The sequence below is a fragment of the Macaca nemestrina genome, chromosome 1 (genome assembly GCF_043159975.1).
Source record: "Macaca nemestrina isolate mMacNem1 chromosome 1, mMacNem.hap1, whole genome shotgun sequence".
NCBI lineage: Eukaryota > Metazoa > Chordata > Mammalia > Primates > Cercopithecidae > Macaca > Macaca nemestrina.
Genome location: NC_092125.1, coordinates 93,634,492 through 93,922,849, shown reverse-complemented (window position 1 = coordinate 93,922,849; position 288,358 = coordinate 93,634,492).

The window sequence follows — 288,358 nt, the reverse complement described above, 5'->3', positions numbered from 1 at the left end:
CTTTCGCTAAGACAGTTCTTGTGGAATTGGCAAAGTGACATTTGGAAGCCCATAGAGGGCTATGGTGAAAAAGGAAATATCCTCAGATGAAATCTGGAAAGAAGCTTTCTGAGAAACTGCTTAGTGTTCTGTTAATTCATCTCAAAGAGTTACATCTGTATTTCGTGGATCTCTTTGCTAGCCTTATTTCTGTGGAATCTGAGAACAGATATTTCGGATCCCTTTGAAGACTATAGGGCCAAAGGAAATATCCTCCGATAACAAAGAGAAAGAAGCTTTCTGAGAAACTTCTTTGTGTTCTGTGAAATCATCTCACAGAGTTACAGCTTTCCCCTCAAGAAGCCTTTCGCTAAGACAGTTCTTGTGGAATTGGCAAAGTGATATTTGGAAGCCCATAGAGGGCTATGTTGAAAAAGGAAATATCCTCAGATGAAATCTGGAAAGAAGCTTTCTGAGAAACTGCTTAGTGTTCTGTGAATTCATCTCACAGAGTTACATCTGTATATCGTGGATCTCTTTGCTAGCCTTATTTCTGTGGAATCTGAGAACAGATATTTCGGATCCCTTTGAAGACTATAGGGCCAAAGGAAATATCCTGCGATAACAAAGAGAAAGAAGCTTTCTGAGAAACTTCTTTGTGTTCTGTGAAATCATCTCACAGAGTTACAGCTTTCCCCTCAAGAAGCCTTTCGCTAAGACAGTTCTTGTGGAATTTGCAAAGTGATATTTGGAAGCCCATAGAGGGCTATGGTGAAAAAGGAAATATCCTCAGATGAAATCTGGAAAGAAGCTTTCTGAGAAACTGCTTAGTGTTCTGTGAATTCATCTCACCGAGTTACATCTGTATTTCGTGGATCTCTTTGCTAGCCTTATTTCTGTGGAATCTGAGAACAGATATTTCGGATCCCTTTGAAGACTATAGGGCCAAAGGAAATATCCTCTGATAACAAAGAGAAAGAAACTTTCTGAGAAACTTCTTTGTGTTCTGTGAAATCATCTCACAGAGTTACAGCTTTCCCCTAAAGAAGCCTTTCGCTAAGACAGTTCTTGTGGAATTGGCATAGTGATATTTGGAAATCCATAGAGGGCTATGGTGAAAAAGGAAATATCCTCAGATGAAATCTGGAAAGAAACTTTCTGAGAAACTGCTTAGTGTTCTGTGAATTCATCTCACAGAGTTACATCTGTATATCGTGGATCTCTTTGCTAGCCTCATTTCTGTGGAATCTGAGAACAGATATTTCGGATCCCTTTGAAGACTATAGGGCCAAAGGAAATATCCTCCGATAACAAAGAGAAAGAAGCTTTCTGAGAAACTTCTTTGTGTTCTGTGAAATCATCTCACAGAGTTACAGCTTTCCCCTCAAGAAGCCTTTCGCTAAGACAGTTCTTGTGGAATTGGCAAAGTGATATTTCGAAGCCCATAGAGGGCTATGGTGAAAAAGGAAATATCCTCAGATTAAATCTGGAAAGAAGCTTTCTGAGAAACTGCTTAGTGTTCTGTTAATTCATCTCACAGAGTTACATCTGTATTTCGTGGATCTCTTTGCTAGCCTTATTTCTGTGGAATCTGAGAACAGATATTTCGGATCCCTTTGAAGACTATAGGGCCAAAGGAAATATCCTGCGATAACAAAGAGAAAGAAGCTTTCTGAGAAACTTCTTTGTGTTCTGTGAAATCATCTCTCAGAGTTACAGCTTTCCCCTCAAGAAGCCTTTCGCTAAGACAGTTCTTGTGGAATTGGCAAAGTGATATTTGGAAGCCCGTAGAGGGCTATGGTGAAAAAGGAAATATCCTCAGATGAAATCTGGAAAGAAGCTTTCTGAGAAACTGCTTCGTGTTCTGTCTATTCATCTCACAGAGTTACATCTGTATTTCGTGGATCTCTTTGCTAGCCTTATTTCTGTGGAATCTGAGAACAGATATTTCGGATCCCTTTGAAGACTATAGGGCCAAAGGAAATATCCTCCGATAACAAAGAGAAAGAAGCTTTCTGAGAAACTTCTTTGTGTTCTGTGAAATCATCTCACAGAGTTACAGCTTTCCCCTCAAGAAGCCTTTCGCTAAGACAGTTCTTGTGGAATTGGCAAAGTGATATATGGATGCCCATAGAGGGTTATGGTGAAAAAGGAAATACCCTCAGATGAAATCTGGAAAGAAGCTTTCTGAGAAACTGCTTAGTGTTCTGTTAATTCATCTCACAGAGTTACATCTGTATTTCGTGGATCTCTTTGCTAGCCTTATTTCTGTGGAATCTGAGAACAGATATTTCGGATCCCTTTGAAGACTATAGGGCCAAAGGAAATATCCTGCGATAACAAAGAGAAAGAAGCTTTCTGAGAAACTTCTTTGTGTTCTGTGAAATCATCTCACAGAGTTACAGCTTTCCCCTCAAGAAGCCTTTCGCTAAGACAGTTCTTGTGTAATTGGCAAAGTGATATATGGAAGCCCATAGAGGGCTATGGTGAAAAAGGAAATATCCTCTGATGAAATCTGGAAAGAAGCTTTCTGAGAAACTGCTTAGTGTTCTGTGAATTCATCTCACAGAGTTACATCTGTATTTCGTGGATCTCTTTGCTAGCCTTATTTCAGTGGAATCTGAGAACAGATATTTCGGATCCCTTTGAAGACTATAGGGCCAAAGGAAATATCCTCCGATAACAAAGAGAAAGAAGCTTTCTGAGAAACTTCTTTGTGTTCTGTGAAATCATCTCACAGAGTTACAGCTTTCCCCTCAAGAAGCCTTTCGCTAAGACAGTTCTTGTGGAATTGGCAAAGTGATATTTCGAAGCCCATAGAGGGCTATGGTGAAAAAGGAAATATCCTCAGATGCAATCTGGCAAGAAGCTTTCTGAGAAACTGCTTAGTGTACTGTGAATTCATCTCACAGAGTTACATCTGTATTTCGTGGATCTGTTTGCTAGCCTTATTTCTGTGGAATCTGAGAACAGATATTTCGGATCCCTTTGAAGACTATAGGGCCAAAGGAAATATCCTCCGATAACAAAGAGAAAGAAGCTTTCTGAGAAACTTCTTTGTGTTCTGTGAAATCATCTCACAGAGTTACAGCTTTCCCCTCAAGAAGCCTTTCGCTAAGACAGTTCTTGTGGAATTGGCAAAGTGATATTTGGAAGCCCGTAGAGGGCTATGGTGAAAAAGGAAATATCCTCAGATGAAATCTGGAAAGAAGCTTTCTGAGAAACTGCTTAGTGTTCTGTCAATTCATCTCACAGAGTTACATCTGTATTTCGTGGATCTCTTTGCTAACCTTATTTCTGTGGAATCTGAGAACAGATATTTCGGATACCTTTGAGGACTATAGGGCCAAAGGAAATATCCTCCGATAACAAAGAGAAAGAAGCTTTCTGAGAAACTTCTTTGTGTTCTGTGAAATCATCTCACAGAGTTACAGCTTTCCCCTCAAGAAGCCTTTCGCTAAGACAGTTCTTGTGGAATTGGCAAAGTGATATTTGGAAATCCATAGAGGGCTATGGTGAAAAAGGAAATATCCTCAGATGAAATCTGGAAAGAAGCTTTCTGAGAAACTGCTTAGTGTTCTGTGAATTCATCTCACAGAGTTACATCTGTATATCGTGGATCTCTTTGCTAGCCTTATTTCTGTGGAATCTGAGAACAGATATTTCGGATCCCTTTGAAGACTATAGGGCCAAAGGAAATATCCTGCGATAACAAAGAGAAAGAAGCTTTCTGAGAAACTTCTTTGTGTTCTGTGAAATCATCTCACAGAGTTACAGCTTTCCCCTCAAGAAGCCTTTCGCTAAGACAGTTCTTGTGGAATTGGCAAAGTGATATTTGGAAGCCCATAGAGGGCTATGGTGAAAAAGGAAATATCCTCAGATGAAATCTGGAAAGAAGCTTTCTGAGAAACTGCTTAGTGTTCTGTTAATTCATCTCACAGAGTTACATCTGTATTTCGTGGATCTCTTTGCTAGCCTTATTTCTGTGGAATCTGTGAACAGATATTTCGGATCCCTTTGAAGACTATAGGGCCAAAGGAAATATCCTCCGATAACAAAGAGAAAGAAGCTTTCTGAGAGACTTCTTTGTGTTCTGTGAAATCATCTCACAGAGTTACAGCTTTCCCCTCAAGAAGCCTTTCGCTAAGACAGTTCTTGTGGAATTGGCAAAGTGATATTTGGAAGCCCATAGAGGGCTATGGTGAAAAAGGAAATATCCTCAGATGAAATCTGGAAAGAAGTTTTCTGAGAAACTGCTTAGTGTTCTGTTTATTCATCTCACAGAGTTACATCTGTATTTCGTGGATCTCTTTGCTAGCCTTATTTCTGTGGAATCTGAGAACAGATATTTCGGATCTCTTTGAAGACTATAGGGCCAAAGGAAATATCCTGCGATAACAAAGAGAAAGAAGCTTTCTGAGAAACTTCTTTGTGTTCCGTGAAATCATCTCACAGAGTTACAGCTTTCCCCTCAAGAAGCCTTTCGCTAAGACAGTTCTTGTGGAATTGGCAAAGTGATATTTGGAAGCCCATAGAGGGCTATGGTGAAAAAGGAAATATCCTCAGATGTAATCTGGAAAGAAGCTTTCTGAGAAACTGCTTAGTGTTCTGTGAATTCATCTCACAGAGTTACATCTGTATTTCGTGCATCTCTTTGCTAGCCTTATTTCTGTGGAATCAGAGAACAGATATTTCGGATCCCTTTGAAGACTACAGGGCCAAAGGAAATATCCTCCGATAACAAAGAGAAAGAAGCTTTCTGAGAAACTTCTTTGTTTTCTGTGAAATCATCTCACAGAGTTACAGCTTTCCCCTCAGGAAGCCTTTCGCTAAGACAGGTCTTGTGGAATTGGCAAAGTGATATTTGGAAGCCCATAGAGGGCTATGGTGAAAAAGGAAATATCCTCAGGTGAAATCTGGAAAGAAGCTTTCTGAGAAACTGCTTAGTGTTCTGTTAATTCATCTCACAGAGTTACATCTGTATTTCGTGGATGTCTTTGCTAGCCTTATTTCTGTGGAATCTGAGAACAGATATTTCGGATCCCTTTGAAGACTATAGGTCCAAAGGAAATATCCTGCGATAACAAAGAGAAAGAAGCTTTCTGAGAAACTTCTTTGTGTTCTGTGAAATCATCTCACAGAGTTACAGCTTTCCGAAGCCTTTCGCTAAGACAGTTCTTGTGGAATTGGCAAAGTGATATATGGAAGCCCATAGAGGGCTATGGTGAAAAAGGAAATATCCTCAGATGAAATCTGGAAAGAAGCTTTCTGAGAAACCGCTTAGTGTTCTGTTAATTCATCTCACAGAGTTACATCTGTATTTCGTGGATCTCTTTGCTAGCCTTATTTCTGTGGAATCTGTGAACAGATATTTCGGATCCCTTTAAAGACTATAGGGCCAAAGGAAATATCCTCCGATAACAAAGAGAAAGAAGCTTTCTGAGAAACTTCTTTGTGTTCTGTGAAATCATCTCACAGAGTTACAGCTTTCCCCTCAAGAAGCCTTTCGCTAAGACAGTTCTTGTGGAATTGGCAAAGTGATATTTGGAAGCCCTTAGAGGGCTATGGTGAAAAAGGAAATATCCTCTGATGAAATCTGGAAAGAAGCTTTCTGAGAAACTGCTTAGTGTTCTGTGAATTCAACTCACAGAGTTACATCTATATTTCGTGGATCTCTTTGCTAGCCTTATTTCTGTGGAATCTGAGAACAGATATTTCGGATCCCTTTGAAGACTATAGGGCCAAAGGAAATATCCTCCGATAACAAAGAGAAAGAAGCTTTCTGAGAAACTTCTTTGTGTTCTGTGAAATCATCTCACAGAGTTACAGCTTTCCCCTCAAGAAGCCTTTCGCTAAGACAGTTCTTGTGTAATTGGCAAAGTGATATATGGAAGCCCATAGAGGGCTATGGTGAAAAAGGAAATATCCTCTGATGAAATCTGGAAAGAAGCTTTCTGAGAAACTGCTTAGTGTTCTGTGAATTCATCTCACAGAGTTACATCTGTATTTCGTGGATCTCTTTGCTAGCCTTATTTCAGTGGAATCTGAGAACAGATATTTCGGATCCCTTTGAAGACTATAGGGCCAAAGGAAATATCCTCCGATAACAAAGAGAAAGAAGCTTTCTGAGAAACTTCTTTGTGTTCTGTGAAATCATCTCACAGAGTTACAGCTTTCCCCTCAAGAAGCCTTTCGCTAAGACAGTTCTTGTGGAATTGGCAAAGTGATATTTGGAAGCCCATAGAGGGCTATGGTGAAAAAGGAAATATCCTCAGATGCAATCTGGCAAGAAGCTTTCTGAGAAACTGCTTAGTGTACTGTGAATTCATCTCACAGAGTTACATCTGTATTTCGTGGATCTGTTTGCTAGCCTTATTTCTGTGGAATCTGAGAACAGATATTTCGGATCCCTTTGAAGACTATAGGGCCAAAGGAAATATCCTCCGATAACAAAGAGAAAGAAGCTTTCTGAGAAACTTCTTTGTGTTCTGTGAAATCATCTCACAGAGTTACAGCTTTCCCCTCAAGAAGCCTTTCGCTAAGACAGTTCTTGTGGAATTGGCAAAGTGATATTTGGAAGCCCATAGAGGGCTATGGTGAAAAAGGAAATATCCTCAGATGAAATCTGGAAAGAAGCTTTCTGAGAAACTGCTTAGTGTTCTGTCAATTCATCTCACAGAGTTACATCTGTATTTCGTGGATCTCTTTGCTAACCTTATTTCTGTGGAATCTGAGAACAGATATTTCGGATACCTTTGAGGACTATAGGGCCAAAGGAAATATCCTCCGATAACAAAGAGAAAGAAGCTTTCTGAGAAACTTCTTTGTGTTCTGTGAAATCATCTCACAGAGTTACAGCTTTCCCCTCAAGAAGCCTTTCGCTAAGACAGTTCTTGTGGAATTGGCAAAGTGATATTTGGAAATCCATAGAGGGCTATGGTGAAAAAGGAAATATCCTCAGATGAAATCTGGAAAGAAGCTTTCTGAGAAACTGCTTAGTGTTCTGTGAATTCATCTCACAGAGTTACATCTGTATATCGTGGATCTCTTTGCTAGCCTTATTTCTGTGGAATCTGAGAACAGATATTTCGGATCCCTTTGAAGACTATAGGGCCAAAGGAAATATCCTGCGATAACAAAGAGAAAGAAGCTTTCTGAGAAACTTCTTTGTGTTCTGTGAAATCATCTCACAGAGTTACAGCTTTCCCCTCAAGAAGCCTTTCGCTAAGACAGTTCTTGTGGAATTGGCAAAGTGATATTTGGAAGCCCATAGAGGGCTATGGTGAAAAAGGAAATATCCTCAGATGAAATCTGGAAAGAAGCTTTCTGAGAAACTGCTTAGTGTTCTGTTAATTCATCTCACAGAGTTACATCTGTATTTCGTGGATCTCTTTGCTAGCCTTATTTCTGTGGAATCTGTGAACAGATATTTCGGATCCCTTTGAAGACTATAGGGCCAAAGGAAATATCCTCCGATAACAAAGAGAAAGAAGCTTTCTGAGAGACTTCTTTGTGTTCTGTGAAATCATCTCACAGAGTTACAGCTTTCCCCTCAAGAAGCCTTTCGCTAAGACAGTTCTTGTGGAATTGGCAAAGTGATATTTGGAAGCCCATAGAGGGCTATGGTGAAAAAGGAAATATCCTCAGATGAAATCTGGAAAGAAGTTTTCTGAGAAACTGCTTAGTGTTCTGTTAATTCATCTCACAGAGTTACATCTGTATTTCGTGGATCTCTTTGCTAGCCTTATTTCTGTGGAATCTGAGAACAGATATTTCGGATCCCTTTGAAGACTATAGGGCCAAAGGAAATATCCTCCGATAACAAAGAGAAAGAAGCTTTCTGAGAAACTTCTTTGTGTTCTGTGAAATCATCTCACAGAGTTACAGCTTTCCCCTCAAGAAGCCTTTCGCTAAGACAGTTCTTGTGGAATTGGCAAAGTGATATTTGGAAGCCCGTAGAGGGCTATGGTGAAAAAGAAAATATCCTCAGATGCAATCTGGAAAGAAGCTTTCTGAGAACCTGCTTAGTGTTCTGTGAATTCATCTCACAGAGTTACATCTGTATTTCGTGGATCTCTTTGCTAGCCTTATTTCTGTGGAATCTGAGAACAGATATTTCGGATCCCTTTGAAGACTCTAGGGCCAAAGGAAATATCCTCCGATAACAAAGAGAAATAAGCTTTCTGAGAAACTTCTTTGTGTTCTGTGAAATCATCTCACAGAGTTACAGCTTTCCCCTCAAGAAGCCTTTCGCTAAGACAGTTCTTGTGGAATTGGCAAAGTGATATTTGGAAGCCCATAGAGGGCTATGGTGAAAAAGGAAATATCCTCAGATGAAAACTGGAAAGAAGCTTTCTGAGAAACTGCTTAGTGTTCTGTTAATTCATCTCAAAGAGTTACATCTGTATTTCGTGGATCTCTTTGCTAGCCTTATTTCTGTGGAATCTGAGAACAGATATTTCGGATCCCTTTGAAGACTATAGGGCCAAAGGAAATATCCTCCGATAACAAAGAGAAAGAAGCTTTCTGAGAAACTTCTGTATGTTCTGTGAAATAATCTCACAGAGTTACAGCTTTCCCCTCAAGAAGCCTTTCGCTAAGACAGTTCTTGTGGAATTGGCAAAGTGATATTTCGAAGCCCATAGAGGGCTATGGTGAAAAAGGAAATATCCTCAGATGAAATCTGGAAAGAAGCTTTCTGAGAAACTGCTTAGTGTTCTGTTAATTCATCTCACAGAGTTACATCTGTATTTCGTGGATCTCTTTGCTTGCCTTATTTCTGTGGAATCTGAGAACAGATATTTCGGATCCCTTTGAAGACTATAGGGCCAAAGGAAATATCCTGCGATAACAAAGAGAAAGAAGATTTCTGAGAAACTTCTTTGTGTTCTGTGAAATCATCTCACAGAGTTACAGCTTTCCCCTCAAGAAGCCTTTCGCTAAGACAGTTCTTGTGGAATTGGCAAAGTGATATTTGGAAGCCCGTAGAGGGCTATGGTGAAAAAGGAAATATCCTCAGATGAAATCTGGAAAGAAGCTTTCTGAGAAACTGCTTAGTGTTCTGTGAATTCATCTCACAGAGTTACATCTGTATTTCGTGGATCTCTTTGCTAGCCTTATTTCTGTGGAATCTGAGAACAGATATTTCGGATCCCTTTGAAGACTATAGGGCCAAAGGAAATATCCTCCGATAACAAAGAGAAAGAAGCTTTCTGAGAAACTTCTTTGTGTTCTGTGAAATCATCTCACAGAGTTACAGCTTTCCCCTCAAGAAGCCTTTCGCTAAGACAGTTCTTGTGGAATTGGCAAAGCGATATTTGGAAGCCCATAGAGGGCTATGGTGAAAAAGGAAATATCCTCAGATGAAATCTGGAAAGAAGCTTTCTGAGAAACTGCTTAGTGTTCTCTTAATTCATCTCACAGAGTTACATCTGTATTTCGTGGATCTCTTTGCTAGCCTTATTTCTGTGGAATCTGAGAACAGATATTTCGGATACCTTTGAAGACTATAGGGCCAAAGGAAATATCCTCCGATAACAAAGAGAAAGAAGCTTTCTGAGAAACTTCTTTGTGTTCTGTGAAATCACCTCACAGAGTTACAGCTTTCCCCTCAAGAAGCCTTTCGCTATGACAGTTCTTGTGGAATGGGCAAAGTGATATTTGGATATCCATAGAGGGCTATGGTGAAAAAGGAAATATCCTCAGATGAAATCTGGAAGAAGCTTTCTGAGAAACTGCTTAGTGTTCTGTGAATTCATCTCACAGAGTTACATCTGTATTTCCTGGATCTCTTTGCTAGCCTTATTTCTGTGGAATCTGAGAACAGATATTTCGGATCCCTTTGAAGACTATAGGGCCAAAGGAAATATCCTGCGATAACAAAGAGATAGAAGCTTTCTGAGAAACGTCTTTGTGTTCTGTGAAATCATCTCACAGAGTTACAGCTTTCCCCTCAAGAAGTCTTTCGCTAAGACAGTTCTTGTGGAATTGGCAAAGTGATATTTGGAAGCCCATAGAGGGCTATGGTGAAAAAGGAAATATCCTCAGATGAAATCTGGAAAGAAGCTTTCTGAGAAACTGCTTAGTGTTCTGTTAATTCATCTCACAGAGTTACATGTGTATTTCGTGGATCTCTTTGCTAGCCTTATTTCTGTGGAATCTGAGAACAGATATTTCGGATCTCTTTGAAGACTATAGGGCCAAAGGAAATATCCTGCGATAACAAAGAGAATGAAGCTTTCTGAGAAACTTCTTTGTGTTCTGTGAAATCATCTCACAGAGTTACAGCTTTCCCCTCAAGAAGCCTTTCGCGAAGACAGTTCTTGTGGAATTGGCAAAGTGATATTTGGAAGCCCATAGAGGGCTATGCTGAAAAAGGAAATATCCTCAGATGTAATCTGGAAAGAAGCTTTCTGAGAACCTGCTTAGTGTTCTGTTAATTCATCTCACAGAGTTACATCTGTATTTCGTGGATCTCTTTGCTAGCCTTATTTCTGTGGAATTTGAGAAAAGATATTTCGGATCCCTATGAAGACTATTGGGCCAAAGGAAATATCCTCCGAAAGCAAAGAGAAAGAAGCTTTCTGAGAAACTTCTTTGTGTTCTGTGAAATCATCTCACAGAGTTACAGCTTTCCCCTCAAGAAGCCTTTCGCTAAGACAGTTCTTTTGGAATTGGCAAAGTGATATTTGGAAGCCCATAGAGGGCTATGGTGAAAAAGGAAATATCCTCAGATGAAATCTGGAAAGAAGCTTTCTGAGAAACTGCTTAGTGTTCTGTGAATTCATCTCACAGAGTTACATCTGTATTTCGTGGATCTCTTCGCTAGCCTTATTTCTGTGGAATCTGAGAACAGATATTTCGGATACCTTTGAGGACTATAGGGCCAAAGGAAATATCCTCCGATAACAAAGAGAAAGAAGCTTTCTGAGAAACTTCTTTGTGTTCTGTGAAATCATCTCACAGAGTTACAGCTTTCCCCTCAAGAAGCCTTTCGCGAAGACAGTTCTTGTGGAATTGGCAAAGTGATATTTGGAAGCCCATAGAGGGCTATGGTGAAAAAGGAAATATCCTCAGATGAAATCTGGAAAGAAGCTTTCTGAGAAACTGCTTAGTGTTCTGTTAATTCATCTCACAGAGTTACATCTATATTTCGTGGATCTCTTTGCTAGCCTTATTTCTGTGGAATCTGTGAACAGATATTTCGGATCCCTTTGAAGACTATAGGGCCAAAGGAAATATCCTCCGATAACAAAGAGAAAGAAGCTTTCTGAGAGACTTCTTTGTGTTCTGTGAAATCATCTCACAGAGTTACAGCTTTCCCCTCAAGAAGCCTTTCGCTAAGACAGTTCTTGTGGAATTGGCAAAGTGATATTTGGAAGCCCATAGAGGGCTATGGTGAAAAAGGAAATATCCTCAGATGAAATCTGGAAAGAAGTTTTCTGAGAAACTGCTTAGTGTTCTGTTTATTCATCTCACAGAGTTACATCTGTATTTCGTGGATCTCTTTGCTAGCCTTATTTCTGTGGAATCTGAGAACAGATATTTCGGATCTCTTTGAAGACTATAGGGCCAAAGGAAATATCCTGCGATAACAAAGAGAAAGAAGCTTTCTGAGAAACTTCTTTGTGTTCTGTGAAATCATCTCACAGAGTTACAGCTTTCCCCTCAAGAAGCCTTTCGCTAAGACAGTTCTTGTGGAATTGGCAAAGTGATATTTGGAAGCCCCTAGAGGGCTATGGTGAAAAAGGAAATATCCTCAGATGAAATCTGGAAAGAAGCTTTCTGAGAAACTGCTTAGTGTTCTGTAAATTCATCTCACAGAGTTACATCTGTATTTCGTGGATCTCTTTGCTAGCCTTATTTCTGTGGAATCTGAGAACAGATATTTCGGATCCCTTTGAAGACTATACGGCCAAAGGAAATATCCTCCGATAACAAAGAGAAAGAAGCTTTCTGAGAAACTTCTTTGTTTTCTGTGAAATCATCTCACAGAGTTACAGCTTTCCCCTCAGGAAGCCTTTCGCTAAGACAGTTCTTGTGGAATTGGCAAAGTGATATTTGGAAGCCCATAGAGGGCTATGGTGAAAAAGGAAATATCCTCAGATGAAATCTGGAAAGAAGCTTTCTGAGAAACTGCTTAGTGTTCTGTCAATTCATCTCACAGAGTTACATCTGTATTTCGTGGATCTCTTTGCTAGCCTTATTTCTGTGGAATCTGGGAACAGATATTTCTGATCGCTTTGAAGACTATAGGGCCAAAGGAAATATCCTGCGATAACAAAGAGAAAGAAGCTTTCTGAGAAACTTCTTTGTGTTCTGTGAAATCATCTCACAGAATTACAGCTTTCCCCTCAAGAAGCCTTTCGCTAAGACAGTTCTTGTGGAATTGGCAAAGTGATATTTGGAAGCCCATAGAGGGCTATGGTGAAAAAGGAAATATCCACAGATGAAATCTGGAAAGAAGCTTTCTGAGAAACTGCTTAGTGTTCTGTGAAATCATCTCACAGAGTTACATGTGTATTTCGTGGATCTCTTTGCTAGCCTTATTTCTGTGTAATCTGAGAACAGATATTTCGGATCCCTTTGAAGACTATAGGGCCAAAGGAAATATCCTCCGATAACAAAGAGAAAGAAGCTTTCTGAGAAACTTCTTTGTGTTCTGTGAAATCATCTCACAGAGTTACAGCTTTCCCCTCAAGAAGCCTGTCGCTAAGACAGTTCTTGTGGAATTGGCAAAGTGATATTTGGAAGCCCATAGAGGGCTATGGTGAAAAAGGAAATATCCTCAGATGAAATCTGGAAAGAAGCTTTCTGAGAAACTGCTTAGTGTTCTGTTAATTCATCTCACAGAGTTACATCTGTATTTCGTGGATCTCTTTGCTAGCCTTATTTCTGTGGAATCTGAGAACAGATATTTCTGATCGCTTTGAAGACTATAGGGCCAAAGGAAATATCCTACGATAACAAAGAGAAAGAAGCTTTGTGAGAAACTTCTTTGTGTTCTGTGAAATCATCTCACAGAGTTACAGCTTTCCCCTCAAGAAGCCTTTCGCTAAGAAAGTTCTTGTGGAATAGGCAAAGTGATATTTGGAAGCCCTTAGAGGGCTATGGTGAAAAAGGAAATATCCTCAGATGAAATCTGGAAAGAAGCTTTCTGAGAAACTGCTTAGTGTTCTCTGAATTTCTCTCACAGAGTTACATCTGTATTTCGTGGATCTCTTTGCTAGCCTTATTTCTGTGGAATCTGAGAACAGATATTTCGTATCCCTTTGAAGACTATAGGGCCAAAGGATATATCCTCCGATAACAAAGAGAAAGAAGCTTTCTGAGAAACTTCTTTGTGTTCTGTGAAATCATCTCACAGAGTTACAGCTTTCCCCTCAAGAAGCCTTTAACTAAGACAGTTCTTGTGGAATTGGCAAAGTGATATTTGGAAGCCCATAGAGGGCTATGGTGAAAAAGGAAATATCCTCAGATGAAATCTGGAAAGAAGCTTTCTGAGAAACTGCTTAGTGTTCTGTTAATTCATCTCACAGAGTTACATGTGTATTTCGTGGATCTCTTTGCTAGCCTTATTTCTGTGGAATCTGAGAACATATATTTCGGATCTCTTTGAAGACTATAGAGCCAAAGGAAATATCCTGCGATAAAAAAGAGAATGAAGCTTTCTGAGAAACTTCTTTGTGTTCTGTGAAATCATCTCACAGAGTTACAGCTTTCCCCTCAAGAAGCCTTTCGCGAAGACAGTTCTTGTGGAATTGGCAAAGTGATATTTGGAAGCCCATAGAGGGCTATGGTGAAAAAGGAAATATCCTCAGATGAAATCTGGAAAGAAGCTTTCTGAGAAACTGCTTAGTGTTCTGTTTATTCATCTCACAGAGTTACATCTGTATTTCGTGGATCTCTTTGCTAGCCTTATTTCTGTGGAATCTGAGAACAGATATTTCGGATCTCTTTGAAGACTATAGGGCCAAAGGAAATATCCTGCGATAACAAAGAGAAAGAAGCTTTCTGAGAAACTTCTTTGTGTTCTGTGAAATCATCTCACAGAGTTACAGCTTTCCCCTCAAGAAGCCTTTCGCTAAGACAGTTCTTGTGGAATTGGCAAAGTGATATTTGGAAGCCCCTAGAGGGCTATGGTGAAAAAGGAAATATCCTCAGATGAAATCTGGAAAGAAGCTTTCTGAGAAACTGCTTAGTGTTCTGTAAATTCATCTCACAGAGTTACATCTGTATTTCGTGGATCTCTTTGCTAGCCTTATTTCTGTGGAATCTGAGAACAGATATTTCGGATCCCTTTGAAGACTATACGGCCAAAGGAAATATCCTCCGATAACAAAGAGAAAGAAGCTTTCTGAGAAACTTCTTTGTTTTCTGTGAAATCATCTCTCAGAGTTACAGCTTTCCCCTCAGGAAGCCTTTCGCTAAGACAGTTCTTGTGGAATTGGCAAAGTGATATTTGGAAGCCCATAGAGGGCTATGGTGAAAAAGGAAATATCCTCAGATGAAATCTGGAAAGAAGCTTTCTGAGAAACTGCTTAGTGTTCTGTGAATTCATCTCACAGAGTTACATCTGTATTTCGTGGATCTCTTTGCTAGCCTTATTTCTGTGGAATCTGGGAACAGATATTTCTGATCCCTTTGAAGACTATAGGGCCAAAGGAAATATCCTGCGATAACAAAGAGAAAGAAGCTTTCTGAGAAACTTCTTTGTGTTCTGTGAAATCATCTCACAGAATTACAGCTTTCCCCTCAAGAAGCCTTTCGCTAAGACAGTTCTTGTGGAATTGGCAAAGTGATATTTGGAAGCCCATAGAGGGCTATGGTGAAAAAGGAAATATCCACAGATGAAATCTGGAAAGAAGCTTTCTGAGAAACTGCTTAGTGTTCTGTGAAATCATCTCACAGAGTTACATGTGTATTTCGTGGATCTCTTTGCTAGCCTTATTTCTGTGTAATCTGAGAACAGATATTTCGGATCCCTTTGAAGACTATAGGGCCAAAGGAAATATCCTCCGATAACAAAGAGAAAGAAGCTTTCTGAGAAACTTCTTTGTGTTCTGTGAAATCATCTCACAGAGTTACAGCTTTCCCTCAAGAAGCCTGTCGCTAAGACAGTTCTTGTGGAATTGGCAACGTGATATTTGCAAGCCCATAGAGGGCTATGGTGAAAAAGGAAATATCCTCAGATGAAATCTGGAAAGAAGCTTTCTGAGAAACTGCTTAGTGTTCTGTTAATTCATCTCACAGAGTTACATCTGTATTTCGTGGATCTCTTTGCTAGCCTTATTTCTGTGGAATCTGAGAACAGATATTTCTGATCGCTTTGAAGACTATAGGGCCAAAGGAAATATCCTACGATAACTAAGAGAAAGAAGCTTTGTGAGAAACTTCTTTGTGTTCTGTGAAATCATCTCACAGAGTTACAGCTTTCCCCTCAAGAAGCCTTTCGCTAAGAAAGTTCTTGTGGAATAGGCAAAGTGATATTTGGAAGCCCTTAGAGGGCTATGGTGAAAAAGGAAATATCCTCAGATGAAATCTGGAAAGAAGCTTTCTGAGAAACTGCTTAGTGTTCTCTGAATTTCTCTCACAGAGTTACATCTGTATTTCGTGGATCTCTTTGCTAGCCTTATTTCTATGGAATCTGAGAACAGATATTTCGTATCCCTTTGAAGACTATAGGGCCAAAGGATATATCCTCCGATAACAAAGAGAAAGAAGCTTTCTGAGAAACTTCTTTGTGTTCTGTGAAATCATCTCACAGAGTTACAGCTTTCCCCTCAAGAAGCCTTTAACTAAGACAGTTCTTGTGGAATTGGCAAAGTGATATTTGGAAGCCCTTAGAGGGCTATGGTGAAAAAGGAAATATCCTCAGATGAAATCTGGAAAGAAGCTTTCTGAGAAACTGCTTAGTGTTCTCTGAATTCGTCTCACAGAGTTACATCTGTATTTCGTGGATCTCTTTGCTAGCCTTATTTCTGTGGAATCTGAGAACAGATATTTCGTATCCCTTTGAAGACTATAGGGCCAAAGGAAATATCCTCCGATAACAAAGAGAAAGAAGCTTTCTGAGAAATTTCTTTGTGTTCTGTGAAATCATCTCACAGAGTTACAGCTTTCCCCTCAAGAAGCCTTTAACTAAGACAGTTCTTGTGGAATTGGCAAAGTGATATTTGGAAGCCCATAGAGGGCTATGGTGAAAAAGGAAATATCCTCAGATGAAATCTGGAAAGAAGCTTTCTGAGAAACTGCTTAGTGTTCTGTGAATTCATCTCAAAGAGTTACATCTGTATTTCGTGGATCTCTTTGCTAGCCTTATTTCTGTGGAATGTGAGAACATATATTTCGGATCTCTTTGAAGACTATAGGGCCAAAGGAAATATCCTGCGATAACAAAGAGAAAGAAGCTTTCTGAGAAACTTCTTTGTGTTCTGTGAAATCATCTCACAGAGTTACAGCTTTCCCCTCAAGAAGCCTTTCGCGAAGACAGTTCTTGTGGAATTGGCAAAGTGATATTTGGAAGCCCATAGAGGGCTATGGTGAAAAAGGAAATATCCTCAGATGTAATCTGGAAAGAAGCTTTCTGAGAACCTGCTTAGTGTTCTGTTAATTCATCTCACAGAGTTACATCTGTATTTCGCGGATCTCTTTGCTAGCCTTATTTCTGTGGAATCTGAGAAAAGATATTTCGGATCCCTATGAAGACCATTGGGCCAAAGGAAATATCCTCCGATAACAAAGAGAAAGAAGCTTTCTGAGAAACTTCTTTGTGTTCTGTGAAATCATCTCAAAGAGTTACAGCTTTCCCCTCAAGAAGCCTTTCGCTAAGAAAGTTCTTGTGGAATAGGCAAAGTGATATTTGGAAGCCCATAGAGGGCTATGGTGAAAAAGGAAATATCCTCAGATAAAATCTGGAAAGAAACTTTCTGAGAAACTGCTTAGTGTTCTGTGAATTCATCTCACAGAGTTACATCTGTATTTCGTGGATCTCTTTGCTAGCCTTATTTCTGTGGAATCTGAGAACAGATATTTCGTATCCCTTTGAAGACTATAGGGCCAAAGGATATATCCTCCGATAACAAAGAGAAAGAAGCTTTCTGAGAAACTTCTTTGTGTTCTGTGAAATCATCTCACAGAGTTACAGCTTTCCCCTCAAGATGCCTTTAACTAAGACAGTTCTTGTGGAATTGGCAAAGTGATATTTGGAAGCCCATAGAGGGCTATGGTGAAAAAGGAAATATCCTCAGATGAAATCTGGAAAGAAGCTTTCTGAGAAACTGCTTAGTGTTCTGTTAATTCATCTCACAGAGTTACATGTGTATTTCGTGGATCTCTTTGCTAGCCTTATTTCTGTGGAATCTGAGAACATATATTTCGGATCTCTTTGAAGACTATAGGGCCAAAGGAAATATCCTGCGATAACAAAGAGAATGAAGCTTTCTGAGAAACTTCTTTGTGTTCTGTGAAATCATCTCACAGAGTTACAGCTTTCCCCTCAAGAAGCCTTTCGCTAAGAAAGTTCTTGTGGAATAGGCAAAGTGATATTTGGAAGCCCTTAGAGGGCTATGGTGAAAAAGGAAATATCCTCAGATGAAATCTGGAAAGAAGCTTTCTGAGAAACTGCTTAGTGTTCTCTGAATTTCTCTCACAGAGTTACATCTGTATTTCGTGGATCTCTTTGCTAGCCTTTTTTCTGTGGAATCTGAGAACAGATATTTCGTATCCCTTTGAAGACTATAGGGCCAAAGGATATATCCTCCGATAACAAAGAGAAAGAAGCTTTCTGAGAAACTTCTTTGTGTGCTGTGAAATCATCTCACAGAGTTACAGCTTTCCCCTCAAGAAGCCTTTAACTAAGACAGTTCTTGTGGAATTGGCAAAGTGATATTTGGAAGCCCATAGAGGGCTATGGTGAAAAAGGAAATATCCTCAGATGAAATCTGGAAAGAAGCTTTCTGAGAAACTGCTTAGTGTTCTGTTAATTCATCTCACAGAGTTACATGTGTATTTCGTGGATCTCTTTGCTAGCCTTATTTCTGTGGAATCTGAGAACATATATTTCGGATCTCTTTGAAGACTATAGGGCCAAAGGAAATATCCTGCGATAACAAAGAGAATGAAGCTTTCTGAGAAACTTCTTTGTGTTCTGTGAAATCATCTCACAGAGTTACAGCTTTCCCCTCAAGAAGCCTTTCGCGAAGACAGTTCTTGTGGAATTGGCAAAGTGATATTTGGAAGCCCATAGAGGGCTATGCTGAAAAAGGAAATATCCTCAGATGTAATCTGGAAAGAAGCTTTCTGAGAACCTGCTTAGTGTTCTGTTAATTCATCTCACAGAGTTACATCTGTATTTCGTGGATCTCTTTGCTAGCCTTATTTCTGTGGAATTTGAGAAAAGATATTTCGGATCCCTATGAAGACTATTGGGCCAAAGGAAATATCCTCCGAAAGCAAAGAGAAAGAAGCTTTCTGAGAAACTTCTTTGTGTTCTGTGAAATCATCTCACAGAGTTACAGCTTTCCCCTCAAGAAGTCTTTCGCTAAGAAAGTTCTTGTGGAATAGGCAAAGTGATATTTGGAAGCCCTTAGAGGGCTATGGTGAAAAAGGAAATATCCTCAGATGAAATCTGGAAAGAAGCTTTCTGAGAAACTGCTTAGTGTTCTCTGAATTCATCTCACAGAGTTACATCTGTATTTCGTGGATCTCTTTGCTAGCCTTATTTCTGTGGAATCTGAGAACATATATTTCGGATCTCTTTGAAGACTATAGGGCCAAAGGAAATATCCTGCGATAACAAAGAGAAAGAAGCTTTCTGAGAAACTTCTTTGTGTTCTGTGAAATCATCTCACAGGGTTACAGCTTTCCGCTCAAGAAGCCTTTCGCGAAGACAGTTCTTGTGGAATTGGCAAAGTGATATTTGGAAGCCCATAGAGGGCTATGGTGAAAAAGGAAATATCCTCAGATGTAATCTGGAAAGAAGCTTTCTGAGAACCTGCTTAGTGTTCTGTTAATTCATCTCACAGAGTTACATCTGTATTTCGTGGATCTCTTTGCTAGCCTTATTTCTGTGGAATCTGAGAAAAGATATTTCGGATCCCTATGAAGACTATAGGGCCAAAGGAAATATCCTCCGATAACAAAGAGAAAGAAGCTTTCTGAGAAACTTCTTTGTGTTCTGTGAAATCATCTCACAGAGTTACAGCTTTCCCCTCAAGAAGCCTTTCGCTAAGAAAGTTCTTGTGGAATAGGCAAAGTGATATTTGGAAGCCCTTAGAGGGCTATGGTGAAAAAGGAAATATCCTCAGATGAAATCTGGAAAGAAGCTTTCTGAGAAACTGCTTAGTGTTCTCTGAATTCATCTCACAGAGTTACATCTGTATTTCGTGGATCTCTTTGCTAGCCTTATTTCTGTGGAATCTGAGAACATATATTTCGGATCTCTTTGAAGACTATAGGGCCAAAGGAAATATCCTGCGATAATAAAGAGAAAGAAGCTTTCTGAGAAACTTCTTTGTGTTCTGTGATATCATCTACAGAATTACAGCTTTCCCCTCAAGAAGCCTTTAGCTAAGACAGTTCTTGTGGAATTGGCAAAGTGATATTTGGAAGCCCATAGAGGGCTATGGTGAAAAAGGAAATATCCTCAGATGAAATCTGGAAAGAAGCTTTCTGAGACACTGCTTAGTGTTCTGTTAATTCATCTCACAGAGTTACATCTGTATTTCGTGGATCTCTTTGCTAGCCTTATTTCTGTGGAATCTGAGAACAGATATTTCTGATCGCTTTGAAGACTATAGGGCCAAAGGAAATATCCTGCGATAACAAAGAGAAAGAAGCTTTCTGAGAAACTTCTTTGTGTTCTGTGAAATCATCTCACAGAGTTACAGCTTTCCCCTCAAGAAGCCTTTCGCTAAGAAAGTTCTTGTGGAATAGGCAAACTGATATTTGGAAGCCCTTAGAGGGCTATGGTGAAAAAGGAAATATCCTCAGATGAAATCTGGAAAGAAGCTTTCTGAGAAACTGCTTAGTGTTCTCTGAATTCGTCTCACAGAGTTACATCTGTATTTCGTGGATCTCTTTGCTAGCCTTATTTCTGTGGAATCTGAGAACAGATATTTCGTATCCCTTTGAAGACTATAGGGCCAAAGGAAATATCCTCCGATAACAAAGAGAAAGAAGCTTTCTGAGAAATTTCTTTGTGTTCTGTGAAATCATCTCACAGAGTTACAGCTTTCCCCTCAAGAAGCCTTTAACTAAGACAGTTATTGTGGAATTGGCAAAGTGATATTTGGAAGCCCATAGAGGGCTATGGTGAAAAAGGAAATATCCTCAGATGAAATCTGGAAAGAAGCTTTCTGAGAAACTGCTTAGTGTTCTGTGAATTCATCTCAAAGTGTTACATCTGTATTTCGTGGATCTCTTTGCTAGCCTTATTTCTGTGGAATGTGAGAACATATATTTCGGATCTCTTTGAAGACTATAGGGCCAAAGGAAATATCCTGCGATAACAAAGAGAAAGAAGCTTTCTGAGAAACTTCTTTGTGTTCTGTGAAATCATCTCACAGAGTTACAGCTTTCCCCTCAAGAAGCCTTTCGCGAAGACAGTTCTTGTGGAATTGGCAAAGTGATATTTGGAAGCCCATAGAGGGCTATGGTGAAAAAGGAAATATCCTCAGATGTAATCTGGAAAGAAGCTTTCTGAGAACCTGCTTAGTGTTCTGTTAATTCATCTCACAGAGTTACATCTGTATTTCGTGGATCTCTTTGCTAGCCTTATTTCTGTGGAATCTGAGAAAAGATATTTCGGATCCCTATGAAGACCATTGGGCCAAAGGAAATATCCTCCGATAACAAAGAGAAAGAAGCTTTCTGAGAAACTTCTTTGTGTTCTGTGAAATCATCTCACAGAGTTACAGCTTTCCCCTCAAGAAGCCTTTCGCTAGGAAAGTTCTTGTGGAATAGGCAAAGTGATATTTGGAAGCCCATAGAGGGCTATGGTGAAAAAGGAAATATCCTCAGATAAAATCTGGAAAGAAGCTTTCTGAGAAACTGCTTAGTGTTCTGTGAATTCATCTCACAGAGTTACATCTGTATTTCGTGGATCTCTTTGCTAGCCTTATTTCTGTGTAATCTGAGAACAGATATTTCGGATCCCTTTGAAGACTATAGGGCCAAAGGAAATATCCTCCGATAACAAAGAGAAAGAAGCTTTCTGAGAAACTTCTTTGTGTTCTGTGAAATCATCTCACAGAGTTACAGCTTTCCCCTCAAGAAGCCTTTCGCTAAGACAATTCTTGTGGAATTGGCAAAGTGATATATGGAAGCCCATAGAGGGCTATGGTGAAAAAGGAAATATCCTCAGATGTAATCTGGAAAGAAGCTTTCTGAGAAACTGCTTAGTGTTCTGTTAATTCATCTCACAGAGTTACATGTGTATTTCGTGGATCTCTTTGCTAGCCTTATTTCTGTGGAATCTGAGAAATGATATTTCGGATCCCTATGAAGACTATAGGGCCAAAGGAAATATCCTGCGATAACAAAGAGAAAGAAGCTTTCTGAGAAACTTCTTTGTGTTCTGTGAAATCATCTCACAGAGTTACAGCTTTCCCCTCAAGAAGCCTTTCGCTAAGATACTTCTTGTGGAATTGGCAAAGTGATATTTGGAAGCCCATAGAGGGCTATGTTGAAAAAGGAAATATCCGCAGATGAAATCTGGAAAGAAGCTTTCTGAGAAACTGCTTAGTGTTCTGTGAATTCATCTCACAGAGTTACATCTGTATTTCGTGGATCTCTTTGCTAGCCTTATTTCTGTGGAATCTGAGAACAGATATTTCGGATCCCTTTGAAGACTATAGGGCCAAAGGAAATATCCTGCGATAACAAAGAGAAAGAAGCTTTCTGAGAAACTTCTTTGTGTTCTGTGATATCATCTCACAGAGTTACAGCTTTCCCCTCAAGAAGCCTTTCGCTAAAACAATTCTTGTGGAATTGGCAAAGTGATATTTGGAAGCCCATAGAGGGCTATGGTGAAAAAGGAAATATCCTCAGATGAAATCTGGAAAGAAGCTTTCTGAGAAACTGCTTAGTGTTCTGTGAATTCATCTCACAGAGTTACATCTGTATTTCGTGGATCTCTTTGCTAGCCTTATTTCTGTGTAATCTGAGAACAGATATTTCGGATCCCTTTGAAGACTATAGGGCCAAAGGAAATATCCTCCGATAACAAAGAGAAAGAAGCTTTCTGAGAAACTTCTTTGTGTTCTGTGAAATCATCTCACAGAGTTACAGCTTTCCCCTCAAGAAGCCTTTAACTAAGACAGTTCTTGTGTAATTGGCAAAGAGATATTTGGAAGCCCATAGAGGGCTATGGTGAAAAAGGAAATATCCTCAGATGAAATCTGGAAAGAAGCTTTCTGAGAAACTGCTTAGTGTTCTGTGAATTCATCTCACAGAGTTACATCTGTATTTCGTGAATCTCTTTGCTAGCCTTATTTCTGTGTAATCTGAGAATAGATATTTCGGATCCCTTTGAAGACAATAGGGCCAAAGGAAATATTCTCCGATAACAACGCGAAAGAAGCTTTCTGAGAAACTTCTTTGTGTTCTGTGAAATCATCTCACAGCGTTAGAGCTTTCCCCTCAAGAAGACTTTCGCTAAGACAGTTCTTGTGGAATTGGCAAAGTGATATTTGGAAGCCCATAGAGGGCTATGGTGAAAAAGGAAATATCCTCAGATGAAATCTGGAAAGAAGCTTTCTGAGAAACTGCTTAGTGTTCTGTGAATTCATCTCACAGAGTTACATGTGTATTTCGTGGATCTCTTTGCTAGCCTTATTTCTGTGGAATCTGAGAACAGATATTTCGGATCCCTTTGAAGACTATAGGGCCAAAGGAAATATCCTCCGATAACAAAGAGAAAGAAGCTTTCTGAGAAACTTCTTTGTGTTCTGTGAAATCATCTCACAGAGTTACAGCTTTCCCCTCAAGAAGCCTTTAACTAAGACAGTTCTTGTGTAATTGGCAAAGAGATATTTGGAAGACCATAGAGGGCTATGGTGAAAAAGGAAATATCCTCAGATGAAATCTGGAAAGAAACTTTCTGAGAAACTGCTTAGTGTTCTGTGAATTCATCTCACAGAGTTACATGTGTATTTCGTGGATCTCTTTGCTAGCCTTATTTCTGTGGAATCTGAGAAAAGATATTTCGGATCATTATGAAGACTATAGGGCCAAAGGAAATATCCTCCGATAACAAAGAGAAGGAAGATTTCTGAGAAACTTCTTTGTGTTCTGTGAAATCATCTCACAGAGTTACAGCTTTCCCCTCAAGAAGCCTTTCGCTAAGACAGTTCTTGTGGAATTTGCAAAGTGATATTTGGAAGCCCCTTAGAGGGCTATGGTGAAAAAGGAAATATCCTCAGATGAAATCTGGAATGAAGCTTTCTGAGAAACTGCTTAGTGTTCTGTGAATTCATCTCACAGAGTTACATCTGTATTTCGTGGATCTCTTTGCTAGCCTTATTTCTGTGGAATCTGAGAACAGATATTCACTCACAGAGTTACATCTTTATTTCGTGGATCTGTTTGCTAGCTTTATTTCTGTGGAATCTGAGAACAGATATTTCGGATCCCATTGAAGACTATAGGGCCAAAGGAAATATCCTCCGTAACAAAGAGAAAGAAGCTTTCTGAGAAACTTCTTTGTGTTCTGTGAAATCATCTCACAGAGTTACAGCTTTCCCCTCAAGAAGCCTTTCGCTAAGACAGTTCTTGTGGAATTGGCAAAGTGATATTTGGAAGCCCATAGAGGGCTATGGTGAAAAAGGAAATATCCTCAAATGAAATCTGGAAAGAAGCTTTCTGAGAAACTACCTAGTGTTCTGTTAATTCATCTCACAGAGTTACATCTGTATTTCGTGGATCTCTTTGCTAGCCTTAATTCTGTGGAATCTGAGAACAGATATTTCGGATCCCTTTGAAGACTATAGGGCCAAAGGAAATATCCTGCGATAACAAAGAGAAAGAAGCTTTCTGAGAAACTTCTTTGTGTTCTGTGAAATCATCTCACAGAGTTACAGCTTTCCCCTCAAGAAGCCTTTCGCGAAGACAGTTCTTGTGGAATTGGCAAAGTGATATTTGGAAGCCCATAGAGGGCTATGGTGAAAAAGGAAATATCCTCAGATGTAATCTGGAAAGAAGCTTTCTGAGAACCTGCTTAGTGTTCTGTTAATTCATCTCACAGAGTTACATCTGTATTTCGTGGATCTCTTTGCTAGCCTTATTTCTGTGGAATCTGAGAAAAGATATTTCGGATCCCTATGAAGACCATTGGGCCAAAGGAAATATCCTCCGATAACAAAGAGAAAGAAGCTTTCTGAGAAACTTCTTTGTGTTCTGTGAAATCATCTCACAGAGTTACAGCTTTCCCCTCAAGAAGCCTTTCGCTAGGAAAGTTCTTGTGGAATAGGCAAAGTGATATTTGGAAGCCCATAGAGGGCTATGGTGAAAAAGGAAATATCCTCAGATAAAATCTGGAAAGAAGCTTTCTGAGAAACTGCTTAGTGTTCTGTGAATTCATCTCACAGAGTTACATCTGTATTTCGTGGATCTCTTTGCTAGCCTTATTTCTGTGTAATCTGAGAACAGATATTTCGGATCCCTTTGAAGACTATAGGGCCAAAGGAAATATCCTCCGATAACAAAGAGAAAGAAGCTTTCTGAGAAACTTCTTTGTGTTCTGTGAAATCATCTCACAGAGTTACAGCTTTCCCCTCAAGAAGCCTTTCGCTAAGACAATTCTTGTGGAATTGGCAAAGTGATATATGGAAGCCCATAGAGGGCTATGGTGAAAAAGGAAATATCCTCAGATGTAATCTGGAAAGAAGCTTTCTGAGAAACTGCTTAGTGTTCTGTTAATTCATCTCACAGAGTTACATGTGTATTTCGTGGATCTCTTTGCTAGCCTTATTTCTGTGGAATCTGAGAAATGATATTTCGGATCCCTATGAAGACTATAGGGCCAAAGGAAATATCCTGCGATAACAAAGAGAAAGAAGCTTTCTGAGAAACTTCTTTGTGTTCTGTGAAATCATCTCACAGAGTTACAGCTTTCCCCTCAAGAAGCCTTTCGCTAAGATACTTCTTGTGGAATTGGCAAAGTGATATTTGGAAGCCCATAGAGGGCTATGTTGAAAAAGGAAATATCCGCAGATGAAATCTGGAAAGAAGCTTTCTGAGAAACTGCTTAGTGTTCTGTGAATTCATCTCACAGAGTTACATCTGTATTTCGTGGATCTCTTTGCTAGCCTTATTTCTGTGGAATCTGAGAACAGATATTTCGGATCCCTTTGAAGACTATAGGGCCAAAGGAAATATCCTGCGATAACAAAGAGAAAGAAGCTTTCTGAGAAACTTCTTTGTGTTCTGTGATATCATCTCACAGAGTTACAGCTTTCCCCTCAAGAAGCCTTTCGCTAAAACAATTCTTGTGGAATTGGCAAAGTGATATTTGGAAGCCCATAGAGGGCTATGGTGAAAAAGGAAATATCCTCAGATGAAATCTGGAAAGAAGCTTTCTGAGAAACTGCTTAGTGTTCTGTGAATTCATCTCACAGAGTTACATCTGTATTTCGTGGATCTCTTTGCTAGCCTTATTTCTGTGTAATCTGAGAACAGATATTTCGGATCCCTTTGAAGACTATAGGGCCAAAGGAAATATCCTCCGATAACAAAGAGAAAGAAGCTTTCTGAGAAACTTCTTTGTGTTCTGTGAAATCATCTCACAGAGTTACAGCTTTCCCCTCAAGAAGCCTTTAACTAAGACAGTTCTTGTGTAATTGGCAAAGAGATATTTGGAAGCCCATAGAGGGCTATGGTGAAAAAGGAAATATCCTCAGATGAAATCTGGAAAGAAGCTTTCTGAGAAACTGCTTAGTGTTCTGTGAATTCATCTCACAGAGTTACATCTGTATTTCGTGAATCTCTTTGCTAGCCTTATTTCTGTGTAATCTGAGAATAGATATTTCGGATCCCTTTGAAGACAATAGGGCCAAAGGAAATATTCTCCGATAACAACGCGAAAGAAGCTTTCTGAGAAACTTCTTTGTGTTCTGTGAAATCATCTCACAGCGTTAGAGCTTTCCCCTCAAGAAGACTTTCGCTAAGACAGTTCTTGTGGAATTGGCAAAGTGATATTTGGAAGCCCATAGAGGGCTATGGTGAAAAAGGAAATATCCTCAGATGAAATCTGGAAAGAAGCTTTCTGAGAAACTGCTTAGTGTTCTGTGAATTCATCTCACAGAGTTACATGTGTATTTCGTGGATCTCTTTGCTAGCCTTATTTCTGTGGAATCTGAGAACAGATATTTCGGATCCCTTTGAAGACTATAGGGCCAAAGGAAATATCCTCCGATAACAAAGAGAAAGAAGCTTTCTGAGAAACTTCTTTGTGTTCTGTGAAATCATCTCACAGAGTTACAGCTTTCCCCTCAAGAAGCCTTTAACTAAGACAGTTCTTGTGTAATTGGCAAAGAGATATTTGGAAGACCATAGAGGGCTATGGTGAAAAAGGAAATATCCTCAGATGAAATCTGGAAAGAAACTTTCTGAGAAACTGCTTAGTGTTCTGTGAATTCATCTCACAGAGTTACATGTGTATTTCGTGGATCTCTTTGCTAGCCTTATTTCTGTGGAATCTGAGAAAAGATATTTCGGATCATTATGAAGACTATAGGGCCAAAGGAAATATCCTCCGATAACAAAGAGAAGGAAGATTTCTGAGAAACTTCTTTGTGTTCTGTGAAATCATCTCACAGAGTTACAGCTTTCCCCTCAAGAAGCCTTTCGCTAAGACAGTTCTTGTGGAATTTGCAAAGTGATATTTGGAAGCCCCTTAGAGGGCTATGGTGAAAAAGGAAATATCCTCAGATGAAATCTGGAATGAAGCTTTCTGAGAAACTGCTTAGTGTTCTGTGAATTCATCTCACAGAGTTACATCTGTATTTCGTGGATCTCTTTGCTAGCCTTATTTCTGTGGAATCTGAGAACAGATATTCACTCACAGAGTTACATCTTTATTTCGTGGATCTGTTTGCTAGCTTTATTTCTGTGGAATCTGAGAACAGATATTTCGGATCCCATTGAAGACTATAGGGCCAAAGGAAATATCCTCCGTAACAAAGAGAAAGAAGCTTTCTGAGAAACTTCTTTGTGTTCTGTGAAATCATCTCACAGAGTTACAGCTTTCCCCTCAAGAAGCCTTTCGCTAAGACAGTTCTTGTGGAATTGGCAAAGTGATATTTGGAAGCCCATAGAGGGCTATGGTGAAAAAGGAAATATCCTCAAATGAAATCTGGAAAGAAGCTTTCTGAGAAACTACCTAGTGTTCTGTTAATTCATCTCACAGAGTTACATCTGTATTTCGTGGATCTCTTTGCTAGCCTTAATTCTGTGGAATCTGAGAACAGATATTTCGGATCCCTTTGAAGACTATAGGGCCAAAGGAAATATCCTCCTATAACAAAGAGAAAGAAGCTTTCTGAGAAACTTCTTTGTGTTCTGTGAAATCATCTCACAGAGTTACAGCTTTCCCCTCAAGAAGCCTTTCGCTAAGATACTTCTTGTGTAATTGGCAAAGAGATATTTGGAAGCCCATAGAGGGCTATGGTGAAAAAGGAAATATCCTCAGATGAAATCTGGAAAGAAGCTTTCTGAGAAACTGCTTAGTGTTTTGTTAATTCATCTCACAGAGTTACATCTGTATTTCGTGGATCTCTTTGCTAGCCTTATTTCTGTGTAATCTGAGAACAGATATTTCGGATCCCTTTGAAGACTATAGGGCCAAAGGAAATATCCTCCGATAACAAAGAGAAAGAAGCTTTCTGAGAAACTTCTTTGTGTTCTGTGAAATCATCCCACAGAGTTACAGCTTTCCCCTCAAGAAGTCTTTCGCTAGGACAGTTGTTGTATAATTGGCAAAGAGATATTTGGAAGCCCATAGAGGGCTATGGTGAAAAAGGAAATATCCTCAGATGAAATCTGGAAAGAAGCTTTCTGAGAAACTGCTTAGTGTTCTGTGAATTCATCTCACAGAGTTACATCTGTATTTCGTGAATCTCTTTGCTAGCCTTATTTCTGTGTAATCTGAGAACAGATATTTCGGATCCCTTTGAAGACAATAGGGCCAAAGGAAATATTCTCCGATAACAACGCGAAAGAAGCTTTCTGAGAAACTTCTTTGTGTTCTGTGAAATCATCTCACAGCGTTAGAGCTTTCCCCTCAAGAAGACTTTCGCTAAGACAGTTCTTGTGGAATTGGCAAAGTGATATTTGGAAGCCCATAGAGGGCTATGGTGAAAAAGGAAATATCCTCAGATGAAATCTGGAAAGAAGCTTTCTGAGAAACTGCTTAGTGTTCTGTGAATTCATCTCACAGAGTTACAGCTGTATTTCGTGGATCTCTTTGCTAGCCTTATTTCTGTGGAATCTGAGAACAGATATTTCGGATCCCTTTGAAGACTATAGGGCCAAAGGAAATATCCTCCGATAACAAAGAGAAAGAAGCTTTCTGAGAAACTTCTTTGTGTTCTGTGAAATCATCTCACAGAGTTACAGCTTTCCCCTCAAGAAGCCTTTAACTAAGACAGTTCTTGTGTAATTGGCAAAGAGATATTTGGAAGACCATAGAGGGCTATGGTGAAAAAGGAAATATCCTCAGATGAAATCTGGAAAGAAACTTTCTGAGAAACTGCTTAGTGTTCTGTGAATTCATCTCACAGAGTTACATGTGTATTTCGTGGATCTCTTTGCTAGCCTTATTTCTGTGGAATCTGAGAAAAGATATTTCGGATCATTATGAAGACTATAGGGCCAAAGGAAATATCCTCCGATAACAAAGAGAAGGAAGATTTCTGAGAAACTTCTTTGTGTTCTGTGAAATCATCTCACAGAGTTACAGCTTTCCCCTCAAGAAGCCTTTCGCTAAGACAGTTCTTGTGGAATTTGCAAAGTGATATTTGGAAGCCCCCTAGAGGGCTATGGTGAAAAAGGAAATATCCTCAGATGAAATCTGGAATGAAGCTTTCTGAGAAACTGCTTAGTGTTCTGTGAATTCATCTCACAGAGTTACATCTGTATTTCGTGGATCTCCTTGCTAGCCTTATTTCTGTGGAATCTGAGAACAGATATTCACTCACAGAGTTACATCTTTATTTCGTGGATCTGTTTGCTAGCTTTATTTCTGTGGAATCTGAGAACAGATATTTCGGATCCCATTGAAGACTATAGGGCCAAAGGAAATATCCTCCGTAACAAAGAGAAAGAAGCTTTCTGAGAAACTTCTTTGTGTTCTGTGAAATCATCTCACAGAGTTACAGCTTTCCCCTCAAGAAGCCTGTCGCTAAGACAGGTCTTGTGGAATTGGCAACGTGATATTTGGAAGCCCATAGAGGGCTATGGTGAAAAAGGAAATATCCTCAGATGAAATCTGGAAAGAAGCTTTCTGAGAAACTGCTTAGTGTTCTGTTAATTCATCTCACAGAGTTACATCTGTATTTCGTGGATCTCTTTGCTAGCCTTATTTCTGTGGAATCTGAGAACAGATATTTCTGATCGCTTTGAAGACTATAGGGCCAAAGGAAATATCCTACGATAACTAAGAGAAAGAAGCTTTGTGAGAAACTTCTTTGTGTTCTGTGAAATCATCTCACAGAGTTACAGCTTTCCCCTCAAGAAGCCTTTCGCTAAGAAAGTTCTTGTGGAATAGGCAAAGTGATATTTGGAAGCCCTTAGAGGGCTATGGTGAAAAAGGAAATATCCTCAGATGGAATCTGGAAAGAAGCTTTCTGAGAAACTGCTTAGTGTTCTCTGAATTTCTCTCACAGAGTTACATCTGTATTTCGTGGATCTCTTTGCTAGCCTTATTTCTATGGAATCTGAGAACAGATATTTCGTATCCCTTTGAAGACTATAGGGCCAAAGGATATATCCTCCGATAACAAAGAGAAAGAAGCTTTCTGAGAAACTTCTTTGTGTTCTGTGAAATCATCTCACAGAGTTACAGCTTTCCCCTCAAGAAGCCTTTAACTAAGACAGTTCTTGTGGAATTGGCAAAGTGATATTTGGAAGCCATAGAGGGCTCTGGTGAAAAAGGAAATATCCTCAGATGAAATCTGGAAAGAAGCTTTCTGAGAAACTGCTTAGTGTTCTCTGAATTCGTCTCACAGAGTTACATCTGTATTTCGTGGATCTCTTTGCTAGCCTTATTTCTGTGGAATCTGAGAACAGATATTTCGTATCCCTTTGAAGACTATAGGGCCAAAGGAAATATCCTCCGATAACAAAGAGAAAGAAGCTTTCTGAGAAATTTCTTTGTGTTCTGTGAAATCATCTCACAGAGTTACAGCTTTCCCCTCAAGAAGCCTTTAACTAAGACAGTTCTTGTGGAATTGGCAAAGTGATATTTGGAAGCCCATAGAGGGCTATGGTGAAAAAGGAAATATCCTCAGATGAAATCTGGAAAGAAGCTTTCTGAGAAACTGCTTAGTGTTCTGTGAATTCATCTCAAAGAGTTACATCTGTATTTCGTGGATCTCTTTGCTAGCCTTATTTCTGTGGAATGTGAGAACATATATTTCGGATCTCTTTGAAGACTATAGGGCCAAAGGAAATATCCTGCGATAACAAAGAGAAAGAAGCTTTCTGAGAAACTTCTTTGTGTTCTGTGAAATCATCTCACAGAGTTACAGCTTTCCCCTCAAGAAGCCTTTCGCGAAGACAGTTCTTGTGGAATTGGCAAAGTGATATTTGGAAGCCCATAGAGGGCTATGGTGAAAAAGGAAATATCCTCAGATGTAATCTGGAAAGAAGCTTTCTGAGAACCTGCTTAGTGTTCTGTTAATTCATCTCACAGAGTTACATCTGTATTTCGCGGATCTCTTTCCTAGCCTTATTTCTGTGGAATCTGAGAAAAGATATTTCGGATCCCTATGAAGACCATTGGGCCAAAGGAAATATCCTCCGATAACAAAGAGAAAGAAGCTTTCTGAGAAACTTCTTTGTGTTCTGTGAAATCATCTCAAAGAGTTACAGCTTTCCCCTCAAGAAGCCTTTCGCTAAGAAAGTTCTTGTGGAATAGGCAAAGTGATATTTGGAAGCCCATAGAGGGCTATGGTGAAAAAGGAAATATCCTCAGATAAAATCTGGAAAGAAACTTTCTGAGAAACTGCTTAGTGTTCTGTGAATTCATCTCACAGAGTTACATCTGTATTTCGTGGATCTCTTTGCTAGCCTTATTTCTGTGGAATCTGAGAACAGATATTTCGTATCCCTTTGAAGACTATAGGGCCAAAGGATATATCCTCCGATAACAAAGAGAAAGAAGCTTTCTGAGAAACTTCTTTGTGTTCTGTGAAATCATCTCACAGAGTTACAGCTTTCCCCTCAAGATGCCTTTAACTAAGACAGTTCTTGTGGAATTGGCAAAGTGATATTTGGAAGCCCATAGAGGGCTATGGTGAAAAAGGAAATATCCTCAGATGAAATCTGGAAAGAAGCTTTCTGAGAAACTGCTTAGTGTTCTGTTAATTCATCTCACAGAGTTACATGTGTATTTCGTGGATCTCTTTGCTAGCCTTATTTCTGTGGAATCTGAGAACATATATTTCGGATCTCTTTGAAGACTATAGGGCCAAAGGAAATATCCTGCGATAACAAAGAGAATGAAGCTTTCTGAGAAACTTCTTTGTGTTCTGTGAAATCATCTCACAGAGTTACAGCTTTCCCCTCAAGAAGCCTTTCGCTAAGAAAGTTCTTGTGGAATAGGCAAAGTGATATTTGGAAGCCCTTAGAGGGCTATGGTGAAAAAGGAAATATCCTCAGATGAAATCTGGAAAGAAGCTTTCTGAGAAACTGCTTAGTGTTCTCTGAATTTCTCTCACAGAGTTACATCTGTATTTCGTGGATCTCTTTGCTAGCCTTATTTCTGTGGAATCTGAGAACAGATATTTCGTATCCCTTTGAAGACTATAGGGCCAAAGGATATATCCTCCGATAACAAAGAGAAAGAAGCTTTCTGAGAAACTTCTTTGTGTGCTGTGAAATCATCTCACAGAGTTACAGCTTTCCCCTCAAGAAGCCTTTAACTAAGACAGTTCTTGTGGAATTGGCAAAGTGATATTTGGAAGCCCATAGAGGGCTATGGTGAAAAAGGAAATATCCTCAGATGAAATCTGGAAAGAAGCTTTCTGAGAAACTGCTTAGTGTTCTGTTAATTCATCTCACAGAGTTACATGGGTATTTCGTGGATCTCTTTGCTAGCCTTATTTCTGTGGAATCTGAGAACATATATTTCGGATCTCTTTGAAGACTATAGGGCCAAAGGAAATATCCTGCGATAACAAAGAGAATGAAGCTTTCTGAGAAACTTCTTTGTGTTCTGTGAAATCATCTCACAGAGTTACAGCTTTCCCCTCAAGAAGCCTTTCGCGAAGACAGTTCTTGTGGAATTGGCAAAGTGATATTTGGAAGCCCATAGAGGGCTATGCTGAAAAAGGAAATATCCTCAGATGTAATCTGGAAAGAAGCTTTCTGAGAACCTGCTTAGTGTTCTGTTAATTCATCTCACAGAGTTACATCTGTATTTCGTGGATCTCTTTGCTAGCCTTATTTCTGTGGAATTTGAGAAAAGATATTTCGGATCCCTATGAAGACTATTGGGCCAAAGGAAATATCCTCCGAAAGCAAAGAGAAAGAAGCTTTCTGAGAAACTTCTTTGTGTTCTGTGAAATCATCTCACAGAGTTACAGCTTTCCCCTCAAGAAGCCTTTCGCTAAGAAAGTTCTTGTGGAATAGGCAAAGTGATATTTGGAAGCCCTTAGAGGGCTATGGTGAAAAAGGAAATATCCTCAGATGAAATCTGGAAAGAAGCTTTCTGAGAAACTGCTTAGTGTTCTCTGAATTCATCTCACAGAGTTACATCTGTATTTCGTGGATCTCTTTGCTAGCCTTATTTCTGTGGAATCTGAGAACATATATTTCGGATCTCTTTGAAGACTATAGGGCCAAAGGAAATATCCTGCGATAACAAAGAGAAAGAAGCTTTCTGAGAAACTTCTTTGTGTTCTGTGAAATCATCTCACAGAGTTACAGCTTTCCGCTCAAGAAGCCTTTCGCGAAGACAGTTCTTGTGGAATTGGCAAAGTGATATTTGGAAGCCCATAGAGGGCTATGGTGAAAAAGGAAATATCCTCAGATGTAATCTGGAAAGAAGCTTTCTGAGAACCTGCTTAGTGTTCTGTTAATTCATCTCACAGAGTTACATCTGTATTTCGTGGATCTCTTTGCTAGCCTTATTTCTGTGGAATCTGAGAAAAGATATTTCGGATCCCTATGAAGACTATTGGGCCAAAGGAAATATCCTCCGATAACAAAGAGAAAGAAGCTTTCTGAGAAACTTCTTTGTGTTCTGTGAAATCATCTCACAGAGTTACAGCTTTCCCCTCAAGAAGCCTTTCGCTAAGAAAGTTCTTGTGGAATAGGCAAAGTGATATTTGGAAGCCCTTAGAGGGCTATGGTGAAAAAGGAAATATCCTCAGATGAAATCTGGAAAGAAGCTTTCTGAGAAACTGCTTAGTGTTCTCTGAATTCATCTCACAGAGTTACATCTGTATTTCGTGGATCTCTTTGCTAGCCTTATTTCTGTGGAATCTGAGAACATATATTTCGGATCTCTTTGAAGACTATAGGGCCAAAGGAAATATCCTGCGATAATAAAGAGAAAGAAGCTTTCTGAGAAACTTCTTTGTGTTCTGTGATATCATCTACAGAATTACAGCTTTCCCCTCAAGAAGCCTTTAGCTAAGACAGTTCTTGTGGAATTGGCAAAGTGATATTTGGAAGCCCATAGAGGGCTATGGTGAAAAAGGAAATATGCTCAGATGAAATCTGGAAAGAAGCTTTCTGAGACACTGCTTAGTGTTCTGTTAATTCATCTCACAGAGTTACATCTGTATTTCGTGGATCTCTTTGCTAGCCTTATTTCTGTGGAATCTGAGAACAGATATTTCTGATCGCTTTGAAGACTATAGGGCCAAAGGAAATATCCTCCGATAACAAAGAGAAAGAAGCTTTCTGAGAAACTTCTTTGTGTTCTGTGAAATCATCTCACAGAGTTACAGCTTTCCCCTCAAGAAGCCTTTCGCTAAGAAAGTTCTTGTGGAATAGGCAAACTGATATTTGGAAGCCCTTAGAGGGCTATGGTGAAAAAGGAAATATCCTCAGATGAAATCTGGAAAGAAGCTTTCTGAGAAACTGCTTAGTGTTCTCTGAATTCGTCTCACAGAGTTACATCTGTATTTCGTGGATCTCTTTGCTAGCCTTATTTCTGTGGAATCTGAGAACAGATATTTCGTATCCCTTTGAAGACTATAGGGCCAAAGGAAATATCCTCCGATAACAAAGAGAAAGAAGCTTTCTGAGAAATTTCTTTGTGTTCTGTGAAATCATCTCACAGAGTTACAGCTTTCCCCTCAAGAAGCCTTTAACTAAGACAGTTATTGTGGAATTGGCAAAGTGATATTTGGAAGCCCATAGAGGGCTATGGTGAAAAAGGAAATATCCTCAGATGAAATCTGGAAAGAAGCTTTCTGAGAAACTGCTTAGTGTTCTGTGAATTCATCTCAAAGTGTTACATCTGTATTTCGTGGATCTCTTTGCTAGCCTTATTTCTGTGGAATGTGAGAACATATATTTCGGATCTCTTTGAAGACTATAGGGCCAAAGGAAATATCCTGCGATAACAAAGAGAAAGAAGCTTTCTGAGAAACTTCTTTGTGTTCTGTGAAATCATCTCACAGAGTTACAGCTTTCCCCTCAAGAAGCCTTTCGCGAAGACAGTTCTTGTGGAATTGGCAAAGTGATATTTGGAAGCCCATAGAGGGCTATGGTGAAAAAGGAAATATCCTCAGATGTAATCTGGAAAGAAGCTTTCTGAGAACCTGCTTAGTGTTCTGTTAATTCATCTCACAGAGTTACATCTGTATTTCGTGGATCTCTTTGCTAGCCTTATTTCTGTGGAATCTGAGAAAAGATATTTCGGATCCCTATGAAGACCATTGGGCCAAAGGAAATATCCTCCGATAACAAAGAGAAAGAAGCTTTCTGAGAAACTTCTTTCTGTTCTGTGAAATCATCTCACAGAGTTACAGCTTTCCCCTCAAGAAGCCTTTCGCTAAGAAAGTTCTTGTGGAATAGGCAAAGTGATATTTGGAAGCCCATAGAGGGCTATGGTGAAAAAGGAAATATCCTCAGATAAAATCTGGAAAGAAGCTTTCTGAGAAACTGCTTAGTGTTCTGTGAATTCATCTCACAGAGTTACATCTGTATTTCGTGGATCTCTTTGCTAGCCTTATTTCTGTGTAATCTGAGAACAGATATTTCGGATCCCTTTGAAGACTATAGGGCCAAAGGAAATATCCTCCGATAACAAAGAGAAAGAAGCTTTCTGAGAAACTTCTTTGTGTTCTGTGAAATCATCTCACAGAGTTACAGCTTTCCCCTCAAGAAGCCTTTCGCTAAGACAATTCTTGTGGAATTGGCAAAGTGATATATGGAAGCCCATAGAGGGCTATGGTGAAAAAGGAAATATCCTCAGATGTAATCTGGAAAGAAGCTTTCTGAGAAACTGCTTAGTGTTCTGTTAATTCATCTCACAGAGTTACATGTGTATTTCGTGGATCTCTTTGCTAGCCTTATTTCTGTGGAATCTGAGAAATGATATTTCGGATCCCTATGAAGACTATAGGGCCAAAGGAAATATCCTGCGATAACAAAGAGAAAGAAGCTTTCTGAGAAACTTCTTTGTGTTCTGTGAAATCATCTCACAGAGTTACAGCTTTCCCCTCAAGAAGCCTTTCGCTAAGATACTTCTTGTGGAATTGGCAAAGTGATATTTGGAAGCCCATAGAGGGCTATGTTGAAAAAGGAAATATCCGCAGATGAAATCTGGAAAGAAGCTTTCTGAGAAACTGCTTAGTGTTCTGTGAATTCATCTCACAGAGTTACATCTGTATTTCGTGGATCTCTTTGCTAGCCTTATTTCTGTGGAATCTGAGAACAGATATTTCGGATCCCTTTGAAGACTATAGGGCCAAAGGAAATATCCTGCGATAACAAAGAGAAAGAAGCTTTCTGAGAAACTTCTTTGTGTTCTGTGATATCATCTCACAGAGTTACAGCTTTCCCCTCAAGAAGCCTTTCGCTAAAACAATTCTTGTGGAATTGGCAAAGTGATATTTGGAAGCCCATAGAGGGCTATGGTGAAAAAGGAAATATCCTCAGATGAAATCTGGAAAGAAGCTTTCTGAGAAACTGCTTAGTGTTCTGTGAATTCATCTCACAGAGTTACATCTGTATTTCGTGGATCTCTTTGCTAGCCTTATTTCTGTGTAATCTGAGAACAGATATTTCGGATCCCTTTGAAGACTATAGGGCCAAAGGAAATATCCTCCGATAACAAAGAGAAAGAAGCTTTCTGAGAAACTTCTTTGTGTTCTGTGAAATCATCTCACAGAGTTACAGCTTTCCCCTCAAGAAGCCTTTAACTAAGACAGTTCTTGTGTAATTGGCAAAGAGATATTTGGAAGCCCATAGAGGGCTATGGTGAAAAAGGAAATATCCTCAGATGAAATCTGGAAAGAAGCTTTCTGAGAAACTGCTTAGTGTTCTGTGAATTCATCTCACAGAGTTACATCTGTATTTCGTGAATCTCTTTGCTAGCCTTATTTCTGTGTAATCTGAGAACAGATATTTCGGATCCCTTTGAAGACAATAGGGCCAAAGGAAATATTCTCCGATAACAACGGGAAAGAAGCTTTCTGAGAAACTTCTTTGTGTTCTGTGAAATCATCTCACAGCGTTAGAGCTTTCCCCTCAAGAAGACTTTCGCTAAGACAGTTCTTGTGGAATTGGCAAAGTGATATTTGGAAACCCATAGAGGGCTATGGTGAAAAAGGAAATATCCTCAGATGAAATCTGGAAAGAAGCTTTCTGAGAAACTGCTTAGTGTTCTGTGAATTCATCTCACAGAGTTACATGTGTATTTCGTGGATCTCTTTGCTAGCCTTATTTCTGTGGAATCTGAGAACAGATATTTCGGATCCCTTTGAAGACTATAGGGCCAAAGGAAATATCCTCCGATAACAAAGAGAAAGAAGCTTTCTGAGAAACTTCTTTGTGTTCTGTGAAATCATCTCACAGAGTTACAGCTTTCCCCTCAAGAAGCCTTTAACTAAGACAGTTCTTGTGTAATTGGCAAAGAGATATTTGGAAGACCATAGAGGGCTATGGTGAAAAAGGAAATATCCTCAGATGAAATCTGGAAAGAAACTTTCTGAGAAACTGCTTAGTGTTCTGTGAATTCATCTCACAGAGTTACATGTGTATTTCGTGGATCTCTTTGCTAGCCTTATTTCTGTGGAATCTGAGAAAAGATATTTCGGATCATTATGAAGACTATAGGGCCAAAGGAAATATCCTCCGATAACAAAGAGAAGGAAGATTTCTGAGAAACTTCTTTGTGTTCTGTGAAATCATCTCACAGAGTTACAGCTTTCCCCTCAAGAAGCCTTTCGCTAAGACAGTTCTTGTGGAATTTGCAAAGTGATATTTGGAAGCCCCTTAGAGGGCTATGGTGAAAAAGGAAATATCCTCAGATGAAATCTGGAATGAAGCTTTCTGAGAAACTGCTTAGTGTTCTGTGAATTCATCTCACAGAGTTACATCTGTATTTCGTGGATCTCTTTGCTAGCCTTATTTCTGTGGAATCTGAGAACAGATATTCACTCACAGAGTTACATCTTTATTTCGTGGATCTGTTTGCTAGCTTTATTTCTGTGGAATCTGAGAACAGATATTTCGGATCCCATTGAAGACTATAGGGCCAAAGGAAATATCCTCCGTAACAAAGAGAAAGAAGCTTTCTGAGAAACTTCTTTGTGTTCTGTGAAATCATCTCACAGAGTTACAGCTTTCCCCTCAAGAAGCCTTTCGCTAAGACAGTTCTTGTGGAATTGGCAAAGTGATATTTGGAAGCCCATAGAGGGCTATGGTGAAAAAGGAAATATCCTCAAATGAAATCTGGAAAGAAGCTTTCTGAGAAACTACCTAGTGTTCTGTTAATTCATCTCACAGAGTTACATCTGTATTTCGTGGATCTCTTTGCTAGCCTTAATTCTGTGGAATCTGAGAACAGATATTTCGGATCCCTTTGAAGACTATAGGGCCAAAGGAAATATCCTCCTATAACAAAGAGAAAGAAGCTTTCTGAGAAACTTCTTTGTGTTCTGTGAAATCATCTCACAGAGTTACAGCTTTCCCCTCAAGAAGCCTTTCGCTAAGATACTTCTTGTGGAATTGGCAAAGTGATATTTGGAAGCCCATAGAGGGCTATGGTGAAAAAGGAAATATCCTCAGATGAAATCTGGAAAGAAGCTTTCTGAGAAACTGCTTAGTGTTCTGTTAATTCATCTCACAGAGTTACATGGGTATTTCGTGGATCTCTTTGCTAGCCTTATTTCTGTGGAATCTGAGAACATATATTTCGGATCTCTTTGAAGACTATAGGGCCAAAGGAAATATCCTGCGATAACAAAGAGAATGAAGATTTCTGAGAAACTTCTTTGTGTTCTGTGAAATCATCTCACAGAGTTACAGCTTTCCCCTCAAGAAGCCTTTCGCGAAGACAGTTCTTGTGGAATTGGCAAAGTGATATTTGGAAGCCCATAGAGGGCTATGCTGAAAAAGGAAATATCCTCAGATGTAATCTGGAAAGAAGCTTTCTGAGAACCTGCTTAGTGTTCTGTTAATTCATCTCACAGAGTTACATCTGTATTTCGTGGATCTCTTTGCTAGCCTTATTTCTGTGGAATTTGAGAAAAGATATTTCGGATCCCTATGAAGACTATTGGGCCAAAGGAAATATCCTCCGAAAGCAAAGAGAAAGAAGCTTTCTGAGAAACTTCTTTGTGTTCTGTGAAATCATCTCACAGAGTTACAGCTTTCCCCTCAAGAAGCCTTTCGCTAAGAAAGTTCTTGTGGAATAGGCAAAGTGATATTTGGAAGCCCTTAGAGGGCTATGGTGAAAAAGGAAATATCCTCAGATGAAATCTGGAAAGAAGCTTTCTGAGAAACTGCTTAGTGTTCTCTGAATTCATCTCACAGAGTTACATCTGTATTTCGTGGATCTCTTTGCTAGCCTTATTTCTGTGGAATCTGAGAACATATATTTCGGATCTCTTTGAAGACTATAGGGCCAAAGGAAATATCCTGCGATAACAAAGAGAAAGAAGCTTTCTGAGAAACTTCTTTGTGTTCTGTGAAATCATCTCACAGAGTTACAGCTTTCCGCTCAAGAAGCCTTTCGCGAAGACAGTTCTTGTGGAATTGGCAAAGTGATATTTGGAAGCCCATAGAGGGCTATGGTGAAAAAGGAAATATCCTCAGATGTAATCTGGAAAGAAGCTTTCTGAGAACCTGCTTAGTGTTCTGTTAATTCATCTCACAGAGTTACATCTGTATTTCGTGGATCTCTTTGCTAGCCTTATTTCTGTGGAATCTGAGAAAAGATATTTCGGATCCCTATGAAGACTATTGGGCCAAAGGAAATATCCTCCGATAACAAAGAGAAAGAAGCTTTCTGAGAAACTTCTTTGTGTTCTGTGAAATCATCTCACAGAGTTACAGCTTTCCCCTCAAGAAGCCTTTCGCTAAGAAAGTTCTTGTGGAATAGGCAAAGTGATATTTGGAAGCCCTTAGAGGGCTATGGTGAAAAAGGAAATATCCTCAGATGAAATCTGGAAAGAAGCTTTCTGAGAAACTGCTTAGTGTTCTCTGAATTCATCTCACAGAGTTACATCTGTATTTCGTGGATCTCTTTGCTAGCCTTATTTCTGTGGAATCTGAGAACATATATTTCGGATCTCTTTGAAGACTATAGGGCCAAAGGAAATATCCTGCGATAATAAAGAGAAAGAAGCTTTCTGAGAAACTTCTTTGTGTTCTGTGATATCATCTACAGAATTACAGCTTTCCCCTCAAGAAGCCTTTAGCTAAGACAGTTCTTGTGGAATTGGCAAAGTGATATTTGGAAGCCCATAGAGGGCTATGGTGAAAAAGGAAATATGCTCAGATGAAATCTGGAAAGAAGCTTTCTGAGACACTGCTTAGTGTTCTGTTAATTCATCTCACAGAGTTACATCTGTATTTCGTGGATCTCTTTGCTAGCCTTATTTCTGTGGAATCTGAGAACAGATATTTCTGATCGCTTTGAAGACTATAGGGCCAAAGGAAATATCCTCCGATAACAAAGAGAAAGAAGCTTTCTGAGAAACTTCTTTGTGTTCTGTGAAATCATCTCACAGAGTTACAGCTTTCCCCTCAAGAAGCCTTTCGCTAAGAAAGTTCTTGTGGAATAGGCAAACTGATATTTGGAAGCCCTTAGAGGGCTATGGTGAAAAAGGAAATATCCTCAGATGAAATCTGGAAAGAAGCTTTCTGAGAAACTGCTTAGTGTTCTCTGAATTCGTCTCACAGAGTTACATCTGTATTTCGTGGATCTCTTTGCTAGCCTTATTTCTGTGGAATCTGAGAACAGATATTTCGTATCCCTTTGAAGACTATAGGGCCAAAGGAAATATCCTCCGATAACAAAGAGAAAGAAGCTTTCTGAGAAATTTCTTTGTGTTCTGTGAAATCATCTCACAGAGTTACAGCTTTCCCCTCAAGAAGCCTTTAACTAAGACAGTTATTGTGGAATTGGCAAAGTGATATTTGGAAGCCCATAGAGGGCTATGGTGAAAAAGGAAATATCCTCAGATGAAATCTGGAAAGAAGCTTTCTGAGAAACTGCTTAGTGTTCTGTGAATTCATCTCAAAGTGTTACATCTGTATTTCGTGGATCTCTTTGCTAGCCTTATTTCTGTGGAATGTGAGAACATATATTTCGGATCTCTTTGAAGACTATAGGGCCAAAGGAAATATCCTGCGATAACAAAGAGAAAGAAGCTTTCTGAGAAACTTCTTTGTGTTCTGTGAAATCATCTCACAGAGTTACAGCTTTCCCCTCAAGAAGCCTTTCGCGAAGACAGTTCTTGTGGAATTGGCAAAGTGATATTTGGAAGCCCATAGAGGGCTATGGTGAAAAAGGAAATATCCTCAGATGTAATCTGGAAAGAAGCTTTCTGAGAACCTGCTTAGTGTTCTGTTAATTCATCTCACAGAGTTACATCTGTATTTCGTGGATCTCTTTGCTAGCCTTATTTCTGTGGAATCTGAGAAAAGATATTTCGGATCCCTATGAAGACCATTGGGCCAAAGGAAATATCCTCCGATAACAAAGAGAAAGAAGCTTTCTGAGAAACTTCTTTCTGTTCTGTGAAATCATCTCACAGAGTTACAGCTTTCCCCTCAAGAAGCCTTTCGCTAAGAAAGTTCTTGTGGAATAGGCAAAGTGATATTTGGAAGCCCATAGAGGGCTATGGTGAAAAAGGAAATATCCTCAGATAAAATCTGGAAAGAAGCTTTCTGAGAAACTGCTTAGTGTTCTGTGAATTCATCTCACAGAGTTACATCTGTATTTCGTGGATCTCTTTGCTAGCCTTATTTCTGTGTAATCTGAGAACAGATATTTCGGATCCCTTTGAAGACTATAGGGCCAAAGGAAATATCCTCCGATAACAAAGAGAAAGAAGCTTTCTGAGAAACTTCTTTGTGTTCTGTGAAATCATCTCACAGAGTTACAGCTTTCCCCTCAAGAAGCCTTTCGCTAAGACAATTCTTGTGGAATTGGCAAAGTGATATATGGAAGCCCATAGAGGGCTATGGTGAAAAAGGAAATATCCTCAGATGTAATCTGGAAAGAAGCTTTCTGAGAAACTGCTTAGTGTTCTGTTAATTCATCTCACAGAGTTACATGTGTATTTCGTGGATCTCTTTGCTAGCCTTATTTCTGTGGAATCTGAGAAATGATATTTCGGATCCCTATGAAGACTATAGGGCCAAAGGAAATATCCTGCGATAACAAAGAGAAAGAAGCTTTCTGAGAAACTTCTTTGTGTTCTGTGAAATCATCTCACAGAGTTACAGCTTTCCCCTCAAGAAGCCTTTCGCTAAGATACTTCTTGTGGAATTGGCAAAGTGATATTTGGAAGCCCATAGAGGGCTATGTTGAAAAAGGAAATATCCGCAGATGAAATCTGGAAAGAAGCTTTCTGAGAAACTGCTTAGTGTTCTGTGAATTCATCTCACAGAGTTACATCTGTATTTCGTGGATCTCTTTGCTAGCCTTATTTCTGTGGAATCTGAGAACAGATATTTCGGATCCCTTTGAAGACTATAGGGCCAAAGGAAATATCCTGCGATAACAAAGAGAAAGAAGCTTTCTGAGAAACTTCTTTGTGTTCTGTGATATCATCTCACAGAGTTACAGCTTTCCCCTCAAGAAGCCTTTCGCTAAAACAATTCTTGTGGAATTGGCAAAGTGATATTTGGAAGCCCATAGAGGGCTATGGTGAAAAAGGAAATATCCTCAGATGAAATCTGGAAAGAAGCTTTCTGAGAAACTGCTTAGTGTTCTGTGAATTCATCTCACAGAGTTACATCTGTATTTCGTGGATCTCTTTGCTAGCCTTATTTCTGTGTAATCTGAGAACAGATATTTCGGATCCCTTTGAAGACTATAGGGCCAAAGGAAATATCCTCCGATAACAAAGAGAAAGAAGCTTTCTGAGAAACTTCTTTGTGTTCTGTGAAATCATCTCACAGAGTTACAGCTTTCCCCTCAAGAAGCCTTTAACTAAGACAGTTCTTGTGTAATTGGCAAAGAGATATTTGGAAGCCCATAGAGGGCTATGGTGAAAAAGGAAATATCCTCAGATGAAATCTGGAAAGAAGCTTTCTGAGAAACTGCTTAGTGTTCTGTGAATTCATCTCACAGAGTTACATCTGTATTTCGTGAATCTCTTTGCTAGCCTTATTTCTGTGTAATCTGAGAACAGATATTTCGGATCCCTTTGAAGACAATAGGGCCAAAGGAAATATTCTCCGATAACAACGGGAAAGAAGCTTTCTGAGAAACTTCTTTGTGTTCTGTGAAATCATCTCACAGCGTTAGAGCTTTCCCCTCAAGAAGACTTTCGCTAAGACAGTTCTTGTGGAATTGGCAAAGTGATATTTGGAAACCCATAGAGGGCTATGGTGAAAAAGGAAATATCCTCAGATGAAATCTGGAAAGAAGCTTTCTGAGAAACTGCTTAGTGTTCTGTGAATTCATCTCACAGAGTTACATGTGTATTTCGTGGATCTCTTTGCTAGCCTTATTTCTGTGGAATCTGAGAACAGATATTTCGGATCCCTTTGAAGACTATAGGGCCAAAGGAAATATCCTCCGATAACAAAGAGAAAGAAGCTTTCTGAGAAACTTCTTTGTGTTCTGTGAAATCATCTCACAGAGTTACAGCTTTCCCCTCAAGAAGCCTTTAACTAAGACAGTTCTTGTGTAATTGGCAAAGAGATATTTGGAAGACCATAGAGGGCTATGGTGAAAAAGGAAATATCCTCAGATGAAATCTGGAAAGAAACTTTCTGAGAAACTGCTTAGTGTTCTGTGAATTCATCTCACAGAGTTACATGTGTATTTCGTGGATCTCTTTGCTAGCCTTATTTCTGTGGAATCTGAGAAAAGATATTTCGGATCATTATGAAGACTATAGGGCCAAAGGAAATATCCTCCGATAACAAAGAGAAGGAAGATTTCTGAGAAACTTCTTTGTGTTCTGTGAAATCATCTCACAGAGTTACAGCTTTCCCCTCAAGAAGCCTTTCGCTAAGACAGTTCTTGTGGAATTTGCAAAGTGATATTTGGAAGCCCCTTAGAGGGCTATGGTGAAAAAGGAAATATCCTCAGATGAAATCTGGAATGAAGCTTTCTGAGAAACTGCTTAGTGTTCTGTGAATTCATCTCACAGAGTTACATCTGTATTTCGTGGATCTCTTTGCTAGCCTTATTTCTGTGGAATCTGAGAACAGATATTCACTCACAGAGTTACATCTTTATTTCGTGGATCTGTTTGCTAGCTTTATTTCTGTGGAATCTGAGAACAGATATTTCGGATCCCATTGAAGACTATAGGGCCAAAGGAAATATCCTCCGTAACAAAGAGAAAGAAGCTTTCTGAGAAACTTCTTTGTGTTCTGTGAAATCATCTCACAGAGTTACAGCTTTCCCCTCAAGAAGCCTTTCGCTAAGACAGTTCTTGTGGAATTGGCAAAGTGATATTTGGAAGCCCATAGAGGGCTATGGTGAAAAAGGAAATATCCTCAAATGAAATCTGGAAAGAAGCTTTCTGAGAAACTACCTAGTGTTCTGTTAATTCATCTCACAGAGTTACATCTGTATTTCGTGGATCTCTTTGCTAGCCTTAATTCTGTGGAATCTGAGAACAGATATTTCGGATCCCTTTGAAGACTATAGGGCCAAAGGAAATATCCTCCTATAACAAAGAGAAAGAAGCTTTCTGAGAAACTTCTTTGTGTTCTGTGAAATCATCTCACAGAGTTACAGCTTTCCCCTCAAGAAGCCTTTCGCTAAGATACTTCTTGTGGAATTGGCAAAGTGATATTTGGAAGCCCATAGAGGGCTATGTTGAAAAAGGAAATATCCGCAGATGAAATCTGGAAAGAAGCTTTCTGAGAAACTGCTTAGTGTACTGTGAATTCATCTCACAGAGTTACATCTGTATTTCGTGGATCTCTTTGCTAGCCTTATTTCTGTGGAATCTGAGAACAGATATTTCGGATCCCTTTGAAGACTATAGGGCCAAAGGAAATATACTGCGATAACAAAGAGAAAGAAGCTTTCTGAGAAACTTCTTTGTGTTCTGTGATATCATCTCACAGAGTTACAGCTTTCCCCTCAAGAAGCCTTTCGCTAAAACAATTCTTGTGGAATTGGCAAAGTGATATTTGGAAGCCCATAGAGGGCTATGGTGAAAAAGGAAATATCCTCAGATGAAATCTGGAAAGAAGCTTTCTGAGAAACTGCTTAGTGTTCTGTGAATTCATCTCACAGAGTTACATCTGTATTTCTTGGATCTCTTTGCTAGCCTTATTTCTGTGTAATCTGAGAACAGATATTTCGGATCCCTTTGAAGACTATAGGGCCAAAGGAAATATCCTCCGATAACAAAGAGAAAGAAGCTTTCTGAGAAACTTCTTTGTGTTCTGTGAAATCATCTCACAGAGTTACAGCTTTCCCCTCAAGAAGCCTTTAACTAAGACAGTTCTTGTGTAATTGGCAAAGAGATATTTGGAAGCCCATAGAGGGCTATGGTGAAAAAGGAAATATCCTCAGATGAAATCTGGAAAGAAGCTTTCTGAGAAACTGCTTAGTGTTTTGTTAATTCATCTCACAGAGTTACATCTGTATTTCGTGGATCTCTTTGCTAGCCTTATTTCTGTGTAATCTGAGAACAGATATTTCGGATCCCTTTGAAGACTATAGGGCCAAAGGAAATATCCTCCGATAACAAAGAGAAAGAAGCTTTCTGAGAAACTTCTTTGTGTTCTGTGAAATCATCCCACAGAGTTACAGCTTTCCCCTCAAGAAGTCTTTCGCTAGGACAGTTGTTGTATAATTGGCAAAGAGATATTTGGAAGCCCATAGAGGGCTATGGTGAAAAAGGAAATATCCTCAGATGAAATCTGGAAAGAAGCTTTCTGAGAAACTGCTTAGTGTTCTGTGAATTCATCTCACAGAGTTACATCTGTATTTCGTGAATCTCTTTGCTAGCCTTATTTCTGTGTAATCTGAGAACAGATATTTCGGATCCCTTTGAAGACAATAGGGCCAAAGGAAATATTCTCCGATAACAACGCGAAAGAAGCTTTCTGAGAAACTTCTTTGTGTTCTGTGAAATCATCTCACAGCGTTAGAGCTTTCCCCTCAAGAAGACTTTCGCTAAGACAGTTCTTGTGGAATTGGCAAAGTGATATTTGGAAGCCCATAGAGGGCTATGGTGAAAAAGGAAATATCCTCAGATGAAATCTGGAAAGAAGCTTTCTGAGAAACTGCTTAGTGTTCTGTGAATTCATCTCACAGAGTTACAGCTGTATTTCGTGGATCTCTTTGCTAGCCTTATTTCTGTGGAATCTGAGAACAGATATTTCGGATCCCTTTGAAGACTATAGGGCCAAAGGAAATATCCTCCGATAACAAAGAGAAAGAAGCTTTCTGAGAAACTTCTTTGTGTTCTGTGAAATCATCTCACAGAGTTACAGCTTTCCCCTCAAGAAGCCTTTAACTAAGACAGTTCTTGTGTAATTGGCAAAGAGATATTTGGAAGACCATAGAGGGCTATGGTGAAAAAGGAAATATCCTCAGATGAAATCTGGAAAGAAACTTTCTGAGAAACTGCTTAGTGTTCTGTGAATTCATCTCACAGAGTTACATGTGTATTTCGTGGATCTCTTTGCTAGCCTTATTTCTGTGGAATCTGAGAAAAGATATTTCGGATCATTATGAAGACTATAGGGCCAAAGGAAATATCCTCCGATAACAAAGAGAAGGAAGATTTCTGAGAAACTTCTTTGTGTTCTGTGAAATCATCTCACAGAGTTACAGCTTTCCCCTCAAGAAGCCTTTCGCTAAGACAGTTCTTGTGGAATTTGCAAAGTGATATTTGGAAGCCCCTTAGAGGGCTATGGTGAAAAAGGAAATATCCTCAGATGAAATCTGGAATGAAGCTTTCTGAGAAACTGCTTAGTGTTCTGTGAATTCATCTCACAGAGTTACATCTGTATTTCGTGGATCTCCTTGCTAGCCTTATTTCTGTGGAATCTGAGAACAGATATTCACTCACAGAGTTACATCTTTATTTCGTGGATCTGTTTGCTAGCTTTATTTCTGTGGAATCTGAGAACAGATATTTCGGATCCCTTTGAAGACTGTAGGGCCAAACGAAATATCCTCCGATAACAAAGAGAAAGAAGCTTTCTGAGAAACTTCTTTGTGTTCTGTGAAATCATCTCACAGAGTTACAGCTTTCCCCTCAAGAAGCCTTTCGCTAAGACAGTTCTTGTGGGATTGGCAAGGTGATATTTGGAAGCCCATAGAGGGCTATGGTGAAAAAGGAAATATCCTCAGATGAAATCTGATATGAAGCTTTCTGAGAAACTGCTTAGTGTTCTGTTAATTCATCTCACAGAGTTACATCTGTATTTCGTGGATCTCTTTGCTAGCCTTATTTCTGTGGAATCTGAGAACAGATATTTCGGATCCCTTTGAAGACTATAGGGCCAAAGGAAATATCCTCCGATAACAAAGAGAATGAAGCTTTCTGAGAAACTTCTTTGTGTTCTGTGAAATCATATCACAGAGTTACAGCTTTCCCCTCAAGAAGCCTTTCGCTAAGACAATTCTTGTGGGATTGGCAAAGTGATATTTGGAAGCCCATAGAGGGCTATGGTGAAAAAGGAAATATCCTCAGATGAAATCTGGAAAAAAGATTTCTGAGAAACTGCTTAGTGTTCTGTTGATACATCTCACAGAGTTACATCTGTATTTCGTGGATCTCTTTGCTAGCCTTATTTCTGTGGAATCTGAGAACAGATATTTCGGATACCTTTGAAGACTACAGGGCCAAAGGAAATATCCTGCGATAACAAAGAGAAAGAAGCTTTCTGAGAAACTTCTTTGTGTTCTGTGAAATCATCTCACAGAGTTACAGCTTTCCCCTCAAGAAGCCTTTCGCTAAGACAGTTCTTGTGGGACTGGCAAAGTGATATTTGGAAGCCCATAGAGGGCTACGGTGAAAAAGGAAATATCCTCAGATGAAATCTGATAAGAAGCTTTCTGAGAAACTGCTTAGTGTTCTGTTAATTCATCTCACAGAGTTACATCTGTATTTCGTGGATCTCTTTGCTAGCCTTATTTCTGTGGAATCTGAGAACAGATATTTCGGATCCCTTTGAAGACTATAGGGCCAAAGGAAATATCCTCCGATAACAAAGAGAAAGAAGCTTTCTGAGAAACTTCTTTGTGTTCTGTGAAATCATCTCACAGAGTTACAGCTTTCCCCTCATGAAGCCTTTCGCTAAGACAGTTCTTGTGGGATTGGCAAAGTGATATTTGGAAGCCCATAGAGGGCTATGGTGAAAAAGGAAATATCCTCAGATGAAATCTGATAAGAAGCTTTCTGAGAAACTGCTTAGTGTTCTGTTAATTCATCTCACAGAGTTACATCTGTATTTCGTGGATCTCTTTGCTAGCCTTATTTCTGTGGAATCTGAGAACAGATATTTCGGATCCCTTTGAAGACTATAGGGCCAAAGGAAATATCCTCCGATAACAAAGAGAAAGAAGCTTTCTGAGAAACTTCTTTGTGTTCTGTGAAATCATCTCACAGAGTTACAGCTTTCCCCTCAAGAAGCCATTCGCTAAGACAGTTGTTGTGGAATTGGCAAAGTGATATTTGGAAGCCCATAGAGGTCTATGGTGAAAAAGGAAATATCCTCAGATGAAATCTGGAAAAAAGATTTCTGAGAAACTGCTTAGTGTTCTGTTAATTCATCTCACAGAGTTACACCTGTACTTCGTGGATCTCTTTGTTAGCCTTATTTCTGTGGAATCTGAGGACAGACATTTCGGATCCCTTTGAAGACTATAGGGCCAAAGGAAATATCCTGCGATAACAAAGAGAAAGAAGCTTTCTGAGAAACTTCTTTCTGTTCTGTGAAATCATCTCACAGAGTTACAGCTTTCCCCTCAAGAAGCCTTTCGCTAAGACAGTTCTTGTGGAATTGGCAAAGTGATATTTGGAAGCCCATAGAGGGCTATGGTGAAAAAGGAAATATCCTCAGATGAAATCTGGAAAGAAGCTTTCTGAGAAACTGCGTAGTGTTCTGTGAATTCATCTCACAGAGTTACATCTGTATTTCGTGGATCTCTTTGCTAGCCTTATTTCTGTGTAATCTGAGAACAGATATTTCGGATCCCTTTGAAGACTATAGGGCCAAAGGAAATATCCTCCGATAACAAAGAGAAAGAAGCTTTCTGAGGAATTTCTTTTCCTTCCGTGAAATCATCTCACAGAGTTACAGCTTTCCCCTCAAGAAGCCTTTCGCTAAGACAGTTCTTGTGGAATTGGCAAAGTGATATTTGGAAGCCCATAGAGGGCTATGGTGAAAGAGGAAATATCCTCAGATGAAATCTGATAAGAAGCTTTCTGAGAAACTGCTTAGTGTTCTGTGAATTCATCTCACAGATTTACATATGTATTTCGTGGATCTCTTTGCTAGCCTTATTTCTGTGGAATCTGAGAACAGATATTTCGGATCCCTTTGAAGACTATAGGGCCAAAGGAAATATCCTCCGATAACAAAGAGAAAGAAGCTTTCTGAGAAACTTCTTTGTGTTCTGTGAAATCATCTCACGGAGTTACAGCTTTCCCCTCAAGAAGCCTTTAACTAAGACAGTTCTTGTGGAATTGGCAAAGAGATATTTGGAAGCCCATAGAGGGCTATGGTGAAAAAGGAAATATCCTCAGATGAAATCTAGACAGAAGCTTTCTGAGAAACTGCTTAGTGTTCTGTGAATTCATCTCACAGAGTTACATGAGTATTTCGTGGATCTCTTTGCTAGCCTTATTTCTGTGGAATCTGAGAAAAGATATTTCGGATCCCTATGAAGACTATAGGGCCAAAGGAAATATCCTCCGATAACAAAGAGAAAGAAGCTTTCTGAGAAACTTCTTTGTGTTATGTGAAATCATCTCACAGAGTTACAGCTTTCCCCTCAAGAAGCCTTTCGCTAAGACAGTTCTTGTGGAATTGGCAAAGTGATATTTGGAAGCCCGTAGAGGTCTATGGTGAAAAAGGAAATATCCTCAGATGAAATCTGGAAAGAAGCTTTCTGAGAAACTGCTTTGTGTTCTGTGAATTCATCTCACAGAGTTACATCTGTATTTCGTGGATCTCTTTGGTAGCCTTATTTCTGTGGAATCTGAGAACAGAGATTTCGGATCCCTTTGAAGACTATAGGGCCAAAGGAAATATCCTCCGAAAACAAAGAGAAAGAAGCTTTCTGAGAAACTTCTTTGTGTTCTGTGAAATCATCTCACAGAGTTACAGCTTTCCCCTCAAGAAGCCTTTAACTAAGACAGTTCTTGTGTAATTGGCAAAGAGATATTTGGAAGCCCATAGAGGGCTATGGTGAAAAAGGAAATATCCTCAGATGAAATCTGGAAAGAAGCTTTCTGAGAAACTGCTTAGTGTTCTGTGAATTCATCTCACAGAGTTACATGTGTATTTCGTGTATCTCTTTGCTAGCCTTATTTCTGTGGAATCTGAGAAAAGATATTTCGGATCCCTATGAAGACTATAGGGCCAAAGGAAATATCCTCCGATAACAAAGAGAAAGAAGCTTTCTGAGAAACTTCTTTGTGTTCTGTGAAATCATCTCACAGAGTTACAGCTTTCCCCTCAAGAAGCCTATCGCCAAGACAGTTCTTGTGGAATTGGCAAAGTGATATTTGGAAGCCCATAGAGGGCTATGGTGAAAAAGGAAATATCCTCAGATGAAATCTGGAAAGAAGCTTTCTGAGAAACTGCTTAGTGTTCTGTGAATTCATCTCACAGAGTTACATGTGTATTTCGTGTATCTCTTTGCTAGCCTTATTTCTGTGTAATCTGAGAACAGATATTTCGGATCCCTTTGAAGACTATAGGGCCAAAGGAAATATCCTCCGATAACAAAGAGAAAGAAGCTTTCTGAGAAACTTCTTTGTGTTCTGTGAAATCATCTCACAGAGTTACAGCTTTCCCCTCAAGAAGCCTTTAACTAAGACAGTTCTTGTGTAATTGGCAAAGAGATATTTGGAAGCCCATAGAGGGCTATGGTGAAAAAGGAAATATCCTCAGATGAAATCTGGAAAGAAGCTTTCTGAGAAACTGCTTAGTGTTTTGTTAATTCATCTCACAGAGTTACATCTGTATTTCGTGGATCTCTTTGCTAGCCTTATTTCTGTGTAATCTGAGAACAGATATTTCGGATCCCTTTGAAGACTATAGGGCCAAAGGAAATATCCTCCGATAACAAAGAGAAAGAAGCTTTCTGAGAAACTTCTTTGTGTTCTGTGAAATCATCCCACAGAGTTACAGCTTTCCCCTCAAGAAGTCTTTCGCTAGGACAGTTGTTGTATAATTGGCAAAGAGATATTTGGAAGCCCATAGAGGGCTATGGTGAAAAAGGAAATATCCTCAGATGAAATCTGGAAAGAAGCTTTCTGAGAAACTGCTTAGTGTTCTGTGAATTCATCTCACAGAGTTACATCTGTATTTCGTGAATCTCTTTGCTAGCCTTATTTCTGTGTAATCTGAGAACAGATATTTCGGATCCCTTTGAAGACAATAGGGCCAAAGGAAATATTCTCCGATAACAACGCGAAAGAAGCTTTCTGAGAAACTTCTTTGTGTTCTGTGAAATCATCTCACAGCGTTAGAGCTTTCCCCTCAAGAAGACTTTCGCTAAGACAGTTCTTGTGGAATTGGCAAAGTGATATTTGGAAGCCCATAGAGGGCTATGGTGAAAAAGGAAATATCCTCAGATGAAATCTGGAAAGAAGCTTTCTGAGAAACTGCTTAGTGTTCTGTGAATTCATCTCACAGAGTTACAGCTGTATTTCGTGGATCTCTTTGCTAGCCTTATTTCTGTGGAATCTGAGAACAGATATTTCGGATCCCTTTGAAGACTATAGGGCCAAAGGAAATATCCTCCGATAACAAAGAGAAAGAAGCTTTCTGAGAAACTTCTTTGTGTTCTGTGAAATCATCTCACAGAGTTACAGCTTTCCCCTCAAGAAGCCTTTAACTAAGACAGTTCTTGTGTAATTGGCAAAGAGATATTTGGAAGACCATAGAGGGCTATGGTGAAAAAGGAAATATCCTCAGATGAAATCTGGAAAGAAACTTTCTGAGAAACTGCTTAGTGTTCTGTGAATTCATCTCACAGAGTTACATGTGTATTTCGTGGATCTCCTTGCTAGCCTTATTTCTGTGGAATCTGAGAAAAGATATTTCGGATCATTATGAAGACTATAGGGCCAAAATAAATATCCTCCGATAACAAAGAGAAGGAAGATTTCTGAGAAACTTCTTTGTGTTCTGTGAAATCATCTCACAGAGTTACAGCTTTCCCCTCAAGAAGCCTTTCGCTAAGACAGTTCTTGTGGAATTTGCAAAGTGATATTTGGAAGCCCCTTAGAGGGCTATGGTGAAAAAGGAAATATCCTCAGATGAAATCTGGAATGAAGCTTTCTGAGAAACTGCTTAGTGTTCTGTGAATTCATCTCACAGAGTTACATCTGTATTTCGTGGATCTCTTTGCTAGCCTTATTTCTGTGGAATCTGAGAACAGATATTCACTCACAGAGTTACATCTTTATTTCGTGGATCTGTTTGCTAGCTTTATTTCTGTGGAATCTGAGAACAGATATTTCGGATCCCATTGAAGACTATAGGGCCAAAGGAAATATCCTCCGTAACAAAGAGAAAGAAGCTTTCTGAGAAACTTCTTTGTGTTCTGTGAAATCATCTCACAGAGTTACAGCTTTCCCCTCAAGAAGCCTTTCGCTAAGACAGTTCTTGTGGAATTGGCAAAGTGATATTTGGAAGCCCATAGAGGGCTATGGTGAAAAAGGAAATATCCTCAAATGAAATCTGGAAAGAAGCTTTCTGAGAAACTACCTAGTGTTCTGTTAATTCATCTCACAGAGTTACATCTGTATTTCGTGGATCTCTTTGCTAGCCTTAATTCTGTGGAATCTGAGAACAGATATTTCGGATCCCTTTGAAGACTATAGGGCCAAAGGAAATATCCTCCTATAACAAAGAGAAAGAAGCTTTCTGAGAAACTTCTTTGTGTTCTGTGAAATCATCTCACAGAGTTACAGCTTTCCCCTCAAGAAGCCTTTCGCTAAGATACTTCTTGTGGAATTGGCAAAGTGATATTTGGAAGCCCATAGAGGGCTATGTTGAAAAAGGAAATATCCGCAGATGAAATCTGGAAAGAAGCTTTCTGAGAAACTGCTTAGTGTTCTGTGAATTCATCTCACAGAGTTACATCTGTATTTCGTGGATCTCTTTGCTAGCCTTATTTCTGTGTAATCTGAGAACAGATATTTCGGATCCCTTTGAAGACTATAGGGCCAAAGGAAATATCCTGCGATAACAAAGAGAAAGAAGCTTTCTGAGAAACTTCTTTGTGTTCTGTGATATCATCTCACAGAGTTACAGCTTTCCCCTCAAGAAGCCTTTCGCTAAGACAGTTCTTGTGGAATTGGCAAAGTGATATTTGGAAGCCCATAGAGGGCTATGGTGAAAAAGGAAATATCCTCAGATGAAATCTGGAAAGAAGCTTTCTGAGAAACTGCTTAGTGTTCTGTGAATTCATCTCACAGAGTTACATCTGTATTTCGTGGATCTCTTTGCTAGCCTTATTTCTGTGTAATCTGAGAACAGATATTTCGGATCCCTTTGAAGACTATAGGGCCAAAGGAAATATCCTCCGATAACAAAGAGAAAGAAGCTTTCTGAGAAACTTCTTTGTGTTCTGTGAAATCATCTCACAGAGTTACAGCTTTCCCCTCAAGAAGCCTTTAACTAAGACAGTTCTTGTGTAATTGGCAAAGAGATATTTGGAAGCCCATAGAGGGCTATGGTGAAAAAGGAAATATCCTCAGATGAATTCTGGAAAGAAGCTTTCTGAGAAACTGCTTAGTGTTTTGTTAATTCATCTCACAGAGTTACGTCTGTATTTCGTGGATCTCTTTGCTAGCCTTATTTCTGTGTAATCTGAGAACAGATATTTCGGATCCCTTTGAAGACTATAGGGCCAAAGGAAATATCCTCCGATAACAAAGAGAAAGAAGCTTTCTGAGAAACTTCTTTGTGTTCTGTGAAATCATCCCACAGAGTTACAGCTTTCCCCTCAAGAAGTCTTTCGCTAGGACAGTTGTTGTATAATTGGCAAAGAGATATTTGGAAGCCCATAGAGGGCTATGGTGAAAAAGGAAATATCCTCAGATGAAATCTGGAAAGAAGCTTTCTGAGAAACTGCTTAGTGTTCTGTGAATTCATCTCACAGAGTTACATCTGTATTTCGTGAATCTCTTTGCTAGCCTTATTTCTGTGTAATCTGAGAACAGATATTTCGGATCCCTTTGAAGACAATAGGGCCAAAGGAAATATTCTCCGATAACAACGCGAAAGAAGCTTTCTGAGAAACTTCTTTGTGTTCTGTGAAATCATCTCACAGCGTTAGAGCTTTCCCCTCAAGAAGACTTTCGCTAAGACAGTTCTTGTGGAATTGGCAAAGTGATATTTGGAAGCCCATAGAGGGCTATGGTGAAAAAGGAAATATCCTCAGATGAAATCTGGAAAGAAGCTTTCTGAGAAACTGCTTAGTGTTCTGTGAATTCATCTCACAGAGTTACAGCTGTATTTCGTGGATCTCTTTGCTAGCCTTATTTCTGTGGAATCTGAGAACAGATATTTCGGATCCCTTTGAAGACTATAGGGCCAAAGGAAATATCCTCCGATAACAAAGAGAAAGAAGCTTTCTGAGAAACTTCTTTGTGTTCTGTGAAATCATCTCACAGAGTTACAGCTTTCCCCTCAAGAAGCCTTTAACTAAGACAGTTCTTGTGTAATTGGCAAAGAGATATTTGGAAGACCATAGAGGGCTATGGTGAAAAAGGAAATATCCTCAGATGAAATCTGGAAAGAAACGTTCTGAGAAACTGCTTAGTGTTCTGTAAATTCATCTCACAGAGTTACATGTGTATTTCGTGGATCTCTTTGGTAGCCTTATTTCTGTGGAATCTGAGAAAAGATATTTCGGATCATTATGAAGACTATAGGGCCAAAGGAAATATCCTCCGATAACAAAGAGAAGGAAGATTTCTGAGAAACTTCTTTGTGTTCTGTGAAATCATCTCACAGAGTTACAGCTTTCCCCTCAAGAAGCCTTTCGCTAAGACAGTTCTTGTGGAATTTGCAAAGTGATATTTGGAAGCCCCTTAGAGGGCTATGGTGAAAAAGGAAATATCCTCAGATGAAATCTGGAATGAAGCTTTCTGAGAAACTGCTTAGTGTTCTGTGAATTCATCTCACAGAGTTACATCTGTATTTCGTGGATCTCCTTGCTAGCCTTATTTCTGTGGAATCTGAGAACAGATATTCACTCACAGAGTTACATCTTTATTTCGTGGATCTGTTTGCTAGCTTTATTTCTGTGGAATCTGAGAACAGATATTTCGGATCCCATTGAAGACTATAGGGCCAAAGGAAATATCCTCCGTAACAAAGAGAAAGAAGCTTTCTGAGAAACTTCTTTGTGTTCTGTGAAATCATCTCACAGAGTTACAGCTTTCCCCTCAAGAAGCCTTTCGCTAAGACAGTTGTTGTGGAATTGGCAAAGTGATATTTGGAAGCCCATAGAGGGCTATGGTGAAAAAGGAAATATCCTCAGATGAAATCTGGAAAAAAGATTTCTGAGAAACTGCTTAGTGTTCTGTTGATTCATCTCACAGAGTTACATGTGTATTTCGTGGATCTCTTTGCTAGCCTTATTTCTGTGTAATCTGAGAACAGATATTTCGGATCCCTTTGAAGACTATAGGGCCAAAGGAAATATCCTCCGATAACAAAGAGAAAGAAGCTTTCTGAGAAACTTCTTCGTGTTCTGTGAAATCATCTCACAGAGTTACAGCTTTCCCCTCAAGAAGCCTTTCGCTAAGACAGTTCTTGTGGGACTGGCAAAGTGATATTTGGAAGCCCATAGTGGGCTATGGTGAAAAAGGAAATATCCTCAGATGAAATCTGATAAGAAGCTTTCTGAGAAACTGCTTAGTGTTCTGTTAATTCATGTCACAGAGTTACATCTGTATTTCGTGGATCTCTTTGCTAGCCTTATTTCTGTGGAATCTGAGAACAGATATTTCGGATCCCTTTGAAGACTATAGGGCCAAACGAAATATCCTCCGATAACAAAGAGAAAGATGCTTTCTGAGGAATTTCTTTGTGTTCCGTGGAATCATATCACAGAGTTACAACTTTCCCCTCAAGAAGCCTTTCGCTAAGACAGTTCTTGTGGAATTGGCAAAGTGATATTTGGAAGCCCATAGAGGGCTATGGTGAAAAAGGAAATATCCTCAGATGAAATCTGGAAAGAAGCTTTCTGAGAAACTGCTTAGTGTTCTGTGAATTCATCTCACAGAGTTACACCTGTACTTCGTGGATCTCTTTGTTAGCCTTATTTCTGTGGAATCTGAGGACAGACATTTCGGATCCCTTTGAAGACTATAGGGCCAAAGGAAATATCCTCCGATAACAAAGAGAAAGAAGCTTTCTGAGAAACTTCTTTCTGTTCTGTGAAATCATCTCACAGAGTTACAGCTTTCCCCTCAAGAAGCCTTTCGCTAAGACAGTTCTTGTGGAATTGGCAAAGTGATATTTGGAAGCCCATAGAGGGCTATGGTGAAAAAGGAAATATCCTCAGATGAAATCTGGAAAGAAGCTTTCTGAGAAACTGCTTAGTGTTCTGTGAATTCATCTCACAGAGTTACATCTGTATTTCGTGGATCTCTTTGCTAGCCTTATTTCTGTGTAATCTGAGAACAGATATTTCGGATCCCTTTGAAGACTATAGGGCCAAAGGAAATATCCTCCGATAACAAAGAGAAAGAAGCTTTCTGAGGAATTTCTTTTCCTTCCGTGAAATCATCTCACAGAGTTACAGCTTTCCCCTCAAGAAGCCTTTCGCTAAGACAGTTCTTGTGGAATTGGCAAAGTGATATTTGGAAGCCCATAGAGGGCTATGGTGAAAAAGGAAATATCCTCAGATGAAATCTGATAAGAAGCTTTCTGAGAAACTGCTTAGTGTTCTGTGAATTCATCTCACAGATTTACATATGTATTTCGTGGATCTCTTTGCTAGCCTTATTTCTGTGGAATCTGAGAACAGATATTTCGGATCCCTTTGAAGACTATAGGGCCAAAGGAAATATCCTCCGATAACAAAGAGAAAGAAGCTTTCTGAGAAACTTCTTTGTGTTCTGTGAAATCATCTCACGGAGTTACAGCTTTCCCCTCAAGGAGCCTTTAACTAAGACAGTTCTTGTGGAATTGGCAAAGAGATATTTGGAAGCCCATAGAGGGCTATGGTGAAAAAGGAAATATCCTCAGATGAAATCTAGAAAGAAGCTTTCTGAGAAACTGCTTAGTGTTCTGTGAATTCATCTCACAGAGTTACATGAGTATTTCGTGGATCTCTTTGCTAGCCTTATTTCTGTGGAATCTGAGAAAAGATATTTCGGATCCCTATGAAGACTATAGGGCCAAAGGAAATATCCTCCGATAACAAAGAGAAAGAAGCTTTCTGAGAAACTTCTTTGTGTTCTGTGAAATCATCTCACAGAGCTACAGCTTTCCCCTCAAGAAGCCTTTCGCTAAGACAGTTCTTGTGGAATTGGCAAAGTGATATTTGGAAGCCCGTAGAGGTCTATGGTGAAAAAGGAAATATCCTCAGATGAAATCTGGAAAGAAGCTTTCTGAGAAACTGCTTTGTGTTCTGTGAATTCATCTCACAGAGTTACATCTGTATTTCGTGGATCTCTTTGGTAGCCTTATTTCTGTGGAATCTGAGAACAGAGATTTCGGATCCCTTTGAAGACTATAGGGCCAAAGGAAATATCCTCCGAAAACAAAGAGAAAGAAGCTTTCTGAGAAACTTCTTTGTGTTCTGTGAAATCATCTCACAGAGTTACAGCTTTCCCCTCAAGAAGCCTTTAACTAAGACAGTTCTTGTGTAATTGGCAAAGAGATATTTGGAAGCCCATAGAGGGCTATGGTGAAAAAGGAAATATCCTCAGATGAAATCTGGAAAGAAGCTTTCTGAGAAACTGCTTAGTGTTCTGTGAATTCATCTCACAGTGTTACATGTGTATTTCGTGTATCTCTTTGCTAGCCTTATTTCTGTGGAATCTGAGAAAAGATATTTCGGATCCCTATGAAGACTATAGGGCCAAAGGAAATATCCTCCGATAACAAAGAGAAAGAAGCTTTCTGAGAAACTTCTTTGTGTTCTGTGAAATCATCTCACAGAGTTACAGCTTTCCCCTCAAGAAGCCTTTCGCCAAGACAGTTCTTGTGGAATTGGCAAAGTGATATTTGGAAGCCCATAGAGGGCTATGGTGAAAAAGGAAATATCCTCAGATGAAATCTGGAAAGAAGCTTTCTGAGAAACTGCTTAGTGTTCTGTGAATTCATCTCAAAGAGTTACATCTGTATTTCGTGGATCTCTTTGCTAGCCTTATTTCTGTGGAATCTGAGAACAGATATTTCGGATCCATTTGAAGACTATAGGGCCAAAGGAAATATCCTGCGATAACAAAGAGAAAGAAGCTTTCTGAGAAACTTCTTTGTGTTCTGTGAAATCATCTCAAAGAGTTACAGCTTTCCCCTCAAGAAGCCTTTCGCTAAGACAGTTCTTGTGGAATTGGCAAAGTGATATTTGGAAGCCCATAGAGGGCTATGGTGAAAAAGGAAATATCCTCAGATGAAATCTGGAAAGAAGCTTTCTGAGAAACTGCTAAGTGTTCTGTTAATTCATCTCACAGAGTTACATCTGTATTTCGTGGATCTCTTTGCTAGCCTTATTTCTGTGGAATCTGAGAACAGATATTTCGGATCCCTTTGAAGACTATAGGGCCAAAGGAAATATCCTGCGATAGCAAAGAGAAAGAAGCTTTCTGAGAAATTTCTTTGTGTTCTGTGAAATCATCTCACAGAGTTACAGCTTTCCCCCAAGAAGCCTTTCGCTTAGACAGTTCTTGTGGAATTGGCAAAGTGATATTTGGAAGCCCATAGAGGGCTATGGTGAAAAAGGAAATATCCTCAGATGAAATCTGGAAAGAAGCTTTCTGAGAAACTGCTTAGTGTTCTGTGAATTCATCTCACAGAGTTACATGTGTATTTCGTGGATCTCTTTGCTAGCCTTATTTCTGTGGAATCTGAGAAAAGATATTTCGGATCCCTATAAAGACTATAGGGCCAAAGGAAATATCCTCCGATAACAAAGAGAAAGAAGCTTTCTGAGAAACTTCTTTGTGTTCTGTGAAATCATCTCACAGAGTTACAGCTTTCCCCTCAAGAAGCCTTTCGCTAAGACAGTTCTTGTGGAATTGGCAAAGTGATATTTGGAAGCCCATAGAGGGCTATGGTGAAAAAGGAAATATCCTCAGATGAAATGTGGAAAGAAGCTTTCTGAGAAACTGCTTAGTGTTCTGTGAATTCATCTCACAGAGTTACATGTGTATTTCGTGGATCTCTTTGCTAGCCTTATTTCTGTGGAATCTGAGAACAGATATTTCGGATCCCTTTGAAGACTATAGGGCCAAAGGAAATATCCTCCGATAACAAAGAGAAAGAAGCTTTCTGAGAAACTTCTTTGTGTTCTGTGAAATCATCTCACAGAGTTACAGCTTTCCCCTCAAGAAGCCTTTCGCTAAGACAGTTCTTGTGGAATTGGCAAAGTGATATTTGGAAGCCCATAGAGCGCTATGGTGAAAAAGGAAATATCCTCAGATGAAATCTGGAAAGAAGCTTTCTAAGAAACTGCTTAGTGTTCTGTTAATTCATCTCACAGAGTTACATCTGTATTTCGTGGATCTCTTTGCTAGCCTTATTTCTGTGGAATCTGAGAAAAGATATTTCGGATCCCTTTGAAGACTATAGGGCCAAAGGAAATATCCTCCGATAACAAAGAGAAAGAAGCTTTCTGAGAAACTTCTTTGTGTTCTGTGAAATCATCTCACAGAGTTACAGCTTTCCCCTCAAGAAGCCTTTCGCTAAGGCAGTTCTTGTGGAATTGGCAAAGTGATATTTGGAAGCCCATAGAGGGCTATGGTGAAAAAGGAAATATCCTCAGATGAAATCTGGAAAGAAGCTTTCTGAGAAACTGCTTAGTGTTCTGTGAATTCATCTCACAGAGTTACATCTGTATTTCGTGGATCTCTTTGCTAGCCTTATTTCTGTGGAATCTGAGAACAGATATTTCGGATCCCTTTGAAGACTATAGGGCCAAAGGAAATATCCTCCGATAACAAAGAGAAAGAAGCTTTCTGAGAAACTTCTTTGTGTTCTGTGAAATCATCTCACAGAGTTACAGCTTTCCCCTCAAGAAGCCTTTCGCTAGGACAGTTCTTGTGTAATTGGCAAAGAGATATTTGGAAGCCCATAGAGGGCTATGGTGAAAAAGGAAATATCCTCAGATGAAATCTGGAAAGAAGCTTTCTGAGAAACTGCTTAGTGTTCTGTGAATTCATCTCACAGAGTTACATGTGTATTTCGTGTATCTCTTTGCTAGCCTTATTTCTGTGGAATCTGAGAAAAGATATTTCGGATCCCTATGAGGACTATAGGGCCAAAGGAAATATCCTCCGATAACAAAGAGAAAGAAGCTTTCTGAGAAACTTCTTTGTGTTCTGTGAAATCATCTCACAGAGTTACAGCTTTCCCCTCAAGAAGCCTTTCGCTAAGACAGTTCTTGTGGAATTGGCAAAGTGATATTTGGAAGCCCATAGAGGGCTATGGTGAAAAAGGAAATATCCTCAGATGAAATCTGGAAAGAAGCGTTCTGAGAAACTGCTTAGTGTTCTGTGAATTCATCTCAAAGAGTTACATCTGTATTTCGTGGATCTCTTTGCTAGCCTTATTTCTGTGGAATCTGAGAACAGATATTTCGGATCCATTTGAAGACTATAGGGCCAAAGGAAATATCCTGCGATAACAAAGAGAAAGAAGCTTTCTGAGAAACTTCTTTGTGTTCTGTGAAATCATCTCACAGAGTTACAGCTTTCCCCTCAAGAAGCCTTTCGCTAAGACAGTTCTTGTGGAATTGGCAAAGTGATATTTGGAAGCCCATAGAGGGCTATGGTGAAAAAGGAAATATCCTCAGATGAAATCTGGAAAGAAGCTTTCTGAGAAACTGCTAAGTGTTCTGTTAATTCATCTCACAGAGTTACATCTGTATTTCGTGGATCTCTTTGCTAGCCTTATTTCTGTGGAATCTGAGAACAGATATTTCGGATCCCTTTGAAGACTATAGGGCCAAAGGAAATATCCTGCGATGACAAAGAGAAAGAAGCTTTCTGAGAAATTTCTTTGTGTTCTGTGAAATCATCTCACAGAGTTACAGCTTTCCCCTCAAGAAGCCTTTCGCTTAGACAGTTCTTGTGGAATTGGCAAAGTGATATTTGGAAGCCCATAGAGGGCTATGGTGAAAAAGGAAATATCCTCAGATGAAATCTGGAAAAAAGCTTTCTGAGAAACTGCTTAGTGTTCTGTGAATTCATCTCACAGAGTTACATGTGTATTTCGTGGATCTCTTTGCTAGCCTTATTTCTGTGGAATCTGAGAAAAGATATTTCGGATCCCTATGAAGACTATAGGGCCAAAGGAAATATCCTACGATAACAAAGAGAAAGAAGCTTTCTGAGAAACTTCTTTGTGTTCTGTGAAATCATCTCACAGAGTTACAGCTTTCCCCTCAAGAAGCCTTTCGCTAAGACAGTTCTTGTGGAATTGGCAAAGTGATATTTGGAAGCCCATAGAGGGCTATGGTGAAAAAGGAAATATCCTCAGATGAAATCTGGAAAGAAGCTTTCTGAGAAACTGCTTAGTGTTCTGTGAATTCATCTCACAGAGTTACATGTGTATTTCGTGGATCTCTTTGCTAGCCTTATTTCTGTGGAATCTGAGAACAGATATTTCGGATCCCTTTGAAGACTATAGGGCCAAAGGAAATATCCTCCGATAACAAAGAGAAAGAAGCTTTCTGAGAAACTTCTTTGTGTTCTGTGAAATCATCTCACAGAGTTACAGCTTTCCCCTCAAGAAGCCTTTCGCTAAGAGAGTTCTTGTGGAATTGGCAAAGTGATATTTGGAAGCCCATAGAGCGCTATGGTGAAAAAGGAAATATCCTCAGATGAAATCTGGAAAGAAGCTTTCTGAGAAACTGCTTAGTGTTCTGTTAATTCATCTCACAGAGTTACATCTGTATTTCGTGGATCTCTTTGCTAGCCTTATTTCTGTGGAATCTGAGAAAAGATATTTCGGATCCCTTTGAAGACTATAGGGCCAAAGGAAATATCCTCCGATAACAAAGAGAAAGAAGCTTTCTGAGAAACTTCTTTGTGTTCTGTGAAATCATCTCACAGAGTTACAGCTTTCCCCTCAAGAAGCCTTTCGCTAAGGCAGTTCTTGTGGAATTGGCAAAGTGATATTTGGAAGCCCATAGAGGGCTATGGTGAAAAAGGAAATATCCTCAGATGAAATCTGGAAAGAAGCTTTCTGAGAAACTGCTTAGTGTTCTGTCAATTCATCTCACAGAGTTACATCTGTATTTCGTGGATCTCTTTGCTAGCCTTATTTCTGTGGAATCTGAGAACAGATATTTCGGATCCCTTTGAAGACTATAGGGCCAAAGGAAATATCCTCCGATAACGAAGAGAAAGAAGCTTTCTGAGAAACTTCTTTGTGTTCTGTGAAATCATCTCACAGAGTTACAGCTTTCCCCTCAAGAAGCCTTTCGCTAGGACAGTTCTTGTGTAATTGACAAAGAGATATTTGGAAGCCCATAGAGGGCTATGGTGAAAAAGGAAATATCCTCAGATGAAATCTGGAAAGAAGCTTTCTGAGAAACTGCTTAGTATTCTGTTAATTCATCTCACAGAGTTACAAGTGTATTTCGTGAATCTCTTTGCTAGCCTTATTTCTGTGGAATCTGAGAACAGATATTTCGGATCCCTTTGAAGACTATAGGGCCAAAGGAAATATCCTGCGATAACAAAGAGAAAAAAGCTTTCTGAGAAACTTCTTTCTGTTCTGTGAAATCATCTCACAGAGTTACAGCTTTCCCCTCAAGAAGCCTTTCGCTAAGACAGTTCTTGTGGAATTGGCAAAGTGATATTTGGAAGCCCGTAGAGGGCTATGGTGAAAAAGGAAATATCCTCAGATGAAATCTGGAAAGAAGCTTTCTGAGAAACTGCTTAGTGTTCTGTGAATTCATCTCACAGATTTACATATGTATTTCGTGGATCTCTTTGCTAGCCTTATTTCTGTGGAATCTGAGAACAGATATTTCGGATCCCTTTGAAGACTATAGGGCCAAAGGAAATATCCTCCGATAACAAAGAGAAAGAAGCTTTCTGAGAAACTTCTTTGTGTTCTGTGAAATCATCTCACAGAGTTACAGCTTTCCCCTCAAGAAGCCTTTAACTAAGACAGTTCTTGTGGAATTGGCAAAGAGATATTTGGAAGCCCATAGAGGGCTATGGTGAAAAAGGAAATATCCTCAGATGAAATCTAGAAAGAAGCTTTCTGAGAAACTGCTTAGTGTTCTGTGAATTCATCTCACAGAGTTACATGTGTATTTCGTGGATCTCTTTGCTAGCCTTATTTCTGTGGAATCTGAGAATAGATATTTCGGATCCCTATGAAGACTATAGGGCCAAAGGAAATATCCTCCGATAACAAAGAGAAAGAAGCTTTCTGAGAAACTTCTTTGTGTTCTGTGAAATCATCTCACAGAGTTACAGCTTTCCCCTCAAGAAGCCTTTCGCTAAGACAGTTCTTGTGGAATTGGCAAAGTGATATTTGGAAGCCCGTAGAGGGCTATGGTGAAAAAGGAAATATCCTCAGATGAAATCTGGAAAGAAGCTTTCTGAGAAACTGCTTAGTGTTCTGTGAATTCATCTCACAGAGTTACAGCTGTATTTCGTGGATCTCTTTGGTAGCCTTATTTCTGTGGAATCTGAGAACAGATATTTCGGATCCCTTTGAAGACTATAGGGCCAAAGGAAATATCCTCTGATAACAAAGAGAAAGAAGCTTTCTGAGAAACTTCTTTGTGTTCTGTGAAATCATCTCACAGAGTTACAGCTTTCCCCTCAAGATGCCTTTAACTAAGACAGTTCTTGTGTAATTGGCAAAGAGATATTTGGAAGCCCATAGAGGGCTATGGTGAAAAAGGAAATATCCTCAGATGAAATCTGGAAAGAAGCTTTCTGAGAAACTGCTTCGTGTTCTGTGAATTCATCTCGCAGAGTTACATGTGTATTTCGTGTATCTCTTTGCTAGCCTTATTTCTGTGGAATCTGAGAAAAGATATTTCGGATCCCTATGAAGACTATAGGGCCAAAGGAAATATCCTCCGATAACAAAGAGAAAGAAGCTTTCTGAGAAACTTCTTTGTGTTCTGTGAAATCATCTCACAGAGTTACAGCTTTCCCCTCAAGAAGCCTTTCGCTAAGACAGTTCTTGTGGAATTGGCAAAGTGATATTTGGAAGCCCATAGAGGGCTATGGTGAAAAAGGAAATATCCTCAGATGATATCTGGAAAGAAGCTTTCTGAGAAACTGCTTAGTGTTCTGTGAATTCATCTCAAAGAGTTACATCTGTATTTCGTGGATCTCTTTGCTAGCCTTATTTCTGTGGAATCTGAGAACAGATATTTCGGATCCATTTGAAGACTATAGGGCCAAAGGAAATATCCTGCGATAACAAAGAGAAAGAAGCTTTCTGAGAAACTTCTTTGTGTTCTGTGAAATCATCTCACAGAGTTACAGCTTTCCCCTCAAGAAGCCTTTCGCTAAGACAGTTCTTGTGGAATTGGCAAAGTGATATTTGGAAGCCCATAGAGGGCTATGGTGAAAAAGGAAATATCCTCAGATGAAATCTGGAAAGAAGCTTTCTGAGAAACTGCTTAGTGTTCTGTGAATTCATCTCACAGAGTTACATGTGTATTTTGTGGATCTCTTTGCTAGCCTTATTTCTGTGGAATCTGAGAACAGATATTTCGGATCCCTTTGAAGACTATAGGGCCAAAGGAAATATCCTGCGATAACAAAGAGAAAGAAGCTTTCTGAGCAACTTCTTTCTGTTCTGTGAAATCATCTCACAGAGTTACAGCTTTCCCCTCAAGAAGCCTTTCGCTAAGACAGATCTTGAGGAATTGGCAAAGTGATATTTGGAAGCCCATAGAGGGCTATGGTGAAAAAGGAAATATCCTCAGATGAAATCTGGAAAGAAGCTTTCTGAGAAACTGCTTAGTGTTCTGTGAATTCATCTCACAGAGTTACATCTGTATTTCGTGGATCTCTTTGCTAGCCTTATTTCTGTGGAATCTGAGAAAAGATATTTCGGATCCCTTTGAAGACTATAGGGCCAAAGGAAATATCCTCCGATAACAAAGAGAAAGAAGCTTTCTGAGAAACTCCTTTCTGTTCTGTGAAATCATCTCACAGAGTTACAGCTTTCCCCTCAAGAAGCCTTTAACTAAGACAGTTCTTGTGTAATTGGCAAAGTGATATTTGGAAGCCCATAGAGGGCTATGGTGAAAAAGGAAATATCCTCAGATGAAATCTGGAAAGAAGCTTTCTGAGAAACTGCTTAGTGTTCTGTGAATTCATCTCAAAGAGTTACATCTGTATTTCGTGGATCTCTTTGCTAGCCTTATTTCTGTGGAATCTGAGAACAGATATTTCGGATCCATTTGAAGACTATAGGGCCAAAGGAAATATCCGGCGATAACAAAGAGAAAGAAGCTTTCTGAGAAACTTCTTTGTGTTCTGTGAAATCATCTCACAGAGTTACAGCTTTCCCCTCAAGAAGCCTTTCGCTAAACAGTTCTTGTGGTATTGGCAAAGTGATATTTGGAAGCCCATAGAGGGCTATGGTGAAAAAGGAAATATCCTCAGATGAAATCTGGAAAGAAGCTTTCTGATAAACTGCTTAGTGTTCTGTGAATTCATCTCACAGAGTTACATGTGTATTTCGTTGATCTCTTTGCTAGCCTTATTTCTGTGGAATCTGAGAACAGATATTTCGGATCCATTTGAAGACTATAGGGACAAAGGAAATATCCTGCGATAACAAAGAGAAAGAAGCTTTCTGAGAAACTTCTTTGTGTTCTGTGAAATCATCTCACAGAGTTACAGCTTTCCCCTCAAGAAGCCTTTCGCTAAGACATTTCTTGTGGAATTGGCAAAGTGATATTTGGAAGCCCATAGAGGGCTATGGTGAAAAAGGAAATATCCTCAGAGGAAATCTGGAAAGAAGCTTTCTGAGAAACTGCTTAGTGTTCTGTGAATTCATCTCACAGAGTTACATCTGTATTTCGTGGATCTCTTTGCTAGCCTTATTTCTGTGGAATCTGAGAACAGATATTTCGGATCCCTTTGAAGACTATAGGGACAAAGGAAATATCCTCCGATAACAAAGAGAAAGAAGCTTTCTGAGAAACTTCTTTCTGTTCTGTGAAATCATCTCACAGAGTTACAGCTTTCCCCTCAAGAAGCCTTTGGCTAAGAGAGTTCTTGTGGAATTGCAAAGTGATATTTGGAAGCCCATAGAGGGCTATGGTGAAAAAGGAAATATCCTCAGATGAAATCTGGAAAGAAGCTTTCTGAGAAACTGCTTAGTGTTCTGTCAATTCATCTCACAGAGTTACATCTGTATTTCGTGGATCTCTTTGCTAGCCTTATTTCTGTGGAATCTGAGAACAGATATTTCGGATCCCTTTGAAGACTATAGGGCCAAAGGAAATATCCTGCGATAACAAAGAGAAAGAAGCTTTCTGAGCAACTTCTTTCTGTTCTGTGAAATCATCTCACAGAATTACAGCTTTCCCCTCAAGAAGCCTTTCGCTAAGACAGTTCTTGTGGAATTGGCAAAGTGATGTTTGGAAGCCCATAGAGGGCTATGGTGAAAAAGGAAATATCCTCAGATGAAATCTGGAAAGAAGCTTTCTGAGAAACTGCTTAGTGTTCTGTCAATTCATCTCACAGAGTTACATCTGTATTTCGTGGATCTCTTTGCTAGCCTTATTTCTGTGGAATCTGAGAACAGAGATTTCGGATCCCTTTGAAGACTATAGGGCCAAAGGAAATATCCTCCGATAACAAAGAGAAAGAAGCTTTCTGAGAAACTCCTTTCTGTTCTGTGAAATCATCTCACAGAGTTACAGCTTTCCCCTCAAGAAGCCTTTAACTAAGACAGTTCTTGTGTAATTGGCAAAGAGATATTTGGAAGCCCATAGAGGGCTATGGTGAAAAAGGAAATATCCTCAGATGAAATCTGGAAAGAAGCTTTCTGAGAAACTGCTTAGTGTTCTGTGAATTCATCTCACAGAGTTACATGTGTATTTCGTGGATCTCTTTGCTAGCCTTATTTCTGTGGAATCTGAGAAAAGATATTTCGGATCCCTATGAAGACTATAGGGCCAAAGGAAATATCCTCCGATAACAAAGAGAAAGAAGCTTTCTGAGAAACTTCTTTGTGTTCTGTGAAATCATCTCACAGAGTTACAGCTTTCCCCTCAAGAAGCCTTTCGCTAAGGCAGTTCTTGTGGAATTGGCAAAGTGATATTTGGAAGCCCATAGAGGGCTATGGTGAAAAAGGAAATATCCTCAGATGAAATCTGGAAAGAAGCTTTCTGAGAAACTGCTTAGTGTTCTGTGAATTCATCTCACAGAGTTACATCTGTATTTCGTGGATCTCTTTGCTAGCCTTATTTCTGTGGAATCTGAGAACAGATATTTCGGATCCCTTTGAAGATTATAGGGCCAAAGGAAATATCCTCCGATAACAAAGAGAAAGAAGCTTTCTGAGAAACTTCTTTGTGTTCTGTGAAATCATCTCACAGAATTACAGCTTTCCCCTCAAGAAGCCTTTCGCTAGGACAGTTCTTGTGTAATTGGCAAAGAGATACTTGGAAGCCCATAGAGGGCTATGGTGAAAAAGGAAATATCCTCAGTTGAAATCTGGAAAGAAGCTTTCTGAGAAACTGCTTAGTGTTCTGTTAATTCATCTCACAGAGTTACATCTGTATTTCGTGAATCTCTTTGCTAGCCTTATTTCTGTGTAATCTGAGAACAGATATTTCGGATCCCTTAGAAGACTATAGGGCCAAAGGAAATATCCTCCGATAACAAAGAGAAAGAAGCTTTGTGAGAAACTTCTTTGTGTTCTGTGAAATCATCTCACAGAGTTACAGCTTTCCCCTCAAGAAGCCTTTCGCGAAGACAGTTCTTGTGGAATTGGCAAAGTGATATTTGGAAGCCCATAGAGGGCTATGGTGAAAAAGGAAATATCCTCAGATGAAATCTGGAAAGAAGCTTTCTGAGAAACTGCTTAGTGTTCTGTGAATTCATCTCACAGAGTTACATCTGTATTTCGTGGATCTCTTTGCTAGCCTTATTTCTGTGGAATCTGAGAACAGATATTTCGGATCCATTTGAAGACTATAGGGCCAAAGGAAATATCCTGCGATAACACAGAGAAAGAAGCTTTCTGAGAAACTTCTTTGTGTTCTGTGAAATCATCTCACAGAGTTACAGCTTTCCCCTCAAGAAGCCTTTCGCTAAGACAGTTCTTGTGGAATTGGCAAAGTGATATTTGGAAGCCCATAGAGGGCTATGGTGAAAAAGGAAATATCCTCAGATGAAATCTGGAAAGAAGCTTTCTGAGAAACTGCTTAGTGTTCTGTAAATTCATCTCACAGAGTTACATCTGTATTTCGTGGATCTCTTTGCTAGCCTTTTTTCTGTGGAATCTGAGAAAAGATATTTCGGATCCCTATGAAGACTATAGGGCCAAAGGAAATATCCTCCGATAACAAAGAGAAAGAAGCTTTCTGAGAAACTTCTTTGTGTTCTGTGAAATCATCTCACAGAGTTACAGCTTTCCCCTCAAGAAGCCTTTCGCTAAGACAGTTCTTGTGGAATTGGCAAAGTGATATTTGGAAGCCCATAGAGGGCTATGGTGAAAAAGGAAATATCCTCAGATGAAGTCTGGAAAGAAGCTTTCTGAGAAACTGCTTAGTGTTCTGTGAATTCATCTCACAGAGATACATCTGTATTTCGTGGATCTCTTTGCTAGCCTTATTTCTGTGTAATCTGAGAACAGATATTTCGGATCCCTTTGAAGACTATAGGGCCAAAGGAAATATCCTCCGATAACAAAGAGAAGGAAGCTTTCTGAGAAACTTCTTTGTGTTCTGTGAAATCATCTCACAGAGTTACAGCTTTCCCCTCAAGAAGCCTTTCGCTAAGACAGTTCTTGTGGAATTGGCAAAGTGATATTTGGAAGCCCATAGAGGGCTATGGTGAAAAAGGAAATATCCTCAGATGAAATCTGGAAAGAAGCTTTCTGAGAAACTGCTTAGTGTTCTGTGAATTCATCTCACAGAGTTACATGTGTATTTCGTGGATCTCTTTGCTAGCCTTATTTCTGTGGAATCTGAGAACAGATATTTCGGATCCCTTTGAAGACTATAGGGCCAAAGGAAATATCCTGCGATAACAAAGAGAAAGAAGCTTTCTGAGCAACTTCATTCTGTTCTGTGAAATCATCTCACAGAGTTACAGCTTTCCCCTCAAGAAGCCTTTCGCTAAGACAGTTCTTGCGGAATTGGCAAAGTGATATTTGGAAGCCCATAGAGGGCTATGGTGAAAAAGGAAATATCCTCAGATGACATCTGGAAAGAAGCTTTCTGAGAAACTGCTTAGTGTTCTGTGAATTCATCTCACAGAGTTACATCTGTATATCGTGGATCTCTTTGCTAGCCTTATTTCTGTGGAATGTGAGAACAGATATTTCGGATCCCTTTGAAGACTATAGGGCCAAAGGAAATATCCTGCGATAACAAAGAGAAAGAAGCTTTCTGAGCAACTTCTTTCTGTTCTGTGAAATCATCTCACAGAGTTACAGCTTTCCCCTCAAGAAGCCTTTCGCTAAGACAGTTCTTGTGGAATTGGCAAAGTGATATTTGGAAGCCCATAGAGGGCTATGGTGAAAAAGGAAATATCCTCAGATGAAATCTGGAAAGAAGCTTTCTGAGAAACTGCTTAGTGTTCTGTTTATTCATCTCACAGAGTTACAAGTGTATTTCGTGAATCTCTTTGCTAGCCGTATTTCTGTGGAATCTGAGAACAGATATTTCGGATCCCTTTGAAGACTATAGGGCCAAAGGAAATATCCTGCGATAACAAAGAGAAAAAAGCTTTCTGAGAAACTTCTTTCTGTTCTGTGAAATCATCTCACAGAGTTACAGCTTTCCCCTCAAGAAGCCTTTCGCTAAGACTGTTCTTGTGGAATTGGCAAAGTGATATTTGGAAGCCCATAGAGGGCTATGGTGAAAAAGGAAATATCCTCAGATGAAATCTGGAAAGAAGCTTTCTGAGAAACTGCTTAGTGTTCTGTGAATTCATCTCACAGAGTTACATGTGTATTTCGTGGATTTCTTTGCTAGCCTTATTTCTGTGGAATCTGAGAAAAGATATTTCGGATCCCTATGAAGACTATAGGGCCAAAGGAAATATCCTCCGATAACAAAGAGAAAGAAGCTTTCTGAGAAACTTCTTTGTGTTCTGTGAAATCATCTCACAGAGTTACAGCTTTCCCCTCAAGAAGCCTTTCGCTAAGACAGTTCTTGTGGAATTGGCAAAGTGATATTTGGAAGCCCGTAGAGGGCTATGGTGAAAAAGGAAATATCCTCAGATGAAATCTGGAAAGAAGCTTTCTGAGAAACTGCATAGTGTTCTGTGAAATCATCTCACAGAGTTACATCTGTATTTCGTGGATCTCTTTGGTAGCCTTATTTCTGTGGAATCTGAGAACAGAGATTTCGGATCCCTTTGAAGACTATAGGGCCAAAGGAAATATCCTCCGATAACAAAGAGAAAGAAGCTTTCTGAGAAACTTCTTTGTGTTCTGTGAAATCATCTCATAGAGTTACAGCTTTCCCCTCAAGAAGCCTTTAACTAATACAGTTCTTGTGTAATTGGCAAAGAGATATTTGGAAGCCCATAGAGGGCTATGGTGAAAAAGGAAATATCCTCAGATGAAATCTGGAAAGAAGCTTTCTGAGAAACTGCTTAGTGTTCTGTGAATTCATCTCACTGAGTTACATGAGTATTTCGTGTATCTCCTTGGTAGCCTTATTTCTTTGGAATCTGAGAACAGAGATTTCGGATCCCTTTGAAGACTATAGGGCCAAAGGAAATATCCTCCGATAACAAAGAGAAAGAAGCTTTCTGAGAAACTTCTTTGTGTTCTGTGAAATCATCTCACAGAGTTACAGCTTTCCCCTCAAGAAGCCTTTCGCTAAGACAGTTCTTGTGGAATTGGCAAAGTGATATTTGGAAGCCCATAGAGGGCTATGGTGAAAAAGGAAATATCCTGAGATGAAATCTGGAAAGAAGCTTTCTGAGAAACTGCTTAGTGTTCTGTGAATTCATCTCAAAGAGTTACATCTGTATTTCGTGGATCTCTTTGCTAGCCTTATTTCTGTGGAATCTGAGAACAGATATTTCGGATCCATTTGAAGACTATAGGGCCAAAGGAAATATCCTGCGATAACAAAGAGAAAGAAGCATTCTGAGAAACTTCTTTGTGTTCTGTGAAATCATCTCACAGAGTTACAGCTTTCCCCTCAAGAAGCCTTTCGCTAAGACATTTCTTGTGGAATTGGCAAAGTGATATTTGGAAACCCATAGAGGGCTATGGTGAAAAAGGAAATATCCTCAGATGAAATCGGGAAAGAAGCTTTCTGAGAAACTGCTTAGTGTTCTGTGAATTCATCTCACAGAGTTACATGTGTATTTCGTGGATCTCTTTGCTAGCCTTATTTCTGTGGAATCTGAGAAAAGATATTTCGGATCCCTATGAAAACTATAGGGCCAAAGGAAATATCCTCCGATAACAAAGAGAAAGAAGCTTTCTGATAAACTTCTTTGTGTTCTGTGAAATCATCTCACAGAGTTACAGCTTTCCCCTCAAGAAGCCTTTCGCTAAGACAGTTCCTGTGGAATTGGCAAAGTGATATTTGGAAGCCCATAGAGGGCTATGGTGAAAAAGGAAATATCCTCAGATGAAATCTGGAAAGAAGCTTTCTGAGAAACTGCTTAGTGTTCTGTGAATTCATCTCACAGAGTTACATCTGTATTTCGTGAATCTCTTTGCTAGCCTTATTTCTGTGGAAACTGAGAACAGATATTTCGGATCCCTTTGAAGACTATAGGGCCAAAGGAAATATCCTGCGATAACCAAGAGAAAGAAGCTTACTGAGCAACTGCTTTCTGTTCTGTGAAATCATCTCACAGAGTTACAGCTTTCCCCTCAAGAAGCCTTTCGCTAAGACAGTTCTTGAGGTATTGGCAAAGTGATATTTGGAAGCCCATAGAGGGCTATGGTGAAAAAGGAAATATCCTCAGATGAAATCTGGAAAGAAGCTTTCTGAGAAACTGCATAGTGTTCTGTGAAATCATCTCACAGAGTTACATCTGTATTTCGTGGATCTCTTTGGTAGCCTTATTTCTGTGGAATCTGAGAACAGAGATTTCGCATCCCTTTGAAGACTATAGGGCCAAAGGAAATATCCTCCGATAACAAAGAGAAAGAAGCTTTCTGAGAAACTTCTTTGTGTTCTGTGAAATCATCTCACAGAGTTACAGCTTTCCCCTCAAGAAGCCTTTCGCTAAGGCAGTTCTTGTGGAATTGGCAAAGTGATATTTGGAAGCCCATAGAGGGCTATGGTGAAAAAGGAAATATCCTCAGATGAAATCTGGAAAGAAGCTTTCTGAGAAACTGCTTAGTGTTCTGTGAATTCATCTCACAGAGTTACATGTGTATTTCGTGGATCTCTTTGCTAGCCTTATTTCTGTGGAATCTGAGAACAGATATTTCGGATCCCTTTGAAGATTATAGGGCCAAAGGAAATATCCTCCGATAACAAAGAGAAAGAAGCTTTCTGAGAAACTTCTTTGTGTTCTGTGAAATCATCTCACAGAATTACAGCTTTCCCCTCAAGAAGCCTTTCGCTAGGACAGTTCTTGTGTAATTGGCAAAGAGATACTTGGAAGCCCATAGAGGGCTATGGTGAAAAAGGAAATATCCTCAGTTGAAATCTGGAAAGAAGCTTTCTGAGAAACTGCTTAGTGTTCTGTTAATTCATCTCACAGAGTTACATCTGTATTTCGTGAATCTCTTTGCTAGCCTTATTTCTGTGTAATCTGAGAACAGATATTTCGGATCCCTTAGAAGACTATAGGGCCAAAGGAAATATCCTCCGATAACAAAGAGAAAGAAGCTTTGTGAGAAACTTCTTTGTGTTCTGTGAAATCATCTCACAGAGTTACAGCTTTCCCCTCAAGAAGCCTTTCGCGAAGACAGTTCTTGTGGAATTGGCAAAGTGATATTTGGAAGCCCATAGAGGGCTATGGTGAAAAAGGAAATATCCTCAGATGAAATCTGGAAAGAAGCTTTCTGAGAAACTGCTTAGTGTTCTGTGAATTCATCTCACAGAGTTACATCTGTATTTCGTGGATCTCTTTGCTAGCCTTATTTCTGTGGAATCTGAGAACAGATATTTCGGATCCATTTGAAGACTATAGGGCCAAAGGAAATATCCTGCGATAACACAGAGAAAGAAGCTTTCTGAGAAACTTCTTTGTGTTCTGTGAAATCATCTCACAGAGTTACAGCTTTCCCCTCAAGAAGCCTTTCGCTAAGACAGTTCTTGTGGAATTGGCAAAGTGATATTTGGAAGCCCATAGAGGGCTATGGTGAAAAAGGAAATATCCTCAGATGAAATCTGGAAAGAAGCTTTCTGAGAAACTGCTTAGTGTTCTGTAAATTCATCTCACAGAGTTACATCTGTATTTCGTGGATCTCTTTGCTAGCCTTTTTTCTGTGGAATCTGAGAAAAGATATTTCGGATCCCTATGAAGACTATAGGGCCAAAGGAAATATCCTCCGATAACAAAGAGAAAGAAGCTTTCTGAGAAACTTCTTTGTGTTCTGTGAAATCATCTCACAGAGTTACAGCTTTCCCCTCAAGAAGCCTTTCGCTAAGACAGTTCTTGTGGAATTGGCAAAGTGATATTTGGAAGCCCATAGAGGGCTATGGTGAAAAAGGAAATATCCTCAGATGAAGTCTGGAAAGAAGCTTTCTGAGAAACTGCTTAGTGTTCTGTGAATTCATCTCACAGAGATACATATGTATTTCGTGGATCTCTTTGCTAGCCTTATTTCTGTGTAATCTGAGAACAGATATTTCGGATCCCTTTGAAGACTATAGGGCCAAAGGAAATATCCTCCGATAACAAAGAGAAGGAAGCTTTCTGAGAAACTTCTTTGTGTTCTGTGAAATCATCTCACAGAGTTACAGCTTTCCCCTCAAGAAGCCTTTCGCTAAGACAGTTCTTGTGGAATTGGCAAAGTGATATTTGGAAGCCCATAGAGGGCTATGGTGAAAAAGGAAATATCCTCAGATGAAATCTGGAAAGAAGCTTTCTGAGAAACTGCTTAGTGTTCTGTGAATTCATCTCACAGAGTTACATGTGTATTTCGTGGATCTCTTTGCTAGCCTTATTTCTGTGGAATCTGAGAACAGATATTTCGGATCCCTTTGAAGACTATAGGGCCAAAGGAAATATCCTGCGATAACAAAGAGAAAGAAGCTTTCTGAGCAACTTCATTCTGTTCTGTGAAATCATCTCACAGAGTTACAGCTTTCCCCTCAAGAAGCCTTTCGCTAAGACAGTTCTTGCGGAATTGGCAAAGTGATATTTGGAAGCCCATAGAGGGCTATGGTGAAAAAGGAAATATCCTCAGATGACATCTGGAAAGAAGCTTTCTGAGAAACTGCTTAGTGTTCTGTGAATTCATCTCACAGAGTTACATCTGTATATCGTGGATCTCTTTGCTAGCCTTATTTCTGTGGAATGTGAGAACAGATATTTCGGATCCCTTTGAAGACTATAGGGCCAAAGGAAATATCCTGCGATAACAAAGAGAAAGAAGCTTTCTGAGCAACTTCTTTCTGTTCTGTGAAATCATCTCACAGAGTTACAGCTTTCCCCTCAAGAAGCCTTTCGCTAAGACAGTTCTTGTGGAATTGGCAAAGTGATATTTGGAAGCCCATAGAGGGCTATGGTGAAAAAGGAAATATCCTCAGATGAAATCTGGAAAGAAGCTTTCTGAGAAACTGCTTAGTGTTCTGTTTATTCATCTCACAGAGTTACAAGTGTATTTCGTGAATCTCTTTGCTAGCCGTATTTCTGTGGAATCTGAGAACAGATATTTCGGATCCCTTTGAAGACTATAGGGCCAAAGGAAATATCCTGCGATAACAAAGAGAAAAAAGCTTTCTGAGAAACTTCTTTCTGTTCTGTGAAATCATCTCACAGAGTTACAGCTTTCCCCTCAAGAAGCCTTTCGCTAAGACTGTTCTTGTGGAATTGGCAAAGTGATATTTGGAAGCCCATAGAGGGCTATGGTGAAAAAGGAAATATCCTCAGATGAAATCTGGAAAGAAGCTTTCTGAGAAACTGCTTAGTGTTCTGTGAATTCATCTCACAGAGTTACATGTGTATTTCGTGGATTTCTTTGCTAGCCTTATTTCTGTGGAATCTGAGAAAAGATATTTCGGATCCCTATGAAGACTATAGGGCCAAAGGAAATATCCTCCGATAACAAAGAGAAAGAAGCTTTCTGAGAAACTTCTTTGTGTTCTGTGAAATCATCTCACAGAGTTACAGCTTTCCCCTCAAGAAGCCTTTCGCTAAGACAGTTCTTGTGGAATTGGCAAAGTGATATTTGGAAGCCCGTAGAGGGCTATGGTGAAAAAGGAAATATCCTCAGATGAAATCTGGAAAGAAGCTTTCTGAGAAACTGCATAGTGTTCTGTGAAATCATCTCACAGAGTTACATCTGTATTTCGTGGATCTCTTTGGTAGCCTTATTTCTGTGGAATCTGAGAACAGAGATTTCGGATCCCTTTGAAGACTATAGGGCCAAAGGAAATATCCTCCGATAACAAAGAGAAAGAAGCTTTCTGAGAAACTTCTTTGTGTTCTGTGAAATCATCTCATAGAGTTACAGCTTTCCCCTCAAGAAGCCTTTAACTAATACAGTTCTTGTGTAATTGGCAAAGAGATATTTGGAAGCCCATAGAGGGCTATGGTGAAAAAGGAAATATCCTCAGATGAAATCTGGAAAGAAGCTTTCTGAGAAACTGCTTAGTGTTCTGTGAATTCATCTCACTGAGTTACATGAGTATTTCGTGTATCTCCTTGGTAGCCTTATTTCTTTGGAATCTGAGAACAGAGATTTCGGATCCCTTTGAAGACTATAGGGCCAAAGGAAATATCCTCCGATAACAAAGAGAAAGAAGCTTTCTGAGAAACTTCTTTGTGTTCTGTGAAATCATCTCACAGAGTTACAGCTTTCCCCTCAAGAAGCCTTTCGCTAAGACAGTTCTTGTGGAATTGGCAAAGTGATATTTGGAAGCCCATAGAGGGCTATGGTGAAAAAGGAAATATCCTGAGATGAAATCTGGAAAGAAGCTTTCTGAGAAACTGCTTAGTGTTCTGTGAATTCATCTCAAAGAGTTACATCTGTATTTCGTGGATCTCTTTGCTAGCCTTATTTCTGTGGAATCTGAGAACAGATATTTCGGATCCATTTGAAGACTATAGGGCCAAAGGAAATATCCTGCGATAACAAAGAGAAAGAAGCATTCTGAGAAACTTCTTTGTGTTCTGTGAAATCATCTCACAGAGTTACAGCTTTCCCCTCAAGAAGCCTTTCGCTAAGACATTTCTTGTGGAATTGGCAAAGTGATATTTGGAAACCCATAGAGGGCTATGGTGAAAAAGGAAATATCCTCAGATGAAATCGGGAAAGAAGCTTTCTGAGAAACTGCTTAGTGTTCTGTGAATTCATCTCACAGAGTTACATGTGTATTTCGTGGATCTCTTTGCTAGCCTTATTTCTGTGGAATCTGAGAAAAGATATTTCGGATCCCTATGAAAACTATAGGGCCAAAGGAAATATCCTCCGATAACAAAGAGAAAGAAGCTTTCTGATAAACTTCTTTGTGTTCTGTGAAATCATCTCACAGAGTTACAGCTTTCCCCTCAAGAAGCCTTTCGCTAAGACAGTTCCTGTGGAATTGGCAAAGTGATATTTGGAAGCCCATAGAGGGCTATGGTGAAAAAGGAAATATCCTCAGATGAAATCTGGAAAGAAGCTTTCTGAGAAACTGCTTAGTGTTCTGTGAATTCATCTCACAGAGTTACATCTGTATTTCGTGAATCTCTTTGCTAGCCTTATTTCTGTGGAAACTGAGAACAGATATTTCGGATCCCTTTGAAGACTATAGGGCCAAAGGAAATATCCTGCGATAACCAAGAGAAAGAAGCTTACTGAGCAACTGCTTTCTGTTCTGTGAAATCATCTCACAGAGTTACAGCTTTCCCCTCAAGAAGCCTTTCGCTAAGACAGTTCTTGAGGTATTGGCAAAGTGATATTTGGAAGCCCATAGAGGGCTATGGTGAAAAAGGAAATATCCTCAGATGAAATCTGGAAAGAAGCTTTCTGAGAAACTGCATAGTGTTCTGTGAAATCATCTCACAGAGTTACATCTGTATTTCGTGGATCTCTTTGGTAGCCTTATTTCTGTGGAATCTGAGAACAGAGATTTCGCATCCCTTTGAAGACTATAGGGCCAAAGGAAATATCCTCCGATAACAAAGAGAAAGAAGCTTTCTGAGAAACTTCTTTGTGTTCTGTGAAATCATCTCATAGAGTTACAGCTTTCCCCTCAAGAAGCCTTTAACTAATACAGTTCTTGTGTAATTGGCAAAGAGATATTTGGAAGCCCATAGAGGGCTATGGTGAAAAAGGAAATATCCTCAGATGAAATCTGGAAAGAAGCTTTCTGAGAAACTGCTTAGTGTTCTGTGAATTCATCTCACTGAGTTACATGAGTATTTCGTGTATCTCCTTGGTAGCCTTATTTCTTTGGAATCTGAGAACAGAGATTTCGGAACCCTTTGAAGACAATAGTGCCAAAGGAAATATCCTCCGATAACAAAGAGAAAGAAGCTTTCTGAGAAACTTCTTTGTGTTCTGTGAAATCATCTCACAGAGTTACAGCTTTCCCCTCAAGAAGCCTTTCGCTAAGACAGTTCTTGTGGAATTGGCAAAGTGATATTTGGAAGCCCATAGAGGGCTATGGTGAAAAAGGAAATATCCTGAGATGAAATCTGGAAAGAAGCTTTCTGAGAAACTGCTTAGTGTTCTGTGAATTCATCTCAAAGAGTTACATCTGTATTTCGTGGATCTCTTTGCTAGCCTTATTTCTGTGGAATCTGAGAACAGATATTTCGGATCCATTTGAAGACTATAGGGCCAAAGGAAATATCCTGCGATAACAAAGAGAAAGAAGCTTTCTGAGAAACTTCTTTGTGTTCTGTGAAATCATCTCACAGAGTTACAGCTTTCCCCTCAAGAAGCCTTTCGCTAAGACATTTCTTGTGGAATTGGCAAAGTGATATTTGGAAGCCCATAGAGGGCTATGGTGAAAAAGGAAATATCCTCAGATGAAATCGGGAAAGAAGCTTTCTGAGAAACTGCGTAGTGTTCTGTGAATTCATCTCACAGAGTTACATTTGTATTTCGTGGATCTCTTTGCTAGCCTTATTTCTGTGGAATCTGAGAACAGATATTTCGGATCCCTTTGAAGACTATAGGGCCAAAGGAAATATCCTCCGATAACAAAGAGAAAGAAGCTTTCTGAGAAACTTCTTTGTGTTCTGTGAAATCATCTCACAGAGTTACTGCTTTCCCCTCAAGAAGCCTTTCGCTAGGACAGTTCTTGTGTAATTGGCAAAGAGATACTTGGAAGCCCATAGAGGGCTATGGTGAAAAAGGAAATATCCTCAGATGAAATCTGGAAAGAAGCTTTCTGAGAAACTGCTTAGTGTTCTGTGAATTCATCTCACAGAGTTACATCTGTATTTCGTGAATCTCTTTGCTAGCCTTATTTCTGTGTAATCTGAGACAGATATTTCGGATCCCTTTGAAGACTATAGGGCCAAAGGAAATATCCTGCGATAAAAAAGAGAAAGAAGCTTTGTGAGAAACTTCTTTGTGTTCTGTGAAATCATCTCACAGAGTTACAGCTTTCCCCTCAAGAAGCCTTTCGCGAAGACAGTTCTTGTGGAATTGGCAAAGTGATATTTGGAAGCCCATAGAGGGCTATGGTGAAAAAGGAAATATCCTCAGATGAAGTCTGGAAAGAAGCTTTCTGAGAAACTGCTTAGTGTTCTGTGAATTCATCTCACAGAGTTACATGTGTATTTCGTGGATCTCTTTGCTAGCCTTATTTCTGTGGAATCTGAGAACAGATATTTCGGATCCCTTTGAAGACTATAGGGCCAAAGGAAATATCCTGCGATAACAAAGAGAAAGAAGCTTTCTGAGCAACTTCATTCTGTTCTGTGAAATCATCTCACAGAGTTACAGCTTTCCCCTCAAGAAGCCTTTCGCTAAGACAGTTCTTGCGGAATTGGCAAAGTGATATTTGGAAGCCCATAGAGGGCTATGGTGAAAAAGGAAATATCCTCAGATGAAATCTGGAAAGAAGCTTTCTGAGAAACTGCTTAGTGTTCTGTGAATTCATCTCACAGAGTTACATCTGTATATCGTGGATCTCTTTGCTAGCCTTATTTCTGTGGAATGTGAGAACAGATATTTCGGATCCCTTTGAAGACTATAGGGCCAAAGGAAATATCCTCCGATAACAAAGAGAAAGAAGCTTTCTGAGCAACTTCTTTCTGTTCTGTGAAATCATCTCACAGAGTTACAGCTTTCCCCTCAAGAAGCCTTTCGCTAAGACAGTTCTTGTGGAATTGGCAAAGTGATATTTGGAAGCCCATAGAGGGCTATGGTGAAAAAGGAAATATCCTCAGATGAAATCTGGAAAGAAGCTTTCTGAGAAACTGCTTAGTGTTCTGTTTATTCATCTCACAGAGTTACAAGTGTATTTCGTGAATCTCTTTGCTAGCCGTATTTCTGTGGAATCTGAGAACAGATATTTCGGATCCCTTTGAAGACTATAGGGCCAAAGGAAATATCCTGCGATAACAAAGAGAAAGAAGCTTACTGAGCAACTTCTTTCTGTTCTGTGAAATCATCTCACAGAGTTACAGCTTTCCCCTCAAGAAGCCTTTCGCTAAGACAGTTCTTGAGGAATTGGCAAAGTGATATTTGGAAGCCCATAGAGGGCTATGGTGAAAAAGGAAATATCCTCAGATGAAATCTGGAAAGAAGCTTTCTGAGAAACTGCTTAGTGTTCTGTGAATTCATCTCACAGAGTTACATTTGTATTTCGTGGATCTCTTTGCTAGCCTTATTTCTGTGGAATCTGAGAACAGAGATTTCGGATCCCTTTGAAGACTATAGGGCCAAAGGAAATATCCTCCGATAACAAAGAGAAAGAAGCTTTCTGAGAAACTTCTTTGTGTTCTGTGAAATCATCTCACAGAGTTACAGCTTTCCCCTCAGGAAGCCTTTAACTAAGACAGTTCTTGTGTAATTGGCAAAGAGATATTTGGAAGCCCATAGAGGGCTATGGTGAAAAAGGAAATATCCTCAGATGAAATCTGGAAAGAAGCTTTCTGAGAAACTGCTTAGTGTTCTGTGAATTCATCTCACAGAGTTACATGTGTATCTCGTGTATCTCTTTGCTAGCCTTATTTCTGTGGAATCTGAGAAAAGATATTTCAGATCCCTATGAAGACTATAGGGCCAAAGGAAATATCCTCCGATAACAAAGAGAAAGAAGCTTTCTGAGAAACTTCTTTGTGTTCTGTGAAATCATCTCACAGAGTTACAGCTTTCACCTCAAGAAGCCTTTCGCTAAGGCAGTTCTTGTGGAATTGGCAAAGTGATATTTGGAAGCCCGTAGAGGGCTATGGTGAAAAAGGAAATATCCTCAGATGAAATCTGGAAAGAAGCTTTCTGAGAAACTGCTTAGTGTTCTGTGAATTCATCTCACCGAGTTACATCTGTATTTCGTGGATCTCTTTGCTAGCATTATTTCTGTGGAATCTGAGAACAGAGATTTCGGATCCCTTTGAAGACTATAGGGCCAAAGGAAATATCCTCCGATAACAAAGAGAAAGAAGCTTTCTGAGAAACTTCTTTGTGTTCTGTGAAATCATCTCATAGAGTTACAGCTTTTCCCTCAAGAAGCCTTTAACTAATACAGTTCTTGTGTAATTGGCAAATAGATATTTGGAAGCCCATAGAGGGCTATGGTGAAAAAGGAAATATCCTCAGATGAAATCTGGAAAGAAGCTTTCTGAGAAACTGCTTAGTCTTCTGTGAATTCATCTCACAGAATTACATGTGTATTTCGTGTATCTCTTTGCTAGCCTTATTTCTGTGGAATCTGAGAAAAGATATTTCGGATCCCTATGAAGACTATAGGGCCAAAGGAAATATCCTCCGATAACAAAGAGAAAGAAGCTTTCTGAGAAACTTCTTTGTGTTCTGTGAAATCATCTCACAGAGTTACAGCTTTCCCTTCAAGAAGTCTTTCGCTAAGACAGTTCTTGTGGAATTGGCAAAGTGATATTTGGAAGCCCATAGAGGGCTATGGTGAAAAAGGAAATATCCTCAGATGAAATCTGGAAAGAAGCTTTCTGAGAAACTGCTTAGTGTTCTGTGAATTCATCTCAAAGAGTTACATGTGTATTTCGTGGATCTCTTTGCTAGCCTTATTTCTGTGGAATCTGAGAACAGATATTTCGGATCCATTTGAAGACTATAGGGCCAAAGGAAATATCCTGCGATAACAAAGAGAAAGAAGCTTTCTGAGAAACTTCTTTGTGTTCTGTGAAATCATCTCACAGAGTTACAGCTTTCCCCTCAAGAAACCTTTCGCTAAGACAGTTCTTGTGGAATTGGCAAAGTGATATTTGGAAGCCCATAGAGGGCTATGGTGAAAAAGGAAATATCCTCAGATGAAATCTGGAAAGAAGCTTTCTGAGAAACTGCTTAGTGTTCTGTGAATTCATCTCACAGAGTTACATCTGTATTTCGTGGATCTCTTTGCTAGCCTTATTTCTGTGGAATCTGAGAAAAGATATTTCGGATCCCTATGAAGACTATAGGGCCAAAGGAAATATCCTCCGATAACAAAGAGAAAGAAGCTTTCTGAGAAACTTCTTTGTGTTCTGTGAAATCATCTCACAGAGTTACAGCTTTCCCCTCAAGAAGCCTTTCGCTAAGACAGTTCTTGTGGAATTGGCAAAGTGATATTTGGAAGCCCATAGAGGGCTATGGTGAAAAAGGAAATATCCTCAGATGAAATCTGGAAAGAAGCTTTCTGAGAAACTGCTTAGTGTTCTGTGAATTCATCTCACAGAGTTACATCTGTATTTTGTGGATCTCTTTGCTAGCCTTATTTCTGTGGAATCTGAGAACAGATATTTCGGATCCCTTTGAAGACTATAGGGACAAAGGAAATATCCTGCGATAACAAAGAGAAAGAAGCTTTCTGAGCAACTTCTTTGTGTTCTGTGAAATCATCTCACAGAGTTACAGCTTTCCCCTCAAGAAGCCTTTCGCTAAGACAGTTCTTGTGGAATTGGCAAAGTGATATTTGGAAGCCCATAGAGGGCTATGGTGAAAAAGGAAATATCCTCAGATGAAATCTGGAAAGAAGCTTTCTGAGAAACTGCTTAGTGTTCTGTGAATTCATCTCACAGATTTACATCTGTATTTCGTGGATCTCTTTGCTAGCCTTATTTCTGTGGAATCTGAGAACACATATTTCGGATCCCGTTGAAGACTATAGGGCCAAAGAAAATATCCTCCGATAACAAAGAGAAAGAAGCTTTCTGAGAAACTTCTTTGTGTTCTGTGAAATCATCTCACAGAGTTACAGCTTTCCCCTCAAGAAGCCTTTAACTAAGACAGTTCTTGTGTAATTGGCAAAGAGATATTTGGAAGCCCATAGAGGGCTATGGTGAAAAAGGAAATATCCTCAGATGAAATCTAGAAAGAAGCTTTCTGAGAAACTGCTTAGTGTTCTGTGAATTCATCTCACAGAGTTACATGTGTATTTCGTGGATCTCTTTGCTAGCCTTATTTCTGTGGAATCTGAGAAAAGATATTTCGGATCCCTATGAAGACTATAGGGCCAAAGGAAATATCCTCCGATAACAAAGAGAAAGAAGCTTTCTGAGAAACTTCTTTGTGTTCTGTGAAATCATCTCACAGAGTTACAGCTTTCCCCTCAAGAAGCCTTTCGCTAAGACAGTTCTTGTGGAATTGGCAAAGTGATATTTGGAAGCCCGTAGAGGGCTATGGTGAAAAAGGAAATATCCTCAGATGAAATCTGGAAAGAAGCTTTCTGAGAAACTGCTTAGTGTTCTGTGAATTCATCTCAAAGAGTTACATCTGTATTTCGTGGATCTCTTTGCTAGCCTTATTTCTGTGGAATCTGAGAACAGAGATTTCGGATCCCTTTGAGGACTATAGGGCCAAAGGAAATATCCTCGGATAACAAAGAGAAAGAAGCTTTCTGAGAAACTTCTTTGTGTTCTGTGAAATCATCTCATAGAGTTACAGCTTTCCCCTCAAGAAACCTTTAACTAATACAGTTCTTGTGTAATTGGCAAAGAGATATTTGGAAGCCCATAGAGGGCTATGGTGAAAAAGGAAATATCCTCAGATGAAATCTGGAAAGAAGCTTTCTGAGAAGCTGCTTAGTGTTCTGTGAATTCATCTCACTGAGTTACATGTGTATTTCGTGTATCTCTTTGCTAGCCTTATTTCTGTGGAATCTGAGAAAAGATATTTCGGATCCCTATGAAGACTATAGGGCCAAAGGAAATATCCTCCGATAACAAAGAGAAAGAAGCTTTCTGAGAAACTTCTTTGTGTTCTGTGAAATCATCTCACAGAGTTACAGCTTTCCCCTCAAGAAGCCTTTCGCTAAGACAGTTCTTGTGGAATTGGCAAAGTGATATTTGGAAGCCCATAGAGGTCTATGGTGAAAAAGGAAATATCCTCAGATGAAATCTGGAAAGAAGCTTTCTGAGAAACTGCTTAGTGTTCTGTGAATTCATCTCAAAGAGTTACATCTGTATTTCGTGGATCTCTTTGCTAGCCTTATTTCTGTGGAATCTGAGAACAGATATTTCGGATCCATTTGAAGACTATAGGGCCAAAGGAAATATCCTGCGATAACAAAGAGAAAGAAGCTTTCTGAGAAACTTCTTTGTGTTCTGTGAAATCATCTCACAGAGTTACAGCTTTCCCCTCAAGAAGCCTTTCGCTAAGACAGTTCTTGTGGAATTGGCAAAGTGATATTTGGAAGCCCGTAGAGGGCTATGGTGAAAAAGGAAATATCCTCAGATGAAATCTGGAAAGAAGCTTTCTGAGAAACTGCTTAGTGTTCTGTGAATTCATCTCACAGAGTTACATGTGTATTTCGTGGATCTCTTTGCTAGCCTTATTTCTGTGGAATCTGAGAACAGATATTTCGGATCCCTTTGAAGACTATAGGGCCAAAGGAAATATCCTGCGATAACAAAGAGCAAGAAGCTTTCTGAGCAACTTCATTCTGTTCTGTGAAATCATCTCACAGAGTTACAGCTTTCCCCTCAAGAAGCCTTTCGCTAAGACAGTTCTTGTGGAATTGGCAAAGTGATATTTGGAAGCCCATAGAGGGCTATGGTGAAAAAGGAAATATCCTCAGATGAAATCTGGAAAGAAGCTTTCTGAGAAACTGCTTAGTGTTCTGTGAATTCATCTCACAGAGTTACATCTGTATTTCGTGGATCTCTTTGCTAGCCTTATTTCTGTGGAATCTGAGAACAGAGATTTCGGATCCCTTTGAAGACTATAGGGCCAAAGGAAATATCCTCCGATAACAAAGAGAAAGAAGCTTTCTGAGAAACTTCTTTGTGTTCTGTGAAATCATCTCATAGAGTTACAGCTTTCCCCTCAAGAAGCCTTTAACTAATACAGTTCTTGTGTAATTGGCAAAGAGATATTTGGAAGCCCATAGAGGGCTATGGTGAAAAAGGAAATATCCTCAGATGAAATCTGGAAAGAAGCTTTCTGAGAAACTGCTTAGTGTTCTGTGAATTCATCTCACTGAGTTACATGTGTATTTCGTGTATCTCTTTGCTAGCCTTATTTCTGTGGAATCTGAGAAAAGATATTTCGAATCCCTATGAAGACTATAGGGCCAAAGGAAATATCCTCCGATAACAAAGAGAAAGAAGCTTTCTGAGAAACTTCTTTGTGTTCTGTGAAATCATCTCACAGAGTTACAGCTTTCCCCTCAAGAAGCCTTTCGCTAAGACAGTTCTTGTGGAATTGGCAAAGTGATATTTGGAAGCCCATAGAGGGCTATGGTGAAAAAGGAAATATCCTGAGATGAAATCTGGAAAGAAGCTTTCTGAGAAACTGCTTAGTGTTCTGTGAATTCATCTCAAAGAGTTACATCTGTATTTCGTGGATCTCTTTGCTAGCCTTATTTCTGTGGAATCTGAGAACAGATATTTCGGATCCATTTGAAGACTATAGGGCCAAAGGAAATATCCTGCGATAACAAAGAGAAAGAAGCTTTCTGAGAAACTTCTTTGTGTTCTGTGAAATCATCTCACAGAGTTACAGCTTTCCCCTCAAGAAGCCTTTCGCTAAGACAGTTCTTGTGGAATTGGCAAAGTGATATTTGGAAGCCCATAGAGGGCTATGGTGAAAAAGGAAATATCCTCAGATGAAATCTGGAAAGAAGCTTTCTGAGAAACTGCTTAGTGTTCTGTGAATTCATCTCACAGAGTTACATGTGTATTTCGTGGATCTCTTTGCTAGCCTTATTTCTGTGGAATCTGAGAACAGATATTTCGGATCCCTTTGAAGACTATAGGGCCAAAGGAAATATCCTGCGATAACAAAGAGAAAGAAGCTTTCTGAGCAACTTCATTCTGTTCTGTGAAATCATCTCACAGAGTTACAGCTTTCCCCTCAAGAAGCCTTTCGCTAAGACAGTTCTTGTGGAATTGGCAAAGTGATATTTGGAAGCCCATAGAGGGCTATGGTGAAAAAGGAAATATCCTCAGATGAACTCTGGAAAGAAGCTTTCTGAGAAACTGCTAAGTGTTCTGTTAATTCATCTCACAGAGTTACATCTGTATTTCGTGGATCTCTTTGCTAGCCTTATTTCTGTGGAATCTGAGAACAGATATTTCGGATCCCTTTGAAGACTATAGGGCCAAAGGAAATATCCTGCGATAACAAAGAGAAAGAAGCTTTCTGAGCAACTTCTTTCTGTTCTGTGAAATCATCTCACAGAGTTACAGCTTTCCCCTCAAGAAGCCTTTCGCTAAGACAGTTCTTGTGGAATTGGCAAAGTGATATTTGGAAGCCCATAGAGGGCTATGGTGAAAAAGTAAATATCCTCAGATGAAATCTGGAAAGAAGCTTTCTGAGAAACTGCTTAGTGTTCTGTTTATTCATCTCACAGAGTTACAACTGTATTTCGTGAATCTCTTTGCTAGCCGTATTTCTGTGGAATCTGAGAACAGATATTTCGGATCCCTTTGAAGACTATAGGGCCAAAGGAAATATCCTGCGATAACAAAGAGAAAAAAGCTTTCTGAGAAACTTCTTTCTGTTCTGTGAAATCATCTCACAGAGTTACAGCTTTCCCCTCAAGAAGCCTTTCGCTAAGACTGTTCTTGTGGAATTGGCAAAGTGATATTTCGAAGCCCATAGAGGGCTATGGTGAAAAAGGAAATATCCTCAGATGAAATCAGGAAAGAAGCTTTCTGAGAAAATGCTTAGTGTTCTGTGAATTCATCTCACAGATTTACATCTGTATTTCGTGGATCTCTTTGCTAGCCTTATTTCTGTGGAATCTGAGAACACATATTTCGGATCCCGTTGAAGACTATAGGGCCAAAGAAAATATCCTCCGATAACAAAGAGAAAGAAGCTTTCTGAGAAACTTCTTTGTGTTCTGTGAAATCATCTCACAGAGTTACAGCTTTCCCCTCAAGAAGCCTTTAACTAAGACAGTTCTTGTGTAATTGGCAAAGAGATATTTGGAAGCCCATAGAGGGCTATGGTGAAAAAGGAAATATCCTCAGATGAAATCTGGAAAGAAGCTTTCTGAGAAACTGCTTAGTGTTCTGTGAATTCATCTCACAGAGTTACATGTGTATTTTGTGGATCTCTTTGCTAGCCTTATTTCTGTGGAATCTGAGAAAAGATATTTCGGATCCCTATGAAGACTATAGGGCCAAAGGAAATATCCTCCGATAACAAAGAGAAAGAAGCTTTCTGAGAAACTTCTTTGTGTTCTGTGAAATCATCTCACAGAGTTACAGCTTTCCCCTCAAGAAGCCTTTCGCTAAGACAGTTCTTGTGGAATTGGCAAAGTGATATTTGGAAGCCCGTAGAGGGCTATGGTGAAAAAGGAAATATCCTCAGATGAAATCTGGAAAGAAGCTTTCTGAGAAACTTCTTAGTGTTCTGTGAATTCATCTCACAGAGTTACATCTGTATTTCGTGGATCTCTTTGGTAGCCTTATTTCTGTGGAATCTGAGAACAGAGATTTCGGATCCCTTTGAAGACTATAGGGCCAAAGGAAATATCCTCCGATAACAAAGAGAAAGAAGCTTTCTGAGAAACTTCTTTGTGTTCTGTGAAATCATCTCACAGAGTTACAGCTTTCCCCTCAAGAAGCCTTTAACTAATACAGTTCTTGTGTAATTGGCAAAGAGATATTTGGAAGCCCATAGAGGGCTATGGTGAAAAAGGAAATATCCTCAGATGAAATCTGGAAAGAAGCTTTCTGAGAAACTGCTTAGTGTTCTGTGAATTCATCTCACTGAGTTACATGTGTATTTCGTGTATCTCCTTGCTAGCCTTATTTCTGTGGAATCTGAGAAAAGATATTTCGGATCCCTATGAAGACTATAGGGCCAAAGGAAATATCCTCCGATAACAAAGAGAAAGAAGCTTTCTGAGAAACTTCTTTGTGTTCTGTGAAATCATCTCACAGAGTTACAGCTTTCCCCTCAAGAAGCCTTTCGCTAAGACAGTTCTTGTGGAATTGGCAAAGTGATATTTGGAAGCCCATAGAGGGCTATGGTGAAAAAGGAAATATCCTGAGATGAAATCTGGAAAGAAGCTTTCTGAGAAACTGCTTAGTGTTCTGTGAATTCATCTCAAAGAGTTACATCTGTATTTCGTGGATCTCTTTGCTAGCCTTATTTCTGTGGAATCTGAGAACAGATATTTCGGATCCATTTGAAGACTATAGGGCCAAAGGAAATATCCTGCGATAACAAAGAGAAAGAAGCTTTCTGAGAAACTTCTTTGTGTTCTGTGAAATCATCTCACAGAGTTACAGCTTTCCCCTCAAGAAGCCTTTCGCTAAGACAGTTCTTGTGGAATTGGCAAAGTGATATTTGGAAGCCCCTAGAGGGCTATGGTGAAAAAGGAAATATCCTCAGATGAACTCTGGAAAGAAGCTTTCTGAGAAACTGCTTAGTGTTCTGTGAATTCATCTCACAGAGTTACATGTGTATTTTGTGGATCTCTTTGCTAGCCTTATTTCTGTGGAATCTGAGAAAAGATATTTCGGATCCCTATGAAAACTATAGGGCCAAAGGAAATATCCTCCGATAACAAAGAGAAAGAAGCTTTCTGAGAAACTTCTTTGTGTTCTGTGAAATCATCCCACAGAGTTACATCTTTCCCCTCAAGAAGCCTTTCGCTAAGATAGTTCTTGGGGAATTGGCATAGTGATATTTGGAAGCCCATAGAGGGCTATGGTGAAAAAGGAAATATCCTCAGATGAAATCTGGAAAGAAGCTTTCTGAGAAACTGCTTAGTGTTCTGTCAATTCATCTCACAGAGTTACATCTGTATTTCGTGAATCTCTTTGCTAGCCTTATTTCTGTGTAATCTGAGAACAGATATTTCGGATCCCTTTGAAGACTATAGGGCCAAAGGAAATATCCTGCGATAACAAAGAGAAAGAAGCTTACTGAGCAACTTCTTTCTGTTCTGTGAAATCATCTCACAGAGTTACAGCTTTCCCCTCAAGAAGCCTTTCGCTAAGACAGTTCTTGAGGAATTGGCAAAGTGATATTTGGAAGCCCATAGAGGGCTATGGTGAAAAAGGAAATATCCTCAGATGAAATCTGGAAAGAAGCTTTCTGAGAAACTGCTTAGTGTTCTGTGAATTCATCTCACAGAGTTACATTTGTATTTCGTGGATCTCTTTGCTAGCCTTATTTCTGTGGAATCTGAGAACAGAGATTTCGGATCCCTTTGAAGACTATAGGGCCAAAGGAAATATCCTCCGATAACAAAGAGAAAGAAGCTTTCTGAGAAACTTCTTTGTGTTCTGTGAAATCATCTCACAGAGTTACAGCTTTCCCCTCAAGAAGCCTTTAACTAAGACAGTTCTTGTGTAATTGGCAAAGAGATATTTGGAAGCCCATAGAGGGCTATGGTGAAAAAGGAAATATCCTCAGATGAAATCTGGAAAGAAGCTTTCTGAGAAACTGCTTAGTGTTCTGTGAATTCATCTCACCGAGTTACATCTGTATTTCGTGGATCTCTTTGCTAGCATTATTTCTGTGGAATCTGAGAACAGAGATTTCGGATCCCTTTGAAGACTATAGGGCCAAAGGAAATATCCTCCGATAACAAAGAGAAAGAAGCTTTCTGAGAAACTTCTTTGTGTTCTGTGAAATCATCTCATAGAGTTACAGCTTTTCCCTCAAGAAGCCTTTAACTAATACAGTTCTTGTGTAATTGGCAAATAGATATTTGGAAGCCCATAGAGGGCTATGGTGAAAAAGGAAATATCCTCAGATGAAATCTGGAAAGAAGCTTTCTGAGAAACTGCTTAGTCTTCTGTGAATTCATCTCACAGAATTACATGTGTATTTCGTGTATCTCTTTGCTAGCCTTATTTCTGTGGAATCTGAGAAAAGATATTTCGGATCCCTATGAAGACTATAGGGCCAAAGGAAATATCCTCCGATAACAAAGAGAAAGAAGCTTTCTGAGAAACTTCTTTGTGTTCTGTGAAATCATCTCACAGAGTTACAGCTTTCCCTTCAAGAAGTCTTTCGCTAAGACAGTTCTTGTGGAATTGGCAAAGTGATATTTGGAAGCCCATAGAGGGCTATGGTGAAAAAGGAAATATCCTCAGATGAAATCTGGAAAGAAGCTTTCTGAGAAACTGCTTAGTGTTCTGTGAATTCATCTCAAAGAGTTACATGTGTATTTCGTGGATCTCTTTGCTAGCCTTATTTCTGTGGAATCTGAGAACAGATATTTCGGATCCATTTGAAGACTATAGGGCCAAAGGAAATATCCTGCGATAACAAAGAGAAAGAAGCTTTCTGAGAAACTTCTTTGTGTTCTGTGAAATCATCTCACAGAGTTACAGCTTTCCCCTCAAGAAACCTTTCGCTAAGACAGTTCTTGTGGAATTGGCAAAGTGATATTTGGAAGCCCATAGAGGGCTATGGTGAAAAAGGAAATATCCTCAGATGAAATCTGGAAAGAAGCTTTCTGAGAAACTGCTTAGTGTTCTGTGAATTCATCTCACAGAGTTACATCTGTATTTCGTGGATCTCTTTGCTAGCCTTATTTCTGTGGAATCTGAGAAAAGATATTTCGGATCCCTATGAAGACTATAGGGCCAAAGGAAATATCCTCCGATAACAAAGAGAAAGAAGCTTTCTGAGAAACTTCTTTGTGTTCTGTGAAATCATCTCACAGAGTTACAGCTTTCCCCTCAAGAAGCCTTTCGCTAAGACAGTTCTTGTGGAATTGGCAAAGTGATATTTGGAAGCCCATAGAGGGCTATGGTGAAAAAGGAAATATCCTCAGATGAAATCTGGAAAGAAGCTTTCTGAGAAACTGCTTAGTGTTCTGTGAATTCATCTCACAGAGTTACATCTGTATTTTGTGGATCTCTTTGCTAGCCTTATTTCTGTGGAATCTGAGAACAGATATTTCGGATCCCTTTGAAGACTATAGGGACAAAGGAAATATCCTGCGATAACAAAGAGAAAGAAGCTTTCTGAGCAACTTCTTTGTGTTCTGTGAAATCATCTCACAGAGTTACAGCTTTCCCCTCAAGAAGCCTTTCGCTAAGACAGTTCTTGTGGAATTGGCAAAGTGATATTTGGAAGCCCATAGAGGGCTATGGTGAAAAAGGAAATATCCTCAGATGAAATCTGGAAAGAAGCTTTCTGAGAAACTGCTTAGTGTTCTGTGAATTCATCTCACAGATTTACATCTGTATTTCGTGGATCTCTTTGCTAGCCTTATTTCTGTGGAATCTGAGAACACATATTTCGGATCCCGTTGAAGACTATAGGGCCAAAGAAAATATCCTCCGATAACAAAGAGAAAGAAGCTTTCTGAGAAACTTCTTTGTGTTCTGTGAAATCATCTCACAGAGTTACAGCTTTCCCCTCAAGAAGCCTTTAACTAAGACAGTTCTTGTGTAATTGGCAAAGAGATATTTGGAAGCCCATAGAGGGCTATGGTGAAAAAGGAAATATCCTCAGATGAAATCTAGAAAGAAGCTTTCTGAGAAACTGCTTAGTGTTCTGTGAATTCATCTCACAGAGTTACATGTGTATTTCGTGGATCTCTTTGCTAGCCTTATTTCTGTGGAATCTGAGAAAAGATATTTCGGATCCCTATGAAGACTATAGGGCCAAAGGAAATATCCTCCGATAACAAAGAGAAAGAAGCTTTCTGAGAAACTTCTTTGTGTTCTGTGAAATCATCTCACAGAGTTACAGCTTTCCCCTCAAGAAGCCTTTCGCTAAGACAGTTCTTGTGGAATTGGCAAAGTGATATTTGGAAGCCCGTAGAGGGCTATGGTGAAAAAGGAAATATCCTCAGATGAAATCTGGAAAGAAGCTTTCTGAGAAACTGCTTAGTGTTCTGTGAATTCATCTCAAAGAGTTACATCTGTATTTCGTGGATCTCTTTGCTAGCCTTATTTCTGTGGAATCTGAGAACAGAGATTTCGGATCCCTTTGAGGACTATAGGGCCAAAGGAAATATCCTCGGATAACAAAGAGAAAGAAGCTTTCTGAGAAACTTCTTTGTGTTCTGTGAAATCATCTCATAGAGTTACAGCTTTCCCCTCAAGAAACCTTTAACTAATACAGTTCTTGTGTAATTGGCAAAGAGATATTTGGAAGCCCATAGAGGGCTATGGTGAAAAAGGAAATATCCTCAGATGAAATCTGGAAAGAAGCTTTCTGAGAAGCTGCTTAGTGTTCTGTGAATTCATCTCACTGAGTTACATGTGTATTTCGTGTATCTCTTTGCTAGCCTTATTTCTGTGGAATCTGAGAAAAGATATTTCGGATCCCTATGAAGACTATAGGGCCAAAGGAAATATCCTCCGATAACAAAGAGAAAGAAGCTTTCTGAGAAACTTCTTTGTGTTCTGTGAAATCATCTCACAGAGTTACAGCTTTCCCCTCAAGAAGCCTTTCGCTAAGACAGTTCTTGTGGAATTGGCAAAGTGATATTTGGAAGCCCATAGAGGTCTATGGTGAAAAAGGAAATATCCTCAGATGAAATCTGGAAAGAAGCTTTCTGAGAAACTGCTTAGTGTTCTGTGAATTCATCTCAAAGAGTTACATCTGTATTTCGTGGATCTCTTTGCTAGCCTTATTTCTGTGGAATCTGAGAACAGATATTTCGGATCCATTTGAAGACTATAGGGCCAAAGGAAATATCCTGCGATAACAAAGAGAAAGAAGCTTTCTGAGAAACTTCTTTGTGTTCTGTGAAATCATCTCACAGAGTTACAGCTTTCCCCTCAAGAAGCCTTTCGCTAAGACAGTTCTTGTGGAATTGGCAAAGTGATATTTGGAAGCCCGTAGAGGGCTATGGTGAAAAAGGAAATATCCTCAGATGAAATCTGGAAAGAAGCTTTCTGAGAAACTGCTTAGTGTTCTGTGAATTCATCTCACAGAGTTACATGTGTATTTCGTGGATCTCTTTGCTAGCCTTATTTCTGTGGAATCTGAGAACAGATATTTCGGATCCCTTTGAAGACTATAGGGCCAAAGGAAATATCCTGCGATAACAAAGAGCAAGAAGCTTTCTGAGCAACTTCATTCTGTTCTGTGAAATCATCTCACAGAGTTACAGCTTTCCCCTCAAGAAGCCTTTCGCTAAGACAGTTCTTGTGGAATTGGCAAAGTGATATTTGGAAGCCCATAGAGGGCTATGGTGAAAAAGGAAATATCCTCAGATGAAATCTGGAAAGAAGCTTTCTGAGAAACTGCTTAGTGTTCTGTGAATTCATCTCACAGAGTTACATCTGTATTTCGTGGATCTCTTTGCTAGCCTTATTTCTGTGGAATCTGAGAACAGAGATTTCGGATCCCTTTGAAGACTATAGGGCCAAAGGAAATATCCTCCGATAACAAAGAGAAAGAAGCTTTCTGAGAAACTTCTTTGTGTTCTGTGAAATCATCTCATAGAGTTACAGCTTTCCCCTCAAGAAGCCTTTAACTAATACAGTTCTTGTGTAATTGGCAAAGAGATATTTGGAAGCCCATAGAGGGCTATGGTGAAAAAGGAAATATCCTCAGATGAAATCTGGAAAGAAGCTTTCTGAGAAACTGCTTAGTGTTCTGTGAATTCATCTCACTGAGTTACATGTGTATTTCGTGTATCTCTTTGCTAGCCTTATTTCTGTGGAATCTGAGAAAAGATATTTCGAATCCCTATGAAGACTATAGGGCCAAAGGAAATATCCTCCGATAACAAAGAGAAAGAAGCTTTCTGAGAAACTTCTTTGTGTTCTGTGAAATCATCTCACAGAGTTACAGCTTTCCCCTCAAGAAGCCTTTCGCTAAGACAGTTCTTGTGGAATTGGCAAAGTGATATTTGGAAGCCCATAGAGGGCTATGGTGAAAAAGGAAATATCCTGAGATGAAATCTGGAAAGAAGCTTTCTGAGAAACTGCTTAGTGTTCTGTGAATTCATCTCAAAGAGTTACATCTGTATTTCGTGGATCTCTTTGCTAGCCTTATTTCTGTGGAATCTGAGAACAGATATTTCGGATCCATTTGAAGACTATAGGGCCAAAGGAAATATCCTGCGATAACAAAGAGAAAGAAGCTTTCTGAGAAACTTCTTTGTGTTCTGTGAAATCATCTCACAGAGTTACAGCTTTCCCCTCAAGAAGCCTTTCGCTAAGACAGTTCTTGTGGAATTGGCAAAGTGATATTTGGAAGCCCATAGAGGGCTATGGTGAAAAAGGAAATATCCTCAGATGAAATCTGGAAAGAAGCTTTCTGAGAAACTGCTTAGTGTTCTGTGAATTCATCTCACAGAGTTACATGTGTATTTCGTGGATCTCTTTGCTAGCCTTATTTCTGTGGAATCTGAGAACAGATATTTCGGATCCCTTTGAAGACTATAGGGCCAAAGGAAATATCCTGCGATAACAAAGAGAAAGAAGCTTTCTGAGCAACTTCATTCTGTTCTGTGAAATCATCTCACAGAGTTACAGCTTTCCCCTCAAGAAGCCTTTCGCTAAGACAGTTCTTGTGGAATTGGCAAAGTGATATTTGGAAGCCCATAGAGGGCTATGGTGAAAAAGGAAATATCCTCAGATGAACTCTGGAAAGAAGCTTTCTGAGAAACTGCTAAGTGTTCTGTTAATTCATCTCACAGAGTTACATCTGTATTTCGTGGATCTCTTTGCTAGCCTTATTTCTGTGGAATCTGAGAACAGATATTTCGGATCCCTTTGAAGACTATAGGGCCAAAGGAAATATCCTGCGATAACAAAGAGAAAGAAGCTTTCTGAGCAACTTCTTTCTGTTCTGTGAAATCATCTCACAGAGTTACAGCTTTCCCCTCAAGAAGCCTTTCGCTAAGACAGTTCTTGTGGAATTGGCAAAGTGATATTTGGAAGCCCATAGAGGGCTATGGTGAAAAAGTAAATATCCTCAGATGAAATCTGGAAAGAAGCTTTCTGAGAAACTGCTTAGTGTTCTGTTTATTCATCTCACAGAGTTACAACTGTATTTCGTGAATCTCTTTGCTAGCCGTATTTCTGTGGAATCTGAGAACAGATATTTCGGATCCCTTTGAAGACTATAGGGCCAAAGGAAATATCCTGCGATAACAAAGAGAAAAAAGCTTTCTGAGAAACTTCTTTCTGTTCTGTGAAATCATCTCACAGAGTTACAGCTTTCCCCTCAAGAAGCCTTTCGCTAAGACTGTTCTTGTGGAATTGGCAAAGTGATATTTCGAAGCCCATAGAGGGCTATGGTGAAAAAGGAAATATCCTCAGATGAAATCAGGAAAGAAGCTTTCTGAGAAAATGCTTAGTGTTCTGTGAATTCATCTCACAGATTTACATCTGTATTTCGTGGATCTCTTTGCTAGCCTTATTTCTGTGGAATCTGAGAACACATATTTCGGATCCCGTTGAAGACTATAGGGCCAAAGAAAATATCCTCCGATAACAAAGAGAAAGAAGCTTTCTGAGAAACTTCTTTGTGTTCTGTGAAATCATCTCACAGAGTTACAGCTTTCCCCTCAAGAAGCCTTTAACTAAGACAGTTCTTGTGTAATTGGCAAAGAGATATTTGGAAGCCCATAGAGGGCTATGGTGAAAAAGGAAATATCCTCAGATGAAATCTGGAAAGAAGCTTTCTGAGAAACTGCTTAGTGTTCTGTGAATTCATCTCACAGAGTTACATGTGTATTTTGTGGATCTCTTTGCTAGCCTTATTTCTGTGGAATCTGAGAAAAGATATTTCGGATCCCTATGAAGACTATAGGGCCAAAGGAAATATCCTCCGATAACAAAGAGAAAGAAGCTTTCTGAGAAACTTCTTTGTGTTCTGTGAAATCATCTCACAGAGTTACAGCTTTCCCCTCAAGAAGCCTTTCGCTAAGACAGTTCTTGTGGAATTGGCAAAGTGATATTTGGAAGCCCGTAGAGGGCTATGGTGAAAAAGGAAATATCCTCAGATGAAATCTGGAAAGAAGCTTTCTGAGAAACTTCTTAGTGTTCTGTGAATTCATCTCACAGAGTTACATCTGTATTTCGTGGATCTCTTTGGTAGCCTTATTTCTGTGGAATCTGAGAACAGAGATTTCGGATCCCTTTGAAGACTATAGGGCCAAAGGAAATATCCTCCGATAACAAAGAGAAAGAAGCTTTCTGAGAAACTTCTTTGTGTTCTGTGAAATCATCTCACAGAGTTACAGCTTTCCCCTCAAGAAGCCTTTAACTAATACAGTTCTTGTGTAATTGGCAAAGAGATATTTGGAAGCCCATAGAGGGCTATGGTGAAAAAGGAAATATCCTCAGATGAAATCTGGAAAGAAGCTTTCTGAGAAACTGCTTAGTGTTCTGTGAATTCATCTCACTGAGTTACATGTGTATTTCGTGTATCTCCTTGCTAGCCTTATTTCTGTGGAATCTGAGAAAAGATATTTCGGATCCCTATGAAGACTATAGGGCCAAAGGAAATATCCTCCGATAACAAAGAGAAAGAAGCTTTCTGAGAAACTTCTTTGTGTTCTGTGAAATCATCTCACAGAGTTACAGCTTTCCCCTCAAGAAGCCTTTCGCTAAGACAGTTCTTGTGGAATTGGCAAAGTGATATTTGGAAGCCCATAGAGGGCTATGGTGAAAAAGGAAATATCCTGAGATGAAATCTGGAAAGAAGCTTTCTGAGAAACTGCTTAGTGTTCTGTGAATTCATCTCAAAGAGTTACATCTGTATTTCGTGGATCTCTTTGCTAGCCTTATTTCTGTGGAATCTGAGAACAGATATTTCGGATCCATTTGAAGACTATAGGGCCAAAGGAAATATCCTGCGATAACAAAGAGAAAGAAGCTTTCTGAGAAACTTCTTTGTGTTCTGTGAAATCATCTCACAGAGTTACAGCTTTCCCCTCAAGAAGCCTTTCGCTAAGACAGTTCTTGTGGAATTGGCAAAGTGATATTTGGAAGCCCCTAGAGGGCTATGGTGAAAAAGGAAATATCCTCAGATGAACTCTGGAAAGAAGCTTTCTGAGAAACTGCTTAGTGTTCTGTGAATTCATCTCACAGAGTTACATGTGTATTTTGTGGATCTCTTTGCTAGCCTTATTTCTGTGGAATCTGAGAAAAGATATTTCGGATCCCTATGAAAACTATAGGGCCAAAGGAAATATCCTCCGATAACAAAGAGAAAGAAGCTTTCTGAGAAACTTCTTTGTGTTCTGTGAAATCATCCCACAGAGTTACATCTTTCCCCTCAAGAAGCCTTTCGCTAAGATAGTTCTTGGGGAATTGGCATAGTGATATTTGGAAGCCCATAGAGGGCTATGGTGAAAAAGGAAATATCCTCAGATGAAATCTGGAAAGAAGCTTTCTGAGAAACTGCTTAGTGTTCTGTCAATTCATCTCACAGAGTTACATCTGTATTTCGTGAATCTCTTTGCTAGCCTTATTTCTGTGGAATCTGAGAACAGATATTTCGGATCCCTTTGAAGACTATAGGGCCAAAGGAAATATCCTGCGATAACAAAGAGAAAGAAGCTTACTGAGCAACTTCTTTCTGTTCTGTGAAATCATCTCACAGAGTTACAGCTTTCCCCTCAAGAAGCCTTTCGCTAAGACAGTTCTTGAGGAATTGGCAAAGTGATATTTGGAAGCCCATAGAGGGCTATGGTGAAAAAGGAAATATCCTCAGATGAAATCTGGAAAGAAGCTTTCTGAGAAACTGCTTAGTGTTCTGTGAATTCATCTCACAGAGTTACATTTGTATTTCGTGGATCTCTTTGCTAGCCTTATTTCTGTGGAATCTGAGAACAGAGATTTCGGATCCCTTTGAAGACTATAGGGCCAAAGGAAATATCCTCCGATAACAAAGAGAAAGAAGCTTTCTGAGAAACTTCTTTGTGTTCTGTGAAATCATCTCACAGAGTTACAGCTTTCCCCTCAAGAAGCCTTTAACTAAGACAGTTCTTGTGTAATTGGCAAAGAGATATTTGGAAGCCCATAGAGGGCTATGGTGAAAAAGGAAATATCCTCAGATGAAATCTAGAAAGAAGCTTTCTGAGAAACTGCTTAGTGTTCTGTGAATTCATCTCACAGAGTTACATGTGTATTTCGTGTATCTCTTTGCTAGCCTTATTTCTGTGGAATCTGAGAAAAGATATTTCGGATCCCTATGAAGACTATAGGGCCAAAGGAAATATCCTCCGATAACAAAGAGAAAGAAGCTTTCTGAGAAACTTCTTTGTGTTCTGTGAAATCATCTCACAGAGTTACAGCTTTCCCCTCAAGAAGCCTTTCGCTAAGACAGTTCTTGTGGAATTGGCAAAGTGATATTTGGAAGCCCATAGAGGGCTATTGTGAAAAAGGAAATATCCTGAGATGAAATCTGGAAAGAAGCTTTCTGAGAAACTGCTTAGTGTTCTGTGAATTCATCTCAAAGAGTTACATCTGTATTTCGTGGATCTCTTTGCTAGCCTTATTTCTGTGGAATCTGAGAACAGATATTTCGGATCCATTTGAAGACTATAGGGCCAAAGGAAATATCCTGCGATAACAAAGAGAAAGAAGCTTTCTGAGAAACTTCTTTGTGTTCTGTGAAATCATCTCACAGAGTTACAGCTTTCCCCTCAAGAAGCCTTTCGCTAAGACAGTTCTTGTGGAATTGGCAAAGTGATATTTGGAAGCCCATAGAGGGTTACGGTGAAAAAGGAAATATCCTCAGATGAAATCTGGAAAGAAGCTTTCTGAGAAACTGCTTAGTGTTCTGTGAATTCATCTCACAGAGTTACATGTGTATTTCGTGGATCTCTTTGCTAGCCTTATTTCTGTGGAATCTGAGAACAGATATTTCGGATCCCTTTGAAGACTATAGGGCCAAAGGAAATATCCTGCGATAACAAAGAGAAAGAAGCTTTCTGAGCAACTTCATTCTGTTCTGTGAAATCATCTCACAGAGTTACAGCTTTCCCCTCAAGAAGCCTTTCGCTAAGACAGTTCTTGTGGAATTGGCAAAGTGATATTTGGAAGCCCATAGAGGGCTATGGTGAAAAAGGAAATATCCTCAGATGAAATCTGGAAAGAAGCTTTCTGAGAAACTGCTTAGTGTTCTGTTTATTCATCTCACAGAGTTACAACTGTATTTCGTGAATCTCTTTGCTAGCCGTATTTCTGTGGAATCTGAGAACAGATATTTCGGATCCCTTTGAAGACTATAGGGCCAAAGGAAATATCCTGCGATAACAAAGAGAAAAAAGCTTTCTGAGAAACTTCTTTCTGTTCTGTGAAATCATCTCACAGAGTTACAGCTTTCCCCTCAAGAAGCCTTTCGCTAAGACTGTTCTTGTGGAATTGGCAAAGTGATATTTGGAAGCCCATAGAGGGCTATGGTGAAAAAGGAAATATCCTCAGATGAAATCAGGAAAGAAGCTTTCTGAGAAAATGCTTAGTGTTCTGTGAATTCATCTCACAGATTTACATCTGTATTTCGTGGATCTCTTTGCTAGCCTTATTTCTGTGGAATCTGAGAACACATATTTCGGATCCCGTTGAAGACTATAGGGCCAAAGAAAATATCCTCCGATAACAAAGAGAAAGAAGCTTTCTGAGAAACTTCTTTGTGTTCTGTGAAATCATCTCACAGAGTTACAGCTTTCCCCTCAAGAAGCCTTTAACTAAGACAGTTCTTGTGTAATTGGCAAAGAGATATTTGGAAGCCCATAGAGGGCTATGGTGAAAAAGGAAATATCCTCAGATGAAATCTGGAAAGAAGCTTTCTGAGAAACTGCTTAGTGTTCTGTGAATTCATCTCACAGAGTTACATTTGTATTTCGTGGATCTCTTTGCTAGCCTTATTTCTGTGGAATCTGAGAACAGAGATTTCGGATCCCTTTGAAGACTATAGGGCCAAAGGAAATATCCTCCGATAACAAAGAGAAAGAAGCTTTCTGAGAAACTTCTTTGTGTTCTGTGAAATCATCTCACAGAGTTACAGCTTTCCCCTCAAGAAGCCTTTAACTAAGACAGTTCTTGTGTAATTGGCAAAGAGATATTTGGAAGCCCATAGAGGGCTAAGGTGAAAAAGGAAATATCCTCAGATGAAATCTAGAAAGAAGCTTTCTGAGAAACTGCTTAGTGTTCTGTGAATTCATCTCACAGAGTTACATGTGTATTTCGTGTATCTCTTTGCTAGCCTTATTTCTGTGGAATCTGAGAAAAGATATTTCGGATCCCTATGAAAACTATAGGGCCAAAGGAAATATCCTCCGATAACAAAGAGAAAGATGCTTTCTGAGAAACCTCTTTGTGTTCTGTGAAATCATCCCACAGAGTTACAGCATTCCCCTCAAGAAGCCTTTCGCTAAGACAGTTCTTGTGGAATTGGCAAAGTGATATTTGGAAGCCCATAGAGGGCTATGGTGAAAAAGGAAATATCCTCAGATGAAATCTGGAAAGAAGCTTTCTGAGAAACTGCTTAGTGTTCTGTCAATTCATCTCACAGAGTTACATCTGTATTTCGTGAATCTCTTTGCTAGCCTTATTTCTGTGGAATCTGAGAACAGATATTTCGGATCCCTTTGAAGACTATAGGGCCAAAGGAAATATCCTGCGATAACAAAGAGAAAGAAGCTTACTGAGCAACTTCTTTCTGTTCTGTGAAATCATCTCACAGAGTTACAGCTTTCCCCTCAAGAAGCCTTTCGCTAAGACAGTTCTTGAGGAATTGGCAAAGTGATATTTGGAAGCCCATAGAGGGCTATGGTGAAAAAGGAAATATCCTCAGATGAAATCTGGAAAGAAGCTTTCTGAGAAACTGCTTAGTGTTCTGTGAATTCATCTCACAGAGTTACATTTGTATTTCGTGGATCTCTTTGCTAGCCTTATTTCTGTGGAATCTGAGAACAGAGATTTCGGATCCCTTTGAAGACTATAGGGCCAAAGGAAATATCCTCCGATAACAAAGAGAAAGAAGCTTTCTGAGAAACTTCTTTGTGTTCTGTGAAATCATCTCACAGAGTTACAGCTTTCCCCTCAAGAAGCCTTTAACTAAGACAGTTCTTGTGTAATTGGCAAAGAGATATTTGGAAGCCCATAGAGGGCTATGGTGAAAAAGGAAATATCCTCAGATGAAATCTAGAAAGAAGCTTTCTGAGAAACTGCTTAGTGTTCTGTGAATTCATCTCACAGAGTTACATGTGTATTTCGTGTATCTCTTTGCTAGCCTTATTTCTGTGGAATCTGAGAAAAGATATTTCGGATCCCTATGAAGACTATAGGGCCAAAGGAAATATCCTCCGATAACAAAGAGAAAGAAGCTTTCTGAGAAACTTCTTTGTGTTCTGTGAAATCATCTCACAGAGTTACAGCTTTCCCCTCAAGAAGCCTTTCGCTAAGACAGTTCTTGTGGAATTGGCAAAGTGATATTTGGAAGCCCATAGAGGGCTATGGTGAAAAAGGAAATATCCTGAGATGAAATCTGGAAAGAAGCTTTCTGAGAAACTGCTTAGTGTTCTGTGAATTCATCTCAAAGAGTTACATCTGTATTTCGTGGATCTCTTTGCTAGCCTTATTTCTGTGGAATCTGAGAACAGATATTTCGGATCCATTTGAAGACTATAGGGCCAAAGGAAATATCCTGCGATAACAAAGAGAAAGAAGCTTTCTGAGAAACTTCTTTGTGTTCTGTGAAATCATCTCACAGAGTTACAGCTTTCCCCTCAAGAAGCCTTTCGCTAAGACAGTTCTTGTGGAATTGGCAAAGTGATATTTGGAAGCCCATAGAGGGCTATGGTGAAAAAGGAAATATCCTCAGATGAAATCTGGAAAGAAGCTTTCTGAGAAACTGCTTAGTGTTCTGTGAATTCATCTCACAGAGTTACATGTGTATTTCGTGGATCTCTTTGCTAGCCTTATTTCTGTGGAATCTGAGAACAGATATTTCGGATCCCTTTGAAGACTATAGGGCCAAAGGAAATATCCTGCGATAACAAAGAGAAAGAAGCTTTCTGAGCAATTTCATTCTGTTCTGTGAAATCATCTCACAGAGTTACAGCTTTCCCCTCAAGAAGCCTTTCGCTAAGACAGTTCTTGTGGAATTGGCAAAGTGATATTTGGAAGCCCATAGAGGGCTATGGTGAAAAAGGAAATATCCTCAGATGAAATCTGGAAAGAAGCTTTCTGAGAAACTGCTTAGTGTTCTGTGAATTCATCTCACAGAGTTACATCTGTATTTCGTGGATCTCTTTGCTAGCCTTATTTCTGTGGAATCTGAGAACAGATATTTCGGATCCCTTTGAAGACTATAGGGCCAAAGGAAATATCCTGCGATAACAAAGAGAAAGAAGCTTTCTGAGAAACTTCTTTCTGTTCTGTGAAATCATCTCACAGAGTTACAGCTTTCCCCTCAAGAAGCCTTTCGCTAAGACAGTTCTTGTGGAATTGGCAAAGTGATATTTGGAAGCCCATAGAGGGCTATGGTGAAAAAGTAAATATCCTCAGATGAAATCTGGAAAGAAGCTTTCTGAGAAACTGCTTAGTGTTCTGTTTATTCATCTCACAGAGTTACAACTGTATTTCGTGAATCTCTTTGCTAGCCGTATTTCTGTGGAATCTGAGAACAGATATTTCGGATCCCTTTGAAGACTATAGGGCCAAAGGAAATATCCTGCGATAACAAAGAGAAAAAAGCTTTCTGAGAAACTTCTTTCTGTTCTGTGAAATCATCTCACAGAGTTACAGCTTTCCCCACAAGAAGCCTTTCGCTAAGACTGTTCTTGTGGAATTGGCAAAGTGATATTTGGAAGCCCATAGAGGGCTATGGTGAAAAAGGAAATATCCTCAGATGAAATCAGGAAAGAAGCTTTCTGAGAAAATGCTTAGTGTTCTGTGAATTCATCTCACAGATTTACATCTGTATTTCGTGGATCTCTTTGCTAGCCTTATTTCTGTGGAATCTGAGAACACATATTTCGGATCCCGTTGAAGACTAAAGGGCCAAAGAATATATCCTCCGATAACAAAGAGAAAGAAGCTTTCTGAGAAACTTCTTTGTGTTCTGTGAAATCATCTCACAGAGTTACAGCTTTCCCCTCAAGAAGCCTTTAACTAAGACAGTTCTTGTGTAATTGGCAAAGAGATATTTGGAAGCCCATAGAGGGCTATGGTGAAAAAGGAAATATCCTCAGATGAAATCTGGAAAGAAGCTTTCTGAGAAACTGCTTAGTGTTCTGTGAATTCATCTCACAGAGTTACATTTGTATTTCGTGGATCTCTTTGCTAGCCTTATTTCTGTGGAATCTGAGAACAGAGATTTCGGATCCCTTTGAAGACTATAGGGCCAAAGGAAATATCCTCCGATAACAAAGAGAAAGAAGCTTTCTGAGAAACTTCTTTGTGTTCTGTGAAATCATCTCACAGAGTTACAGCTTTCCCCTCAAGAAGCCTTTAACTAAGACAGTTCTTGTGTAATTGGCAAAGAGATATTTGGAAGCCCATAGAGGGCTATGGTGAAAAAGGAAATATCCTCAGATGAAATCTGGAAAGAAGCTTTCTGAGAAACTGCTTAGTGTTCTGTGAATTCATCTCACAGAGTTACATGTGTATTTCGTGGATCTCTTTGCTAGCCTTATTTCTGTGGAATCTGAGAACAGATATTTCAGATCCCTTTAAAGACTATAGGGCCAAAGGAAATATCCTGCGATAACAAAGAAAAAGAAGCTTTCTGAGCAACTTCATTCTGTTCTGTGAAATCATCTCACAGAGTTACAGCTTTCCCCTCAAGAAGCCTTTAACTAATACAGTTCTTGTGTAATTGGCAAAGAGATATTTGGAAGCCCATAGAGGGCTATGGTGAAAAAGGAAATATCCTCAGATGAAATCTGGAAAGAAGCTTTCTGAGAAACTGCTTAGTGTTCTGTGAATTCATCTCACTGAGTTACATGTGTATTTCGTGTATCTCCTTGCTAGCCTTATTTCTGTGGAATCTGAGAAAAGATATTTCGGATCCCTATGAAGACTATAGGGCCAAAGGAAATATCCTCCGATAACAAAGAGAAAGAAGCTTTCTGAGAAACTTCTTTGTGTTCTGTGAAATCATCTCACAGAGTTACAGCTTTCCCCTCAAGAAGCCTTTCGCTAAGACAGTTCTTGTGGAATTGGCAAAGTGATATTTGGAAGCCCATAGAGGGCTATGGTGAAAAAGGAAATATCCTGAGATGAAATCTGGAAAGAAGCTTTCTGAGAAACTGCTTAGTGTTCTGTGAATTCATCTCAAAGAGTTACATCTGTATTTCGTGGATCTCTTTGCTAGCCTTATTTCTGTGGAATCTGAGAACAGATATTTCGGATCCATTTGAAGACTATAGGGCCAAAGGAAATATCCTGCGATAACAAAGAGAAAGAAGCTTTCTGAGAAACTTCTTTGTGTTCTGTGAAATCATCTCACAGAGTTACAGCTTTCCCCTCAAGAAGCCTTTCGCTAAGACAGTTCTTGTGGAATTGGCAAAGTGATATTTGGAAGCCCCTAGAGGGCTATGGTGAAAAAGGAAATATCCTCAGATGAACTCTGGAAAGAAGCTTTCTGAGAAACTGCTTAGTGTTCTGTGAATTCATCTCACAGAGTTACATGTGTATTTTGTGGATCTCTTTGCTAGCCTTATTTCTGTGGAATCTGAGAAAAGATATTTCGGATCCCTATGAAAACTATAGGGCCAAAGGAAATATCCTCCGATAACAAAGAGAAAGAAGCTTTCTGAGAAACTTCTTTGTGTTCTGTGAAATCATCCCACAGAGTTACATCTTTCCCCTCAAGAAGCCTTTCGCTAAGATAGTTCTTGTGGAATTGGCATAGTGATATTTGGAAGCCCATAGAGGGCTATGGTGAAAAAGGAAATATCCTCAGATGAAATCTGGAAAGAAGCTTTCTGAGAAACTGCTTAGTGTTCTGTCAATTCATCTCACAGAGTTACATCTGTATTTCGTGAATCTCTTTGCTAGCCTTATTTCTGTGGAATCTGAGAACAGATATTTCGGATCCCTTTGAAGACTATAGGGCCAAAGGAAATATCCTGCGATAACAAAGAGAAAGAAGCTTACTGAGCAACTTCTTTCTGTTCTGTGAAATCATCTCACAGAGTTACAGCTTTCCCCTCAAGAAGCCTTTCGCTAAGACAGTTCTTGAGGAATTGGCAAAGTGATATTTGGAAGCCCATAGAGGGCTATGGTGAAAAAGGAAATATCCTCAGATGAAATCTGGAAAGAAGCTTTCTGAGAAACTGCTTAGTGTTCTGTGAATTCATCTCACAGAGTTACATTTGTATTTCGTGGATCTCTTTGCTAGCCTTATTTCTGTGGAATCTGAGAACAGAGATTTCGGATCCCTTTGAAGACTATAGGGCCAAAGGAAATATCCTCCGATAACAAAGAGAAAGAAGCTTTCTGAGAAACTTCTTTGTGTTCTGTGAAATCATCTCACAGAGTTACAGCTTTCCCCTCAAGAAGCCTTTAACTAAGACAGTTCTTGTGTAATTGGCAAAGAGATATTTGGAAGCCCATAGAGGGCTATGGTGAAAAAGGAAATATCCTCAGATGAAATCTAGAAAGAAGCTTTCTGAGAAACTGCTTAGTGTTCTGTGAATTCATCTCACAGAGTTACATGTGTATTTCGTGTATCTCTTTGCTAGCCTTATTTCTGTGGAATCTGAGAAAAGATATTTCGGATCCCTATGAAGACTATAGGGCCAAAGGAAATATCCTCCGATAACAAAGAGAAAGAAGCTTTCTGAGAAACTTCTTTGTGTTCTGTGAAATCATCTCACAGAGTTACAGCTTTCCCCTCAAGAAGCCTTTCGCTAAGACAGTTCTTGTGGAATTGGCAAAGTGATATTTGGAAGCCCATAGAGGGCTATTGTGAAAAAGGAAATATCCTGAGATGAAATCTGGAAAGAAGCTTTCTGAGAAACTGCTTAGTGTTCTGTGAATTCATCTCAAAGAGTTACATCTGTATTTCGTGGATCTCTTTGCTAGCCTTATTTCTGTGGAATCTGAGAACAGATATTTCGGATCCATTTGAAGACTATAGGGCCAAAGGAAATATCCTGCGATAACAAAGAGAAAGAAGCTTTCTGAGAAACTTCTTTGTGTTCTGTGAAATCATCTCACAGAGTTACAGCTTTCCCCTCAAGAAGCCTTTCGCTAAGACAGTTCTTGTGGAATTGGCAAAGTGATATTTGGAAGCCCATAGAGGGTTACGGTGAAAAAGGAAATATCCTCAGATGAAATCTGGAAAGAAGCTTTCTGAGAAACTGCTTAGTGTTCTGTGAATTCATCTCACAGAGTTACATGTGTATTTCGTGGATCTCTTTGCTAGCCTTATTTCTGTGGAATCTGAGAACAGATATTTCGGATCCCTTTGAAGACTATAGGGCCAAAGGAAATATCCTGCGATAACAAAGAGAAAGAAGCTTTCTGAGCAACTTCATTCTGTTCTGTGAAATCATCTCACAGAGTTACAGCTTTCCCCTCAAGAAGCCTTTCGCTAAGACAGTTCTTGTGGAATTGGCAAAGTGATATTTGGAAGCCCATAGAGGGCTATGGTGAAAAAGGAAATATCCTCAGATGAAATCTGGAAAGAAGCTTTCTGAGAAACTGCTTAGTGTTCTGTTTATTCATCTCACAGAGTTACAACTGTATTTCGTGAATCTCTTTGCTAGCCGTATTTCTGTGGAATCTGAGAACAGATATTTCGGATCCCTTTGAAGACTATAGGGCCAAAGGAAATATCCTGCGATAACAAAGAGAAAAAAGCTTTCTGAGAAACTTCTTTCTGTTCTGTGAAATCATCTCACAGAGTTACAGCTTTCCCCTCAAGAAGCCTTTCGCTAAGACTGTTCTTGTGGAATTGGCAAAGTGATATTTGGAAGCCCATAGAGGGCTATGGTGAAAAAGGAAATATCCTCAGATGAAATCAGGAAAGAAGCTTTCTGAGAAAATGCTTAGTGTTCTGTGAATTCATCTCACAGATTTACATCTGTATTTCGTGGATCTCTTTGCTAGCCTTATTTCTGTGGAATCTGAGAACACATATTTCGGATCCCGTTGAAGACTATAGGGCCAAAGAAAATATCCTCCGATAACAAAGAGAAAGAAGCTTTCTGAGAAACTTCTTTGTGTTCTGTGAAATCATCTCACAGAGTTACAGCTTTCCCCTCAAGAAGCCTTTAACTAAGACAGTTCTTGTGTAATTGGCAAAGAGATATTTGGAAGCCCATAGAGGGCTATGGTGAAAAAGGAAATATCCTCAGATGAAATCTGGAAAGAAGCTTTCTGAGAAACTGCTTAGTGTTCTGTGAATTCATCTCACAGAGTTACATTTGTATTTCGTGGATCTCTTTGCTAGCCTTATTTCTGTGGAATCTGAGAACAGAGATTTCGGATCCCTTTGAAGACTATAGGGCCAAAGGAAATATCCTCCGATAACAAAGAGAAAGAAGCTTTCTGAGAAACTTCTTTGTGTTCTGTGAAATCATCTCACAGAGTTACAGCTTTCCCCTCAAGAAGCCTTTAACTAAGACAGTTCTTGTGTAATTGGCAAAGAGATATTTGGAAGCCCATAGAGGGCTAAGGTGAAAAAGGAAATATCCTCAGATGAAATCTAGAAAGAAGCTTTCTGAGAAACTGCTTAGTGTTCTGTGAATTCATCTCACAGAGTTACATGTGTATTTCGTGTATCTCTTTGCTAGCCTTATTTCTGTGGAATCTGAGAAAAGATATTTCGGATCCCTATGAAAACTATAGGGCCAAAGGAAATATCCTCCGATAACAAAGAGAAAGATGCTTTCTGAGAAACCTCTTTGTGTTCTGTGAAATCATCCCACAGAGTTACAGCTTTCCCCTCAAGAAGCCTTTCGCTAAGACAGTTCTTGTGGAATTGGCAAAGTGATATTTGGAAGCCCATAGAGGGCTATGGTGAAAAAGGAAATATCCTCAGATGAAATCTGGAAAGAAGCTTTCTGAGAAACTGCTTAGTGTTCTGTCAATTCATCTCACAGAGTTACATCTGTATTTCGTGAATCTCTTTGCTAGCCTTATTTCTGTGGAATCTGAGAACAGATATTTCGGATCCCTTTGAAGACTATAGGGCCAAAGGAAATATCCTGCGATAACAAAGAGAAAGAAGCTTACTGAGCAACTTCTTTCTGTTCTGTGAAATCATCTCACAGAGTTACAGCTTTCCCCTCAAGAAGCCTTTCGCTAAGACAGTTCTTGAGGAATTGGCAAAGTGATATTTGGAAGCCCATAGAGGGCTATGGTGAAAAAGGAAATATCCTCAGATGAAATCTGGAAAGAAGCTTTCTGAGAAACTGCTTAGTGTTCTGTGAATTCATCTCACAGAGTTACATTTGTATTTCGTGGATCTCTTTGCTAGCCTTATTTCTGTGGAATCTGAGAACAGAGATTTCGGATCCCTTTGAAGACTATAGGGCCAAAGGAAATATCCTCCGATAACAAAGAGAAAGAAGCTTTCTGAGAAACTTCTTTGTGTTCTGTGAAATCATCTCACAGAGTTACAGCTTTCCCCTCAAGAAGCCTTTAACTAAGACAGTTCTTGTGTAATTGGCAAAGAGATATTTGGAAGCCCATAGAGGGCTATGGTGAAAAAGGAAATATCCTCAGATGAAATCTAGAAAGAAGCTTTCTGAGAAACTGCTTAGTGTTCTGTGAATTCATCTCACAGAGTTACATGTGTATTTCGTGTATCTCTTTGCTAGCCTTATTTCTGTGGAATCTGAGAAAAGATATTTCGGATCCCTATGAAGACTATAGGGCCAAAGGAAATATCCTCCGATAACAAAGAGAAAGAAGCTTTCTGAGAAACTTCTTTGTGTTCTGTGAAATCATCTCACAGAGTTACAGCTTTCCCCTCAAGAAGCCTTTCGCTAAGACAGTTCTTGTGGAATTGGCAAAGTGATATTTGGAAGCCCATAGAGGGCTATGGTGAAAAAGGAAATATCCTGAGATGAAATCTGGAAAGAAGCTTTCTGAGAAACTGCTTAGTGTTCTGTGAATTCATCTCAAAGAGTTACATCTGTATTTCGTGGATCTCTTTGCTAGCCTTATTTCTGTGGAATCTGAGAACAGATATTTCGGATCCATTTGAAGACTATAGGGCCAAAGGAAATATCCTGCGATAACAAAGAGAAAGAAGCTTTCTGAGAAACTTCTTTGTGTTCTGTGAAATCATCTCACAGAGTTACAGCTTTCCCCTCAAGAAGCCTTTCGCTAAGACAGTTCTTGTGGAATTGGCAAAGTGATATTTGGAAGCCCATAGAGGGCTATGGTGAAAAAGGAAATATCCTCAGATGAAATCTGGAAAGAAGCTTTCTGAGAAACTGCTTAGTGTTCTGTGAATTCATCTCACAGAGTTACATCTGTATTTCGTGGATCTCTTTGCTAGCCTTATTTCTGTGGAATCTGAGAACAGATATTTCGGATCCCTTTGAAGACTATAGGGCCAAAGGAAATATCCTGCGATAACAAAGAGAAAGAAGCTTTCTGAGCAATTTCATTCTGTTCTGTGAAATCATCTCACAGAGTTACAGCTTTCCCCTCAAGAAGCCTTTCGCTAAGACAGTTCTTGTGGAATTGGCAAAGTGATATTTGGAAGCCCATAGAGGGCTATGGTGAAAAAGGAAATATCCTCAGATGAAATCTGGAAAGAAGCTTTCTGAGAAACTGCTTAGTGTTCTGTGAATTCATCTCACAGAGTTACATCTGTATTTCGTGGATCTCTTTGCTAGCCTTATTTCTGTGGAATCTGAGAACAGATATTTCGGATCCCTTTGAAGACTATAGGGCCAAAGGAAATATCCTGCGATAACAAAGAGAAAGAAGCTTTCTGAGAAACTTCTTTCTGTTCTGTGAAATCATCTCACAGAGTTACAGCTTTCCCCTCAAGAAGCCTTTCGCTAAGACAGTTCTTGTGGAATTGGCAAAGTGATATTTGGAAGCCCATAGAGGGCTATGGTGAAAAAGGAAATATCCTCAGATGAAATCTGGAAAGAAGCTTTCTGAGAAACTGCTTAGTGTTCTGTTTATTCATCTCACAGAGTTACAACTGTATTTCGTGAATCTCTTTGCTAGCCGTATTTCTGTGGAATCTGAGAACAGATATTTCGGATCCCTTTGAAGACTATAGGGCCAAAGGAAATATCCTGCGATAACAAAGAGAAAAAAGCTTTCTGAGAAACTTCTTTCTGTTCTGTGAAATCATCTCACAGAGTTACAGCTTTCCCCACAAGAAGCCTTTCGCTAAGACTGTTCTTGTGGAATTGGCAAAGTGATATTTGGAAGCCCATAGAGGGCTATGGTGAAAAAGGAAATATCCTCAGATGAAATCAGGAAAGAAGCTTTCTGAGAAAATGCTTAGTGTTCTGTGAATTCATCTCACAGATTTACATCTGTATTTCGTGGATCTCTTTGCTAGCCTTATTTCTGTGGAATCTGAGAACACATATTTCGGATCCCGTTGAAGACTAAAGGGCCAAAGAATATATCCTCCGATAACAAAGAGAAAGAAGCTTTCTGAGAAACTTCTTTGTGTTCTGTGAAATCATCTCACAGAGTTACAGCTTTCCCCTCAAGAAGCCTTTAACTAAGACAGTTCTTGTGTAATTGGCAAAGAGATATTTGGAAGCCCATAGAGGGCTATGGTGAAAAAGGAAATATCCTCAGATGAAATCTGGAAAGAAGCTTTCTGAGAAACTGCTTAGTGTTCTGTGAATTCATCTCACAGAGTTACATTTGTATTTCGTGGATCTCTTTGCTAGCCTTATTTCTGTGGAATCTGAGAACAGAGATTTCGGATCCCTTTGAAGACTATAGGGCCAAAGGAAATATCCTCCGATAACAAAGAGAAAGAAGCTTTCTGAGAAACTTCTTTGTGTTCTGTGAAATCATCTCACAGAGTTACAGCTTTCCCCTCAAGAAGCCTTTAACTAAGACAGTTCTTGTGTAATTGGCAAAGAGATATTTGGAAGCCCATAGAGGGCTATGGTGAAAAAGGAAATATCCTCAGATGAAATCTGGAAAGAAGCTTTCTGAGAAACTGCTTAGTGTTCTGTGAATTCATCTCACAGAGTTACATGTGTATTTCGTGGATCTCTTTGCTAGCCTTATTTCTGTGGAATCTGAGAACAGATATTTCAGATCCCTTTAAAGACTATAGGGCCAAAGGAAATATCCTGCGATAACAAAGAAAAAGAAGCTTTCTGAGCAACTTCATTCTGTTCTGTGAAATCATCTCACAGAGTTACAGCTTTCCCCTCAAGAAGCCTTTCGCTAAGACAGTTCTTGTGGAATTGGCAAAGTGATATTTGGAAGCCCATAGAGGGCTATGGTGAAAAAGGAAATATCCTCAGATGAAATCTGGAAAGAAGCTTTCTGAGAAACTGCTTAGTGTTCTGTGAATTCATCTCACAGAGTTACATCTGTATTTCGTGGATCTCTTTGCTAGCCTTATTTCTGTGGAATCTGAGAACAGATATTTCGGATCCCTTTGAAGACTATAGGGCCAAAGGAAATATCCTGCGATAACAAAGAGAAAGAAGCTTTCTGAGCAACTTCTTTCTGTTCTGTGAAATCATCTCACAGAGTTACAGCTTTCCCCTCAAGAAGCCTTTCGCTAAGACAGTTCTTGTGGAATTGGCAAAGTGATATTTGGAAGCCCATAGAGGGCTATGGTGAAAAAGTAAATATCCTCAGATGAAATCTGGAAAGAAGCTTTCTGAGAAACTACTTAGTGTTCTGTTTATTCATCTCACAGAGTTACAACTGTATTTCGTGAATCTCTTTGCTAGCCGTATTTCTGTGGAATCTGAGAACAGATATTTCGGATCCCTTTGAAGACTATAGGGCCAAAGGAAATATCCTGCGATAACAAAGAGAAAAAAGCTTTCTGAGAAACTTCTTTCTGTTCTGTGAAATCATCTCACAGAGTTACAGCTTTCCCCTCAAGAAGCCTTTCGCTAAGACTGTTCTTGTGGAATTGGCAAAGTGATATTTGGAAGCCCATAGAGGGCTATGGTGAAAAAGGAAATATCCTCAGATGAAATCAGGAAAGAAGATTTCTGAGAAAATGCTTAGTGTTCTGTGAATTCATCTCACAGATTTACATCTGTATTTCGTGGATCTCTTTGCTAGCCTTATTTCTGTGGAATCTGAGAACACATATTTCGGATCCCGTTGAAGACTATAGGTCCAAAGAAAATATCCTCCGATAACAAAGAGAAAGAAGCTTTCTGAGAAACTTCTTTGTGTTCTGTGAAATCATCTCACAGAGTTACAGCTTTCCCCTCAAGAAGCCTTTAACTAAGACAGTTCTTGTGTAATTGGCAAAGAGATATTTGGAAGCCCATAGAGGGCTATGGTGAAAAAGGAAATATCCTCAGATGAAATCTGGAAAGAAGCTTTCTGAGAAACTGCTTAGTGTTCTGTGAATTCATCTCACAGAGTTACATCTGTATTTCGTGGATCTCTTTGCTAGCCTTATTTCTGTGGAATCTGAGAACAGAGATTTCGGATCCCTTTGAAGACTATAGGGCCAAAGGAAATATCCTCCGATAACAAAGAGAAAGAAGCTTTCTGAGAAACTTCTTTGTGTTCTGTGAAATCATCTCACAGAGTTACAGCTTTCCCCTCAAGAAGCCTTTAACTAAGACAGTTCTTGTGTAATTGGCAAAGAGATATTTGGAAGCCCATAGAGGGCTATGGTGAAAAAGGAAATATCCTCAGATGAAATCTAGAAAGAAGCTTTCTGAGAAACTGCTTAGTGTTCTGTGAATTCATCTCACAGAGTTACATGTGTATTTCGTGTATCTCTTTGCTAGCCTTATTTCTGTGGAATCTGAGAAAAGATATTTCGGATCCCTATGAAGACTATAGGGCCAAAGGAAATATCCTCCGATAACAAAGAGAAAGAAGCTTTCTGAGAAACTTCTTTGTGTTCTGTGAAATCATCTCACAGAGTTACAGCTTTCCCCTCAAGAAGCCTTTCGCTAAGACAGTTCTTGTGGAATTGGCAAAGTGATATTTGGAAGCCCATAGAGGGCTATGGTGAAAAAGGAAATATCCTGAGATGAAATCTGGAAAGAAGCTTTCTGAGAAACTGCTTAGTGTTCTGTGAATTCATCTCAAAGAGTTACATCTGTATTTCGTGGATCTCTTTGCTAGCCTTATTTCTGTGGAATCTGAGAACAGATATTTCGGATCCATTTGAAGACTATAGGGCCAAAGGAAATATCCTGCGATAACAAAGAGAAAGAAGCTTTCTGAGAAACTTCTTTGTGTTCTGTGAAATCATCTCACAGAGTTACAGCTTTCCCCTCAAGAAGCCTTTCGCTAAGACAGTTCTTGTGGAATTGGCAAAGTGATATTTGGAAGCCCATAGAGGGCTATGGTGAAAAAGGAAATATCCTCAGATGAAATCTGGAAAGAAGCTTTCTGAGAAACTGCTTAGTGTTCTGTGAATTCATCTCACAGAGTTACATGTGTATTTCGTGGATCTCTTTGCTAGCCTTATTTCTGTGGAATCTGAGAACAGATATTTCGGATCCCTTTGAAGACTATAGGGCCAAAGAAAATATCCTGTGATAACAAAGAGAAAGAAGCTTTCTGAGCAACTTCATTCTGTTCTGTGAAATCTTCTCACAGAGTTACAGCTTTCCCCTCAAGAAGCCTTTCGCTAAGACAGTTCTTGTGGAATTGGCAAAGTGATATTTGGAAGCCCATAGAGGGCTATGGTGAAAAAGGAAATATCCTCAGATCAAATCTGGAAAGAAGCTTTCTGAGAAACTGCTTAGTGTTCTGTGAATTCATCTCACAGAGTTACATCTGTATTTCTTGGATCTCTTTGCTAGCCTTATTTCTGTGGAATCTGAGAACAGATATTTCGGATCCCTTTGAAGACTATAGGGCCAAAGGAAATATCCTGCGATAACAAAGAGAAAGAAGCTTTCTGAGCAACTTCTTTCTGTTCTGTGAAATCATCTCACAGAGTTACAGCTTTCCCCTCAAGAAGCCTTTCGCTAAGACAGTTCTTGTGGAATTGGCAAAGTGATATTTGGAAGCCCATAGAGGGCTATGGTGAAAAAGGAAATATCCTCAGATGAAATCTGGAAAGAAGCTTTCTGAGAAACTGCTTAGTGTTCTGTTTATTCATCTCACGGAGTTACAACTGTATTTCGTGAATCTCTTTGCTAGCCGTATTTCTGTGGAATCTGAGAACAGATATTTCGGATCCCTTTGAAGACTATAGGGCCAGAGGAAATATCCTGCGATAACAAAGAGAAAAAAGCTTTCTGAGAAACTTCTTTCTGTTCTGTGAAATCATCTCACAGAGTTACAGCTTTCCCCTCAAGAAGCCTTTCGCTAAGACTGTTCTTGTGGAATTGGCAAAGTGATATTTGGAAGCCCATAGAGGGCTATGGTGAAAAAGGAAATATCCTCAGATGAAATCAGGAAAGAAGCTTTCTGAGAAAATGCTTAGTGTTCTGTGAATTCATCTCACAGATTTACATCTGTATTTCGTGGATCTCTTTGCTAGCCTTATTTCTGTGGAATCTGAGAACACATATTTCGGATCCCGTTGAAGACTATAGGGCCAAAGAAAATATCCTCCGATAACAAAGAGAAAGAAGCTTTCTGAGAAACTTCTTTGTGTTCTGTGAAATCATCTCACAGAGTTACAGCTTTCCCCTCAAGAAGCCTTTAACTAAGACAGTTCTTGTGTAATTGGCAAAGAGATATTTGGAAGCCCATAGAGGGCTATGGTGAAAAAGGAAATATCCTCAGATGAAATCTAGAAAGAAGCTTTCTGAGAAACTGCTTAGTGTTCTGTGAATTCATCTCACAGAGTTACATGTGTATTTCGTGTATCTCTTTGCTAGCCTTATTTCTGTGGAATCTGAGAAAAGATATTTCGGATCCCTATGAAGACTATAGGGCCAAAGGAAATATCCTCCGATAACAAAGAGAAAGAAGCTTTCTGAGAAACTTCTTTGTGTTCTGTGAAATCATCTCACAGAGTTACAGCTTTCCCCTCAAGAAGCCTTTCGCTAAGACAGTTCTTGTGGAATTGGCAAAGTGATATTTGGAAGCCCATAGAGGGCTATGGTGAAAAAGGAAATATCCTCAGATGAAATCTGGAAAGAAGCTTTCTGAGAAACTGCTTAGTGTTCTGTGAATTCATCTCAAAGAGTTACATCTGTATTTCGTGGATCTCTTTGCTAGCCTTATTTCTGTGGAATCTGAGAACAGATATTTCGGATCCATTTGTAGACTATAGGGCCAAAGGAAATATCCTGCGATAACAAAGAGAAAGAAGCTTTCTGAGAAACTTCTTTGTGTTCTGTGAAATCATCTCACAGAGTTACAGCTTTCCCCTCAAGAAGCCTTTCGCTAAGACAGTTCTTGTGGAATTGGCAAAGTGATATTTGGAAGCCCATAGAGGGCTATGGTGAAAAAGGAAATATCCTCAGATGAAATCTGGAAAGAAGCTTTCTGAGAAACTGCTTAGTGTTCTGTGAATTCATCTCACAGAGTTACATGTGTATTTCGTGGATCTCTTTGCTAGCCTTATTTCTGTGGAATCTGAGAACAGATATTTCGGATCCCTTTGAAGACTATAGGGCCAAAGGAAATATCCTGTGATAACAAAGAGAAAGAAGCTTTCTGAGCAACTTCATTCTGTTCTGTGAAATCATCTCACAGAGTTACAGCTTTCCCCTCAAGAAGCCTTTCGCTAAGACAGTTCTTGTGGAATTGGCAAAGTGATATTTGGAAGCCCATAGAGGGCTATGGTGAAAAAGGAAATATCCTCAGATGAAATCTGGAAAGAAGCTTTCTGAGAAACTGCTTAGTGTTCTGTGAATTCATCTCACAGAGTTACATCTGTATTTCTTGGATCTCTTTGCTAGCCTTATTTCTGTGGAATCTGAGAACAGATATTTCGGATCCCTTTGAAGACTATAGGGCCAAAGGAAATATCCTGCGATAACAAAGAGAAAGAAGCTTTCTGAGCAACTTCTTTCTGTTCTGTGAAATCATCTCACAGAGTTACAGCTTTCCCCTCAAGAAGCCTTTCGCTAAGACAGTTCTTGTGGAATTGGCAAAGTGATATTTGGAAGCCCATAGAGGGCTATGGTGAAAAAGGAAATATCCTCAGATGAAATCTGGAAAGAAGCTTTCTGAGAAACTGCTTAGTGTTCTGTGAATTCATCTCACAGAGTTACATGTGTATTTTGTGGATCTCTTTGCTAGCCTTATTTCTGTGGAATCTGAGAAAAGATATTTCGGATCCCTATGAAAACTATAGGGCCAAAGGAAATATCCTCCGATAACAAAGAGAAAGAAGCTTTCTGAGAAACTTCTTTGTGTTCTGTGAAATCATCTCACATAGTTACAGCTTTCCCCTCAAGAAGCCTTTCGCTAAGACAGTTCTTGTGGAATTGGCAAAGTGATATTTGGAAGCCCATAGAGGGCTATGGTGAAAAAGGAAATATCCTCAGATGAAATCTGGAAAGAAGATTTCTGAGAAACTGCTTAGTGTTCTGTCAATTCATCTCACAGAGTTACATCTGTATTTCGTGAATCTCTTTGCTAGCCTTATTTCTGTGGAATCTGAGAACAGATATTTCGAATCCCTTTGAAGACTATAGGGCCAAAGAAAATATCCTCCGATAACAAAGAGAAAGAAGCTTTCTGAGAAACTTCTTTGTGTTCTGTGAAATCATCTCACAGAGTTACAGCTTTCCCCTCAAGAAGCCTTTAACTAAGACAGTTCTTGTGTAATTGGCAAAGAGATATTTGGAAGCCCATAGAGGGCTATGGTGAAAAAGGAAATATCCTCAGATGAAATCTAGAAAGAAGCTTTCTGAGAAACTGCTTAGTGTTCTGTGAATTCATCTCACAGAGTTACATGTGTATTTCGTGGATCTCTTTGCTAGCCTTATTTCTGTGGAATCTGAGAAAAGATATTTCGGATCCCTATGAAGACTATAGGGCCAAAGGAAATATCCTCCGATAACAAAGAGAAAGAAGCTTTCTGAGAAACTTCTTTGTGTTCTGTGAAATCATCTCACAGAGTAACAGCTTTCCCCTCAAGAAGCCTTTCGCTAAGACAGTTCTTGTGGAATTGGCAAAGTGATATTTGGAAGCCCATAGAGGGCTATGGTGAAAAAGGAAATATCCTCAGATGAAATCTGGAAAGAAGCTTTCTGAGAAACTGCTTAGTGTTCTGTGAATTCATCTCACAGAGTTACATCTGTATTTCGTGGATCTCTTTGGTAGCCTTATTTCTGTGGAATCTGAGAACAGAGATTTCGGATCCCTTTGAAGACTATAGGGCCAAAGGAAATATCCTCCGATAACAAAGAGAAAGAAGCTTTCTGAGAAACTTCTTTGTGTTCTGTGAAATCATCTCACAGAGTTACAGCTTTCCCCTCAAGAAGCCTTTAACTAATACAGTTCTTGTGTAATTGGCAAAGAGATATTTGGAAGCCCATAGAGGGCTATGGTGAAAAAGGAAATATCCTCAGATGAAATCTGGAAAGAAGCTTTCTGAGAAACTGCTTAGTGTTCTGTGAATTCATCTCACAGAGTTACATTTGTATTTCGTGGATCTCTTTGCTAGCCTTATTTCTGTGGAATCTGAGAACAGAGATTTCGGATCCCTTTGAAGACTATAGGGCCAAAGGAAATATCCTCCGATAACAAAGAGAAAGAAGCTTTCTGAGAAACTTCTTTGTGTTCTGTGAAATCATCTCACAGAGTTACAGCTTTCCCCTCAAGAAGCCTTTAACTAAGACAGTTCTTGTGTAATTGGCAAAGAGATATTTGGAAGCCCATAGAGGGCTATGGTGAAAAAGGAAATATCCTCAGATGAAATCTAGAAAGAAGCTTTCTGAGAAACTGCTTAGTGTTCTGTGAATTCATCTCACAGAGTTACATGTGTATTTCGTGTATCTCTTTGCTAGCCTTATTTCTGTGGAATCTGAGAAAAGATATTTCGGATCCCTATGAAGACTATAGGGCCAAAGGAAATATCCTCCGATAACAAAGAGAAAGAAGCTTTCTGAGAAACTTCTTTGTGTTCTGTGAAATCATCTCACAGAGTTACAGCTTTCCCCTCAAGAAGCCTTTCGCTAAGACAGTTCTTGTGGAATTGGCAAAGTGATATTTGGAAGCCCATAGAGGGCTATGGTGAAAAAGGAAATATCCTGAGATGAAATCTGGAAAGAAGCTTTCTGAGAAACTGCTTAGTGTTCTGTGAATTCATCTCAAAGAGTTACATCTGTATTTCGTGGATCTCTTTGCTAGCCTTATTTCTGTGGAATCTGAGAACAGATATTTCGGATCCATTTGAAGACTATAGGGCCAAAGGAAATATCCTGCGATAACAAAGAGAAAGAAGCTTTCTGAGAAACTTCTTTGTGTTCTGTGAAATCATCTCACAGAGTTACAGCTTTCCCCTCAAGAAGCCTTTCGCTAAGACAGTTCTTGTGGAATTGGCAAAGTGATATTTGGAAGCCCATAGAGGGCTATGGTGAAAAAGGAAATATCCTCAGATGAAATCTGGAAAGAAGCTTTCTGAGAAACTGCTTAGTGTTCTGTGAATTCATCTCACAGAGTTACATGTGTATTTCGTGGATCTCTTTGCTAGCCTTATTTCTGTGGAATCTGAGAACAGATATTTCAGATCCCTTTAAAGACTATAGGGCCAAAGGAAATATCCTGCGATAACAAAGAAAAAGAAGCTTTCTGAGCAACTTCATTCTGTTCTGTGAAATCATCTCACAGAGTTACAGCTTTCCCCTCAAGAAGCCTTTCGCTAAGACAGTTCTTGTGGAATTGGCAAAGTGATATTTGGAAGCCCATAGAGGGCTATGGTGAAAAAGGAAATATCCTCAGATGAAATCTGGAAAGAAGCTTTCTGAGAAACTGCTTAGTGTTCTGTGAATTCATCTCACAGAGTTACATCTGTATTTCGTGGATCTCTTTGCTAGCCTTATTTCTGTGGAATCTGAGAACAGATATTTCGGATCCCTTTGAAGACTATAGGGCCAAAGGAAATATCCTGCGATAACAAAGAGAAAGAAGCTTTCTGAGCAACTTCTTTCTGTTCTGTGAAATCATCTCACAGAGTTACAGCTTTCCCCTCAAGAAGCCTTTCGCTAAGACAGTTCTTGTGGAATTGGCAAAGTGATATTTGGAAGCCCATAGAGGGCTATGGTGAAAAAGTAAATATCCTCAGATGAAATCTGGAAAGAAGCTTTCTGAGAAACTGCTTAGTGTTCTGTTTATTCATCTCACAGAGTTACAACTGTATTTCGTGAATCTCTTTGCTAGCCGTATTTCTGTGGAATCTGAGAACAGATATTTCGGATCCCTTTGAAGACTATAGGGCCAAAGGAAATATCCTGCGATAACAAAGAGAAAAAAGCTTTCTGAGAAACTTCTTTCTGTTCTGTGAAATCATCTCACAGAGTTACAGCTTTCCCCTCAAGAAGCCTTTCGCTAAGACTGTTCTTGTGGAATTGGCAAAGTGATATTTGGAAGCCCATAGAGGGCTATGGTGAAAAAGGAAATATCCTCAGATGAAATCAGGAAAGAAGATTTCTGAGAAAATGCTTAGTGTTCTGTGAATTCATCTCACAGATTTACATCTGTATTTCGTGGATCTCTTTGCTAGCCTTATTTCTGTGGAATCTGAGAACACATATTTCGGATCCCGTTGAAGACTATAGGTCCAAAGAAAATATCCTCCGATAACAAAGAGAAAGAAGCTTTCTGAGAAACTTCTTTGTGTTCTGTGAAATCATCTCACAGAGTTACAGCTTTCCCCTCAAGAAGCCTTTAACTAAGACAGTTCTTGTGTAATTGGCAAAGAGATATTTGGAAGCCCATAGAGGGCTATGGTGAAAAAGGAAATATCCTCAGATGAAATCTGGAAAGAAGCTTTCTGAGAAACTGCTTAGTGTTCTGTGAATTCATCTCACAGAGTTACATTTGTATTTCGTGGATCTCTTTGCTAGCCTTATTTCTGTGGAATCTGAGAACAGAGATTTCGGATCCCTTTGAAGACTATAGGGCCAAAGGAAATATCCTCCGATAACAAAGAGAAAGAAGCTTTCTGAGAAACTTCTTTGTGTTCTGTGAAATCATCTCACAGAGTTACAGCTTTCCCCTCAAGAAGCCTTTAACTAAGACAGTTCTTGTGTAATTGGCAAAGAGATATTTGGAAGCCCATAGAGGGCTATGGTGAAAAAGGAAATATCCTCAGATGAAATCTAGAAAGAAGCTTTCTGAGAAACTGCTTAGTGTTCTGTGAATTCATCTCACAGAGTTACATGTGTATTTCGTGTATCTCTTTGCTAGCCTTATTTCTGTGGAATCTGAGAAAAGATATTTCGGATCCCTATGAAGACTATAGGGCCAAAGGAAATATCCTCCGATAACAAAGAGAAAGAAGCTTTCTGAGAAACTTCTTTGTGTTCTGTGAAATCATCTCACAGAGTTACAGCTTTCCCCTCAAGAAGCCTTTCGCTAAGACAGTTCTTGTGGAATTGGCAAAGTGATATTTGGAAGCCCATAGAGGGCTATGGTGAAAAAGGAAATATCCTGAGATGAAATCTGGAAAGAAGCTTTCTGAGAAACTGCTTAGTGTTCTGTGAATTCATCTCAAAGAGTTACATCTGTATTTCGTGGATCTCTTTGCTAGCCTTATTTCTGTGGAATCTGAGAACAGATATTTCGGATCCATTTGAAGACTATAGGGCCAAAGGAAATATCCTGCGATAACAAAGAGAAAGAAGCTTTCTGAGAAACTTCTTTGTGTTCTGTGAAATCATCTCACAGAGTTACAGCTTTCCCCTCAAGAAGCCTTTCGCTAAGACAGTTCTTGTGGAATTGGCAAAGTGATATTTGGAAGCCCATAGAGGGCTATGGTGAAAAAGGAAATATCCTCAGATGAAATCTGGAAAGAAGCTTTCTGAGAAACTGCTTAGTGTTCTGTGAATTCATCTCACAGAGTTACATGTGTATTTCGTGGATCTCTTTGCTAGCCTTATTTCTGTGGAATCTGAGAACAGATATTTCGGATCCCTTTGAAGACTATAGGGCCAAAGAAAATATCCTGTGATAACAAAGAGAAAGAAGCTTTCTGAGCAACTTCATTCTGTTCTGTGAAATCTTCTCACAGAGTTACAGCTTTCCCCTCAAGAAGCCTTTCGCTAAGACAGTTCTTGTGGAATTGGCAAAGTTATATTTGGAAGCCCATAGAGGGCTATGGTGAAAAAGGAAATATCCTCAGATCAAATCTGGAAAGAAGCTTTCTGAGAAACTGCTTAGTGTTCTGTGAATTCATCTCACAGAGTTACATCTGTATTTCTTGGATCTCTTTGCTAGCCTTATTTCTGTGGAATCTGAGAACAGATATTTCGGATCCCTTTGAAGACTATAGGGCCAAAGGAAATATCCTGCGATAACAAAGAGAAAGAAGCTTTCTGAGCAACTTCTTTCTGTTCTGTGAAATCATCTCACAGAGTTACAGCTTTCCCCTCAAGAAGCCTTTCGCTAAGACAGTTCTTGTGGAATTGGCAAAGTGATATTTGGAAGCCCATAGAGGGCTATGGTGAAAAAGGAAATATCCTCAGATGAAATCTGGAAAGAAGCTTTCTGAGAAACTGCTTAGTGTTCTGTTTATTCATCTCACGGAGTTACAACTGTATTTCGTGAATCTCTTTGCTAGCCGTATTTCTGTGGAATCTGAGAACAGATATTTCGGATCCCTTTGAAGACTATAGGGCCAGAGGAAATATCCTGCGATAACAAAGAGAAAAAAGCTTTCTGAGAAACTTCTTTCTGTTCTGTGAAATCATCTCACAGAGTTACAGCTTTCCCCTCAAGAAGCCTTTCGCTAAGACTGTTCTTGTGGAATTGGCAAAGTGATATTTGGAAGCCCATAGAGGGCTATGGTGAAAAAGGAAATATCCTCAGATGAAATCAGGAAAGAAGCTTTCTGAGAAAATGCTTAGTGTTCTGTGAATTCATCTCACAGATTTACATCTGTATTTCGTGGATCTCTTTGCTAGCCTTATTTCTGTGGAATCTGAGAACACATATTTCGGATCCCGTTGAAGACTATAGGGCCAAAGAAAATATCCTCCGATAACAAAGAGAAAGAAGCTTTCTGAGAAACTTCTTTGTGTTCTGTGAAATCATCTCACAGAGTTACAGCTTTCCCCTCAAGAAGCCTTTAACTAAGACAGTTCTTGTGTAATTGGCAAAGAGATATTTGGAAGCCCATAGAGGGCTATGGTGAAAAAGGAAATATCCTCAGATGAAATCTAGAAAGAAGCTTTCTGAGAAACTGCTTAGTGTTCTGTGAATTCATCTCACAGAGTTACATGTGTATTTCGTGTATCTCTTTGCTAGCCTTATTTCTGTGGAATCTGAGAAAAGATATTTCGGATCCCTATGAAGACTATAGGGCCAAAGGAAATATCCTCCGATAACAAAGAGAAAGAAGCTTTCTGAGAAACTTCTTTGTGTTCTGTGAAATCATCTCACAGAGTTACAGCTTTCCCCTCAAGAAGCCTTTCGCTAAGACAGTTCTTGTGGAATTGGCAAAGTGATATTTGGAAGCCCATAGAGGGCTATGGTGAAAAAGGAAATATCCTCAGATGAAATCTGGAAAGAAGCTTTCTGAGAAACTGCTTAGTGTTCTGTGAATTCATCTCAAAGAGTTACATCTGTATTTCGTGGATCTCTTTGCTAGCCTTATTTCTGTGGAATCTGAGAACAGATATTTCGGATCCATTTGTAGACTATAGGGCCAAAGGAAATATCCTGCGATAACAAAGAGAAAGAAGCTTTCTGAGAAACTTCTTTGTGTTCTGTGAAATCATCTCACAGAGTTACAGCTTTCCCCTCAAGAAGCCTTTCGCTAAGACAGTTCTTGTGGAATTGGCAAAGTGATATTTGGAAGCCCATAGAGGGCTATGGTGAAAAAGGAAATATCCTCAGATGAAATCTGGAAAGAAGCTTTCTGAGAAACTGCTTAGTGTTCTGTGAATTCATCTCACAGAGTTACATGTGTATTTCGTGGATCTCTTTGCTAGCCTTATTTCTGTGGAATCTGAGAACAGATATTTCGGATCCCTTTGAAGACTATAGGGCCAAAGGAAATATCCTGTGATAACAAAGAGAAAGAAGCTTTCTGAGCAACTTCATTCTGTTCTGTGAAATCATCTCACAGAGTTACAGCTTTCCCCTCAAGAAGCCTTTCGCTAAGACAGTTCTTGTGGAATTGGCAAAGTGATATTTGGAAGCCCATAGAGGGCTATGGTGAAAAAGGAAATATCCTCAGATGAAATCTGGAAAGAAGCTTTCTGAGAAACTGCTTAGTGTTCTGTGAATTCATCTCACAGAGTTACATCTGTATTTCTTGGATCTCTTTGCTAGCCTTATTTCTGTGGAATCTGAGAACAGATATTTCGGATCCATTTGAAGACTATAGGGCCAAAGGAAATATCCTGCGATAACAAAGAGAAAGAAGCTTTCTGAGAAACTTCTTTGTGTTCTGTGAAATCATCTCACAGAGTTACAGCTTTCCCCTCAAGAAGCCTTTCGCTAAGACAGTTCTTGTGGAATTGGCAAAGTGATATTTGGAAGCCCATAGAGGGCTATGGTGAAAAAGGAAATATCCTCAGATGAAATCTGGAAAGAAGCTTTCTGAGAAACTGCTTAGTGTTCTGTGAATTCATCTCACAGAGTTACATGTGTATTTCGTGGATCTCTTTGCTAGCCTTATTTCTGTGGAATCTGAGAACAGATATTTCGGATCCCTTTGAAGACTATAGGGCCAAAGAAAATATCCTGTGATAACAAAGAGAAAGAAGCTTTCTGAGCAACTTCATTCTGTTCTGTGAAATCTTCTCACAGAGTTACAGCTTTCCCCTCAAGAAGCCTTTCGCTAAGACAGTTCTTGTGGAATTGGCAAAGTGATATTTGGAAGCCCATAGAGGGCTATGGTGAAAAAGGAAATATCCTCAGATCAAATCTGGAAAGAAGCTTTCTGAGAAACTGCTTAGTGTTCTGTGAATTCATCTCACAGAGTTACATCTGTATTTCTTGGATCTCTTTGCTAGCCTTATTTCTGTGGAATCTGAGAACAGATATTTCGGATCCCTTTGAAGACTATAGGGCCAAAGGAAATATCCTGCGATAACAAAGAGAAAGAAGCTTTCTGAGCAACATCTTTCTGTTCTGTGAAATCATCTCACAGAGTTACAGCTTTCCCCTCAAGAAGCCTTTCGCTAAGACAGTTCTTGTGGAATTGGCAAAGTGATATTTGGAAGCCCATAGAGGGCTATGGTGAAAAAGGAAATATCCTCAGATGAAATCTGGAAAGAAGCTTTCTGAGAAACTGCTTAGTGTTCTGTTTATTCATCTCACGGAGTTACAACTGTATTTCGTGAATCTCTTTGCTAGCCGTATTTCTGTGGAATCTGAGAACAGATATTTCGGATCCCTTTGAAGACTATAGGGCCAGAGGAAATATCCTGCGATAACAAAGAGAAAAAAGCTTTCTGAGAAACTTCTTTCTGTTCTGTGAAATCATCTCACAGAGTTACAGCTTTCCCCTCAAGAAGCCTTTCGCTAAGACTGTTCTTGTGGAATTGGCAAAGTGATATTTGGAAGCCCATAGAGGGCTATGGTGAAAAAGGAAATATCCTCAGATGAAATCAGGAAAGAAGCTTTCTGAGAAAATGCTTAGTGTTCTGTGAATTCATCTCACAGATTTACATCTGTATTTCGTGGATCTCTTTGCTAGCCTTATTTCTGTGGAATCTGAGAACACATATTTCGGATCCCGTTGAAGACTATAGGGCCAAAGAAAATATCCTCCGATAACAAAGAGAAAGAAGCTTTCTGAGAAACTTCTTTGTGTTCTGTGAAATCATCTCACAGAGTTACAGCTTTCCCCTCAAGAAGCCTTTAACTAAGACAGTTCTTGTGTAATTGGCAAAGAGATATTTGGAAGCCCATAGAGGGCTATGGTGAAAAAGGAAATATCCTCAGATGAAATCTAGAAAGAAGCTTTCTGAGAAACTGCTTAGTGTTCTGTGAATTCATCTCACAGAGTTACATGTGTATTTCGTGTATCTCTTTGCTAGCCTTATTTCTGTGGAATCTGAGAAAAGATATTTCGGATCCCTATGAAGACTATAGGGCCAAAGGAAATATCCTCCGATAACAAAGAGAAAGAAGCTTTCTGAGAAACTTCTTTGTGTTCTGTGAAATCATCTCACAGAGTTACAGCTTTCCCCTCAAGAAGCCTTTCGCTAAGACAGTTCTTGTGGAATTGGCAAAGTGATATTTGGAAGCCCATAGAGGGCTATGGTGAAAAAGGAAATATCCTCAGATGAAATCTGGAAAGAAGCTTTCTGAGAAACTGCTTAGTGTTCTGTGAATTCATCTCAAAGAGTTACATCTGTATTTCGTGGATCTCTTTGCTAGCCTTATTTCTGTGGAATCTGAGAACAGATATTTCGGATCCATTTGTAGACTATAGGGCCAAAGGAAATATCCTGCGATAACAAAGAGAAAGAAGCTTTCTGAGAAACTTCTTTGTGTTCTGTGAAATCATCTCACAGAGTTACAGCTTTCCCCTCAAGAAGCCTTTCGCTAAGACAGTTCTTGTGGAATTGGCAAAGTGATATTTGGAAGCCCATAGAGGGCTATGGTGAAAAAGGAAATATCCTCAGATGAAATCTGGAAAGAAGCTTTCTGAGAAACTGCTTAGTGTTCTGTGAATTCATCTCACAGAGTTACATGTGTATTTCGTGGATCTCTTTGCTAGCCTTATTTCTGTGGAATCTGAGAACAGATATTTCGGATCCCTTTGAAGACTATAGGGCCAAAGGAAATATCCTGTGATAACAAAGAGAAAGAAGCTTTCTGAGCAACTTCATTCTGTTCTGTGAAATCATCTCACAGAGTTACAGCTTTCCCCTCAAGAAGCCTTTCGCTAAGACAGTTCTTGTGGAATTGGCAAAGTGATATTTGGAAGCCCATAGAGGGCTATGGTGAAAAAGGAAATATCCTCAGATGAAATCTGGAAAGAAGCTTTCTGAGAAACTGCTTAGTGTTCTGTGAATTCATCTCACAGAGTTACATCTGTATTTCTTGGATCTCTTTGCTAGCCTTATTTCTGTGGAATCTGAGAACAGATATTTCGGATCCCTTTGAAGACTATAGGGCCAAAGGAAATATCCTGCGATAACAAAGAGAAAGAAGCTTTCTGAGCAACTTCTTTCTGTTCTGTGAAATCATCTCACAGAGTTACAGCTTTCCCCTCAAGAAGCCTTTCGCTAAGACAGTTCTTGTGGAATTGGCAAAGTGATATTTGGAAGCCCATAGAGGGCTATGGTGAAAAAGGAAATATCCTCAGATGAAATCTGGAAAGAAGCTTTCTGAGAAACTGCTTAGTGTTCTGTGAATTCATCTCACAGAGTTACATGTGTATTTTGTGGATCTCTTTGCTAGCCTTATTTCTGTGGAATCTGAGAAAAGATATTTCGGATCCCTATGAAAACTATAGGGCCAAAGGAAATATCCTCCGATAACAAAGAGAAAGAAGCTTTCTGAGAAACTTCTTTGTGTTCTGTGAAATCATCTCACATAGTTACAGCTTTCCCCTCAAGAAGCCTTTCGCTAAGACAGTTCTTGTGGAATTGGCAAAGTGATATTTGGAAGCCCATAGAGGGCTATGGTGAAAAAGGAAATATCCTCAGATGAAATCTGGAAAGAAGATTTCTGAGAAACTGCTTAGTGTTCTGTCAATTCATCTCACAGAGTTACATCTGTATTTCGTGAATCTCTTTGCTAGCCTTATTTCTGTGGAATCTGAGAACAGATATTTCGAATCCCTTTGAAGACTATAGGGCCAAAGAAAATATCCTCCGATAACAAAGAGAAAGAAGCTTTCTGAGAAACTTCTTTGTGTTCTGTGAAATCATCTCACAGAGTTACAGCTTTCTCCTCAAGAAGCCTTTAACTAAGACAGTTCTTGTGTAATTGGCAAAGAGATATTTGGAAGCCCATAGAGGGCTATGGTGAAAAAGGAAATATCCTCAGATGAAATCTAGAAAGAAGCTTTCTGAGAAACTGCTTAGTGTTCTGTGAATTCATCTCACAGAGTTACATGTGTATTTCGTGGATCTCTTTGCTAGCCTTATTTCTGTGGAATCTGAGAAAAGATATTTCGGATCCCTATGAAGACTATAGGGCCAAAGGAAATATCCTCCGATAACAAAGAGAAAGAAGCTTTCTGAGAAACTTCTTTGTGTTCTGTGAAATCATCTCACAGAGTAACAGCTTTCCCCTCAAGAAGCCTTTCGCTAAGACAGTTCTTGTGGAATTGGCAAAGTGATATTTGGAAGCCCATAGAGGGCTATGGTGAAAAAGGAAATATCCTCAGATGAAATCTGGAAAGAAGCTTTCTGAGAAACTGCTTAGTGTTCTGTGAATTCATCTCACAGAGTTACATCTGTATTTCGTGGATCTCTTTGGTAGCCTTATTTCTGTGGAATCTGAGAACAGAGATTTCGGATCCCTTTGAAGACTATAGGGCCAAAGGAAATATCCTCCGATAACAAAGAGAAAGAAGCTTTCTGAGAAACTTCTTTGTGTTCTGTGAAATCATCTCACAGAGTTACAGCTTTCCCCTCAAGAAGCCTTTAACTAATACAGTTCTTGTGTAATTGGCAAAGAGATATTTGGAAGCCCATAGAGGGCTATGGTGAAAAAGGAAATATCCTCAGATGAAATCTGGAAAGAAGCTTTCTGAGAAACTGCTTAGTGTTCTGTGAATTCATCTCACTGAGTTACATGTGTATTTCGTGTATCTCTTTGCTAGCCTTATTTCTGTGGAATCTGAGAAAAGATATTTCGGATCCCTATGAAGACTATAGGGCCAAAGGAAATATCCTCCGATAACAAAGAGAAAGAAGCTTTCTGAGAAACTTCTTTGTGTTCTGTGAAATCATCTCACAGAGTTACAGCTTTCCCCTCAAGAAGCCTTTCGCTAAGACAGTTCTTGTGGAATTGGCAAAGTGATATTTGGAAGCCCATAGAGGGCTATGGTGAAAAAGGAAATATCCTCAGATGAAATCTGGAAAGAAGCTTTCTGAGAAACTGCTTAGTGTTCTGTGAATTCATCTCAAAGAGTTACATCTGTATTTCGTGGATCTCTTTGCTAGCCTTATTTCTGTGGAATCTGAGAACAGATATTTCGGATCCATTTGAAGACTATAGGGCCAAAGGAAATATCCTGCGATAACAAAGAGAAAGAAGCTTTCTGAGAAACTTCTTTGTGTTCTGTGAAATCATCTCACAGAGTTACAGCTTTCCCCTCAAGAAGCCTTTCGCTAAGACAGTTCTTGTGGAATTGGCAAAGTGATATTTGGAAGCCCATAGAGGGCTATGGTGAAAAAGGAAATATCCTCAGATGAAATCTGGAAAGAAGCTTTCTGAGAAACTGCTTAGTGTTCTGTGAATTCATCTCACAGAGTTACATGTGTATTTTGTGGATCTCTTTGCTAGCCTTATTTCTGTGGAATCTGAGAAAAGATATTTCGGATCCCTATGAAAACTATAGGGCCAAAGGAAATATCCTCCGATAACAAAGAGAAAGAAGCTTTCTGAGAAACTTCTTTGTGTTCTGTGAAATCATTTCACATAGTTACAGCTTTCCCCTCAAGAAGCCTTTCGCTAAGACAGTTCTTGTGGAATTGGCAAAGTGATATTTGGAAGCCCATAGAGGGCTATGGTGAAAAAGGAAATATCCTCAGATGAAATCTGGAAAGAAGATTTCTGAGAAACTGCTTAGTGTTCTGTCAATTCATCTCACAGAGTTACATCTGTATTTCGTGAATCTCTTTGCTAGCCTTATTTCTGTGGAATCTGAGAACAGATATTTCGAATCCCTTTGAAGACTATAGGGCCAAAGGAAATATCCTGCGATAACAAAGAGAAAGAAGCTTACTGAGCAACTTCTTTCTGTTCTGTGAAATCATCTCACAGAGTTACAGCTTTCCCCTCAAGAAGCCTTTCGCTAAGACAGTTCTTGAGGAATTGGCAAAGTGATATTTGGAAGCCCATAGAGGGCTATGGTGAAAAAGGAAATATCCTCAGATGAAATCTGGAAAGAAGCTTTCTGAGAAACTGCTTAGTGTTCTGTGAATTCATCTCACAGAGTTACATTTGTATTTCGTGGATCTCTTTGCTAGCCTTATTTCTGTGGAATCTGAGAACAGAGATTTCGGATCCCTTTGAAGACTATAGGGCCAAAGGAAATATCCTCCGATAACAAAGAGAAAGAAGCTTTCTGAGAAACTTCTTTGTGTTCTGTGAAATCATCTCACAGAGTTACAGCTTTCCCCTCAAGAAGCCTTTAACTAAGACAGTTCTTGTGTAATTGGCAAAGAGATATTTGGAAGCCCATAGAGGGCTATGGTGAAAAAGGAAATATCCTCAGATGAAATCTAGAAAGAAGCTTTCTGAGAAACTGCTTAGTGTTCTGTGAATTCATCTCACAGAGTTACATGTGTATTTCGTGTATCTCTTTGCTAGCCTTATTTCTGTGGAATCTGAGAAAAGATATTTCGGATCCCTATGAAGACTATAGGGCCAAAGGAAATATCCTCCGATAACAAAGAGAAAGAAGCTTTCTGAGAAACTTCTTTGTGTTCTGTGAAATCATCTCACAGAGTTACAGCTTTCCCCTCAAGAAGCCTTTCGCTAAGACAGTTCTTGTGGAATTGGCAAAGTGATATTTGGAAGCCCATAGAGGGCTATGGTGAAAAAGGAAATATCCTCAGATGAAATCTGGAGAGAAGCTTTCTGAGAAACTGCTTAGTGTTCTGTGAATTCATCTCACAGAGTTACATCTGTATTTCGTGGATCTCTTTGCTAGCCTTATTTCTGTGGAATCTGAGAACAGATATTTCGGATCCCTTTGAAGACTATAGGGCCAAAGGAAATATCCTGCGATAACAAAGAGAAAGAAGCTTTCTGAGCAACTTCTTTCTGTCCTGTGAAATCATCTCACAGAGTTACAGCTTTCCCCTCAAGAAGCCTTTCGCTAAGACAGTTCTTGTGGAATTGGCAAAGTGATATTTGGAAGCCCATAGAGGGCTATGGTGAAAAAGGAAATATCCTCAGATGAAATCTGGAAAGAAGCTTTCTGAGAAACTGCTTAGTGTTCTGTTTATTCATCTCACAGAGTTACAACTGTATTTCGTGAATCTCTTTGCTAGCCGTATTTCTGTGGAATCTGAGAACAGATATTTCGGATCCCTTTGAAGACTATAGGGCCAAAGGAAATATCCTGCGATAACAAAGAGAAAAAAGCTTTCTGAGAAACTTCTCTCTGTTCTGTGAAATCATCTCACAGAGTTACAGCTTTCCCCTCAAGAAGCCTTTCGCTAAGACTGTTCTTGTGGAATTGGCAAAGTGATATTTGGAAGCCCATAGAGGGCTATGGTGAAAAAGGAAATATCCTCAGATGAAATCAGGAAAGAAGCTTTCTGAGAAAATGCTTAGTGTTCTGTGAATTCATCTCACAGATTTACATCTGTATTTCGTGGATCTCTTTGCTAGCCTTATTTCTGTGGAATCTGAGAACACATATTTCGGATCCCGTTGAAGACTATAGGGCCAAAGAAAATATCCTCCGATAACAAAGAGAAAGAAGCTTTCTGAGAAACTTCTTTGTGTTCTGTGAAATCATCTCACAGAGTTACAGCTTTCCCCTCAAGAAGCCTTTAACTAAGACAGTTCTTGTGTAATTGGCAAAGAGATATTTGGAAGCCCATAGAGGGCTATGGTGAAAAAGGAAATATCCTCAGATGAAATCTAGAAAGAAGCTTTCTGAGAAACTGCTTAGTGTTCTGTGAATTCATCTCACAGAGTTACATGTGTATTTCGTGGATCTCTTTGCTAGCCTTATTTCTGTGGAATCTGAGAAAAGATATTTCGGATCCCTATGAAGACTATAGGGCCAAAGGAAATATCCTCCGATAACAAAGAGAAAGAAGCTTTCTGAGAAACTTCTTTGTGTTCTGTGAAATCATCTCACAGAGTTACAGCTTTCCCCTCAAGAAGCCTTTCGCTAAGACAGTTCTTGTGGAATTGGCAAAGTGATATTTGGAAGCCCATAGAGGGCTATGGTGAAAAAGGAAATATCCTCAGATGAAATCTGGAAAGAAGCTTTCTGAGAAACTGCTTAGTGTTCTGTGAATTCATCTCACAGAGTTACATCTGTATTTCGTGGATCTCTTTGGTAGCCTTATTTCTGTGGAATCTGAGAACAGAGATTTCGGATCCCTTAGAAGACTATAGGGCCAAAGGAAATATCCTCCGATAACAAAGAGAAAGAGGCTTTCTGAGAAACTTCTTTGTGCTCTGTGAAATCATCTCACAGAGTTACAGCTTTCCCCTCAAGAAGCCTTTCGCTAAGACAGTTCTTGTGGAATTGGCAAAGTGATATTTGGAAGCCCATAGAGGGCTATGGTGAAAAAGGAAATATCCTCAGATGAAATCTGGAAAGAAGCTTTCTGAGAAACTGCTTAGTGTTCTGTGAATTCATCTCACAGAGTTACATGTGTATTTTGTGGATCTCTTTGCTAGCCTTATTTCTGTGGAATCTGAGAAAAGATATTTCGGATCCCTACGAAAACTATAGGGCCAAAGGAAATATCCTCCGATAACAAAGAGAAAGAAGCTTTCTGAGAAACTTCTTTGTGTTCTGTGAAATCATCTCACAGAGTTACAGCTTTCCCCTCAAGAAGCCTTTCGCTAAGACAGTTCTTGTGGAATTGGCAAAGTGATATTTGGAAGCCCATAGAGGGCTATGGTGAAAAAGGAAATATCCTCAGATGAAATCTGGAAAGAAGCTTTCTGAGAAACTGCTTAGTGTTCTGTCAATTCATCTCACAGAGTTACATCAGTATCTCGTGAATCTCTTTGCTAGCCTTATTTCTGTGGAATCTGAGAACAGATATTTCGGATCCCTTTGAAGACTATAGGGCCAAAGGAAATATCCTGCGATAACAAAGAGAAAGAAGCTTACTGAGCAACTTCTTTCTGTTCTGTGAAATCATCTCACAGAGTTACAGCTTTCCCCTCAAGAAGCCTTTCGCTAAGACAGTTCTTGAGGAATTGGCAAAGTGATATTTGGAAGCCCATAGAGGACTATGGTGAAAAAGGAAATATCCTCAGATGAAATCTGGAAAGAAGCTTTCTGAGAAACTGCTTAGTGTTCTGTGAATTCATCTCACATAGTTACATTTGTATTTCGTGGATCTCTTTGCTAGCCTTATTTCTGTGGAATCTGAGAACAGAGATTTCGGATCCCTTTGAAGACTATAGGCCAAAGGAAATATCCTCCGATAACAAAGAGAAAGCAGCTTTCTGAGAAACTTCTTTGTGCTCTGTGAAATCATCTCACAGAGTTACAGCTTTCCCCTCAAGAAGCCTTTAACTAAGACAGTTCTTGTGTAATTGGCAAAGAGATATTTGGAAGCCCATAGAGGGCTATGGTGAAAAAGGAAATATCCTCAGATGAAATCTAGAAAGAAGCTTTCTGAGAAACTGCTTAGTGTTCTGTGAATTCATCTCACAGAGTTACATGTGTATTTCGTGTATCTCTTTGCTAGCCTTATTTCTGTGGAATCTGAGAAAAGATATTTCGGATCCCTATGAAGACTATAGGGCCAAAGGAAATATCCTCCGATAACAAAGAGAAAGAAGCTTTCTGAGAAACTTCTTTGTGTTCTGTGAAATCATCTCACAGAGTTACAGCTTTCCCCTCAAGAAGCCTTTCGCTAAGACAGTTCTTGTCTAATTGGCAAAGTGATATTTGGAAGCCCATAGAGGGCTATGGTGAAAAAGGAAATATCCTCAGATGAAATCTGGAAAGAAGCTTTCTGAGAAACTGCTTAGTGTTCTGTTAATTCATCTCAAAGAGTTACATCTGTATTTCGTGGATCTCTTTGCTAGCCTTATTTCTGTGGAATCTGAGAACAGATATTTCGGATCCATTTGAAGAGTATAGGGCCAAAGGAAATATCCTGCGATAACAAAGAGAAAGAAGCTTTCTGAGAAACTTCTTTGTGTTCTGTGAAATCATCTCACAGAGTTACAGCTTTCCCCTCAAGAAGCCTTTCGCTAAGACAGTTCTTGTGGAATTGGCAAAGTGATATTTGGAAGCCCATAGAGGGCTATGGTGAAAAAGGAAATATCCTCAGATGAAATCTGGAAAGAAGCTTTCTGAGAAACTGCTTAGTGTTCTGTGAATTCATCTCACAGAGTTACATGTGTATTTCGTGGATCTCTTTGCTAGCCTTATTTCTGTGGAATCTGAGAACAGATATTTCGGATCCCTTTAAAGACTATAGGGCCAAAGGAAATATCCTGCGATAACAAAGAGAAAGAAGCTTTCTGATCAACTTCGTTCTGTTCTGTGAAATCATCTCACAGAGTTACAGCTTTCCCCTCAAGAAGCCTTTCGCTAAGACAGTTCTTGTGGAATTGGCAAAGTGATATTTGGAAGCCCATAGAGGGCTATGGTGAAAAAGGAAATATCCTCAGATGAAATCTGGAAAGAAGCTTTCTGAGAAACTGCTTAGTGTTCTGTGAATTCATCTCACAGAGTTACATCTGTATTTCGTGGATCTCTTTGCTAGCCTTATTTCTGTGGAATCTGAGAACAGATATTTCGGATCCCTTTGAAGACTATAGGGCCAAAGGAAATATCCTGCGATAACAAAGAGAAAGAAGCTTTCTGAGCAACTTCTTTCTGTTCTGTGAAATCATCTCACAGAGTTACAGCTTTCCCCTCAAGAAGCCTTTCGCTAAGACAGTTCTTGTAGAATTGGCAAAGTGATATTTGGAAGCCCATAGAGGGCTATGGTGAAAAAGTAAATATCCTCAGATGAAATCTGGAAAGAAGCTTTCTGAGAAACTGCTTAGTGTTCTGTGTATTCATCTCACAGAGTTACAACTGTATTTCGTGAATCTCTTTGCTAGCTGTATTTCTGTGGAATCTGAGAACAGATATTTCGGATCCCTTTGAAGACTATAGGGCCAAAGGAAATATCCTGCGATAACAAAGAGAAAAAAGCTTTCTGAGAAACTGCTTTCTGTTCTGTGAAATCATCTCACAGAGTTACAGCTTTCCCCTCAAGAAACCTTTCGCTAAGACAGTTCTTGTGGAATTGGCAAAGTGATATTTGGAAGCCCATAGAGGGCTTTGGTGAAAAAGGAAATATCCTGAGATGAAATCTGGAAAGAAGCTTTCTGAGAAACTGCTTAGTGTTCTGTGAATTCATCTCAAAGAGTTACATCTGTATTTCGTGGATCTCTTTGCTAGCCTTATTTCTGTGGAATCTGAGAACAGATATTTCGGATCCATTTGAAGACTATAGGGCCAAAGGAAATATCCTGCGATAACAAAGAGAAAGAAGCTTTCTGAGAAACTTCTTTGTGTTCTGTGAAATCATCTCACAGAGTTACAGCTTTCCCCTCAAGAAGCCTTTCGCTAAGACAGTTCTTGTGGAATTGGCAAAGTGATATTTGGAAGCCCATAGAGGGCTATGGTGAAAAAGGAAATATCCTCAGATGAAATCTGGAAAGAAGCTTTCTGAGAAACTGCTTAGTGTTCTGTGAATTCATCTCACAGAGTTACATGTGTATTTTGTGGATCTCTTTGCTAGCCTTATTTCTGTGGAATCTGAGAAAAGATATTTCGGATCCCTATGAAAACTATAGGGCCAAAGGAAATATCCTCCGATAACAAAGAGAAAGAAGCTTTCTGAGAAACTTCTTTGTGTTCTGTGAAATCATCTCACAGAGTTACAGCTTTCCCTTCAAGAAGCCTTTCGCTAAGACAGTTCTTGTGGAATTGGCAAAGTGATATTTGGAAGCCCATAGAGGGCTATGGTGAAAAAGGAAATATCCTCAGATGAAATCTGGAAAGAAGCTTTCTGAGAAACTGCTTAGTGTTCTGTGAATTCATCTCACAGAGTTACATTTGTATTTCGTGGATCTCTTTGCTAGCCTTATTTCTGTGGAATCTGAGAACAGAGATTTCGGATCCCTTTGAAGACTATAGGGCCAAAGGAATTATCCTCCGATAACAAATAGAAAGAAGCTTTCTGAGAAACTTCTTTGTGTTCTGTGAAATCATCTCACAGAGTTACAGCTTTCCCCTCAAGAAGCCTTTAACTAAGAAAGTTCTTGTGTAATTGGCAAAGAGATATTTGGAAGCCCATAGAGGGCTATGGTGAAAAAGGAAATATCCTCAGATGAAATCTGGAAAGAAGCTTTCTGAGAAACTGCTTAGTGTTCTGTGAATTCATCTCACAGAGTTACATGTGTATCTCGTGTATCTCTTTGCTAGCCTTATTTCTGTGGAATCTGAGAAAAGATATTTCGGATCCCTATGAAGACTATAGGGCCAAAGGAAATATCCTCCGATAACAAAGAGAAAGAAGCTTTCTGAGAAACTTCTTTGTGTTCTGTGAAATCATCTCACAGAGTTACAGCTTTCTCCTCAAGAAGCCTTTCGCTAAGGCAGTTCTTGTGGAATTGGCAAAGTGATATTTGGAAGCCCGTAGAGGGCTATGGTGAAAAAGGAAATATCCTCAGATGAAATCTGGAAAGAAGCTTTCTGAGAAACTGCTTAGTGTTCTGTGAATTCATCTCACAGAGTTACATCTGTATTTCGTGGATCTCTTTGCTAGCATTATTTCTGTGGAATCTGAGAACAGAGATTTCGGATCCCTTTGAAGACTATAGGGCCAAAGGAAATATCCTCCGATAACAAAGAGAAAGAAGCTTTCTGAGAAACTTCTTTGTGTTCTGTGAAATCATCTCATAGAGTTACAGCTTTTCCCTCAAAAAGCCTTTAACTAATACAGTTCTTGTGTAATTGGCAAATAGATATTTGGAAGCCCATAGAGGGCTATGGTGAAAAAGGAAATATCCTCAGATGAAATCTGGAAAGAAGCTTTCTGAGAAACTGCTTAGTGTTCTGTGAATTCATCTCACAGAGTTACATGTGTATTTCGTGGATCTCTTTGCTAGCCTTATTTCTGTGGAATCTGAGAAAAGATATTTCGGATCCCCATGAAGACTATAGGGCCAAAGGAAATATGCTCCGATAACAAAGAGAAAGAAGCTTTCTGAGAAACTTCTTTGTGTTCTGTGAAATCATCTCACAGAGTTACAGCTTTCCCCTCAAGAAGTCTTTCGCTAAGACAGTTCTTGTGGAATTGGCAAAGTGATATTTGGAAGCCCATAGAGGGCTATGGTGAAAAAGGAAATATCCTCAGATGAAATCTGGAAAGAAGCTTTCTGAGAAACTGCTTAGTGTTCTGTGAATTCATCTCAAAGAGTTACATCTGTATTTCGTGGATCTCTTTGCTAGCCTTATTTCTGTGGAATCTGAGAACAGATATTTCGGATCCATTTGAAGACTATAGGGCCAAAGGAAATATCCTGCGATAACAAAGAGAAAGAAGCTTTCTGAGAAACTTCTTTGTGTTCTGTGAAATCATCTCACAGAGTTACAGCTTTCCCCTCAAGAAAACTTTCGCTAAGACAGTTCTTGTGGAATTGGCAAAGTGATATTTGGAAGCCCATAGAGGGCTATGGTGAAAAAGGAAATATCCTCAGATGAAATCTGGAAAGAAGCTTTCTGAGAAACTGCTTAGTGTTCTGTGAATTCATCTCACAGAGTTACATCTGTATTTCGTGGATCTCTTTGCTAGCCTTATTTCTGTGGAATCTGAGAAAAGATATTTCGGATCCCTATGAAGACTATAGGGCCAAAGGAAATATCCTCCGATAACAAAGAGAAAGAAGCTTTCTGAGAAACTTCTTTCTGTTCTCTGAAGTCATATCACAGAGTTACAGCTTTCCCCTAAAGAACCCTTTCGCTAAGACAGTTCTTGTGGAATTGGCAAAGTGATATTTGGAAGCCCATAGAGGGCTATGGTGAAAAAGGAAATATCCTCAGATGAAATCTGGAAAGAAGCTTTCTGAGAAACTGCTTAGTGTTCTGTGAATTCATCTCACAGAGTTACATCTGTATTTCGTGGATCTCTTTGCTAGCCTTATTTCTGTGGAATCTGAGAACAGAGATTTCGGATCCACTTGAAGATTATAGGGCCAAAGGAAATATCCTGCGATAACAAAGAGAAAGAAGCTTTCTGAGAAACTTCTTTGTGTTCTGTGAAATCATCTCACAGAGTTACAGCTTTCCCCTCAAGAAGCCTTTCACTAAGACAGTTCTTGTGGAATTGGCAAAGTGATATTTGGAAGCCCATAGAGGGCTATGGTGAAAAAGGAAATATCCTCAGATGAAATCTGGAAAGAAGCTTTCTGAGAAACTGCTTAGTGTTCTGTGAATTCATCTCACAGAGTTACATGTGTATTTCGTGGATCTCTTTGCTAGCCTTATATCTCTGGAATTTGAGAAAGGATATTTCGGATCCCTATGAAGACTATAGGGCCAAAGGAAATATCCTCCGATAACAAAGAGAAAGAAGCTTTCTGAGAAACTTCTTTGTGTTCTGTGAAATCATCTCACAGAGTTACAGCTTTCCCCTCAAGAAGCCTTTCGCTAAGACAGTTCTTGTGGAATTGGCAAAGTGATATTTGGAAGCCCATAGAGGGCTATGGTGAAAAAGGAAATATCCTCAGATGAACTCTGGAAAGAAGCTTTCTGAGAAACTGCTTAGTGTTCTGTGAATTCATCTCACAGAGTTACATCTGTATTTCGTGGATCTCTTTGCTAGCCTTATTTCTGTGGAATCTGAGAACAGATATTTCGGATCCCTTTGAAGACTATAGGGCCAAAGGAAATATCCTGCGATAACAAAGAGAAAGAAGCTTTCTGAGAAGCTTCTTTGTGTTCTGTGAAATCTTCTCACAGAGTTACAGCTTTCTCCTCAAGAAGCCTTTCGCTAAGACAGTTCTTGTGGAATTGGCAAAGTGATATTTGGAAGCCCATAGAGGGCTATGGTGAAAAAGGAAATATCCTCAGATGAAATCTGATAAGAAGCTTTCTGAGAAACTGCTTAGTGTTCTGTTAATTCATCTCACAGAGTTACATCTGTATTTCGTGGATCTCTTTGCTAGCCTTATTTCTGTGGAATCTGAGAACAGATATTTCGGATCCCTTTGAAGACTATAGGGCCAAAGGAAATATCCTCCGATAACAGAGAAAGAAGCTTACTGAGAAACTTCTTTGTGTTCTGTGAAATCATCTCACAGTGTTACAGCTTTCCCCTCAAGAATCCTTTCGCTAAGACAGTTCTTGTGGAATTGGCAAAGTGATATTTGGAAGCCCATAGAGGGCTATGGTGAAAAAGGAAATATCCTCAGATGAAATCTGGAAAGAAGCTTTCTGAGAAACTGCTTAGTGTTCTGTGAATTCATCTCACAGAGTTACATGTGTATTTCGTGGATCTCTTTGCTAGCCTTATTTCTGTGGAATCTGAGAAAAGATATTTCGCATCCCTATGAAGACTATAGGGCCAAAGAAAATATCCTCCGATAACAAAGAGAAAGAAGCTTTCTGAGAAACTTCTTTGTGTTCTGTGAAATCATCTCACAGAGTTACAGCTTTCCCCTCAAGAAGCCTTTCGCTAAGACAGTTCTTGTGGAATTGGCAAAGAGATATTTGGAAGCCCATAGAGGGCTATGGTGAAAAAGGAAATATCCTCAGATGAAATCTGGAAAGAAGCTTTCTGAGAAACTGCTTAGTGTTCTGTGAAATCATCTCACAGAGTTACAGCTTTCCCCTCAAGAAGCCTTTCGCTAAGACAGTTCTTGTGAAATTGGCAAAGTGATATTTGGAAGCCCATAGAGGGCTATGGTGAAAAAGGAAATATCCTCAGATCAAATCTGGAAAGAAGCTTTCTGAGAAACTGCTTAGTGTTCTGTGAATTCATCTCACAGAGTTACATCTGTATTTCGTGAATCTCTTTGCTAGCCTTATTTCTGTGGAATCTGAGAACAGATATTTCGGATCCCTTTGAAGACTATAGGGCCAAAGGAAATATCCTCCGATAACAAAGAGAAAGAAGCTTTCTGAGAAACTTCTTTGTGTTCTGTGAAATCATCTCACAGAGTTACAGCTTTCCCCTCAAGAAGCCTTTCGCTAAGACAGTTCTTGTGTAATTGGTAAAGAGATATTTGGAAGCCCATAGAGGGCTATGGTGAAAAAGGAAATATCCACAGATGAAATCTGGAAAGAAGCTTTCTGAGAAACTGCTTAGTGTTCTGTGAATTCATCTCACAGAGTTACATCTGTATTTCGTGGATCTCTTTGCTAGCCTTATTTCTGTGGAATCTGAGAACAGATATTTCGGATCATTTTGGAGACTATAGGGCCAAAGGAAATATCCTGCGATAACAAAGAGAAAGAAGCTTTCTGAGAAACTTCTTTGTGTTCTGTGAAATCATCTCACAGAGTTACAGCTTTCCCCTCAAGAAGCCTTTCGCTAAGACAGTTCTTGTGGAATTGGCAAAGTGATATTTGGAAGCCCATAGAGGGCTATGGTGAAAAAGGAAATATCCTCAGATGAAATCTGGAAAGAAGCTTTCTGAGAAACTGCTTAGTGTTCTGTGAATTCATCTCACAGAGTTACATCTGTATTTCGTGGATCTCTTTGCTAGCCTTATTTCTGTGTAATCTGAGAACAGATATTTCGGATCCCTTTGAAGACTATAGGGCCAAAGGAAATATCCTCCGATAACAAAGAGAAAGAAGCTTTCTGAGAAACTTCTTTGTGTTCTGTGAAATCATCTCACAGAGTGACAGCTTTCCCCTCAAGAAGCCTTTCGCTACGACAGTTCTTGTGTAATTGGCAAAGAGATATTTGGAAGCCAATAGAGGGCTATGGTGAAAAAGGAAATCTCCTCAGATCAAATCTGGAAAGAAGCTTTCTGAGAAACTGCTTAGTGTTCTGTGAATTCATCTCACAGAGTTACATCTGTATTTCGTGAATCTCTTTGCTAGCCTTATTTCTGTGTAATCTGAGAACAGATATTTCGGATCCCTTTGAAGACTATAGGGCCAAAGGAAATATCCTCCGATAACAAAGAGAAAGAAGCTTTCTGAGAAACTTCTTTGTGTTCTGTGAAATCATCTCACAGAGTTACAGCTTTCCCCTCAAGAAGCCTTTCGCTAGGACAGTTCTTGTGTAATTGGCAAAGAGAAATTTGGAAGCCCATAGAGGGCTATGGTGAAAAAGGAAATATCCTCAGATGAAATCTGGAAAGAAGCTTTCTGAGAAACTGCTTAGTGTTCTGTGAATTCATCTCACAGAGTTACATCTGTATTTCGTGAATCTCTTTGCTAGCCTTATTTCTGTGTAATCTGAGAACAGATATTTCGGATCCCTTTGAAGACTATAGGGCCAAAGGAAATATCGTCCGATAACAAAGAGAAAGAAGCTTTCTGAGAAACTTCTTTCTGTTCTGTGAAATCATCTCACAGAGTTACAGCTTTCCCCTCAAGAAGCCTTTCGCTAAGACAGTTCTTGTGGAATTGGCAACGTGATATTTGGAAGCCCATAGAGGGCTATGGTGAAAAAGGAAATATCCTCAGATGAAATCTGGAAAGAAGCTTTCTGAGAAACTGCTTAGTGTTCTGTGAATTCATCTCACAGAGTTACATCTGTATTTCGTGGATCTCTTTGCTAGCCTTATTTCTGTGGAATCTGAGAACAGAGATTTCGGATCCACTTGAAGATTATAGGGCCAAAGGAAATATCCTCCGATAACAAAGAGAAAGAAGCTTTCTGAGAAACTTCTTTGTGTTCTGTGAAATCATCTCACAGAGTTACAGCTTTCCCCTCAAGAAGCCTTTCACTAAGACAGTTCTTGTGGAATTGGCAAAGTGATATTTGGAAGCCCATAGAGGGCTATGGTGAAAAAGGAAATATCCTCAGATGAAATCTGGAAAGAAGCTTTCTGAGAAACTGCTTAGTGTTCTGTGAATTCATCTCACAGAGTTACATGTGTATTTCGTGGATCTCTTTGCTAGCCTTATATCTCTGGAATCTGAGAAAGGATATTTCGGATCCCTATGAAGACTATAGGGCCAAAGGAAATATCCTCCGATAACAAAGAGAAAGAAGCTTTCTGAGAAACTTCTTTGTGTTCTGTGAAATCATCTCACAGAGTTACAGCTTTCCCCTCAAGAAGCCTTTCGCTAAGACAGTTCTTGTGGAATTGGCAAAGTGATATTTGGAAGCCCATAGAGGGCTATGGTGAAAAAGGAAATATCCTCAGATGAACTCTGGAAAGAAGCTTTCTGAGAAACTGCTTAGTGTTCTGTGAATTCATCTCACAGAGTTACATCTGTATTTCGTGGATCTCTTTGCTAGCCTTATTTCTGTGGAATCTGAGAACAGATATTTCGGATCCCTTTGAAGACTATAGGGCCAAAGGAAATATCCTGCGATAACAAAGAGAAAGAAGCTTTCTGAGAAGCTTCTTTGTGTTCTGTGAAATCATCTCACAGAGTTACAGCTTTCCCCTCAAGAAGCCTTTCGCTAAGACAGTTCTTGTGCAATTGGCAAAGTGATATTTGGAAGCCCATAGAGGGCTATGGTGAAAAAGGACATATCCTCGGAAAAAATCTGCAAAGAAGATTTCTGAGAAACTGCTTAGTGTTCTGTGAATTCATCTCACAGAGTTACATCTGTATTTCGTGGATCTCTTTGCTAGCCTTATTTCTGTGGAATCTGAGAACAGATATTTCGGATCACTTTGGAGACTATAGGGCCAAAGGAAATATCCTGCGATAAGAAAGAGAAAGAAGCTTTCTGAGAAACTTCTTTGTGTTCTGTGAAATCATCTCACAGAGTTACAGCTTTCTCCTCAAGAAGCCTTTCGCTAAGACAGTTCTTGTGGAATTGGCAAAGTGATATTTGGAAGCCCATAGAGGGCTATGGTGAAAAAGGAAATATCCTCAGATGAAATCTGGAAAGAAGCTTTCTGAGAAACTGCTTAGTGTTCTGTGAATTCATCTCACAGAGTTACATCTGTATTTCGTGGATCTCTTTGGTAGCCTTATTTCTGTGGAATTTGAGAACAGATATTTCGGATCCCTTTGAAGACTATAGGGCCAAAGGAAATATCCTCCGATAACAAAGAGAAAGAAGCTTTCTGAGAAACTTCTTTGTGTTCTGTGAAATCATCTCACAGAGTTACAGCTTTCCCCTCAAGAAGCCTTTCGCTAAGACAGTTCTTGTGGAATTGGCAAAGTGATATTTGGAAGCCCATAGAGGGCTATGGTGAAAAAGGAAATATCCTCAGATGAAATCTGGAAAGAAGCTTTCTGAGAAACTGCTTAGTGTTCTGTGAATTCATCTCACAGAGTTACATGTGTATTTCGTGGATCTCTTTGCTAGCCTTATTTCTGTGGAATCTGAGAGAAGATATTTAGCATCCCTATGAAGACTATAGGGCCAAAGGAAATATCCTCCGATAACAAAGAGAAAGAAGCTTTCTGAGAAACTTCTTTGTGTTCTGTGAAATCATCTCACAGAGTTACAGCTTTCCCCTCAAGAAGCCTTTCGCTAAGACAGTTCTTGTGGAATTGGCAAAGAGATATTTGGAAGCCCATAGAGGGCTATGGTGAAAAAGGAAATATCCTCAGATGAAATCTGGAAAGAAGCTTTCTGAGAAACTGCTTAGTGTTCTGTGAAATCATCTCACAGAGTTACAGCTTTCCCCTCAAGAAGCCTTTCGCTAAGACAGTTCTTGTGGAATTGGCAAAGTGATATTTGGAAGACCATAGAGGGCTATGGTGAAAAAGGAAATATCCTCAGATGAAATCTGGAAAGAAGCTTTCTGAGAAACTGCTTAGTGTTCTGTGAATTCATCTCACAGCGTTACATCTGTATTTCGTGGATCTCTTTGCTATCCTTATTTCTGTGGAGTCTGAGAACAGATATTTCGGATCCCTTTGAAGACTATAGGGCCAAAGGAAATATCCTCCGATAACAAAGAGAAAGAAGCTTTCTGAGAAACTTCTTTGTGTTCTGTGAAATCATCTCACAGAGTTACAGCTTTCCCCTCAAGAAGCCTTTCGCTAAGACAGTTCTTGTGGAATTGGCAAAGTGATATTTGGAAGCCCATAGAGGGCTATGGTGAAAAGGGAAATATCCTCAGATGAAATCTGGAAAGAAGCTTTCTGAGAAACTGCTTAGTGTTCTGTGAATTCATCTCACAGAGTTACATCTGTATTTCGTGGATCTCTTTGCTAGCCTTATTTCTGTGGAATCTGAGAAAAGATATTTCGGTTCCCTTTGAAGACTATAGGGCCAAAGGAAATATCCTCCGTTAACAAAGAGAAAGAAGCTTTCTGAGAAACTTCTTTGTGTTCTGTGAAATCATCTCACAGAGTTACAGCTTTCCCCTCAAGAAGCCTTTCGCTAAGACAGTTCTTGTGGAATTGGCAAAGTGATATTTGGAAGCCCATAGAGGGCTATGGTGAAAAAGGAAATATCCTCAGATGAAATCTGGAAAGAAGCTTTCTGAGAAACTGCTTAGTGTTCTGTGAATTCATCTCACAGAGTTACATCTGTATTTCGTGAATCTCTTTGCTAGCCTTATTTCTGTGGAATCTGAGAACAGATATTTCGGATCCCTTTGAAGACTATAGGGCCAAAGGAAATATCCTCCGATAACAAAGAGAAAGAAGCTTTCTGAGAAACTTCTTTGTGTTCTGTGAAATCATCTCACAGAGTTACAGCTTTCCCCTCAAGAAGCCTTTCGCTAGGACAGTTCTTGTGTAATTGGTAAAGAGATATTTGGAAGCCCATAGAGGGCTATGGTGAAAAAGGAAATATCCACAGATGAAATCTGGAAAGAAGCTTTCTGAGAAACTGCTTAGTGTTCTGTGAATTCATCTCACAGAGTTACATCTGTATTTCGTGGATCTCTTTGCTAGCCTTATTTCTGTGGAATCTGAGAACAGATATTTCGGATCACTTTGGAGACTATAGGGCCAAAGGAAATATCCTCCGATAACAAAGAGAAAGAAGCTTTCTGAGAAACTTCTTTGTGTTCTGTGAAATCATCTCACAGAGTTACAGCTTTCCCCTCAAGAAGCCTTTCGCTAAGACAGTTCTTGTGGAATTGGCAAAGTGATATTTGGAAGCCCATAGAGGGCTATGGTGAAAAAGGAAATATCCTCAGATGAAATCTGGAAAGAAGCTTTCTGAGAAACTGCTTAGGGTTCTGTGAATTCATCTCACAGAGTTACATCTGTATTTCGTGGATCTCTTTGCTAGCCTTATTTCTGTGTAATCTGAGAACAGATATTTCGGATCCCTTTGAAGACTATAGGGCCAAAGGAAATATCCTCCGATAACAAAGAGAAAGAAGCTTTCTGAGAAACTTCTTTGTGTTCTGTGAAATCATGTCACAGAGTGACAGCTTTCCCCTCAAGAAGCCTTTCGCTACGACAGTTCTTGTGTAATTGGCAAAGAGATATTTGGAAGCCCATAGAGGGCTATGGTGAAAAAGGAAATATCCTCAGATCAAATCTGGAAAGAAGCTTTCTGAGAAACTGCTTAGTGTTCTGTGAATTCATCTCACAGAGTTACATCAGTATTTCGTGAATCTCTTTGCTAGCCTTATTTCTGTGTAATCTGAGAACAGATATTTCGGATCCCTTTGAAGACTATAGGGCCAAAGGAAATATCCTCCGATAACAAAGAGAAAGAAGCTTTCTGAGAAACTTCTTTGTGTTCTGTGAAATCATCTCACAGAGTTACAGCTTTCCCCTCAAGAAGCCTTTCGCTAGGACAGTTCTTGTGTAATTGGCAAAGAGATATTTGGAAGCCCATAGAGGGCTATGGTGAAAAAGGAAATATCCTCAGATGAAATCTGGAAAGAAGCTTTCTGAGAAACTGCTTGGTGTTCTGTGAATTCATCTCACAGAGTTACATCTGTATTTCGTGAATCTCTTTGCTAGCCGTATTTCTGTGGAATCTGAGAACAGATATTTCGGATCCCTTTGAAGACTATAGGGCCAAAGGAAATATCCTCCGATAACAAAGAGAAAGAAGCTTTCTGAGAAACTTCTTTCTGTTCTGTGAAATCATCTCACAGAGTTACAGCTTTCCCCTCAAGAAGCCTTTCGCTAAGACAGTTCTTGTGGAATTGGCAACGTGATATTTGGAAGCCCATAGAGGGCTATGGTGAAAAAGGAAATATCCTCAGATGAAATCTGGAAAGAAGCTTTCTGAGAAACTGCTCTGTGATGTGTGACTTCCACTCACAGAGTTACATCTGTATTTCGTGGATCTCTTTGCTAGCCTTATTTCTGTGGAATCAAAGAACAGATATTTCGGATCCCTTTGAAGACTACAGGGCCAAAGGAAATATCCTGCGATATCAAAGAGAAAGAAGCTTTCTGAGAAACTTCTTTCTGTTCTGTGAAGTCATCTCACAGAGTTACAGCTTTCCCCTCAAGAACCCTTTCGCTAAGACAGTTCTTCTGGAATTGGCAAAGTGATATTTGTAAGCCCATAAAGGGCTATGGTGAAAAAGGAAATATCCTCAGATGAAATCTGGAAAGAAGCTTTCTGAGAAACTGCTTAGTGTTCTGTGAATTCATCTCACAGAGTTACATCTGTATTTCGTGGATCTCTTTGCTAGCCTTATTTCTGTGGAATCTGAGAACAGAGATTTCGGATCCATTTGAAGACTATAGGGCCAAAGGAAATATCCTCCGATAACAAAGAGAAAGAAGCTTTCTGAGAAACTTCTTTGTGTTCTGTGAAATCATCTCACAGAGTTACAGCTTTCCCCTCAAGAAGCCTTTCGCTAAGACAGTTCTTGTGGAATTGGCAAAGTGATATTTGGAAGCCCATAGAGGGCTATGGTGAAAAAGGAAATATCCTCAGATGAAATCTGGAAAAAAGCTTTCTGGGAAACTGCTTAGTGTTCTGTGAATTGATCTCACAGAGTTACATGTGTATTTCGTGGATCTCTTTGCTAGCCTTATTTCTGTGGAATCTGAGAAAAGATATTTCGGATCCCTATGAAGACTATAGGGCCAAAGGAAATATCCTCCGATAACAAAGAGAAAGAAGCTTTCTGAGAAACTTCTTTGTGTTCTGTGAAATCATCTCACAGAGTTACAGCTTTCCCCTCAAGAAGCCTTTCGCTAAGACAGTTCTTGTGGAATTGGCAACGTGATATTTGGAAGCCCATAGAGGGCTATGGTGAAAAAGGAAATATCCTCAGATGAACTCTGGAAAGAAGCTTTCTGAGAAACTGCTTAGTGTTCTGTGAATTCATCTCACAGAGGTACATGTGTATTTCGTGGATCTCTTTGCTAGCCTTATTTCTGTGGAATCTGAGAACAGATATTTCGGATCCCTTTGAAGACTATAGGGCCAAAGGAAATATCCTGCGATAACAAAGAGAAAGAAGCTTTCTGAGAAACTTCTTTGTGTTCTGTGAAATCATCTCACAGAGTTACAGCTTTCCCCTCAAGAGGCCTTTCGCTAAGACAGTCTTGTGGAATTGGCAAAGTGATATTTGGAAGCCCATAGAGGGCTACGGGGAAAAAGGAAATATCCTCAGATGAAATCTGGAAAGAAGCTTTCTGAGAAACTGCTTAGTGTTCTGTGAATTCATCTCACAGAGTTACATCTGTATTTCGTGGATCTCTTTGCTAGCCTTATTTCTGTGGAATCTGAGAACAGATATTTCGGATCCCTTTGAAGACTATAGGGCCAAAGGAAATATCCTCCGATAACAAAGAGAAAGAAGCTTTCTGAGAAACTTCTTTGTGTTCTGTGAAATCATCTCACAGAGTTACAGCTTTCCCCTCAAGAAGCCTTTCGCTAGGACAGTTCTTGTGTAATTGGTAAAGAGATATTTGGAAGCCCATAGAGGGCTATGGTGAAAAAGGAAATATCCACAGATGAAATCTGGAAAGAAGCTTTCTGAGAAACTGCTTAGTGTTCTGTGAATTCATCTCACAGAGTTACATCTGTATTTCGTGGATCTCTTTGCTAGCCTTATTTCTGTGGAATCTGAGAACAGATATTTCGGATCACTTTGGAGACTATAGGGCCAAAGGAAATATCCTCCGATAACAAAGAGAAAGAAGCTTTCTGAGAAACTTCTTTGTGTTCTGTGAAATCATCTCACAGAGTTACAGCTTTCCCCTCAAGAAGCCTTTCGCTAAGACAGTTCTTGTGGAATTGGCAAAGTGATATTTGGAAGCCCATAGAGGGCTATGGTGAAAAAGGAAATATCCTCAGATGAAATCTGGAAAGAAGCTTTCTGAGAAACTGCTTAGTGTTCTGTGAATTCATCTCACAGAGTTACATCTGTATTTCGTGGATCTCTTTGCTAGCCTTATTTCTGTGTAATCTGAGAACAGATATTTCGGATCCCTTTGAAGACTATAGGGCCAAAGGAAATATCCTCCGATAACAAAGAGAAAGAAGCTTTCTGAGAAACTTCTTTGTGTTCTGTGAAATCATCTCACAGAGTGACAGCTTTCCCCTCAAAAAGCCTTTCGCTACGACAGTTCTTGTGTAATTGGCAAAGAGATATTTGGAAGCCCATAGAGGGCTATGGTGAAAAAGGAAATATCCTCAGATCAAATCTGGAAAGAAGCTTTTTGAGAAACTGCTTAGTGTTCTGTGAATTCATCTCACAGAGTTACATCTGTATTTCGTGAATCTCTTTGCTAGCCTTATTTCTGTGTAATCTGAGAACAGATATTTCGGATCCCTTTGAAGACTATAGGGCCAAAGGAAATATCCTCCGATAACAAAGAGAAAGAAGCTTTCTGAGAAACTTCTTTGTGTTCTGTGAAATCATCTCACAGAGTTACAGCTTTCCCCTCAAGAAGCCTTTCGCTAGGACAGTTCTTGTGTAATTGGCAAAGAGATATTTGGAAGCCCATAGAGGGCTATGGTGAAAAAGGAAATATCCTCAGATGAAATCTGGAAAGAAGCTTTCTGAGAAACTGCTTGGTGTTCTGTGAATTCATCTCACAGAGTTACATCTGTATTTCGTGAATCTCTTTGCTAGCCGTATTTCTGTGGAATCTGAGAACAGATATTTCGGATCCCTTTGAAGACTATAGGGCCAAAGGAAATATCCTCCGATAACAAAGAGAAAGAAGCTTTCTGAGAAACTTCTTTCTGTTCTGTGAAATCATCTCACAGAGTTACAGCTTTCCCCTCAAGAAGCCTTTCGCTAAGACAGTTCTTGTGGAATTGGCAACGTGATATTTGGAAGCCCATAGAGGGCTATGGTGAAAAAGGAAATATCCTCAGATGAAATCTGGAAAGAAGCTTTCTGAGAAACTGCTCTGTGATGTGTGACTTCCACTCACAGAGTTACATCTGTATTTCGTGGATCTCTTTGCTAGCCTTATTTCTGTGGAATCAAAGAACAGATATTTCGGATCCCTTTGAAGACTACAGGGCCAAAGGAAATATCCTGCGATATCAAAGAGAAAGAAGCTTTCTGAGAAACTTCTTTCTGTTCTGTGAAGTCATCTCACAGAGTTACAGCTTTCCCCTCAAGAACCCTTTCGCTAAGACAGTTCTTCTGGAATTGGCAAAGTGATATTTGTAAGCCCATAGAGGGCTATGGTGAAAAAGGAAATATCCTCAGATGAAATCTGGAAAGAAGCTTTCTGAGAAACTGCTTAGTGTTCTGTGAATTCATCTCACAGAGTTACATCTGTATTTCGTGGATCTCTTTCCTAGCCTTATTTCTGTGGAATCTGAGAACAGAGATTTCGGATCCATTTGAAGACTATAGGGCCAAAGGAAATATCCTCCGATAAAAAAGAGAAAGAAGCTTTCTGAGAAACTTCTTTGTGTTCTGTGAAATCATCTCACAGAGTTACAGCTTTCCCCTCAAGAAGCCTTTCGCTAAGACAGTTCTTGTGGAATTGGCAAAGTGATATTTGGAAGCCCATAGAGGGCTATGGTGAAAAAGGAAATATCCTCAGATGAAATCTGGAAAAAAGCTTTCTGGGAAACTGCTTAGTGTTCTGTGAATTGATCTCACAGAGTTACATGTGTATTTCGTGGATCTCTTTGCTAGCCTTATTTCTGTGGAATCTGAGAAAAGATATTTCGAATCCCTATGAAGACTATAGGGCCAAAGGAAATATCCTCCGATAACAAAGAGAAAGAAGCTTTCTGAGAAACTTCTTTGTGTTCTGTGAAATCATCTCACAGAGTTACAGCTTTCCCCTCAAGAAGCCTTTCGCTAAGACAGTTCTTGTGGAATTGGCAACGTGATATTTGGAAGCCCATAGAGGGCTATGGTGAAAAAGGAAATATCCTCAGATGAACTCTGGAAAGAAGCTTTCTGAGAAACTGCTTAGTGTTCTGTGAATTCATCTCACAGAGGTACATGTGTATTTCGTGGATCTCTTTGCTAGCCTTATTTCTGTGGAATCTGAGAACAGATATTTCGGATCCCTTTGAAGACTATAGGGCCAAAGGAAATATCCTGCGATAACAAAGAGAAAGAAGCTTTCTGAGAAACTTCTTTGTGTTCTGTGAAATCATCTCACAGAGTTACAGCTTTCCCCTCAAGAGGCCTTTCGCTAAGACAGTCTTGTGGAATTGGCAAAGTGATATTTGGAAGCCCATAGAGGGCTACGGGGAAAAAGGAAATATCCTCAGATGAAATCTGGAAAGAAGCTTTCTGAGAAACTGCTTAGTGTTCTGTGAATTCATCTCACAGAGTTACATCTGTATTTCGTGGATCTCTTTGCTAGCCTTATTTCTGTGGAATCTGAGAACAGATATTTCGGATCCCTTTGAAGACTATAGGGCCAAAGGAAATATCCTCCGATAACAAAGAGAAAGAAGCTTTCTGAGAAACTTCTTTGTGTTCTGTGAAATCATCTCACAGAATTACAGCTTTCCCCTCAATAAGCCTTTCGCTACGACAGTTCTTGTGTAATTGGCAAAGAGATATTTTGAAGCCCATAGAGGGCTATGGTGAAAAAGGAAATATCCTCAGATGAAATCTGGAAAGAAGCTTTCTGAGAAACTGCTTAGTGTTCTGTGAATTCATCTCACAGAGTTACATCTGTATTTCGTGAATCTCTTTGCTAGCCGTATTTCTGTGTAATCTGAGAACAGATATTTCGGATCCCTTTGAAGACTATAGGGCCAAAGGAAATATCCTCCGATAACAAAGAGAAAGAAGCTTTCTGAGAAACTTCTTTGTGTTCTGTGAAATCATCTCACAGAGTTACAGCTTTCCCCTCAAGAAGCCTTTCGCTACGACAGTTCTTGTGTAATTGGCAAAGAGATATTTGGAAGCCCATAGAGGGCTATGGTGAAAAAGGAAATATCCTCAGATGAAATCTTTAAAGAAGCTTTCTGAGAAACTGCTTAGTGTTCTGTGAATTCATCTCACAGAGTTACATCTGTATTTCGTGAATCTCTTTGCTAGCCTTATTTCTGTGTAATCTGAGAACAGATATTACGGATCCCTTTGAAGACTATAGGGCCAAAGGAAATATCCTCCGATAACAAAGAGAAAGAAGTTTTCTGAGAAACTTCTTTGTGTTCTGTGAAATCATCTCACAGAGTTGCAGCTTTCCCCTCAAGAAGCCTTTCGCTAGGACAGTTCTTGTGTAATTGGCAAAGAGATATTTGGAAGCCCATAGAGGGCTATGGTGAAAAAGGAAATATCCTCAGATGAAATCTGGAAAGAAGCTTTCTGAGAAACTGCTTAGTGTTCTGTGAATTCGTCTCACAGAGTTACATCTGTATTTCGTGAATCTCTTTGCTAGCCTTATTTCTGTGTAATCTGAGAACAGATATTTCGGATCCCTTTGAAGACTATAGGGCCAAAGGAAATATCCTCCGATAACAAAGAGAAAGAAGCTTTCTGAGAAACTTCTTTGTGTTCTGTGAAATCATCTCACAGAGTTACAGCTTTCCCCTCAAGAAGCCTTTCGCTAAGACAGTTCTTGTGGAATTGGCAACGTGATATTTGGAAGCCCATAGAGGGCTATGGTGAAAAAGGAAATATCCTCAGATGAACTCTGGAAAGAAGCTTTCTGAGAAACTGCTTAGTGTTTCGTGAATTCATCTCACAGAGTTACATCTGTATTTCGTGAATCTCTTTGCTAGCCTTATTTCTGTGTAATCTGAGAACAGATATTTCGGATCCCTTTGAAGACTATAGGGCCAAAGGAAATATCCTCCGATAACAAAGAGAAAGAAGCTTTCTGAGAAACTTCTTTGTGTTCTGTGAAATCATCTCACAGAGTTACAGCTTTCCCCTCAAGAAGCCTTTCGCTAAGACAGTTCTTGTGGAATTGGCAAAGTGATATTTGGAAGCCCATAGAGGGCTATGGTGAAAAAGGAAATATCCTCAGATGAAATCTGGAAAGAAGCTTTCTGAGACACTGCTTAGTGTTCTGTAAATTCATCTCACAGAGATACATCTGTATTTCGTGGATCTCTTTGCTAGCCTTTTTTCTGTGGAATCTGAGAAAAGATATTTCGGATCCCTATGAAGACTATAGGGCCAAAGGAAATATCCTGCGATAACAAAGAGAAAGAAGCTTTCTGAGAAACTTCTTTGTGTTCTGTGATATCATCTCACAGAGTTACAGCTTTTCCCTCAAAAAGCCTTTCGCTAAGACAGTTCTTGTGGAATTGGCAAAGTGATATTTGGAAGCCCATAGAGGGCTATGGTGAAAAAGGAAATATCCTCAGATGAAGTCTGGAAAGAAGCTTTCTGAGAAACTGCTTAGTGTTCTGTGAATTCATCTCACAGAGATACATCTGTATTTCGTGGATCTCTTTGCTAGCCTTATTTCTGTGTAATCTGAGAACAGATATTTCGGATCCCTTTGAAGACTATAGGGCCAAAGGAAATATCCTCCGATAACAAAGAGAAAGAAGCTTTCTGAGAAACTTCTTTGTGTTCTGTGAAATCATCTCACAGAGTTACAGCTTTCCCCTCAAGAAGCCTTTCGCTAAGACAGTTCTTGTGGAATTGGAAAAGTGATATTTGGAAGCCCATAGAGGGCTATGGTGAAAAAGGAAATATCCTCAGATGAAATCTGGAAAGAAGCTTTCTGAGAAACTGCTTAGTGTTCTGTGAATTCATCTCACAGAGTTACATGTGTATTTCGTGGATCTCTTTGCTAGCCTTATTTCTGTGGAATCTGAGAACAGATATTTCGGATCCCTTTGAAGACTATAGGGCCAAAGGAAATATCCTGCGATAACAAAGAGAAAGAAGCTTTCTGAGCAACTTCATTCTGTTCTGTGAAATCATCTCACAGAGTTACAGCTTTCCCCTCAAGAAGCCTTTCGCTAAGACAGTTCTTTTGGAATTGGCAAAGTGATATTTGGAAGCCCATAGAGGGCTATGGTGAAAAAGGAAATATCCTCAGATGAAATCTGGAAAGAAGCTTTCTGAGAAACTGCTTAGTGTTCTGTGAATTCATCTCACAGAGTTACATCTGTATTTCGTGGGTCTCTTTGCTAGCCTTATTTCTGTGGAATCTGAGAACAGATATTTCGGATCCCTTTGAAGACTATAGGGCCAAAGGAAATATCCTGCGATAACAAAGAGAAAGAAGCTTTCTGAGCAACTTCTTTCTGTTCTGTGAAATCATCTCACAGAGTTACAGCTTTCCCCTCAAGAAGCCTTTCGCTAAGACAGTTCTTGTGGAATTGGCAAAGTGATATTTGGAAGCCCATAGAGGGCTATGGTGAAAAAGGAAATATCCTCAGATGAAATCTGGAAAGAAGCTTTCTGAGAAACTGCTTAGTGTTCTGTTTATTCATCTCACAGAGTTACAAGTGTATTTCGTGAATCTCTTTGCTAGCCGTATTTCTGTGGAATCTGAGAACAGATATTTCGGATCCCTTTGAAGACTATAGGGCCAAAGGAAATATCCTGTGATAACAAAGAGAAAGAAGCTTTCTGAGAAACTTCTTTCTGTTCTGTGAAATCATCTCACAGAGTTACAGCTTTCCCCTCAAGAAGCCTTTCGCTAAGACAGTTCTTGTGGAATTGGCAAAGTGATATTTGGAAGCCCATAGAGGGCTATGGTGAAAAAGGAAATATCCTCAGATGAAATCAGGAAAGAAGCTTTCTGAGAAACTGCTTAGTGTTCTGTGAATTCATCTCACAGATTTACATCTGTATTTCGTGGATCTCTTTGCTAGCCTTATTTCTGTGGAATCTGAGAACAGATATTTCGGATCCCGTTGAAGACTATAGGGCCAAAGAAAATATCCTCCGATAACAAAGAGAAAGAAGCTTTCTGAGAAACTTCTTTGTGTTCTGTGAAATCATCTCACAGAGTTACACCTTTCCCCTCAAGAAGCCTTTAACTAAGACAGTTCTTGTGTAATTGGCAAAGAGATATTTGGAAGCCCATAGAGGGCTATGGTGAAAAAGGAAATATCCTCAGATGAAATCTAGAAAGAAGCTTTGTGAGAAACTGCTTAGTGTTCTGTGAATTCATCTCACAGAGTTACATGTGTATTTCGTGTATCTCTTTGCTAGCCTTATTTCTGTGGAATCTGAGAAAAGATATTTCGGATCCCTATGAAGACTATAGGGCCAAAGGAAATATCCTCCGTTAACAAAGAGAAAGAAGCTTTCTGAGAAACTTCTTTGTGTTCTGTGAAATCATCTCACAGAGTTACAGCTTTCCCCTCAAGAAGCCTTTCGCTAAGACAGTTCTTGTGGAATTGGCAAAGTGATATTTGGAAGCCCATAGAGGGCTATGGTGAAAAAGGAAATATCCTGAGATGAAATCTGGAAAGAAGCTTTCTGAGAAACTGCTTAGTGTTCTGTGAATTCATCTCAAAGAGTTACATCTGTATTTCGTGGATCTCTTTGCTAGCCTTATTTCTGTGGAATCTGAGAACAGATATTTCGGATCCATTTGAAGACTATAGGGCCAAAGGAAATATCCTGCGATAACAAAGAGAAAGAAGCTTTCTGAGAAACTTCTTTGTGTTCTGTGAAATCATCTCACAGAGTTACAGCTTTCCCCTCAAGAAGCCTTTCGCTAAGACAGTTCTTGTGGAATTGGCAAAGTGATATTTGGAAGCCCATAGAGGGCTATGGTGAAAAAGGAATTATCCTCAGATGAAATCTGGAAAGAAGCTTTCTGAGAAACTGCTTAGTGTTCTGTGAATTCATCTCACAGAGTTACATGTGTATTTCGTGGATCTCTTTGCTAGCCTTATTTCTGTGGAATCTGAGAAAAGATATTTCGGATCCCTATGAAAACTATAGGGCCAAAGGAAATAGCCTCCGATAACAAAGAGAAAGAAGCTTTCTGAGAAACTTCTTTGTGTTCTGTGAAATCATCTCACAGAGTTACAGCTTTCCCCTCAAGAAGCCTTTCGCTAAGACAGTTCTTGTGGAATTGGCAAAGTGATATTTGGAAGCCCATAGAGGGCTATGGTGAAAAAGGAAATATCCTCAGATGAAATCTGGAAAGAAGCTTTCTGAGAAAGTGCTTAGTGTTCTGTCAATTCATCTCACAGAGTTACATCTGTATTTCGTGAATCTCTTTGCTAGCCTTATTTCTGTGGAATCTGAGAACAGATTTTTCGGATCCCTTTGAAGACTATAGGGCCAAAGGAAATATCCTGCGATAACAAAGAGAAAGAAGCTTACTGAGCAACTTCTTTCTGTTCTGTGAAATCATCTCACAGAGTTACAGCTTTCCCCTCAAGAAGCCTTTCGCTAAGACAGTTCTTGAGGAATTGGCAAAGTGATATTTGGAAGCCCATAGAGGGCTATGGTGAAAAAGGAAATATCCTCAGATGAAATCTGGAAAGAAGCTTTCTGAGAAACTGCTTAGTGTTCTGTGAATTCATCTCACAGAGTTACATTTGTATTTCGTGGATCTCTTTGCTAGCCTTATTTCTGTGGAATCTGAGAACAGAGATTTCGGATCCCTTTGAAGACTATAGGGCCAAAGGAAATATCCTCCGATAACAAAGAGAAAGAAGCTTTCTGAGAAACTTCTTTGTGTTCTGTGAAATCATCTCACAGAGTTACAGCTTTCCCCTCAAGAAGCCTTTAACTAAGACAGTTCTTGTGTAATTGGCAAAGAGATATTTGGAAGCCCATAGAGGGCTATGGTGAAAAAGGAAATATCCTCAGATGAAATCTGGAAAGAAGCTTTCTGAGAAACTGCTTAGTGTTCTGTGAATTCATCTCACAGAGTTACATCTGTATTTCGTGGATCTGTTTGCTAGCATTATTTCTGTGGAATCTGAGAACAGAGATTTCGGATACCTTTGAAGTCTATAGGGCCAAAGGAAATATCCTCCGATAACAAAGAGAAAGAAGCTTTCTGAGAAACTTCTTTGTGTTCTGTGAAATCATCTCATAGAGTTACGGCTTTTCCCTCAAGAAGCCTTTAACTAATACAGTTCTTGTGTAATTGGCAAATAGATATTTGGAAGCCCATAGAGGGCTATGGTGAAAAAGGAAATATCCTCAGATGAAATCTGGAAAGAAGCTTTCTGAGAAACTGCTTAGTGTTCTGTGAATTCATCTCACAGAGTTACATGTGTATTTCGTGTATCTCTTTGCTAGCCTTATTTCTGTGGAATCTGAGAAAAGATATTTCGGATCCCTATGAAGACTATAGGGCCAAAGGAAATATCCTCCGATAACAAAGAGAAAGAAGCTTTCTGAGAAACTTCTTTGTGTTCTGTGAAATCATCTCACAGAGTTACAGCTTTCCCCTCAAGAAGTCTTTCGCTAAGACAGTTCTTGTGGAATTGGCAAAGTGATATTTGGAAGCCCATAGAGGGCTATGGTGAAAAAGGAAATATCCTCAGATGAAATCTGGAAAGAAGCTTTCTGAGAAACTGCTTAGTGTTCTGTGAATTCATCTCAAAGAGTTACATCTGTATTTCGTGGATCTCTTTGCTAGCCTTATTTCTGTGGAATCTGAGAACAGATATTTCGGATCCATTTGAAGACTATAGGGCCAAAGGAAATATCCTGCGATAACAAAGAGAAAGAAGCTTTCTGAGAAACTTCTTTGTGTTCTGTGAAATCATCTCACAGAGTTACAGCTTTCCCCTCAAGAAACCTTTCGCTAAGACAGTTCTTGTGGAATTGGCAAAGTGATATTTGGAAGCCCATAGAGGGCTATGGTGAAAAAGGAAATATCCTCAGATGAAATCTGGAAAGAAGCTTTCTGAGAAACTGCTTAGTGTTCTGTGAATTCATCTCACAGAGTTACATCTGTATTTCTTGGATCTCTTTGCTAGCCTTATTTCTGTGGAATCTGAGAAAAGATATTTCGGATCCCTATGAAGACTATAGGGCCAAAGGAAATATCCTCCGATAACAAAGAGAAAGAAGCTTTCTGAGAAACTTCTTTCTGTTCTGTGAAATCATCTCAAAGAGTTACAGCTTTCCCCTCAAGAACCCTTTCGCTAAGACAGTTCTTGTGGAATTGGCAAAGTGATATTTGGAAGCCCATAGAGGGCTATGGTGAAAAAGGAAATATCCTCAGATGAAATCTGGAAAGAAGCTTTCTGAGAAACTGCTTAGTGTTCTGTGAATTCATCTCACAGAGTTACATCTGTATTTCGTGGATCTCTTTGCTAGCCTTATTTCTGTGGAATCTGAGAACAGAGATTTCGGATCCACTTGAAGATTATAGGGCCATAGGAAATATCCTCCGATAACAAAGAGAAAGAAGCTTTCTGAGAAACTTCTTTGTGTTCTGTGAAATCATCTCACAGAGTTACAGCTTTCCCCTCAAGAAGCCTTTCACTAAGACAGTTCTTGTGGAATTGGCAAAGTGATATTTGGAAGCCCATAGAGGGCTATGGTGAAAAAGGAAATATCCTCAGAAGAAATCTGGAAAGAAGCTTTCTGAGAAACTGCTTAGTGTTCTGTGAATTCATCTCACAGAGTTACATGTGTATTTCGTGGATCTCTTTGCTAGCCTTATATCTCTGGAATCTGAGAAAGGATATTTCGGATCCCTATGAAGACTATAGGGCCAAAGGAAATATCCTCCGATAACAAAGAGAAAGAAGCTTTCTGAGAAACTTCTTTGTGTTCTGTGAAATCATCTCACAGAGTTACAACTTTCCCCTCAAGAAGCCTTTCGCTAAGACAGTTCTTGTGGAATTGGCAAAGTGATATTTGGAAGCCCATAGAGGGCTATGGTGAAAAAGGAAATATCCTCAGATGAAATCTGGAAAGAAGCTTTCTGAGAAACTGCTCTGTGATGTGTGACTTCCACTCACAGAGTTACATCTGTATTTCGTGGATCTCTTTGCTAGCCTTATTTCTGTGGAATCTGAGAACAGATATTTCGGATCCCTTTGAAGACTATAGGGCCAAAGGAAATATCCTGCGATAACAAAGAGAAAGAAGCTTTCTGAGAAGCTTCTTTGTGTTCTGTGAAATCATCTCACAGAGTTACAGCTTTCCCCTCAAGAAGCCTTTCGCTAAGACAGTTCTTGTGGAATTGGCAAAGTGATATTTGGAAGCCCATAGAGGGCTATGGTGAAAAAGGAAATATCCTCAGATGAAATCTGCAAAGAAGATTTCTGAGAAACTGCTTAGTGTTCTGTGAATTCATCTCACAGAGTTACATCTGTATTTCGTGGATCTCTTTGCTAGCCTTATTTCTGTGGAATCTGAGAACAGATATTTCGGATCACTTTGGAGACTATAGGGCCAAAGGAAATATCCTCCGATAACAAAGAGAAAGAAGCTTTCTGAGAAACTTCTTTGTGTTCTGTGAAATCATCTCACAGAGTTACAGCTTTCCCCTCAAGAAGCCTTTCGCTAAGAGAGTTCTTGTGGAATTGGCAAAGTCATATTTGGAAGCCCATAGAGGGCTATGATGAAAAAGGAAATATCCTCAGATGAAATCTGGAAAGAAGCTTTCTGAGAAACTGCTTAGTGTTCTGTGAATTCATCTCACAGAGTTACATCTGTATTTCGTGGATCTCTTTTCTAGCCTTATTTCTGTGGAATTTGAGAACAGATATTTCGTATCCCTTTGAAGAGTATAGGGCCAAAGGAAATATCCTCCGATAACAGAGAAAGAAGCTTACTGAGAAACTTCTTTGTGTTCTGTGAAATCATCTCACAGAGTTACAGCTTTCCCCTCAAGAAGCCTTTCGCTAAGACAGTACTTGTGGAATTGGCAAAGTGATATTTGGAAGCCCATAGAGGGCTATGGTGAAAAAGGAAATATCCTCAGATGAAATCTGGAAAGAAGCTTTCTGAGAAACTGCTTAGTGTTCTGTGAATTCATCTCACAGAGATAGATCTGTATTTCGTGAATCTCTTTGCTAGCCTTATTTCTGTGTAATCTGAGAACAGATATTTCGGATCCCTTTGAAGACTATAGGGCCAAAGGAAATATCCTCCGATAACAAAGAGAAAGAAACATTCTGAGAAACTTCTTTCTGTTCTGTGAAATCATCTCACAGACTTACAGATTTCCCCTCAAGAAGCCTTTCGCTAAGACAGTTCTTGTGGAATTGGCAACGTGATATTTGGAAGCCCATAGAGGGCTATGGTGAAAAAGGAAATATCCTCAGATGAAATCTGGAAAGAAGCTTTCTGAGAAACTGCTTAGTGTTCTGTGAATTCATCTCACAGAGTTACATCTGTATTTCGTGGATCTATTTGTTAGCCTTATTTCTGTGGAATCTGAGAACAGAGATTTCGGATCCCTTTGAAGATTATAGGGCCAAAGGAAATATCCTCCGATAACAAAGAGAAAGAAGCTTTCTGAGAAACTTCTTTGTGTTCTGTGAAATCATCTCACAGAGTTACAGCTTTCCCCTCAAGAAGCCTTTCACTAAGACAGTTCTTGTGGAATTGGCAAAGTGATATTTGGAAGCCCATAGAGGGCTATGGTGAAAAAGGAAATATCCTCAGATGAAATCTGGAAAGAAGCTTTCTGAGAAACTGCTTAGTGTTCTGTGAATTCATCTCACAGAGTTACATGTGTATTTCGTGGATCTCTTTGCTAGCCTTATATCTCTGGAATCTGAGAAAGGATATTTCGGATCCCTATGAAGACTATAGGGCCAAAGGAAATATCCTCCGATAACAAAGAGAAAGAAGCTTTCTGAGAAACTTCTTTGTGTTCTGTGAAATCATCTCACAGAGTTACAGCTTTCCCCTCAAGAAGCCTTTCGCTAAGACAGTTCTTGTGGAATTGGCAAAGTGATATTTGGAAGCCCATAGAGGGCTATGGTGAAAAAGGAAATATCCTCAGATGAACTCTGGAAAGAAGCTTTCTGAGAAACTGCTCTGTGATGTGTGACTTCCACTCACAGAGTTACATCTGTATTTCGTGGATCTCTTTGCTAGCCTTATTTCTGTGGAATCTGAGAACAGATATTTCGGATCCCTTTGAAGACTATAGGGCCAAAGGAAATATCCTGCGATAACAAAGAGAAAGAAGCTTTCTGAGAAGCTTCTTTGTGTTCTGTGAAATCATCTCACAGAGTTACAGCTTTCCCCTCAAGAAGCCTTTCGCTAAGACAGTTCTTGTGGAATTGGCAAAGTGATATTTGGAAGCCCATAGAGGGCTATGGTGAAAAAGGAAATATCCTCAGATGAAATCTGCAAAGAAGATTTCTGAGAAACTGCTTAGTGTTCTGTGAATTCATCTCACAGAGTTACATCTGTATTTCGTGGATCTCTTTGCTAGCCTTATTTCTGTGGAATCTGAGAACAGATATTTCGGATCACTTTGGAGACTATAGGGCCAAAGGAAATATCCTGCGATAACAAAGAGAAAGAAGCTTTCTGAGAAACTTCTTTGTGTTCTGTGAAATCATCTCACAGAGTTACAGCTTTCCCCTCAAGAAGCCTTTCGCTAAGACAGTTCTTGTGGAATTGGCAAAGTGATATTTGGAAGCCCATAGAGGGCTATGGTGAAAAAGGAAATATCCTCAGATGAAATCTGGAAAGAAGCTTTCTGAGAAACTGCTTAGTGTTCTGTGAATTCATCTCACAGAGTTACATCTGTATTTCGTGGATCTCTTTGCTAGCCTTATTTCTGTGGAATTTGAGAACAGATATTTCGGATCCCTTTGAAGACTATAGGGCCAAAGGATATATCCTCCGATAACAGAGAAAGAAGCTTACTGAGAAACTTCTTTGTGTTCTGTGAAATCATCTCACAGAGTTACAGCTTTCCCCTCAAGAAGCCTTTCGCTAAGACAGTTCTTGTGGAATTGGCAAAGTGATATTTGGAAGCCCATAGAGGGTTATGGTGAAAAAGGAAATATCCTCAGATGAAATCTGGAAAGAAGCTTTCTGAGAAACTGCTTAGTGTTCTGTGAATTCATCTCACAGAGTTACATGTGTATTTCGTGGATCTCTTTGCTAGCCTTATTTCTGTGGAATCTGAGAAAAGATATTTCGCATCCCTATGAAGACTATAGGGCCAAAGGAAATATCCTCCGATAACAAAGAGAAAGAAGCTTTCTGAGAAACTTCTTTGTGTTCTGTGAAATCATCTCACAGAGTTACAGCTTTCCCCTCAAGAAGCCTTTCGCTAAGACAGTTGTTGTGGAATTGGCAAAGAGATATTTGGAAGCCCATAGAGGGCTATGGTGAAAAAGGAAATATCCTCAGATGAAATCTGGAAAGAAGCTTTCTGAGAAACTGCTTAGTGTTCTGTGAAATCATCTCACAGAGTTACAGCTTTCCCCTCAAGAAGCCTTTCGCTAAGACAGTTCTTGTGGAATTGGCAAAGTGATATTTGGAAGACCATAGAGGGCTATGGTGAAAAAGGAAATATCCTCAGATGAGATCTGGAAAGAAGCTTTCTGAGAAACTGCTTAGTGTTCTGTGAATTCATCTCACAGCGTTACATCTGTATTTCGTGGATCTCTTTGCTATCCTTATTTCTGTGGAGTCTGAGAACAGATATTTCGGATCCCTTTGAAGACTATAGGGCCAAAGGAAATATCCTCCGATAACAAAGAGAAAGAAGCTTTCTGAGAAACTTCTTTGTGTTCTGTGTAATCATCTCACAGAGTTACAGCTTTTCCCTCAAGAAGCCTTTCGCTAAGACAGTTCTTGTGGAATTGGCAAAGTGATATTTGGAAGCCCATAGAGGGCTATGGTGAAAAGGGAAATATCCTCAGATGAAATCTGGAAAGAAGCTTTCTGAGAAACTGCTTAGTGTTCTGTGAATTCATCTCACAGAGTTACATCTGTATTTCGTGGATCTCTTTGCTAGCCTTATTTCTGTGGATTCTGAGAACAGATATTTCGGATCCCTTTGAAGACTATAGGGCCAAAGGAAATATCCACCGATAACAAAGAGAAAGAAGCTTTCTGAGAAACTTCTTTCTCTTCTGTGAAATCATCTCACAGAGTTACAGCTTTCCCCTCAAGAAGCCTTTCGCTAAGACAGTTCTTGTGGAATTGGCAAAGTGATATTTGGAAGCCCATAGAGGGCTATGGTGAAAAAGGAAATATCCTCAGATGAAATCTGGAAAGAAGCTTTCTGAGAAACTGCTTAGTGTTCTGTGAATTCATCTCACAGAGTTACATCTGTATTTCGTGGATCTCTTTGCTAGCCTTATTTCTGTGTAATCTGAGAACAGATATTTCGGATCCCTTTGAAGACTATAGGGCCAAAGGAAATATCCTCCGATAACAAAGAGAAAGAAGCTTTCTGAGAAACTTCTTTGTGTTCTGTGAAATCATCTCGCAGAGTGACAGCTTTCCCCTCAAGAAGCCTTTCGCTACGACAGTTCTTGTGTAATTGGCAAAGAGATATTTGGAAGCCCATAGAGGGCTATGGTGAAAAAGGAAATATCCTCAGATCAAATCTGGAAAGAAGCTTTCTGAGAAACTGCTTAGTGTTCTGTGAATTCATCTCACAGAGTTACATCTGTATTTCGTGAATCTCTTTGCTAGCCTTATTTCTGTGTAATCTGAGAACAGATATTTCGGATCCCTTTGAAGACTATAGGGCCAAAGGAAATATCCTCCGATAACAAAGAGAAAGAAGCTTTCTGAGAAACTTCTTTGTGTTCTGTGAAATCATCTCACAGAGTTACAGCTTTCCCCTCAAGAAGCCTTTCGCTAGGACAGTTCTTGTGTAATTGGCAAAGAGATATTTGGAAGCCCATAGAGGGCTATGGTGAAAAAGGAAATATCCTCAGATGAAATCTGGAAAGAAGCTTTCTGAGAAACTGCTTAGTGTTCTGTGAATTCATCTCACAGAGTTACATCTGTATTTCGTGAATCTCTTTGCTAGCCTTATTTCTGTGTAATCTGAGAACAGATATTTCGGATCCCTTTGAAGACTATAGGGCCAAAGGAAATATCCTCCGATAACAAAGAGAAAGAAGCTTTCTGAGAAACTTCTTTGTGTTCTGTGAAATCATCTCACAGAGTTACAGCTGTCCCCTCAAGAAGCCTTTCGCTAAGACAGTTCTTGTGGAATTGGCAACGTGATATTTGGAAGCCCATAGAGGGCTATGGTGAAAAAGGAAATATCCTCAGATGAAATCTGGAAAGAAGCTTTCTGAGAAACTGCTTAGTGTTCTGTGAATTCATCTCACAGAGTTACATCTGTATTTCGTGAATCTCTTTGCTAGCCTTATTTTTGTGTAATCTGAGAACAGATATTTCGGATCCCTTTGAAGACTATAGGGCCAAAGGAAATATCCTCCGATAACAAAGAGAAAGAAGCTTTCTGAGAAACTTCTTTGTGTTCTGTGAAATCATCTCACAGAGTTACAGCTTTCCCCTCAAGAAGCCTTTCGCTAAGACAGTTCTTGTGGAATTGGCAAAGTGATATTTGGAAGCCCATAGAGGGCTATGGTGAAAAAGGAAATATCCTCAGATGAAATCTGGAAAGAAGCTTTCTGAGAAACTGCTCTGTGATGTGTGACTTCCACTCACAGAGTTACATCTGTATTTCGTGGATCTCTTTGCTAGCCTTATTTCTGTGGAATCTGAGAACAGATATTTCGGATCCCTTTGAAGACTATAGGGCCAAAGGAAATATCCTCCGATAACAAAGAGAAAGAAGCTTTCTGAGAAACTTCTTTCTGTTCTGTGAAATCATCTCACAGAGTTACAGCTTTCCCCTCAAGAACCCTTTCGCTAAGACAGTTCTTGTGGAATTGGCAAAGTGATATTTGGAAGCCCATAGAGGGCTATGGTGAAAAAGGAAATATCCTCAGATGAAATCTGGAAAGAAGCTTTCTGAGAAACTGCTTAGTGTTCTGTGAATTCATCTCACAGAGTTACATCTGTATTTCGTGGATCTCTTTGCTAGCCTTATTTCTGTGTAATCTGAGAACAGATATTTCGGATCCCTTTGAAGACTATAGGGCCAAAGGAAATATCCTCCGATAACAAAGAGAAAGAAGCTTTCTGAGAAACTTCTTTGTGTTCTGTGAAATCATCTCACAGAGTTACAGCTTTCCCCTCAAGAAGCCTTTCGCTAGGACAGTTCTTGTGTAATTGGCAAAGAGATATTTGGAAGCCCATAGAGGGCTATGGTGAAAAAGGAAATATCCTCAGATGAAATCTAGAAAGAAGCTTTCTGAGAAACTGCTTAGTGTTCTGTGAATTCATCTCACAGAGTTACATCTGTATTTCGTGAATCTCTTTGCTAGCCTTATTTCTGTGTAATCTGAGAACAGATATTTCGGAACCCTTTGAAGACTATAGGGCCAAAGGAAATATCCTCCGATAACAAAGAGAAAGAAACTTTCTGAGAAACTTCTTTCTGTTCTGTGAAATCATCTCACAGAGTTACAGATTTCCCCTCAAGAAGCCTTTCGCTAAGACAGTTCTTGTGGAATTGGCAACGTGATATTTGGAAGCCCATAGAGGGCTATGGTGAAAAAGGAAATATCCTCAGATGAAATCTGGAAAGAAGCTTTCTGAGAAACTGCTTAGTGTTCTGTGAATTCATCTCACAGAGTTACATCTGTATTTCGTGGATCTCTTTGCTAGCCTTATTTCTGTGGAATCTGAGAACAGAGATTTCGGATCCCTTTGAAGATTATAGGGCCAAAGGAAATATCCTCCGATAACAAAGAGAAAGAAGCTTTCTGAGAAACTTCTTTGTGTTCTGTGAAATCATCTCACAGAGTTACAGCTTTCCCCTCAAGAAGCCTTTCACTAAGACAGTTCTTGTGGAATTGGCAAAGTGATATTTGGAAGCCCATAGAGGGCTATGGTGAAAAAGGAAATATCCTCAGATGAAATCTGGAAAGAAGCTTTCTGAGAAACTGCTTAGTGTTCTGTGAATTCATCTCACAGAGTTACATGTGTATTTCGTGGATCTCTTTGCTAGCCTTATATCTCTGGAATCTGAGAAAGGATATTTCGGATCGCTATGAAGACTATAGGGCCAAAGGAAATATCCTCCGATAACAAAGAGAAAGAAGCTTTCTGAGAAACTTCTTTGTGTTCTGTGAAATCATCTCACAGAGCTACAGCTTTCCCCTCAAGAAGCCTTTCGCTAAGACAGTTCTTGTGGAATTGGCAAAGTGATATTTGGAAGCCCTTAGAGGGCTATGGTGAAAAAGGAAATATCCTCAGATGAACTCTGGAAAGAAGCTTTCTGAGAAACTGCTCTGTGATGTGTGACTTCCACTCACAGAGTTACATCTGTATTTCGTGGATCTCTTTGCTAGCCTTATTTCTGTGGAATCTGAGAACAGATATTTCGGATCCCTTTGAAGACTATAGGGCCAAAGGAAATATCCTGCGATAACAAAGAGAAAGAAGCTTTCTGAGAAGCTTCTTTGTGTTCTGTGAAATCATCTCACAGAGTTACAGCTTTCCCCTCAAGAAGCCTTTCGCTAAGACAGTTCTTGTGGAATTGGCAAAGTGATATTTGGAAGCCCATAGAGGGCTATGGTGAAAAAGGAAATATCCTCAGATGAAATCTGCAAAGAAGATTTCTGAGAAACTGCTTAGTGTTCTGTGAATTCATCTCACAGAGTTACATCTGTATTTCGTGGATCTCTTTGCTAGCCTTATTTCTGTGGAATCTGAGAACAGATATTTCGGATCACTTTGGAGACTATAGGGCCAAAGGAAATATCCTGCGATAACAAAGAGAAAGAAGCTTTCTGAGAAACTTCTTTGTGTTCTGTGAAATCATCTCACAGAGTTACAGCTTTCCCCTCAAGAAGCCTTTCGCTAAGACAGCTCTTGTGGAATTGGCAAAGTGATATTTGGAAGCCCATAGAGGGCTATGGTGAAAAAGGAAATATCCTCAGATGAAATCTGGAAAGAAGCTTTCTGAGAAACTGCTTAGTGTTCTGTGAATTCATCTCACAGAGTTACATCTGTATTTCGTGGATCTCTTTGCTAGCCTTATTTCTGTGGAATTTGAGAACAGATATTTCTGATGCCTTTGAAGACTATAGGGCCAAAGGATATATCCTCCGATAACAGAGAAAGAAGCTTACTGAGAAACTTCTTTGTGTTCTGTGAAATCATCTCACAGAGTTACAGCTTTCCCCTCAAGAAGCCTTTCGCTAAGACAGTTCTTGTGGAATTGGCAAAGAGATATTTGGAAGCCCATAGAGGGCTATGGTGAAAAAGGAAATATCCTCAGATGAAATCTGGAAAGAAGCTTTCTGAGAAACTGCTTAGTGTTCTGTGAAATCATCTCACAGAGTTACAGCTTTCCCCTCAAGAAGCCTTTCGCTAAGACAGTTCTTGTGGAATTGGCAAAGTGATATTTGGAAGACCATAGAGGGCTATGGTGAAAAAGGAAATATCCTCAGATGAAATCTGGAAAGAAGCTTTCTGAGAAACTGCTTAGTGTTCTGTGAATTCATCTCACAGCGTTACATCTGTATTTCGTGGATCTCTTTGCTATCCTTATTTCTGTGGAGTCTGAGAACAGATATTTCGGATCCCTTTGAAGACTATAGGGCCAAAGGAAATATCCTCCGATAACAAAGAGAAAGAAGCTTTCTGAGAAACTTCTTTGTGTTCTGTGTAATCATCTCACAGAGTTACAGCTTTCCCCTCAAGAAGCCTTTCGCTAAGACAGTTCTTGTGGAATTGGCAAAGTGATATTTGGAAGCCCATAGAGGGCTATGGTGAAAAGGGAAATATCCTCAGATGAAATCTGGAAAGAAGCTTTCTGAGAAACTGCTTAGTGTTCTGTGAATTCATCTCACAGAGTTACATCTGTATTTCGTGGATCTCTTTGCTAGCCGTATTTCTGTGGATTTTGAGAACAGATATTTCGGATCCCTTTGAAGACTATAGGGCCAAAGGAAATATCCTCCGATAACAAAGAGAAAGAAGCTTTCTGAGAAACTTCTTTGTGTTCTGTGAAATCATCTCACAGAGTTACAGCTTTCCCCTCAAGAAGCCTTTCGCTAAGACAGTTCTTGTGGAATTGGCAAAGTGGTATTTGGAAGCCCATAGAGGGCTATGGTGAAAAAGGAAATATCCTCAGATGAAATCTGGAAAGAAGCTTTCTGAGAAACTGCTTAGTGTTCTGTGAATTCATCTCACAGAGTTACATCTGTATTTCGTGGATCTCTTTGCTAGCCTTATTTCTGTGTAATCTGAGAACAGATATTTCGGATCCCTTTGAAGACTATAGGGCCAAAGGAAATATCCTCCGATAACAAAGAGAAAGAAGCTTTCTGAGAAACTTCTTTGTGTTCTGTGAAATCATCTCACAGAGTGACAGCTTTCCCCTCAAGAAGCCTTTCGCTACGACAGTTCTTGTGTAATTGGCAAAGAGATATTTGGAAGCCCATAGAGGGCTATGGTGAAAAAGGAAATATCCTCAGATCAAATCTGGAAAGAAGCTTTCTGAGAAACTGCTTAGTGTTCTGTGAATTCATCTCACAGAGTTACATCTGTATTTCGTGAATCTCTTTGCTAGCCTTATTTCTGTGTAATCTGAGAGCAGATATTTCGGATCCCTTTGAAGACTATAGGGCCAAAGGAAATATCCTCCGATAACAAAGAGAAAGAAGCTTTCTGAGAAACTTCTTTGTGTTCTGTGAAATCATCTCACAGAGTTACAGCTTTCCCCTCAAGAAGCCTTTCGCTAGGACAGTTCTTGTGTAATTGGCAAAGAGATATTTGGAAGCCCATAGAGGGCTATGGTGAAAAAGGAAATATCCTCAGATGAAATCTGGAAAGAAGCTTTCTGAGAAACTGCTTAGTGTTCTGTGAATTCATCTCACAGAGTTACATCTGTATTTCGTGAATCTCTTTGCTAGCCTTATTTCTGTGTAATCTGAGAACAGATATTTCGGATCCCTTTGAAGACTATAGGGCCAAAGGAAATATCCTCCGATAACAAAGAGAAAGAAGCTTTCTGAGAAACTTCTTTGTGTTCTGTGAAATCATCTCACAGAGTTACAGCTTTCCCCTCAAGAAGCCTTTCGCTAAGACAGTTCTTGTGGAATTGGCAACGTGATATTTGGAAGCCCATAGAGGGCTATGGTGAAAAAGGAAATATCCTCAGATGAAATCTGGAAAGAAGCTTTCTGAGAAACTGCTTAGTGTTCTGTGAATTCATCTCACAGAGTTACATCTGTATTTCGTGAATCTCTTTGCTAGCCTTATTTCTGTGTAATCTGAGAACAGATATTTCGGATCCCTTTGAAGACTATAGGGCCAAAGGAAATATCCTCCGATAACAAAGAGAAAGAAGCTTTCTGAGAAACTTCTTTGTGTTCTGTGAAATCATCTCACAGAGTTACAGCTTTCCCCTCAAGAAGCCTTTCGCTAAGACAGTTCTTGTGGAATTGGCAAAGTGATATTTGGAAGCCCATAGAGGGCTATGGTGAAAAAGGAAATATCCTCAGATGAAATCTGGAAAGAAGCTTTCTGAGAAACTGCTCTGTGATGTGTGACTTCCACTCACAGAGTTACATCTGTATTTCGTGGATCTCTTTGCTAGCCTTATTTCTGTGGAATCTGAGAACAGATATTTCGGATCCCTTTGAAGACTATAGGGCCAAAGGAAATATCCTGCGATAACAAACAGAAAGAAGCTTTCTGAGAAACTTCTTTCTGTTCTGTGAAATCATCTCACAGAGTTACAGCTTTCCCCTCAAGAACCCTTTTGCTAAGACAGTTCTTGTGGAATTGGCAAAGTGATATTTGGAAGCCCATAGAGGGCTATGGTGAAAAAGGAAATATCCTCAGATGAAATCTGGAAAGAAGCTTTCTGAGAAACTGCTTAGTGTTCTGTGAATTCATCTCACAGAGTTACATCTGTATTTCGTGGATCTCTTTGCTAGCCTTATTTCTGTGGAATCTGAGAACAGAGATTTCGGATCCATTTGAAGACTATAGGGCCAAAGGAAATATCCTCCGATAACAAAGAGAAAGAAGCTTTCTGAGAAACTTCTTTGTGTTCTGTGAAATCATCTCACAGAGTTACAGCTTTCCCCTCAAGAAGCCTTTCGCTAAGACAGTTCTTGTGGAATTGGCAAAGTGATATTTGGAAGCCCATAGAGGGCTATGGTGAAAAAGGAAATATCCTCAGATGAAATCTGGAAAAAAGCTTTCTGGGAAACTGCTTAGTGTTCTGTGAATTCATCTCACAGAGTTACATGTGTATTTCGTGGATCTCTTTGCTAGCCTTATTTCTGTGGAATCTGAGAAAAGATATTTCGGATCCCTATGAAGATTATAGGGCCAAAGGAAATATCCTCCGATAACAAAGAGAAAGAAGCTTTCTGAGAAACTTCTTTGTGTTCTGTGAAATCATCTCACAGAGTTACAGCTTTCCCCTCAAGAAGCCTTTCGCTAAGACAGTTCTTGTGGAATTGGCAGTGATATTTGGAAGCCCATAGAGGGCTATGGTGAAAAAGGAAATATCCTCAGATGAACTCTGGAAAGAAGCTTTCTGAGAAACTGCTTAGTGTTCTGTGAATTCATCTCACAGAGGTACATGTGTATTTCGTGGATCTCTTTGCTAGCCTTATTTCTGTGGAATCTGAGAACAGATATTTCGGATCCCTTTGAAGACTATAGGGCCAATGGAAATATCCTGCGATAACAAAGAGAAAGAAGCTTTCTGAGAAACTTCTTTGTGTTCTGTGAAATCATCTCACAGAGTTACAGCTTTCCCCTCAAGAAGCCTTGCGCTAAGACAGTTCTTGTGGAATTGGCAAAGTGGTATTTGGAAGCCCATAGAGGGCTATGGTGAAAAAGGAAATATCCTCAGATGAAATCTGGAAAGAAGCTTTCTGAGAAACTGCTTAGTGTTCTGTGAATTCATCTCACAGAGTTACATCTGTATTTCGTGGATCTCTTTGCTAGCCTTATTTCTGTGTAATCTGAGAACAGATATTTCGGATCCCTTTGAAGACTATAGGGCCAAAGGAAATATCCTCCGATAACAAAGAGAAAGAAGCTTTCTGAGAAACTTCTTTGTGTTCTGTGAAATCATCTCACAGAGTGACAGCTTTCCCCTCAAGAAGCCTTTCGCTACGACAGTTCTTGTGTAATTGGCAAAGAGATATTTGGAAGCCCATAGAGGGCTATGGTGAAAAAGGAAATATCCTCAGATCAAATCTGGAAAGAAGCTTTCTGAGAAACTGCTTAGTGTTCTGTGAATTCATCTCACAGAGTTACATCTGTATTTCGTGAATCTCTTTGCTAGCCTTATTTCTGTGTAATCTGAGAGCAGATATTTCGGATCCCTTTGAAGACTATAGGGCCAAAGGAAATATCCTCCGATAACAAAGAGAAAGAAGCTTTCTGAGAAACTTCTTTGTGTTCTGTGAAATCATCTCACAGAGTTACAGCTTTCCCCTCAAGAAGCCTTTCGCTAGGACAGTTCTTGTGTAATTGGCAAAGAGATATTTGGAAGCCCATAGAGGGCTATGGTGAAAAAGGAAATATCCTCAGATGAAATCTGGAAAGAAGCTTTCTGAGAAACTGCTTAGTGTTCTGTGAATTCATCTCACAGAGTTACATCTGTATTTCGTGAATCTCTTTGCTAGCCTTATTTCTGTGTAATCTGAGAACAGATATTTCGGATCCCTTTGAAGACTATAGGGCCAAAGGAAATATCCTCCGATAACAAAGAGAAAGAAGCTTTCTGAGAAACTTCTTTGTGTTCTGTGAAATCATCTCACAGAGTTACAGCTTTCCCCTCAAGAAGCCTTTCGCTAAGACAGTTCTTGTGGAATTGGCAACGTGATATTTGGAAGCCCATAGAGGGCTATGGTGAAAAAGGAAATATCCTCAGATGAAATCTGGAAAGAAGCTTTCTGAGAAACTGCTTAGTGTTCTGTGAATTCATCTCACAGAGTTACATCTGTATTTCGTGAATCTCTTTGCTAGCCTTATTTCTGTGTAATCTGAGAACAGATATTTCGGATCCCTTTGAAGACTATAGGGCCAAAGGAAATATCCTCCGATAACAAAGAGAAAGAAGCTTTCTGAGAAACTTCTTTGTGTTCTGTGAAATCATCTCACAGAGTTACAGCTTTCCCCTCAAGAAGCCTTTCGCTAAGACAGTTCTTGTGGAATTGGCAACGTGATATTTGGAAGCCCATAGAGGGCTATGGTGAAAAAGGAAATATCCTCAGATGAACTCTGGAAAGAAGCTTTCTGAGAAACTGCTTAGTGTTTCGTGAATTCATCTCACAGAGTTACATCTGTATTTCGTGAATCTCTTTGCTAGCCTTATTTCTGTGTAATCTGAGAACAGATATTTCGGATCCCTTTGAAGTCTATAGGGCCAAAGGAAATATCCTCCGATAACAAAGAGAAAGAAGCTTTCTGAGAAACTTCTTTGTGTTCTGTGAAATCATCTCACAGAGTTACAGCTTTCCCCTCAAGAAGCCTTTCGCTAAGACAGTTCTTGTGGAATTGGCAAAGTGATATTTGGAAGCCCATAGAGGGCTATGGTGAAAAAGGAAATATCCTCAGATGAAATATGGAAAGAAGCTTTCTGAGAAACTGCTCTGTGATGTGTGACTTCCACTCACAGAGTTACATCTGTATTTCGTGGATCTCTTTGCTAGCCTTATTTCTGTGGAATCTGAGAACAGATATTTCGGATCCCTTTGAAGACTATAGGGCCAAAGGAAATATCCTGCGATAACAAAGAGAAAGAAGCTTTCTGAGAAACTTCTTTGTGTTCTGTGAAATCATCTCACAGAGTTACAGCTTTCCCCTCAAGAACCCTTTCGCTAAGACAGTTCTTGTGGAATTGGCAAAGTGATATTTGGAAGCCCATAGAGGGCTATGGTGAAAAAGGAAATATCCTCAGATGAAATCTGGAAAGAAGCTTTCTGAGAAACTGCTTAGTGTTCTGTGAATTCATCTCACAGAGTTACATCTGTATTTCGTGGATCTCTTTGCTAGCCTTATTTCTGTGGAATCTGAGAACAGAGATTTCGGATCCATTTGAAGACTATAGGGACAAAGGAAATATCCTCCGATAACAAAGAGAAAGAAGCTTTCTGAGAAACTTCTTTCTGTTCTGTGAAATCATCTCACAGAGTTACAGCTTTCCCCTCAAGAAGCCTTTCGCTAAGACAGTTCTTGTGGAATTGGCAAAGTGATATTTGGAAGCCCATAGAGGGCTATGGTGAAAAAGGAAATATCCTCAGATGAAATCTGGAAAAAAGCTTTCTGGGAAACTGCTTAGTGTTCTGTGAATTCATCTCACAGATTTACATGTGTATTTCGTGGATCTCTTTGCTAGCCTTATTTCTGTGGAATCTGAGAAAAGATATTTCGGATCCCTATGAAGACTATAGGGCCAAAGGAAATATCCTCCGATAACAAAGAGAAAGAAGCTTTCTGAGAAACTTCTTTGTGTTCTGTGAAATCATCTCACAGAGTTACAGCTTTCCCCTCAAGAAGCCTTTCGCTAAGACAGTTCTTGTGGAATTGGCAGTGATATTTGTAAGCCCATAGAGGGCTATGGTGAAAAAGGAAATATCCTCAGATGAACTCTGGAAAGAAGCTTTCTGAGAAACTGCTTAGTGTTCTGTGAATTCATCTCACAGAGGTACATGTGTATTTCGTGGATCTCTTTGCTAGCCTTATTTCTGTGGAATCTGAGAACAGATATTTCGGATCCCTTTGAAGACTATAGGGCCAAAGGAAATATCCTGCGATAACAAAGAGAAAGAAGCTTTCTGAGAAACTTCTTTGTGTTCTGTGAAATCATCTCACAGAGTTACAGCTTTCCCCTCAAGAGGCCTTTCGCTAAGACAGTCTTGTGGAATTGGCAAAGTGATATTTGGAAGCCCATCGAGGGCTACGGGGAAAAAGGAAATATCCTCAGATGAAATCTGGAAAGAAGCTTTCTGAGAAACTGCTTAGTGTTCTGTGAATTCATCTCACAGAGTTACATCTGTATTTCGTGGATCTCTTTGCTAGCCTTATTTCTGTGGAATCTGAGAACAGATATTTCGGATCCCTTTGAAGACTATAGGGCCAAAGGAAATATCCTCCGATAACAAAGAGAAAGAAGCTTTCTGAGAAACTTCTTTGTGGTCTGTGAAATCATCTCACAGAATTACAGCTTTCCCCTCAAGAAGCCTTTCGCTACGACAGTTCTTGTGTAATTGGCAAAGAGATATTTTGAAGCCCATAGAGGGCTATGGTGAAAAAGGAAATATCCTCAGATGAAATCTGGAAAGAAGCTTTCTGAGAAACTGCTTAGTGTTCTGTGAATTCATCTCACAGAGTTACATCGGTATTTCGTGAATCTCTTTGCTAGCCTTATTTCTGTGTAATCTGAGAACAGATATTTCGGATCCCTTTGAAGACTATAGGGCCAAAGGAAATATCCTCCGATAACAAAGAGAAAGAAGCTTTCTGAGAAACTTCTTTGTGTTCTGTGAAATCATCTCACAGAGTTACAGCTTTCCCCTCAAGAAGCCTTTCGCTAGGACAGTTCTTGTGTAATTGGCAAAGAGATATTTGGAAGCCCATAGAGGGCTATGGTAAAAAAGGAAATATCCTCAGATGAAATCTGGAAAGAAGCTTTCTGAGAAACTGCTTAGTGTTCTGTGAATTCATCTCACAGAGTTACATCTGTATTTCGTGAATCTCTTTGCTAGCCTTATTTCTGTGTAATCTGAGAACAGATATTTCGGATCCCTTTGAAGACTATAGGGCCAAAGGAAATATCCTCCGATAACAAAGAAAAAGAAGCTTTCTGAGAAACTTCTTTGTGTTCTGTGAAATCATCTCACAGAGTTACAGCTTTCCCCTCAAGAAGCCTTTCGCTAAGACAGTTCTTGTGGAATTGGCAAAGTGATATTTGGAAGCCCATAGAGGGCTCTGGTGAAAAAGGAAATATCCTCAGATGAACTCTGGAAAGAAGCTTTCTGAGAAACTGCTTAGTGTTTCGTGAATTCATCTCACAGAGTTACATCTGTATTTCGTGAATCTCTTTGCTAGCCTTATTTCTGTGGAATCTGAGAACAGATATTTCGGATCCCTTTGAAGTCTATAGGGCCAAAGGAAATATCCTCCGATAACAAAGAGAAAGAAGCTTTCTGAGAAACTTCTTTGTGTTCTGTGAAATCATCTCACAGAGTTACAGCTTTCCCCTCAAGAAGACTTTCGCTAAGACAGTTCTTGTGGAATTGGCAAAGTGATATTTGGAAGCCCATAGAGGGCTATGGTGAAAAAGGAAATATCCTCAGATGAAATCTGGAAAGAAGCTTTCTGAGAAACTGCTCTGTGATGTGTGACTTCCACTCACAGAGTTACATCTGTATTTCGTGGATCTCTTTGCTAGCCTTATTTCTGTGGAATCTGAGAACAGATATTTCGGATCCCTTTGAAGACTATAGGGCCAAAGGAAATATCCTCCGATAACAAAGAGAAAGAAGCTTTCTGAGAAACTTCTTTGTGTTCTGTGAAATCATCTCACAGAGTTACAGCTTTCCCCTCAAGAACCCTTTCGCTAAGACAGTTCTTGTGGAATTGGCAAAGTGATATTTGGAAGCCCATAGAGGGCTATGGTGAAAAAGGAAATATCCTCAGATGAAATCTGGAAAGAAGCTTTCTGAGAAACTGCTTAGTGTTCTGTGAATTCATCTCACAGAGTTACATCTGTATTTCGTGGATCTCTTTGCTAGCCTTATTTCTGTGGAATCTGAGAACAGAGATTTCGGATCCATTTGAAGACTATAGGGCCAAAGGAAATATCCTCCGATAACAAAGAGAAAGAAGCTTTCTGAGAAACTTCTTTCTGTTCTGTGAAATCATCTCACAGAGTTACAGCTTTCCCCTCAAGAAGCCTTTCGCTAAGACAGTTCTTGTGGAATTGGCAAAGTGATATTTGGAAGCCCATAGAGGGCTATGGTGAAAAAGGAAATATCCTCAGATGAAATCTGGAAAAAAGCTTTCTGAGAAACTGCTTAGTGTTCTGTGAATTCATCTCACAGAGTTACATGTGTATTTCGTGGATCTCTTTGCTAGCCTTATTTCTGTGGAATCTGAGAAAAGATATTTCGGATACCTATGAAGACTATAGGGCCAAAGGAAATATCCTCCGATAACAAAGAGAAAGAAGCTTTCTGAGAAACTTCTTTGTGTTCTGTGAAATCATCTCACAGAGTTACAGCTTTCCCCTCAAGAAGCCTTTCGCTAAGACAGTTCTTGTGGAATTGGCAAAGTGATATTTGGAAGCCCATAGAGGGCTATGGTGAAAAAGGAAATATCCTCAGATGAACTCTGGAAAGAAGCTTTCTGAGAAACTGCTTAGTGTTCTGTGAATTCATCTCACAGAGGTACATGTGTATTTCGTGGATCTCTTTGCTAGCCTTATTTCTGTGGAATCTGAGAACAGATATTTCGGATCCCTTTGAAGACTATAGGGCCAAAGGAAATATCCTGCGATAACAAAGAGAAAGCAGCTTTCTGAGAAACTTCTTTGTGTTCTGTGAAATCATCTCACAGAGTTACAGCTTTCCCCTCAAGAAGCCTTTCGCTAAGACAGTCTTGTGGAATTGGCAAAGTGATATTTGGAAGCCCATAGAGGGCTACGGGGAAAAAGGAAATATCCTCAGATGAAATCTGGAAAGAAGCTTTCTGAGAAACTGCTTAGTGTTCTGTGAATTCATCTCACAGAGTTACATCTGTATTTCGTGGATCTCTTTGCTAGCCTTATTTCTGTGGAATCTGAGAACAGATATTTCGGATCCCTTTGAAGACTATAGGGCCAAAGGAAATATCCTCCGATAACAAAGAGAAAGAAGCTTTCTGAGAATCTTCTTTGTGTTCTGTGAAATCATCTCACAGAATTACAGCTTTCCCCTCAAGAAGCCTTTCGCTACGACAGTTCTTGTGTAATTGGCAAAGAGATATTTGGAAGCCCATAGAGGGCTATGGTGAAAAAGGAAATATCCTCAGATCAAATCTGGAAAGAAGCTTTCTGAGAAACTGCTTAGTGTTCTGTGAATTCATCTCACAGAGTTACATCTGTATTTCGTGAATCTCTTTGCTAGCCTTATTTCTGTGGAATCTGAGAACAGATATTTCGGATCCCTTTGAAGACTATAGGGCCAAAGGAAATATCCTTCGATAACAAAGAGAAAGAAGCTTTCTGAGAAACTTCTTTGTGTTCTGTGAAATCATCTCACAGAGTTACAGCTTTCCCCTCAAGATGCCTTTCGCTAGGACAGTTCTTGTGTAATTGGCAAAGAGATATTTGGAAGCCCATAGAGGGCTATGGTGAAAAAGGAAATATCCTCAGATGAAATCTGGAAAGAAGCTTTCTGAGAAACTGCTTAGTGTTCTGTGAATTCATCTCACAGAGTTACATCTGTATTTCGTGAATCTCTTTACTAGCCTTATTTCTGTGTAATCTGAGAACAGATATTTCGGATCCCTTTGAAGACTATGGGCCAAAGGAAATATCCTCCGATAACAAAGAGAAAGAAGCTTTCTGAGAAACTTCTTTGTGTTCTGTGAAATCATCTCACAGAGTTACAGCTTTCCCCTCAAGAAGCCTTTCGCTAAGACAGTTCTTGTGGAATTGGCAAAGTGATATTTGGAAGCCCATAGAGGGCTATGGTGAAAAAGGAAATATCCTCAGATGAAATCTGGAAAGAATCTTTCTGAGAAACTGCTTAGTGTTCTGTGAATTCATCTCACAGAGTTACATCTGTATTTCGTGGATCTCTTTGCTAGACTTATTTCTGTGGAATCTGAGAACAGATATTTCGGATCCCTTTGAAGACTATAGGGCCAAAGGAAATATCCTCCGATAACAAAGAGAAAGAAGCTTTCTGAGAAACTTCTTTGTGTTCTGTGAAATCATCTCACAGAGTTACAGCTTTCCCCTCAAGAAGCCTTTCGCTAAGACAGTTCTTGTGGAATTGGCAAAGTGATATTTGGAAGCCCATAGAGGGCTATGGTGAAAAAGGAAATATCCTCAGATGAAATCTGGAAAGAAGCTTTCTGAGAAACTGCTTAGTGTTCTGTGAATTCATCTCACAGAGTTACATGTGTATTTCGTGGATCTCTTTGCTAGCCTTATTTCTGTGGAATCTGAGAACAGATATTTCGCATCCCTATGAAGACTATAGGGCCAAAGGAAATATCCTCCGATAACAAAGAGAAAGAAGCTTTCTGAGAAACTTCTTTGTGTTCTGTGAAATCATCTCACAGAGTTACAGCTTTCCCCTCAAGAAGCCTTTCGCTACGACAGTTCTTGTGGAATTGGCAAAGAGATATTTGGAAGCCCATAGAGGGCTATGGTGAAAAAGGAAATATCCTCAGATGAAATCTGGAAAGAAGCTTTCTGAGAAACTGCTTAGTGTTCTGTGAAATCATCTCACAGAGTTACAGCTTTCCCTTCAAGAAGCCTTTCGCTAAGACAGTTCTTGTGGAATTGGCAAAGTGATATTTGGAAGCCCATAGAGGGCTATGGTGAAAAAGTAAATATCCTCAGATGAAATCTGGAAAGAAGCTTTCTGAGAAACTGCTTAGTGTTCTGTGAATTCATCTCACAGCGTTACATCTGTATTTCGTGGATCTCTTTGCTAGCCTTATTTCTGTGGAATCTGAGAACAGATATTTCGGATCCCTTTGAAGACTATAGGGCCAAAGGAAATATCCTCCGATAAGAAAGAGAAAGAAGCTTTCTGAGAAACTTCTTTGTGTTCTGTGAAATCATCTCACAGAGTTACAGCTTTCCCCTCAAGAAGCCTTTCCCTAAGACAGTTCTTGTGGAATTGGCCAAGTGATATTTGGAAGCCCATAGAGGGCTATGGTGAAAAAGGAAATATCCTCAGATGAAATCTGGAAAGAAGCTTTCTGAGAAACTGCTTAGTGTTCTGTGAATTCATCTCACAGGGTTACATCTGTATTTCGTGGATCTCTTTGCTAGCCTTATTTCTGTGGAATCTGAGAACAGATATTTCGGATCCCTTTGAAGACTATATGGCCAAAGGAAATATCCTCCGATAACAAAGAGAAAGAAGCTTTCTGAGAAACTTCTTTCTGTTCTGTGAAATCATCTCACAGAGTTACAGCTTTCCCCTCAAGAAGCCTTTCGCTAAGACAGTTCTTGTGGAATTGGCAACGTGATATTTGGAAGCCCATAGAGGGCTATGGTGAAAAAGGAAATATCCTCAGATGAAATCTGGAAAGAAGCTTTCTGAGAAACTGCTTAGTGTTCTGTGAATTCATCTCACAGAGTTACATCTGTATTTCGTGTATCTCTTTGCTAGCCTTATTTCTGTGGAATCTGAGAACAGATATTTCGGATCCCTTTGAAGACTATAGGGCCAAAGGAAATATCCTGCGATAACAAAGAGAAAGAAGCTTTCTGAGAAACTTCTTTCTGTTCTGTGAAATCATCTCACAGAGTTACAGCTTTCCCCTCAAGAAGCCTTTCGCTAAGACAGTTCTTGTGGAATTGGCAACGTGATATTTGGAAGCCCTTAGAGGGCTATGGTGAAAAAGGAAATATCCTCAGATGAAATCTGGAAAGAAGCTTTCTGAGAAACTGCTTAGTGTTCTGTGAATTCATCTCACAGAGTTACATCTGTATTTCGTGGATCTCTTTGCTAGCCTTATTTCTGTGGAATCTGAGAACAGATATTTCGGATCCCTTTGAAGACTATAGGGCCAAAGGAAATATCCTCCGATAACAAAGAGAAAGAAGCTTTCTGAGAAACTTCTTTGTGTTCTGTGAAATCATCTCACAGAGTTACAGCTTTCCCCTCAAGAAGCCTTTCGCTAAGACAGTTCTTGTGGAATTGGCAAAGTGATATTTGGAAGCCCATAGAGGGCTATGGTGAAAAAGGAAATATCCTCAGATGAAATCTGGAAAGAAGCTTTCTGAGAAACTGCTTAGTGTTCTGTGAATTCATCTCACAGAGTTACATGTGTATTTCGTGGATCTCTTTGCTAGCCTTATTTCTGTGGAATCTGAGAAAAGATATTTCGGATACCTATGAAGACTATAGGGCCAAAGGAAATATCCTCCGATAACAAAGAGAAAGAAGCTTTCTGAGAAACTTCTTTGTGTTCTGTGAAATCATCTCACAGAGTTACAGCTTTCCCCTCAAGAAGCCTTTCGCTAAGACAGTTCTTGTGGAATTGGCAAAGTGATATTTGGAAGCCCATAGAGGGCTATGGTGAAAAAGGAAATATCCTCAGATGAACTCTGGAAAGAAGCTTTCTGAGAAACTGCTTAGTGTTCTGTGAATTCATCTCACAGAGGTACATGTGTATTTCGTGGATCTCTTTGCTAGCCTTATTTCTGTGGAATCTGAGAACAGATATTTCGGATCCCTTTGAAGACTATAGGGCCAAAGGAAATATCCTGCGATAACAAAGAGAAAGCAGCTTTCTGAGAAACTTCTTTGTGTTCTGTGAAATCATCTCACAGAGTTACAGCTTTCCCCTCAAGAAGCCTTTCGCTAAGACAGTCTTGTGGAATTGGCAAAGTGATATTTGGAAGCCCATAGAGGGCTACGGGGAAAAAGGAAATATCCTCAGATGAAATCTGGAAAGAAGCTTTCTGAGAAACTGCTTAGTGTTCTGTGAATTCATCTCACAGAGTTACATCTGTATTTCGTGGATCTCTTTGCTAGCCTTATTTCTGTGGAATCTGAGAACAGATATTTCGGATCCCTTTGAAGACTATAGGGCCAAAGGAAATATCCTCCGATAACAAAGAGAAAGAAGCTTTCTGAGAAACTTCTTTGTGTTCTGTGAAATCATCTCACAGAATTACAGCTTTCCCCTCAAGAAGCCTTTCGCTACGACAGTTCTTGTGTAATTGGCAAAGAGATATTTGGAAGCCCATAGAGGGCTATGGTGAAAAAGGAAATATCCTCAGATCAAATCTGGAAAGAAGCTTTCTGAGAAACTGCTTAGTGTTCTGTGAATTCATCTCACAGAGTTACATCTGTATTTCGTGAATCTCTTTGCTAGCCTTATTTCTGTGGAATCTGAGAACAGATATTTCGGATCCCTTTGAAGACTATAGGGCCAAAGGAAATATCCTCCGATAACAAAGAGAAAGAAGCTTTCTGAGAAACTTCTTTGTGTTCTGTGAAATCATCTCACAGAGTTACAGCTTTCCCCTCAAGATGCCTTTCGCTAGGACAGTTCTTGTGTAATTGGCAAAGAGATATTTGGAAGCCCATAGAGGGCTATGGTGAAAAAGGAAATATCCTCAGATGAAATCTGGAAAGAAGCTTTCTGAGAAACTGCTTAGTGTTCTGTGAATTCATCTCACAGAGTTACATCTGTATTTCGTGAATCTCTTTACTAGCCTTATTTCTGTGTAATCTGAGAACAGATATTTCGGATCCCTTTGAAGACTATGGGCCAAAGGAAATATCCTCCGATAACAAAGAGAAAGAAGCTTTCTGAGAAACTTCTTTCTGTTCTGTGAAATCATCTCACAGAGTTACAGCTTTCCCCTGAAGAAGCCTTTCGCTAAGACAGTTCTTGTGGAATTGGCAAAGTGATATTTGGAAGCCCATAGAGGGCTATGGTGAAAAAGGAAATATCCTCAGATGAAATCTGGAAAGAATCTTTCTGAGAAACTGCTTAGTGTTCTGTGAATTCATCTCACAGAGTTACATCTGTATTTCGTGGATCTCTTTGCTAGCCTTATTTCTGTGGAATCTGAGAACAGATATTTCGGATCCCTTTGAAGACTATAGGGCCAAAGGAAATATCCTCCAATAACAAAGAGAAAGAAGCTTTCTGAGAAACTTCTTTGTGTTCTGTGAAATCATCTCACAGAGTTACAGCTTTCCCCTCAAGAAGCCTTTCGCTAAGACAGTTCTTGTGGAATTGCCAAAGTGATATTTGGAAGCCCATAGAGGGCTATGGTGAAAAAGGAAATATCCTCAGATGAAATCTGGAAAGAAGCTTTCTGAGAAACTGCTTAGTGTTCTGTGAATTCATCTCACAGAGTTACATGTGTATTTCGTGGATCTCTTTGCTAGCCTTATTTCTGTGGAATCTGAGAACAGATATTTCGCATCCCTATGAAGACTATAGGGCCAAAGGAAATATCCTCCGATAACAAAGAGAAAGAAGCTTTCTGAGAAACTTCTTTGTGTTCTGTGAAATCATCTCACAGAGTTACAGCTTTCCCCTCAAGAAGCCTTTCGCTACGACAGTTCTTGTGGAATTGGCAAAGAGATATTTGGAAGCCCATAGAGGGCTATGGTGAAAAAGGAAATATCCTCAGATGAAATCTGGAAAGAAGCTTTCTGAGAAACTGCTTAGTGTTCTGTGAAATCATCTCACAGAGTTACAGCTTTCCCTTCAAGAAGCCTTTCGCTAAGACAGTTCTTGTGGAATTGGCAAAGTGATATTTGGAAGCCCATAGAGGGCTATGGTGAAAAAGAAAATATCCTCAGATGAAATCTGGAAAGAAGCTTTCTGAGAAACTGCTTAGTGTTCTGTGAATTCATCTCACAGCGTTACATCTGTATTTCGTGGATCTCTTTGCTAGCCTTATTTCTGTGGAATCTGAGAACAGATATTTCGGATCCCTTTGAAGACTATAGGGCCAAAGGAAATATCCTCCGATAACAAAGAGAAAGAAGCTTTCTGAGAAACTTCTTTGTGTTCTGTGAAATCATCTCACAGAGTTACAGCTTTCCCCTCAAGAAGCCTTTCGCTAAGACTGTTCTTGTGGAATTGGCAAAGTGATATTTGGAAGCCCATAGAGGGCTATGGTGAAAAAGGAAATATCCTCAGATGAAATCTGGAAAGAAGCTTTCTGAGAAACTGCTTAGTGTTCTGTGAATTCATCTCAGAGAGTTACATCTGTATTTCGTGGATCTCTTTGCTAGCCTTATTTCTGTGGAATCTGAGAACAGATATTTCGGATCCCTTTGAAGACTATATGGCCAAAGGAAATATCCTCCGATAACAAAGAGAAAGAAGCTTTCTGAGAAACTTTTTTCTGTTCTGTGAAATCATCTCACAGAGTTACAGCTTTCCCCTCAAGAAGCCTTTCGCTAAGACAGTTCTTGTGGAATTGGCAACGTGATATTTGGAAGCCCATAGAGGGCTATGGTGAAAAAGGAAATATCCTCAGATGAAATCTGGAAAGAAGCTTTCTGAGAAACTGCTTAGTGTTCTGTGAATTCATCTCACAGAGTTACATCTGTATTTCGTGGATCTCTTTGCTAGCCTTATTTCTGTGGAATCTGAGAACAGATATTTCGGATCCCTTTGAAGACTATAGGGCCAAAGGAAATATCCTGCGATAACAAAGAGAAAGAAGCTTTCTGAGAAACTTCTTTCTGTTCTGTGAAATCATCTCACAGAGTTACAGCTTTCCCCTCAAGAAGCCTTTCGCTAAGACAGTTCTTGTGGAATTGGCAACGTGATATTTGGAAGCCCATAGAGGGCTATGGTGAAAAAGGAAATATCCTCAGATGAAATCTGGAAAGAAGCTTTCTGAGAAACTGCTTAGTGTTCTGTGAATTCATCTCACAGAGTTACATCTGTATTTCGTGGATCTCTTTGCTAGCCTTATTTCTGTGGAATCTGAGAACAGATATTTCGGATCCCTTTGAAGACTATAGGGCCAAAGGAAATATCCTCCGATAACAAAGAGAAAGAAGCTTTCTGAGAAACTTCTTTGTGTTCTGTGAAATCATCTCACAGAGTTACAGCTTTCCCCTCAAGAAGCCTTTCGCTAAGACAGTTCTTGTGGAATTGGCAAAGTGATATTTGGAAGCCCATAGAGGGCTATGGTGAAAAAGGAAATATCCTCAGATGAAATCTGGAAAGAAGCTTTCTGAGAAACTGCTTAGTGTTCTGTGAATTCATCTCACAGAGTTACATCTGTATTTCGTGGATCTCTTTGCTAGCCTTATTTCTGTGGAATCTGAGAACAGATATTTCGGATCCCTTTGAAGACTATGGGCCAAAGGAAATATCCTCCGATAACAAAGAGAAAGAAGCTTTCTGAGAAACTTCTTTGTGTTCTGTGAAATCATCTCACAGAGTTACAGCTTTCCCCTCAAGAAGCCTTTCGCTAAGACAGTTCTTGTGGAATTGGCAAAGTGATATTTGGAAGCCCATAGAGGGCTATGGTGAAAAAGGAAATATCCTCAGATGAAATCTGGAAAGAATCTTTCTGAGAAACTGCTTAGTGTTCTGTGAATTCATCTCACAGAGTTACATCTGTATTTCGTGGATCTCTTTGCTAGCCTTATTTCTGTGGAATCTGAGAACAGATATTTCGGATCCCTTTGAAGACTATAGGGCCAAAGGAAATATCCTCCGATAACAAAGAGAAAGAAGCTTTCTGAGAAACTTCTTTGTGTTCTGTGAAATCATCTCACAGAGTTACAGCTTTCCCCTCAAGAAGCCTTTCGCTAAGACAGTTCTTGTGGAATTGGCAAAGTGATATTTGGAAGCCCATAGAGGGCTATGGTGAAAAAGTAAATATCCTCAGATGAAATCTGGAAAGAAGCTTTCTGAGAAACTGCTTAGTGTTCTGTGAATTCATCTCACAGAGTTACATGTGTATTTCGTGGATCTCTTTGCTAGCCTTATTTCTGTGGAATCTGAGAACAGATATTTCGCATCCCTATGAAGTCTATAGGGCCAAAGGAAATATCCTCCGATAACAAAGAGAAAGAAGCTTTCTAAGAAACTTCTTTGTGTTCTGTGAAATCATCTCACAGAGTTACAGCTTTCCCCTCAAGAAGCCTTTCGCTACGACAGTTCTTGTGTAATTGGCAAAGAGATATTTGGAAGCCCATAGAGGGCTATGGTGAAAAAGGAAATATCCTCAGATGAAATCTGGAAAGAAGCTTTCTGAGAAACTGCTTAGTGTTCTGTGAAATCATCTCACAGAGTTACAGCTTTCCCTTCAAGAAGTCTTTCGCTAAGACAGTTCTTGTGGAATTGGCAAAGTGATATTTGGAAGCTCATAGAGGGCTATGGTGAAAAAGGAAATATCCTCAGATGAAATCTGGAAAGAAGCTTTCTGAGAAACTGCTTAGTGTTTCGTGAATTCATCTCACAGAGTTACATCTGTATTTCGTGAATTTCTTTGCTAGCCTTATTTCTGTGTAATCTGAGAACAGATATTTCGGATCCCTTTGAAGACTATAGGGCCAAAGGAAATATCCTCCGATAACAAAGAGAAAGAAGCTTTCTGAGAAACTTCTTTGTGTTCTGTGAAATCATCTCACAGAGTTACAGCTTTCCCCTCAAGAAGCCTTTCGCTAAGACAGTTCTTGTGGAATTGGCAAAGTGATATTTGGAAGCCCATAGAGGGCTATGGTGAAAAAGGAAATATCCTCAGATGAAATATGGAAAGAAGCTTTCTGAGAAACTGCTCTGTGATGTGTGACTTCCACTCACAGAGTTACATCTGTATTTCGTGGATCTCTTTGCTAGCCTTATTTCTGTGGAATCTGAGAACAGATATTTCGGATCCCTTTGAAGACTACAGGGCCAAAGGAAATATCCTGCGATAACAAAGAGAAAGAAGCTTTCTGAGAAACTTCTTTCTGTTCTGTGAAATCATCTCACAGAGTTACAGCTTTCCCCTCAAGAACCCTTTCGCTAAGACAGTTCTTGTGGAATTGGCAAAGTGATATTTGGAAGCCCATAGAGGGCTATGGTGAAAAAGGAAATATCCTCAGATGAAATCTGGAAAGAAGCTTTCTGAGAAACTGCTTAGTGTTCTGTGAATTCATCTCACAGAGTTACATCTGTATTTCGTGGATCTCTTTGCTAGCCTTATTTCTGTGGAATCTGAGAAGAGAGATTTCGGATCCATTTGAAGACTATAGGGCCAAAGGAAATATCCTCCGATAACAAAGAGAAAGAAGCTTTCTGAGAAACTTCTTTCTGTTCTGTGAAATCATCTCACAGAGTTACAGCTTTCCCCTCAAGAAGCCTTTCGCTAAGACAGTTCTTGTGGAATTGGCAAAGTGATATTTGGAAGCCCATAGAGGGCTATGGTGAAAAAGGAAATATCCTCAGATGAAATCTGGAAAAAAGCTTTCTGAGAAACTGCTTAGTGTTCTGTGAATTCATCTCACAGAGTTACATGTGTATTTCGTGGATCTCTTTGCTAGCCTTATTTCTGTGGAATCTGAGAACAGATATTTCGGATCCCTATGAAGACTATAGGGCCAAAGGAAATATCCTCCGATAACAAGGAGAAAGAAGCTTTCTGAGAAACTTCTTTGTGTTCTGTGAAATCATCTCACAGAGTTACAGTTTCCCCTCAAGAAGCCTTTCGCTAGGACAGTACTTGTGGAATTGGCAAAGAGATACTTGGAAGCCCATAGAGGGCTATGGTGAAAAAGGAAATATCCTCAGATGAAATCTGGAAAGAAGCTTTCTGAGAAACTGCTTAGTGTTCTGTGAATTCATCTCACAGAGTTACATCTGTATTTCGTGAATCTCTTTGCTAGCCTTATTTCTGTGTAATCTGAGAACAGATATTTCGGATCCCTTTGAAGACTATAGGGCCAAAGGAAATATCCTGCGATAACAAAGAGAAAGAAGCTTTGTGAGAAACTTCTTTGTGTTCTGTGAAATCATCTCACAGAGTTACAGCTTTCCCCTCAAGAAGCCTTTCGCGAAGACAGTTCTTGTGGAATTGGCAAAGTGATATTTGGAAGCCCATAGAGGGCTATGGTGAAAAAGGAAATATCCTCAGATGAAATCTGGAAAGAAGCTTTCTGAGAAACTGCTTAGTGTTCTGTGAATTCATCTCACAGAGTTACATCTGTATTTCGTGGATCTCTTTGCTAGCCTTATTTCTGTGGAATCTGAGAACAGATATTTCGGATCCATTTGAAGACTATAGGGCCAAAGGAAATATCCTGCGATAACACAGAGAAAGAAGCTTTCTGAGAAACTTCTTTGTGTTCTGTGAAATCATCTCACAGAGTTACAGCTTTCCCCTCAAGAAGCCTTTCGCTAAGACAGTTCTTGTGGAATTGGCAAAGTGATATTTGGAAGCCCATAGAGGGCTATGGTGAAAAAGGAAATATCCTCAGATGAAATCTGGAAAGAAGCTTTCTGAGACACTGCTTAGTGTTCTGTAAATTCATCTCACAGAGTTACATCTGTATTTCGTGGATCTCTTTGCTAGCCTTTTTTCTGTGGAATCTGAGAAAAGATATTTCGGATCCCTATGAAGACTATAGGGCCAAAGGAAATATCCTGCGATAACAAAGAGAAAGAAGCTTTCTGAGAAACTTCTTTGTGTTCTGTGAAATCATCTCACAGAGTTACAGCTTTCCCCTCAAGAAGCCTTTCGCTAAGACAGTTCTTGTGGAATTGGCAAAGTGATATTTGGAAGCCCATAGAGGGCTATGGTGAAAAAGGAAATATCCTCAGATGAAGTCTGGAAAGAAGCTTTCTGAGAAACTGCTTAGTGTTCTGTGAATTCATCTCACAGAGATACATCTGTATTTCGTGGATCTCTTTGCTAGCCTTATTTCTGTGTAATCTGAGAACAGATATTTCGGATCCCTTTGAAGACTATAGGGCCAAAGGAAATATTCTCCGATAACAAAGAGAAAGAAGCTTTCTGAGAAACTTCTTTCTGTTCTGTGAAATCATCTCACAGAGTTACAGCTTTCCCCTCAAGAAGCCTTTCGCTAAGACGGTTCTTGTGGAATTGGCAAAGTGATATTTGGAAGCCCATAGAGGGCTATGGTGAAAAAGGAAATATCCTCAGATGAAATCTGGAAAGAAGCTTTCTGAGAAACTGCTTAGTGTTCTGTGAATTCATCTCACAGATTTACATCTGTATTTCGTGGATCTCTTTGCTAGCCTTATTTCTGTGGAATCTGAGAACAGATATTTCGGATCCCGTTGAAGACTATAGGGCCAAAGAAAATATCCTCCGATAACAAAGAGAAAGAAGCTTTCTGAGAAACTTCTTTGTGTTCTGTGAAATCATCTCACAGAGTTACACCTTTCCCCTCAAGAAGCCTTTAACTAAGACAGTTCTTGTGTAATTGGCAAAGAGATATTTGGAAGCCCATAGAGGGCTATGGTGAAAAAGGAAATATCCTCAGATGAAATCTAGAAAGAAGCTTTCTGAGAAACTGCTTAGTGTTCTGTGAATTCATCTCACAGAGTTACATGTGTATTTCGTGTATCTCTTTGCTAGCCTTATTTCTGTGGAATCTGAGAAAAGATATTTCGGATCCCTATGAAGACTATAGGGCCAAAGGAAATATCCTCCGATAACAAAGAGAAAGAAGCTTTCTGAGAAACTTCTTTGTGTTCTGTGAAATCATCTCACAGAGTTACAGCTTTCCCCTCAAGAAGCCTTTCGCTAAGACAGTTCTTGTGGAATTGGCAAAGTGATATTTGGAAGCCCATAGAGGGCTATGGTGAAAAAGGAAATATCCTGAGATGAAATCTGGAAAGAAGCTCTCTGAGAAACTGCTTAGTGTTCTGTGAATTCATCTCAAAGAGTTACATTTGTATTTCGTGGATCTCCTTACTAACCTTATTTCTGTGGAATCTGAGAACAGATATTTCGGATCCATTTGAAGACTATAGGGCCAAAGGAAATATCCTGCGATAACAAAGAGAAAGAAGCTTTCTGAGAAACTTCTTTGTGTTCTGTGAAATCATCTCACAGAGTTACAGCTTTCCCCTCAAGAAGCCTTTCGCTAAGACAGTTCTTGTGGAATTGGTAAAGTGATATTTGGAAGCCCATAGAGGGCTATGGTGAAAAAGGAAATATCCTCAGATGAAATCTGGAAAGAAGCTTTCTGAGAAACTGCTTAGTGTTCTGTGAATTCATCTCACAGAGTTACATGTGTATTTCGTGGATCTCTTTGCTAGCCTTATTTCTGTGGAATCTGAGAAAAGATATTTCGGATCCCTATGAAAACTATAGGGCCAAAGGAAATATCGTGCGATAACAAAGAGAAAGAAGCTTACTGAGCAACTTCTTTCTGTTCTGTGAAATCATCTCACAGAGTTACAGCTTTCCCCTCAAGAAGCCTTTCGCTAAGACAGTTCTTGTGGAATTGGCAAAGTGATATTTGGAAGCCCATAGAGGGCTATGGTGAAAAAGGAAATATCCTCAGATGAAATCTGGAAAGAAGCTTTCTGAGAAACTGCTTAGTATTCTGTGAATTCATCTCACAGAGTTACATCTGTATTTCGTGGATCTCTTTGCTAGCCTTATTTCTGTGGAATCTGAGAACAGATATTTCGGATCCATTTGAAGACTATAGGGCCAAAGGAAATATCCTGCGATAACACAGAGAAAGAAGCTTTCTGAGAAACTTCTTTGTGTTCTGTGAAATCATCTCACAGAGTTACAGCTTTCCCCTCAAGAAGCCTTTCGCTAAGACAGTTCTTGTGGAATTGGCAAAGTGATATTTGGAAGCCCATAGAGGGCTATGGTGAAAAAGGAAATATCCTCAGATGAAATCTGGAAAGAAGCTTTCTGAGACACTGCTTAGTGTTCTGTAAATTCATCTCACAGAGTTACATCTGTATTTCGTGGATCTCTTTGCTAGCCTTTTTGCTGTGGAATCTGAGAAAAGATATTTCGGATCCCTATGAAGACTATAGGGCCAAAGGAAATATCCTGCGATAACAAAGAGAAAGAAGCTTTCTGAGAAACTTCTTTGTGTTCTGTGAAATCATCTCACAGAGTTACAGCTTTCCCCTCAAGAAGCCTTTCGCTAAGACAGTTCTTGTGGAATTGGCAAAGTGATATTTGGAAGCCCATAGAGGGCTATGGTGAAAAAGGAAATATCCTCAGATGAAGTCTGGAAAGAAGCTTTCTGAGAAACTGCTTAGTGTTCTGTGAATTCATCTCACAGAGATACATCTGTATTTCGTGGATCTCTTTGCTAGCCTTATTTCTGTGTAATCTGAGAACAGATATTTCGGATCCCTTTGAAGACTATAGGGCCAAAGGAAATATTCTCCGATAACAAAGAGAAAGAAGCATTCTGAGAAACTTCTTTCTGTTCTGTGAAATCATCTCACAGAGTTACAGCTTTCCCCTCAAGAAGCCTTTCGCTAAGACGGTTCTTGTGGAATTGGCAAAGTGATATTTGGAAGCCCATAGAGGGCTATGGTGAAAAAGGAAATATCCTCAGATGAAATCTGGAAAGAAGCTTTCTGAGAAACTGCTTAGTGTTCTGTGAATTCATCTCACAGATTTACATCTGTATTTCGTGGATCTCTTTGCTAGCCTTATTTCTGTGGAATCTGAGAACAGATATTTCGGATCCCGTTGAAGACTATAGGGCCAAAGAAAATATCCTCCGATAACAAAGAGAAAGAAGCTTTCTGAGAAACTTCTTTGTGTTCTGTGAAATCATCTCACAGAGTTACACCTTTCCCCTCAAGAAGCCTTTAACTAAGACAGTTCTTGTGTAATTGGCAAAGAGATATTTGGAAGCCCATAGAGGGCTATGGTGAAAAAGGAAATATCCTCAGATGAAATCTAGAAAGAAGCTTTCTGAGAAACTGCTTAGTGTTCTGTGAATTCATCTCACAGAGTTACATGTGTATTTCGTGTATCTCTTTGCTAGCCTTATTTCTGTGGAATCTGAGAAAAGATATTTCGGATCCCTATGAAGACTATAGGGCCAAAGGAAATATCCTCCGATAACAAAGAGAAAGAAGCTTTCTGAGAAACTTCTTTGTGTTCTGTGAAATCATCTCACAGAGTTACAGCTTTCCCCTCAAGAAGCCTTTCGCTAAGACAGTTCTTGTGGAATTGGCAAAGTGATATTTGGAAGCCCATAGAGGGCTATGGTGAAAAAGGAAATATCCTGAGATGAAATCTGGAAAGAAGCTTTCTGAGAAACTGCTTAGTGTTCTGTGAATTCATCTCAAAGAGTTACATTTGTATTTCGTGGATCTCCTTACTAACCTTATTTCTGTGGAATCTGAGAACAGATATTTCGGATCCATTTGAAGACTATAGGGCCAAAGGAAATATCCTGCGATAACAAAGAGAAAGAAGCTTTCTGAGAAACTTCTTTGTGTTCTGTGAAATCATCTCACAGAGTTACAGCTTTCCCCTCAAGAAGCCTTTCGCTAAGACAGTTCTTGTGGAATTGGTAAAGTGATATTTGGAAGCCCATAGAGGGCTATGGTGAAAAAGGAAATATCCTCAGATGAAATCTGGAAAGAAGCTTTCTGAGAAACTGCTTAGTGTTCTGTGAATTCATCTCACAGAGTTACATGTGTATTTCGTGGATCTCTTTGCTAGCCTTATTTCTGTGGAATCTGAGAAAAGATATTTCGGATCCCTATGAAAACTATAGGGCCAAAGGAAATATCCTGCGATAACAAAGAGAAAGAAGCTTTCTGAGAAACTTCTTTGTGTTCTGTGAAATCATCTCACAGAGTTACAGCTTTCCCCTCAAGAAGCCTTTCGCTAAGACAGTTCTTGTGGAATTGGCAAAGTGATATTTGGAAGCCCATAGAGGGCTATGGTGAAAAAGGAAATATCCTCAGATGAAATCTGGAAAGAAGCTTTCTGAGAAACTGCTTAGTGTTCTGTCAATTCATCTCACAGAGTTACATCTGTATTTCGTGAATCTCTTTGCTAGCCTTATTTCTGTGGAATCTGAGAACAGATGTTTCGGATCCCTTTGAAGACTATAGGGCCAAAGGAAATATCCTGCGATAACAAAGAGAAAGAAGCTTACTGAGCAACTTCTTTCTGTTCTGTGAAATCATCTCACAGAGTTACAGCTTTCCCCTCAAGAAGCCTTTCGCTAAGACAGTTCTTGAGGAATTGGCAAAGTGATATTTGGAAGCCCATAGAGGGCTATGGTGAAAAAGGAAATATCCTCAGATGAAATCTGGAAAGAAGCTTTCTGAGAAACTGCTTAGTGTTCTGTGAATTCATCTCACAGAGTTACATTTGTATTTCGTGGATCTCTTTGCTAGCCTTATTTCTGTGGAATCTGAGAACAGAGATTTCGGATCCCTTTGAAGATTATAGGGCCAAAGGAAATATCCTCCGATAACAAAGAGAAAGAAGCTTTCTGAGAAACTTCTTTGTGTTCTGTGAAATCATCTCACAGAGTTACAGCTTTCCCCTCAAGAAGCCTTTAACTAAGACAGTTCTTGTGTAATTGGCAAAGAGATATTTGGAAGCCCATAGAGGGCTATGGTGAAAAAGGAAATATCCTCAGATGAAATCTGGAAAGAAGCTTTCTGAGAAACTGCTTAGTGTTCTGTGAATTCATCTCACAGAGTTACATGTGTATTTCATGGATCTCTTTGCTAGCATTATTTCTGTGGAATCTGAGAACAGAGATTTCGGATACCTTTGAAGTCTATAGGGCCAAAGGAAATATCCTCCGATAACAAAGAGAAAGAAGCTTTCTGAGAAACTTCTTTGTGTTCTGTGAAATCATCTCATAGAGTTACGGCTTTTCCCTCAAGAAGCCTTTAACTAATACAGTTCTTGTGTAATTGGCAAATAGATATTTGGAAGCCCATAGAGGGCTATGGTGAAAAAGGAAATATCCTCAGATGAAATCTGGAAAGAAGCTTTCTGAGAAACTGCTTAGTGTTCTGTGAATTCATCTCACAGAGTTACATGTGTATTTCGTGTATCTCTTTGCTAGCCTTATTTCTGTGGAATCTGAGAAAAGATATTTCGGATCCCTATGAAGACTATAGGGCCAAAGGAAATATCCTCCGATAACAAAGAGAAAGAAGCTTTCTGAGAAACTTCTTTGTGTTCTGTGAAATCATCTCACAGAGTTACAGCTTTCCCCTCAAGAAGTCTTTCGCTAAGACAGTTCTTGTGGAATTGGCAAAGTGATATTTGGAAGCACATAGAGGGCTATGGTGAAAAAGGAAATATCCTCAGATGAAATCGGGAAAGAAGCTTTCTGAGAAACTGCTTAGTGTTCTGTGAATTCATCTCAAAGAGTTACATCTGTATTTCGTGGATCTCTTTGCTAGCCTTATTTCTGTGGAATCTGAGAACAGATATTTCGGATCCATTTGAAGACTATAGGGCCAAAGGAAATATCCTGCGATAACAAAGAGAAAGAAGCTTTCTGAGAAACTTCTTTGTGTTCTGTGAAATCATCTCACAGAGTTACAGCTTTCCCCTCAAGAAATCTTTCGCTAAGACAGTTCTTGTGGAATTGGCAAAGTGATATTTGGAAGCCCATAGAGGGCTATGGTGAAAAAGGAAATATCCTCAGATGAAATCTGGAAAGAAGCTTTCTGAGAAACTGCTTAGTGTTCTGTGAATTCATCTCACAGAGTTACATCTGTATTTCTTGGATCTCTTTGCTAGCCTTATTTCTGTGGAATCTGAGAAAAGATATTTCGGATCCCTAAGAAGACTATAGGGCCAAAGGAAATATCCTCCGATAACAAAGAGAAAGAAGCTTTCTGAGAAACTTCTTTCTGTTCTGTGAAATCATCTCACAGAGTTACAGCTTTCCCCTCAAGAACCCTTTCGCTAAGACAGTTCTTGTGGAATTGGCAAAGTGATATTTGGAAGCCCATAGAGGGCTATGGTGAAAAAGGAAATATCCTCAGATGAAATCTGGAAAGAAGCTTTCTGAGAAACTGCTTAGTGTTCTGTGAATTCATCTCACAGAGTTACATCTGTATTTCGTGGATCTCTTTGCTAGCCTTATTTCTGTGGAATCTGAGAACAGAGATTTCGGATCCACTTGAAGATTATAGGGCCAAAGGAAATATCCTCCGATAACAAAGAGAAAGAAGCTTTCTGAGAAACTTCTTTGTGTTCTGTGAAATCATCTCACAGAGTTACAGCTTTCCCCTCAAGAAGCCTTTCACTAAGACAGTTCTTGTGGAATTGGCAAAGTGATATTTGGAAGCCCATAGAGGGCTATGGTGAAAAAGGAAATATCCTCAGATGAAATCTGGAAAGAAGCTTTCTGAGAAACTGCTTAGTGTTCTGTGAATTCATCTCACAGAGTTACATGTGTATTTCGTGGATCTCTTTGCTAGCCTTATATCTCTGGAATCTGAGAAAGGATATTTCGGATCCCTATGAAGACTATAGGGCCAAAGGAAATATCCTCCGATAACAAAGAGAAAGAAGCTTTCTGAGAAACTTCTTTGTGTTCTCTGAAATCATCTCACAGAGTTACAACTTTCCCCTCAAGAAGCCTTTCGCTAAGACAGTTCTTGTGGAATTGGCAAAGTGATATTTGGAAGCCCATAGAGGGCTATGGTGAAAAAGGAAATATCCTCAGATGAACTCTGGAAAGAAGCTTTCTGAGAAACTGCTTAGTGTTCTGTGAATTCATCTCACAGAGTTACATCTGTATTTCGTGGATCTCTTTGCTAGCCTTATTTCTGTGGAATCTGAGAACAGATATTTCGGATCCCTTTGAAGACTATAGGGCCAAAGGAAATATCCTGCGATAACAAAGAGAAAGAAGCTTTCTGAGAAGCTTCTTTGTGTTCTGTGAAATCATCTCACAGAGTTACAGCTTTCCCCTCAAGAAGCCTTTCGCTAAGACAGTTCTTGTGGAATTGGCAAAGTGATATTTGGAAGCCCATAGAGGGCTATGGTGAAAAAGGAAATATCCTCAGATGAAATCTGCAAAGAAGATTTCTGAGAAACTGCTTAGTGTTCTGTGAATTCATCTCACAGAGTTACATCTGTATTTCGTGGATCTCTTTGCTAGCCTTATTTCTGTGGAATCTGAGAACAGATATTTCGGATCACTTTGGAGACTATAGGGCCAAAGGAAATATCCTGCGATAACAAAGAGAAAGAAGCTTTCTGAGAAACTTCTTTGTGTTCTGTGAAATCATCTCACAGAGTTACAGCTTTCCCCTCAAGAAGCCTTTCGCTAAGACAGTTCTTGTGGAATTGGCAAAGTCATATTTGGAAGCCCATAGAGGGCTATGATGAAAAAGGAAATATCCTCAGATGAAATCTGGAAAGAAGCTTTCTGAGAAACTGCTTAGTGTTCTGTGAATTCATCTCAAAGAGTTACATTTGTATTTCGTGGATCTCCTTACTAACCTTATTTCTGTGGAATCTGAGAACAGATATTTCGGATCCATTTGAAGACTATAGGGCCAAAGGAAATATCCTGCGATAACAAAGAGAAAGAAGCTTTCTGAGAAACTTCTTTGTGTTCTGTGAAATCATCTCACAGAGTTACAGCTTTCCCCTCAAGAAGCCTTTCGCTAAGACAGTTCTTGTGGAATTGGTAAAGTGATATTTGGAAGCCCATAGAGGGCTATGGTGAAAAAGGAAATATCCTCAGATGAAATCTGGAAAGAAGCTTTCTGAGAAACTGCTTAGTGTTCTGTGAATTCATCTCACAGAGTTACATGTGTATTTCGTGGATCTCTTTGCTAGCCTTATTTCTGTGGAATCTGAGAAAAGATATTTCGGATCCCTATGAAAACTATAGGGCCAAAGGAAATATCCTCCGATAACAAAGAGAAAGAAGCTTTCTGAGAAACTTCTTTGTGTTCTGTGAAATCATCTCACAGAGTTACAGCTTTCCCCTCAAGAAGCCTTTCGCTAAGACAGTTCTTGTGGAATTGGCAAAGTGATATTTGGAAGCCCATAGAGGGCTATGGTGAAAAAGGAAATATCCTCAGATGAAATCTGGAAAGAAGCTTTCTGAGAAACTGCTTAGTGTTCTGTCAATTCATCTCACAGAGTTACATCTGTATTTCGTGAATCTCTTTGCTAGCCTTATTTCTGTGGAATCTGAGAACAGATGTTTCGGATCCCTTTGAAGACTATAGGGCCAAAGGAAATATCCTGCGATAACAAAGAGAAAGAAGCTTACTGAGCAACTTCTTTCTGTTCTGTGAAATCATCTCACAGAGTTACAGCTTTCCCCTCAAGAAGCCTTTCGCTAAGACAGTTCTTGAGGAATTGGCAAAGTGATATTTGGAAGCCCATAGAGGGCTATGGTGAAAAAGGAAATATCCTCAGATGAAATCTGGAAAGAAGCTTTCTGAGAAACTGCTTAGTGTTCTGTGAATTCATCTCACAGAGTTACATTTGTATTTCGTGGATCTCTTTGCTAGCCTTATTTCTGTGGAATCTGAGAACAGAGATTTCGGATCCCTTTGAAGATTATAGGGCCAAAGGAAATATCCTCCGATAACAAAGAGAAAGAAGCTTTCTGAGAAACTTCTTTGTGTTCTGTGAAATCATCTCACAGAGTTACAGCTTTCCCCTCAAGAAGCCTTTAACTAAGACAGTTCTTGTGTAATTGGCAAAGAGATATTTGGAAGCCCATAGAGGGCTATGGTGAAAAAGGAAATATCCTCAGATGAAATCTGGAAAGAAGCTTTCTGAGAAACTGCTTAGTGTTCTGTGAATTCATCTCACAGAGTTACATGTGTATTTCGTGGATCTCTTTGCTAGCATTATTTCTGTGGAATCTGAGAACAGAGATTTCGGATACATTTGAAGTCTATAGGGCCAAAGGAAATATCCTCCGATAACAAAGAGAAAGAAGCTTTCTGAGAAACTTCTTTCTGTTCTGTGAAATCATCTCACAGAGTTACAGCTTTCCCCTCAAGAAGCCTTTCGCTAAGACAGTTCTTGAGGAATTGGCAACGTGATATTTGGAAGCCCATAGAGGGCTATGGTGAAAAAGGAAATATCCTCAGATGAACTCTGGAAAGAAGCTTTCTGAGAAACTGCTTAGTGTTTCGTGAATTCATCTCACAGAGTTACATCTGTATTTCGTGAATCTCTTTGCTAGCCTTATTTCTGTGTAATCTGAGAACAGATATTTCGGATCCCTTTGAAGACTATAGGGCCAAAGGAAATATCCTCCGATAACAAAGAGAAAGAAGCTTTCTGAGAAACTTCTTTGTGTTCTGTGAAATCATCTCACAGAGTTACAGCTTTCCCCTCAAGAAGCCTTTCGCTAAGACAGTTCTTGTGGAATTGGCAAAGTGATATTTGGAAGCCCATAGAGGGCTATGGTGAAAAAGGAAATATCCTCAGATGAAATATGGAAAGAAGCTTTCTGAGAAACTGCTCTGTGATGTGTGACTTCCACTCACAGAGTTACATCTGTATTTCGTGGATCTCTTTGCTAGCCTTATTTCTGTGGAATCTGAGAACAGATATTTCGGATCCCTTTGAAGACTATAGGGCCAAAGGAAATATCCTGCGATAACAAAGAGAAAGAAGCTTTCTGAGAAACTTCTTTCTGTTCTGTGAAATCATCTCACAGAGTTACAGCTTTCCCCTCAAGAACCCTTTCGCTAAGACAGTTCTTGTGGAATTGGCAAAGTGATATTTGGAAGCCCATAGAGGGCTATGGTGAAAAAGGAAATATCCTCAGATGAAATCTGGAAAGAAGCTTTCTGAGAAACTGCTTAGTGTTCTGTGAATTCATCTCACAGAGTTACATCTGTATTTCGTGGATCTCTTTGCTAGCCTTATTTCTGTGGAATCTGAGAACAGAGATTTCGGATCCATTTGAAGACTATAGGGCCAAAGGAAATATCCTCCGATAACAAAGAGAAAGAAGCTTTCTGAGAAACTTCTTTGTGTTCTGTGAAATCATCTCACAGAGTTACAGCTTTCCCCTCAAGAAGCCTTTCGCTAAGACAGTTCTTGTGGAATTGGCAGTGATATTTGTAAGCCCATAGAGGGCTATGGTGAAAAAGGAAATATCCTCAGATGAACTCTGGAAAGAAGCTTTCTGAGAAACTGCTTAGTGTTCTGTGAATTCATCTCACAGAGGTACATGTGTATTTCGTGGATCTCTTTGCTAGCCTTATTTCTGTGGAATCTGAGAACAGATATTTCGGATCCCTTTGAAGACTATAGGGCCAAAGGAAATATCCTGCGATAACAAAGAGAAAGAAGCTTTCTGAGAAACTTCTTTGTGTTCTGTGAAATCATCTCACAGAGTTACAGCTTTCCCCTCAAGAGGCCTTTCGCTAAGACAGTCTTGTGGAATTGGCAAAGTGATATTTGGAAGCCCATCGAGGGCTACGGGGAAAAAGGAAATATCCTCAGATGAAATCTGGAAAGAAGCTTTCTGAGAAACTGCTTAGTGTTCTGTGAATTCATCTCACAGAGTTACATCTGTATTTCGTGGATCTCTTTGCTAGCCTTATTTCTGTGGAATCTGAGAACAGATATTTCGGATCCCTTTGAAGACTATAGGGCCAAAGGAAATATCCTCCGATAACAAAGAGAAAGAAGCTTTCTGAGAAACTTCTTTGTGGTCTGTGAAATCATCTCACAGAATTACAGCTTTCCCCTCAAGAAGCCTTTCGCTACGACAGTTCTTGTGTAATTGGCAAAGAGATATTTTGAAGCCCATAGAGGGCTATGGTGAAAAAGGAAATATCCTCAGATGAAATCTGGAAAGAAGCTTTCTGAGAAACTGCTTAGTGTTCTGTGAATTCATCTCACAGAGTTACATCGGTATTTCGTGAATCTCTTTGCTAGCCTTATTTCTGTGTAATCTGAGAACAGATATTTCGGATCCCTTTGAAGACTATAGGGCCAAAGGAAATATCCTCCGATAACAAAGAGAAAGAAGCTTTCTGAGAAACTTCTTTGTGTTCTGTGAAATCATCTCACAGAGTTACAGCTTTCCCCTCAAGAAGCCTTTCGCTAGGACAGTTCTTGTGTAATTGGCAAAGAGATATTTGGAAGCCCATAGAGGGCTATGGTAAAAAAGGAAATATCCTCAGATGAAATCTGGAAAGAAGCATTCTGAGAAACTGCTTAGTGTTCTGTGAATTCATCTCACAGAGTTACATCTGTATTTCGTGAATCTCTTTGCTAGCCTTATTTCTGTGTAATCTGAGAACAGATATTTCGGATCACTTTGAAGACTATAGGGCCAAAGGAAATATCCTCCGATAACAAAGAGAAAGAAGCTTTCTGAGAAACTTCTTTGTGTTCTGTGAAATCATCTCACAGAGTTACAGCTTTCCCCTCAAGAAGCCTTTCGCTAAGACAGTTCTTGTGGAATTGGCAAAGTGATATTTGGAAGCCCATAGAGGGCTCTGGTGAAAAAGGAAATATCCTCAGATGAACTCTGGAAAGAAGCTTTCTGAGAAACTGCTTAGTGTTTCGTGAATTCATCTCACAGAGTTACATCTGTATTTCGTGAATCTCTTTGCTAGCCTTATTTCTGTGTAATCTGAGAACAGATATTTCGGATCCCTTTGAAGTCTATAGGGCCAAAGGAAATATCCTCCGATAACAAAGAGAAAGAAGCTTTCTGTGAAACTTCTTTGTGTTCTGTGAAATCATCTCACAGAGTTACAGCTTTCCCCTCAAGAAGACTTTCGCTAAGACAGTTCTTGTGGAATTGGCAAAGTGATATTTGGAAGCCCATAGAGGGCTATGGTGAAAAAGGAAATATCCTCAGATGAAATCTGGAAAGAAGCTTTCTGAGAAACTGCTCTGTGATGTGTGACTTCCACTCACAGAGTTACATCTGTATTTCGTGGATCTCTTTGCTAGCCTTATTTCTGTGGAATCTGAGAACAGATATTTCGGATCCCTTTGAAGACTATAGGGCCAAAGGAAATATCCTCCGATAACAAAGAGAAAGAAGCTTTCTGAGAAACTTCTTTGTGTTCTGTGAAATCATCTCACAGAGTTACAGCTTTCCCCTCAAGAACCCTTTCGCTAAGACAGTTCTTGTGGAATTGGCAAAGTGATATTTGGAAGCCCATAGAGGGCTATGGTGAAAAAGGAAATATCCTCAGATGAAATCTGGAAAGAAGCTTTCTGAGAAACTGCTTAGTGTTCTGTGAATTCATCTCACAGAGTTACATCTGTATTTCGTGGATCTCTTTGCTAGCCTTATTTCTGTGGAATCTGAGAACAGAGATTTCGGATCCATTTGAAGACTATAGGGCCAAAGGAAATATCCTCCGATAACAAAGAGAAAGAAGCTTTCTGAGAAACTTCTTTCTGTTCTGTGAAATCATCTCACAGAGTTACAGCTTTCCCCTCAAGAAGCCTTTCGCTAAGACAGTTCTTGTGGAATTGGCAAAGTGATATTTGGAAGCCCATAGAGGGCTATGGTGAAAAAGGAAATATCCTCAGATGAAATCTGGAAAAAAGCTTTCTGAGAAACTGCTTAGTGTTCTGTGAATTCATCTCACAGAGTTACATGTGTATTTCGTGGATCTCTTTGCTAGCCTTATTTCTGTGGAATCTGAGAAAAGATATTTCGGATACCTATGAAGACTATAGGGCCAAAGGAAATATCCTCCGATAACAAAGAGAAAGAAGCTTTCTGAGAAACTTCTTTGTGTTCTGTGAAATCATCTCACAGAGTTACAGCTTTCCCCTCAAGAAGCCTTTCGCTAAGACAGTTCTTGTGGAATTGGCAAAGTGATATTTGGAAGCCCATAGAGGGCTATGGTGAAAAAGGAAATATCCTCAGATGAACTCTGGAAAGAAGCTTTCTGAGAAACTGCTTAGTGTTCTGTGAATTCATCTCACAGAGGTACATGTGTATTTCGTGGATCTCTTTGCTAGCCTTATTTCTGTGGAATCTGAGAACAGATATTTCGGATCCCTTTGAAGACTATAGGGCCAAAGGAAATATCCTGCGATAACAAAGAGAAAGCAGCTTTCTGAGAAACTTCTTTGTGTTCTGTGAAATCATCTCACAGAGTTACAGCTTTCCCCTCAAGAAGCCTTTCGCTAAGACAGTCTTGTGGAATTGGCAAAGTGATATTTGGAAGCCCATAGAGGGCTACGGGGAAAAAGGAAATATCCTCAGATGAAATCTGGAAAGAAGCTTTCTGAGAAACTGCTTAGTGTTCTGTGAATTCATCTCACAGAGTTACATCTGTATTTCGTGGATCTCTTTGCTAGCCTTATTTCTGTGGAATCTGAGAACAGATATTTCGGATCCCTTTGAAGACTATAGGGCCAAAGGAAATATCCTCCGATAACAAAGAGAAAGAAGCTTTCTGAGAAACTTCTTTGTGTTCTGTGAAATCATCTCACAGAATTACAGCTTTCCCCTCAAGAAGCCTTTCGCTACGACAGTTCTTGTGTAATTGGCAAAGAGATATTTGGAAGCCCATAGAGGGCTATGGTGAAAAAGGAAATATCCTCAGATCAAATCTGGAAAGAAGCTTTCTGAGAAACTGCTTAGTGTTCTGTGAATTCATCTCACAGAGTTACATCTGTATTTCGTGAATCTCTTTGCTAGCCTTATTTCTGTGGAATCTGAGAACAGATATTTCGGATCCCTTTGAAGACTATAGGGCCAAAGGAAATATCCTTCGATAACAAAGAGAAAGAAGCTTTCTGAGAAACTTCTTTGTGTTCTGTGAAATCATCTCACAGAGTTACAGCTTTCCCCTCAAGATGCCTTTCGCTAGGACAGTTCTTGTGTAATTGGCAAAGAGATATTTGGAAGCCCATAGAGGGCTATGGTGAAAAAGGAAATATCCTCAGATGAAATCTGGAAAGAAGCTTTCTGAGAAACTGCTTAGTGTTCTGTGAATTCATCTCACAGAGTTACATCTGTATTTCGTGAATCTCTTTACTAGCCTTATTTCTGTGTAATCTGAGAACAGAGATTTCGGATCCCTTTGAAGACTATAGGGCCAAAGGAAATATCCTCCGATAACAAAGAGAAAGAAGCTTTCTGAGAAACTTCTTTCTGTTCTGTGAAATCATCTCACAGAGTTACAGCTTTCCCCTCAAGAAGCCTTTCGCTAAGACAGTTCTTGTGGAATTGGCAAAGTGATATTTGGAAGCCCATAGAGGGCTATGGTGAAAAAGGAAATATCCTCAGATGAAATCTGGAAAGAATCTTTCTGAGAAACTGCTTAGTGTTCTGTGAATTCATCTCACAGAGTTACATCTGTATTTCGTGGATCTCTTTGCTAGCCTTATTTCTGTGGAATCTGAGAACAGATATTTCGGATCCCTTTGAAGACTATAGGGCCAAAGGAAATATCCTCCGATAACAAAGAGAAAGAAGCCGTCTGAGAAACTTCTTTGTGTTCTGTGAAATCATCTCACAGAGTTACAGCTTTCCCCTCAAGAAGCCTTTCGCTAAGACAGTTCTTGTGGAATTGGCAAAGTGATATTTGGAAGCCCATAGAGGGCTATGGTGAAAAAGGAAATATCCTCAGATGAAATCTGGAAAGAAGCTTTCTGAGAAACTGCTTAGTGTTCTGTGAATTCATCTCACAGAGTTACATGTGTATTTCGTGGATCTCTTTGCTAGCCTTATTTCTGTGGAATCTGAGAACAGATATTTCGCATCCCTATGAAGACTATAGGGCCAAAGGAAATATCCTCCGATAACAAAGAGAAAGAAGCTTTCTGAGAAACTTCTTTGTGTTCTGTGAAATCATCTCACAGAGTTACAGCTTTCCCCTCAAGAAGCCTTTCGCTACGACAGTTCTTGTGGAATTGGCAAAGAGATATTTGGAAGCCCATAGAGGGCTATGGTGAAAAAGGAAATATCCTCAGATGAAATCTGGAAAGAAGCTTTCTGAGAAACTGCTTAGTGTTCTGTGAAATCATCTCACAGAGTTACAGCTTTCCCTTCAAGAAGCCTTTCGCTAAGACAGTTCTTGTGGAATTGGCAAAGTGATATTTGGAAGCCCATAGAGGGCTATGGTGAAAAAGAAAATATCCTCAGATGAAATCTGGAAAGAAGCTTTCTGAGAAACTGCTTAGTGTTCTGTGAATTCATCTCACAGCGTTACATCTGTATTTCGTGGATCTCTTTGCTAGCCTTATTTCTGTGGAATCTGAGAACAGATATTTCGGATCCCTTTGAAGACTATAGGGCCAAAGGAAATATCCTCCGATAACAAAGAGAAAGAAGCTTTCTGAGAAACTTCTTTGTGTTCTGTGAAATCATCTCACAGAGTTACAGCTTTCCCCTCAAGAAGCCTTTCGCTAAGACAGTTCTTGTGGAATTGGCAAAGTGATATTTGGAAGCCCATAGAGGGCTATGGTGAAAAAGGAAATATCCTCAGATGAAATCTGGAAAGAAGCTTTCTGAGAAACTGCTTAGTGTTCTGTGAATTCATCTCACAGAGTTACATCTGTATTTCGTGGATCTCTTTGCTAGCCTTATTTCTGTGGAATCTGAGAACAGATATTTCGGATCCCTTTGAAGACTATATGGCCAAAGGAAATATCCTCCGATAACAAAGAGAAAGAAGCTTTCTGAGAAACTTCTTTCTGTTCTGTGAAATCATCTCACAGAGTTACAGCTTTCCCCTCAAGAAGCCTTTCGCTAAGACAGTTCTTGTGGAATTGGCAACGTGATATTTGGAAGCCCATAGAGGGCTATGGTGAAAAAGGAAATATCCTCAGATGAAATCTGGAAAGAAGCTTTCTGAGAAACTGCTTAGTGTTCTGTGAATTCATCTCACAGAGTTACATCTGTATTTCGTGGATCTCTTTGCTAGCCTTATTTCTGTGGAATCTGAGAACAGATATTTCGGATCCCTTTGAAGACTATAGGGCCAAAGGAAATATCCTGCGATAACAAAGAGAAAGAAGCTTTCTGAGAAACTTCTTTCTGTTCTGTGAAATCATCTCACAGAGTTACAGCTTTCCCCTCAAGAAGCCTTTCGCTAAGACAGTTCTTGTGGAATTGGCAACGTGATATTTGGAAGCCCATAGAGGGCTATGGTGAAAAAGGAAATATCCTCAGATGAAATCTGGAAAGAAGCTTTCTGAGAAACTGCTTAGTGTTCTGTGAATTCATCTCACAGAGTTACATCTGTATTTCGTGGATCTCTTTGCTAGCCTTATTTCTGTGGAATCTGAGAACAGATATTTCGGATCCCTTTGAAGACTATAGGGCCAAAGGAAATATCCTCCGATAACAAAGAGAAAGAAGCTTTCTGAGAAACTTCTTTGTGTTCTGTGAAATCATCTCACAGAGTTACAGCTTTCCCCTCAAGAAGCCTTTCGCTAAGACAGTTCTTGTGGAATTGGCAAAGTGATATTTGGAAGCCCATAGAGGGCTATGGTGAAAAAGGAAATATCCTCAGATGAAATCTGGAAAGAAGCTTTCTGAGAAACTGCTTAGTGTTCTGTGAATTCATCTCACAGAGTTACATCTGTATTTCGTGGATCTCTTTGCTAGCCTTATTTCTGTGGAATCTGAGAACAGACATTTCGGATCCCTTTGAAGACTATGGGCCAAAGGAAATATCCTCCGATAACAAAGAGAAAGAAGCTTTCTGAGAAACTTCTTTGTGTTCTGTGAAATCATCTCACAGAGTTACAGCTTTCCCCTCAAGAAGCCTTTCGCTAAGACAGTTCTTGTGGAATTGGCAAAGTGATATTTGGAAGCCCATAGAGGGCTATGGTGAAAAAGGAAATATCCTCAGATGAAATCTGGAAAGAATCTTTCTGAGAAACTGCTTAGTGTTCTGTGAATTCATCTCACAGAGTTACATCTGTATTTCGTGGATCTCTTTGCTAGCCTTATTTCTGTGGAATCTGAGAACAGATATTTCGGATCCCTTTGAAGACTATAGGGCCAAAGGAAATATCCTGCGATAACAAAGAGAAAGAAGCTTTCTGAGAAACTTCTTTGTGTTCTGTGAAATCATCTCACAGAGTTACAGCTTTCCCCTCAAGAAGCCTTTCGCTAAGACAGTTCTTGTGGAATTGGCAAAGTGATATTTGGAAGCCCATAGAGGGCTATGGTGAAAAAGTAAATATCCTCAGATGAAATCTGGAAAGAAGCTTTCTGAGAAACTGCTTAGTGTTCTGTGAATTCATCTCACAGAGTTACATGTGTATTTCGTGGATCTCTTTGCTAGCCTTATTTCTGTGGAATCTGAGAACAGATATTTCGCATCCCTATGAAGACTATAGGGCCAAAGGAAATATCCTCCGATAACAAAGAGAAAGAAGCTTTCTGAGAAACTTCTTTGTGTTCTGTGAAATCATCTCACAGAGTTACAGCTTTCCCCTCAAGAAGCCTTTCGCTACGACAGTTCTTGTGGAATTGGCAAAGAGATATTTGGAAGCCCATAGAGGGCTATGGTGAAAAAGGAAATATCCTAAGATGAAATCTGGAAAGAAGCTTTCTGAGAAACTGCTTAGTGTTCTGTGAAATCATCTCACAGAGTTACAGCTTTCCCTTCAAGAAGCCTTTCGCTAAGACAGTTCTTGTGGAATTGGCAAAGTGATATTTGGAAGCTCATAGAGGGCTATGGTGAAAAAGGAAATATCCTCAGATGAAATCTGGAAAGAAGCTTTCTGAGAAACTGCTTAGTGTTTCGTGAATTCATCTCACAGAGTTACATCTGTATTTCGTGAATTTCTTTGCTAGCCTTATTTCTGTGTAATCTGAGAACAGATATTTCGGATCCCTTTGAAGACTATAGGGCCAAAGGAAATATCCTCCGATAACAAAGAGAAAGAAGCTTTCTGAGAAACTTCTTTGTGTTCTGTGAAATCATCTCACAGAGTTACAGCTTTCCCCTCAAGAAGCCTTTCGCTAAGACAGTTCTTGTGGAATTGGCAAAGTGATATTTGGAAGCCCATAGAGGGCTATGGTGAAAAAGGAAATATCCTCAGATGAAATATGGAAAGAAGCTTTCTGAGAAACTGCTCTGTGATGTGTGACTTCCACTCACAGAGTTACATCTGTATTTCGTGGATCTCTTTGCTAGCCTTATTTCTGTGGAATCTGAGAACAGATATTTCGGATCCCTTTGAAGACTATAGGGCCAAAGGAAATATCCTGCGATAACAAAGAGAAAGAAGCTTTCTGAGAAACTTCTTTCTGTTCTGTGAAATCATCTCACAGAGTTACAGCTTTCCCCTCAAGAACCCTTTCGCTAAGACAGTTCTTGTGGAATTGGCAAAGTGATATTTGGAAGCCCATAGAGGGCTATGGTGAAAAAGGAAATATCCTCAGATGAAATCTGGAAAGAAGCTTTCTGAGAAACTGCTTAGTGTTCTGTGAATTCATCTCACAGAGTTACATTTGTATTTCGTGGATCTCTTTGCTAGCCTTATTTCTGTGGAATCTGAGAAGAGAGATTTCGGATCCATTTGAAGACTATAGGGCCAAAGGAAATATCCTCCGATAACAAAGAGAAAGAAGCTTTCTGAGAAACTTCTTTCTGTTCTGTGAAATCATCTCACAGAGTTACAGCTTTCCCCTCAAGAAGCCTTTCGCTAAGACAGTTCTTGTGGAATTGGCAAAGTGATATTTGGAAGCCCATAGAGGGCTATGGTGAAAAAGGAAATATCCTCAGATGAAATCTGGAAAAAAGCTTTCTGAGAAACTGCTTAGTGTTCTGTGAATTCATCTCACAGAGTTACATGTGTATTTCGTGGATCTCTTTGCTAGCCTTATTTCTGTGGAATCTGAGAACAGATATTTCGGATCCCTATGAAGACTATAGGGCCAAAGGAAATATCCTCCGATAACAAGGAGAAAGAAGCTTTCTGAGAAACTTCTTTGTGTTCTGTGAAATCATCTCACAGAGTTACAGTTTCCCCTCAAGAAGCCTTTCGCTAGGACAGTTCTTGTGGAATTGGCAAAGAGATACTTGGAAGCCCATAGAGGGCTATGGTGAAAAAGGAAATATCCTCAGATGAAATCTGGAAAGAAGCTTTCTGAGAAACTGCTTAGTGTTCTGTGAATTCATCTCACAGAGTTACATCTGTATTTCGTGAATCTCTTTGCTAGCCTTATTTCTGTGTAATCTGAGAACAGATATTTCGGATCCCTTTGAAGACTATAGGGCCAAAGGAAATATCCTGCGATAACAAAGAGAAAGAAGCTTTGTGAGAAACTTCTTTGTGTTCTGTGAAATCATCTCACAGAGTTACAGCTTTCCCCTCAAGAAGCCTTTCGCGAAGACAGTTCTTGTGGAATTGGCAAAGTGATATTTGGAAGCCCATAGAGGGCTATGGTGAAAAAGGAAATATCCTCAGATGAAATCTGGAAAGAAGCTTTCTGAGAAACTGCTTAGTGTTCTGTGAATTCATCTCACAGAGTTACATCTGTATTTCGTGGATCTCTTTGCTAGCCTTATTTCTGTGGAATCTGAGAACAGATATTTCGGATCCATTTGAAGACTATAGGGCCAAAGGAAATATCCTGCGATAACACAGAGAAAGAAGCTTTCTGAGAAACTTCTTTGTGTTCTGTGAAATCATCTCACAGAGTTACAGCTTTCCCCTCAAGAAGCCTTTCGCTAAGACAGTTCTTGTGGAATTGGCAAAGTGATATTTGGAAGCCCATAGAGGGCTATGGTGAAAAAGGAAATATCCTCAGATGAAATCTGGAAAGAAGCTTTCTGAGACACTGCTTAGTGTTCTGTAAATTCATCTCACAGAGTTACATCTGTATTTCGTGGATCTCTTTGCTAGCCTTTTTTCTGTGGAATCTGAGAAAAGATATTTCGGATCCCTATGAAGACTATAGGGCCAAAGGAAATATCCTGCGATAACAAAGAGAAAGAAGCTTTCTGAGAAACTTCTTTGTGTTCTGTGAAATCATCTCACAGAGTTACAGCTTTCCCCTCAAGAAGCCTTTCGCTAAGACAGTTCTTGTGGAATTGGCAAAGTGATATTTGGAAGCCCATAGAGGGCTATGGTGAAAAAGGAAATATCCTCAGATGAAGTCTGGAAAGAAGCTTTCTGAGAAACTGCTTAGTGTTCTGTGAATTCATCTCACAGAGATACATCTGTATTTCGTGGATCTCTTTGCTAGCCTTATTTCTGTGTAATCTGAGAACAGATATTTCGGATCCCTTTGAAGACTATAGGGCCAAAGGAAATATCCTCCGATAACAAAGAGAAAGAAGCTTTCTGAGAAACTTCTTTCTGTTCTGTGAAATCATCTCACAGAGTTACAGCTTTCCCCTCAAGAAGCCTTTCGCTAAGACAGTTCTTGTGGAATTGGCAAAGTGATATTTGGAAGCCCATAGAGGGCTATGGTGAAAAAGGAAATATCCTCAGATGAAATCTGGAAAGAAGCTTTCTGAGAAACTGCTTAGTGTTCTGTGAATTCATCTCACAGATTTACATCTGTATTTCGTGGATCTCTTTGCTAGCCTTATTTCTGTGGAATCTGAGAACAGATATTTCGGATCCCGTGGAAGACTATAGGGCCAAAGAAAATATCCTCCGATAACAAAGAGAAAGAAGCTTTCTGAGAAACTTCTTTGTGTTCTGTGAAATCATCTCACAGAGTTACACCTTTCCCCTCAAGAAGCCTTTAACTAAGACAGTTCTTGTGTAATTGGCAAAGAGATATTTGGAAGCCCATAGAGGGCTATGGTGAAAAAGGAAATATCCTCAGATGAAATCTAGAAAGAAGCTTTCTGAGAAACTGCTTAGTGTTCTGTGAATTCATCTCACAGAGTTACATGTGTATTTCGTGTATCTCTTTGCTAGCCTTATTTCTGTGGAATCTGAGAAAAGATATTTCGGATCCCTATGAAGACTATAGGGCCAAAGGAAATATCCTCCGATAACAAAGAGAAAGAAGCTTTCTGAGAAACTTCTTTGTGTTCTGTGAAATCATCTCACAGAGTTACAGCTTTCCCCTCAAGAAGCCTTTCGCTAAGACAGTTCTTGTGGAATTGGCAAAGTGATATTTGGAAGCCCATAGAGGGCTATGGTGAAAAAGGAAATATCCTCAGATGAAATCTGGAAAGAAGCTTTCTGAGAAACTGCTTAGTGTTCTGTGAAATCATCTCACAGAGTTACAGCTTTCCCTTCAAGAAGCCTTTCGCTAAGACAGTTCTTGTGGAATTGGCAAAGTGATATTTGGAAGCCCATAGAGGGCTATGGTGAAAAAGAAAATATCCTCAGATGAAATCTGGAAAGAAGCTTTCTGAGAAACTGCTTAGTGTTCTGTGAATTCATCTCACAGCGTTACATCTGTATTTCGTGGATCTCTTTGCTAGCCTTATTTCTGTGGAATCTGAGAACAGATATTTCGGATCCCTTTGAAGACTATAGGGCCAAAGGAAATATCCTCCGATAACAAAGAGAAAGAAGCTTTCTGAGAAACTTCTTTGTGTTCTGTGAAATCATCTCACAGAGTTACAGCTTTCCCCTCAAGAAGCCTTTCGCTAAGACAGTTCTTGTGGAATTGGCAAAGTGATATTTGGAAGCCCATAGAGGGCTATGGTGAAAAAGGAAATATCCTCAGATGAAATCTGGAAAGAAGCTTTCTGAGAAACTGCTTAGTGTTCTGTGAATTCATCTCACAGAGTTACATCTGTATTTCGTGGATCTCTTTGCTAGCCTTATTTCTGTGGAATCTGAGAACAGATATTTCGGATCCCTTTGAAGACTATATGGCCAAAGGAAATATCCTCCGATAACAAAGAGAAAGAAGCTTTCTGAGAAACTTCTTTCTGTTCTGTGAAATCATCTCACAGAGTTACAGCTTTCCCCTCAAGAAGCCTTTCGCTAAGACAGTTCTTGTGGAATTGGCAACGTGATATTTGGAAGCCCATAGAGGGCTATGGTGAAAAAGGAAATATCCTCAGATGAAATCTGGAAAGAAGCTTTCTGAGAAACTGCTTAGTGTTCTGTGAATTCATCTCACAGAGTTACATCTGTATTTCGTGGATCTCTTTGCTAGCCTTATTTCTGTGGAATCTGAGAACAGAGATTTCGGATCCCTTTGAAGACTATAGGGCCAAAGGAAATATCCTGCGATAACAAAGAGAAAGAAGCTTTCTGAGAAACTTCTTTCTGTTCTGTGAAATCATCTCACAGAGTTACAGCTTTCCCCTCAAGAAGCCTTTCGCTAAGACAGTTCTTGTGGAATTGGCAACGTGATATTTGGAAGCCCATAGAGGGCTATGGTGAAAAAGGAAATATCCTCAGATGAAATCTGGAAAGAAGCTTTCTGAGAAACTGCTTAGTGTTCTGTGAATTCATCTCACAGAGTTACATCTGTATTTCGTGGATCTCTTTGCTAGCCTTATTTCTGTGGAATCTGAGAACAGATATTTCGGATCCCTTTGAAGACTATAGGGCCAAAGGAAATATCCTCCGATAACAAAGAGAAAGAAGCTTTCTGAGAAACTTCTTTGTGTTCTGTGAAATCATCTCACAGAGTTACAGCTTTCCCCTCAAGAAGCCTTTCGCTAAGACAGTTCTTGTGGAATTGGCAAAGTGATATTTGGAAGCCCATAGAGGGCTATGGTGAAAAAGGAAATATCCTCAGATGAAATCTGGAAAGAAGCTTTCTGAGAAACTGCTTAGTGTTCTGTGAATTCATCTCACAGAGTTACATCTGTATTTCGTGGATCTCTTTGCTAGCCTTATTTCTGTGGAATCTGAGAACAGATATTTCGGATCCCTTTGAAGACTATGGGCCAAAGGAAATATCCTCCGATAACAAAGAGAAAGAAGCTTTCTGAGAAACTTCTTTGTGTTCTGTGAAATCATCTCACAGAGTTACAGCTTTCCCCTCAAGAAGCCTTTCGCTAAGACAGTTCTTGTGGAATTGGCAAAGTGATATTTGGAAGCCCATAGAGGGCTATGGTGAAAAAGGAAATATCCTCAGATGAAATCTGGAAAGAATCTTTCTGAGAAACTGCTTAGTGTTCTGTGAATTCATCTCACAGAGTTACATCTGTATTTCGTGGATCTCTTTGCTAGCCTTATTTCTGTGGAATCTGAGAACAGATATTTCGGATCCCTTTGAAGACTATAGGGCCAAAGGAAATATCCTGCGATAACAAAGAGAAAGAAGCTTTCTGAGAAACTTCTTTGTGTTCTGTGAAATCATCTCACAGAGTTACAGCTTTCCCCTCAAGAAGCCTTTCGCTAAGACAGTTCTTGTGGAATTGGCAAAGTGATATTTGGAAGCCCATAGAGGGCTATGGTGAAAAAGTAAATATCCTCAGATGAAATCTGGAAAGAAGCTTTCTGAGAAACTGCTTAGTGTTCTGTGAATTCATCTCACAGAGTTACATGTGTATTTCGTGGATCTCTTTGCTAGCCTTATTTCTGTGGAATCTGAGAACAGATATTTCGCATCCCTATGAAGACTATAGGGCCAAAGGAAATATCCTCCGATAACAAAGAGAAAGAAGCTTTCTGAGAAACTTCTTTGTGTTCTGTGAAATCATCTCACAGAGTTACAGCTTTCCCCTCAAGAAGCCTTTCGCTACGACAGTTCTTGTGGAATTGGCAAAGAGATATTTGGAAGCCCATAGAGGGCTATGGTGAAAAAGGAAATATCCTCAGATGAAATCTGGAAAGAAGCTTTCTGAGAAACTGCTTAGTGTTCTGTGAAATCATCTCACAGAGTTACAGCTTTCCCTTCAAGAAGCCTTTCGCTAAGACAGTTCTTGTGGAATTGGCAAAGTGATATTTGGAAGCTCATAGAGGGCTATGGTGAAAAAGGAAATATCCTCAGATGAAATCTGGAAAGAAGCTTTCTGAGAAACTGCTTAGTGTTTCGTGAATTCATCTCACAGAGTTACATCTGTATTTCGTGAATTTCTTTGCTAGCCTTATTTCTGTGTAATCTGAGAACAGATATTTCGGATCCCTTTGAAGACTATAGGGCCAAAGGAAATATCCTCCGATAACAAAGAGAAAGAAGCTTTCTGAGAAACTTCTTTGTGTTCTGTGAAATCATCTCACAGAGTTACAGCTTTCCCCTCAAGAAGCCTTTCGCTAAGACTGTTCTTGTGGAATTGGCAAAGTGATATTTGGAAGCCCATAGAGGGCTATGGTGAAAAAGGAAATATCCTCAGATGAAATATGGAAAGAAGCTTTCTGAGAAACTGCTCTGTGATGTGTGACTTCCACTCACAGAGTTACATCTGTATTTCGTGGATCTCTTTGCTAGCCTTATTTCTGTGGAATCTGAGAACAGATATTTCGGATCCCTTTGAAGACTATAGGGCCAAAGGAAATATCCTGCGATAACAAAGAGAAAGAAGCTTTCTGAGAAACTTCTTTCTGTTCTGTGAAATCATCTCACAGAGTTACAGCTTTCCCCTCAAGAACCCTTTCGCTAAGACAGTTCTTGTGGAATTGGCAAAGTGATATTTGGAAGCCCATAGAGGGCTATGGTGAAAAAGGAAATATCCTCAGATGAAATCTGGAAAGAAGCTTTCTGAGAAACTGCTTAGTGTTCTGTCAATTCATCTCACAGAGTTACATCTGTATTTCGTGGATCTCTTTGCTAGCCTTATTTCTGTGGAATCTGAGAAGAGAGATTTCGGATCCATTTGAAGACTATAGGGCCAAAGGAAATATCCTCCGATAACAAAGAGAAAGAAGCTTTCTGAGAAACTTCTTTCTGTTCTGTGAAATCAACTCACAGAGTTACAGCTTTCCCCTCAAGAAGCCTTTCGCTAAGACAGTTCTTGTGGAATTGGCAAAGTGATATTTGGAAGCCCATAGAGGGCTATGGTGAAAAAGGAAATATCCTCAGATGAAATCTGGAAAAAAGCTTTCTGAGAAACTGCTTAGTGTTCTGTGAATTCATCTCACAGAGTTACATGTGTATTTCGTGGATCTCTTTGCTAGCCTTATTTCTGTGGAATCTGAGAACAGATATTTCGGATCCCTATGAAGACTATAGGGCCAAAGGAAATATCCTCCGATAACAAGGAGAAAGAAGCTTTCTGAGAAACTTCTTTGTGTTCTGTGAAATCATCTCACAGAGTTACAGTTTCCCCTCAAGAAGCCTTTCGCTAGGACAGTTCTTGTGGAATTGGCAAAGAGATACTTGGAAGCCCATAGAGGGCTATGGTGAAAAAGGAAATATCCTCAGATGAAATCTGGAAAGAAGCTTTCTGAGAAACTGCTTAGTGTTCTGTGAATTCATCTCACAGAGTTACATCTGTATTTCGTGAATCTCTTTGCTAGCCTTATTTCTGTGTAATCTGAGAACAGATATTTCGGATCCCTTTGAAGACTATAGGGCCAAAGGAAATATCCTGCGATAACAAAGAGAAAGAAGCTTTGTGAGAAACTTCTTTGTGTTCTGTGAAATCATCTCACAGAGTTACAGCTTTCCCCTCAAGAAGCCTTTCGCGAAGACAGTTCTTGTGGAATTGGCAAAGTGATATTTGGAAGCCCATAGAGGGCTATGGTGAAAAAGGAAATATCCTCAGATGAAATCTGGAAAGAAGCTTTCTGAGAAACTGCTTAGTGTTCTGTGAATTCATCTCACAGAGTTACATCTGTATTTCGTGGATCTCTTTGCTAGCCTTATTTCTGTGGAATCTGAGAACAGATATTTCGGATCCATTTGAAGACTATAGGGCCAAAGGAAATATCCTGCGATAACACAGAGAAAGAAGCTTTCTGAGAAACTTCTTTGTGTTCTGTGAAATCATCTCACAGAGTTACAGCTTTCCCCTCAAGAAGCCTTTCGCTAAGACAGTTCTTGTGGAATTGGCAAAGTGATATTTGGAAGCCCATAGAGGGCTATGGTGAAAAAGGAAATATCCTCAGATGAAATCTGGAAAGAAGCTTTCTGAGACACTGCTTAGTGTTCTGTAAATTCATCTCACAGAGTTACATCTGTATTTCGTGGATCTCTTTGCTAGCCTTTTTTCTGTGGAATCTGAGAAAAGATATTTCGGATCCCTATGAAGACTATAGGGCCAAAGGAAATATCCTGCGATAACAAAGAGAAAGAAGCTTTCTGAGAAACTTCTTTGTGTTCTGTGAAATCATCTCACAGAGTTACAGCTTTCCCCTCAAGAAGCCTTTCGCTAAGACAGTTCTTGTGGAATTGGCAAAGTGATATTTGGAAGCCCATAGAGGGCTATGGTGAAAAAGGAAATATCCTCAGATGAAGTCTGGAAAGAAGCTTTCTGAGAAACTGCTTAGTGTTCTGTGAATTCATCTCACAGAGATACATCTGTATTTCGTGGATATCTTTGCTAGCCTTATTTCTGTGTAATCTGAGAACAGATATTTCGGATCCCTTTGAAGACTATAGGGCCAAAGGAAATATCCTCCGATAACAAAGAGAAAGAAGCTTTCTGAGAAACTTCTTTCTGTTCTGTGAAATCATCTCACAGAGTTACAGCTTTCCCCTCAAGAAGCCTTTCGCTAAGACAGTTCTTGTGGAATTGGCAAAGTGATATTTGGAAGCCCATAGAGGGCTATGGTGAAAAAGGAAATATCCTCAGATGAAATCTGGAAAGAAGCTTTCTGAGAAACTGCTTAGTGTTCTGTGAATTCATCTCACAGATTTACATCTGTATTTCGTGGATCTCTTTGCTAGCCTTATTTCTGTGGAATCTGAGAACAGATATTTCGGATCCCGTGGAAGACTATAGGGCCAAAGAAAATATCCTCCGATAACAAAGAGAAAGAAGCTTTCTGAGAAACTTCTTTGTGTTCTGTGAAATCATCTCACAGAGTTACACCTTTCCCCTCAAGAAGCCTTAAACTAAGACAGTTCTTGTGTAATTGGCAAAGAGATATTTGGAAGCCCATAGAGGGCTATGGTGAAAAAGGAAATATCCTCAGATGAAATCTAGAAAGAAGCTTTCTGAGAAACTGCTTAGTGTTCTGTGAATTCATCTCACAGAGTTACATGTGTATTTCGTGTATCTCTTTGCTAGCCTTATTTCTGTGGAATCTGAGAAAAGATATTTCGGATCCCTATGAAGACTATAGGGCCAAAGGAAATATCCTCCGATAACAAAGAGAAAGAAGCTTTCTGAGAAACTTCTTTGTGTTCTGTGAAATCATCTCACAGAGTTACAGCTTTCCCCTCAAGAAGCCTTTCGCTAAGACAGTTCTTGTGGAATTGGCAAAGTGATATTTGGAAGCCCATAGAGGGCTATGGTGAAAAAGGAAATATCCTGAGATGAAATCTGGAAAGAAGCTTTCTGAGAAACTGCTTAGTGTTCTGTGAATTCATCTCAAAGAGTTACATTTGTATTTCGTGGATCTCCTTACTAACCTTATTTCTGTGGAATCTGAGAACAGATATTTCGGATCCATTTGAAGACTATAGGGCCAAAGGAAATATCCTGCGATAACAAAGAGAAAGAAGCTTTCTGAGAAACTTCTTTGTGTTCTGTGAAATCATCTCACAGAGTTACAGCTTTCCCCTCAAGAAGCCTTTCGCTAAGACAGTTCTTGTGGAATTGGTAAAGTGATATTTGGAAGCCCATAGAGGGCTATGGTGAAAAAGGAAATATCCTCAGATGAAATCTGGAAAGAAGCTTTCTGAGAAACTGCTTAGTGTTCTGTGAATTCATCTCACAGAGTTACATGTGTATTTCGTGGATCTCTTTGCTAGCCTTATTTCTGTGGAATCTGAGAAAAGATATTTCGGATCCCTATGAAAACTATAGGGCCAAAGGAAATATCCTCCGATAACAAAGAGAAAGAAGCTTTCTGAGAAACTTCTTTGTGTTCTGTGAAATCATCTCACAGAGTTACAGCTTTCCCCTCAAGAAGCCTTTCGCTAAGACAGTTCTTGTGGAATTGGCAAAGTGATATTTGGAAGCCCATAGAGGGCTATGGTGAAAAAGGAAATATCCTCAGATGAAATCTGGAAAGAAGCTTTCTGAGAAACTGCTTAGTGTTCTGTCAATTCATCTCACAGAGTTACATCTGTATTTCGTGAATCTCTTTGCTAGCCTTATTTCTGTGGAATCTGAGAACAGATGTTTCGGATCCCTTTGAAGACTATAGGGCCAAAGGAAATATCCTGCGATAACAAAGAGAAAGAAGCTTACTGAGCAACTTCTTTCTGTTCTGTGAAATCATCTCACAGAGTTACAGCTTTCCCCTCAAGAAGCCTTTCGCTAAGACAGTTCTTGAGGAATTGGCAAAGTGATATTTGGAAGCCCATAGAGGGCTATGGTGAAAAAGGAAATATCCTCAGATGAAATCTGGAAAGAAGCTTTCTGAGAAACTGCTTAGTGTTCTGTGAATTCATCTCACAGAGTTACATTTGTATTTCGTGGATCTCTTTGCTAGCCTTATTTCTGTGGAATCTGAGAACAGAGATTTCGGATCCCTTTGAAGATTATAGGGCCAAAGGAAATATCCTCCGATAACAAAGAGAAAGAAGCTTTCTGAGAAACTTCTTTGTGTTCTGTGAAATCATCTCACAGAGTTACAGCTTTCCCCTCAAGAAGCCTTTAACTAAGACAGTTCTTGTGTAATTGGCAAAGAGATATTTGGAAGCCCATAGAGGGCTATGGTGAAAAAGGAAATATCCTCAGATGAAATCTGGAAAGAAGCTTTCTGAGAAACTGCTTAGTGTTCTGTGAATTCATCTCACAGAGTTACATGTGTATTTCGTGGATCTCTTTGCTAGCATTATTTCTGTGGAATCTGAGAACAGAGATTTCGGATACCTTTGAAGTCTATAGGGCCAAAGGAAATATCCTCCGATAACAAAGAGAAAGAAGCTTTCTGAGAAACTTCTTTGTGTTCTGTGAAATCATCTCATAGAGTTACGGCTTTTCCCTCAAGAAGCCTTTAACTAATACAGTTCTTGTGTAATTGGCAAATAGATATTTGGAAGCCCATAGAGGGCTATGGTGAAAAAGGAAATATCCTCAGATGAAATCTGGAAAGAAGCTTTCTGAGAAACTGCTTAGTGTTCTGTGAATTCATCTCACAGAGTTACATGTGTATTTCGTGTATCTCTTTGCTAGCCTTATTTCTGTGGAATCTGAGAAAAGATATTTCGGATCCCTATGAAGACTATAGGGCCAAAGGAAATATCCTCCGATAACAAAGAGAAAGAAGCTTTCTGAGAAACTTCTTTGTGTTCTGTGAAATCATCTCACAGAGTTACAGCTTTCCCCTCAAGAAGTCTTTCGCTAAGACAGTTCTTGTGGAATTGGCAAAGTGATATTTGGAAGCCCATAGAGGGCTATGGTGAAAAAGGAAATATCCTCAGATGAAATCTGGAAAGAAGCTTTCTGAGAAACTGCTTAGTGTTCTGTGAATTCATCTCAAAGAGTTACATCTGTATTTCGTGGATCTCTTTGCTAGCCTTATTTCTGTGGAATCTGAGAACAGATATTTCGGATCCATTTGAAGACTATAGGGCCAAAGGAAATATCCTGCGATAACAAAGAGAAAGAAGCTTTCTGAGAAACTTCTTTGTGTTCTGTGAAATCATCTCACAGAGTTACAGCTTTCCCCTCAAGAAATCTTTCGCTAAGACAGTTCTTGTGGAATTGGCAAAGTGATATTTGGAAGCCCATAGAGGGCTATGGTGAAAAAGGAAATATCCTCAGATGAAATCTGGAAAGAAGCTTTCTGAGAAACTGCTTAGTGTTCTGTGAATTCATCTCACAGAGTTACATCTGTATTTCTTGGATCTCTTTGCTAGCCTTATTTCTGTGGAATCTGAGAAAAGATATTTCGGATCCCTAAGAAGACTATAGGGCCAAAGGAAATATCCTCCGATAACAAAGAGAAAGAAGCTTTCTGAGAAACTTCTTTCTGTTCTGTGAAATCATCTCACAGAGTTACAGCTTTCCCCTCAAGAACCCTTTCGCTAAGACAGTTCTTGTGGAATTGGCAAAGTGATATTTGGAAGCCCATAGAGGGCTATGGTGAAAAAGGAAATATCCTCAGATGAAATCTGGAAAGAAGCTTTCTGAGAAACTGTTTAGTGTTCTGTGAATTCATCTCACAGAGTTACATCTGTATTTCGTGGATCTCTTTGCTAGCCTTATTTCTGTGGAATCTGAGAACAGAGATTTCGGATCCACTTGAAGATTATAGGGCCAAAGGAAATATCCTCCGATAACAAAGAGAAAGAAGCTTTCTGAGAAACTTCTTTGTGTTCTGTGAAATCATCTCACAGAGTTACAGCTTTCCCCTCAAGAAGCCTTTCACTAAGACAGTTCTTGTGGAATTGGCAAAGTGATATTTGGAAGCCCATAGAGGGCTATGGTGAAAAAGGAAATATCCTCAGATGAAATCTGGAAAGAAGCTTTCTGAGAAACTGCTTAGTGTTCTGTGAATTCATCTCACAGAGTTACATGTGTATTTCGTGGATCTCTTTGCTAGCCTTATATCTCTGGAATCTGAGAAAGGATATTTCGGATCCCTATGAAGACTATAGGGCCAAAGGAAATATCCTCCGATAACAAAGAGAAAGAAGCTTTCTGAGAAACTTCTTTGTGTTCTCTGAAATCATCTCACAGAGTTACAACTTTCCCCTCAAGAAGCCTTTCGCTAAGACAGTTCTTGTGGAATTGGCAAAGTGATATTTGGAAGCCCATAGAGGGCTATGGTGAAAAAGGAAATATCCTCAGATGAACTCTGGAAAGAAGCTTTCTGAGAAACTGCTTAGTGTTCTGTGAATTCATCTCACAGATTTACATCTGTATTTCGTGGATCTCTTTGCTAGCCTTATTTCTGTGGAATCTGAGAACAGATATTTCGGATCCCTTTGAAGACTATAGGGCCAAAGGAAATATCCTGCGATAACAAAGAGAAAGAAGCTTTCTGAGAAGCTTCTTTGTGTTCTGTGAAATCATCTCACAGAGTTACAGCTTTCCCCTCAAGAAGCCTTTCGCTAAGACAGTTCTTGTGGAATTGGCAAAGTGATATTTGGAAGCCCATAGAGGGCTATGGTGAAAAAGGAAATATCCTCAGATGAAATCTGCAAAGAAGATTTCTGAGAAACTGCTTAGTGTTCTGTGAATTCATCTCACAGAGTTACATCTGTATTTCGTGGATCTCTTTGCTAGCCTTATTTCTGTGGAATCTGAGAACAGATATTTCGGATCACTTTGGAGACTATAGGGCCAAAGGAAATATCCTGCGATAACAAAGAGAAAGAAGCTTTCTGAGAAACTTCTTTGTGTTCTGTGAAATCATCTCACAGAGTTACAGCTTTCCCCTCAAGAAGCCTTTCGCTAAGAGAGTTCTTGTGGAATTGGCAAAGTCATATTTGGAAGCCCATAGAGGGCTATGATGAAAAAGGAAATATCCTCAGATGAAATCTGGAAAGAAGCTTTCTGAGAAACTGCTTAGTGTTCTGTGAATTCATCTCACAGAGTTACATCTGTATTTCGTGGATCTCTTTTCTAGCCTTATTTCTGTGGAATTTGAGAACAGATATTTCGTATCCCTTTGAAGACTATAGGGCCAAAGGAAATATCCTCCGATAACAGAGAAAGAAGCTTACTGAGAAACTTCTTTGTGTTCTGTGAAATCATCTCACAGAGTTACAGCTTTCCCCTCAAGAAGCCTTTCGCTAAGACAGTACTTGTGGAATTGGCAAAGTGATATTTGGAAGCCCATAGAGGGCTATGGTGAAAAAGGAAATATCCTCAGATGAAATCTGGAAAGAAGCTTTCTGAGAAACTGCTTAGTGTTCTGTGAATTCATCTCACAGAGTTACATGTGTATTTCGTGGATCTCTTTGCTAGCCTTATTTCTGTGGAATCTGAGAAAAGATACTTCGCATCCCTATGAAGACTATAGGGCCAAAGGAAATATCGTCCGATAACAAAGAGAAAGAAGCTTTCTGAGAAACTTCTTTGTGTTCTGTGAAATCATCTCACAGATTTACAGCTTTCCCCTCAAGAAGCCTTTCGCTAAGACAGTTCTTGTGGAATTGGCAAAGAGATATTTGGAAGCCCATAGAGGGCTATGGTGAAAAAGGAAATATCCTCAGATGAAATCTGGAAAGAAGCTTTCTGAGAAACTGCTTAGTGTTCTGTGAATTCATCTCACAGCGTTACATCTGTATTTCGTGGATCTCTTTGCTATCCTTATTTCTGTGGAGTCTGAGAACAGATATTTCGGATCCCTTTGAAGACTATAGGGCCAAAGGAAATATCCTCCGATAACAAAGAGAAAGAAGCTTTCTGAGAAACTTCTTTGTGTTCTGTGTAATCATCTCACAGAGTTACAGCTTTCCCCTCAAGAAGCCTTTCGCTAAGACAGTTCTTGTGGAATTGGCAAAGTGATATTTGGAAGCCCATAGAGGGCTATGGTGAAAAGGGAAATATCCTCAGATGAAATCTGGAAAGAAGCTTTCTGAGAAACTGCTTAGTGTTCTGTGAATTCATCTCACAGAGTTAAATCTGTATTTCGTGGATCTCTTTGCTAGCCTTATTTCTGTGTAATCTGAGAACAGATATTTCGGATCCCTTTGAAGACTATAGGGCCAAAGGAAATATCCTCCGATAACAAAGAGAAAGAAGCTTTCTGAGAAACTTCTTTCTGTTCTGTGAAATCATCTCACAGAGTTACAGCTTTCCCCTCAAGAAGCCTTTCGCTAAGACAGTTCTTGTGGAATTGGCAAAGTGATATTTGGAAGCCCATAGAGGGCTATGGTGAAAAAGGAAATATCCTCAGATGAAATCTGGAAAGAAGCTTTCTGAGAAACTGCTTAGTGTTCTGTGAATTCATCTCACAGAGTTACATCTGTATTTCGTGAATCTCTTTGCTAGCCTTATTTCTGTGGAATCTGAGAACAGATATTTCGGATCCCTTTGAAGACTATAGGGCCAAAGGAAATATCCTCCGATAACAAAGAGAAAGAAGCTTTCTGAGAAACTTCTTTGTGTTCTGTGAAATCATCTCACAGAGTTACAGCTTTCCCCTCAAGAAGCCTTTCGGTAGGACAGTTCTTGTGTAATTGGCAAAGAGATATTTGGAAGCCCATAGAGGGCTATGGTGAAAAAGGAAATATCCACAGATGAAATCTGGAAAGAAGCTTTCTGAGAAACTGCTTAGTGTTCTGTGAATTCATCTCACAGAGTTACATCTGTATTTCGTGGATCTCTTTGCTAGCCTTATTTCTGTGTAATCTGAGAACAGGTATTTCGGATCCCTTTGAAGACTATAGGGCCAAAGGAAATATCCTCCGATAACAAAGAGAAAGAAGCTTTCTGAGAAACTTCTTTGTGTTCTGTGAAATCATCTCACAGAGTTACAGCTTTCCCCTCAAGAAGCCTTTCGCTAGGACAGTTCTTGTGTAATTGGCAAAGAGATATTTGGAAGCCCATAGAGGGCTATGGTGAAAAAGGAAATATCCTCAGATGAAATCTGGAAAGAAGCTTTCTGAGAAACTGCTTAGTGTTCTGTGAATTCATCTCACAGAGTTACATCTGTATTTCGTGAATCTCTTTGCTAGCCTTATTTCTGTGTAATCTGAGAACAGATATTTCGGATCCCTTTGAAGACTATAGGGCCAAAGGAAATATCCTCCGATAACAAAGAGAAAGAAACTTTCTGAGAAACTTCTTTCTGTTCTGTGAAATCATCTCACAGAGTTACAGATTTCCCCTCAAGAAGCCTTTCGCTAAGACAGTTCTTGTGGAATTGGCAACGTGATATTTGGAAGCCCATAGAGGGCTATGGTGAAAAAGGAAATATCCTCAGATGAAATCTGGAAAGAAGCTTTCTGAGAAACTGCTTAGTGTTCTGTGAATTCATCTCACAGAGTTACATCTGTATTTCGTGGATCTCTTTGCTAGCCTTATTTCTGTGGAATCTGAGAACAGAGATTTCGGATCCCTTTGAAGATTATAGGGCCAAAGGAAATATCCTCCGATAACAAAGAGAAAGAAGCTTTCTGAGAAACTTCTTTGTGTTCTGTGAAATCATCTCACAGAGTTACAGCTTTCCCCTCAAGCAGCCTTTCACTAAGACAGTTCTTGTGGAATTGGCAAAGTGATATTTGGAAGCCCATAGAGGGCTATGGTGCAAAAGGAAATATCCTCAGATGAAATCTGGAAAGAAGCTTTCTGAGAAACTGCTTAGTGTTCTGTGAATTCATCTCACAGAGTTACATGTGTATTTCGTGGATCTCTTTGCTAGCCTTATATCTCTGGAATCTGAGAAAGTATATTTCGGATCCCTATGAAGACTATAGGGCCAAAGGAAATATCCTCCGATAACAAAGAGAAAGAAGCTTTCTGAGAAACTTCTTTGTGTTCTGTGAAATCATCTCACAGAGTTACAGCTTTCCCCTCAAGAAGCCTTTCGCTAAGACAGTTCTTGTGGAATTGGCAAAGTGATATTTGGAAGCCCATAGAGGGCTATGGTGAAAAAGGAAATATCCTCAGATGAACTCTGGAAAGAAGCTTTCTGAGAAACTGCTCTGTGATGTGTGACTTCCACTCACAGAGTTACATCTGTATTTCGTGGATCTCTTTGCTAGCCTTATATCTCTGGAATCTGAGAAAGGATATTTCGGATCCCTATGAAGACTATAGGGCCAAAGGAAATATCCTCCGATAACAAAGAGAAAGAAGCTTTCTGAGAAACTTCTTTGTGTTCTCTGAAATCATCTCACAGAGTTACAACTTTCCCCTCAAGAAGCCTTTCGCTAAGACAGTTCTTGTGGAATTGGCAAAGTGATATTTGGAAGCCCATAGAGGGCTATGGTGAAAAAGGAAATATCCTCAGATGAACTCTGGAAAGAAGCTTTCTGAGAAACTGCTTAGTGTTCTGTGAATTCATCTCACAGATTTACATCTGTATTTCGTGGATCTCTTTGCTAGCCTTATTTCTGTGGAATCTGAGAACAGATATTTCGGATCCCTTTGAAGACTATAGGGCCAAAGGAAATATCCTGCGATAACAAAGAGAAAGAAGCTTTCTGAGAAGCTTCTTTGTGTTCTGTGAAATCATCTCACAGAGTTACAGCTTTCCCCTCAAGAAGCCTTTCGCTAAGACAGTTCTTGTGGAATTGGCAAAGTGATATTTGGAAGCCCATAGAGGGCTATGGTGAAAAAGGAAATATCCTCAGATGAAATCTGCAAAGAAGATTTCTGAGAAACTGCTTAGTGTTCTGTGAATTCATCTCACAGAGTTACATCTGTATTTCGTGGATCTCTTTGCTAGCCTTATTTCTGTGGAATCTGAGAACAGATATTTCGGATCACTTTGAAGACTATAGGGCCAAAGGAAATATCCTGCGATAACAAAGAGAAAGAAGCTTTCTGAGAAACTTCTTTGTGTTCTGTGAAATCATCTCACAGAGTTACAGCTTTCCCCTCAAGAAGCCTTTCGCTAAGAGAGTTCTTGTGGAATTGGCAAAGTCATATTTGGAAGCCCATAGAGGGCTATGATGAAAAAGGAAATATCCTCAGATGAAATCTGGAAAGAAGCTTTCTGAGAAACTGCTTAGTGTTCTGTGAATTCATCTCACAGAGTTACATCTGTATTTCGTGGATCTCTTTTCTAGCCTTATTTCTGTGGAATTTGAGAACAGATATTTCGTATCCCTTTGAAGACTATAGGGCCAAAGGAAATATCCTCCGATAACAGAGAAAGAAGCTTACTGAGAAACTTCTTTGTGTTCTGTGAAATCATCTCACAGAGTTACAGCTTTCCCCTCAAGAAGCCTTTCGCTAAGACAGTACTTGTGGAATTGGCAAAGTGATATTTGGAAGCCCATAGAGGGCTATGGTGAAAAAGGAAATATCCTCAGATGAAATCTGGAAAGAAGCTTTCTGAGAAACTGCTTAGTGTTCTGTGAATTCATCTCACAGAGTTACATGTGTATTTCGTGGATCTCTTTGCTAGCCTTATTTCTGTGGAATCTGAGAAAAGATATTTCGCATCCCTATGAAGACTATAGGGCCAAAGGAAATATCGTCCGATAACAAAGAGAAAGAAGCTTTCTGAGAAACTTCTTTGTGTTCTGTGAAATCATCTCACAGATTTACAGCTTTCCCCTCAAGAAGCCTTTCGCTAAGACAGTTCTTGTGGAATTGGCAAAGAGATATTTGGAAGCCCATAGAGGGCTATGGTGAAAAAGGAAATATCCTCAGATGAAATCTGGAAAGAAGCTTTCTGAGAAACTGCTTAGTGTTCTGTGAATTCATCTCACAGCGTTACATCTGTATTTCGTGGATCTCTTTGCTATCCTTATTTCTGTGGAGTCTGAGAACAGATATTTCGGATCCCTTTGAAGACTATAGGGCCAAAGGAAATATCCTCCGATAACAAAGAGAAAGAAGCTTTCTGAGAAACTTCTTTGTGTTCTGTGTAATCATCTCACAGAGTTACAGCTTTCCCCTCAAGAAGCCTTTCGCTAAGACAGTTCTTGTGGAATTGGCAAAGTGATATTTGGAAGCCCATAGAGGGCTATGGTGAAAAGGGAAATATCCTCAGATGAAATCTGGAAAGAAGCTTTCTGAGAAACTGCTTAGTGTTCTGTGAATTCATCTCACAGAGTTAAATCTGTATTTCGTGGATCTCTTTGCTAGCCTTATTTCTGTGTAATCTGAGAACAGATATTTCGGATCCCTTTGAAGACTATAGGGCCAAAGGAAATATCCTCCGATAACAAAGAGAAAGAATCTTTCTGAGAAACTTCTTTCTGTTCTGTGAAATCATCTCACAGAGTTACAGCTTTCCCCTCAAGAAGCCTTTCGCTAAGACAGTTCTTGTGGAATTGGCAAAGTGATATTTGGAAGCCCATAGAGGGCTATGGTGAAAAAGGAAATATCCTCAGATGAAATCTGGAAAGAAGCTTTCTGAGAAACTGCTTAGTGTTCTGTGAATTCATCTCACAGAGTTACATCTGTATTTCGTGAATCTCTTTGCTAGCCTTATTTCTGTGGAATCTGAGAACAGATATTTCGGATCCCTTTGAAGACTATAGGGCCAAAGGAAATATCCTCCGATAACAAAGAGAAAGAAGCTTTCTGAGAAACTTCTTTGTGTTCTGTGAAATCATCTCACAGAGTTACAGCTTTCCCCTCAAGAAGCCTTTCGGTAGGACAGTTCTTGTGTAATTGGCAAAGAGATATTTGGAAGCCCATAGAGGGCTATGGTGAAAAAGGAAATATCCACAGATGAAATCTGGAAAGAAGCTTTCTGAGAAACTGCTTAGTGTTCTGTGAATTCATCTCACAGAGTTACATCTGTATTTCGTGGATCTCTTTGCTAGCCTTATTTCTGTGTAATCTGAGAACAGGTATTTCGGATCCCTTTGAAGACTATAGGGCCAAAGGAAATATCCTCCGATAACAAAGAGAAAGAAGCTTTCTGAGAAACTTCTTTGTGTTCTGTGAAATCATCTCACAGAGTTACAGCTTTCCCCTCAAGAAGCCTTTCGCTAGGACAGTTCTTGTGTAATTGGCAAAGAGATATTTGGAAGCCCATAGAGGGCTATGGTGAAAAAGGAAATATCCTCAGATGAAATCTGGAAAGAAGCTTTCTGAGAAACTGCTTAGTGTTCTGTGAATTCATCTCACAGAGTTACATCTGTATTTCGTGAATCTCTTTGCTAGCCTTATTTCTGTGTAATCTGAGAACAGATATTTCGGATCCCTTTGAAGACTATAGGGCCAAAGGAAATATCCTCCGATAACAAAGAGAAAGAAACTTTCTGAGAAACTTCTTTCTGTTCTGTGAAATCATCTCACAGAGTTACAGATTTCCCCTCAAGAAGCCTTTCGCTAAGACAGTTCTTGTGGAATTGGCAACGTGATATTTGGAAGCCCATAGAGGGCTATGGTGAAAAAGGAAATATCCTCAGATGAAATCTGGAAAGAAGCTTTCTGAGAAACTGCTTAGTGTTCTGTGAATTCATCTCACAGAGTTACATCTGTATTTCGTGGATCTCTTTGCTAGCCTTATTTCTGTGGAATCTGAGAACAGAGATTTCGGATCCCTTTGAAGATTATAGGGCCAAAGGAAATATCCTCCGATAACAAAGAGAAAGAAGCTTTCTGAGAAACTTCTTTGTGTTCTGTGAAATCATCTCACAGAGTTACAGCTTTCCCCTCAAGCAGCCTTTCACTAAGACAGTTCTTGTGGAATTGGCAAAGTGATATTTGGAAGCCCATAGAGGGCTATGGTGCAAAAGGAAATATCCTCAGATGAAATCTGGAAAGAAGCTTTCTGAGAAACTGCTTAGTGTTCTGTGAATTCATCTCACAGAGTTACATGTGTATTTCGTGGATCTCTTTGCTAGCCTTATATCTCTGGAATCTGAGAAAGTATATTTCGGATCCCTATGAAGACTATAGGGCCAAAGGAAATATCCTCCGATAACAAAGAGAAAGAAGCTTTCTGAGAAACTTCTTTGTGTTCTGTGAAATCATCTCACAGAGTTACAGCTTTCCCCTCAAGAAGCCTTTCGCTAAGACAGTTCTTGTGGAATTGGCAAAGTGATATTTGGAAGCCCATAGAGGGCTATGGTGAAAAAGGAAATATCCTCAGATGAACTCTGGAAAGAAGCTTTCTGAGAAACTGCTCTGTGATGTGTGACTTCCACTCACAGAGTTACATCTGTATTTCGTGGATCTCTTTGCTAGCCTTATTTCTGTGGAATCTGAGAACAGATATTTCGGATCCCTTTGAAGACTATAGGGCCAAAGGAAATATCCTGCGATAACAAAGAGAAAGAAGCTTTCTGAGAAGCTTCTTTGTGTTCTGTGAAATCATCTCACAGAGTTACAGCTTTCCCCTCAAGAAGCCTTTCGCTAAGACAGTTCTTGTGGAATTGGCAAAGTGATATTTGGAAGCCCATAGAGGGCTATGGTGAAAAAGGAAATATCCTCAGATGAAATCTGCAAAGAAGATTTCTGAGAAACTGCTTAGTGTTCTGTGAATTCATCTCACAGAGTTACATCTGTATTTCGTGGATCTCTTTGCTAGCCTTATTTCTGTGGAATCTGAGAACAGATATTTCGGATCACTTTGGAGACTATAGGGCCAAAGGAAATATCCTGCGATAACAAAGAGAAAGAAGCTTTCTGAGAAACTTCTTTGTGTTCTGTGAAATCATCTCACAGAGTTACAGCTTTCCCCTCAAGAAGCCTTTCGCTAAGACAGTTCTTGTGGAATTGGCAAAGTGATATTTGGAAGCCCATAGAGGGCTATGGTGAAAAAGGAAATATCCTCAGATGAAATCTGGAGAGAAGCTTTCTGAGAAACTGCTTAGTGTTCTGTGAATTCATCTCACAGAGTTACATCTGTATTTCGTGGATCTCTTTGCTAGCCTTATTTCTGTGGAATTTGAGAACAGATATTTCGGATCCCTTTGAAGACTATAGGGCCAAAGGATATATCCTCCGATAACAGAGAAAGAAGCTTACTGAGAAACTTCTTTGTGTTCTGTGAAATCATCTCACAGAGTTACAGCTTTCCCCTCAAGAAGCCTTTCGCTAAGACAGTTCTTGTGGAATTGGCAAAGTGATATTTGGAAGCCCATAGAGGGCTATGGTGAAAAAGGAAATATCCTCAGATGAAATCTGGAAAGAAGCTTTCTGAGAAACTGCTTAGTGTTCTGTGAATTCATCTCACAGAGTTACATGTGTATTTCGTGGATCTCTTTGCTAGCCTTATTTCTGTGGAATCTGAGAAAAGATATTTCGCATCCCTATGAAGACTATAGGGCCAAAGGAAATATCCTCCGATAACAAAGAGAAAGAAGCTTTCTGAGAAACTTCTTTGTGTTCTGTGAAATCATCTCACAGAGTTACAGCTTTCCCCTCAAGAAGCCTTTCGCTAAGACAGTTCTTGTGGAATTGGCAAAGAGATATTTGGAAGCCCATAGAGGGCTATGGTGAAAAAGGAAATATCCTCAGATGAAATCTGGAAAGAAGCTTTCTGAGAAACTGCTTAGTGTTCTGTGAAATCATCTCACAGAGTTACAGCTTTCCCCTCAAGAAGCCTTTCGCTAAGACAGTTCTTGTGGAATTGGCAAAGTGATATTTGGAAGACCATAGAGGGCTATGGTGAAAAAGGAAATATCCTCAGATGAAATCTGGAAAGAAGCTTTCTGAGAAACTGCTTAGTGTTCTGTGAATTCATCTCACAGCGTTACATCTGTATTTCGTGGATCTCTTTGCTATCCTTATTTCTGTGGAGTCTGAGAACAGATATTTCGGATCCCTTTGAAGACTATAGGGCCAAAGGAAATATCCTCCGATAACAAAGAGAAAGAAGCTTTCTGAGAAACTTCTTTGTGTTCTGTGAAATCATCTCACAGAGTTACAGCTTTCCCCTCAAGAAGCCTTTCGCTAAGACAGTTCTTGTGGAATTGGCAAAGTGATATTTGGAAGCCCATAGAGGGCTACGGTGAAAAAGGAACTATCCTCAGATGAAATCTGGAAAGAAGCTTTCTGAGAATATGCTTAGTGTTCTGTGAATTCATCTCACAGAGTTACATCTGTATTTCGTGAATCTCTTTGCTAGCCTTATTTCTGTGGATTCTGAGAACAGATATTTCGGATCCCTTTGAAGACTATAGGTCCAAAGGAAATATCCTCCGATAACAAAGAGAAAGAAGCTTTCTGAGAAACTTCTTTCTCTTCTGTGAAATCATCTCACAGAGTTACAGCTTTCCCTTCAAGAAGCCTTTCGCTAAGACAGTTCTTGTGGAATTGGCAAAGTGGTATTTGGAAGCCCATAGAGGGCTATGGTGAAAAAGGAAATATCCTCAGATGAAATCTGGAAAGAAGCTTTCTGAGAAACTGCTTAGTGTTCTGTGAATTCATCTCACAGAGTTACATCTGTATTTCGTGGATCTCTTTGCTAGCCTTATTTCTGTGTAATCTGAGAACAGATATTTCGGATCTCTTTGAAGACTATAGGGCCAAAGGAAATATCCTCCGATAACAAAGAGAAAGAAGCTTTCTGAGAAACTTCTTTGTGTTCTGTGAAATCATCTCACAGAGTGACAGCTTTCCCCTCAAGAAGCCTTTCGCTACGACAGTTCTTGTGTAATTGGCAAAGAGATATTTGGAAGCCCATAGAGGGCTATGGTGAAAAAGGAAATATCCTCAGATCAAATCTGGAAAGAAGCTTTCTGAGAAACTGCTTAGTGTTCTGTGAATTCATCTCACAGAGTTACATCTGTATTTCGTGAATCTCTTTGCTAGCCTTATTTCTGTGTAATCTGAGAACAGATATTTCGGATCCCTTTGAAGACTATAGGGCCAAAGGAAATATCCTCCGATAACAAAGAGAAAGAAGCTTTCTGAGAAACTTCTTTGTGTTCTGTGAAATCATCTCACAGAGTTACAGCTTTCCCCTCAAGAAGTCTTTCGCTAGGACATTTCTTGTGTAAGTGGCAAAGAGATATTTGGAAGCCCATAGAGGGCTATGGTGAAAAAGGAAATATCCTCAGATGAAATCTGGAAAGAAGCTTTCTGAGAAACTGCTTAGTGTTCTGTGAATTCATCTCACAGAGTTACATCTCTATTTCGTGAATCTCTTTGCTAGCCTTATTTCTGTGTAATCTGAGAACAGATATTTCGGATCCCTTTGAAGACTATAGGGCCAAAGGAAATATCCTCCGATAACAAAGAGAAAGAAGCTTTCTGAGAAACTTCTTTGTGTTCTGTGAAATCATCTCACAGAGTTACAGCTTTCCCCTCAAGAAGCCTTTCGCTAAGACAGTTCTTGTGGAATTGGCAACGTGATATTTGGAAGCCCATAGAGGGCTATGGTGAAAAAGGAAATATCCTCAGATGAAATCTGGAAAGAAGCTTTCTGAGAAACTGCTTAGTGTTCTGTGAATTCATCTCACAGAGTTACATCTGTATTTCGTGAATCTCTTTGCTAGCCTTATTTCTGTGTAATCTGAGAACAGATATTTCGGATCCCTTTGAAGACTATAGGGCCAAAGGAAATATCCTCCGATAACAAAGAGAAAGAAGCTTTCTGAGAAACTTCTTTGTGTTCTGTGAAATCATCTCACAGAGTTACAGCTTTCCCCTCAAGAAGCCTTTCGCTAAGACAGTTCTTGTGGAATTGGCAAAGTGATATTTGGAAGCCCATAGAGGGCTATGGTGAAAAAGGAAATATCCTCAGATGAAATCTGGAAAGAAGCTTTCTGAGAAACTGCTCTGTGATGTGTGACTTCCACTCACAGAGTTACATCTGTATTTCGTGGATCTCTTTGCTAGCCTTATTTCTGTGGAATCTGAGAACAGATATTTCGGATCCCTTTGAAGACTATAGGGCCAAAGGAAATATCCTGCGATAACAAAGAGAAAGAAGCTTTCTGAGAAACTTCTTTCTGTTCTGTGAAATCATCTCACAGAGTTACAGCTTTCCCCTCAAGAACCCTTTCGCTAAGACAGTTCTTGTGGAATTGGCAAAGTGATATTTGGAAGCCCATAGAGGGCTATGGTGAAAAAGGAAATATCCTCAGATGAAATCTGGAAAGAAGCTTTCTGAGAAACTGCTTAGTGTTCTGTGAATTCATCTCACAGAGTTACATCTGTATTTCGTGGATCTCTTTGCTAGCCTTATTTCTGTGGAATCTGAGAACAGAGATTTCGGATCCATTTGAAGACTATAGGGCCAAAGGAAATATCCTCCGATAACAAAGAGAAAGAAGCTTTCTGAGAAACTTCTTTCTGTTCTGTGAAATCATCTCACAGAGTTACAGCTTTCCCCTCAAGAAGCCTTTCGCTAAGACAGTTCTTGTGGAATTGGCAAAGTGATATTTGGAAGCCCATAGAGGGCTATGGTGAAAAAGGAAATATCCTCAGATGAAATCTGGAAAAAAGCTTTCTGAGAAACTGCTTAGTGTTCTGTGAATTCATCTCACAGAGTTACATCTGTATTTCGTGGATCTCTTTGCTAGCCTTATTTCTGTGGAATCTGAGAAAAGATATTTCGGATACCTATGAAGACTATAGGGCCAAAGGAAATATCCTCCGATAACAAAGAGAAAGAAGCTTTCTGAGAAACTTCTTTGTGTTCTGTGAAATCATCTCACAGAGTTACAGCTTTCCCCTCAAGAAGCCTTTCGCTAAGACAGTTCTTGTGGAATTGGCAACGTGATATTTGGAAGCCCATAGAGGGCTATGGTGAAAAAGGAAATATCCTCAGATGAAATCTGGAAAGAAGCTTTCTGAGAAACTGCTTAGTGTTCTGTGAATTCATCTCACAGAGTTACATCTGTATTTCGTGGATCTCTTTGCTAGCCTTATTTCTGTGGAATCTGAGAACAGATATTTCGGATCCCTTTGAAGACTATAGGGCCAAAGGAAATATCCTCCGATAACAAAGAGAAAGAAGCTTTCTGAGAAACTCTTTGTGTTCTGTGAAATCATCTCACAGAGTTACAGCTTTCCCCTCAAGAAGCCTTTCGCTAAGACAGTTCTTGTGGAATTGGCAAAGTGATATTTGGAAGCCCATAGAGGGCTATGGTGAAAAAGGAAATATCCTCAGATGAAATCTGGAAAGAAGCTTTCTGAGAAACTGCTTAGTGTTCTGTGAATTCATCTCACAGAGTTACATCTGCATTTCGTGGATCTCTTTGCTAGCCTTATTTCTGTGGAATCTGAGAACAGATATTTCGGATCCCTTTGAAGACTATGGGCCAAAGGAAATATCCTCCGATAACAAAGAGAAAGAAGCTTTCTGAGAAACTTCTTTGTGTTCTGTGAAATCATCTCACAGAGTTACAGCTTTCCCCTCAAGAAGCCTTTCGCTAAGACAGTTCTTGTGGAATTGGCAAAGTGATATTTGGAAGCCCATAGAGGGCTATGGTGAAAAAGGAAATATCCTCAGATGAAATCTGGAAAGAATCTTTCTGAGAAACTGCTTAGTGTTCTGTGAATTCATCTCACAGAGTTACATCTGTATTTCGTGGATCTCTTTGCTAGCCTTATTTCTGTGGAATCTGAGAACAGATATTTCGGATCCCTTTGAAGACTATAGGGCCAAAGGAAATATCCTCCGATAACAAAGAGAAAGAAGCTTTCTGAGAAACTTCTTTGTGTTCTGTGAAATCATCTCACAGAGTTACAGCTTTCCCCTCAAGAAGCCTTTCGCTAAGACAGTTCTTGTGGAATTGGCAAAGTGATATTTGGAAGCCCATAGAGGGCTATGGTGAAAAAGTAAATATCCTCAGATGAAATCTGGAAAGAAGCTTTCTGAGAAACTGCTTAGTGTTCTGTGAATTCATCTCACAGAGTTACATGTGTATTTCGTGGATCTCTTTGCTAGCCTTATTTCTGTGGAATCTGAGAACAGATATTTCGCATCCCTATGAAGACTATAGGGCCAAAGGAAATATCCTCCGATAACAAAGAGAAAGAAGCTTTCTGAGAAACTTCTTTGTGTTCTGTGAAATCATCTCACAGAGTTACAGCTTTCCCCTCAAGAAGCCTTTCGCTACGACAGTTCTTGTGTAATTGGCAAAGAGATATTTGGAAGCCCATAGAGGGCTATGGTGAAAAAGGAAATATCCTCAGATGAAATCTGGAAAGAAGCTTTCTGAGAAACTGCTTAGTGTTCTGTGAAATCATCTCACAGAGTTACAGCTTTCCCTTCAAGAAGCCTTTCGCTAAGACAGTTCTTGTGGAATTGGCAAAGTGATATTTGGAAGCTCATAGAGGGCTATGGTGAAAAAGGAAATATCCTCAGATGAAATCTGGAAAGAAGCTTTCTGAGAAACTGCTTAGTGTTTCGTGAATTCATCTCACAGAGTTACATCTGTATTTCGTGAATTTCTTTGCTAGCCTTATTTCTATGTAATCTGAGAACAGATATTTCGGATCCCTTTGAAGACTATAGGGCCAAAGGAAATATCCTCCGATAACAAAGAGAAAGAAGCTTTCTGAGAAACTTCTTTGTGTTCTGTGAAATCATCTCACAGAGTTACAGCTTTCCCCTCAAGAAGCCTTTCGCTAAGACAGTTCTTGTGGAATTGGCAAAGTGATATTTGGAAGCCCATAGAGGGCTACGGTGAAAAAGGAACTATCCTCAGATGAAATCTGGAAAGAAGCTTTCTGAGAAACTGCTTAGTGTTCTGTGAATTCATCTCACAGAGTTACATCTGTATTTCGTGAATCTCTTTGCTAGCCTTATTTCTGTGGATTCTGAGAACAGATATTTCGGATCCCTTTGAAGACTATAGGTCCAAAGGAAATATCCTCCGATAACAAAGAGAAAGAAGCTTTCTGAGAAACTTCTTTCTCTTCTGTGAAATCATCTCACAGAGTTACAGCTTTCCCTTCAAGAAGCCTTTCGCTAAGACAGTTCTTGTGGAATTGGCAAAGTGGTATTTGGAAGCCCATAGAGGGCTATGGTGAAAAAGGAAATATCCTCAGATGAAATCTGGAAAGAAGCTTTCTGAGAAACTGCTTAGTGTTCTGTGAATTCATCTCACAGAGTTACATCTGTATTTCGTGGATCTCTTTGCTAGCCTTATTTCTGTGTAATCTGAGAACAGATATTTCGGATCTCTTTGAAGACTATAGGGCCAAAGGAAATATCCTCCGATAACAAAGAGAAAGAAGCTTTCTGAGAAACTTCTTTGTGTTCTGTGAAATCATCTCACAGAGTGACAGCTTTCCCCTCAAGAAGCCTTTCGCTACGACAGTTCTTGTGTAATTGGCAAAGAGATATTTGGAAGCCCATAGAGGGCTATGGTGAAAAAGGAAATATCCTCAGATCAAATCTGGAAAGAAGCTTTCTGAGAAACTGCTTAGTGTTCTGTGAATTCATCTCACAGAGTTACATCTGTATTTCGTGAATCTCTTTGCTAGCCTTATTTCTGTGTAATCTGAGAACAGATATTTCGGATCCCTTTGAAGACTATAGGGCCAAAGGAAATATCCTCCGATAACAAAGAGAAAGAAGCTTTCTGAGAAACTTCTTTGTGTTCTGTGAAATCATCTCACAGAGTTACAGCTTTCCCCTCAAGAAGTCTTTCGCTAGGACAGTTCTTGTGTAAGTGGCAAAGAGATATTTGGAAGCCCATAGAGGGCTATGGTGAAAAAGGAAATATCCTCAGATGAAATCTGGAAAGAAGCTTTCTGAGAAACTGCTTAGTGTTCTGTGAATTCATCTCACAGAGTTACATCTGTATTTCGTGAATCTCTTTGCTAGCCTTATTTCTGTGTAATCTGAGAACAGATATTTCGGATCCCTTTGAAGACTATAGGGCCAAAGGAAATATCCTCCGATAACAAAGAGAAAGAAGCTTTCTGAGAAACTTCTTTGTGTTCTGTGAAATCATCTCACAGAGTTACAGCTTTCCCCTCAAGAAGCCTTTCGCTAAGACAGTTCTTGTGGAATTGGCAACGTGATATTTGGAAGCCCATAGAGGGCTATGGTGAAAAAGGAAATATCCTCAGATGAAATCTGGAAAGAAGCTTTCTGAGAAACTGCTTAGTGTTCTGTGAATTCATCTCACAGAGTTACATCTGTATTTCGTGAATCTCTTTGCTAGCCTTATTTCTGTGTAATCTGAGAACAGATATTTCGGATCCCTTTGAAGACTATAGGGCCAAAGGAAATATCCTGCGATAACAAAGAGAAAGAAGCTTTCTGAGAAACTTCTTTGTGTTCTGTGAAATCATCTCACAGAGTTACAGCTTTCCCCTCAAGAAGCCTTTCGCTAAGACAGTTCTTGTGGAATTGGCAAAGTGATATTTGGAAGCCCATAGAGGGCTATGGTGAAAAAGGAAATATCCTCAGATGAAATCTGGAAAGAAGCTTTCTGAGAAACTGCTCTGTGATGTGTGACTTCCACTCACAGAGTTACATCTGTATTTCGTGGATCTCTTTGCTAGCCTTATTTCTGTGGAATCTGAGAACAGATATTTCGGATCCCTTTGAAGACTATAGGGCCAAAGGAAATATCCTGCGATAACAAAGAGAAAGAAGCTTTCTGAGAAACTTCTTTCTGTTCTGTGAAATCATCTCACAGAGTTACAGCTTTCCCCTCAAGAACCCTTTCGCTAAGACAGTTCTTGTGGAATTGGCAAAGTGATATTTGGAAGCCCATAGAGGGCTATGGTGAAAAAGGAAATATCCTCAGATGAAATCTGGAAAGAAGCTTTCTGAGAAACTGCTTAGTGTTCTGTGAATTCATCTCACAGAGTTACATCTGTATTTCGTGGATCTCTTTGCTAGCCTTATTTCTGTGGAATCTGAGAACAGAGATTTCGGATCCATTTGAAGACTATAGGGCCAAAGGAAATATCCTCCGATAACAAAGAGAAAGAAGCTTTCTGAGAAACTTCTTTCTGTTCTGTGAAATCATCTCACAGAGTTACAGCTTTCCCCTCAAGAAGCCTTTCGCTAAGACAGTTCTTGTGGAATTGGCAAAGTGATATTTGGAAGCCCATAGAGGGCTATGGTGAAAAAGGAAATATCCTCAGATGAAATCTGGAAAAAAGCTTTCTGAGAAACTGCTTAGTGTTCTGTGAATTCATCTCACAGAGTTACATCTGTATTTCGTGGATCTCTTTGCTAGCCTTATTTCTGTGGAATCTGAGAAAAGATATTTCGGATACCTATGAAGACTATAGGGCCAAAGGAAATATCCTCCGATAACAAAGAGAAAGAAGCTTTCTGAGAAACTTCTTTGTGTTCTGTGAAATCATCTCACAGAGTTACAGCTTTCCCCTCAAGAAGCCTTTCGCTAAGACAGTTCTTGTGGAATTGGCAACGTGATATTTGGAAGCCCATAGAGGGCTATGGTGAAAAAGGAAATATCCTCAGATGAAATCTGGAAAGAAGCTTTCTGAGAAACTGCTTAGTGTTCTGTGAATTCATCTCACAGAGTTACATCTGTATTTCGTGGATCTCTTTGCTAGCCTTATTTCTGTGGAATCTGAGAACAGATATTTCGGATCCCTTTGAAGACTATAGGGCCAAAGGAAATATCCTCCGATAACAAAGAGAAAGAAGCTTTCTGAGAAACTCTTTGTGTTCTGTGAAATCATCTCACAGAGTTACAGCTTTCCCCTCAAGAAGCCTTTCGCTAAGACAGTTCTTGTGGAATTGGCAAAGTGATATTTGGAAGCCCATAGAGGGCTATGGTGAAAAAGGAAATATCCTCAGATGAAATCTGGAAAGAAGCTTTCTGAGAAACTGCTTAGTGTTCTGTGAATTCATCTCACAGAGTTACATCTGCATTTCGTGGATCTCTTTGCTAGCCTTATTTCTGTGGAATCTGAGAACAGATATTTCGGATCCCTTTGAAGACTATGGGCCAAAGGAAATATCCTCCGATAACAAAGATAAAGAAGCTTTCTGAGAAACTTCTTTGTGTTCTGTGAAATCATCTCACAGAGTTACAGCTTTCCCCTCAAGAAGCCTTTCGCTAAGACAGTTCTTGTGGAATTGGCAAAGTGATATTTGGAAGCCCATAGAGGGCTATGGTGAAAAAGGAAATATCCTCAGATGAAATCTGGAAAGAATCTTTCTGAGAAACTGCTTAGTGTTCTGTGAATTCATCTCACAGAGTTACATCTGTATTTCGTGGATCTCTTTGCTAGCCTTATTTCTGTGGAATCTGAGAACAGATATTTCGGATCCCTTTGAAGACTATAGGGCCAAAGGAAATATCCTCCGATAACAAAGAGAAAGAAGCTTTCTGAGAAACTTCTTTGTGTTCTGTGAAATCATCTCACAGAGTTACAGCTTTCCCCTCAAGAAGCCTTTCGCTAAGACAGTTCTTGTGGAATTGGCAAAGTGATATTTGGAAGCCCATAGAGGGCTATGGTGAAAAAGTAAATATCCTCAGATGAAATCTGGAAAGAAGCTTTCTGAGAAACTGCTTAGTGTTCTGTGAATTCATCTCACAGAGTTACATGTGTATTTCGTGGATCTCTTTGCTAGCCTTATTTCTGTGGAATCTGAGAACAGATATTTCGCATCCCTATGAAGACTATAGGGCCAAAGGAAATATCCTCCGATAACAAAGAGAAAGAAGCTTTCTGAGAAACTTCTTTGTGTTCTGTGAAATCATCTCACAGAGTTACAGCTTTCCCCTCAAGAAGCCTTTCGCTACGACAGTTCTTGTGTAATTGGCAAAGAGATATTTGGAAGCCCATAGAGGGCTATGGTGAAAAAGGAAATATCCTCAGATGAAATCTGGAAAGAAGCTTTCTGAGAAACTGCTTAGTGTTCTGTGAAATCATCTCACAGAGTTACAGCTTTCCCTTCAAGAAGCCTTTCGCTAAGACAGTTCTTGTGGAATTGGCAAAGTGATATTTGGAAGCTCATAGAGGGCTATGGTGAAAAAGGAAATATCCTCAGATGAAATCTGGAAAGAAGCTTTCTGAGAAACTGCTTAGTGTTTCGTGAATTCATCTCACAGAGTTACATCTGTATTTCGTGAATTTCTTTGCTAGCCTTATTTCTATGTAATCTGAGAACAGATATTTCGGATCCCTTTGAAGACTATAGGGCCAAAGGAAATATCCTCCGATAACAAAGAGAAAGAAGCTTTCTGAGAAACTTCTTTGTGTTCTGTGAAATCATCTCACAGAGTTACAGCTTTCCCCTCAAGAAGCCTTTCGCTAAGACAGTTCTTGTGGAATTGGCAAAGTGATATTTGGAAGCCCATAGAGGGCTATGGTGAAAAAGGAAATATCCTCAGATGAAATATGGAAAGAAGCTTTCTGAGAAACTGCTCTGTGATGTGTGACTTCCACTCACAGAGTTACATCTGTATTTCGTGGATCTCTTTGCTAGCCTTATTTCTGTGGAATCTGAGAACAGATATTTCGGATCCCTTTGAAGACTATAGGGCCAAAGGAAATATCCTGCGATAACAAAGAGAAAGAAGCTTTCTGAGAAACTTCTTTCTGTTCTGTGAAATCATCTCACAGAGTTACAGCTTTCCCCTCAAGAACCCTTTCGCTAAGACAGTTCTTGTGGAATTGGCAAAGTGATATTTGGAAGCCCATAGAGGGCTATGGTGAAAAAGGAAATATCCTCAGATGAAATCTGGAAAGAAGCTTTCTGAGAAACTGCTTAGTGTTCTGTGAATTCATCTCACAGAGTTACATCTGTATTTCGTGGATCTCTTTGCTAGCCTTATTTCTGTGGAATCTGAGAAGAGAGATTTCGGATCCATTTGAAGACTATAGGGCCAAAGGAAATATCCTCCGATAACAAAGAGAAAGAAGCTTTCTGAGAAACCTCTTTCTGTTCTGTGAAATCATCTCACAGAGTTACAGCTTTCCCCTCAAGAAGCCTTTCGCTAAGACAGTTCTTGTGGAATTGGCAAAGTGATATTTGGAAGCCCATAGAGGGCTATGGTGAAAAAGGAAATATCCTCAGATGAAATCTGGAAAAAAGCTTTCTGAGAAACTGCTTAGTGTTCTGTGAATTCATCTCACAGAGTTACATGTGTATTTCGTGGATCTCTTTGCTAGCCTTATTTCTGTGGAATCTGAGAACAGATATTTCGGATCCCTATGAAGACTATAGGGCCAAAGGAAATATCCTCCGATAACAAAGAGAAAGAAGCTTTCTGAGAAACTTCTTTGTGTTCTGTGAAATCATCTCACAGAGTTACAGTTTCCCCTCAAGAAGCCTTTCGCTAGGACAGTTCTTGTGGAATTGGCAAAGAGATACTTGGAAGCCCATAGAGGGCTATGGTGAAAAAGGAAATATCCTCAGATGAAATCTGGAAAGAAGCTTTCTGAGAAACTGCTTAGTGTTCTGTGAATTCATCTCACAGAGTTACATCTGTATTTCGTGAATCTCTTTGCTAGCCTTATTTCTGTGTAATCTGAGAACAGATATTTCGGATCCCTTTGAAGACTATAGGGCCAAAGGAAATATCCTGCGATAACAAAGAGAAAGAAGCTTTGTGAGAAACTTCTTTGTGTTCTGTGAAATCATCTCACAGAGTTACAGCTTTCCCCTCAAGAAGCCTTTCGCGAAGACAGTTCTTGTGGAATTGGCAAAGTGATATTTGGAAGCCCATAGAGGGCTATGGTGAAAAAGGAAATATCCTCAGATGAAATCTGGAAAGAAGCTTTCTGAGAAACTGCTTAGTGTTCTGTGAATTCATCTCACAGAGTTACATCTGTATTTCGTGGATCTCTTTGCTAGCCTTATTTCTGTGGAATCTGAGAACAGATATTTCGGATCCAATTGAAGACTATAGGGCCAAAGGAAATATCCTGCGATAACACAGAGAAAGAAGCTTTCTGAGAAACTTCTTTGTGTTCTGTGAAATCATCTCACAGAGTTACAGCTTTCCCCTCAAGAAGCCTTTCGCTAAGACAGTTCTTGTGGAATTGGCAAAGTGATATTTGGAAGCCCATAGAGGGCTATGGTGAAAAAGGAAATATCCTCAGATGAAGTCTGGAAAGAAGCTTTCTGAGAAACTGCTTAGTGTTCTGTGAATTCATCTCACAGAGATACATCTATATTTCGTGGATCTCTTTGCTAGCCTTATTTCTGTGTAATCTGAGAACAGATATTTCGGATCCCTTTGAAGACTATAGGGCCAAAGGAAATATCCTCCGATAACAAAGAGAAAGAAGCTTTCTGAGAAACTTCTTTCTCTTCTGTGAAATCATCTCACAGAGTTACAGCTTTCCCTTCAAGAAGCCTTTCGCTAAGACAGTTCTTGTGGAATTGGCAAAGTGGTATTTGGAAGCCCATAGAGGGCTATGGTGAAAAAGGAAATATCCTCAGATGAAATCTGGAAAGAAGCTTTCTGAGAAACTGCTTAGTGTTCTGTGAATTCATCTCACAGAGTTACATCTGTATTTCGTGGATCTCTTTGCTAGCCTTATTTCTGTGTAATCTGAGAACAGATATTTCGGATCTCTTTGAAGACTATAGGGCCAAAGGAAATATCCTCCGATAACAAAGAGAAAGAAGCTTTCTGAGAAACTTCTTTGTGTTCTGTGAAATCATCTCACAGAGTGACAGCTTTCCCCTCAAGAAGCCTTTCGCTACGACAGTTCTTGTGTAATTGGCAAAGAGATATTTGGAAGCCCATAGAGGGCTATGGTGAAAAAGGAAATATCCTCAGATCAAATCTGGAAAGAAGCTTTCTGAGAAACTGCTTAGTGTTCTGTGAATTCATCTCACAGAGTTACATCTGTATTTCGTGAATCTCTTTGCTAGCCTTATTTCTGTGTAATCTGAGAACAGATATTTCGGATCCCTTTGAAGACTATAGGGCCAAAGGAAATATCCTCCGATAACAAAGAGAAAGAAGCTTTCTGAGAAACTTCTTTGTGTTCTGTGAAATCATCTCACAGAGTTACAGCTTTCCCCTCAAGAAGTCTTTCGCTAGGACAGTTCTTGTGTAAGTGGCAAAGAGATATTTGGAAGCCCATAGAGGGCTATGGTGAAAAAGGAAATATCCTCAGATGAAATCTGGAAAGAAGCTTTCTGAGAAACTGCTTAGTGTTCTGTGAATTCATCTCACAGAGTTACATCTGTATTTCGTGAATCTCTTTGCTAGCCTTATTTCTGTGTAATCTGAGAACAGATATTTCGGATCCCTTTGAAGACTATAGGGCCAAAGGAAATATCCTCCGATAACAAAGAGAAAGAAGCTTTCTGAGAAACTTCTTTGTGTTCTGTGAAATCATCTCACAGAGTTACAGCTTTCCCCTCAAGAAGCCTTTCGCTAAGACAGTTCTTGTGGAATTGGCAACGTGATATTTGGAAGCCCATAGAGGGCTATGGTGAAAAAGGAAATATCCTCAGATGAAATCTGGAAAGAAGCTTTCTGAGAAACTGCTTAGTGTTCTGTGAATTCATCTCACAGAGTTACATCTGTATTTCGTGAATCTCTTTGCTAGCCTTATTTCTGTGTAATCTGAGAACAGATATTTCGGATCCCTTTGAAGACTATAGGGCCAAAGGAAATATCCTGCGATAACAAAGAGAAAGAAGCTTTCTGAGAAACTTCTTTGTGTTCTGTGAAATCATCTCACAGAGTTACAGCTTTCCCCTCAAGAAGCCTTTCGCTAAGACAGTTCTTGTGGAATTGGCAAAGTGATATTTGGAAGCCCATAGAGGGCTATGGTGAAAAAGGAAATATCCTCAGATGAAATCTGGAAAGAAGCTTTCTGAGAAACTGCTCTGTGATGTGTGACTTCCACTCACAGAGTTACATCTGTATTTCGTGGATCTCTTTGCTAGCCTTATTTCTGTGGAATCTGAGAACAGATATTTCGGATCCCTTTGAAGACTATAGGGCCAAAGGAAATATCCTGCGATAACAAAGAGAAAGAAGCTTTCTGAGAAACTTCTTTCTGTTCTGTGAAATCATCTCACAGAGTTACAGCTTTCCCCTCAAGAACCCTTTCGCTAAGACAGTTCTTGTGGAATTGGCAAAGTGATATTTGGAAGCCCATAGAGGGCTATGGTGAAAAAGGAAATATCCTCAGATGAAATCTGGAAAGAAGCTTTCTGAGAAACTGCTTAGTGTTCTGTGAATTCATCTCACAGAGTTACATCTGTATTTCGTGGATCTCTTTGCTAGCCTTATTTCTGTGGAATCTGAGAACAGATATTTCGGATCCAATTGAAGACTATAGGGCCAAAGGAAATATCCTGCGATAACACAGAGAAAGAAGCTTTCTGAGAAACTTCTTTGTGTTCTGTGAAATCATCTCACAGAGTTACAGCTTTCCCCTCAAGAAGCCTTTCGCTAAGACAGTTCTTGTGGAATTGGCAAAGTGATATTTGGAAGCCCATAGAGGGCTATGGTGAAAAAGGAAATATCCTCAGATGAAGTCTGGAAAGAAGCTTTCTGAGAAACTGCTTAGTGTTCTGTGAATTCATCTCACAGAGATACATCTATATTTCGTGGATCTCTTTGCTAGCCTTATTTCTGTGTAATCTGAGAACAGATATTTCGGATCCCTTTGAAGACTATAGGGCCAAAGGAAATATCCTCCGATAACAAAGAGAAAGAAGCTTTCTGAGAAACTTCTTTCTCTTCTGTGAAATCATCTCACAGAGTTACAGCTTTCCCTTCAAGAAGCCTTTCGCTAAGACAGTTCTTGTGGAATTGGCAAAGTGGTATTTGGAAGCCCATAGAGGGCTATGGTGAAAAAGGAAATATCCTCAGATGAAATCTGGAAAGAAGCTTTCTGAGAAACTGCTTAGTGTTCTGTGAATTCATCTCACAGAGTTACATCTGTATTTCGTGGATCTCTTTGCTAGCCTTATTTCTGTGTAATCTGAGAACAGATATTTCGGATCTCTTTGAAGACTATAGGGCCAAAGGAAATATCCTCCGATAACAAAGAGAAAGAAGCTTTCTGAGAAACTTCTTTGTGTTCTGTGAAATCATCTCACAGAGTGACAGCTTTCCCCTCAAGAAGCCTTTCGCTACGACAGTTCTTGTGTAATTGGCAAAGAGATATTTGGAAGCCCATAGAGGGCTATGGTGAAAAAGGAAATATCCTCAGATCAAATCTGGAAAGAAGCTTTCTGAGAAACTGCTTAGTGTTCTGTGAATTCATCTCACAGAGTTACATCTGTATTTCGTGAATCTCTTTGCTAGCCTTATTTCTGTGTAATCTGAGAACAGATATTTCGGATCCCTTTGAAGACTATAGGGCCAAAGGAAATATCCTCCGATAACAAAGAGAAAGAAGCTTTCTGAGAAACTTCTTTGTGTTCTGTGAAATCATCTCACAGAGTTACAGCTTTCCCCTCAAGAAGTCTTTCGCTAGGACAGTTCTTGTGTAAGTGGCAAAGAGATATTTGGAAGCCCATAGAGGGCTATGGTGAAAAAGGAAATATCCTCAGATGAAATCTGGAAAGAAGCTTTCTGAGAAACTGCTTAGTGTTCTGTGAATTCATCTCACAGAGTTACATCTGTATTTCGTGAATCTCTTTGCTAGCCTTATTTCTGTGTAATCTGAGAACAGATATTTCGGATCCCTTTGAAGACTATAGGGCCAAAGGAAATATCCTCCGATAACAAAGAGAAAGAAGCTTTCTGAGAAACTTCTTTGTGTTCTGTGAAATCATCTCACAGAGTTACAGCTTTCCCCTCAAGAAGCCTTTCGCTAAGACAGTTCTTGTGGAATTGGCAACGTGATATTTGGAAGCCCATAGAGGGCTATGGTGAAAAAGGAAATATCCTCAGATGAAATCTGGAAAGAAGCTTTCTGAGAAACTGCTTAGTGTTCTGTGAATTCATCTCACAGAGTTACATCTGTATTTCGTGAATCTCTTTGCTAGCCTTATTTCTGTGTAATCTGAGAACAGATATTTCGGATCCCTTTGAAGACTATAGGGCCAAAGGAAATATCCTGCGATAACAAAGAGAAAGAAGCTTTCTGAGAAACTTCTTTGTGTTCTGTGAAATCATCTCACAGAGTTACAGCTTTCCCCTCAAGAAGCCTTTCGCTAAGACAGTTCTTGTGGAATTGGCAAAGTGATATTTGGAAGCCCATAGAGGGCTATGGTGAAAAAGGAAATATCCTCAGATGAAATCTGGAAAGAAGCTTTCTGAGAAACTGCTCTGTGATGTGTGACTTCCACTCACAGAGTTACATCTGTATTTCGTGGATCTCTTTGCTAGCCTTATTTCTGTGGAATCTGAGAACAGATATTTCGGATCCCTTTGAAGACTATAGGGCCAAAGGAAATATCCTGCGATAACAAAGAGAAAGAAGCTTTCTGAGAAACTTCTTTCTGTTCTGTGAAATCATCTCACAGAGTTACAGCTTTCCCCTCAAGAACCCTTTCGCTAAGACAGTTCTTGTGGAATTGGCAAAGTGATATTTGGAAGCCCATAGAGGGCTATGGTGAAAAAGGAAATATCCTCAGATGAAATCTGGAAAGAAGCTTTCTGAGAAACTGCTTAGTGTTCTGTGAATTCATCTCACAGAGTTACATCTGTATTTCGTGGATCTCTTTGCTAGCCTTATTTCTGTGGAATCTGAGAACAGAGATTTCGGATCCATTTGAAGACTATAGGGCCAAAGGAAATATCCTCCGATAACAAAGAGAAAGAAGCTTTCTGAGAAACTTCTTTCTGTTCTGTGAAATCATCTCACAGAGTTACAGCTTTCCCCTCAAGAAGCCTTTCGCTAAGACAGTTCTTGTGGAATTGGCAAAGTGATATTTGGAAGCCCATAGAGGGCTATGGTGAAAAAGGAAATATCCTCAGATGAAATCTGGAAAAAAGCTTTCTGAGAAACTGCTTAGTGTTCTGTGAATTCATCTCACAGAGTTACATCTGTATTTCGTGGATCTCTTTGCTAGCCTTATTTCTGTGGAATCTGAGAAAAGATATTTCGGATACCTATGAAGACTATAGGGCCAAAGGAAATATCCTCCGATAACAAAGAGAAAGAAGCTTTCTGAGAAACTTCTTTGTGTTCTGTGAAATCATCTCACAGAGTTACAGCTTTCCCCTCAAGAAGCCTTTCGCTAAGACAGTTCTTGTGGAATTGGCAACGTGATATTTGGAAGCCCATAGAGGGCTATGGTGAAAAAGGAAATATCCTCAGATGAAATCTGGAAAGAAGCTTTCTGAGAAACTGCTTAGTGTTCTGTGAATTCATCTCACAGAGTTACATCTGTATTTCGTGGATCTCTTTGCTAGCCTTATTTCTGTGGAATCTGAGAACAGATATTTCGGATCCCTTTGAAGACTATAGGGCCAAAGGAAATATCCTCCGATAACAAAGAGAAAGAAGCTTTCTGAGAAACTCTTTGTGTTCTGTGAAATCATCTCACAGAGTTACAGCTTTCCCCTCAAGAAGCCTTTCGCTAAGACAGTTCTTGTGGAATTGGCAAAGTGATATTTGGAAGCCCATAGAGGGCTATGGTGAAAAAGGAAATATCCTCAGATGAAATCTGGAAAGAAGCTTTCTGAGAAACTGCTTAGTGTTCTGTGAATTCATCTCACAGAGTTACATCTGCATTTCGTGGATCTCTTTGCTAGCCTTATTTCTGTGGAATCTGAGAACAGATATTTCGGATCCCTTTGAAGACTATGGGCCAAAGGAAATATCCTCCGATAACAAAGATAAAGAAGCTTTCTGAGAAACTTCTTTGTGTTCTGTGAAATCATCTCACAGAGTTACAGCTTTCCCCTCAAGAAGCCTTTCGCTAAGACAGTTCTTGTGGAATTGGCAAAGTGATATTTGGAAGCCCATAGAGGGCTATGGTGAAAAAGGAAATATCCTCAGATGAAATCTGGAAAGAATCTTTCTGAGAAACTGCTTAGTGTTCTGTGAATTCATCTCACAGAGTTACATCTGTATTTCGTGGATCTCTTTGCTAGCCTTATTTCTGTGGAATCTGAGAACAGATATTTCGGATCCCTTTGAAGACTATAGGGCCAAAGGAAATATCCTCCGATAACAAAGAGAAAGAAGCTTTCTGAGAAACTTCTTTGTGTTCTGTGAAATCATCTCACAGAGTTACAGCTTTCCCCTCAAGAAGCCTTTCGCTAAGACAGTTCTTGTGGAATTGGCAAAGTGATATTTGGAAGCCCATAGAGGGCTATGGTGAAAAAGTAAATATCCTCAGATGAAATCTGGAAAGAAGCTTTCTGAGAAACTGCTTAGTGTTCTGTGAATTCATCTCACAGAGTTACATGTGTATTTCGTGGATCTCTTTGCTAGCCTTATTTCTGTGGAATCTGAGAACAGATATTTCGCATCCCTATGAAGACTATAGGGCCAAAGGAAATATCCTCCGATAACAAAGAGAAAGAAGCTTTCTGAGAAACTTCTTTGTGTTCTGTGAAATCATCTCACAGAGTTACAGCTTTCCCCTCAAGAAGCCTTTCGCTACGACAGTTCTTGTGTAATTGGCAAAGAGATATTTGGAAGCCCATAGAGGGCTATGGTGAAAAAGGAAATATCCTCAGATGAAATCTGGAAAGAAGCTTTCTGAGAAACTGCTTAGTGTTCTGTGAAATCATCTCACAGAGTTACAGCTTTCCCTTCAAGAAGCCTTTCGCTAAGACAGTTCTTGTGGAATTGGCAAAGTGATATTTGGAAGCTCATAGAGGGCTATGGTGAAAAAGGAAATATCCTCAGATGAAATCTGGAAAGAAGCTTTCTGAGAAACTGCTTAGTGTTTCGTGAATTCATCTCACAGAGTTACATCTGTATTTCGTGAATTTCTTTGCTAGCCTTATTTCTATGTAATCTGAGAACAGATATTTCGGATCCCTTTGAAGACTATAGGGCCAAAGGAAATATCCTCCGATAACAAAGAGAAAGAAGCTTTCTGAGAAACTTCTTTGTGTTCTGTGAAATCATCTCACAGAGTTACAGCTTTCCCCTCAAGAAGCCTTTCGCTAAGACAGTTCTTGTGGAATTGGCAAAGTGATATTTGGAAGCCCATAGAGGGCTATGGTGAAAAAGGAAATATCCTCAGATGAAATATGGAAAGAAGCTTTCTGAGAAACTGCTCTGTGATGTGTGACTTCCACTCACAGAGTTACATCTGTATTTCGTGGATCTCTTTGCTAGCCTTATTTCTGTGGAATCTGAGAACAGATATTTCGGATCCCTTTGAAGACTATAGGGCCAAAGGAAATATCCTGCGATAACAAAGAGAAAGAAGCTTTCTGAGAAACTTCTTTCTGTTCTGTGAAATCATCTCACAGAGTTACAGCTTTCCCCTCAAGAACCCTTTCGCTAAGACAGTTCTTGTGGAATTGGCAAAGTGATATTTGGAAGCCCATAGAGGGCTATGGTGAAAAAGGAAATATCCTCAGATGAAATCTGGAAAGAAGCTTTCTGAGAAACTGCTTAGTGTTCTGTGAATTCATCTCACAGAGTTACATCTGTATTTCGTGGATCTCTTTGCTAGCCTTATTTCTGTGGAATCTGAGAAGAGAGATTTCGGATCCATTTGAAGACTATAGGGCCAAAGGAAATATCCTCCGATAACAAAGAGAAAGAAGCTTTCTGAGAAACCTCTTTCTGTTCTGTGAAATCATCTCACAGAGTTACAGCTTTCCCCTCAAGAAGCCTTTCGCTAAGACAGTTCTTGTGGAATTGGCAAAGTGATATTTGGAAGCCCATAGAGGGCTATGGTGAAAAAGGAAATATCCTCAGATGAAATCTGGAAAAAAGCTTTCTGAGAAACTGCTTAGTGTTCTGTGAATTCATCTCACAGAGTTACATGTGTATTTCGTGGATCTCTTTGCTAGCCTTATTTCTGTGGAATCTGAGAACAGATATTTCGGATCCCTATGAAGACTATAGGGCCAAAGGAAATATCCTCCGATAACAAAGAGAAAGAAGCTTTCTGAGAAACTTCTTTGTGTTCTGTGAAATCATCTCACAGAGTTACAGTTTCCCCTCAAGAAGCCTTTCGCTAGGACAGTTCTTGTGGAATTGGCAAAGAGATACTTGGAAGCCCATAGAGGGCTATGGTGAAAAAGGAAATATCCTCAGATGAAATCTGGAAAGAAGCTTTCTGAGAAACTGCTTAGTGTTCTGTGAATTCATCTCACAGAGTTACATCTGTATTTCGTGAATCTCTTTGCTAGCCTTATTTCTGTGTAATCTGAGAACAGATATTTCGGATCCCTTTGAAGACTATAGGGCCAAAGGAAATATCCTGCGATAACAAAGAGAAAGAAGCTTTGTGAGAAACTTCTTTGTGTTCTGTGAAATCATCTCACAGAGTTACAGCTTTCCCCTCAAGAAGCCTTTCGCGAAGACAGTTCTTGTGGAATTGGCAAAGTGATATTTGGAAGCCCATAGAGGGCTATGGTGAAAAAGGAAATATCCTCAGATGAAATCTGGAAAGAAGCTTTCTGAGAAACTGCTTAGTGTTCTGTGAATTCATCTCACAGAGTTACATCTGTATTTCGTGGATCTCTTTGCTAGCCTTATTTCTGTGGAATCTGAGAACAGATATTTCGGATCCAATTGAAGACTATAGGGCCAAAGGAAATATCCTGCGATAACACAGAGAAAGAAGCTTTCTGAGAAACTTCTTTGTGTTCTGTGAAATCATCTCACAGAGTTACAGCTTTCCCCTCAAGAAGCCTTTCGCTAAGACAGTTCTTGTGGAATTGGCAAAGTGATATTTGGAAGCCCATAGAGGGCTATGGTGAAAAAGGAAATATCCTCAGATGAAGTCTGGAAAGAAGCTTTCTGAGAAACTGCTTAGTGTTCTGTGAATTCATCTCACAGAGATACATCTATATTTCGTGGATCTCTTTGCTAGCCTTATTTCTGTGTAATCTGAGAACAGATATTTCGGATCCCTTTGAAGACTATAGGGCCAAAGGAAATATCCTCCGATAACAAAGAGAAAGAAGCTTTCTGAGAAACTTCTTTCTGTTCTGTGAAATCATCTCACAGAGTTACAGCTTTCCCCTCAAGAAGCCTTTCGCTAAGACAGTTCTTGTGGAATTGGCAAAGTGATATTTGGAAGCCCATAGAGGGCTATGGTGAAAAAGGAAATATCCTCAGATGAAATCTGGAAAGAAGCTTTCTGAGAAACTGCTTAGTGTTCTGTGAATTCATCTCACAGATTTACATCTGTATTTCGTGGATCTCTTTGCTAGCCTTATTTCTGTGGAATCTGAGAACAGATATTTCGGATCCCGTTGAAGACTATAGGGCCAAAGAAAATATCCTCCGATAACAAAGAGAAAGAAGCTTTCTGAGAAACTTCTTTGTGTTCTGTGAAATCATCTCACAGAGTTACACCTTTCCCCTCAAGAAGCCTTTAACTAAGACAGTTCTTGTGTAATTGGCAAAGAGATATTTGGAAGCCCATAGAGGGCTATGGTGAAAAAGGAAATATCCTCAGATGAAATCTAGAAAGAAGCTTTCTGAGAAACTGCTTAGTGTTCTGTGAATTCATCTCACAGAGTTACATGTGTATTTCGTGTATCTCTTTGCTAGCCTTATTTCTGTGGAATCTGAGAAAAGATATTTCGGATCCCTATGAAGACTATAGGGCCAAAGGAAATATCCTCCGATAACAAAGAGAAAGAAGCTTTCTGAGAAACTTCTTTGTGTTCTGTGAAATCATCTCACAGAGTTACAGCTTTCCCCTCAAGAAGCCTTTCGCGAAGACAGTTCTTGTGGAATTGGCAAAGTGATATTTGGAAGCCCATAGAGGGCTATGGTGAAAAAGGAAATATCCTGAGATGAAATCTGGAAAGAAGCTTTCTGAGAAACTGCTTAGTGTTCTGTGAATTCATCTCAAAGAGTTACATTTGTATTTCGTGGATCTCCTTACTAACCTTATTTCTGTGGAATCTGAGAACAGATATTTCGGATCCATTTGAAGACTATAGGGCCAAAGGAAATATCCTGCGATAACAAAGAGAAAGAAGCTTTCTGAGAAACTTCTTTGTGTTCTGTGAAATCATCTCACAGAGTTACAGCTTTCCCCTCAAGAAGCCTTTCGCTAAGACAGTTCTTGTGGAATTGGTAAAGTGATATTTGGAAGCCCATAGAGGGCTATGGTGAAAAAGGAAATATCCTCAGATGAAATTTGGAAAGAAGCTTTCTGAGAAACTGCTTAGTGTTCTGTTAATTCATCTCACAGAGTTACATGTGTATTTCGTGGATCTCTTTGCTAGCCTTATTTCTGTGGAATCTGAGAAAAGATATTTCGGATCCCTATGAAAACTATAGGGCCAAAGGAAATATCCTCCGATAACAAAGAGAAAGAAGCTTTCTGAGAAACTTCTTTGTGTTCTGTGAAATCATCTCACAGAGTTACAGCTTTCCCCTCAAGAAGCCTTTCGCTAAGACAGTTCTTGTGGAATTGGCAAAGTGATATTTGGAAGCCCATAGAGGGCTATGGTGAAAAAGGAAATATCCTCAGATGAAATCTGGAAAGAAGCTTTCTGAGAAACTGCTTAGTGTTCTGTCAATTCATCTCACAGAGTTACATCTGTATTTCGTGAATCTCTTTGCTAGCCTTATTTCTGTGGAATCTGAGAACAGATGTTTCGGATCCCTTTGAAGACTATAGGGCCAAAGGAAATATCCTGCGATAACAAAGAGAAAGAAGCTTACTGAGCAACTTCTTTCTGTTCTGTGAAATCATCTCACAGAGTTACAGCTTTCCCCTCAAGAAGCCTTTCGCTAAGACAGTTCTTGAGGAATTGGCAAAGTGATATTTGGAAGCCCATAGAGGGCTATGGTGAAAAAGGAAATATCCTCAGATGAAATCTGGAAAGAAGCTTTCTGAGAAACTGCTTAGTGTTCTGTGAATTCATCTCACAGAGTTACATTTGTATTTCGTGGATCTCTTTGCTAGCCTTATTTCTGTGGAATCTGAGAACAGAGATTTCGGATCCCTTTGAAGATTATAGGGCCAAAGGAAATATCCTCCGATAACAAAGAGAAAGAAGCTTTCTGAGAAACTTCTTTGTGTTCTGTGAAATCATCTCACAGAGTTACAGCTTTCCCCTCAAGAAGCCTTTAACTAAGACAGTTCTTGTGGAATTGGCAAAGAGATATTTGGAAGCCCATAGAGGGCTATGGTGAAAAAGGAAATATCCTCAGATGAAATCTGGAAAGAAGCTTTCTGAGAAACTGCTTAGTGTTCTGTGAATTCATCTCACAGAGTTACATGTGTATTTCGTGGATCTCTTTGCTAGCCTTATTTCTGTGGAATCTGAGAACAGAGATTTCGGATACCTTTGAAGTCTATAGGGCCAAAGGAAATATCCTCCGATAACAAAGAGAAAGAAGCTTTCTGAGAAACTTCTTTGTGTTCTGTGAAATCATCTCATAGAGTTACGGCTTTTCCCTCAAGAAGCCTTTAACTAATACAGTTCTTGTGTAATTGGCAAATAGATATTTGGAAGCCCATAGAGGGCTATGGTGAAAAAGGAAATATCCTCAGATGAAATCTGGAAAGAAGCTTTCTGAGAAACTGCTTAGTGTTCTGTGAATTCATCTCACAGAGTTACATGTGTATTTCGTGTATCTCTTTGCTAGCCTTATTTCTGTGGAATCTGAGAAAAGATATTTCGGATCCCTATGAAGAATATAGGGCCAAAGGAAATATCCTCCGATAACAAAGAGAAAGAAGCTTTCTGAGAAACTTCTTTGTGTTCTGTGAAATCATCTCACAGAGTTACAGCTTTCCCCTCAAGAAGTCTTTCGCTAAGACAGTTCTTGTGGAATTGGCAAAGTGATATTTGGAAGCCCATAGAGGGCTATGGTGAAAAAGGAAATATCCTCAGATGAAATCGGGAAAGAAGCTTTCTGAGAAACTGCTTAGTGTTCTGTGAATTCATCTCACAGAGTTACATCTGTATTTCGTGGATCTCTTTGCTAGCCTTATTTCTGTGGAATCTGAGAACAGATATTTCGGATCCATTTGAAGACTATAGGGCCAAAGGAAATATCCTGCGATAACAAAGAGAAAGAAGCTTTCTGAGAAACTTCTTTGTGTTCTGTGAAATCATCTCACAGAGTTACAGCTTTCCCCTCAAGAAATCTTTCGCTAAGACAGTTCTTGTGGAATTGGCAAAGTGATATTTGGAAGCCCATAGAGGGCTATGGTGAAAAAGGAAATATCCTCAGATGAAATCTGGAAAGAAGCTTTCTGAGAAACTGCTTAGTGTTCTGTGAATTCATCTCACAGAGTTACATCTGTATTTCTTGGATCTCTTTGCTAGCCTTATTTCTGTGGAATCTGAGAAAAGATATTTCGGATCCCTAAGAAGACTATAGGGCCAAAGGAAATATCCTCCGATAACAAAGAGAAAGAAGCTTTCTGAGAAACTTCTTTCTGTTCTGTGAAATCATCTCACAGAGTTACAGCTTTCCCCTCAAGAACCCTTTCGCTAAGACAGTTCTTGTGGAATTGGCAAAGTGATATTTGGAAGCCCATAGAGGGCTATGGTGAAAAAGGAAATATCCTCAGATGAAATCTGGAAAGAAGCTTTCTGAGAAACTGCTTAGTGTTCTGTGAATTCATCTCACAGAGTTACATCTGTATTTCGTGGATCTCTTTGCTAGCCTTATTTCTGTGGAATCTGAGAACAGAGATTTCGGATCCACTTGAAGATTATAGGGCCAAAGGAAATATCCTCCGATAACAAAGAGAAAGAAGCTTTCTGAGAAACTTCTTTGTGTTCTGTGAAATCATCTCACAGAGTTACAGCTTTCCCCTCAAGAAGCCTTTCACTAAGACAGTTCTTGTGGAATTGGCAAAGTGATATTTGGAAGCCCATAGAGGGCTATGGTGAAAAAGGAAATATCCTCAGATGAAATCTGGAAAGAAGCTTTCTGAGAAACTGCTTAGTGTTCTGTGAATTCATCTCACAGAGTTACATGTGTATTTCGTGGATCTCTTTGCTAGCCTTATATCTCTGGAATCTGAGAAAGGATATTTCGGATCCCTATGAAGACTATAGGGCCAAAGGAAATATCCTCCGATAACAAAGAGAAAGAAGCTTTCTGAGAAACTTCTTTGTGTTCTCTGAAATCATCTCACAGAGTTACAACTTTCCCCTCAAGAAGCCTTTCGCTAAGACAGTTCTTGTGGAATTGGCAAAGTGATATTTGGAAGCCCATAGAGGGCTATGGTGAAAAAGGAAATATCCTCAGATGAACTCTGGAAAGAAGCTTTCTGAGAAACTGCTTAGTGTTCTGTGAATTCATCTCACAGAGTTACATCTGTATTTCGTGGATCTCTTTGCTAGCCTTATTTCTGTGGAATCTGAGAACAGATATTTCGGATCCCTTTGAAGACTATAGGGCCAAAGGAAATATCCTGCGATAACAAAGAGAAAGAAGCTTTCTGAGAAGCTTCTTTGTGTTCTGTGAAATCATCTCACAGAGTTACAGCTTTCCCCTCAAGAAGCCTTTCGCTAAGACAGTTCTTGTGGAATTGGCAAAGTGATATTTGGAAGCCCATAGAGGGCTATGGTGAAAAAGGAAATATCCTCAGATGAAATCTGCAAAGAAGATTTCTGAGAAACTGCTTAGTGTTCTGTGAATTCATCTCACAGAGTTACATCTGTATTTCGTGGATCTCTTTGCTAGCCTTATTTCTGTGGAATCTGAGAACAGATATTTCGGATCACTTTGGAGACTATAGGGCCAAAGGAAATATCCTGCGATAACAAAGAGAAAGAAGCTTTCTGAGAAACTTCTTTGTGTTCTGTGAAATCATCTCACAGAGTTACAGCTTTCCCCTCAAGAAGCCTTTCGCTAAGAGAGTTCTTGTGGAATTGGCAAAGTCATATTTGGAAGCCCATAGAGGGCTATGATGAAAAAGGAAATATCCTCAGATGAAATCTGGAAAGAAGCTTTCTGAGAAACTGCTTAGTGTTCTGTGAATTCATCTCACAGAGTTACATCTGTATTTCGTGGATCTCTTTTCTAGCCTTATTTCTGTGGAATTTGAGAACAGATATTTCGTATCCCTTTGAAGACTATAGGGCCAAAGGAAATATCCTCCGATAACAGAGAAAGAAGCTTACTGAGAAACTTCTTTGTGTTCTGTGAAATCATCTCACAGAGTTACAGCTTTCCCCTCAAGAAGCCTTTCGCTAAGACAGTACTTGTGGAATTGGCAAAGTGATATTTGGAAGCCCATAGAGGGCTATGGTGAAAAGGGAAATATCCTCAGATGAAATCTGGAAAGAAGCTTTCTGAGAAACTGCTTAGTGTTCTGTGAATTCATCTCACAGAGTTAAATCTGTATTTCGTGGATCTCTTTGCTAGCCTTATTTCTGTGTAATCTGAGAACAGATATTTTGGATCCCTTTGAAGACTATAGGGCCAAAGGAAATATCCTCCGATAACAAAGAGAAAGAAGCTTTCTGAGAAACTTCTTTCTGTTCTGTGAAATCATCTCACAGAGTTACAGCTTTCCCCTCAAGAAGCCTTTCGCTAAGACAGTTCTTGTGGAATTGGCAAAGTGATATTTGGAAGCCCATAGAGGGCTATGGTGAAAAAGGAAATATCCTCAGATGAAATCTGGAAAGAAGCTTTCTGAGAAACTGCTTAGTGTTCTGTGAATTCATCTCACAGAGTTACATCTGTATTTCGTGAATCTCTTTGCTAGCCTTATTTCTGTGGAATCTGAGAACAGATATTTCGGATCCCTTTGAAGACTATAGGGCCAAAGGAAATATCCTCCGATAACAAAGAGAAAGAAGCTTTCTGAGAAACTTCTTTGTGTTCTGTGAAATCATCTCACAGAGTTACAGCTTTCCCCTCAAGAAGCCTTTCGGTAGGACAGTTCTTGTGTAATTGGCAAAGAGATATTTGGAAGCCCATAGAGGGCTATGGTGAAAAAGGAAATATCCACAGATGAAATCTGGAAAGAAGCTTTCTGAGAAACTGCTTAGTGTTCTGTGAATTCATCTCACAGAGTTACATCTGTATTTCGTGGATCTCTTTGCTAGCCTTATTTCTGTGTAATCTGAGAACAGGTATTTCGGATCCCTTTGAAGTCTATAGGGCCAAAGGAAATATCCTCCGATAACAAAGAGAAAGAAGCTTTCTGAGAAACTTCTTTGTGTTCTGTGAAATCATCTCACAGAGTTACAGCTTTCCCCTCAAGAAGCCTTTCGCTAGGACAGTTCTTGTGTAATTGGCAAAGAGATATTTGGAAGCCCATAGAGGGCTATGGTGAAAAAGGAAATATCCTCAGATGAAATCTGGAAAGAAGCTTTCTGAGAAACTGCTTAGTGTTCTGTGAATTCATCTCACAGAGATACATCTGTATTTCGTGAATCTCTTTGCTAGCCTTATTTCTGTGTAATCTGAGAACAGATATTTCGGATCCCTTTGAAGACTATAGGGCCAAAGGAAATATCCTCCGATAACAAAGAGAAAGAAACTTTCTGAGAAACTTCTTTCTGTTCTGTGAAATCATCTCACAGAGTTACAGCTTTCCCCTCAAGAACCCTTTCGCTAAGACAGTTCTTGTGGAATTGGCAACGTGATATTTGGAAGCCCATAGAGGGCTATGGTGAAAAAGGAAATATCCTCAGATGAAATCTGGAAAGAAGCTTTCTGAGAAACTGCTTAGTGTTCTGTGAATTCATCTCACAGAGTTACATCTGTATTTCGTGGATCTCTTTGCTAGCCTTATTTCTGTGGAATCTGAGAACAGAGATTTCGGATCCCTTTGAAGATTATAGGGCCAAAGGAAATATCCTCCGATAACAAAGAGAAAGAAGCTTTCTGAGAAACTTCTTTGTGTTCTGTGAAATCATCTCACAGAGTTACAGCTTTCCCCTCAAGCAGCCTTTCACTAAGACAGTTCTTGTGGAATTGGCAAAGTGATATTTGGAAGCCCATAGAGGGCTATGGTGCAAAAGGAAATATCCTCAGATGAAATCTGGAAAGAAGCTTTCTGAGAAACTGCTTAGTGTTCTGTGAATTCATCTCACAGAGTTACATGTGTATTTCGTGGATCTCTTTGCGAGCCTTATATCTCTGGAATCTGAGAAAGGATATTTCGGATCCCTATGAAGACTATAGGGCCAAAGGAAATATCCTCCGATAACAAAGAGAAAGAAGCTTTCTGAGAAACTTCTTTGTGTTCTGTGAAATCATCTCACAGAGTTACAGCTTTCCCCTCAAGAACCCTTTCGCTAAGACAGTTCTTGTGGAATTGGCAAAGTGATATTTGGAAGCCCATAGAGGGCTATGGTGAAAAAGGAAATATCCTCAGATGAAATCTGGAAAGAAGCTTTCTGAGAAACTGCTTAGTGTTCTGTGAATTCATCTCACAGAGTTACATCTGTATTTCGTGGATCTCTTTGCTAGCCTTATTTCTGTGGAATCTGAGAACAGAGATTTCGGATCCACTTGAAGATTATAGGGCCAAAGGAAATATCCTCCGATAACAAAGAGAAAGAAGCTTTCTGAGAAACTTCTTTGTGTTCTGTGAAATCATCTCACAGAGTTACAGCTTTCCCCTCAAGAAGCCTTTCACTAAGACAGTTCTTGTGGAATTGGCAAAGTGATATTTGGAAGCCCATAGAGGGCTATGGTGAAAAAGGAAATATCCTCAGATGAAATCTGGAAAGAAGCTTTCTGAGAAACTGCTTAGTGTTCTGTGAATTCATCTCACAGAGTTACATGTGTATTTCGTGGATCTCTTTGCTAGCCTTATATCTCTGGAATCTGAGAAAGGATATTTCGGATCCCTATGAAGACTATAGGGCCAAAGGAAATATCCTCCGATAACAAAGAGAAAGAAGCTTTCTGAGAAACTTCTTTGTGTTCTCTGAAATCATCTCACAGAGTTACAACTTTCCCCTCAAGAAGCCTTTCGCTAAGACAGTTCTTGTGGAATTGGCAAAGTGATATTTGGAAGCCCATAGAGGGCTATGGTGAAAAAGGAAATATCCTCAGATGAACTCTGGAAAGAAGCTTTCTGAGAAACTGCTCTGTGATGTGTGACTTCCACTCACAGAGTTACATCTGTATTTCGTGGATCTCTTTGCTAGCCTTATTTCTGTGGAATCTGAGAACAGATATTTCGGATCCCTTTGAAGACTATAGGGCCAAAGGAAATATCCTGCGATAACAAAGAGAAAGAAGCTTTCTGAGAAGCTTCTTTGTGTTCTGTGAAATCATCTCACAGAGTTACAGCTTTCCCCTCAAGAAGCCTTTCGCTAAGACAGTTCTTGTGGAATTGGCAAAGTGATATTTGGAAGCCCATAGAGGGCTATGGTGAAAAAGGAAATATCCTCAGATGAAATCTGCAAAGAAGATTTCTGAGAAACTGCTTAGTGTTCTGTGAATTCATCTCACAGAGTTACATCTGTATTTCGTGGATCTCTTTGCTAGCCTTATTTCTGTGGAATCTGAGAACAGATATTTCGGATCACTTTGGAGACTATAGGGCCAAAGGAACTATCCTGCGATAACAAAGAGAAAGAAGCTTTCTGAGAAACTTCTTTGTGTTCTGTGAAATCATCTCACAGAGTTACAGCTTTCCCCTCAAGAAGCCTTTCGCTAAGACAGTTCTTGTGGAATTGGCAAAGTGATATTTGGAAGCCCATAGAGGGCTATGGTGAAAAAGGAAATATCCTCAGATGAAATCTGGAAAGAAGCTTTCTGAGAAACTGCTTAGTGTTCTGTGAATTCATCTCACAGAGTTACATCTGTATTTCGTGGATCTCTTTGCTAGCCTTATTTCTGTGGAATTTGAGAACAGATATTTCGGATCCCTTTGAAGACTATAGGGCCAAAGGATATATCCTCCGAAAACAGAGAAAGAAGCTTACTGAGAAACTTCTTTGTGTTCTGTGAAATCATCTCACAGAGTTACAGCTTTCCCCTCAAGAAGCCTTTCGCTAAGAGAGTTCTTGTGGAATTGGCAAAGTGATATTTGGAAGCCCATAGAGGGCTATGGTGAAAAAGGAAATATCCTCAGATGAAATCTGGAAAGAAGCTTTCTGAGAAACTGCTTAGTGTTCTGTGAATTCATCTCACAGAGTTACATGTGTATTTCGTGGATCTCTTTGCTAGCCTTATTTCTGTGGAATCTGAGAACAGATATTTCGGATCCCTATGAAGACTATAGGGCCAAAGGAAATATCCTCCGATAACAAAGAGAAAGAAGCTTTCTGAGAAACTTCTTTGTGTTCTGTGAAATCATCTCACAGAGTTACAGTTTCCCCTCAAGAAGCCTTTCGCTAGGACAGTTCTTGTGGAATTGGCAAAGAGATACTTGGAAGCCCATAGAGGGCTATGGTGAAAAAGGAAATATCCTCAGATGAAATCTGGAAAGAAGCTTTCTGAGAAACTGCTTAGTGTTCTGTGAATTCATCTCACAGAGTTACATCTGTATTTCGTGAATCTCTTTGCTAGCCTTATTTCTGTGTAATCTGAGAACAGATATTTCGGATCCCTTTGAAGACTATAGGGCCAAAGGAAATATCCTGCGATAACAAAGAGAAAGAAGCTTTGTGAGAAACTTCTTTGTGTTCTGTGAAATCATCTCACAGAGTTACAGCTTTCCCCTCAAGAAGCCTTTCGCGAAGACAGTTCTTGTGGAATTGGCAAAGTGATATTTGGAAGCCCATAGAGGGCTATGGTGAAAAAGGAAATATCCTCAGATGAAATCTGGAAAGAAGCTTTCTGAGAAACTGCTTAGTGTTCTGTGAATTCATCTCACAGAGTTACATCTGTATTTCGTGGATCTCTTTGCTAGCCTTATTTCTGTGGAATCTGAGAACAGATATTTCGGATCCATTTGAAGACTATAGGGCCAAAGGAAATATCCTGCGATAACACAGAGAAAGAAGCTTTCTGAGAAACTTCTTTGTGTTCTGTGAAATCATCTCACAGAGTTACAGCTTTCCCCTCAAGAAGCCTTTCGCTAAGACAGTTCTTGTGGAATTGGCAAAGTGATATTTGGAAGCCCATAGAGGGCTATGGTGAAAAAGGAAATATCCTCAGATGAAATCTGGAAAGAAGCTTTCTGAGACACTGCTTAGTGTTCTGTAAATTCATCTCACAGAGTTACATCTGTATTTCGTGGATCTCTTTGCTAGCCTTTTTTCTGTGGAATCTGAGAAAAGATATTTCGGATCCCTATGAAGACTATAGGGCCAAAGGAAATATCCTGCGATAACAAAGAGAAAGAAGCTTTCTGAGAAACTTCTTTCTGTTCTGTGAAATCATCTCACAGAGTTACAGCTTTCCCCTCAAGAAGCCTTTCGCTAAGACAGTTCTTGTGGAATTGGCAAAGTGATATTTGGAAGCCCATAGAGGGCTATGGTGAAAAAGGAAATATCCTCAGATGAAATCTGGAAAGAAGCTTTCTGAGAAACTGCTTAGTGTTCTGTGAATTCATCTCACAGATTTACATCTGTATTTCGTGGATCTCTTTGCTAGCCTTATTTCTGTGGAATCTGAGAACAGATATTTCGGATCCCGTTGAAGACTATAGGGCCAAAGAAAATATCCTCCGATAACAAAGAGAAAGAAGCTTTCTGAGAAACTTCTTTGTGTTCTGTGAAATCATCTCACAGAGTTACACCTTTCCCCTCAAGAAGCCTTTAACTAAGACAGTTCTTGTGTAATTGGCAAAGAGATATTTGGAAGCCCATAGAGGGCTATGGTGAAAAAGGAAATATCCTCAGATGAAATCTAGAAAGAAGCTTTCTGAGAAACTGCTTAGTGTTCTGTGAATTCATCTCACAGAGTTACATGTGTATTTCGTGTATCTCTTTGCTAGCCTTATTTCTGTGGAATCTGAGAAAAGATATTTCGGATCCCTATGAAGACTATAGGGCCAAAGGAAATATCCTCCGATAACAAAGAGAAAGAAGCTTTCTGAGAAACTTCTTTGTGTTCTGTGAAATCATCTCACAGAGTTACAGCTTTCCCCTCAAGAAGCCTTTAACTATGACAGTTCTTGTGTAATTGGCAAAGAGATATTTGGAAGCCCATAGAGGGCTATGGTGAAAAAGGAAATATCCTCAGATGAAATCTGGAAAGAAGCTTTCTGAGAAACTGCTTAGTGTTCTGTGAATTCATCTCACAGAGTTACATGTGTATTTCGTGGATCTCTTTGCTAGCATTATTTCTGTGGAATCTGAGAACAGAGATTTCGGATACCTTTGAAGTCTATAGGGCCAAAGGAAATATCCTCCGATAACAAAGAGAAAGAAGCTTTCTGAGAAACTTCTTTGTGTTCTGTGAAATCATCTCATAGAGTTACGGCTTTTCCCTCAAGAAGCCTTTAACTAATACAGTTCTTGTGTAATTGGCAAATAGATATTTGGAAGCCCATAGAGGGCTATGGTGAAAAAGGAAATATCCTCAGATGAAATCTGGAAAGAAGCTTTCTGAGAAACTGCTTAGTGTTCTGTGAATTCATCTCACAGAGTTACATGTGTATTTCGTGTATCTCTTTGCTAGCCTTATTTCTGTGGAATCTGAGAAAAGATATTTCGGATCCCTATGAAGACTATAGGGCCAAAGGAAATATCCTCCGATAACAAAGAGAAAGAAGCTTTCTGAGAAACTTCTTTGTGTTCTGTGAAATCATCTCACAGAGTTACAGCTTTCCCCTCAAGAAGCCTTTAACTATGACAGTTCTTGTGTAATTGGCAAAGAGATATTTGGAAGCCCATAGAGGGCTATGGTGAAAAAGGAAATATCCTCAGATGAAATCTGCAAAGAAGATTTCTGAGAAACTGCTTAGTGTTCTGTGAATTCATCTCACAGAGTTACATCTGTATTTCGTGGATCTCTTTGCTAGCCTTATTTCTGTGGAATCTGAGAACAGATATTTCGGATCACTTTGGAGACTATAGGGCCAAAGGAACTATCCTGCGATAACAAAGAGAAAGAAGCTTTCTGAGAAACTTCTTTGTGTTCTGTGAAATCATCTCACAGAGTTACAGCTTTCCCCTCAAGAAGCCTTTCGCTAAGACAGTTCTTGTGGAATTGGCAAAGTGATATTTGGAAGCCCATAGAGGGCTATGGTGAAAAAGGAAATATCCTCAGATGAAATCTGGAAAGAAGCTTTCTGAGAAACTGCTTAGTGTTCTGTGAATTCATCTCACAGAGTTACATCTGTATTTCGTGGATCTCTTTGCTAGCCTTATTTCTGTGGAATTTGAGAACAGATATTTCGGATCCCTTTGAAGACTATAGGGCCAAAGGATATATCCTCCGAAAACAGAGAAAGAAGCTTACTGAGAAACTTCTTTGTGTTCTGTGAAATCATCTCACAGAGTTACAGCTTTCCCCTCAAGAAGCCTTTCGCTAAGAGAGTTCTTGTGGAATTGGCAAAGTGATATTTGGAAGCCCATAGAGGGCTATGGTGAAAAAGGAAATATCCTCAGATGAAATCTGGAAAGAAGCTTTCTGAGAAACTGCTTAGTGTTCTGTGAATTCATCTCACAGAGTTACATGTGTATTTCGTGGATCTCTTTGCTAGCCTTATTTCTGTGGAATCTGAGAACAGATATTTCGGATCCCTATGAAGACTATAGGGCCAAAGGAAATATCCTCCGATAACAAAGAGAAAGAAGCTTTCTGAGAAACTTCTTTGTGTTCTGTGAAATCATCTCACAGAGTTACAGTTTCCCCTCAAGAAGCCTTTCGCTAGGACAGTTCTTGTGGAATTGGCAAAGAGATACTTGGAAGCCCATAGAGGGCTATGGTGAAAAAGGAAATATCCTCAGATGAAATCTGGAAAGAAGCTTTCTGAGAAACTGCTTAGTGTTCTGTGAATTCATCTCACAGAGTTACATCTGTATTTCGTGAATCTCTTTGCTAGCCTTATTTCTGTGTAATCTGAGAACAGATATTTCGGATCCCTTTGAAGACTATAGGGCCAAAGGAAATATCCTGCGATAACAAAGAGAAAGAAGCTTTGTGAGAAACTTCTTTGTGTTCTGTGAAATCATCTCACAGAGTTACAGCTTTCCCCTCAAGAAGCCTTTCGCGAAGACAGTTCTTGTGGAATTGGCAAAGTGATATTTGGAAGCCCATAGAGGGCTATGGTGAAAAAGGAAATATCCTCAGATGAAATCTGGAAAGAAGCTTTCTGAGAAACTGCTTAGTGTTCTGTGAATTCATCTCACAGAGTTACATCTGTATTTCGTGGATCTCTTTGCTAGCCTTATTTCTGTGGAATCTGAGAACAGATATTTCGGATCCATTTGAAGACTATAGGGCCAAAGGAAATATCCTGCGATAACACAGAGAAAGAAGCTTTCTGAGAAACTTCTTTGTGTTCTGTGAAATCATCTCACAGAGTTACAGCTTTCCCCTCAAGAAGCCTTTCGCTAAGACAGTTCTTGTGGAATTGGCAAAGTGATATTTGGAAGCCCATAGAGGGCTATGGTGAAAAAGGAAATATCCTCAGATGAAATCTGGAAAGAAGCTTTCTGAGACACTGCTTAGTGTTCTGTAAATTCATCTCACAGAGTTACATCTGTATTTCGTGGATCTCTTTGCTAGCCTTTTTTCTGTGGAATCTGAGAAAAGATATTTCGGATCCCTATGAAGACTATAGGGCCAAAGGAAATATCCTGCGATAACAAAGAGAAAGAAGCTTTCTGAGAAACTTCTTTGTGTTCTGTGAAATCATCTCACAGAGTTACAGCTTTCCCCTCAAGAAGCCTTTCGGTAAGACAGTTCTTGTGGAATTGGCAAAGTGATATTTGGAAGCCCATAGAGGGCTATGGTGAAAAAGGAAATATCCTCAGATGAAGTCTGGAAAGAAGCTTTCTGAGAAACTGCTTAGTGTTCTGTGAATTCATCTCACAGAGATACATCTGTATTTCGTGGATCTCTTTGCTAGCCTTATTTCTGTGTAATCTGAGAACAGATATTTCGGATCCCTTTGAAGACTATAGGGCCAAAGGAAATATCCTCCGATAACAAAGAGAAAGAAGCTTTCTGAGAAACTTCTTTCTGTTCTGTGAAATCATCTCACAGAGTTACAGCTTTCCCCTCAAGAAGCCTTTCGCTAAGACAGTTCTTGTGGAATTGGCAAAGTGATATTTGGAAGCCCATAGAGGGCTATGGTGAAAAAGGAAATATCCTCAGATGAAATCTGGAAAGAAGCTTTCTGAGAAACTGCTTAGTGTTCTGTGAATTCATCTCACAGATTTACATCTGTATTTCGTGGATCTCTTTGCTAGCCTTATTTCTGTGGAATCTGAGAACAGATATTTCGGATCCCGTTGAAGACTATAGGGCCAAAGAAAATATCCTCCGATAACAAAGAGAAAGAAGCTTTCTGAGAAACTTCTTTGTGTTCTGTGAAATCATCTCACAGAGTTACACCTTTCCCCTCAAGAAGCCTTTAACTAAGACAGTTCTTGTGTAATTGGCAAAGAGATATTTGGAAGCCCATAGAGGGCTATGGTGAAAAAGGAAATATCCTCAGATGAAATCTAGAAAGAAGCTTTCTGAGAAACTGCTTAGTGTTCTGTGAATTCATCTCACAGAGTTACATGTGTATTTCGTGTATCTCTTTGCTAGCCTTATTTCTGTGGAATCTGAGAAAAGATATTTCGGATCCCTATGAAGACTATAGGGCCAAAGGAAATATCCTCCGATAACAAAGAGAAAGAAGCTTTCTGAGAAACTTCTTTGTGTTCTGTGAAATCATCTCACAGAGTTACAGCTTTCCCCTCAAGAAGCCTTTAACTATGACAGTTCTTGTGTAATTGGCAAAGAGATATTTGGAAGCCCATAGAGGGCTATGGTGAAAAAGGAAATATCCTCAGATGAAATCTGGAAAGAAGCTTTCTGAGAAACTGCTTAGTGTTCTGTGAATTCATCTCACAGAGTTACATGTGTATTTCGTGGATCTCTTTGCTAGCATTATTTCTGTGGAATCTGAGAACAGAGATTTCGGATACCTTTGAAGTCTATAGGGCCAAAGGAAATATCCTCCGATAACAAAGAGAAAGAAGCTTTCTGAGAAACTTCTTTGTGTTCTGTGAAATCATCTCATAGAGTTACGGCTTTTCCCTCAAGAAGCCTTTAACTAATACAGTTCTTGTGTAATTGGCAAATAGATATTTGGAAGCCCATAGAGGGCTATGGTGAAAAAGGAAATATCCTCAGATGAAATCTGGAAAGAAGCTTTCTGAGAAACTGCTTAGTGTTCTGTGAATTCATCTCACAGAGTTACATGTGTATTTCGTGTATCTCTTTGCTAGCCTTATTTCTGTGGAATCTGAGAAAAGATATTTCGGATCCCTATGAAGACTATAGGGCCAAAGGAATTATCCTCCGATAACAAAGAGAAAGAAGCTTTCTGAGAAACTTCTTTGTGTTCTGTGAAATCATCTCACAGAGTTACAGCTTTCCCCTCAAGAAGTCTTTCGCTAAGACAGTTCTTGTGGAATTGGCAAAGTGATATTTGGAAGCCCATAGAGGGCTATGGTGAAAAAGGAAATATCCTCAGATGAAATCGGGAAAGAAGCTTTCTGAGAAACTGCTTAGTGTTCTGTGAATTCATCTCACAGAGTTACATCTGTATTTCGTGGATCTCTTTGCTAGCCTTATTTCTGTGGAATCTGAGAACAGATATTTCGGATCCATTTGAAGACTATAGGGCCAAAGGAAATATCCTGCGATAACAAAGAGAAAGAAGCTTTCTGAGAAACTTCTTTGTGTTCTGTGAAATCATCTCACAGAGTTACAGCTTTCCCCTCAAGAAATCTTTCGCTAAGACAGTTCTTGTGGAATTGGCAAAGTGATATTTGGAAGCCCATAGAGGGCTATGGTGAAAAAGGAAATATCCTCAGATGAAATCTGGAAAGAAGCTTTCTGAGAAACTGCTTAGTGTTCTGTGAATTCATCTCACAGAGTTACATCTGTATTTCTTGGATCTCTTTGCTAGCCTTATTTCTGTGGAATCTGAGAAAAGATATTTCGGATCCCTAAGAAGACTATAGGGCCAAAGGAAATATCCTCCGATAACAAAGAGAAAGAAGCTTTCTGAGAAACTTCTTTCTGTTCTGTGAAATCATCTCACAGAGTTACAGCTTTCCCCTCAAGAACCCTTTCGCTAAGACAGTTCTTGTGGAATTGGCAAAGTGATATTTGGAAGCCCATAGAGGGCTATGGTGAAAAAGTAAATATCCTCAGATGAAATCTGGAAAGAAGCTTTCTGAGAAACTGCTTAGTGTTCTGTGAATTCATCTCACAGAGTTACATCTGTATTTCGTGGATCTCTTTGCTAGCCTTATTTCTGTGGAATCTGAGAACAGAGATTTCGGATCCACTTGAAGATTATAGGGCCAAAGGAAATATCCTCCGATAACAAAGAGAAAGAAGCTTTCTGAGAAACTTCTTTGTGTTCTGTGAAATCATCTCACAGAGTTACAGCTTTCCCCTCAAGAAGCCTTTCACTAAGACAGTTCTTGTGGAATTGGCAAAGTGATATTTGGAAGCCCATAGAGGGCTATGGTGAAAAAGGAAATATCCTCAGATGAAATCTGGAAAGAAGCTTTCTGAGAAACTGCTTAGTGTTCTGTGAATTCATCTCACAGAGTTACATGTGTATTTCGTGGATCTCTTTGCTAGCCTTATATCTCTGGAATCTGAGAAAGGATATTTCGGATCCCTATGAAGACTATAGGGCCAAAGGATATATCCTCCGATAACAAAGAGAAAGAAGCTTTCTGAGAAACTTCTTTGTGTTCTCTGAAATCATCTCACAGAGTTACAACTTTCCCCTCAAGAAGCCTTTCGCTAAGACAGTTCTTGTGGAATTGGCAAAGTGATATTTGGAAGCCCATAGAGGGCTATGGTGAAAAAGGAAATATCCTCAGATGAACTCTGGAAAGAAGCTTTCTGAGAAACTGCTTAGTGTTCTGTGAATTCATCTCACAGAGTTACATCTGTATTTCGTGGATCTCTTTGCTAGCCTTATTTCTGTGGAATCTGAGAACAGATATTTCGGATCCCTTTGAAGACTATAGGGCCAAAGGAAATATCCTGCGATAACAAAGAGAAAGAAGCTTTCTGAGAAGCTTCTTTGTGTTCTGTGAAATCATCTCACAGAGTTACAGCTTTCCCCTCAAGAAGCCTTTCGCTAAGACAGTTCTTGTGGAATTGGCAAAGTGATATTTGGAAGCCCATAGAGGGCTATGGTGAAAAAGGAAATATCCTCAGATGAAATCTGCAAAGAAGATTTCTGAGAAACTGCTTAGTGTTCTGTGAATTCATCTCACAGAGTTACATCTGTATTTCGTGGATCTCTTTGCTAGCCTTATTTCTGTGGAATCTGAGAACAGATATTTCGGATCACTTTGGAGACTATAGGGCCAAAGGAAATATCCTGCGATAACAAAGAGAAAGAAGCTTTCTGAGAAACTTCTTTGTGTTCTGTGAAATCATCTCACAGAGTTACAGCTTTCCCCTCAAGAAGCCTTTCGCTAAGAGAGTTCTTGTGGAATTGGCAAAGTCATATTTGGAAGCCCATAGAGGGCTATGATGAAAAAGGAAATATCCTCAGATGAAATCTGGAAAGAAGCTTTCTGAGAAACTGCTTAGTGTTCTGTGAATTCATCTCACAGAGTTACATCTGTATTTCGTGGATCTCTTTTCTAGCCTTATTTCTGTGGAATTTGAGAACAGATATTTCGTATCCCTTTGAAGACTATAGGGCCAAAGGAAATATCCTCCGATAACAGAGAAAGAAGCTTACTGAGAAACTTCTTTGTGTTCTGTGAAATCATCTCACAGAGTTACAGCTTTCCCCTCAAGAAGCCTTTCGCTAAGACAGTACTTGTGGAATTGGCAAAGTGATATTTCGAAGCCCATAGAGGGCTATGGTGAAAAAGGAAATATCCTCAGATGAAATCTGGAAAGAAGCTTTCTGAGAAACTGCTTAGTGTTCTGTGAATTCATCTCACAGAGTTACATGTGTATTTCGTGGATCTCTTTGCTAGCCTTATTTCTGTGGAATCTGAGAAAAGATATTTCGCATCCCTATGAAGACTATAGGGCCAAAGGAAATATCGTCCGATAACAAAGAGAAAGAAGCTTTCTGAGAAACTTCTTTGTGTTCTGTGAAATCATCTCACAGATTTACAGCTTTCCCCTCAAGAAGCCTTTCGCTAAGACAGTTCTTGTGGAATTGGCAAAGAGATATTTGGAAGCCCATAGAGGGCTATGGTGAAAAAGGAAATATCCTCAGATGAAATCTGGAAAGAAGCTTTCTGAGAAACTGCTTAGTGTTCTGTGAATTCATCTCACAGCGTTACATCTGTATTTCGTGGATCTCTTTGCTATCCTTATTTCTGTGGAGTCTGAGAACAGATATTTCGGATCCCTTTGAAGACTATAGGGCCAAAGGAAATATCCTCCGATAACAAAGAGAAAGAAGCTTTCTGAGAAACTTCTTTGTGTTCTGTGTAATCATCTCACAGAGTTACAGCTTTCCCCTCAAGAAGCCTTTCGCTAAGACAGTTCTTGTGGAATTGGCAAAGTGATATTTGGAAGCCCATAGAGGGCTATGGTGAAAAGGGAAATATCCTCAGATGAAATCTGGAAAGAAGCTTTCTGAGAAACTGCTTAGTGTTCTGTGAATTCATCTCACAGAGTTAAATCTGTATTTCGTGGATCTCTTTGCTAGCCTTATTTCTGTGTAATCTGAGAACAGATATTTCGGATCCCTTTGAAGACTATAGGGCCAAAGGAAATATCCTCCGATAACAAAGAGAAAGAAGCTTTCTGAGAAACTTCTTTCTGTTCTGTGAAATCATCTCACAGAGTTACAGCTTTCCCCTCAAGAAGCCTTTCGCTAAGACAGTTCTTGTGGAATTGGCAAAGTGATATTTGGAAGCCCATAGAGGGCTATGGTGAAAAAGGAAATATCCTCAGATGAAATCTGGAAAGAAGCTTTCTGAGAAACTGCTTAGTGTTCTGTGAATTCATCTCACAGAGTTACATCTGTATTTCGTGAATCTCTTTGCTAGCCTTATTTCTGTGGAATCTGAGAACAGATATTTCGGATCCCTTTGAAGACTATAGGGCCAAAGGAAATATCCTCCGATAACAAAGAGAAAGAAGCTTTCTGAGAAACTTCTTTGTGTTCTGTGAAATCATCTCACAGAGTTACAGCTTTCCCCTCAAGAAGCCTTTCGGTAGGACAGTTCTTGTGTAATTGGCAAAGAGATATTTGGAAGCCCATAGAGGGCTATGGTGAAAAAGGAACTATCCACAGATGAAATCTGGAAAGAAGCTTTCTGAGAAACTGCTTAGTGTTCTGTGAATTCATCTCACAGAGTTACATCTGTATTTCGTGGATCTCTTTGCTAGCCTTATTTCTGTGTAATCTGAGAACAGGTATTTCGGATCCCTTTGAAGTCTATAGGGCCAAAGGAAATATCCTCCGATAACAAAGAGAAAGAAGCTTTCTGAGAAACTTCTTTGTGTTCTGTGAAATCATCTCACAGAGTTACAGCTTTCCCCTCAAGAAGCCTTTCGCTAGGACAGTTCTTGTGTAATTGGCAAAGAGATATTTGGAAGCCCATAGAGGGCTATGGTGAAAAAGGAAATATCCTCAGATGAAATCTGGAAAGAAGCTTTCTGAGAAACTGCTTAGTGTTCTGTGAATTCATCTCACAGAGATACATCTGTATTTCGTGAATCTCTTTGCTAGCCTTATTTCTGTGTAATCTGAGAACAGATATTTCGGATCCCTTTGAAGACTATAGTGCCAAAGGAAATATCCTCCGATAACAAAGAGAAAGAAACTTTCTGAGAAACTTCTTTCTGTTCTGTGAAATCATCTCACAGAGTTACAGATTTCCCCTCAAGAAGCCTTTCGCTAAGACAGTTCTTGTGGAATTGGCAACGTGATATTTGGAAGCCCATAGAGGGCTATGGTGAAAAAGGAAATATCCTCAGATGAAATCTGGAAAGAAGCTTTCTGAGAAACTGCTTAGTGTTCTGTGAATTCATCTCACAGAGTTACATCTGTATTTCGTGGATCTCTTTGCTAGCCTTATTTCTGTGGAATCTGAGAACAGAGATTTCGGATCCCTTTGAAGATTATAGGGCCAAAGGAAATATCCTCCGATAACAAAGAGAAAGAAGCTTTCTGAGAAACTTATTTGTGTTCTGTGAAATCATCTCACAGAGTTACAGCTTTCCCCTCAAGCAGCCTTTCACTAAGACTGTTCTTGTGGAATTGGCAAAGTGATATTTGGAAGCCCATAGAGGGCTATGGTGCAAAAGGAAATATCCTCAGATGAAATCTGGAAAGAAGCTTTCTGAGAAACTGCTTAGTGTTCTGTGAATTCATCTCACAGAGTTACATGTGTATTTCGTGGATCTCTTTGCTAGCCTTATATCTCTGGAATCTGAGAAAGGATATTTCGGATCCCTATGAAGACTATAGGGCCAAAGGAAATATCCTCCGATAACAAAGAGAAAGAAGCTTTCTGAGAAACTTCTTTGTGTTCTGTGAAATCATCTCACAGAGTTACAGCTTTCCCCTCAAGAAGCCTTTCGCTAAGACAGTTCTTGTGGAATTGGCAAAGTGATATTTGGAAGCCCATAGAGGGCTATGGTGAAAAAGGAAATATCCTCAGATGAACTCTGGAAAGAAGCTTTCTGAGAAACTGCTCTGTGATGTGTGACTTCCACTCACAGAGTTACATCTGTATTTCGTGGATCTCTTTGCTAGCCTTATTTCTGTGGAATCTGAGAACAGATATTTCGGATCCCTTTGAAGACTATAGGGCCAAAGGAAATATCCTGCGATAACAAAGAGAAAGAAGCTTTCTGAGAAGCTTCTTTGTGTTCTGTGAAATCATCTCACAGAGATACAGCTTTCCCCTCAAGAAGCCTTTCGCTAAGACAGTTCTTGTGGAATTGGCAAAGTGATATTTGGAAGCCCATAGAGGGCTATGGTGAAAAAGGAAATATCCTCAGATGAAATCTGCAAAGAAGATTTCTGAGAAACTGCTTAGTGTTCTGTGAATTCATCTCACAGAGTTACATCTGCATTTCGTGGATCTCTTTGCTAGCCTTATTTCTGTGGAATCTGAGAACAGATATTTCGGATCACTTTGGAGACTATAGGGCCAAAGGAAATATCCTGCGATAACAAAGAGAAAGAAGCTTTCTGAGAAACTTCTTTGTGTTCTGTGAAATCATCTCACAGAGTTACAGCTTTCCCCTCAAGAAGCCTTTCGCTAAGACAGTTCTTGTGGAATTGGCAAAGTGATATTTGGAAGCCCATAGAGGGCTATGGTGAAAAAGGAAATATCCTCAGATGAAATCTGGAAAGAAGCTTTCTGAGAAACTGCTTAGTGTTCTGTGAATTCATCTCACAGAGTTACATCTGTATTTCGTGGATCTCCTTGCTAGCCTTATTTCTGTGGAATTTGAGAACAGATATTTCGGATCCCTTTGAAGACTATAGGGCCAAAGGATATATCCTCCGATAACAGAGAAAGAAGCTTACTGAGAAACTTCTTTGTGTTCTGTGAAATCATCTCACAGAGTTACAGCTTTCCCCTCAAGAAGCCTTTCGCTAAGACAGTTCTTGTGGAATTGGCAAAGTGATATTTGGAAGCCCATAGAGGGCTATGGTGAAAAAGGAAATATCCTCAGATGAAATCTGGAAAGAAGCTTTCTGAGAAACTGCTTAGTGTTCTGTGAATTCATCTCACAGAGTTACATGTGTATTTCGTGGATCTCTTTGCTAGCCTTATTTCTGTGGAATCTGAGAAAAGATATTTCGCATCCCTATGAAGACTATAGGGCCAAAGGAAATATCCTCCGATAACAAAGAGAAAGAAGCTTTCTGAGAAACTTCTTTGTGTTCTGTGAAATCATCTCACAGAGTTACAGCTTTCCCCTCAAGAAGCCTTTCGCTAAGACAGTTCTTGTGGAATTGGCAAAGAGATATTTGGAAGCCCATAGAGGGCTATGGTGAAAAAGGAAATATCCTCAGATGAAATCTGGAAAGAAGCTTTCTGAGAAACTGCTTAGTGTTCTGTGAAATCATCTCACAGAGTTACAGCTTTCCCCTCAAGAAGCCTTTCGCTAAGACAGTTCTTGTGGAATTGGCAAAGTGATATTTGGAAGACCATAGAGGGCTATGGTGAAAAAGGAAATATCCTCAGATGAAATCTGGAAAGAAGCTTTCTGAGAAACTGCTTAGTGTTCTGTGAATTCATCTCACAGCGTTACATCTGTATTTCGTGGATCTCTTTGCTATCCTTATTTCTGTGGAGTCTGAGAACAGATATTTCGGATCCCTTTGAAGACTATAGGGCCAAAGGAAATATCCTCCGATAACAAAGAGAAAGAAGCTTTCTGAGAAACTTCTTTGTGTTCTGTGTAATCATCTCACAGAGTTACAGCTTTCCCCTCAAGAAGCCTTTCGCTAAGACAGTTCTTGTGGAATTGGCAAAGTGATATTTGGAAGCCCATAGAGGGCTACGGTGAAAAGGGAAATATCCTCAGATGAAATCTGGAAAGAAGCTTTCTGAGAAACTGCTTAGTGTTCTGTGAATTCATCTCACAGAGTTACATCTGTATTTCGTGAATCTCTTTGCTAGCCTTATTTCTGTGGATTCTGAGAACAGATATTTCGGATCCCTTTGAAGACTATAGGTCCAAAGGAAATATCCTCCGATAACAAAGAGAAAGAAGCTTTCTGAGAAACTTCTTTCTCTTCTGTGAAATCATCTCACAGAGTTACAGCTTTCCCTTCAAGAAGCCTTTCGCTAAGACAGTTCTTGTGGAATTGGCAAAGTGGTATTTGGAAGCCCATAGAGGGCTATGGTGAAAAAGGAAATATCCTCAGATGAAATCTGGAAAGAAGCTTTCTGAGAAACTGCTTAGTGTTCTGTGAATTCATCTCACAGAGTTACATCTGTATTTCGTGGATCTCTTTGCTAGCCTTATTTCTGTGTAATCTGAGAACAGATATTTCGGATCTCTTTGAAGACTATAGGGCCAAAGGAAATATCCTCCGATAACAAAGAGAAAGAAGCTTTCTGAGAAACTTCTTTGTGTTCTGTGAAATCATCTCACAGAGTGACAGCTTTCCCCTCAAGAAGCCTTTCGCTACGACAGTTCTTGTGTAATTGGCAAAGAGATATTTGGAAGCCCATAGAGGGCTATGGTGAAAAAGGAAATATCCTCAGATGAAATCTGGAAAGAAGCTTTCTGAGAAACTGCTTAGTGTTCTGTGAATTCATCTCACAGAGTTACATCTGTATTTCGTGAATCTCTTTGCTAGCCTTATTTCTGTGTAATCTGAGAACAGATATTTCGGATCCCTTTGAAGACTATAGGGCCAAAGGAAATATCCTCCGATAACAAAGAGAAAGAAGCTTTCTGAGAAACTTCTTTGTGTTCTGTGAAATCATCTCACAGAGTTACAGCTTTCCCCTCAAGAAGTCTTTCGCTAGGACAGTTCTTGTGTAAGTGGCAAAGAGATATTTGGAAGCCCATAGAGGGCTATGGTGAAAAAGGAAATATCCTCAGATGAAATCTGGAAAGAAGCTTTCTGAGAAACTGCTTAGTGTTCTGTGAATTCATCTCACAGAGTTACATCTGTATTTCGTGAATCTCTTTGCTAGCCTTATTTCTGTGTAATCTGAGAACAGATATTTCGGATCCCTTTGAAGACTATAGGGCCAAAGGAAATATCCTCCGATAACAAAGAGAAAGAAGCTTTCTGAGAAACTTCTTTGTGTTCTGTGAAATCATCTCACAGAGTTACAGCTTTCCCCTCAAGAAGCCTTTCGCTAAGACAGTTCTTGTGGAATTGGCAACGTGATATTTGGAAGCCCATAGAGGGCTATGGTGAAAAAGGAAATATCCTCAGATGAAATCTGGAAAGAAGCTTTCTGAGAAACTGCTTAGTGTTCTGTGAATTCATCTCACAGAGTTACATCTGTATTTCGTGAATCTCTTTGCTAGCCTTATTTCTGTGTAATCTGAGAACAGATATTTCGGATCCCTTTGAAAACTATAGGGCCAAAGGAAATATCCTCCGATAACAAAGAGAAAGAAGCTTTCTGAGAAACTTCTTTGTGTTCTGTGAAATCATCTCACAGAGTTACAGCTTTCCCCTCAAGAAGCCTTTCGCTAAGACAGTTCTTGTGGAATTGGCAAAGTGATATTTGGAAGCCCATAGAGGGCTATGGTGAAAAAGGAAATATCCTCAGATGAAATCTGGAAAGAAGCTTTCTGAGAAACTGCTCTATGATGTGTGACTTCCACTCACAGAGTTACATCTGTATTTCGTGGATCTCTTTGCTAGCCTTATTTCTGTGGAATCTGAGAACAGATATTTCGGATCCCTTTGAAGACTATAGGGCCAAAGGAAATATCCTGCGATAACAAAGAGAAAGAAGCTTTCTGAGAAACTTCTTTCTGTTCTGTGAAATCATCTCACAGAGTTACAGCTTTCCCCTCAAGAACCCTTTCGCTAAGACAGTTCTTGTGGAATTGGCAAAGTGATATTTGGAAGCCCATAGAGGGCTATGGTGAAAAAGGAAATATCCTCAGATGAAATCTGGAAAGAAGCTTTCTGAGAAACTGCTTAGTGTTCTGTGAATTCATCTCACAGAGTTACATCTGTATTTCGTGGATCTCTTTGCTAGCCTTATTTCTGTGGAATCTGAGAACAGAGATTTCGGATCCATTTGAAGACTATAGGGCCAAAGGAAATATCCTCCGATAACAAAGAGAAAGAAGCTTTCTGAGAAACTTCTTTCTGTTCTGTGAAATCATCTCACAGAGTTACAGCTTTCCCCTCAAGAAGCCTTTCGCTAAGACAGTTCTTGTGGAATTGGCAAAGTGATATTTGGAAGCCCATAGAGGGCTATGGTGAAAAAGGAAATATCCTCAGATGAAATCTGGAAAAAAGCTTTCTGAGAAACTGCTTAGTGTTCTGTGAATTCATCTCACAGAGTTACATGTGTATTTCGTGGATCTCTTTGCTAGCCTTATTTCTGTGGAATCTGAGAAAAGATATTTCGGATACCTATGAAGACTATAGGGCCAAAGGAAATATCCTCCGATAACAAAGAGAAAGAAGCTTTCTGAGAAACTTCTTTGTGTTCTGTGAAATCATCTCACAGAGTTACAGCTTTCCCCTCAAGAAGCCTTTCGCTAAGACAGTTCTTGTGGAATTGGCAAAGTGATATTTGGAAGCCCATAGAGGGCTATGGTGAAAAAGGAAATATCCTCAGATGAACTCTGGAAAGAAGCTTTCTGAGAAACTGCTTAGTGTTCTGTGAATTCATCTCACAGAGGTACATGTGTATTTCGTGGATCTCTTTGCTAGCCTTATTTCTGTGGAATCTGAGAACAGATATTTCGGATCCCTTTGAAGACTATAGGGCCAAAGGAAATATCCTCCGATAACAAAGAGAAAGAAGCTTTCTGAGAAACTTCTTTGTGTTCTGTGAAATCATCTCACAGAGTTACAGCTTTCCCCTCAATAAGCCTTTCGCTAGGACAGTTCTTGTGTAATTGGCAAAGAGATATTTGGAAGCCCATAGAGGGCTATGGTGAAAACGGAAATATCCTCAGATGAAATCTGGAAAGAAGCTTTCTGAGAAACTGCTTAGTGTTCTGTGAATTCATCTCACAGAGTTACATCTGTATTTCGTGAATCTCTTTGCTAGCCTTATTTCTGTGTAATCTGAGAACACATATTTCGGATCCCTTTGAAGACTATAGGGCCAAAGGAAATATCCTCCGATAACAAAGAGAAAGAAGCTTTCTGAGAAACTTCTTTGTGTTCTGTGAAATCATCTCACAGAGTTACAGCTTTCCCCTCAAGAAGCCTTTCGCTAAGACAGTTCTTGTGGAATTGGCAACGTGATATTTGGAAGCCCATAGAGGGCTATGGTGAAAAAGGAAATATCCTCAGATGAACTCTGGAAAGAAGCTTTCTGAGAAACTGCTTAGTGTTTCGTGAATTCATCTCACAGAGTTACATCTGTATTTCGTGAATCTCTTTGCTAGCCTTATTTCTGTGTAATCTGAGAACAGATATTTCGGATCCCTTTGAAGTCTATAGGGCCAAAGGAAATATCCTCCGATAACAAAGAGAAAGAAGCTTTCTGAGAAACTTCTTTGTGTTCTGTGAAATCATCTCACAGAGTTACAGCTTTCCCCTCAAGAAGCCTTTCGCTAAGACAGTTCTTGTGGAATTGGCAAAGTGATATTTGGAAGCCCATAGAGGGCTATGGTGAAAAAGGAAATATCCTCAGATGAAATCTGGAAAGAAGCTTTCTGAGAAACTGCTCTGTGATGTGTGACTTCCACTCACAGAGTTACATCTGTATTTCGTGGATCTCTTTGCTAGCCTTATTTCTGTGGAATCTGAGAACAGATATTTCGGATCCCTTTGAAGACTATAGGGCCAAAGGAAATATCCTGCGATAACAAAGAGAAAGAAGCTTTCTGAGAAACTTCTTTCTGTTCTGTGAAATCATCTCACAGAGTTACAGCTTTCCCCTCAAGAACCCTTTCGCTAAGACAGTTCTTGTGGAATTGGCAAAGTTATATTTGGAAGCCCATAGAGGGCTATGGTGAAAAAGGAAATATCCTCAGATGAAATCTGGAAAGAAGCTTTCTGAGAAACTGCTTAGTGTTCTGTGAATTCATCTCACAGAGTTACATCTGTATTTCGTGGATCTCTTTGCTAGCCTTATTTCTGTGGAATCTGAGAACAGAGATTTCGGATCCATTTGAAGACTATAGGGCCAAAGGAAATATCCTCCGATAACAAAGAGAAAGAAGCTTTCTGAGAAACTTCTTTCTGTTCTGTGAAATCATCTCACAGAGTTACAGCTTTCCCCTCAAGAAGCCTTTCGCTAAGACAGTTCTTGTGGAATTGGCAAAGTGATATTTGGAAGCCCATAGAGGGCTATGGTGAAAAAGGAAATATCCTCAGATGAAATCTGGAAAAAAGCTTTCTGAGAAACTGCTTAGTGTTCTGTGAATTCATCTCACAGAGTTACATGTGTATTTCGTGGATCTCTTTGCTAGCCTTATTTCTGTGGAATCTGAGAAAAGATATTTCGGATACCTATGAAGACTATAGGGCCAAAGGAAATATCCTCCGATAACAAAGAGAAAGAAGCTTTCTGAGAAACTTCTTTGTGTTCTGTGAAATCATCTCACAGAGTTACAGCTTTCCCCTCAAGAAGCCTTTCGCTAAGACAGTTCTTGTGGAATTGGCAAAGAGATATTTGGAAGCCCATAGAGGGCTATGGTGAAAAAGGAAATATCCTCAGATGAAATCTGGAAAGAAGCTTTCTGAGAAACTGCTTAGTGTTCTGTGAAATCATCTCACAGAGTTACAGCTTTCCCCTCAAGAAGCCTTTCGCTAAGACAGTTCTTGTGGAATTGGCAAAGTGATATTTGGAAGACCATAGAGGGCTATGGTGAAAAAGGAAATATCCTCAGATGAAATCTGGAAAGAAGCTTTCTGAGAAACTGCTTAGTGTTCTGTGAATTCATCTCACAGCGTTACATCTGTATTTCGTGGATCTCTTTGCTATCCTTATTTCTGTGGAGTCTGAGAACAGATATTTCGGATCCCTTTGAAGACTATAGGGCCAAAGGAAATATCCTCCGATAACAAAGAGAAAGAAGCTTTCTGAGAAACTTCTTTGTGTTCTGTGTAATCATCTCACAGAGTTACAGCTTTCCCCTCAAGAAGCCTTTCGCTAAGACAGTTCTTGTGGAATTGGCAAAGTGATATTTGGAAGCCCATAGAGGGCTACGGTGAAAAGGGAAATATCCTCAGATGAAATCTGGAAAGAAGCTTTCTGAGAAACTGCTTAGTGTTCTGTGAATTCATCTCACAGAGTTACATCTGTATTTCGTGAATCTCTTTGCTAGCCTTATTTCTGTGGATTCTGAGAACAGATATTTCGGATCCCTTTGAAGACTATAGGTCCAAAGGAAATATCCTCCGATAACAAAGAGAAAGAAGCTTTCTGAGAAACTTCTTTCTCTTCTGTGAAATCATCTCACAGAGTTACAGCTTTCCCTTCAAGAAGCCTTTCGCTAAGACAGTTCTTGTGGAATTGGCAAAGTGGTATTTGGAAGCCCATAGAGGGCTATGGTGAAAAAGGAAATATCCTCAGATGAAATCTGGAAAGAAGCTTTCTGAGAAACTGCTTAGTGTTCTGTGAATTCATCTCACAGAGTTACATCTGTATTTCGTGGATCTCTTTGCTAGCCTTATTTCTGTGTAATCTGAGAACAGATATTTCGGATCTCTTTGAAGACTATAGGGCCAAAGGAAATATCCTCCGATAACAAAGAGAAAGAAGCTTTCTGAGAAACTTCTTTGTGTTCTGTGAAATCATCTCACAGAGTGACAGCTTTCCCCTCAAGAAGCCTTTCGCTACGACAGTTCTTGTGTAATTGGCAAAGAGATATTTGGAAGCCCATAGAGGGCTATGGTGAAAAAGGAAATATCCTCAGATGAAATCTGGAAAGAAGCTTTCTGAGAAACTGCTTAGTGTTCTGTGAATTCATCTCACAGAGTTACATCTGTATTTCGTGAATCTCTTTGCTAGCCTTATTTCTGTGTAATCTGAGAACAGATATTTCGGATCCCTTTGAAGACTATAGGGCCAAAGGAAATATCCTCCGATAACAAAGAGAAAGAAGCTTTCTGAGAAACTTCTTTGTGTTCTGTGAAATCATCTCACAGAGTTACAGCTTTCCCCTCAAGAAGTCTTTCGCTAGGACAGTTCTTGTGTAAGTGGCAAAGAGATATTTGGAAGCCCATAGAGGGCTATGGTGAAAAAGGAAATATCCTCAGATGAAATCTGGAAAGAAGCTTTCTGAGAAACTGCTTAGTGTTCTGTGAATTCATCTCACAGAGTTACATCTGTATTTCGTGAATCTCTTTGCTAGCCTTATTTCTGTGTAATCTGAGAACAGATATTTCGGATCCCTTTGAAGACTATAGGGCCAAAGGAAATATCCTCCGATAACAAAGAGAAAGAAGCTTTCTGAGAAACTTCTTTGTGTTCTGTGAAATCATCTCACAGAGTTACAGCTTTCCCCTCAAGAAGCCTTTCGCTAAGACAGTTCTTGTGGAATTGGCAACGTGATATTTGGAAGCCCATAGAGGGCTATGGTGAAAAAGGAAATATCCTCAGATGAAATCTGGAAAGAAGCTTTCTGAGAAACTGCTTAGTGTTCTGTGAATTCATCTCACAGAGTTACATCTGTATTTCGTGAATCTCTTTGCTAGCCTTATTTCTGTGTAATCTGAGAACAGATATTTCGGATCCCTTTGAAGACTATAGGGCCAAAGGAAATATCCTCCGATAACAAAGAGAAAGAAGCTTTCTGAGAAACTTCTTTGTGTTCTGTGAAATCATCTCACAGAGTTACAGCTTTCCCCTCAAGAAGCCTTTCGCTAAGACAGTTCTTGTGGAATTGGCAAAGTGATATTTGGAAGCCCATAGAGGGCTATGGTGAAAAAGGAAATATCCTCAGATGAAATCTGGAAAGAAGCTTTCTGAGAAACTGCTCTGTGATGTGTGACTTCCACTCACAGAGTTACATCTGTATTTCGTGGATCTCTTTGCTAGCCTTATTTCTGTGGAATCTGAGAACAGATATTTCGGATCCCTTTGAAGACTATAGGGCCAAAGGAAATATCCTGCGATAACAAAGAGAAAGAAGCTTTCTGAGAAACTTCTTTCTGTTCTGTGAAATCATCTCACAGAGTTACAGCTTTCCCCTCAAGAAGCCTTTCGCTAAGACAGTTCTTGTGGAATTGGCAAAGTGATATTTGGAAGCCCATAGAGGGCTATGGTGAAAAAGGAAATATCCTCAGATGAAATCTGGAAAGAAGCTTTCTGAGAAACTGCTTAGTGTTCTGTGAATTCATCTCACAGAGTTACATCTGTATTTCGTGAATCTCTTTGCTAGCCTTATTTCTGTGGAATCTGAGAACAGATATTTCGGATCCCTTTGAAGACTATAGGGCCAAAGGAAATATCCTCCGATAACAAAGAGAAAGAAGCTTTCTGAGAAACTTCTTTGTGTTCTGTGAAATCATCTCACAGAGTTACAGCTTTCCCCTCAAGAAGCCTTTCGGTAGGACAGTTCTTGTGTAATTGGCAAAGAGATATTTGGAAGCCCATAGAGGGCTATGGTGAAAAAGGAAATATCCACAGATGAAATCTGGAAAGAAGCTTTCTGAGAAACTGCTTAGTGTTCTGTGAATTCATCTCACAGAGTTACATCTGTATTTCGTGGATCTCTTTGCTAGCCTTATTTCTGTGTAATCTGAGAACAGGTATTTCGGATCCCTTTGAAGTCTATAGGGCCAAAGGAAATATCCTCCGATAACAAAGAGAAAGAAGCTTTCTGAGAAACTTCTTTGTGTTCTGTGAAATCATCTCACAGAGTTACAGCTTTCCCCTCAAGAAGCCTTTCGCTAGGACAGTTCTTGTGTAATTGGCAAAGAGATATTTGGAAGCCCATAGAGGGCTATGGTGAAAAAGGAAATATCCTCAGATGAAATCTGGAAAGAAGCTTTCTGAGAAACTGCTTAGTGTTCTGTGAATTCATCTCACAGAGATACATCTGTATTTCGTGAATCTCTTTGCTAGCCTTATTTCTGTGTAATCTGAGAACAGATATTTCGGATCCCTTTGAAGACTATAGGGCCAAAGGAAATATCCTCCGATAACAAAGAGAAAGAAACTTTCTGAGAAACTTCTTTCTGTTCTGTGAAATCATCTCACAGAGTTACAGCTTTCCCCTCAAGAACCCTTTCGCTAAGACAGTTCTTGTGGAATTGGCAACGTGATATTTGGAAGCCCATAGAGGGCTATGGTGAAAAAGGAAATATCCTCAGATGAAATCTGGAAAGAAGCTTTCTGAGAAACTGCTTAGTGTTCTGTGAATTCATCTCACAGAGTTACATCTGTATTTCGTGGATCTCTTTGCTAGCCTTATTTCTGTGGAATCTGAGAACAGAGATTTCGGATCCCTTTGAAGATTATAGGGCCAAAGGAAATATCCTCCGATAACAAAGAGAAAGAAGCTTTCTGAGAAACTTCTTTGTGTTCTGTGAAATCATCTCACAGAGTTACAGCTTTCCCCTCAAGCAGCCTTTCACTAAGACAGTTCTTGTGGAATTGGCAAAGTGATATTTGGAAGCCCATAGAGGGCTATGGTGCAAAAGGAAATATCCTCAGATGAAATCTGGAAAGAAGCTTTCTGAGAAACTGCTTAGTGTTCTGTGAATTCATCTCACAGAGTTACATGTGTATTTCGTGGATCTCTTTGCGAGCCTTATATCTCTGGAATCTGAGAAAGGATATTTCGGATCCCTATGAAGACTATAGGGCCAAAGGAAATATCCTCCGATAACAAAGAGAAAGAAGCTTTCTGAGAAACTTCTTTGTGTTCTGTGAAATCATCTCACAGAGTTACAGCTTTCCCCTCAAGAACCCTTTCGCTAAGACAGTTCTTGTGGAATTGGCAAAGTGATATTTGGAAGCCCATAGAGGGCTATGGTGAAAAAGGAAATATCCTCAGATGAAATCTGGAAAGAAGCTTTCTGAGAAACTGCTTAGTGTTCTGTGAATTCATCTCACAGAGTTACATCTGTATTTCGTGGATCTCTTTGCTAGCCTTATTTCTGTGGAATCTGAGAACAGAGATTTCGGATCCACTTGAAGATTATAGGGCCAAAGGAAATATCCTCCGATAACAAAGAGAAAGAAGCTTTCTGAGAAACTTCTTTGTGTTCTGTGAAATCATCTCACAGAGTTACAGCTTTCCCCTCAAGAAGCCTTTCACTAAGACAGTTCTTGTGGAATTGGCAAAGTGATATTTGGAAGCCCATAGAGGGCTATGGTGAAAAAGGAAATATCCTCAGATGAAATCTGGAAAGAAGCTTTCTGAGAAACTGCTTAGTGTTCTGTGAATTCATCTCACAGAGTTACATGTGTATTTCGTGGATCTCTTTGCTAGCCTTATATCTCTGGAATCTGAGAAAGGATATTTCGGATCCCTATGAAGACTATAGGGCCAAAGGAAATATCCTCCGATAACAAAGAGAAAGAAGCTTTCTGAGAAACTTCTTTGTGTTCTCTGAAATCATCTCACAGAGTTACAACTTTCCCCTCAAGAAGCCTTTCGCTAAGACAGTTCTTGTGGAATTGGCAAAGTGATATTTGGAAGCCCATAGAGGGCTATGGTGAAAAAGGAAATATCCTCAGATGAACTCTGGAAAGAAGCTTTCTGAGAAACTGCTCTGTGATGTGTGACTTCCACTCACAGAGTTACATCTGTATTTCGTGGATCTCTTTGCTAGCCTTATTTCTGTGGAATCTGAGAACAGATATTTCGGATCCCTTTGAAGACTATAGGGCCAAAGGAAATATCCTGCGATAACAAAGAGAAAGAAGCTTTCTGAGAAGCTTCTTTGTGTTCTGTGAAATCATCTCACAGAGTTACAGCTTTCCCCTCAAGAAGCCTTTCGCTAAGACAGTTCTTGTGGAATTGGCAAAGTGATATTTGGAAGCCCATAGAGGGCTATGGTGAAAAAGGAAATATCCTCAGATGAAATCTGCAAAGAAGATTTCTGAGAAACTGCTTAGTGTTCTGTGAATTCATCTCACAGAGTTACATCTGTATTTCGTGGATCTCTTTGCTAGCCTTATTTCTGTGGAATCTGAGAACAGATATTTCGGATCACTTTGGAGACTATAGGGCCAAAGGAACTATCCTGCGATAACAAAGAGAAAGAAGCTTTCTGAGAAACTTCTTTGTGTTCTGTGAAATCATCTCACAGAGTTACAGCTTTCCCCTCAAGAAGCCTTTCGCTAAGACAGTTCTTGTGGAATTGGCAAAGTGATATTTGGAAGCCCATAGAGGGCTATGGTGAAAAAGGAAATATCCTCAGATGAAATCTGGAAAGAAGCTTTCTGAGAAACTGCTTAGTGTTCTGTGAATTCATCTCACAGAGTTACATCTGTATTTCGTGGATCTCTTTGCTAGCCTTATTTCTGTGGAATTTGAGAACAGATATTTCGGATCCCTTTGAAGACTATAGGGCCAAAGGATATATCCTCCGAAAACAGAGAAAGAAGCTTACTGAGAAACTTCTTTGTGTTCTGTGAAATCATCTCACAGAGTTACAGCTTTCCCCTCAAGAAGCCTTTCGCTAAGAGAGTTCTTGTGGAATTGGCAAAGTGATATTTGGAAGCCCATAGAGGGCTATGGTGAAAAAGGAAATATCCTCAGATGAAATCTGGAAAGAAGCTTTCTGAGAAACTGCTTAGTGTTCTGTGAATTCATCTCACAGAGTTACATGTGTATTTCGTGGATCTCTTTGCTAGCCTTATTTCTGTGGAATCTGAGAACAGATATTTCGGATCCCTATGAAGACTATAGGGCCAAAGGAAATATCCTCCGATAACAAAGAGAAAGAAGCTTTCTGAGAAACTTCTTTGTGTTCTGTGAAATCATCTCACAGAGTTACAGTTTCCCCTCAAGAAGCCTTTCGCTAGGACAGTTCTTGTGGAATTGGCAAAGAGATACTTGGAAGCCCATAGAGGGCTATGGTGAAAAAGGAAATATCCTCAGATGAAATCTGGAAAGAAGCTTTCTGAGAAACTGCTTAGTGTTCTGTGAATTCATCTCACAGAGTTACATCTGTATTTCGTGAATCTCTTTGCTAGCCTTATTTCTGTGTAATCTGAGAACAGATATTTCGGATCCCTTTGAAGACTATAGGGCCAAAGGAAATATCCTGCGATAACAAAGAGAAAGAAGCTTTGTGAGAAACTTCTTTGTGTTCTGTGAAATCATCTCACAGAGTTACAGCTTTCCCCTCAAGAAGCCTTTCGCGAAGACAGTTCTTGTGGAATTGGCAAAGTGATATTTGGAAGCCCATAGAGGGCTATGGTGAAAAAGGAAATATCCTCAGATGAAATCTGGAAAGAAGCTTTCTGAGAAACTGCTTAGTGTTCTGTGAATTCATCTCACAGAGTTACATCTGTATTTCGTGGATCTCTTTGCTAGCCTTATTTCTGTGGAATCTGAGAACAGATATTTCGGATCCATTTGAAGACTATAGGGCCAAAGGAAATATCCTGCGATAACACAGAGAAAGAAGCTTTCTGAGAAACTTCTTTGTGTTCTGTGAAATCATCTCACAGAGTTACAGCTTTCCCCTCAAGAAGCCTTTCGCTAAGACAGTTCTTGTGGAATTGGCAAAGTGATATTTGGAAGCCCATAGAGGGCTATGGTGAAAAAGGAAATATCCTCAGATGAAATCTGGAAAGAAGCTTTCTGAGACACTGCTTAGTGTTCTGTAAATTCATCTCACAGAGTTACATCTGTATTTCGTGGATCTCTTTGCTAGCCTTTTTTCTGTGGAATCTGAGAAAAGATATTTCGGATCCCTATGAAGACTATAGGGCCAAAGGAAATATCCTGCGATAACAAAGAGAAAGAAGCTTTCTGAGAAACTTCTTTGTGTTCTGTGAAATCATCTCACAGAGTTACAGCTTTCCCCTCAAGAAGCCTTTCGCTAAGACAGTTCTTGTGGAATTGGCAAAGTGATATTTGGAAGCCCATAGAGGGCTATGGTGAAAAAGGAAATATCCTCAGATGAAGTCTGGAAAGAAGCTTTCTGAGAAACTGCTTAGTGTTCTGTGAATTCATCTCACAGAGATACATCTGTATTTCGTGGATCTCTTTGCTAGCCTTATTTCTGTGTAATCTGAGAACAGATATTTCGGATCCCTTTGAAGACTATAGGGCCAAAGGAAATATCCTCCGATAACAAAGAGAAAGAAGCTTTCTGAGAAACTTCTTTCTGTTCTGTGAAATCATCTCACAGAGTTACAGCTTTCCCCTCAAGAAGCCTTTCGCTAAGACAGTTCTTGTGGAATTGGCAAAGTGATATTTGGAAGCCCATAGAGGGCTATGGTGAAAAAGGAAATATCCTCAGATGAAATCTGGAAAGAAGCTTTCTGAGAAACTGCTTAGTGTTCTGTGAATTCATCTCACAGATTTACATCTGTATTTCGTGGATCTCTTTGCTAGCCTTATTTCTGTGGAATCTGAGAACAGATATTTCGGATCCCGTTGAAGACTATAGGGCCAAAGAAAATATCCTCCGATAACAAAGAGAAAGAAGCTTTCTGAGAAACTTCTTTGTGTTCTGTGAAATCATCTCACAGAGTTACACCTTTCCCCTCAAGAAGCCTTTAACTAAGACAGTTCTTGTGTAATTGGCAAAGAGATATTTGGAAGCCCATAGAGGGCTATGGTGAAAAAGGAAATATCCTCAGATGAAATCTAGAAAGAAGCTTTCTGAGAAACTGCTTAGTGTTCTGTGAATTCATCTCACAGAGTTACATGTGTATTTCGTGTATCTCTTTGCTAGCCTTATTTCTGTGGAATCTGAGAAAAGATATTTCGGATCCCTATGAAGACTATAGGGCCAAAGGAAATATCCTCCGATAACAAAGAGAAAGAAGCTTTCTGAGAAACTTCTTTGTGTTCTGTGAAATCATCTCACAGAGTTACAGCTTTCCCCTCAAGAAGCCTTTAACTATGACAGTTCTTGTGTAATTGGCAAAGAGATATTTGGAAGCCCATAGAGGGCTATGGTGAAAAAGGAAATATCCTCAGATGAAATCTGGAAAGAAGCTTTCTGAGAAACTGCTTAGTGTTCTGTGAATTCATCTCACAGAGTTACATGTGTATTTCGTGGATCTCTTTGCTAGCATTATTTCTGTGGAATCTGAGAACAGAGATTTCGGATACCTTTGAAGTCTATAGGGCCAAAGGAAATATCCTCCGATAACAAAGAGAAAGAAGCTTTCTGAGAAACTTCTTTGTGTTCTGTGAAATCATCTCATAGAGTTACGGCTTTTCCCTCAAGAAGCCTTTAACTAATACAGTTCTTGTGTAATTGGCAAATAGATATTTGGAAGCCCATAGAGGGCTATGGTGAAAAAGGAAATATCCTCAGATGAAATCTGGAAAGAAGCTTTCTGAGAAACTGCTTAGTGTTCTGTGAATTCATCTCACAGAGTTACATGTGTATTTCGTGTATCTCTTTGCTAGCCTTATTTCTGTGGAATCTGAGAAAAGATATTTCGGATCCCTATGAAGACTATAGGGCCAAAGGAAATATCCTCCGATAACAAAGAGAAAGAAGCTTTCTGAGAAACTTCTTTGTGTTCTGTGAAATCATCTCACAGAGTTACAGCTTTCCCCTCAAGAAGCCTTTAACTATGACAGTTCTTGTGTAATTGGCAAAGAGATATTTGGAAGCCCATAGAGGGCTATGGTGAAAAAGGAAATATCCTCAGATGAAATCTGCAAAGAAGATTTCTGAGAAACTGCTTAGTGTTCTGTGAATTCATCTCACAGAGTTACATCTGTATTTCGTGGATCTCTTTGCTAGCCTTATTTCTGTGGAATCTGAGAACAGATATTTCGGATCACTTTGGAGACTATAGGGCCAAAGGAACTATCCTGCGATAACAAAGAGAAAGAAGCTTTCTGAGAAACTTCTTTGTGTTCTGTGAAATCATCTCACAGAGTTACAGCTTTCCCCTCAAGAAGCCTTTCGCTAAGACAGTTCTTGTGGAATTGGCAAAGTGATATTTGGAAGCCCATAGAGGGCTATGGTGAAAAAGGAAATATCCTCAGATGAAATCTGGAAAGAAGCTTTCTGAGAAACTGCTTAGTGTTCTGTGAATTCATCTCACAGAGTTACATCTGTATTTCGTGGATCTCTTTGCTAGCCTTATTTCTGTGGAATTTGAGAACAGATATTTCGGATCCCTTTGAAGACTATAGGGCCAAAGGATATATCCTCCGAAAACAGAGAAAGAAGCTTACTGAGAAACTTCTTTGTGTTCTGTGAAATCATCTCACAGAGTTACAGCTTTCCCCTCAAGAAGCCTTTCGCTAAGAGAGTTCTTGTGGAATTGGCAAAGTGATATTTGGAAGCCCATAGAGGGCTATGGTGAAAAAGGAAATATCCTCAGATGAAATCTGGAAAGAAGCTTTCTGAGAAACTGCTTAGTGTTCTGTGAATTCATCTCACAGAGTTACATGTGTATTTCGTGGATCTCTTTGCTAGCCTTATTTCTGTGGAATCTGAGAACAGATATTTCGGATCCCTATGAAGACTATAGGGCCAAAGGAAATATCCTCCGATAACAAAGAGAAAGAAGCTTTCTGAGAAACTTCTTTGTGTTCTGTGAAATCATCTCACAGAGTTACAGTTTCCCCTCAAGAAGCCTTTCGCTAGGACAGTTCTTGTGGAATTGGCAAAGAGATACTTGGAAGCCCATAGAGGGCTATGGTGAAAAAGGAAATATCCTCAGATGAAATCTGGAAAGAAGCTTTCTGAGAAACTGCTTAGTGTTCTGTGAATTCATCTCACAGAGTTACATCTGTATTTCGTGAATCTCTTTGCTAGCCTTATTTCTGTGTAATCTGAGAACAGATATTTCGGATCCCTTTGAAGACTATAGGGCCAAAGGAAATATCCTGCGATAACAAAGAGAAAGAAGCTTTGTGAGAAACTTCTTTGTGTTCTGTGAAATCATCTCACAGAGTTACAGCTTTCCCCTCAAGAAGCCTTTCGCGAAGACAGTTCTTGTGGAATTGGCAAAGTGATATTTGGAAGCCCATAGAGGGCTATGGTGAAAAAGGAAATATCCTCAGATGAAATCTGGAAAGAAGCTTTCTGAGAAACTGCTTAGTGTTCTGTGAATTCATCTCACAGAGTTACATCTGTATTTCGTGGATCTCTTTGCTAGCCTTATTTCTGTGGAATCTGAGAACAGATATTTCGGATCCATTTGAAGACTATAGGGCCAAAGGAAATATCCTGCGATAACACAGAGAAAGAAGCTTTCTGAGAAACTTCTTTGTGTTCTGTGAAATCATCTCACAGAGTTACAGCTTTCCCCTCAAGAAGCCTTTCGCTAAGACAGTTCTTGTGGAATTGGCAAAGTGATATTTGGAAGCCCATAGAGGGCTATGGTGAAAAAGGAAATATCCTCAGATGAAATCTGGAAAGAAGCTTTCTGAGACACTGCTTAGTGTTCTGTAAATTCATCTCACAGAGTTACATCTGTATTTCGTGGATCTCTTTGCTAGCCTTTTTTCTGTGGAATCTGAGAAAAGATATTTCGGATCCCTATGAAGACTATAGGGCCAAAGGAAATATCCTGCGATAACAAAGAGAAAGAAGCTTTCTGAGAAACTTCTTTGTGTTCTGTGAAATCATCTCACAGAGTTACAGCTTTCCCCTCAAGAAGCCTTTCGGTAAGACAGTTCTTGTGGAATTGGCAAAGTGATATTTGGAAGCCCATAGAGGGCTATGGTGAAAAAGGAAATATCCTCAGATGAAGTCTGGAAAGAAGCTTTCTGAGAAACTGCTTAGTGTTCTGTGAATTCATCTCACAGAGATACATCTGTATTTCGTGGATCTCTTTGCTAGCCTTATTTCTGTGTAATCTGAGAACAGATATTTCGGATCCCTTTGAAGACTATAGGGCCAAAGGAAATATCCTCCGATAACAAAGAGAAAGAAGCTTTCTGAGAAACTTCTTTCTGTTCTGTGAAATCATCTCACAGAGTTACAGCTTTCCCCTCAAGAAGCCTTTCGCTAAGACAGTTCTTGTGGAATTGGCAAAGTGATATTTGGAAGCCCATAGAGGGCTATGGTGAAAAAGGAAATATCCTCAGATGAAATCTGGAAAGAAGCTTTCTGAGAAACTGCTTAGTGTTCTGTGAATTCATCTCACAGATTTACATCTGTATTTCGTGGATCTCTTTGCTAGCCTTATTTCTGTGGAATCTGAGAACAGATATTTCGGATCCCGTTGAAGACTATAGGGCCAAAGAAAATATCCTCCGATAACAAAGAGAAAGAAGCTTTCTGAGAAACTTCTTTGTGTTCTGTGAAATCATCTCACAGAGTTACACCTTTCCCCTCAAGAAGCCTTTAACTAAGACAGTTCTTGTGTAATTGGCAAAGAGATATTTGGAAGCCCATAGAGGGCTATGGTGAAAAAGGAAATATCCTCAGATGAAATCTAGAAAGAAGCTTTCTGAGAAACTGCTTAGTGTTCTGTGAATTCATCTCACAGAGTTACATGTGTATTTCGTGTATCTCTTTGCTAGCCTTATTTCTGTGGAATCTGAGAAAAGATATTTCGGATCCCTATGAAGACTATAGGGCCAAAGGAAATATCCTCCGATAACAAAGAGAAAGAAGCTTTCTGAGAAACTTCTTTGTGTTCTGTGAAATCATCTCACAGAGTTACAGCTTTCCCCTCAAGAAGCCTTTAACTATGACAGTTCTTGTGTAATTGGCAAAGAGATATTTGGAAGCCCATAGAGGGCTATGGTGAAAAAGGAAATATCCTCAGATGAAATCTGGAAAGAAGCTTTCTGAGAAACTGCTTAGTGTTCTGTGAATTCATCTCACAGAGTTACATGTGTATTTCGTGGATCTCTTTGCTAGCATTATTTCTGTGGAATCTGAGAACAGAGATTTCGGATACCTTTGAAGTCTATAGGGCCAAAGGAAATATCCTCCGATAACAAAGAGAAAGAAGCTTTCTGAGAAACTTCTTTGTGTTCTGTGAAATCATCTCATAGAGTTACGGCTTTTCCCTCAAGAAGCCTTTAACTAATACAGTTCTTGTGTAATTGGCAAATAGATATTTGGAAGCCCATAGAGGGCTATGGTGAAAAAGGAAATATCCTCAGATGAAATCTGGAAAGAAGCTTTCTGAGAAACTGCTTAGTGTTCTGTGAATTCATCTCACAGAGTTACATGTGTATTTCGTGTATCTCTTTGCTAGCCTTATTTCTGTGGAATCTGAGAAAAGATATTTCGGATCCCTATGAAGACTATAGGGCCAAAGGAAATATCCTCCGATAACAAAGAGAAAGAAGCTTTCTGAGAAACTTCTTTGTGTTCTGTGAAATCATCTCACAGAGTTACAGCTTTCCCCTCAAGAAGTCTTTCGCTAAGACAGTTCTTGTGGAATTGGCAAAGTGATATTTGGAAGCCCATAGAGGGCTATGGTGAAAAAGGAAATATCCTCAGATGAAATCGGGAAAGAAGCTTTCTGAGAAACTGCTTAGTGTTCTGTGAATTCATCTCACAGAGTTACATCTGTATTTCGTGGATCTCTTTGCTAGCCTTATTTCTGTGGAATCTGAGAACAGATATTTCGGATCCATTTGAAGACTATAGGGCCAAAGGAAATATCCTGCGATAACAAAGAGAAAGAAGCTTTCTGAGAAACTTCTTTGTGTTCTGTGAAATCATCTCACAGAGTTACAGCTTTCCCCTCAAGAAATCTTTCGCTAAGACAGTTCTTGTGGAATTGGCAAAGTGATATTTGGAAGCCCATAGAGGGCTATGGTGAAAAAGGAAATATCCTCAGATGAAATCTGGAAAGAAGCTTTCTGAGAAACTGCTTAGTGTTCTGTGAATTCATCTCACAGAGTTACATCTGTATTTCTTGGATCTCTTTGCTAGCCTTATTTCTGTGGAATCTGAGAAAAGATATTTCGGATCCCTAAGAAGACTATAGGGCCAAAGGAAATATCCTCCGATAACAAAGAGAAAGAAGCTTTCTGAGAAACTTCTTTCTGTTCTGTGAAATCATCTCACAGAGTTACAGCTTTCCCCTCAAGAACCCTTTCGCTAAGACAGTTCTTGTGGAATTGGCAAAGTGATATTTGGAAGCCCATAGAGGGCTATGGTGAAAAAGTAAATATCCTCAGATGAAATCTGGAAAGAAGCTTTCTGAGAAACTGCTTAGTGTTCTGTGAATTCATCTCACAGAGTTACATCTGTATTTCGTGGATCTCTTTGCTAGCCTTATTTCTGTGGAATCTGAGAACAGAGATTTCGGATCCACTTGAAGATTATAGGGCCAAAGGAAATATCCTCCGATAACAAAGAGAAAGAAGCTTTCTGAGAAACTTCTTTGTGTTCTGTGAAATCATCTCACAGAGTTACAGCTTTCCCCTCAAGAAGCCTTTCACTAAGACAGTTCTTGTGGAATTGGCAAAGTGATATTTGGAAGCCCATAGAGGGCTATGGTGAAAAAGGAAATATCCTCAGATGAAATCTGGAAAGAAGCTTTCTGAGAAACTGCTTAGTGTTCTGTGAATTCATCTCACAGAGTTACATGTGTATTTCGTGGATCTCTTTGCTAGCCTTATATCTCTGGAATCTGAGAAAGGATATTTCGGATCCCTATGAAGACTATAGGGCCAAAGGATATATCCTCCGATAACAAAGAGAAAGAAGCTTTCTGAGAAACTTCTTTGTGTTCTCTGAAATCATCTCACAGAGTTACAACTTTCCCCTCAAGAAGCCTTTCGCTAAGACAGTTCTTGTGGAATTGGCAAAGTGATATTTGGAAGCCCATAGAGGGCTATGGTGAAAAAGGAAATATCCTCAGATGAACTCTGGAAAGAAGCTTTCTGAGAAACTGCTTAGTGTTCTGTGAATTCATCTCACAGAGTTACATCTGTATTTCGTGGATCTCTTTGCTAGCCTTATTTCTGTGGAATCTGAGAACAGATATTTCGGATCC